This window comes from Pleurodeles waltl, chromosome 6 (genome assembly GCF_031143425.1).
Source record: "Pleurodeles waltl isolate 20211129_DDA chromosome 6, aPleWal1.hap1.20221129, whole genome shotgun sequence".
Lineage (NCBI taxonomy): Eukaryota > Metazoa > Chordata > Amphibia > Caudata > Salamandridae > Pleurodeles > Pleurodeles waltl.
In genome coordinates, this window is record NC_090445.1 from 1,714,779,946 (window position 1) to 1,715,068,303 (window position 288,358).

Here is a 288,358-nt window from a genome sequence, read left to right on the forward strand (position 1 = left end):
TTGTATCGCTTCATCCTGCTGGCTTTCTCGTCTCTTTCCTGGTGGTGCATGCTCTGGGGGTAGCCTGCCTCCTTCTTGCACCAGGAACTCTGAAGAAATCTCCTGTGGGGCGACGGAATCCTCCCCCTGCAACCGCAGGCAACAAAAGACTGCATCACCGGTCCTCTGGGTCCCCTCTCAGCACGACGAGCGTGGTCTCTGAAACTCAGCAACTCTGTCCAAGTGACTCCCACTGTCCAGTGACTCTTCAGTCCAAGTTTGGTGGAGGTAAGTCCTTGCCTCCCCACGCTAGACTGCATTGCTGGGTACCGCGTGATTTGCAGCTGCTCCGGCTCCTGTGCACCCTTCCAGGATTTCCTTTGTGCACAGCCAAGCCTGGGTCCCGACACTCTAACCTGCAGTGCACAACCTCCTGAGTTGTCCTCCGGCGTCGTGGGACTCCCTTTTGTGTCTTTGGGTGAGCTCTGGTTCACTCCTCTTCGTAGTGCCTGTTCCAGCACTTCTGCGGGTGCTGCCTGCTTCTGTGAGGGCTCCTCCTGGGCCACAGCAGCATCCAAAAACCCTAACCGGGACCCTTGCCGTGGGACATCCATCCTCCAAAGGGGAAGTTCCTTGTCCTCTTCGTTCTTGCAGAACCCACAGCTTCTGCCATCCGGTGGCAGCTTCTTTGCACCCTCAGCTGGCATTTCCTGGGTATCTGCCCAATCTCGACTTTGTCGCGACTCTTGGACTTGGTCCCCTTGTTCCATAGGTACTCTCGTCTGGAAATCCACTTTGGTTGCATTGCTGGTGTTGGTCTTCCTTGCAGAATTCCCCTATCACGACTTCTGTGCTCTCTGGGGAATATAGGTGCACTTTACACCTACTTTTCAGGGTCTTGGGGTGGGCTATTTTTCTAACCCTCACTGTTTTCTTACAGCCCCAGCGACCCTCTGCAAGCTCACATAGGTTTGGGGTCCATTCGTGGTTCGCATTCCACTTTTGGAGTATATGGTTTGTGTTGCCCCTATACTTATGTGCTCCACTTGCAATCAACTGTAATTCTACATTGCTTGCATTACTTCCTTTTGCTATTACTGCATATTTTTGGTATTTTGTACATATATCTTGTGGATATTTGGCATCCTCATACTGAGGGTACTCACTGAGATACTTTTGGCATATTGTCATAAAAATAAAGTACCTTTATTTTTAGTATATCTGTGTATCGTGTTCTCTTATGATATTGTGCATATGACACCAGTGGTATAGTAGGAGCTTTGCATGTCTCCTAGTTCAGCCTAAGCTGCTCAACTATAGCTACCTTCTATCAGCCTAAGCTGCTAGAAACACCTCTTCTACACTAATAAGGGATAACTGGACCTGGCACAGAGTGTAAGTACCCCTTGGTACCCACTACAAGCCAGGCCAGCCTCCTACAGGCCCTGCCTGGCAGAGTCCCAGTGACAAAAGGACTAAAACAACATACATACAGTGAAATATAGGGGTAACATGCCAGGCAAGATGGTACTTTCCTACAGTAGGAGCTTTGCATGTCTCCTAGTTCAGCCTAAGCTTTGCCATAGCTACCTTCTATCAGCCTAAGCTGCTAGAAACACCTCTATTCTACTAATAAGGGATAACTGGACCTGGCACAGGGTGTAAGTACCACAAGGTACCCACTATAAGCCAGGCCAGCCTCCTACATGTGGTGACTGGAAAAGTTATGACCCTCTGTGCGCCTGGCCTGACGATCCAAGGAAGTTAAAAACCTTGGAATCACCATGGACTCCAAGTTTACAATGAATGCCCAAGTGGACAAATTAGCACGAACAAGCTTCATCACCTTGAAGACTCTACGACGCATCTTCCCCCACCTCGGATTTCCACACAAGGTGCAGGCTACTATCTCGCTTGCACTATCCAAACTGGATTATGCCAATGGCTTCTACCATGGATCATCTCTATCTATTATGAAAAAAACTACAACGTATTCAGAACTCTGCTGCCAGGCTACTATTACATGTAAAGCCACAAGCCCACATCTCCCCTGCCTTGAGAGCACTACACTGGTTACTTGTTGCCAGAAGATCCACCTATAAGGTGCTTTGTATCACCCACAAAGCTATACACGGACCAGGACCACTTTTTAATCAGAAACAAAATAACCAAATACATCCAACAAAGAAGCCTCTGCTCAGGATTGGCACCCCGCCTTAGAACACCACCAGGCAAGAAAAATACTATAGGTGGTACATCCTTCTCCGTTCAAGCAGCCAAACTATGGAATTTATTACCCCCAACTATAAGAGCCACAGATGTTATGTTATGTTATAATTGCTTATATAGCGCCTAAACTGCCCAAAGGCCTCGTAGCGCTTATACTGCAATAGCGGGATTGTACTGTTTATATTCGTGCAGGAATTTAAGTTTTAAATAACCAAGGCCCTCATTCCGACCGCCAGGGCCGCAGGCAACGGAAGCACCGCCAACAGGCTGGCGGTGCTTCAGTGCCCATTCCGACAGCCGCGGTCGGAAAACCGGGTCCGGCGGTTTCCCGCCAGATTAGCCCCGGCTGGGAGAATCCTCCATGGCGGCGCTATGGGGATTCCGACCCCCTTCCCGCCAGCCTGTTTCTGGTGGTTTTTACCGCCAGGAACAGGATGGCGGGAACGGGTGTCGTGGGGCCCATGGGGGCCCCTGAACTGCCCATGCCACTGGCATGGGCAGTGCAAGGGCCCCCTAACAGGGCCCCAGCATGATTTTCACTGTCTGCATAGCAGACAGTGAAAATCGCGACGGGTGCAACTGCACCTGTCACACCCCTGCAACACCGCCGGCTCCATTCGGAGCCGGCTTCTGTGTTGCAGGGCCTTTCCCGCTGGGCCGGCGGGCGCTCCCTTGGCGGGCGCCCGCCGGCCCAGCGGGAAAGTCTGAATGGCCTCCGCGGTCTTTTGACCGCGGAGCGGGCAATTGGCGGTTACCGTTTGGCGGGCGGCATTTGCCGCCCGCCAAACATCAGAATGACCCCCCAAGTCTTCAAATCCTTCCTAAAAGAAATCTCTTGTGAATGTGATCTGATATTAAGAGGAAGGTTATTCCAAAGCAAAGCACCTTGATATGCCAACGATCTTCCTCCCCATCTTGCTTTCTTCACAGTTGGCACTATGACCAGCTTAGCTGAGGAGGATCTGAGTGGCCTGGCTGGAATGTAGACAGATGACAACGTTTTGAGCATTTCAGGACCATGATCGAATATGGCTCTATGAATGTGGCATAGGGCCTTGAACTGAATCCTTTTATCCACTGGGAGCCAATGTAGGGACGCGATTCTGGCCCGTATAGAGTGTTGCTTAGGAGTATTTAAGAGAAGACGTGCAGCTGCGTTTTGTACCCTTTGTAATCTTTCTATCACATATCTTGGTGATCCTACAAACAGGGCATTGCCATAATCAATCCGAGAACCTATCAGTGCCTGGATAACCAGTCTTCTGGCAAGAAATGGTAGTATAGTTAAAACCTTCCTCAGAGTCCTAAGCAGAGCGAATGAGGTTCCTGCTATTCTATTGGCGTGTTGGGACATTGAGAGTTGGTGGTCCAGCCATACACCAAGGCTTTTAATAAGACATTTAGGGGGTGGGAGGGTGGGCACTCCTCTTAATAAGCTAGAATTGACTAAGGACATTTTTTTGCCCAAAGAACATAACCTCAGTTTTTTCATCATTGAGCTTCAGTTTACTTCCCGACATCCAAGTAGCAACTGCTTTCAGACAGGGACCTAGTGCCGTACCCATATCTGGGTGAGTATTGGAAAGGGAGACGATCAGTTGAGTATTGTCTGCATAGGACACCAGGTTCAGTCCAAATGGCTCAATGATCTCTGCTAATGGCCGCATGTAGATGTTAAAGAGTAGCGGACTCAGAGCAGACCCCTGAGGGACACCACAACTACTGAAGGTGCGCCTGGAGGTATACGATCTATCCAGTACCTGAAAGGACCTACCATAACTATCTTGTCTTCAGAAGACTACTCAAGAGTTGTCTCTTTCCTTCATAACCACCTTTCAAACAGCAATAGACTGCATATGCCTGTGTTGATAAATATTTTTAATCTGATTATGTGTATATTCTATATATGTATAGTTCTTTAGGAAATATGTATTGCTACTATGTCATAACAATGAATTACACACAGAGGGGGTCATTACAACCCTGGCGGACGGTGGTAAGACCGCAAACAGGCCAGCGGAAAAAAAGGGAATTATGACCGTGGCGGAAACCGCCAACATACACAGCCGCTTTAACACTCCGACCGCCACGGCAGACAAGCAGCGCGGCGGGCACTGCCAACAGACAGGCGGAAGACAAAGTACCGCCCACAGTATTACAACAGGCCAATCCGCCACCTTTTCCGGGGCAGATTTACCGCAGATAAAAACACGGCGGAAACAGCCATTTCAATGGGAAAACGCTCACCTGAACAAACCCCACGAGGAAGGAGGGCACCATGGAGCCGGAATTACAAACCCTCCCTGCCCTTGTCTTCCTGCTCCTCTATGAAGACCAGCGCCTGCGGCGGCGAAGACAACGGTGAGTACTGCACCTACGACATAGAGGAGGGGGGAGGCAAAAGTCAGGGACACACACACGCAACACCCCCACCTCCACCCCGACCCTCGCACACTACGACACACACACCAATGCATTTCCAAACAGCACAGTAACAACCCCCAACCCCCCCCCGGAAGAATGCAAACACAAAAGAAAATGAGTGCAACCAATGTAATGTATCAAAATACAGTAAGCCAATATATACAGAAATATATACACAGTCCAAAAATATACATCATGATCAGTAGTGCAGGTAATGCACCATTCAATGTCCGTGGACCACTGGGTCCAAAATGCATGGGCGAGGCCCACACAAGATACCTGTCCACAAACGGAGAGAACACTGCAGGGGCATCAGAGAGAAATACAACAGGCACCTCAGGGGGGATTGAAGGGGGGGGCACCTGAGCCGGATGACAGCACCACGCCAGATCCACGGCGGTGACGTCTGCGGCGGTGCGTATCATCACCGCCGGCGCACTGCGTCATTGGCTCCTGGGACCCATAGGGTCCAATGTTAACCAATGCAGCATTGCGCCGCGGTCTACGACCGCCTACCGCGACGGTGTACAACGCCAGCGCAGTTACTTCACATCCCATTGTCCCACTTTAGAGGTCAGGCAGCCGCCATTTCAGGGGCCCACATGGCTTCATTTTCAACTGTGTCACTCATACCTAGGCCTGGACTCAACACACATACAGACAACTTTTTGGAGTTTGTTTCGTGTTCTGTGTAGATGTGGGTACATACCTCTGAATTGCTTGACTCTGTGGTCGCTGTTGTCCTTCCTAGGCACCGTCAGCTGGGACATGTGAGGAGATGGCGGCATCCTCTGGTGTACCAACCGCTGGTGGACCTGTTGACAATGGAGGAGCGACATTTAATCATCACCTACAGGTTTGACCGTGCCACAATCCAGGAACTGTGTGCCCAGTTGGAGGCAGACCTGATGTCAGCAATCCGCCATCCCACAGGAATCCCCCTCAAGTGCAGGTGCTATCAGTACTCCATTTACTAGCAAGTGGGTCATTTCAAACAACAGTGGCCATGGCATCAGGGATGTCCCAGCCCATGTTTTCCAACATGTTGTCCAGAGTGTTGTCTGCCCTGCTGAAACACATGCGGAGCTACATAGTTTTCCCTCAGGTGGAGGATTTGGCTACAGTTAAAGGTGACTTCTATGCCCTGGGACATATCCCTAACATCATAGGTGCCATTGATGGGACCCATGTAGCTCTGGTCCCCCCCCACAGGAGTGAACAGGTGTACAGGAACTGGAAGAGTTATCATTCCATGAATGTACAGATGGTATGTTTGGCAGACCAGTACATCTCGCAGGTAAATGCTATGTTCCCTGGCTCATTGCATGACGCCTACATCCTGCGGAATAGCAGCATCCCTTATGTGATGGGTCAACTCCAGAGGCATCGGGTGTGGCTCTTAGGGGACTCTGGTTACCCCAACCTGTCATGGTTATTGACCCAGTGAGGAATCCCAGGACCAGGGCAGAGGAACGCTACAATGAGGCCCATGGGCGGACTAGGAGGGTGATCGAACGCACCTTCGGCCTCCTGAAGGCCAGGTTCAGGTGCCTCCATATGACAGGTGGTTCCTTATTCTACTCACCAAGGAAGGTGTGCCAGATCATCATCGCCTGCTCTAAGCTTCACAATCTTGCTTTGCGACGCCAGATGCCTTTTCTGCAGGAGGATGGTCCAGATGATGGTGTTGTGGCAGCTGTGGAGCCTGTGGACAGTGATGAAGAGGAAGCAGAGGAAGAAGACATTGACCACAGGGACTCAGTCATACAGCAATATTTCCAGTGACACACAGGTGAGAACACTTTCTTTACTAATACACTTACTTTCACAGTTTTACCTCTATCCTGTCTGTCTATTGCAAGCAGTATTTGGTAATTGAGTTGTACATTTCTATTACAGTTTCACAGGTGTGGTTACCAACGTGTGTCATCTGCTTGCATCCTTCATGGACTTGTGATGTGTGACATAGGTATGTTGACATTACAATTGAGAAAAGATTTTGTCATTGTCATAGCTAATACACTTTTTCAAAATCACAGACTGACTCCAGATTGTTTTGTGCTTCAAGGGTGTTTATTGAAGTGCTAATTATTGGAGGGGGTGGTAAAATGGTGATGGGTGATGGTGGAGGAATGTCCATGGCAGAGTCCAGTCTATTAGTCTCACAGGTGTACTGCCCATATGGGCATTTGAAGTGGAGCTGGGGCAGTTCCAATATGGACGGGGTTACAAAGTGGGACAGTGGGATGACAATCAGGGTGGTCTCATTTCTTGGCGGGGGTCTTGGCATCATGCTCTGTCCTGTTCCTGGATCTCAGGGACCGCTTGCGGGGTGGTTCTCCTTCTGCAGGGGGTGGGGTGCTGGTGTGGGGGTCCTGTGGCGGGGCGTCCTGTCCACTAGCGCCGGCGGAGGTGGTGGGCAGTTCATCATCCATGTTAGTGTCAGGGGCCCCTTGTAGTGCCAAGGTGTCCCTCATGGTGTTCTGTATGTCCTTCAGCACCCCTACTATGGTGCCCAGGGCGGAGCTGATGGTTCTGAGTTTCTCCCTGAACCCCAAATACTGTTCCCCTGCATGTGCTGGGTCTCCTGAAACTTGGCCAGGACCGTAGCCATCGTCTCCTGGAAGTGGTGGTATGCTCCCATGATGGAGGAGAGGGCCTTGTGGAGAGTGGGTTCCCTTGGCCTGTCCGCCCCCTGTCGCACGGCAGCCATCCCAGTTCCCCTGTGTTCCTGTGCCTCCGTCCCCTGGACCGTGTGCCCACTGCCACTGCCCCCAGGTCCCTGTTGTTTTTGGGGTGGTGGGTTATCCTGGGTTCCCTGTAGAGGTGGACACACAGCTGATTGACATGTCCTGGGGACGGAGGTATGGGCCCGCTGGGTGGGTGCTGTACTGGTGTTTCCAGAGGGTGGAAGGTCAGTGTTGGCCTGTGCCTGTGCGAGGGGAACCGACTGTCCCGAGGCCCACGATGGTCCGGGCTGGTCATCTGGATCCAGTTGGCCAGAGCTGCTGTCATCACTGTGGACCTCTTCTGTGGGTGGGGTAGAGATGTTTGGACCCTCCTGTCTGGTGACGTTAGGTAGTGGTCCTGCAGGGGTATAAAAGCATGATTATTGCATGTGTGTGTGTCATGGTGTGCAATGGGCGGGTGAGCGTGTACCCCTGTGCTAGCATTCCTGTGTGGGGGCTTGTGTGATGATGGTTAGGGGTTGTTATGGGTATGTGCAGTGGTCATGCTTTAGTGATGGGTGTCCATGCTTTGTTGTGTCATGCAGGGCTTGGTGTTGGGATGTGTGGTTTGTGTTATTAGTACATTAGTGAGGAGTTGGAGTGATAGGGGAGGGGAGGGGGTGGGGGTGGGGGTATGTGATGGCATGCAGGTAGGGTGGGGGTTGTAATAGTTAAGATGTGACTTACCAGAGTCCATTCCTCCACCGACTCCTCCGAGGCCCTCAGGATGCATAATGGTCAAGACCTGCTCCTCCCATGTTGTTAGTTGTGGGGTAGGAGGTGGGGGTCCACCGCCAGTCCTCTGAACCGCCAGGTGGTGTCTTGAGACCACGGAACGCACCTTCCCCCATAGGTCGTTCCACCTCTTCCTGATGTCGTCCCTATTTCTTGGATGCTGTCCCACTGCGTTGACCCTGTCGACTATTCTTCGCCATAGCTCCATCTTCCTAGCTATAGAGGTGTACTGCACCTGTGATCCAAATAGCTACGGCTCTACCCGTATGATTTCCTCCACCATGACCCTGAGCTCCTCTTCCGAAAACCTGGGGTGTCTTTGGCGTGCCATTGGTTGGTGTAGGTAATGTGTGGGGTGGTGTATGTGGTGATGAGTGTGGTGATGTGTAGTGGTGTGGGGTGTTTTGTGCGTGGATGTTGTGTGGGTGATGGTGTTGTGTGCCTGTGGATGCTAGTATTGTTGATGGTGGCGTCTCTCTCTGGCCTTCTCTCAGTAATCGTGGTCGTAGGGGTTTGTGGGTGATGTGGGTGTGTGTTTTATATTGTGTTGGGTGTGTGGGAGTGGTGTTTGTATGTGTATCAGGTGTGTGTATTTCGATTTGTCCAACGTGGCGGTGTTTTGGAGATGTGTGTGTATTTTGAGCGCGGCTGTGTGTCCGGCCAATGTAATACCGCGGTTGAAAGACCGCCGCGTGGATTCGTGGGTCGTAATAGCATGGGCGTGTTTCTGTTGGCGTGACGGTGGAGGATTTGTTATCGCCAGTTTATCACTGACCTTTGGTGTGGCGGACTTGTGTGGGTGTCTCAATTTCGGCGGTTTCCGTGATGTGTGTCATAATAGCTGTGGCGGAATTCCGCTGCCGCAGCGGTGTATCGGTGGTCTTCTGCACGGCTGTAAGCGGGATTTACCGGCAGGGATGTAATGACCCCCATACTCTTTAAACCTGTTGAACAAATGTATATACTCACGGTTAAATATAAATGTGTGTATATGTGTGTGTATGCATGTGTGTATGTATATATGTGTGTGTATATACATATATATGTGTATGCTATTCTATCCTTAACATGTTTATAGGTCATTGCATAGCTCCTAGATAAGTTGTTCTATTACATACTTGAATTCCTGCTTTCGGTTTTAAATAACACTTATCAAATGTTTCATTATCATAAGCATTTAGCTATTCAAAATTGAGGAAAGATAAATAAATGTTAGAAAAGTACACTTATTAATTAACTTCACATATTACAAATTTTGAAAGTCTGTGTTTATACAATACTACTTTTCTTCTCATATTATTATACCCATTAGTATATTCCTTGAACATATATTCCCTTACTATATATTTACATATCTATTTATTTATTACTCTAATACTACTGTTAAATAAAAATAAATAAAATAAAATCTATAAATAACATTCAAATTATAAATAAGTTAATTAAAGTAAAAAATTATAATAATTAATAAATAAATTAAATAGAAAAAAAAATAAAAATAAAAATAATGATTATTTTTTTTATATATATGTACATATATATATAATAATAATACATAAATAAAAATAATATACATTTACACTCTTGTAAGCTTTACTCTGTCTCCCCATCACCCTATGTCTCTATCAATCTATCCTGCATCCCCACTTTGACTCATACCAAATCCATTCTACTACTTTCATCTCCAAAATAACCCTGCCTAAGCTCTTCCCTCCTCTTCCACATCTAGTTCACCCCAATCCTGTTTACCACCATGATCTTCTAAAGAACCCTACTAAATTCTCTCTCATTTATCTCACCCTTAACTCATCCAAAACCCCTCCTGTTACTATAATCTCCCTAACCCTTTCCACAGACTATTCCCTCCTCCCTCCCCCCTTTACTCACCCCAAGCCTCATCCTATTACTATAAACTCCCAATTAACACTTCTGGATTCTTCCCTCCTCTACCCCACCATTACTCCAGTCAATCCAACTAACAAACTCACATATCGCGGCTCAAATTAACTCAAACAAATACTGTACTTATATTTCCCTAAAATCCACCACTAATTCCTCTTGGGTTCTGGAGTAGCATGCTACTCACCGAAAAGCGCTTTGACGCCTGGTCAGGGGTAGTAAACACTATATAAATACTATTACAATTACACCACAATCATCTGCATTTACAAAGCCAAACACTGAAGCCAGAGCGAATTCTTCATCTTACATCACAGATAATTGGCACCACTTTTTCTCACCATCTCTTTTCACACCCAGCACACACGTTTGTCCAGTCACACCCTTTTGCACTGCCCCCCTGTAGTAAGTCACTGTCACCCATATTTTTTTCAACCATTGTACATATTAAAAACCCCTGTTTCACTGATGAAGAGTTAAGAATCATGATGGATGAAATCATGAGAGTAGAGCCACAATTGTTCAGAGTTCAAGTCCAGCACACTCCTCTCAGTAGGAAAATGGAAACGTGGGGCAGGATCGTCGACAGAGTGAATGCTGTAGGAACCACCCTGCGCACAAGTGAGGGCATTAGAAAGAGGTGGAACGACCTCAGGGGCGAGGTCCGTTCCCTGGTCTCTAGGCACTAGCTCCAGAAGACTGATGGTGGCCCTCCCAGTGCCCCTTAACAACTCAGTCCCTGGAGGAGAAGGTCTTGGCCATCCTGCATCCTGAGGGCTTGACAGGAACACCTCGGGGAGTGGAGTCTGTTAAGTCACAACAATAAAAAGTCACCAAAATGCCATGTCATGCATGCTCGGTGCTCACCCTTTTGCAACCTTCACTGTCACTTCACTCACCAGCCCAGCATCCACCTGTCCGAGACCCCTGTCAGGCATTTCACAATTGGAGTAGACTTACCTGGGGGAACAATATCTGTATATAGTGTGAGTAGTACAGGGACTGACATGACTACAAGTCCCAGCAGGCACTGCTCCACAACCAGTCTTTCCTTCTCCAAATACCCTTCCATGTTAACTGCCAACTACGGTGCACTCACCTAGGAGGATAACATTTGTCAAGTATGCGTAGTACAGGGATTGACATGACTGCTAAGGCCAGGAAACACTGTTACTGTTACTCCACTCAGCCAGCCCACTGTCCTCTTCTTAAAAGGCCCTTGTTTGTGATCTGCCACTGAAAGTGTGCCCACCTGAGAGGAAAAATCAAATCAAATAAACTTTATTCAACAGAAGTTGTCATAAAAGCGTACCTACATAAAACAAAAGAAATACATTAACCACAAACCAAACACTTAAGAAAAAGAAGCATTTAGACTCAGGTAAAATACATGGTGTTAGTACCAAATAAAACTGAGATACAGATACAGATAAAAGCTATTCTAAAAATATTAAAAAGAAAGATATATTCTGTTCAGTCTAAAATCATAAAAACATAAAAGTAAAACAGTAATAAAAAGAAGAGCACCCAACAGATCGCATACGGCTACGGATATAGAATTTATTTCTTAGACCCTAGTAAAATGTATTAATTTCCTGTGTCTAAGAGTATACGGTTCGCGAAGACTGTAAAAACACACAAGCGGGTCAACATTGTATCAAGTCCATCGATCTCAATAATGGCAGCAGAAATATCTTTCTTGGCGAATTATACAATGAACAAAATAGAATCGTGTGTAAGGTACTTTGCTCGGTAGCCATGCCACACAGGCATTTGCCCATAGGCCTCGACCAGTCATTTATGGTTGGGAAACTCACCAAGTGATGAAAAAGATCTAGCCTAAACCTGGTTAAAACAAATCTGTGCTGTTCGCTGCTCACCTCCTTTAGGTACAGTTTCATGCCAGGGGAGGTTAAGATCATCTGATTTTTAACACTTGGCTTAAGCAGTTCAACAGACAGGCTTAGTTCTTCTAAATGTGTCAAGCAGTCTTTTTTCAAGTTTCTTCTTGTGACAGCTCGTACTGTTTCTGGTTTATAATAGTAATCTGGGTGTCCTAGACCACTCCAAAAAATATTTATGTATCCCAACCATTGAACTCTTCCTACGTGAGGGGACCTAAGACAATCCCCTATAATCTCTTCGTTCAGCTTGGTGTGCTCAGAAGTCCATATCTTGCGCCATAGCAAACTCGGTTGAGTCTTAACTAGGTATGTAATGAGCAGGACCCCTAATTCCGAGTGACATACGTGTGATGGACTACTCCGTGCGAGAGAAAGAAGGTACTTCAGGAAGGCATTCTCTATCAGCTGCAGGGAGTCATGGTTTACAAGGCACCGTCTACTGTCAGCCTTGACCTGTAGGTAGGATTCGAATAAATGGTGGAAAAGTGAGTAATCCAGTCTCCCTCACTAATAGCCATTTCGAGGCGTGGTCCACTGTCAGGCTGGAGATAGGGCAAATTACTTACCCGCCAAAAAGCTGCAGGATTCTTACTAGTACTTGCTTCATGCAATTTGTCCCATAGTTCTTTTTTTAATACTGCTTTCCTCTGCTTTAAAACGTACGTATAGTTTTTCCTAGCAGCCCTGACTTCATTTACGCAGCGTGGTCGTTTCTGCAGGACTACTTTCAGCATGGGTCTTGGTGCAAGGTTCATCAAACCACCCCCTCATCCTGTTGTTGCTACTGTCCTTGCGTGTAATCACTAGTCCCTCCTTAATGTCTCCAGCGGTCTTTTGAAAACTCTCAATGATATCCTTGGGGTCAGAACCCAGGTCTAGGCAACTTTCAATCTTTGACCAGCGCAGGGTGTACCCGTTCAGCCTGTTAATGTCCATGGTGCCAACCGTGCAGTAGGTGGGGAGTGGCGCTTGGGCTAAAAGACCCCTTAATGCCATATTCATGTCTATGCTCGGGGGTAGTGGTCGATGCATGCAATTGTGTGGGTAATAACATTTCCAGCCCTTGCGGCGTGTCGGTTTGTGACAGATATGTAATCTATCACTTTGGCCCTGGGGTCGGCGGGAGCACCGCCGACAGGCCGGCGGTGCCCCGCAGGGCATTCTGACCGCGGCGCTTTGGCCGCGGTCAGAAATGGTAAACCGGCGGTCTCCCGCCGGTTTACCGCTGCCCTTAGAATCCCCCATGGCGGCGCAGCTTGCTGCGCCGCCATGGGGGATTCTGACACCCCCTACCGCCATCCTGTTCCTGGCGGTTCGCCCGCCAGGAACAGGATGGCGGTAGGGGGTGCCGCGGGGCCCCTGGGGGCCTCTGCTGTGCCCATGCCAATGGCATGGGCAAGGCAGGGGCCCCCGTAAGAGGGCCCCGCAAAGTATTTCAGTGTCTGCCCTGCAGACACTGAAATACGCGACGGGTGCCACTGCACCCGTCGCACCTTCCCACTCCGCCGGCTCGATTACGAGCCGGCATCCTCGTGGGAAGGGAGTTTTTCCCTGGGCTGGCGGGCGGTCTTTTGGAGACCGCCCGCCAGCCCAGGGAAAAACTCATAATACCCTCCGCGGTCTTCTGACCGCGGAGCGGTATAATGGGGGCGGAATTCTGGCGGGCGGCCTCCGCCGCCCGCCAGAATCAGAATGACCCCCTTTGTTTTTTCCTTGGCCATTGAATGTAGTTGCAAATGGGATTGGAGGGCAACAAATCCTGTTACAGAATGCAAGGTCAGTGCTAAATATGAGATCACTCAGTTGTTCCCCACAGATGGAGTGTGTAAAATGTGAGTGCCCAGCATTCCCCCTTTCACTTAATCTGCAGATCTTTTTTGAAGCCCCAGTGCTAACTTCAGTATTGAAATCTCCCCCCCCCATAGAAATACAAAATCGTGGAATTTTCTATTCCTGAGAGATTCAATATCCCTTTTTAGTAGTCAGGGCAGATTTTATCTCAGCTTTCGGGATGTTGTTATAGAAGTTGATTAATGCCAGCACCCATGTAGCTGATGTTTCAACAACAACGATCTGATAGTAGGGTTGCGGAGCCAGCATAGCTATACTAGCTGCCGTCAGGGTGTTTGAAACGTAGGTACAGATCCCCCCCTTTGCTCTCCCCGAGTTAAATTGTTCCGCCAGGGTATGATAGGTTCTAAAACCACTTAGGTGGATTGCGTGTACTGCCCGTGTTTCTTGTACACAGACTACAGTAAAGCTATCAACAAAATCACACCAGTCTGCTATTCCCACCTTACACAGTAAACCTGCCACATTCCAGAATGATATCCTTGTCTTCCCCTAAGGAACGGTATTTTCACAATTGACCAAGTGGTCCTGAGTTGGTAGATGGGATCTGTCCAGAATGGGGGGGGGGATGTTTTTAAAATCAGCAGTAGGAGAAGCATTCAAACCAGAGGTAGTTATGTCGCTTGGAAGGGATGGTAAGTCAGCAGTGATATCAGGTGCTACACCGAGTCAGTCATTCTCATCTAGAGTAGGAGAAATACCTGCTGAATGGTTGGTGAACCTGGCCCTGTCACGCGGGGGAGCCTCGGATAGTTAAACTGAATGAATGAGTACCCTGGTGCGCTTGTCCTTGCATCTAAGGTCACCAGCTAATCAACCAAGCTCCTATCCCTAAGTGTCATCTCAATTGTGTCAAGGCAGGTGTCCGGATCTGGCCTTCTAACTGCATTGATCATGTCCTTGCGTTTTATAGAGTAACAGCCCTTCACGTGATGGATCCAGTGGATCGCCTTGTTTCTAACAGACTATCCCCCTTCCCCATGGGCTGGTAGGTGTAATTTGGGGACGTTAACCACTAGGACAGTGTTGTTAGAATTAGACCAGTTAGCAACGGGCTCCCCAACATGATTTGGAACATTCGCTTTCCTTGGTCTAGGCATTTGATCGTGAAGTCTTGGTTTATCACTCATATTTAGATTATTGTATGTGGGAGCCTGGCAAGAGTTCCCGATCCCACTGCCTGCTATAGGATGACCAGCACGGGGTACCAGACTGGCAGCAGTGGGGGGAGGGGCGCAATTGCAGACCTTGCTACCGATGTTCAAGGGCAGTTTGGTCGAAGATGTTGAGAGACCTGGGGGATTAAGCGTGGAGCTACCGTTGTGAGCCCTGATGGGCGTCATATCTACAGGTGTTAACTGTTTGATCATTGTAATTAAAGAACTAACCATGGATTTAAGCTCGGATACCTCGTCCTTTAGATCTTTTATGCATGAGATATACTGAGCATTAGGCAGGTCTGGGCTTATGTCTGTTGCTGCTGTATGTGCTATCCCACCCATCAATATACTTAGGTCAGGATCGTCATGTGATGCATCATTTAGCAGAATGAAGCGATTGGTGCAATGCTCTCTTCCAGTAGGTGGAAGCACGTTCGCTGGTGGGGATGGCGTATGAATATTAGCATTTCTCACTTTGCCCTGCCCTTTAGGAGCTAAAGCTTGTGACCCACATCTTTTTTAACATCTCTGGGATTTTCTTGTGGCCCTCCCTTGACCTTGCTGGGGGACACTCACTCTGAAAACATTAGAGGCTCTATCCGGAGAGGAAGTCAAAATATCCTCACAATCAACCAGAAGATCATCTATCCTATCCATTACGCAGTTACTTGCTGCATGCTTCTGCCGCTTGTGTTTTTTCCTGTGTGCCACCCCAGCCCCGCCCTCAATCGCTTTCCTTTTACCCATCACAATTGCTTTCAGCAGAGGGGGAACTCTTAGGGTTAAGTAAGACAATATGTTCGTCCCCAGAGGTTATAACAATACAGAAACTCTTACAAAGCCTACTTAATAGTAGATGTTAAGTGCCCCCACACGCTTTATGCCGCTCGCTGGTCTGATCGAGTGGGATCAGGTGCTGGTAAAAACGCCACCTCCTGGGGCCACAGAGCAGTCTGGGATATAGAGTCCCTCTGAAAATTGCTAACACCTCCCCCTGGGAGGACAACATTTGTACAGTGTGTGGAGTACGGGCACTGGCATGACTACAACTCCAAGCAGGCACTGTTACTGTTACTCAAACCACCAGCACAGTGTTTCCTTCTCCAAATACCTTTGTTTGGGAACTCCCAGTTGAAGTGCACTCACCTGGGAGGATAACACTGGTATAGTGTGTGTACTAAAGAGAGTGACATGACTGCAACTCACAGCAGGCCCCATATCTGTAACTCCAAACACCAGCACAGTGTTCTCTTCGCCAAAGACCACTGTATGTCAATTCCCAAATGACGTTTACTCACCTGGGTGTATAACATTTGTCAAGTATTAGGGAGTAGTGTGAGTGAGAGGGCTGCAAATCCAGCAGGGTTTCTCAAACTCCAAACACAGGACCAGTGTTCTCACCTCAAAAGACCCCTCTGTCTTAACTCTCTATTGAAGTGTACTCACCTGGGAGGAAATCATTTGTATAGTGTGTGTAGTATAGGGAGTTACATGACTGCAGTGTTGAGGAGGCTCTCTTACTGTCACTCCAACCACCAGTCCAATGTCCTCTTCTCCAAAGATTCATCTTTGGAAATTACACATGAAGTGTACTCACCTGGGGAGAAGACATTTATCAAGTGTATGAAGTAGAGGGAGTGACATGACTGCTAAAGCCAGAGGGATCTGTCTCTCCAACTCCAAACACAAGCCCAGTGTTCACTTACCAAATACCCTTGTTCGCTAACTCGCAATGAAGTGTACTCACCTGGGAGGATAACTTTTGTACTCTGTGTGTAGTACAGGGAGCATCATGACTGCAACTCGCAGGAGGGCCTGTCCCAGTAACTACAACCACCAGCCCAGTGTCCACTTGCCCCAATGCATCTGTTAGTGAACTCTCGAATTAAGTTTACTCACCTGGGAGGATAACATTTGTCTAGTGTGAGGAAGTAGAGGGAGTGACCTGACTGCAAAGCCCAATGGGCCCTGTTTTGCCAACTCCAATCACCAGCCCAGTGCCCACATGCCCTAATGCATCTGTTAGTGAACTCTCAAATTAAAGTTACTGACCTGAGAAGATAACATTTGACAAGTGTTGGGAACTAGAAGGAGTGTCCTGAATGCAATTCCCAGGAGGCACTGTTCAAGTGACTCCAAACAGCAGAACAGTGGTAACTTGTCCAAAGCCCCTTGCCTGCTCACTCTCAAATGATGCTTACTTACCTGGGATGGACCAGGATACAGATCATGCTCAACTCAGAGATGTGGTGCGCTGTTAGAAATGGGGTCTCTAGTGGCGGTCAGTTTACACCCTGTCCAAGTAGGGACCCTAGCTCTAGTTAGGGTTGGGGAGATACACAGCTCAGATAACCCCTTTCCACCCCTTGGTAGCTTGGCACATGCAGTCAGGCTTATCTCAGAGGCTATGTGTAAAATATTTGTACCACCACACACACTAACACAGTGAAACCACCACAAGAGGACTCTACACCTGTTTAGAAAAATAGCCAATATTCATCTAACTCAAACAAAACCAAAACAACAAAAATCCAACATACACAAGCAAGGATATGAATTTTTAAAGTAAAAAGAGTCTTAATCCATAGAAATCAATGGGTGCATTGCTTTAGCACAAAGTACCTGGTATGTGCCAAAAATAAAGCCGCACTGGTGAGCGTGCATCGGAAAAGCAAGCAATGCAGTGATTCCTTACTCGCAAGTTAGGCCGTGCGTCGATTCTTTCTCTGCCAGACAAGTGATGCGTCGATTCTTTCCTGGCAGGGTAGGGATGTGTCGATTTCCGGACAAGCAGCCTCACGTCCGTGCATTGATGTTGAAGATTTTGACTCCCAGGGTCGATGCGTAGAAAACACCGACGCGCTGCGTGAAGGGTCTACATTGAGAACAGGCACTGCGTCGATTCTCCAACCACGAGGCAGGTGCTGCGTCCAATGTTCAGCTGCTGGACAGGCTCTACCTTGATTTTTCTGATGCACACACAGTGGTGCATCGATTTTCTCCCACAGGTTACCAGATTTACTTTGTAAGGGCCCAGGGACTGGATTTGGCACCACTTAGCAAGTCAGGACTCTCAGTAGAAGAACCCAGACACTGGCAGATGAAGTCTTTGATATCCCTGAGACTTCAGAACAGAGGGCAAACTCAGTCCAAGCCCTTGGAGAAACTTCACAAGCAGGATTTCAGAAAGCAAAGTCCAGTTCTTTCGCTCTTAAGGCAGAAGTAGCAGCAGCAGGCCAACACAGCAAAGCAATAGGCATAGTGGCAGGTCCTCCTCAAGCATCAAACTCTTCTCCTTGGCAGAGGTTACTCTTGATGGAGAAGTAATCTAAAAATCTGGGGTTTTGGGTCCACTACTTATACTCATTTCTGCCTTTGAAGTTGGTAAACTTCAAAGGAATGTTTTTGTAGTGCTCAAGACCCTGCCTCTTCCTTGCCCTGCCCCAGACACGCACCATGGGGTTGGAGACAGTATTGTGAGAGGACAGGCACAGCCATTTCAAGTGCAGGTAACAGCTCCTCCTTCCCACTGTAGCTCAGGAAGACTCATCAGGATATGCATGACACTTCTCAGCTCCCTTTGTGTCACTGTCTAGAGGGAATTCACAAACAGCCCAACTGTCAGTCTGACCCAGACGTGGATTCCGCAGGCAGGGCACAGAATGGTTAAGTAAGAAAATGCCCACTTTCTACAAGTTGCATTTTCAAACTGACAATCTAAAAAACAACTCTACCAAAAGATGTGTTTTTAAATTGTGAGTTCAGAGACCCCAAACTCCACATCCCTATCTACTCCCAATGGGAAACTGCACTTTAAAAATATTTAAAGGCAGTCCCAATGTTAACCTATGGGAGGGATAGGCCTTGCAATTGTGAAAAAAACTAATCTGGCAGTACTTCACTATCAGGACATGTTAAACACACCAGTACATGTCCTACCTTTTAAATACACTCCACTCTGCTCATGGAGCTACCTAGAGCCTATCTTGGGGTGACTTCCATGTAGTAAAAGGGAAGGTTTGGGCCTGGCAGGTGGGTACACTTGCCAGGTTGAATTGGCAGTGCAAGACTGCACACACAGACACTGCAGTGGAAGGTGTGAGACATGTTTTCTACTCATGTGGGTAGCACAATGAGTGCTGCAGGACAACTAGTAGAAGTTGTTTTACCGGCCCTGGGCACCTCTAGTGCACTTTGCTACTTTGCTAAGGACTTCTAGTAAATAAAATATGCCAATCGGGGATCACCAATCACAAATACAATTTAGAGAACAAATGCACTTTAGCACTGGTTAACAGTGCCCAGAGTCCTAAAGCCAACAAAACTGGTCAGACAAAATAGGAGGAAGAAAGTAAAAAGTTTGGGGATGACCCTGCAAAAAGGGCCAGGTCCAACAGTGACCACCTAACTCCATCTAGAACTGCTGGTCGAAGATGAAACTATTAAGGACAAGAAGGACAGCTCACCCAGTGTGCAACTAAAATGATCACCAAGGCCTCAGGATGCATCACCAGAATGGTATTGGCAGCACACACACTGACCACATGATGACTCTAATCACATACACAACAAACTCCTGGGTCTGCCTGCATGACAATCAACTAGGCCTCAAAATGGGGAAAGCCACATCCTGCCCAGCCACTGCTTTGTCTGCACTGGTAGCAAGATGTCATTGTCAGGCCATCCTCCTCCCAAGTGCCAATTACCTGCCGAAATCAGCAACTGCTTGACTTTAACTGAATCGACATGCTTCACAAATGTCAGGTCAATACAATCAATGTCATGGGTACCTGTCACAATAAGATAACCTGCAGATCAACTATGTACAGGGGCTTTGCAAAATGCCATTGTAACCTTTTGGAGGTGTATGTCACAATACAACCAGTAGCATTGTATCTTTCACATCCTCTGAAGGTACAGTCCATGGGAGGGATCTTGTGGGTAAGGGGGGTGAGGCCACTGGGGATGCTCCTGTCAGGACATCATCAGCCACATCTTGGGGATCTATCTAGAGTGCCAAGGCGTGAAGGGCCTGGTACTTTACGAACTCCGGGAGATCAAGCAGCTGCCGAGGGACATCCACAGGGATATACTTCCACAGTGGGAGGCCCCAATACCAACCTGACCTCCCTAAGAGGGGTGTTGAGGGTCAATAACAGTACCCTGATCAGGGATCATCAGCAAAAATCTACCCCTAACTTAGGCACAGCAACAGCAGGCCTTTTTTCAGTACCAGCCACTGGAAGGAAGGGCCTGTCAGGGGAACAACTTGCCACACACACTCTGTAGCAGGAGACCCCCCTTCCTTCCCCCCCCCCCACGCAATCGGGGATGTCCAGCAAAGAATCCAGGAGGTGCAGATGGAAAAACACCCACCACTGCCAGTAAGTGACCTCTTCCTAAAGGACCTCCTTTGGGTGCCACATATTCACTCTGTTGAATGTTCTTCAACCACCATCCATTTCCAATGGGAGGAGTACACTGGAATTTGGACTGACAATTGTGTGGCATCCACTCCAATGATTTCATCTACCATGCACCAAATTACCTTTATAGCACAATTTTACAAGTGTGCACCTATCACAAAGTCATTGTCTGCTTGCTTTTGTTCAACATTTTGCTGTGTAGAGATGTAAGACCATGTGAAGCAAATGAGGAAGACACAAGATACTAATGCAAGGAGGGATATGTTACAGGTACAGTGTCCTGCTAAGGATCACTACCAACACAGACAAACACATTGCTACAAGTGCCTGGTCACACCAAACATTTTATTCCAGTGTACAGCACATAGGCTGTCCATATGTCTGGACTCGTCATAGCCAAGAATGCCTGACTCATTATGTCACGGTACACATACCAAGGTACAGCCCCACAGACCATCGGAGGTAGGGCCTTGTCAGACATTGTCCTGTTGAAGAGGCAAACAGAAAAGTGAATGGTGTCACCAGCTTGAGCCTTATATCACATACCACACCAAAGTTATCCAACATCACATAATCCAAGATACAGACAGAGGACCGTACAACAGTCCCTGATCACAGGAACATCATAATCCAATGCCCATGCATCTAGTGGTATGACACAAACATATGTCAGTGTTGTGGCACAGGCACCGTGGCCTGCAATGATGAAACACATCTACAGATACATACAGGTTATACAAGAGGAGTGTTTAGCCTATGCAAAGGGTGAATGCTAGGCTTGCACTTGATGACAACATATTTTATGCCCACATGATCACACACATCATGCAATCGGCCCAACACAGCACAAAAAACAAGTATAATGGGCATTTCTGACCCTCCACTCAAACACTGTTCAAGCTGCCTTGGCACAGGTCTCATATACCCCAAATCTGTGACCTACATTACCTGGTAGATACCTGCCAATGTCAAAGCTCTGAAATGCCCACATGAGGATGTCATGGTGAAGGTACCAGTACAAGGACAAAACAAGGGGTATAGGCTTCAAAACATACCTATGAGACAAATCACACAGCAAGGATCTGGGAAGGAAATTACATTGCAATGAGACTGACACAAACACAGCAGCTACATCAAGGTGGGGATATGCCAAAGACTAACTCTTCAATCACCCTTTGCTGAATACTGCAGAGCACCAGCCCCCCAGTGTTTTGCCAAAACACTCCACTCTAAACATTTTAACAACTACAGTTCTTCATATAGTCACAGTCATGACATCACATGACATACTTACACTCATAAAAAGTAGCTATTGATGAGATCTTCCCGCATGTCAACTCCTTCCTCTTCACCACTGTCATCCTCACTTGGCATTTCAGGAGGCTCACCCGGTGGCACTGCAGGCTACCCCTCCTCTGGGATGTATGGGATATTCCTCCGCAGGGCAATGTTGTGGAGCATGCAGCAGGCCACAGTGATCGGACACACTTTTCCAGGTGAGTAGAGGAAGGCTCCTCCAGTCCGGTCCAGACACCTAAATCTGTCCTTCAGGAGCCCAAAAGCCGGCACCACTACCCGCCTTGTTCTTCCATGAGCCTCATTGAAGCAGACTTTCCCTGGTGTAGTTGGATTCCTTATTGGCATCAACAACCAAGGGCGGTTTGGGTATGCAGAGTCTCTTGTTAAGGAATGGGACATATGAGCAGCAATTAGTCCCTCTTATCAGAATCGTGGCACCAGACATTGCACACACACAAACAGGGCAGATGTGACTTACCAAGCAACAAGGCCCTCTCTGGGTCCAGTCATGACATCAGCGAGGGGATAGCGCTGTTCTGCATAATGAATGAATCATGGACTGATCCCTGCTAACAGGCACAGACCTGTGGTTTGTATAGGTGTGCCAAACATACAACTTGGACATTGATAGAATGGAAGTTCTTTCTGTTCCAGTAGTTGTTCATTGGCATGCCGTTGGACAAAGCCAACATGTGTGCTATCAATAGCTCCACACGTGGGATGCGTGAAAAAACAGAAAAGTCAGCCTTCACATTGGCTAAATCCTCACGTTGGGAAAAACTGGATATAGCTGTCAATGTGTTTTAACTTTGCTGAGAGAACATCCTTCAACACCAGTTTGAACATAGGTTGGGACATACCAGCAGATAGGGCGACTGCATGTTGGAAGCGCCCTGAGGTTAGGAAGTGCAAGACTGACATGACTTGTACAGTGGATGGTGTGTTGGTTGGATAGCTAATAGCCGCATCAGATCTGGCTCCAACTGGTGACATAAACCCACTATTGTTTGCCGTTCCAGATGGTAAAGGAGGGTTATGTGGCATTCTTCCATGGTCTGTAGGTCTGGCAGTGGACGGTAGACAGGTGGTTGTCGCATCCTCCCTCTCCCTGGGTACCTGTCCATGACAAGAAATGAGTTCTGACATTAGTCATTGTGTCCCCAGCTACATGCATGATGCATGTCAATGATAACATGTGACAAGACAATTTATAAGGTATGGACATGGCAAACAGTACACATCACAGCTGCTAATAACATAAGAGTCACATGTGACCCCCCCTGGTTTGCCACACGTGTACACATCATGTATCTGGACCTAAATCAAAATGTGCACCATAGACCTAAATCAAAAATGTGCAGCACAAATGCCCCTCGGAATGTGGCTGGATGTCCTGACTGCAAAAATTATCTTTGAGGGGGTACACTGCCTCACTGTAAATTGCCATAAGTGCCCTGCAACATACTACAATGGTGTTTGAGTAGTTGGACCTACATAAGAAGACAGGACACGCATGTTTCTCTGCTGTAAACAACATTTTCTGAGGTGTGATGCAGTTTTTGAAGCCCAGTACTGTATTTCAGGGGTCTAAAATGGCGGCTGCCTGGCCTGCTCCACTGGACATTAGGAACCCCCGTGACCGCTGGCGGAAATCACTATGGAGGTAGGCGGTTGCAACTGCGGCAGACACAGCCATAGGATAATGTTGTTGCCTGTGGCGGTCTCAGACCAATGGCTTTATCCGCCGGCAGTGACAACCACATATGGCGGACGTGACCAGCATATTCTGCAGATTCCCTCACTTGACTCCTTACTGCTGCCAGCAACACCTCCACCACCGAGCTGCTGTGTGCCGCCTCTGAGAGCAATCATGCCACATCCAGCAGATGATAGGGTCCCAGCCTGCTCCCCAGAGGAACTGGAGTGGCTAGTTAACAAGGTCCTACCCCTGTATGAACAGCACTATGGTGCACCAGAGGAGCAGGTAAGTGCCTCATGCTCACAGTTTTCTATGTACTTCACCATCCTTTCCCTCCTCACAGGCTAGATTGTGCCCATGTGTGCCAGATTGAATACTCATGTGCCTGTAGGTGTGGTCTGTGTGGCATCAATGGGAGGGTCAATGTGCAGGTATTGGTGGCCATAGCCATATGTTGAGTTAATTCACATTGTGGTGTGTGTTTTTTGTGTTCCTAGATCTACCTTGTGTTACAAGCACATAATTAGGTGAGGTGACATTCCAGCCACCCACTGACATCTCTTTTGTCATAATTGTTGTATATGTGAGACAACATGTATGTGCACACCAGCATGAGCTGAGTATGCATCTTGTATGTGTCAGTTGTGAGTAATGTGAGCTATATGTATGTTGCCACAGAGATTTCTTCACACATCTGCCCTTGCTAGACTGTTGTTTGTGAAGCATGTCATCACTTCAGGTTGCCACACACACCACATGCCAATTTGTTGTTGGCTTCATGACGTACTGTAATGCATGCAAGTGATGGGAATGTAGAGTCATGTAGGTTCTGTCTGCTCAGCCTGCAGAGACCAGGGCCTGACACATGTATCTCCCAGTCAGGGTCCTAGTCTAGGCTAGGGTGGAGTCACTGTGGCAATGCAACTGTGGCACTGTGCCCACTGCCTGTACCCCAGCAGATCCTGTCATGTGGCCAATATGAAGCTCTGGTGGAATATGTTGACTGGAGTCCCTCATTCCTTTGATCAGATTAGAAATGGGTACAGGGGTGAGTTACTGAACTATGACAGATGTGCAATTAGCATAATTGTCAATGTGTGTCTCTGACTCATGACAGGTCCCTTACTCCCACATCCCTGTTGTCACCTTGATGACATATTTGTCCTGTGCAGGCTTATTGCACAACTGGCATTTCCACTGTGCAGACAGTGTGTTGATTCCTGGGAGACCACAATTATGTGACTCAGTAGCTTGGACAAACTTCAGAAACTGGACAATGCATGCCTTTGTTTATTCGATGCTATCTCTGTAGGATGGACACGTATGTCCAAAAGTGTGTTCTGTGGTACAGATACATAACACAGAACCCCACACCCTGAAGTGGCATGAGTCTGCATTAGTTATTGCAAATGTCCACACATGGACAGGCTAGACACTTTCTGTACCCATCATGCCAGTCCCTTCACTGTTACCCATGTGTGATGTTTGAGTTTGTACTCTGTAGCATGTAGGGACTGTGTGAAGAAAGTAATTCTCACAGAGTGTAAATGTGTTGGCCCATCCATGTCTAAGGAGTTTATCTTTCAGAAGCCACAGATTCTGGTGGTGGCCTATCATGAGCTTGATGGGCATTTGAGCGCAGAACATCAGCCACAAGGGGGTGAGTACATGGCATATTCCTGCCTGTCCCACTGCCACGTGATTGAGTGAGATTCTGCCAACTCCCCCTGATACCTAGGGATGAGCCATGTGTCACACAGTAGATAAGAGATTGTTTGTGTTGAAATGTCTTGTGTTTTTGATACTGATGTGCCTTGCCTATTGGACCAGGGACCTAGGAAAATACTGGATGGAATCCTCAAACCACCTGATCTGCAGGGACTACATATGGTTGTGTACAGTGATCAATCGTACCTTTTGTTGTAGTGTGTGTAATTGTTATGCAACTAACCACTACTCTTAAATCTTTCAGGCCAAAGGTAAGTAGGTGATGATCACTTTCCTCTGCCCTGTGTCTGTGTAAATGTGTATGTTGGTATCTGCCACCCAGAAGATAGTTTTCTACATTGTATGATGGGTGCTGGTGCCTCACTGCAGTCTGTAATGTGAGGCAACATACATGTGACAGTCCTTACATTGCTCTTTGGGTGCAGCTATAGATCACTACTTTCCCTTGGTAAGTGGGGACTGTCCATTGACATGATTTATGTGACATCACTGTTGTCAACATTCCTTGGAGGTTCCCATCATAGTAGGGGAGTCTTTTTTCCTGGAGGCCAAGGTAGAGTCCTCACAAGACTGGATAGACTTTGTTGACTGTTCAGTGAAGGCCTTGGAGGGGTGGTTACATGGCAGTAAAGTTTCTAACTATGAAAGCCTGTATAATCTTATTCTGAGAGAGCATATTCAGAATAACTGTGTGTCTGACTTGTTACACCAGTATCTAGTAGACTCAGATCTGACCTCTCCCCAAGAATTGGGAAAGAAGGCAGACAAATGGGTCAGAACAAGAGTGAACAGAAAAGTTCATACAGGGGGTGACAAGGATGGCAAGAAGAAGGATGGTAAGTCTTCTGACAAGGGTGGGGACAAAAGTAAAACCGAGTCTTCATCAGGCCCACAAAAATCCTTTGGTGGGGGTGGTGGGTCCAAATCCTCTTCCAATAATCAACTTAAAAAGCCTTGGTGTTATTTGTGTAAAGTCAAAGGCCATTGGACAACTGATGCCAGTTGTCCAAAGAAAAACACCAAACTTCCCACTACCACAACCCCTACTGCAAACTCTAGTGCCCCTAGTAATAGCAGTGGTGGTGGGAGCAAACCTACTAATAGCCAATCCAAGGGAGTAGCTGGGCTCACTTTTGGTAATTTAGTTGGGGTTGGTCTTGTTAGGGAGACCACAGAGGCTGTGTTAGTCTCTAAAGGTGCCATTGATTTGGCCACCTTGGTTGCTTGTCCCCTTAATATGGATAAGCACAAGTAACTTCCCCTAATAAATGGTGTTGAGGTTCAGGCCTACAGGGACACAGGTGCCAATGTTACCATGGTGATAGAGAAACTGGTACACCCTGAACAACACCTATTTGGTCAGCAGTACCAAGTGACAGGCGCTCATAACAACACTCTTAGCCACCCCATGGCTGTTGTGAATCTCAACTGGGGGGGGGGGGGGGGGGTTACTGGTCCAAAGAAAGTTGTGGTTGCCTGATTTACCTGTAGACTGTCTACTAGGGAACGATTTAGAGACATCAGCTTGGGCAGAAGTGGAGTTGGAGGCCCATGCAGCAATGTGGGCATTCCTGGCCTGGACATATTTTTGCTTTGACAAGGGCTCAGGCCAAAAAGCAAAAAGGACAGGGTAACGTGGATCCTAGAACAATGGACCAAGTGCTCCCTAAAGCTAGGGGTAGCAAGGGTAAATCCCTACCCACTATCCCTCCCTCTACAGATGATTCTCCTTCTGAGGAAGAAGAATTTCCTCCCTGTGCAGAACCTTCACCAGATGAGCTGGCAGCAGACACTGCTGAGCTTTTGGGTGTAGTGGGCCTGCCAGGGAAGAGCTGAGTGTGGCACAGCAATCCTGTCCCACATTAGAGGGTCTCAGACAGCAAGCTGTCAAGCAGCAAAATGGGGATGTCAGTGACTCACATAGAGTTTACTGGGAGGACAACCTCTTGTACACAGAGGCAAGGGACCCAAAACCTGGAGCAGCCAGGAGATTGGTCATTCCCCTGCAGTACAGAGAGTTCCTCCTAACTCTGGCACATGACATTCCTTTGGCTGGGCATTTGGGCCAAATCAAAACATGGGAAAGGCTTGTCCCCCTGTTTCACTGGCCTAGGATGTCAGAGGACACTAAAGATTTTTGCAAGTCTTGTGTGACCTGCCAAGCCAGTGGCAAGACTGGTGGCACACCAAAGGCTCCCCTTATTCCACTACCTGTGGTTGGGGTTCCCTTTAAAAGGGTAGGGGTTGACATAGTTAGCCCCCTTGACCGTCCTACTGCTTCAGGCAATAGGTTTATCTTGGTGGTTGTAGACCATGCCACAAGATATCCTGAAGCAATCCCTCTAAGGACCACTACAGCTCCTGCAGTGGCAAAAGCCCTCCTGGGAATCTTTTCCAGGGTGCGTTTCCCAAAAGAGGTTGTATCAGACAGGGGTAGCAACTTTATGTCTGCATACTTGAAGGCTATGTGGAAGGAATTTGGTGTAACCTACGAATTCACCACTCCTTATCCTCCACAAACTAATGGACTGGTAGAGAGGTTTAATAAAACTCTCAAAGGTATGATAATGGGACTCCCTGAAAAACTCAGGAGGAGATGGAATCTCCTGTTACCTTGCCTCTTTTTTGCTTACAGGGAGGTACCCCAGAAAGGAGTGGGCTTCACCCCCTTTGAACTCCTCTTTGGACACTGTAGGAGGCTGGCCTGGCTTGTAGTGGGTACCAAGGGGTACTTACACCTTGCACCAGGTCTAGGTATCCCTTATTAGTGTAGAGGGGTGTCTAGCAGCTTAGGCTGATAGAAAAGGTAGCTTAGCAGAGCAGCTTAGGCTGAACTAGGAGATGAGTGAAGCTCCTACAGTACCACTAGTGTCATATGCACAATATCATAAGAAAACACAATACACAGATATACTAAAAATAAAGGTACTTTATTTTTATGACAATATGCCAAAGTATCTCAGTGAGTACCCTCAGTATGAGGATAGCAAATATACACAAGATATATGTACACAATACCAAAATATGCAGTAATAGCAATAGAAAACAATGCAAACAATGTATAGTCACAATAGAATGCAATGGGGGCACATAGGGATAGGGGCAACACAAACCATATACTCTAGAAGTGGAATGCGAACCACGAATGGACCCCAAACCTATGTGAGCTTGTAGAGGGTCGCTGGGACTGTAAGGAAACAGTGAGGGTTAGAAAAATAGCCCACCCCAAGACCCTGAGAAGTGGGTGCAAAGTGCTCCTAAGTTCCCCAAAGAGCACAGAAGTCGTGATAGGGGAATTCTGCAAGGAAGACCAACACCAGCAATGCGACAATGATGGATTTCCTGACGAGAGTACCTGTGGAACAAGGGGACCAAGTCCAAGAGTCACGATCAAGTCGGGAGTGGGCAGATGCCCAGGAAATGCCAGCTGTGGGTGCAAAGAAGCTGCCACCGGATGGTAGAAGCTGTGGATTCTACAAGAATGACAAGGGCTAGAAACTTCCCCTTTGGAGGATGGATGTCCCACTTTGTAAAGAGTCGTGCAGAGGTGTTTCTGTGCAGAAAGACCGCAAACAAACCTTGCTAGCTGCAAAGGTCGCGGTTAGGGTTTTTGGATGCTGCTGTGGCCCAGGAGGGACCAGGATGTCGCCAATTGCGTGAGGAGACAGAGAGGGCGTCCAGCAAGACAAAGAGCCCACTCAGAAGCAAGCAGCACCCGCAGAAGTGCCGGAACAGGCACTACGAAGTGGAGTGAACCGGAGCTCACACGAAGTCACAAAGGAGGGTCCCACGACGCTGGAGGACAACTCAGGAGGTCGTGCACTGCAGGTTAGAGTGCCGGGGACCCAGGCTTGGCTGTGCACGAAGGAAATCCTGGAAGAGTGCACAGGAGCCGGAGTAGCTGCAAAACACGCAGTTCCCAACAATGCAATCTAGCGTGGGGAGGCAAGGACTTACCTCCACCAAACTTGTACTGAAGAGTCACTGGACTGTGGGAGTCACTTGGACAGAGTTGCTGAGTTCAAGGGACCTCGCTCGTCGTGCTGAGAGGAGACCCATAAGACCGGTGATGCAGTTCTTTGGTGCCTGCGGTTGCAGGGGGAAGATTCCGTCGACCCACGGGAGATTTCTTCGGAGCGTCTAGTGCAGAGAGGAGGTAGACTACCCCCACAGCATGCACTACCAGGAAAATAGTCGAGAAGGCAGCAGGATCAGCGTTACAAGGTCGCAGTAGTCGTCTTTGCTACTTTGTTGCAGTTTTGCAGGCTTCCAGTGTGGTCAGCAGTCGATTCCTCTGCAGAAGGTGAAGAGAGAGATGCAGAGGAACTCTGATGAGCTCTTGAATTTATTATCTAAAGAATTCCCCAAAGCAGAGACCCTAAATAGCCAGAAAAGGAGGTTTGGCTACTTAGGAGAGAGGATAGGCTAGCAACACCTGGAGGAGCCTATCAGAAGGAGTCTCTGACGTCACCTGCTGGCACTGGCCACTCAGAGCAGTCCAGTGTGCCAGCAGCACCTCTGTTTCCAAGATGGCAGAGGTCTGGAGCACACTGGAGGAGCTCTGGGCACCTCCCAGGGGAGGTGCAGGTCAGGGGAGTGGTCACTCCCCTTTCCTTTGTCCAGTTTCGCGCCAGAGCAGGGCTGGGGGATCCCTGAACTGGTGTAGACTGGCTTATGCAGAGATGGGCACCATCTGTGCCCATCAAAGCATTTCCAAAGGCTGGGGGAGGCTACTCCTCCCCAGCCCTGACACCTTTTTCCAAAGGGAGAGGGTATAACACCCTCTCTCTGAGGAAGTCCTTTGTTCTGCCTTCCTGGGCCAAGCCTGGCTGGACCCCAGGAGGGCAGAAACCTGTCTAAGGGGTTGGCAGCAGCAGCAGCTGCAGTGAAACCCCGGGAAAGGTAGTTTGGCAGTACCCGGATCTGAGCTAGAGACTCAGGGGATCATGGAATTGTCTACCCAATGCCAGAATGGCATTGGGGTGACAATTCCATGATCTTAGACATGTTACATGGCCATGTTCAGAGTTACCATTGTGACGCTATACATATGTCGTGACATATGCATAGTGCACGCGTGTAATGGTGTCCCCGCACTCACAAAGTCCGGGGAATTTGCCCTGAACAATGTGGGGGCACCTTGGCTAGTGCCAGGGTGCCCACACACTAAGGTGGTCATTCCGACCGCCAGGGCCGGGGACCACGGAAGCACCGCCAACAGGCTGGCGGTGCTTCCAGGGCCATTCTGACCGCGGCGGTAAAGCCGCGGTCAGAAAAGGTTAACCGGCGGTTTCCGGCCGGTTTTCCCCTGGCCCAGGGAATCCTCCATCCCGCCAGCCTGTTTTGGCAGTTTTCACCGCCAGAAACAGGATGGCGGGAACGGGTGTCGTGGGGCCCCCTAACAGGGCCCCATTTAGATTTTACCTGTCTGAAAGCAGACAGTGAAAATCGCGACGGGTGCTATTGCACCCATCGCACCCCAGCTACTCCGCCGGCTCCATTCGGAGCCGGCTTCATTGTAGCTGGGCCTTTCCCGCTGGAGCGCCCGCCGGCCCAGCGGGAAAGCCAGAATGGCCGCCGCGGTCATTTGGCGGCCAGATTTTGGCGGGCGGCAACCGCCGCTCGCCAAAGTCGGAATGAGGCCCTAAGTGACTTAGCACCCAACCTTTACCAGGTAAAGGTTAGACATATAGGTGACTTATAAGTTACTGATGTGCAGTGGTAAATGGCTGTGAAATAACGTGGACATTATTTCACTCAAGCTGCAATGGCAGGCCTGTGTAAGAATTGTCCGAGCTCCCTATTGGTGGCAAAAGAAATGCTGCAGCCCATAGGGATCTCCTGGAACCCCAATACCCTGGGTACCTCAGTACCGTATACTAGGGAATTATAAGGGTGTTCCAGTATGCCAATGTAAATTGGTGAAATTGGTCACTAGCCTGTTAGTGACAATTTGGAAAGAAATGAGAAAGCATAACCACTGGGGTTCTGGATAGCAGAGCCTCAGTGAGACAGTTAGTCATAACACAGGTAACACATACAGGGCACACGTATGAGCACTGGGGCCCTGGCTGGCAGGGTCCCAGTGACACATACAACTAAAACAACATATATACAGTGAAATATGGGGGTAACATGCCAGGCAAGATGGTACTTTCCTACAGACACCCTGTAAGAGGTCCACTAACACCTGTGAAGGAGGGTTGGGAACAACCTTTAAAAGCTCCCAAACAAGACCTAGTGGACTATGTACTTGGCCTAAGATCCAGAATGGCCGAGTACATGAAAAAGGCCAGTAAAAACCTTCAGGCCAGCCAAGAACTCCAGAAGCAATGGCATGACCAGAAGGCTGTTCTGATCCAGTACCAACCAGGACAGACGGTGTGGTTATTGGAGCCTGTGGCCCCAAGAGCACTCCAGGACAAATGGAGTGGACCCCATCTAATTGTTGAGAAAAAGGGTGAGGTTACTATCTGGTAGACCTGGGCACTGCCAGGAGTCCCCTTAGGGTGATTCATGTCAACCGCCTAAAACCCTACTATGACAGGGCTGATCTCACCCTGCTCATGGCAACAGATGAGGGACAGGAAGAAGAGAGTGACCCTCTACCTGATCTCTTCTCCTCCACTGAAGAAGATGCTTTAGTGGAAGGAGTAGTTTTAGTAGACTGTCTGACTGCAGAACAGAAAGACAACTGCATAAACCTCCTTGGACAATTTTATGAACTCTTTTCAACTGTGCCAGGCACCACATCTTGGTGTGAACACACAATTGATACTGGAGACAGCTTGCCTGTCAAAAGTAAAATCTATGGGCACCCTGACCATGTCAGGGACTGCATAAAACAAGAGGTTCAGAAAATGCTTGATCTAGGAATGGTTGAACCTTCTGAAAGCCCATGGGCGAGTCCTGTGGTGCTTGTACCGAAGCCTCACTCAAAAGATGGAAAAAGGGAGATGAGGTTTTGTGTAGACTACAGAGGTCTCAATCAGGTAACCAAAAAACTGATGCTCACCCTATACCCAGGGCAAATGAGCTCATAGATACACTGGCATCTGCCAAGTATCTAAGCACTTTTGATTTGACTGCAGGGTATTGGCAGATTGTAGGAAAGTACAATCTTGCCTGGCATGTTACCCCCATATTTCACTGTATATATGTTGTTTTAGTCTATGTGTCACTGGGACCCTGCCAGACAGGGCCCCAGTGCTCATAAGTATGTGCCCTATATGTGCTCCCTGTGTGATGCCTAACTGTCTCACTGAGGCTCTGCTAACCAGAACCTCAGTGGTTATGCTCTCTCTGCTTTCCAAATTTGTCACTAACAGGCTAGTGACAAAATGTACAAATTCACATTGGCATACTGGTACTCCCATATAATTCCCTAGTATATGGTACTGAGGTACCCAGGGTATTGGGGTTCCAGGAGATCCCTATGGGCTGCAGCATTTCTTTTGCCACCCATAGGGAGCTCTGACAATTCTTACACAGGCCTGCCAGTGCAGCCTGAGTGAAATAATGTCCACGTTATTTCACAGCCATTTACCACTGCACTTAAGTAACTTATAAGTCACCTATATGTCTGTAGTGCTTTCCTCTTATTTAGTTTCTAAGCACTAACATAACACAACAGAAATGCACTTCTGAGGTCAAAGAAGACTTTTATTGTTGTTATATGAATGACGAATTAGTAGCTTTCAAGTCCGCGTTAATCAAACAAAATATATCAGTTTGCAATATACACAGCAGGTTATATTTATAAGATATTGAATGCAAAGCAAAACAAATACTTCACCGTGTGGGAACTATTCACAGCTTCATCTTTCTAAGGTCTGCAAGCTGAGGACCCCTGTCAGCCGCGAGAAAGAGAGATTCATCTACCCACACGGGATTGCTGGCAGCCTGCGCCAAGCTCCAGCACGAGGTCCGGCAGATTCGAATCTGACTCTCTGCAGCCTGTTACATTCGTTACAAAGGTGTGCCCCCTCCTCTCAGACCTGGGAAACTGAGCAAGCCTTTTGGAGACTGGCCAGGTCTCCAAGACTACTCCTGTTCCCAAGCTCAAGGGAAGAGAAACGACGCCCATGTACTCTCTCTTATCAGGTCTAGTCTACTGTGAGAGCAAAACATCTTGGTTCTCTGGTGCAAAAACACAGCTTGGAAAAATACAGCTTGGATTCTCAACTGCAATGTCTAACTCCACGTTAAAGGCAATGGGCAGCTAACCTAAATATCAAATGCAATGTCATGTTAAAGGCAATAGGCAGCTAACCTAAATATCAAATGCAATGTATAATATCATGTCAAAGCCAATAGGCATCTAAGCTGAATACAAAATGCAATGTCTTATATCATGTCAAAGCCCATAGGCAGCTGAGCTGAATACAAAATGCAATGTATAATATCATGTCAAAGCCAATAGGCAGCAGAGCTGAATACAAAATGTAATATATGATATCATGTCAAAGCCAATAGGCAGCGGAGCTGAATACAAAATGCAATGTATAATATCATGTCAAAGCCAATAGGCAGCTGAGCTGAATATAAAATGCAATATATAATATCATGTCAAAGCCAATAGGCAGAATATCTAATAGCATGTCAAAGTCAATAGGCAGCTAAACTGAATACATCATGTCAAAGCCAATAGGAATGCAATGTCAAAGCCAATAGGCGGCTAGACTGGATACAGCATGTCAAAGCCAATAGGCAGAATACAGAATGTAATGGCTAATGCAATGTCAAAGCCCATAGGCGGCTCAACTGAATACAGAAAGTAATGGCTAATGCCATGTCAAAGCCAATAGGCAGAATACAGAATGTAATGACTAATGCAATGTCAAAGCCCATAGGCGGCTCAAGTGAATACAGAAAGTAATGGCTAATGCCATGTCAAAGCCAATAGGCAGAATACAGACTAATGCAATGTCAAAGCCCATAGGCGGCTAAACTGAACAAAACATACCATGTGCTACTGGTGAACATTGAGCAACTAATATGCGCAGTGGTGAAACACAAAGTCATTGGTCAAAACAAAACTTATCAAATGGCAGGACAATGTCTAACCTTCACCTGGTGAAGGTTGGGTGCAAAGTTACTTAGTGTGTGGGCACCCTGGCACTAGCCAAGGTGCCCCCACATCGTTCAGGGCAAATTCCCTTGACTTTGTGAGTGCGGGGACACCATTACACACGTGCACTCTACATAGGTCACTACCTATGTATAACGTCACAATGGTAACTCCGAAAATGGCCATGTAACATGTCTAAGATCATGGAATTGTCTCCCCAATGCCATTCTGGCATTGTGGGGACAATTCCATGATCCCCCGGGTCTCTAGCACAGAACCCGGGTACTGCCAAACTGCCTTTCCGGGGTCTCCACTGCAGCTGCTGCTGCTGCCAACCCCTCAGACAGGTTTCTGCCCTCCTGGGGTCCAGGCACCCCTGGCCCAGGAAGGCAGAACAAAGGATTTCCTTTGAGAGAGTGTGTAACACCCTCTCCCTTTGCAAATATGTGTTAAGGCTGAGGAGGAGTAGCCTCCCCAGCCTCTGGAAATGCTTTGATGGACACAGATGGTGCCCATCTCTGCATAAGCCAGTGCACACCGGTTTAGGGATCCCCCAGCCCTGCTCTGGCGCGAAACTGGACAAAGGAAAGGGGAGTGACCACTCCCCAGACCTGCACCTCCGAGGGGAGGTGCCCAGAGCTCCTCCAGTGTGTCCCAGACCTCTGCCATCTTGGAAACAGAGGTGTCTGTGGCACACTGGACTGCTCTGAGTGGCCAGTGCCAGCAGGTGACGTCAGAGACTCCTTCTGATAGGCTCTTACCTCTCTTGGTAGCCAATCCTCCTTCCTAGGTAGCCAAACCTCCTTTTCTGGCTATTTAGGGTCTCTGCTTTGGGGAATTCTTCAGATAACGAATGCAAGAGCTCACCAGAGTTCCTTTGCATCTCCCTCTTCACCTTCTGGCAAAGGATCAACCGCTGACTGCTCAGGACACCTGCAAAACCGCAACAAAGTAGCAAGACGACTACTAGGAACCTTGTATCGCTTCATCCTGCCGGCTTTCTCGACTGTTTCCAGGTGGTGCATGCTCTGGGGGTAGCCTACCTGCTTTTTGCACCAGGAGCTCTGAAGAAATCTCCTGTGGGTCGACAGAATCTTCCCCCTGCAACCGCAGGCAACAAAAGACTGCATCACCGGTCCTCTGGGTCCCCTCTCAGTACGACGAGCGTGGTCCCTGGAACTCAGCAACTCTGTCCAAGTGACTCCCACAGTCCAGTGACTCTTCAGTCCAAGTTTGGTGGAGGTAAGTCCTTGCCTCCCCACGCTAGACTGCATTGCTGGGTACCGTGTGATTTGCAGCTGCTCCGGCTCCTGTGCACTCTTTCAGGTTTTCGTTTGTGCACAGCCAAGCCTGGGTCCCCGACACTCTAACCTGCAGTGCACAACCTCCTGAGTTGTCCTCCGGCGTCGTGGGACTCCCTTTTTTTACTTTAGGTGGACTCCGGTTCACTCTTCTTCCAAGTGCCTGTTCAGGTACTTCTACGGGTGCTGCCTGCTTCTGTGAGGGATCCCTGACTTGCTGGGCGCCCCCTCTGTCTCCTCATCCAGGTTTCAACATTCTGGTCCCTCCTGGGCCACAGCAGCATCCAAAAACCCTAACTGTGACCCTTGCAGCTAGCAAGGTTTGTTTGCGGTCTTTCTGCGTGGGAACACTTCTGTAAGCTTCTTCACGACATGGGACATCCATCCTCCAAAAGGGAAGTTCCTACTCCTCTTCGTTCTTGCAGAGCAACAAGCTTCTTCCACCCGGTGGCAGCTTCCTTGCACCCTCAGCTGGCATTTCCTGGGATCCTGCCCACTCTCGACACTGTTGCGACTCTTGGACTTGGTCCCCTTGTCTTACAGGTACTCAGGTCCATAAATCCACTGTTGTTGCATTGCTGGTGTTTGTTCTACTTGCAGAATCCCCCATCACTACTTCTGTACTCTCTGGGGGTAGTAGGTGCACTTTACACCTACCTTTCAGGGTCTTGGGGTGGGCTATTTTTCTAACCCTCACTGTTTTCTTACAGTCCCAGCGACCCTCTACAAGCTCACATAGGTTTGGGGTCCATTCGTGGTTCGCATTCCACTTTTGGAGTATATAGTTTGTGTTGCCCCTATACCTATGTGCTCCTATTGCAATCTACTGTAACTTTACACTGCTTGCATTACTTTTCTTGCTATAACCTGCATAATTTTGGTTTGTGTACATATATCTTGTGTATATAACTTATCCTCATACTGAGGGTACTCACTGAGATACTTTTGGCATATTGTCAGATAAATAAAGTACCTTTATTTTTGGTATATCTGTGTATTGTGTTTTCTTATGATATTGTGCATATGACACCAGTGGTATAGTGGGAGCTTTGCATGTCTCCTAGTTCAGCCTAAACTGCTCTGCTAAGCTACCATTATCTATCAGCCTAAGCTGCTAGACACCCTATACACTAATAAGGGATACCTGGGCCTGGTGCAAGGTGTAAGTACCCCTTGGTACTCACTACAAACCAGGACAGCCTCCTACAGAGGGTTCTCTCTGCCCTCCTCCCCCGACTCTTTTTCCCTTTCCCTTTTCCTGCCCCTTTCTCTCTCAGTCTCTCCTGCCCTCTCCGTCTCTTCTGCCCCCCCCCTCTCTCTAGTGTCCGATCCCCGGACTCCCCCTGGCTCCGGTCCCAGCACTGACTGGAAAACGAAACTGAAAGAGGAGAAGCGTCTCTCCTGCCCTCCCTCCTCTCCTCCCTCCCCGGCTGTGCCCTCCTCTCCTCTGTCCCCGGCTCTGCCCTCCCTGCCTCTTCTGCCTCTCTCTTCCTGCCCTACCCTAGCCTCCTGTGCCCTGTCCCGTCCTCTCTGTGCCCTGCCCTCCAACCCTCCTCTGTCACTGTCCTACCCTCCTCTGCCATGTCCCTTCCTGTGTCCTACCCTTCTCTATCACTGTCCTACCCTCCTGTGTCACTGCCCTCCCCCCCCCCCAGTGTCTCCTCCTCCCCCCCCCCTAGTGTCTCCTCCCCTCCCTAGTGTCTCCACCCCCCCCCCCCACTAGTGTCTCCTCCCCGGAATCCCCCTGGCTCCGGTCCCAGCTCTGAGCGGAAAACGAAACTGAAAGTGCACAAGCGCCTCTCCTCCTCCCCCCAGGCTCTGCCCTCCTCTCTTCCCTCCCCGGCCCTCCCCATCTCTCCTCCCTCCCCGGCTCTGCCCTCTCTGCCCCTCTCCTAGCCCCCATGCTCTGTTCCTCCCTCTCTGTCACAGACCCTGTCCCTCCCTCCTCTCATATCTTCTGTCCTCCCCCTCTCTAGTGTCTCCTCCCCGGACTCCCCCGGACTCTGGTCCCAGCTCTGAGCGGAAAATGAAACTAAAAGCGCACAAGCGTCTCTCCTCCCTCCCTGCTCTGCCCTCCTCTCCTCCCTCCCGGCCCTGCCCTCCCTGGGTTTCCCCTTCAGTCATCAGACGCTTCGAAGCCCCGCGGAGGCAGGACCCGCTAAGCAGCGAGGAAGCAGTAGATACCCCAGGGCAGCACTGAGGGTAAGTACTGGCACAGCTCTGCCCCGTGCGCTGCCCCCCTTCACCCAGCTTCCATCCGATCCGCCACTAATATTTGCCCCTGCCCTCTTCCCCGTGGTCACTTCTGCCCACGTGCGCTCTCTGCTCTTATTTGTGCCCCCCCCCCCCCCGTGGTCACTTCTGCCCACGTGCGCTCTCTGCTCTTATTTGTGCCCCACACCCCCTCCCCCCCGTGGTCACTTCTGCCCACGCGTCCTCTCTGCATCTTTTTCCGCCCCTGTCCTCTCCACCCGCGTTCATTCTGCTCCACGCGTCTCTGTACTTCCTCTGCCCCCATCCTTCCTACCCCCGGGTCCTGTGTGCACTGCCCCTTCATGTGCTCTCTGCCTCCTGCCGACCCTCACTAGGGCACAGTGGCACTTAATTTAGGGCCCCGGCACACATCCGTTTACAAATTAAGCACTGTTTCGGCACCACCAGGTGCTAGACCTAGTGCTGGTCCCCGTGGTCTCTCCCTCTCCCTCTCTCTCTCCTCCCCAGGACTGCTGGTCCCCGTGCTCTGCTCTCTGTGCTCCCCAGGACTGCTGGTCCCCGTGCTCTGCTGTCTGTGCTCCCCAGGACTGCTGGTCCCCGTGCTCTGTTCTCTGTGCTCCCCAGATCTGTTGGTCCCTGTGCTCTGTTCTCTGTGCTTCCCAGATCTGTTGGTCCCTGTGCTCTGTTCTCTGTGCTCCCCAGATATGTTGGTCCCTGTGCTCTCTGTGCTCCCAAGATCTGTTGGTCCCTGTGCTCTGCTCTCTGTGCTCCCCAGATCTGCTGGTCCCCGTGCTCTGCTCTCTGTGGTCCCCAGGACTGCTGGTTCCTGTGCTCTGCTCTCTGTGCTCCCCAGGACTGCTGGTCCCCGTGCTCTGCTCTCTGTGCTCCCCAGGACTGCTGGTCCCCGTGCTCTGCTCTCTGTGCTTGCAGGACTGCTAGTCCCCGTGCTCTGCTCTCTGTGCTCCCCAGGACTGCTGGTCCCCGTGCTCTGCTCTCTGTGCTCTGCAGGAATGCTGGTCCCCGTGCTCTGCTTCTTCTCTTGCTTCCCAGGATTGCTGGTCCCCGTGCTCTGCTCTCTGTGCTTGCAGGACTGCTGGTCCCCATGCTCTGCTTCTTCTCTTGCTTCCCAGGATTGCTGGTCCCCGTGCTCTGCTCTCTGTGCTCCCAGGACTTCTGGTCCCTATGCTCTGCTTGCTCTCTGTGCTCCCCAGGACTGCTGGGCCCCGTGCTCTGCTCTCTGTGCTCTGCAGGACTGCTGGTCCCCGTGCTCTGCTCTCTGTGCTCCCAGAACTTCTGGTCCCTATGCTCTGCTTGCTCTCTGTGCTCCCCAGGACTGCTGGTCCCCGTGCTCTGCTCTCTGTGCTCCCCAGGACTGCTGGTCCCCGTGCTCTGCTGTCTGTGCTCCCCAGGCCTGCTGGGCCCCGTGCTCTGCAGGACTGCTGGTCCCCGTGCTCTGCTCTCTGTGCTCCCCAGGACTGCTGGTCCCCGTGCTCTGTTCTCTGTGCTCCCCAGATCTGTTGGTCCATGTGCTCTGTTCTCTGTGCTCCCCAGATATGTTGGTCCCTGTGCTCTCTGTGCTCCCAAGATCTGTTGGTCCCTGTGCTCTGCTCTCTGTGCTCCCCAGATCTGCTGGTCCCAATGCTGTGCTCTCTGTGCTCCCCAGGACTGCTGGTCCCCATGCTCTGCTCTCTGTGGTCCCCAGGACTGCTGGTTCCTGTGCTCTGCTCTCTGTGCTCCCCAGGACTGCTGGTCCCCGTGCTCTGCTCTCTGTGCTCCCCAGGACTGCTGGTCCCCGTGCTCTGCTCTCTGTGCTTGCAGGACTGCTAGTCCCCGTGCTCTGCTCTCTGTGCTCCCCAGGACTGCTGGTCCCCGTGCTCTGCTCTCTGTGCTCTGCAGGACTGCTGGTCCCTGTGCTCTGCTTCTTCTCTTGCTTCCCAGGATTGCTGGTCCCCGTGCTCTGCTCTCTGTGCTTGCAGGACTGCTGGTCCCCATGCTCTGCTTCTTCTCTTGCTTCCCAGGATTGCTGGTCCCCGTGCTCTGCTCTCTGTGCTCCCAGGACTTCTGGTCCCTATGCTCTGCTTGCTCTCTGTGCTCCCCAGGACTGCTGGGCCCCGTGCTCTGCTCTCTGTAGGACTGCTGGTCCCCGTGCTCTGCAGGACTGCTGGTCCCCGTGCTCTGCTCTCTGTGCTCCCAGGACTTCTGGTCCCTATGCTCTGCTTGCTCTCTGTGCTCCCCAGGACTGCTGGTCTCCGTACTCTGCTCTCTGTGCTCCCCAGGACTGCTGGTCTCCGTACTCTGCTCTCTGTGCTCCCCAGGACTGCTGGGCCCCGTGCTCTGCTCTCTGTGCTCCCCAGGACTACTGGGCCCCGTGCTCTGCTCTCTGTGCTTTGCAGGACTGCTGGTCCCCGTGCTCTGCTCTCTCTGTGCTGCTGAGGACTGCTGGTCCCCCTGCTCTGCTCTCTGTGGTCCCCAGGACTGCTGGTCCCCGTGCTCTGCTCTCTGTGCTCCCCAGGAAATGGACCCCATGCTCTGCTCTCTGTGTGCTCCCCAGGACTGCTGGGCCCCGTGCTCTGCTCTCTCTGTGCTCCCCAGGACTGCTGGGCCCCATGCTCTGCTCTCTCTGTGCTCCCCAGGACTGCTGGGCCCGTGCACTGCTCTCTGTGCTCCCCAGGACTGCTGGGCCCCCTGCTCTCTCTGTGCTCCCAGGACTGCTGGGCCCCGTGCTCTGTTCTCTGTGCTCCAGAGGACTGATGGGCCCCGTGCTCTGCTCTCTGTGCTCCCCAGGACTGCTGGGCCCGTGCTCTGCTCTCTGTGCTCCCCAGAACTGCTGGGCCCCGTGCTCTGCTCTCTCTGTGCTCCCTAGAACTACTGGTCCCCCTGCTCTGCTCTCTCTGTGCTCCCCAGGACTGCTGGTCCCCGTGCTCTGGTGTGCTCCCCAGGACTGCTGGTCCTCCTCTTCTGCTCTCTATGTTCCCCAGGACTGCTGGGCCTCGTGCTCTGCTCACTGTGCGCCCTAAAACTGCTGGTCCCCATGATTTGCTTTCTCTCTTTCTGTGATCCCCAATACTGCTGGTCCCCATGCTCTGCTTCTTCTCTTGCTTCCCAGGGCTGCTGGTCCCCATGCTCTGCTCTCTGTGCTCCCAGGACTACTGGTCCCCGTGCTCTGCTCTCTGTGCTCCCTAGAACTGCTGGTCCCTGTGCTCTGTGCTTCCCACATCTGCTGGTCCAGGTGCTCTGCTCTCTGTGCTCCCCAGGACTAATGGTCCCCTTGACCTGCTCTCTGTGCTCCCCAGGACTGCTGGTTCCCGTGCTCTGCTCTCTGTGCTCCCCAGGATTTCTGGTCCCCGTGCTTTGCTCTCTGTGCTCCCAGATCTGTTGGTCCCTGTGCTCTGTTCTTCCCAGATCTGTTGGTCCCTGTGCTCTGTTCTCTGTGCTCCCCAGATCTGTTGGTCCCTGTGCTCTCTTTGCTCTCCAGATCTGTTGGTCCCTGTGCTCTGTTCTCTGTGCTCCCCAGATCTGCTGGTCCCAATGCTGTGCTCTCTGTGCTCCCCAGGACTGCTGGTCCCCATGCTCTGCTCTCTGTGCTCCCCAGGACTGCTGGTCCCCATGCTCTGCTCTCTGTGGTCCCCAGGACTGCTGGTTCCTGTGCTCTGCTCTCTGTGCTCCCCAGATCTGCTGGTCCCCGTGCTCTGCTCTCTGTGCTCCCCAGATCTGCTGGTCCCCGTGCTCTGCTCTCTGTGCTCCCCAGATCTGCTGGTTCCTGTCTCTGCTCTCTGTGCTCCCTAGAAATGCTGGTCCCCATGATCTGCCTTTTCTCTCTCTGTGATCCCCAATACTGCTGGTCCCCATGCTCTGCTCTCTCTGCTCCCCAGGACTGCTGGGCCACGTGCTCTGCTCTCTGTGCTCCCAGGGCTGTTGGTCCCCGTGCTCTGCTCTCTGTGCTCCCCAGGGCTGTTGGTCCCCGTGCTCTGCTCTCTGTGCTCCCCAGGACTGCTGGTCCCCGTGCTCTGCTCTCTGGGCTCCTCAGGACTGCTGGTCCCCGTGCTCTGCTCTCTGCTCTCTCTGTGTTCCCCAGGACTGCTGGTCCCCGTGCTCTGCTCTCTATGTTCCCCAGGACTGCTGGTCCCCGTGCTCTGCTCTCTGTGCTCTCTGTGCTCCCCAGGACTGCTGGTCCCCGTGCTCTGCTCTCTGTGCTCCCCAGGACTGCTGGTCCCCGTGCTCTGCTCTCTGTGCTCCCCAGGACTGCTGGTCCCCGTGCTCTGCTCTCTGTGCTCCCCGGATCTGCTGGTCTCCACGCTTCGCTTCCTCTCTAAAGACCCCAGGCCTGCAGATCCCCATGCTTTGCTGTCTGTGCCCCACAAGCCACTTTCTTTACTTTCACTTTCTTTGGTAAGGAGAGCTGGCACCGGCCATCTTTGTTTACTTGTCCTTGAGGGTGTTGGTGTCCAGGGTGAATCCAAGTGAAGGTTGGGGTTTGAAGCCCGCATGGTTCACACCATTGATCCAGGTTTGCACTGTTTCTTGCTTGTTACTCTTGGTGAACAGCAGCAGGTGTCATGGGTGGAGTTGAGCCTCAGGGAGGCGCTGGACATCAGGTCTGGAGGAGGGAGGCAGAGAGGGAGGCGTTGGATGTCTGCAGCGGAGGAGACTTTCAAGTAGAGTTGTGTATCGTGGTGAATCTTCACAATGCAATCAAAGAGCCAGTGGTGCAACGATAGCCCTAGCACCCCCCAAGCTCCAGGGGTCCCCCTCCGGCACTGTGCACAGGCTGCAGGCCCCTAGCCTGAGAGCTCCTGACGGGGTCCGGAACGTGGGGGGCCTCTTCCATGTATTTTGCAGGGGGTCCCTACAAGTTTCATTCCGCCCTGCAAGAAGCAGAGTCTCAACCGACTCCACAAAGAGGTTGAAGATGATGGGAGTCAAAACTGAGATCCCGGGGACTCCGCGGGTGATGGGGAGCTCTTGTGACCTGGAAGTGGCCATGTAAACGAACTAGGATCGCTTGGATCGACAGGAGCAAACCAGGAGCGGGCCTTCCCCGTAAATCACGTGCGCTGCCCGCCTGCTGTCTGCTTCCTGTTTCCTTCTACATATACTCTCTACACCAGTGCTTGGTGTTTCGGGCCTTTTCCCTGTGCCGGTGGTTCACAACCTTTTGACTCCTGAGGACTCTCACTGAATCACTACTGGAGGCCGGGGACCCACAACCAACTTGTACCATTTAAATTTCAAACATTAGAACAGTAATTCACAAAAATACACAAACAAGTACACACCAAACAAATACTCGAATTACTAACGATTTTATTATTTTTTTAAAATGTAAACATTTCAATGGGAAGGTTGATGCTCACCTCAGTGATTAACTTTTCAATATTTGGTTTTATTTTGGAAAGCTTTCACACCTAAATATGTGGGAGGGAAAGGAAGTAAAACCATAAGGGCCTCTCATCTAACCATAGCCTCTGTCACATGTAATTCATTTGTTTTATAGCACCTCTCATGGCAGGGTAGGGTGTCAGAGCACTTAGCATCACACACAAAAAGAGACAATTATTCATACGTGTGTAAGTCAGAGTATAGAAAATGTTACGTAAGGCGAAGGGGCCTACAAGGTGTAGGATTCACAAGTCATTCACTCATTTTCAAGAGAGCGAGGCCTGGAGAAGCACAAACTCAGGACTCAGAACATAACACAGTGGATAGCATTGACTTCAATAATAAGAATTTATTTCCACAAGCAAACCTTTTTTAGCAGCATCAGGATAATGAAAGTCTGGGAAAAAACACAACTTTCTATTTTGTTCCATGCAGTTAGCATGCAGCTCTCCGATGGCAGATCGTCGATCACTGTGCCAGATTATGAATATTACTTTTGAACTGCACAGTAACAAAAGAATCTCTGTAACAAAAGCACTACCTCAGTCCGCTATGCACGTAAAAAACTGGGGCATATTTACAAGAAAGTGGTGCATCGGTCCTGATGCGCCACTTTTCGTGCGTCGCACCTGCCCCACCCAACGACACCACGGTTGCATCGTATTTACAATACAACTCACCATGGCAGTCGTTAGGATAATAGCGTCAACATTTTTGAAGTATTGTGGCGCTCTGCTGCACTAGCGTAAAACATTTTGACACTAGTGCAGCAAAGCGCAGGGAGACACGCAGAGCAAAATGGGTGCGTCATTTTAAAGCCTGCTCTGAGCAGGAGTTAAAAATAATGGAAAAAAAGGTGCAGTGAAATGTCAATTTCACTGCGCCATTTTTTCGGGCCTCCCTGCATCAGAACACCCCCCCTTCCACACATTATGCCTGGCGCAGGCATATTGTGGCGCAAGGGTTTACAAAGTGGCACAGCGCAAGCATTGCGCCACTTTGTAAATATGGCACGGGAGAAAGGCGTCCTTAACGTTGCCTTAGCGTAAAAAACAATTACGCTAGGTTGGTGCAAAGTGGCGCTAGGGGCTTGTAAATTTGCCCCACTGTTCTTTGATATGCATCATACACTTCTTTGCAGCAGGCATAATAACCCTTTGCGCTACCTTAGTTGAGTAAAAACCACCACTAGACCAAACCCCGACCCTCTCCAGCAGGTCATTAATCAGCAGAATTATCTTGACATTTTTATTTTTGCTGCAAAACTGCTGGATATACAAGGAACCATGCAGTGCTTTTAAAACTGCTGCACAAATGAAGTAACAAATATAAAAACGTGTTGTGTTTCTGTCGAGAGGCCTGAGCCGGAGAAGTGCCTTCCTGCGGCCGAGGCCTGAGATGCCTACGGACTCCCTGGGAATGTGTCACAGCCCGAGGGGGATCCACGGACCACGGGCTAGGAACCGCTGCCCTACACTGGTGCCTGATGTTTCTGGCCTTTCATCTGTTCTCTCTGCACCAGGTGCTTGCACACATCTGTCCTTCATATGCTCACCGCCTCGTGCACTATTGCTTACATATTCTGCACTTCCTGTCAGTTTTCTGCTTCCTTTTTTGTGTGCTCCCTGCACCAGTGCTCTCTCGCCTTTCTGCCCTCTCTGTTGCGCTTTCTGCACCATGCACTTTCCTCCATGCTGTTCTGCCCCACCTGTTTGTCTCTCGAGGCTGCACCAGTTTCCACGGTTGTCTCTCCTCAAACCTCCATCCCAGTGCTCCTGGGATCTACTACCACCCCTGTCCTGCTCTCTAGGATCCCCAAGATCGGTTTGCTCTTTGTGCTCTCTAGGCCTAATGGTCCCCGGGAACGCTCGTCTCTCTCTCTCTCTCTCTGCCCTTGCCGTGTTCTCTGTGCCCCCCCAGGACTGCTGGGCCCCGTGCTCTGCTCTCTGTGCTCCCAGGACTGCTGGGCCCCGTGCTCTGCTCTCTGTGCTCTCAGGACTGCTGGTCCCCCTGCTCTGCTCTCTGTGCTCCCCAGGACTGCTGGTCCCCGTGCTCTGCTCTCTGTGCTCCCCAGGACTGCTGGTCCCTGTGCTCTGCTCTCTCTGTGCTCCCCAGGACTGCTGGTCCCTGTGCTCTGCTCTCTCTGTGCTCCCAGGACTGTTGGTCCCCGTGCTCTGCTCTCTCTCTGCACCCAAGGACTGCTGGTCCCTGTGCTCTGCTCTCTCTGTGCTCCCCAGGACTGCTGGACCCTGTGCTCTGCTCTCTCTGTGCTCCCCAGGACTGCTGGGCCCCGTGCTCTGCTCTCTCTCTGCTCCCCAGGACTGCTGGTCCCCGTGATCTGCTCTCTCTGTGCTCCCCAGGACTGCTGGACCCCGTGCTCTGCTCTCTCTGTGCTCCCCAGGACTGCTGGACCCCGTGCTCTGCTCTCTCTGTGCTCCCCAGGACTGCTGGACCCCGTGCTCTGCTCTCTCTGTGCTCCCAGGACTGCTGGTCTCCATGCTCTGCTCTCTCTGTGCTCCCAGGACTGCTGGTCCCCGTGCTCTGCTCTCTGTGCTCCCCAGGACTGCTGGTCTCCATGCTCTGCTCTCTCTGTGCTCCCAGGACAGCTGGTCCCTGTGCTCTGCTCTCTCTGTGTCCCTCAGCACTGCCGGTCCCTGTGCTCTGCTCTCCGTGCTCCCTAGGCCTGCTGGTCCCCGTGCTCTGCTCTCCGTGCTCCCTAGGACTGCTGGTCCCCGTGCTCTGCTCTCTCTGCTCCCCAGGACTGCTGGTCTCCATGCTCTGCTCTCTCTGTGCTCCAGGACTGCTGGTCCCCGTGCTCTGCTCTCTGTGCTCTCCAGGACTGCTGGTCCCCGTGCTCTGCTCTCTGTGCTCCCCAGGACTGCTGGTCCCCGTGCTCTGCTCTCTCTGCTCCCAGGACTGCTGGTCTCCATGCTCTGCTCTCTCTGTGCTCCCAGGACTGCTGGTCCCTGTGCTCTGCTCTCTCTGTGTCCCTCAGCACTGCCGGTCCCTGTGCTCTGCTCTGCGTGCTCCCTAGGACTGCTGGTCCCCGTGCTCTGCTCTCCGTGCTCCCTAGGACTGCTGGTCTCCGTACTCTGCTCTCTGTGCTCCCCAGGACTGCTGGGCCCCGTGCTCTGCTCTCTCTGTGCTCCAGGACTGCTGGTCCCCGTGCTCTGCTCTCTGTGCTCTCCAGGACTGCTGATCCACGTACTCTGCTCTCTGAGCTCCTTAGGACTGCTGGTCCCCGTGCTCTGCTCTCTGTGCTCCCTCGGACTGCTGGCCCCCGTGCTCTGCTCTCTGTGCTCCCCCGGACTGCTGGCCCCCGTGCTCTGCTCTCTGTGCTCCCCGGACTGCTGGTCCCCGTGCTCTCCTCTCCGTGCTCCCTAGGACTGCTGGTCTCCGTACTCTGCTCTCTGTGCTCCCCAGGACTGCTGGGCCCCGTGCTCTGCTCTCTCTGTGCTCCAGGACTGCTGGTCCCCGTGCTCTGCCCTCTGTGCTCTCCAGGACTGCTGGTCCACGTACTCTGCTCTCTGAGCTCCTTAGGACTGCTGGTCCCCGTGCTCTGCTCTCTGTGCTCCCTAGGACTGCTGGTCCCCGTGCTCTGCTCTCTCTGTGCTCCCAGGACTGCTGGGCCTTGTGCTCTACTCTCTGTGCTCCCTCGGACTGCTGGCCCCCGTGCTCTGCTCTCTGTGCTCCCCAGGACTGCTGGACCCCGTGCTCTGCTCTCTCTGTGCTCCCCAGGACTGCTGGACCCCGTGCTCTGCTCTCTCTGTGCTCCCAGGACTGCTGGTCTGCATGCTCTGCTCTCTCTGTGCTCCCAGGACTGCTGGTCCCCGTGCTCTGCTCTCTGTGCTCCCAGGACTGCTGGTCTCCATGCTCTGCTCTCTCTGTGCTCCCAGGACTGCTGGTCCCTGTGCTCTGCTCTCTGTGCTCCCAGGACTGCTGGTCTCCATGTTCTGCTCTCTCTGTGCTCCCAGGACTGCTGGTCCCTGTGCTCTGCTCTCTCTGTGTCCCTCAGCACTGCCGGTCCCTGTGCTCTGCTCTCCGTGCTCCCTAGGCCTGCTGGTCCCCGTGCTCTGCTCTCCGTGCTCCCTAGGACTGCTGGTCCCCATGCTCTGCTCTCTCTGCTCCCCAGGACTGCTGGTCTCCATGCTCTGCTCTCTCTGTGCTCCAGGACTGCTGGTCCCCGTGCTCTGCTCTCTGTGCTCTCCAGGACTGCTGGTCCCCGTGCTCTGCTCTCTGTGCTCCCCAGGACTGCTGGTCCCCGTGCTCTGCTCTCTGTGCTCCCCAGGACTGCTGGTCCCCGTGCTCTGCTCTCTCTGCTCCCAGGACTGCTGGTCTCCATGCTCTGCTCTCTCTGTGCTCCCAGGACTGCTGGTCCCTGTGCTCTGCTCTCTCTGTGTCCCTCAGCACTGCCGGTCCCTGTGCTCTGCTCTCCGTGCTTCCTAGGACTGCTGGTCCCCGTGCTCTGCTCTCCGTGCTCCCTAGGACTGCTGGTCTCCGTACTCTGCTCTCTGTGCTCCCCAGGACTGCTGGTCCCCGTGCTCTGCTCTCTCTGTGCTCCAGGACTGCTGGTCCCCGTGCTCTGCTCTCTGTGCTCTCCAGGACTGCTGGTCCACGTACTCTGCTCTCTGAGCTCCTTAGGACTGCTGGTCCCCGTGCTCTGCTCTCTGTGCTCCCTAGGACTGCTGGTCCCCGTGCTCTGCTCTCTCTGTGCTCCCAGGACTGCTGGGCCTTGTGCTCTACTCTCTGTGCTCCCTCGGACTGCTGGCCCCCGTGCTCTGCTCTCTGTGCTCCCCCGGACTGCTGGCCCCCGTGCTCTGCTCTCTGTGCTCCCCGGACTGCTGGCCCGCGTGCTCTGCTCTCTGTGCTCCCCCGGACTGCTGGTCTTTGTGCTCTGCTCTCTCTGTGCTCCCCAAGACTGCTGGCCCCCGTGCTCTACTTTCTGTGCTCCCCCAGACTGCTGGGCCCCGTGCTCTGCTCTCTGTGCTCCCCTGGACTGCTGGTCTTTGTGCTTTGCTCTCTGTGCTCCCCAGGACTGCTGGGCCTCGTGCTCTGCTCTCTCTGTGCTCCCCAGGACTGCTGGGCCTCGTGCTCTGCTCTCTCTGTGCTCCCCAGGACTGCTGGTCCCCGTGCTCTCTCTGTGCTCTCTCTGCTCCCAGGACTGCTGGGCCCCGTGCTCTGCTCTCTCTGTGCTCCCCAGGACTGCTGGTCCTCGTGCTCTGCTCTCTGTGCTCCCCAGGACTGCTGGTCCCCGTGCTCTCTCTGTGCTCTCTGTGCTCCCAGGACTGCTGGGCCCCGTGCTCTGCTCTCTCTGTGCTCTCCAGGACTGCTGGTCCTCGTGCTCTGCTCTCCGTGCTCCCCAGGACTGCTGGTCCCCGTGCTCTCTCTGTGCTCTCTGTGCTCCCAGGACTGCTGGGCCCCGTGCTCTGCTCTCTCTGTGCTCCCCAGGACTGCTGGTCCTCGTGCTCTGCTCTCTGAGCTCCCCAGGACTGCTGGGCCTCGTGCTCTGCTCTCTCTGTGCTCCCCAGGACTGCTGGTCCCCGTGCTTTCTCTGTGCTCTCTGTGCTCCCCAGGACTGCTGGTACCCATGCTCTGCTCTCTCCGTGCTCCCCAGGGCTGTTGGTCCCCGTGCTCTGCACTCTGTGCTCCCCAGGATTGCTGGTCCCTGTGCTCTGCTCTCTATGCTCCCCAGATCTGCTAGTTCCCTGTGCTCTGCTCTCTCTGTGCTCCCCAGGACTGCTGGTTCCCGTGCTCTGCTCTCTCTAAGCTCCCCTAGACTTCTGGTCCTCGTGCTCTGCTCTTCAGGACTGCTGGTCCCCATGCCCTGCTCTGTTCTCCCCAGGACTGCTGGTCCCCATGCTCCTTTCTCTCTGTGCTGCCCATGACTGCTGGTCCCCGTGCTCTGCTCTCTCCGTGCTCCCCAGGGCTGTTGGTCCCCGTGCTCTGCTCTCTCTGTGCTCCCCAGGACTGCTGGTTCCCGTGCTCTGCTCTCTCTAAGCTCCCCTAGACTGCTGGTCCTCGTGCTCTGCTCTCCAGGACTGCTGGTCCCCATGCCCTGCTCTGTGCTCCCCAGGACTGCTGGTCCCCATGCTCCTTTCTCTCTGTGCTCCCAGGACTGCTGGTCCCCGTGCTCTGCTCTCTCCGTGCTCCCCAGGGCTGTTGGTCCCCGTGCTCTGCTCTCTGTGCTCCTCAGGATTGCTGGTCCCCGTGCTCTGCTCTCTGTGCTCCCCAGGACTGCTGGTCCCTGTGCTCTGCTCTCTATGCTCCCCAGATCTGCTGGTCCCTGTGCTCTGCTCTCTGTGCTCCTCAGGATTGCTGGTCCCCGTGCTCTGCTCTCTGTGCTCCCCAGGGTTGCTGGTCCCTGTGCTCTGCTCTCTATGCTCCCCAGATCTGCTGGTCCCCGTGCTCTGCTCTCTCTGAGCTCCCCAGGACTGCTGGTCCCCGTGCTCTGCTCTCCGTGCTCTGCTCTCTGGGCCCCGTGCTCTGCTCTCTGTGCTCCCCAGATCTGCTGGTCCCCGTGCTCTGCTCTCTCTGAGCTCCCCAGGACTGCTGGTCCTCGTGCTCTGCTCTCTGCTCTCCAGGACTGCTGGGCCTTGTGCTCTGCTCTCTGCTCTCCAGGACTGCTGGGCCTCGTGCTCTGCTCTCTGGGTTCCTCTTGCCCTCTGGTCGGTCCTGCCTAGGTGGCTTGCTCTCATTCTCTGTCTTTGCTCCTTGGCCATCAGGTCTCAATGCTGTGTTTTCTGTGCTCCCTGGGCCTGTTGGTGTTTTCGGTATTCCAAAGGCACTTTTTCCCCAAGCTTTGTTGTCTGTGCTCCCTAGGCCTGCTGGACACAGTTCTCCCTGTGCCCCCTAGGTCCACAAGTCTCCATGATCGTTAAAGAAATGATATAGCAAGCTACTCAGATGCCGTACACCAGGCCTGTGGTACTCGGCAGCACCACCATTAACTAAACACCCATATGCGCATTCACAGGGCAAGCCAAAGCAGGGATATGTATGTGGAAAGCAGCCAGAGCTCAGCATCTAGAATGCATGGATTTATGTAAGTGCCTGGTATTTCTGTAGCACAATCCCGGCCAAAAGGCATCAGAGCGCTGTACATGGTCTAAGCCAAGCTTAAAGTCAATGATTCATAGGAGAGGAAGCTGAGATTTGGATGGTTAGGGCACTGTGATGTAGTGTTCTTTAAATACTTTCCTATACTGGAGCACCTCTGGGGCAGTCCTTGTGGATACAGGGGTGTTGTTCCTGATTCTGTGGGGTGTCCCGGCTGCTGTTGTGCCGGGATGCACCAGAGATAGTGAGCTTGTCTGCAAGATAAACGAGGTGCTGATTGTGATGGGTTTGTAAATGATGCGGCTGGTTATGAAGTTGGTGTGGGTCGGCAAAAGGAGCCAGTGGAGTTCCATCAGAATGGGATGATATGATCATTCTTCGGGCCATGGAAGAGATGAGCTGTGACATGTAGGATGCCCTTAAAGGGTGCCAGCGTGGAGTCTAGGAGGCCATGGAATAGCCATGATGCAAGGGTACAAGGACATGAACATCAGTTCTGAAATTGCTTTCTGGAAGAAACAGTTTGAATTTACTATTAAAGAGAGCTAATACTGAAGCAGAAAAGACTTTCAAGTAGAGTTGTGTAGCTATTTGAAAAGGTTGAAGATGACAGGGGACTGTGTGGAACCCTGGGGGACACCACAGGTGATGGGGATCTTTTGTGACATGAAGGTGTCCATGTGAACAAAATGGTGTTGGTTGGAAAGTTAGACGAATCAATGGACGTACGGTGAAACCATTCGGTACTCAAAGGTACGTTTGAGGGTGGGGTGGTGCATTATGTTGAAGTCAGTTGGGAGGTTCAGCAATATCAGGTGAAAGTGGACATCTTCATCTGTGGTCAAGAGGGCATCATCTAGGATGTGAAAGGTGGTGGTCTCTGTGCTGCAGCGTGAACTGAAGCCAGAGCGGCAGTCGTGCAGGAGATGGTTTGCATTGATGTGATGTTACTGCTGAACATCAACTGCTTTTTCAGCGCTTGCCGATGAACGGTAGGTCAGTGATGGTTTACTAGTAGGAGAGGTCATCAGGGTCTAGTGTTCAGTTCTTAAGGAGTTGGAGGATCTGGCCAGTCTTGAGAGCTTCTGGGAAGATTACTTCAGTGAGGGAGGCATTGACAACGGTAGCAAGAGTCAGAGAGCAGCCTCAGTGAGAGCTTTGAGGAAGGGGGATGGTAAAACATCATCTTCATAAGTGGCTTTGAGGGATTAGAGTTTGTCAGCAGGATCTTTAGGAGGTAGGGTTGGAAGGCTGGCCATGGCAGGATTCTACAGGAAGGGGTGGGTGTGAGAGCTGAAGAAGGCTTGATATTGTTAATGTGCTGTTGGATCGTCTGTATTTTGTTTATGGAGAGGAGGTTGGTGGCATTGCCCTTTTCTGTGGAGCAGGTGGGTCTGGCAGTGGGTTGATGCAGTGCTTGGTTGTTTTGAAGACTGTTCTGCTTCTGTTGGTGTCTTCACTGATGCTGGTGGTTCAGTACATTCCTTTGCCTGGTGTGATGAGCTGTCTGTGTGTTGCGCAGAGGGATTTCAGTATCAAGTGGTCCTTTGAAGTTCCTTTTCTTCCATTTTCTTTGCTGTCTGTGGATCAATCGTTTTTTGTCATCAAGGTCCTTAGATTAGCAGGGTGGTGAAGGGTTTGGCTTGCATGTGCGTGTTCTAATTAAGGTGTAACCATTCACGTAACTTTCCAAAACATTGTTGAAGTTGTTTGGAAGAGTGTTGGTGTGGGACGTGGGGTTGCTACAGTGCAGCTTTAGTGAGACAGTGAGGATCCGTCCATGTAACACTGGGGTATGGATCTGGAGTCTCGGAGACACTTGTAGTCGGCCTAAAGGACTGCTGGTCTCTCCAGCAGCGCTAATGCACCAGTAATCTGTGAGCTCTGGAAGTCAGTCTTGCATAGGTTCAACCATCACGGGACCAGGTTCAACCATCACAGGACCCGGTCCAACCATCCTGTCTGTCATCATCATCAAAATAAGTTTATTTCGGGGTCAAGACCCTTGAAAACTTCATAAAAATCAATTCTTCCTACACACTTTACGACAAAATTTATTCACAGAACCAACAGGGATCCAGAACTTTATAAAAACAAAGGCAAGTTCAGTCCTTGAGTAAAAACATTTAGAATAAACCCATAAAATGCATGCACTGCTCGCCAACTATACGTGATTGGTTTATAATGTGGGAGCCGGTTAATTCGGAGCCACAATGATAAACCTAGTAGGTTCAGTTGTGACCAAACGCTATAAATAACGACAGCGCACAAACCATAGGCGGTCTAGTGTCATGGCATCTGTGTAGTGCCCCACACCCAAGTTTATTCAGAGCGGCCTAAACCAGACCCTCCTGTCTATGTTGTCCCCCTCATATCCCTGCTCGGACTTGTCCTGTTATGCCAGTTTCTAGTTTGCTCTAAAATACTCCCAAAACCAACTCACACCTACTGAAGTACTCCTGTTGTGTGCCAGGTATTACCAATATTCAGGCATGTCTTAGCATGAAAAGTGCTGCTATCATATGCCCAGATAAGCCGTCCTTATAAACATCAGTCAGTTCAAGTCCTCCCATGCCAGCTATTACTATCATATGCCAAGGTAGGCATGCCTACCAAATGCCAGGCAGGACCACCACATGGCCAGAGCCACACATATCAGTCATGTGCCAACTTAGGTACTGAGGTAGGTACTCTGATCATATGCCAGGTGTGGCAACCACATGCCCACGACCTTCTCCAGTAGGTACTGCTATGATAGGCCAAGATGGGCACTTGTGCCAAATACAAGCATCTACACCATAGATAAGCAGTTACTCCCATGATATTCCCTCTTATGTATCTTAAGGCAGCCATTGTGTTGCATGCCAGATATTGCCATCTTATTTTGTAGATCCCATTCCATGTGCCAGGATGGCCAGGTGAAGCCCAAGGATGATAAGTTGGGGGACTGGAGTAGACGAAGGACAATTTGATTTCAGTGAATGCAAACAGAAGTTGTAGGTGGGTGCAGTCACCTTCTGAGGCAACACGCAGGTCTGAAAAATGAGTGTCAGCAGCCTTGAATGTTGGAAGGTGTAGGGACATCTAACACTGATAAAATGCACGCTCACTTGACTGCATCCCCCTTTGTAGCCATACGCAAGACTCGATGGCCATTCACTTTGGAGATGTTTAGGAACAAGGTACAAATCCTTCTCTGATTTCTCTTCTCTCGTACAGGTTCCCTGGACCCCTTCCTGCAAGTGCTTTGAAGACACTGACTGCTCCTCACCATGGATGGGCTCCTCTTCCTCCTGGCCTTCATCCCCTGTGAAGTCCTCTTCAGCGCCTCAGTCGCTCGCCTCCTCCTGCCCGTTTACCCCTTTGAGCTGCTCAGCTACATCTGGCTCTTGGCCTTTCTCAAGCTCCTGCTGCTCCTCGGTGTAGCTGGGGGACTCCGTGGGAAGTGGCAGCGCTCCGGTGGTGGCTTCAGCACCAGGACCCTCACACTGTGGCCGGTGGTGGTCTCCCTCGCACCCCCAGTCTATGAAACCGCCAAGCTCCTGGCCTTCCGGGTGCCGGTGGAGATGCACTCCGGGGTGCACCTATCACTGCTGATGGTGGTCGCCTCAGGGGTGGCCGGCTGGTTCTGGGGGCTCCTGTGGCCTTGTGGGTCTCACCAGGGGTCCATCAAGGATGGTGGAGGAGACCCTCCTGAGGAGAAGGGGAGAGCAAAGGCCTGGGCGGCCTTCAGCAAGCTCTGGCACTACTCCAAGGAGGACAAGGCCTACCTGTCTGGAGCCTTCCTCTTTCTGATGCTTGCTGTAGTTGGTAAGGACGTGTCTATGTATGTTTAGTGTATGTGAGCGTTTGTGCGTGTGTGTGCAAGCACGTGTGTTGTGCATGTGTATGCAAGTGCACGTGTGTGCCTTACTGAGTATGTGCAAATGTGTGCGCCATTTGTGTCCTGAGTGCCTTTGTGTGAATGCATGTATGATTCTGTGCATGTGATTGCATGTTTGTGTGGAACATGTTTATAGTAGGTTCTGTAATACAGTCCCTCTCATCAGAGCCATCAGTAAGGCCAGGGCACCAAATTAAAAGTGGCCCCCATTAGTGAATCAGATAGCTAAAAACGTGGCCAAGCTTGAGCTGAAATCTGATTTCTGTACACCTGCTTACTAGGTCCAAGCTGCCCACCGAGCTGTCCCCTTGCTCTGGGTATTTCCAAAATACCTTTTTATGAGGTTCACGATCTGAAAGTAGGAGAAGGTGTCATCTCCCCATGCACCCCCAGGAGCCAGGGTAACGGTGAATACTGCGGTTTACGGGTACCCGTAGTATAACACGGAGGAACATAAGGTGTGTGTAGAGAAGCATATGGTGAAATTAACATGTCTGCAGCAGCCCCTAACCCCACCCTTCCTTGTTCCCAAAGCAGTCAATATTCCTCTTATTCTGAGAAGTATCAGTGAGGCAGTACACCTCCCTTTGCATTGATACGTCTCAGAAGGACAGTGAGAGTGTGTTTTTAACATGATCAGACCCGGCTACTGCTTCATGTGTGTGGCGTGACACGCCCAGGTGGGAAGCATGTGGAATAAACAGGTTGTGCTTGCGTGCATCGTGTATCCTCCAGGGACTCTATGGACTCTGTGCTTTGCTGCACAGTGACGGTAAACATCTGCTTCTGACTCGCGTGTGAGAATTACTGATAGGAAATAAATAACGCAAGGCTGATCCTCCACTGCGTTGTTTTTATGAATATTTTCCAGCTTGGAAAGCTTCTCGTTCTTGGGCACAACATTACCAATACGAGCAAAGAACCCGAGGGCTTGAAAGTCATATTTTGGATTGGTTCAAATCCTATCCAGCCAACCAATCGTAAGTGACTGAAGCTGGCACTGCCCTCTCCAACCCGCTGCCTGTTTCTCGGGGCAGTCAACATGGCGCCCCTCTCGTTAATCTCTAGCTAGGATGTTTGAGTGACATTATAATGAACACAAGCATATTGTACTTTGTTGAAGGCACCCAGGTACATTTGATGACTTCTCCTTATTCTGGGCAAAATTCAGACTTGGAAGACCCACAGCCACCTCAAATTTCAAACAAACAAGACTGAATTTCTACTTGCTTCTTGACACAAGTCCTCCACTCAGTGCTGCAATGGCTGGACTCCACCAGTATCACTGACCCTTCACCGACTATCGCTGATAGTGCCGGATCTCTGGGTCTCCTCCTCGATAACCAACGCACTGTCCACCACGACACCAGCACCGCGGCTAGAAAGGTGAACCATCCGCTCAGACTCTCCAAACGGATTAAAGTGTCCTTCCCAGAACAATACTAGAGGAAGTAAATTAGGTTTTCATTCTGTGCGGTTTAGATTGTGAGTACACCTACTATTCCTAGTATCCACTTAGCATGACCTAAAGTCTCTGTTCATTCTGCATCCCTCTTCTCTGTGATTGGTTGTTACAATCACATCACCCCAATCCTTCACTCGGTGATTTGACTCACTATTGAAAGATCCACCTACAAAATTGCATTCATAGGTCACGCCTTCATTCACTTTGACCACTTGTCTAACTTGACCAAGAAACTGAAGATCTCAGGTGGCCCTTGTCCCTTCCACAGTTCAGACTCTATCACTAGAAACACCGGTGTTCACCAGAGCACAGCTCTACACAGCATGTCTCTGCGCGCAGCCCCTAAGTCTGTGACTCACTTTCCCCTGACAATGTCACCACCCTCCGACTGCAGATCTTCAAAAAAGATCTACAACTTCTTCTACTCAACCTCTAGTTCCTTCCTTCCACACTCGTGTGACTTCATTATTCTCGTGTCATGTGAACTGTCTAGTGAGCATCTTTTATTTTCAGTGGCCCTATATGTGTGGTGTGCACTATATTCTCTAGATACCCGGAAGGTCTGTACCACTGTCCCTCATGTGTTTAGGATCTGGTCACCACACGACCTTTGGGGTGTCCACTGCTGTGCATCTCATTCCTCTTTATTCTGACCTGAGGATAGGTCTCCCCAGTTATTCATTTGTAATCTTTGTCTCTCTGATTCCACATTTTGACTGTCTGTGGCCCGTACGTAGGCAGAACATCAGGGACTGATTTTGCTTCTTTTTTTAGCTTTGGTTCTCTTGTCTGACTCTTTTTCTCACCTGCATGTCATAGGTAAGGTGCTCTGATGGTCGTGAGCCTTCTAGGTGCTCTATACAAGTTCCAAATAAATAAATAAACACCAGCACTTTGACATCAGTGAAAGATGGGGCTTGATGGATGAGCAATGATGGTTGAGGAATGACGGATAAAGAATGATAGGTGAGAGATAAGGAATGACGAATGGAGAATGACCCACAAGGGATGAGGAATGAGGAATGGTCTATGAGCGGTGATGGATGAAGAGTGATAGATGATCAATGTAGAACAGTGCATGAGGAGTGATGGATGAGGAATGATAGTTGAGAAATGATGGCTAAGGAATGATAGGGGAGAGATAAGGAATGACGAATGGAGAATGACCCACAAGAGATGAGGAATGATGCATGAGCGATGATGGAAGATGGATGAAGTGTGATAGATGATGGATAAAGAGTGGTAGATGGTCAATGTGGAATGGTGCATGAGGAATGATGGATAAAGAATGATAGGAGAGAGATAAGAAATGATGGACAAGGAGTGAATGACGAGGGATGATGGATGAGAGATGATAATGGATGACGAATCATGAATGAAGGATTCGAAAAGATGAACGATGATAGATGAGGGATAAAGAGCTTTAGATCATGGACATGGAATGACGCATGGGGAGTGATAGATGAGGATGATGGTTGAGGAATGATGGCTGAGGGATGATGGATTAGGAATGATAAATGAAAGATGAGCGATGATAGATGAGGAATAAAGAGCTTTAGATCATGGACGTGGAATGACACATGGGAAGTGATGGATGAGGGCGGTGGTTGAGGAATGATGGATGAGGAATGAAAAATGAAAGATGAGCGATGATAGATGAGGGATAAAGAGCTTTAGATCATGAACATGGAATGACGCATGGGGAGTGATGGATGAGGGTGATGGTTGAGGAATGGAGAATGAAGGGTGAGAGGTAATAGATGAGAAACAATGGATGCAGAATAATGAACGAGGGATGAGTAATGATAGATGAAGGATGAGGAGTGATGGATGAGACATGATACGTGATAGACAAGGAATGATGGATGGGCAATGATGAAGGAGGGATGAGCGATGATAGACGACGGATGGAGAGTTTTAGATCATGGACCTGGTGCATGTGGAGTGATGTTTGAGGAATGGAGAATGATAGGTGAGGGATGATGGATGATAAACAATGGACACGGAATGATGGGTGGGACATGAAGAAAGAAGAAAGGCGGGTGAAGAAGGATGGATAAGAGATCACAGATGATGGCTGAGGAATGATGGATGACCGATGAGGGATGGCGACGTCATAAAATGGAAGCTTATTTGTCTGACTGGCTGCAGGTATACATCGTGTGAGATGTGGCCCCTCACTCTCCATCTGCCTGTGGGAACAAACCCCATACTAAGGTTTTACAGTATGGTAGATACCAATTTTCACCCCTCAAGCTTGCCACTGTGAATAACCTGTGGCATGCAGCTCACAGGGTGTGAGACGTGGCTCCTCACCCCTCCAGCAAGCCCCAGTTATGATGTTCCCCTAAGACCTCCAATGCAACACTTCTAAAAATAAGATTTCCTAATGATTAGTTCTGAAAGTAAATACTTTGAAAAACTGAACACTTTCTAAAGTGTTTGTTTCCAAAATATATTGAAATAAGAACAGTGTGCAAATGAATAAGGATGTACAGTACAGGGTTTCAGGATTTGGGATTAAAGGTTAGGAGTATAGAGTCAGGCATTCAAGAGATAAGGTAAGGGGTTAATATATAGGGTTTAGGGGATATGCCTATAGGAGTTAGGGTATAGGGGTATGGGATGAGACCTTAATGGTATTGGGTTAAAGATCTAGGGTTACGCGTCTGTGGTGTAGTGTTAAGCAGTCGCGGCTCACAGGGATTCCTGGGGGCAGGGTTGGGATGCGTGCAGGGGGTGGGGGAAATTAATAAAAAATTTAAAAACACACCTCCTCCGCTTTGCACCGCTCCTCTCTCCCGCGTCCTTGCTGCATGCAGGCACCCAGCCTAGCCTGCGGCCAATCCTGACGCTGCTCAGAGCAGCATCAGGATTGGCTGGGAGCGTTCAGCCAGGGCGCTCCCAGGCAGACTGGGAGCCTGTGCAGGCTCTCTCCAGCCCAGCAACCCCAGGCGGCCGGCCAAACATACATGCACAGCGAGTGGGAGTGCTGTGCACTCCCCCTCAGTGCACGTCACCCCATTGGCCCCGCCCCTTTCAAAGAAAAGGATAATAAACATAGTTTATTATCCTTTTCTTTTAAAGGTTTTGCAGCTGCTGCTGCTGGCGGAGGGGAGATGCCCCTCCACCCTTATGGAGGAGCCGCCCCTGGTGTTGAGTTTGGCTGATGGAATAACGGTTAACAATCTGGTGTATAAGACTAGGGTTTAGATTATAATGCTAAAGTTTAAGACCTTGCCGTATACTGGTTATGGGGCTAGGTTTTGGGGTTAAGGGAATACGGTTTTGGGTATAGGGCTAGAGGTTTATGCTATCAGGGTAATGGTATAGGGTTAATGGAATAGGGTTATTAGTGAACAATAGATATATCCTAAAGAGTTAAGAGTTTGAGCTGTGAGGTTAAGGATTTGGGCTATAGGATTAAATGATCACATATTAGATGTATAGGGGTGAGGAGTGGGGATTCAGTGGATTAAGGGACAGGAGTTAAGGATAAAAATAGTTTGGGTTACATGTACAGGACAAAGTGGTTCACCTAATGGGTTAGAGGTTAAGTGTATAATACATGGAGTGAAGGGGTAAGGATTTTGGGTAGAGGGTCAATGTTTTAGGGTATAGGGTCAAGGAGATGTAGTACAGTGTTAGGGGCTGAGTATAGGGATATGGGGTAGAGGTTATAGGTTAAGCACTATTACTACATTTGCTTAGTGTCATAGTTGTAAATGTGTTTAAGGTGTTTTGATGATTGTTACAGTTTTTAGGCTTATATCAATGATGATAAAAATTAACTGTTGCTTTTCATGGTAACACGGGATGTAAGTTGGATGGCAGATGCTTCACTTTCAAAGTGATTGTAGGAAGTTGGCTCTGTATGTGCTATTTCAAAGTAAGGAATAGCATGCACAGAGTCCAAGGGTTCCCCTTAGAGGTAAAATAGTGGTAAAAATAGATAATACTAATGCTCTATTTTGTGGTAGTGTGGTCGAGCAGTAGGCTTATCCAAGGAGTAGTGTTAAGCATTTGTTGTACATACACATAGACAATAAATGAGGTACACACACTCAGAGACAAATCCAGCCAATAGGTTTTTGTATAGAAAAATATCTTTTCTTAGTTTATTTTAAGAACCACAGGTTCAAATTCCACATGTAATATCTCATTCGAAAGGTATTGCAGGTAAGTACTTTAGGAACTTCAAATCATCAAAATTGCATGTATACTTTTCAAGTTATTCACAAATAGCTGTTTTAAAAGTGGACACTTAGTGCAATTTTCACAGTTCCTAGGGGAGGTAAGTATTTGTTAGTTTTACCAGGTAAGTAAGACACTTACAGGGTTCAGTTCTTGGTCCAAGGTAGCCCACCGTTGGGGGTTCAGAGCAACCCCAAAGTCACCACACCAGCAGCTCAGGGCCGGTCAGGTGCAGAGTTCAAAGTGGTGCCCAAAACACATAGGCTAGAATGGAGAGAAGGGGGTGCCCCGGTTCCGGTCTGCTTGCAGGTAAGTACCCGCGTCTTCGGAGGGCAGACCAGAGGGGTTTTGTAGGGCACCGGGGGGGACACAAGTCCACACAGAAATTTCACCCTCAGCGGCGCGGGGGCGGCCGGGTGCAGTGTAGAAACAAGCGTCGGGTTCACAATGTTAGTCTATGAGAGATCTCGGGATCTCTTCAGCGCTGCAGGCAGGCAAGGGGGGGGTTCCTCGGGGAAACCTCCACTTGGGCAAGGGAGAGGGACTCCTGGGGGTCACTTCTCCAGTGAAAGTCCGGTCCTTCAGGTCCTGGGGGCTGCGGGTGCAGGGTCTCTCCCAGGCGTCGGGACTTTAGGTTCAAAGAGTCGCGGTCAGGGGAAGCCTCGGGATTCCCTCTGCAGGCGGCGCTGTGGGGGCTCAGGGGGGACAGGTTTTGGTACTCACAGTATCAGAGTAGTCCTGGGGTCCCTCCTGAGGTGTCGGGTCTCCACCAGCCGAGTCGGGGTCGCCGGGTGCAGTGTTGCAAGTCTCACGCTTCTTGCGGGGAGCTTGCAGGGTTCTTTAAAGCTGCTGGAAACAAAGTTGCAGCTTTTCTTGGAGCAGGTCCGCTGTCCTCGGGAGTTTCTTGTCTTTTCGAAGCAGGGGCAGTCCTCAGAGGATGTCGAGGTCGCTGGTCCCTTCGGAAGGCGTCGCTGGAGCAGGATCTTTGGAAGGCAGGAGACAGGCCGGTGAGTTTCTGGAGCCAAGGCAGTTGTCGTCTTCTGGTCTTCCGCTGCAGGGGTTTTCAGCTGGGCAGTCCTTCTTCTTGTTGCAGGAATCTAATTTTCTAGGGTTCAGGGTAGCCCTTAAATACTAAATTTAAGGGCGTGTTTAGGTCTGGGGGGTTAGTAGCCAATGGCTACTAGCCCTGAGGGTGGGTACACCCTCTTTGTGCCTCCTCCCAAGGGGAGGGGGTCACAATCCTAACCCTATTGGGGGAATCCTCCATCTGCAAGATGGAGGATTTCTAAAAGTTAGAGTCACCTCAGCTCAGGACACCTTAGGGGCTGTCCTGACTGGCCAGTGACTCCTCCTTGTTATTCTCATTATTTTCTCCGGCCTCGCCGCCAAAAGTGGGGCCTGGCCGGAGGGGGCGGGCAACTCCACTAGCTGGAGTGTCCTGCTGGGTTGGCACAAAGGAGGTGAGCCTTTGAGGCTCACCGCCAGGTGTGACAATTCCTGCCTGGGAGAGGTGTTAGCATCTCCACCCAGTGCAGGCTTTGTTACTGGCCTCAGAGTGACAAAGGCACTCTCCCCATGGGGCCAGCAACATGTCTCGGTTTGTGGCAGGCTGCTAAAACTAGTCAGCCTACACAGATAGTCGGTTAAGTTTCAGGGGGCACCTCTAAGGTGCCCTCTGTGGTGTATTTTACAATAAAATGTACACTGGCATCAGTGTGCATTTATTGTGCTGAGAAGTTTGATACCAAACTTCCCAATTTTCAGTGTAGCCATTATGGTGCTGTGGAGTTCGTGTTTGACAGACTCCCAGACCATATACTCTTATGGCTACCCTGCACTTACAATGTCTAAGGTTTTATTTAGACACTGTAGGGGTACCATGCTCATGCACTGGTACCCTCACCTATGGTATAGTGCACCCTGCCTTAGGGCTGTAAGGCCTGCTAGAGGGGTGTCTTACCTATACTGCATAGGCAGTGAGAGGCTGGCATGGCACCCTGAGGGGAGTGCCATGTCGACTTACTCATTTTGTTCTCACTAGCACACACAGGCTTGTAAGCAGTGTGTCTGTGCTGAGTGAGGGGTCTCTAGGGTGGCATAAGACATGCTGCAGCCCTTAGAGACCTTTCTTGGCATCAGGGCCCTTGGTACTAGAAGTACCAGTTACAAGGGACTTATCTGAATGCCAGGGTGTGCCAATTGTGGATACAATGGTACATTTTAGGTGAAGGAACACTGGTGCTGGGGCCTGGTTAGCAGGGTCCCAGCACACTTCTCAGTCAAGTCAGCATCAGTATCAGGCAAAAAGTGGGGGGTAACTGCAACAGGGAGCCATTTCTTTACACAAGCCCCCCCCAGCCCACAGGCCAGGAGACTCAGCCCAAGCTGGGAGAGTCTTCCTAGTCTGTCAGGCGAGGAAGAGTAGGAGAAATAGGCTGGTTAGTTGCAGGGCCTACTCTGCCTTACATCCTTCTGTTCAGGTCATTCCCTTTGGGGAACTGACCTACTTCCACAGTGATAGGACCTAGTCTGAATTGCCTCTTGTCTGCCTCTTCAATGTCTCCACCCATTCTTTCTATTTTGGTCTTAGAGGTATCCACCTCTGCTAACCTTATCTTGGCCAGGGTTACCCCTAGCTTACCCAGAGAGGTTACCCAGAGCTGGAGTAACCCCACCATGACCAATAGGGTCAGGGGGCCTAACTTGCTATTTGGCATGGGGTCAGACCACCATGCTAAGGATAGTGCAGCCATAAAGGCTAACACCCAGCAGAGGCCACTGACAGCTGTCAGTGCCCAGAACCACACCTTTAGCTCTTCACCTAAAAGGGAAGGGGCTAAGTTACAGGCCTCTTTGGGTTCAGGTTGCCTGTCTGCTGTATTAGAGTGGGGGGTTACCACATCTTGTAGTAAACACCCTTCTTCCACTCTTTCTTCTGTTAGCTGAGGAGCCACCCACTCAGGTTTAACAGTTGCCTGACTAGCCAGGACTTCTTGTGGGTCAGGTTGGACTTTATCAGGGCCATTTTTGGAGTTCTCCCCTACTGGAGCAGAATCTCCTTGGCTTGCTGTAACCTTGGCTAAAGGTTGTCCACCCTTCCTACTCTGTTTTCTTTTCTTCTTCTTCTGGGGCCTGCTTGCATTTACTGCAGAGGCAGGACTTCCAGAATCCTTGGGAGAGGACTGGCACTGGACCAGTTCCTCTCTTGGGCTCTGACTAACCTCTGGGTAGTCATTTCCAAGGAGACAATCAAGGGGGAGGTCTGTACTGACTATTACCCTTCTCCAGCTAAGAGTGCCACCCACTTCTATGGGTACTAAAGCCACAGGCCTCTTAGTGACCCTGTCTAGGCTAACTCTTACCCTGGCAGTCTCACCTGGGATGTACTGGTTTGAGAGCACCAGCCTGTCATGCACAATAGTGTGACTGGCACAAGTGTCTCTCAGGGCAGTGGTTGGGATTCCATTCACCAGTAGGTGGTGGAAGTGTCTACTTCCCTCTGGAATCTCCAACTCACCTGTTGGGCCCTGTTTCCAGTTGAAGGCTATGAAGACCTCCTCATCTGAGGAGTCATCTCCCATGGCTACACTGGTTACCCCTGGAATTTTGTTCTGGGGTTTGTTTTTGGGACAAGAAGTGTCCTTGGTGTGGTGCCCAGACTGTTTACAGTTGTGGCACCATGCCTTAGTGGCATCCCAGTTCTTACCCTGGTACCCACCTTTGTTTTGGGTTGTGTCTTGGGGCCCACCCACCTGTTCTGGTTTTTGGGGGCCTACAGAGGACTCTTTTTCTTTGTTTCTAGTGTCACCCACTTTCTCCTGGGGAGTTTTTGTAACCCCTTTCTTTTGGTCACCCCCAGTGGAAGTTTTGGTTACCCTAGTCTTGACCCAGTGGTCTGCCTTCTTTCCCAATTCTTGGGGAGAAATTGGACCTAGGTCTACCAGATACTGATGCAACTTTTCATTGAAGCAGTTACTTAAAATGTGTTCTTTCATAAACAAATTATAAAGCCCAACATAGTCACACACTTCATTTCCAGTTAACCAACCATCTAGTGTTTTTACTGAGTAGTCTACAAAATCAACCCAGGTCTGGCTCGAGGATTTTTGAGCCCCCCTGAACCTAATTCTATACTCCTCAGTGGAGAATCCAAAGCCCTCAATCAGGGTACCCTTCATGAGGTCATAAGATTCTGCATCTTTTCCAGAGAGTGTGAGGAGTCTATCCCTACACTTTCCAGTGAACATTTCCCAAAGGAGAGCACCCCAGTGAGATCTGTTCACTTTTCTGGTTACACAAGCCCTCTCAAAAGCTGTGAACCATTTGGTGATGTCATCACCATCTTCATATTTTGTTACAATCCCTTTGGGGATTTTTAGGATGTCAGGAGAATCTCTGACCCTATTTAAGTTGCTGCCACCATTGATGGGACCTAGGCCCATCTCTTTTCTTTCCCTTTCTATGGCTAGGAGCTGCTTTTCCAAAGCCAATCTTTTGGCCATCCTGGCTAACTGGATGTCCTCTTCACTGGAGTTATCCTCAGTGATTTCAGAGTTGTTGGTCCCTCCTGTGAGGGAACCAGCATCTCTGACTATTATTTGTGGAGTCAGGGCTTGAGAAGCCCTGCTCTCCCTAAGTAGGACTGGAGGGGGGGAATTTCCCTCCAAGTCACTATCTTCATCCTCTGAGTTGCCATCCTCAGAGGGGTTGGCCTTTTCAAACTCTGCCAAAAGCTCCTGGAGCTGTACTTTGGTAGGTTTGGGGCCCATTGCTATTTTCTTTAGTTTACAGAGTGACCTTAGCTCTCTCATCTGTAGATGGAGGTAAGGTGTGGTGTCGAGTTCCACCACATTCACATCTGTGCTAGACATTTTGCTTCTAAAAGTTGGAATACTTTTTAAGAATCTACAACTGGTTCTAGAATCTAATTCAAACTTTTACAAACTTTTAAACTCTAAAAGAAATGCTAAACAGGATCTAACACAAGGCCCTAGCAGGTCTTTTAAGAATTTAGAAAACTTTTCAAATTGCAAAAATCAATTTCTAATGACAATTTTGGAATTTGTCGTGTGATCAGGTATTGGCTGAGTAGTCCAGCAAATGCAAAGTCTTGTACCCCACCGCTGATCCACCAATGTAGGAAGTTGGCTCTGTATGTGCTATTTCAAAGTAAGGAATAGCATGCACAGAGTCCAAGGGTTCCCCTTAGAGGTAAAATAGTGGTAAAAATAGATAATACTAATGCTCTATTTTGTGGTAGTGTGGTCGAGCAGTAGGCTTATCCAAGGAGTAGTGTTAAGCATTTGTTGTACATACACATAGACAATAAATGAGGTACACACACTCAGAGACAAATCCAGCCAATAGGTTTTTGTATAGAAAAATATCTTTTCTTAGTTTATTTTAAGAACCACAGGTTCAAATTCCACATGTAATATCTCATTCGAAAGGTATTGCAGGTAAGTACTTTAGGAACTTCAAATCATCAAAATTGCATGTATACTTTTCAAGTTATTCACAAATAGCTGTTTTAAAAGTGGACACTTAGTGCAATTTTCACAGTTCCTAGGGGAGGTAAGTATTTGTTAGTTTTACCAGGTAAGTAAGACACTTACAGGGTTCAGTTCTTGGTCCAAGGTAGCCCACCGTTGGGGGTTCAGAGCAACCCCAAAGTCACCACACCAGCAGCTCAGGGCCGGTCAGGTGCAGAGTTCAAAGTGGTGCCCAAAACACATAGGCTAGAATGGAGAGAAGGGGGTGCCCCGGTTCCGGTCTGCTTGCAGGTAAGTACCCGCGTCTTCGGAGGGCAGACCAGAGGGGTTTTGTAGGGCACCGGGGGGGACACAAGTCCACACAGAAATTTCACCCTCAGCGGCGCGGGGGCGGCCGGGTGCAGTGTAGAAACAAGCGTCGGGTTCGCAATGTTAGTCTATGAGAGATCTCGGGATCTCTTCAGCGCTGCAGGCAGGCAAGGGGGGGGTTCCTCGGGGAAACCTCCACTTGGGCAAGGGAGAGGGACTCCTGGGGGTCACTTCTCCAGTGAAAGTCCGGTCCTTCAGGTCCTGGGGGCTGCGGGTGCAGGGTCTCTCCCAGGCGTCGGGACTTTAGGTTCAAAGAGTCGCGGTCAGGGGAAGCCTCGGGATTCCCTCTGCAGGCGGCGCTGTGGGGGCTCAGGGGGGACAGGTTTTGGTACTCACAGTATCAGAGTAGTCCTGGGGTCCCTCCTGAGGTGTCGGGTCTCCACCAGCCGAGTCGGGGTCGCCGGGTGCAGTGTTGCAAGTCTCACGCTTCTTGCGGGGAGCTTGCAGGGTTCTTTAAAGCTGCTGGAAACAAAGTTGCAGCTTTTCTTGGAGCAGGTCCGCTGTCCTCGGGAGTTTCTTGTCTTTTCGAAGCAGGGGCAGTCCTCAGAGGATGTCGAGGTCGCTGGTCCCTTCGGAAGGCGTCGCTGGAGCAGGATCTTTGGAAGGCAGGAGACAGGCCGGTGAGTTTCTGGAGCCAAGGCAGTTGTCGTCTTCTGGTCTTCCGCTGCAGGGGTTTTCAGCTGGGCAGTCCTTCTTCTTGTTGCAGGAATCTAATTTTCTAGGGTTCAGGGTAGCCCTTAAATACTAAATTTAAGGGCGTGTTTAGGTCTGGGGGGTTAGTAGCCAATGGCTACTAGCCCTGAGGGTGGGTACACCCTCTTTGTGCCTCCTCCCAAGGGGAGGGGGTCACAATCCTAACCCTATTGGGGGAATCCTCCATCTGCAAGATGGAGGATTTCTAAAAGTTAGAGTCACCTCAGCTCAGGACACCTTAGGGGCTGTCCTGACTGGCCAGTGACTCCTCCTTGTTATTCTCATTATTTTCTCCGGCCTCGCCGCCAAAAGTGGGGCCTGGCCGGAGGGGGCGGGCAACTCCACTAGCTGGAGTGTCCTGCTGGGTTGGCACAAAGGAGGTGAGCCTTTGAGGCTCACCGCCAGGTGTGACAATTCCTGCCTGGGAGAGGTGTTAGCATCTCCACCCAGTGCAGGCTTTGTTACTGGCCTCAGAGTGACAAAGGCACTCTCCCCATGGGGCCAGCAACATGTCTCGGTTTGTGGCAGGCTGCTAAAACTAGTCAGCCTACACAGATAGTCGGTTAAGTTTCAGGGGGCACCTCTAAGGTGCCCTCTGTGGTGTATTTTACAATAAAATGTACACTGGCATCAGTGTGCATTTATTGTGCTGAGAAGTTTGATACCAAACTTCCCAGTTTTCAGTGTAGCCATTATGGTGCTGTGGAGTTCGTGTTTGACAGACTCCCAGACCATATACTCTTATGGCTACCCTGCACTTACAATGTCTAAGGTTTTATTTAGACACTGTAGGGGTACCATGCTCATGCACTGGTACCCTCACCTATGGTATAGTGCACCCTGCCTTAGGGCTGTAAGGCCTGCTAGAGGGGTGTCTTACCTATACTGCATAGGCAGTGAGAGGCTGGCATGGCACCCTGAGGGGAGTGCCATGTCGACTTACTCATTTTGTTCTCACTAGCACACACAGGCTTGTAAGCAGTGTGTCTGTGCTGAGTGAGGGGTCTCTAGGGTGGCATAAGACATGCTGCAGCCCTTAGAGACCTTTCTTGGCATCAGGGCCCTTGGTACTAGAAGTACCAGTTACAAGGGACTTATCTGAATGCCAGGGTGTGCCAATTGTGGATACAATGGTACATTTTAGGTGAAGGAACACTGGTGCTGGGGCCTGGTTAGCAGGGTCCCAGCACACTTCTCAGTCAAGTCAGCATCAGTATCAGGCAAAAAGTGGGGGGTAACTGCAACAGGGAGCCATTTCTTTACAGTGATGCAATTAGAAGTTTTAAAAACTGGTGCTATTTCTTGGTAAAAAAAAAAGAAGTAAAAAAGTACAAAGTCATGAAAAACAGTGCCAAGGCGCTGACAGTGTGAGACCGGGCCCTCACATGCCCCCAGCTGACGAGCATTCTCACCTGTGCCAAGTAGCTCACAGTGTGTAAGACCCGGCGCCATCAGTGGTCCAGGCGGGCGCAGGTCTCACCAGTGCCAGGGAGCTGACAGTGTGAGACGGGGCCCACACGTGCCCCCAGCTGACCTGTGCCAAGTAGCTCACAGTGTGTAAGACCCGGCGCCATCACTGGTCCAGGCGGGCGCAGAACTCACCAGTGCCAGGGAGCTCACAGTGTGAAAGACCCGGCGCCATCACTGGTCCAGGCGGGCGCAGGTGTAACCTGTGTGAGATGCATCTCCTCACCCCTCCACTAACCACACTTCTAACGTGTGTGAGAGCTCCCAAGGTGTGAGAATCGTCTCTTCACCCCTCCAGCTGGCCGCAGGTCTCACCAGTGCCAGGGAGCCCTCGTGGTCTGAGACAGTCCCCCTGCCGAGGGATCACTGTCAGAATATCGGAAACAAAAATATCATGTGGACAGAATATCGGAAACAAAAATATCAAGGACCAAAATATTGAGAAGGTATGTGCAAATAGTTAAATATAGATTCACTGTTATTAACTCCATAGGTACATACCATGAAGATATATATTGCCAAGGTACATATATGTGGAGTTATGTATAGTAAAACTATGCTTACCTATAGAAACTTTCCAATATTTTTGCCCTGGATATTCTTCACACAATATTCTGTCCCACAATATTCTGTCTTAATACCCTGCCCAGCTTGCTGAACTCACATAGTGTGAGACATAGCACCCCGCTACTCCAGATGCCGACAGGTATATGGCTCATGATCCTTACAGAGTGTGAGTCATGACCCGTTTACCGATCCATCTGACTATAGATAAACCCTGCCCCAAGTGGCTCCTGGGATGGGAGCCACACGTTCACCTATCTTGATAAGTCGGAAGGCGTGAGTAGGTTGAGTGCTGTTTGCATCTTGCAGAGTGAAGTTTAGTGTCCGGAGCAGAGTTTCCACAGTCTGTGTCACTTTCTCTCTCTCTCTTTCTTGTTCAGGTGAGATGTTCATCCCATACTACACCGGCAGAGTCATCGACATTCTGGGCTCCAAGTACAAAGAGGCCGACTTCTTCGCCGCCATCTTCTTCATGTCTATATTCTCCATGGCCAGGTCAGTAGAGGGGTCTTTAACTGCAGCCGCCAGTGGTCTCCCCCAGAGGCCATCAGGTACATATCTGACTATCACTTCCGTAGGATCATAGGACAGTGAGTGGTTACTGGGCAGTATTCTGGTGTCCCCTACAGGCCATCAGGCAAATATCAGTGAGTCCTTTCCGTAGGATCCTAGGACAGTGAGAGGTTACTGGGCAGTATTCTGGTGTCCCCTACAGGCCATCAGGCAAATATCAGTGAGTCCTTCCCTTAGGAACCTAGAACAGTCCGAGGTTACTGGGCAGTATCCTGGCGTTCCCCATAGGCTTTCTGGTAAACATTAGTCAGTCCATTCAAATATCAGTGAGTCCTTCCCTTAGGATCCTAGGACAGGGAGAGGTTACTGGGCAGTATTCTGGTGTTCCTCACAGGCCATCAGGCAAATATCAGTGAGTCCTTCCCTTAGGAACCTAGAACAGTCCGAGGTTACTGGGCAGTATCCTGGTGTTCCCCATAGGCTGTCAGGTAAACATTAGTCAGTCCTTTCAAATATTAGTGAGTCCTTCCCTTAGGATCCTAGGACAGGGAGAGGTTACTGGACAGTATCCTGGTGTCCCTCAGAGGTCTTCAGGTGCATATCTGACTATCCTTTCCGTAGGTCTTCCTTGGTGAGAGCAGGGTCGAGCCTCCATTGGCTTGCACCCTCTGGACCTTGGGAACAGAGCACGACGAGATGCTCCGCTCCTCACGAGCGCCTAGAAGTGCATTCTACACAAACCAGAGCAGTATGTGCACAGACTAGTGAAAGGAAGACGGTAGCAAAGGGTGTAAACTGCAGTGTGGATCGTGTGAGGCTGAACCGGGCCCGTGGAGGAAGGAATCTTCTTTGAAGCCTCGTTTGGAGTTTCCAGATATGAAAAGTACAGTCTCCACAAACTCGGTGCAGCCAATGGTACCGACGAAGAAAGGAGACCTGGTAGAAGGCGGGCACACCGTGGAAAGCCTGGTGTGAGGGTATGTATGGAGTCTCCTCGCCACAGTAGTGCAGGGACGAGACATCAGCTCACTGAAGAGCGAGGCCAGTGAAAGGTCCACAATCTACTTAGAGAGCCAGGCCCTCAAAATGACATGAAGTCCCCTGGGGTTTGCACCAGCCCCACCTGAATGATAAACTGTGTGCGTCTTTCACACGGAGATCTCGGCTACAAGAAGAGGGTGGGCACCTCTGTGGACCCCGGTGGGCTACCTGCAAGAAGAGAGTGGGCACCTCTGTGGTCCCTTGCCGGATACCTGCAAGAAGAGAGGTAGCCACCTCTCTGGACCCTGGTGGGCTACCTGCAAGAAGAGGGTGGGCACCTCTTTGGAGCCTGGTGGGCTAATTGCAAGAAGAGGAGCGGGCACCTCTGTAGAGCCTGGTGGGCTACCAGCGAGAAGAGGGTGGGTACCTCTGTGGAGCCTAGTGGGTACCTGCAAGAAGAGGGGCGGGCACCTCTGTGGACCCTGATGGGCTACCTGAAAGAAGAGGGGAGGGCACCTCTGTGGACCCTGATGGGCTTCCTGCAAGAGGGGCGGGCACCTCTGTGGAACCTCGTAAGCTACCTGCAAGAAGAGGGGCGGGCACTTCTGTGGACCCTGGTGGGCTGCCTACAAGAAGAGAGTGGGCACCTTTGTGGACCCTGGTGGGCTACCTGCAAGAAGAGGGGTAGCCACCTCTCTGGACCCTGGTGGGCTACCTGCAAGAAGAGGGTGGGCACCTCTCTGGACCCTGGTGGGCTACCAGCAAGAAGAGGGTGAGCACCTCTGTGGAGCCTGGTGGGCTACCTGCAAGAAGAGAGTGGGCACCTCTGTGGACCCTGGTGGGCTACCAGCAAGAGGAGCGTGAGCCCCTCAGTGGACCCTGGTGGGCTACCTGCAAGAAGAGGGGTTGGGCACCTCTCTGGACCCTGGTGGGCTACCTGCAAGAAGAGGAAGGGTAACTCGGTGGAGCCTGGTGGGCTACCTGCAAGAAGACGGGTGGGCACAGTTCTGGCAAACACTGTACATTCAACAACAGTGTAAACCATGAACTGTGTCCAAACACTCCTTTCTTCCTGCAAGATGAGGAAAAAGCATTTGAAGCAAGCAAATCTGCAACAGCTTTGTAGGGTAACACAGCACCACACATGTATGAGTCCTTCTAAGGAGTCACTACTACCTTAGGGTCAGGACCTCTTAGTGTGCAGTCGGAGGTTTGTGCAGGTGGGCCTCTGTGTAGATACAGCTTTTTACTTACGGGGCTCTGTGTAGATAGGGCTTTGTACGGACGGAGCTATGTGTAGATAGGGCTTTGTACGGACGGAGCTATGTGTAGATAGGGCTTTGTACGGACGGAGCTCTGTGTAGATAGGGCTTTGTACGGACGGAGCTATGTGTAGATAGGGCTTTGTACGGACGGAGCTATGTGTAGATAGGGCTTTGTACGGACGGAGCTATGTGTAGATAGGGCTTTGTACGGACGGAGCTATGTGTAGATAGGGCTTTGTACGGACGGAGCTATGTGTAGATAGGGCTTTGTACGGACGGAGCTATGTGTAGATAGCGATTTGTACGGACAGAGCTCTGTGTAGATAGGGGTTTGTACGGACGGAGCTATGTGTAGATAGGGTTCGGTGCAGACGGAGCTATGTGTAGATAGGGCTTTGTACGGACAGAGCCCTGTGTAGATAGGGTTCGGTGCAGACGGAGCTATGTGTAGATAGGGCTTTGTACGGACAGAGCCCTGTGTAGATAGGGTTCGGTGCAGACGGAGCTATGTGTAGATAGGGCTTTGTACGGACAGAGTTCTGTGTAGATAGGGCTTTGTACGGACGGAGCTCTGTGTAGATAGGGCTTTGTACGGACGGAGCTCTGTGTAGATAGGGCTTTGTACGGACGGAGCTATGTGTAGATAGCGATTTGTACGGACAGAGCTCTGTGTAGATAGTGATTTGTACCAACGAAACTCTGTAGATAGGGCTTTGTACGGACGGAGCTCTGTGTAGATACAGCTTTGTACGGACGGACCTCTGTGTAGATAGCGATTTGTACGGACGAAGCTCTGTAGATAGGGGTTTGTACAAACGGAGCTCTGTGTAGATAGGGTTCGGTGCAGACGGAGCTCTGTGTAGATAGGGCTTTGTACGGACAGAGCCCTGTGTAGATAGGGTTCTGTGCAGACGGAGCTCTGCGTAGATAGTGTCCTGTGCAGATGGAGCTCTCTGCAGGTGGGAGTGTGTGTGAGTACGGCTCGGAACTCACGGAGCTCCTTGTAGGAGGGACTCCAAGCAGACAGAGCTCTGTTCAGGTGGAGCTCTGTGTAGATAGGGTTCTGTGCAGGATGGAGCTCTGTGTAGATGGGGTTCTGTGCAGGATGGAGCTTTCTTTAGATAGGGATATGTACAGATGGAACTCTGTGTAGATAGTGTTCTGTGCAGACAGAGCTCTCTGCAGGTGGAACTGTGTGTGAGTATGGCTTTGTACGGACAGACCTCTGTGTAGATAGGGTTTGTGCTGGGTTTGTGCAGGACAGAGCTCTGTGTAGATAGGGTTCTGTGCAGACGGAGCTCTGTGTAGATAGGGCTTTGTACGGATAGAGCTCTATGTAGATAGGGTTCTGTGCAGACAGAGCTCTGTGTAGATAGGGTTCTGGGCATACAGAGCTCTGTGTAGATAGTGTCCTGTGCAGACAGAGCTCTCTGCAGGTGGGAGTGTTTGTGAATACGGCTCTGAACATACGGAGCTCCTTGTAGGAGGGACTCCATGCAGACAGAGCTCTGTGCAGGTGGAGCTCTGTAGATGCTGCTTTGTACTTATGGAGCTCTGTATAGATAGGGTTCTGTGCAGGATGGAGCTCTGTGTAGATGGGGTTCCGTGCAGGACGGAGCTCTCTTTAGATAGGGATTTGTACGGATGGAGCTCTGTGTAGATAGTGTTCTGTGCAGACGGAGCTCTCTGCAGGTGGAACTGTGTGTGAGTACTGCTTTGTACGGACAGAGCTCTGTGTAGATAGGGTTCTGTGCAGGACAGAGCTCTGTGTTGATAGGGTTCTGTGCAGACGGAGCTCTGTGTAGATAGGGTTCTGTACAGTCAGAACTCTGTGTAGATAGGGTTTTGTGCAGGTAGGAGCTCTGTCTAGATAGTGTTCTGTGCAGACGGAGCTCTGTGTAGATGGGGTTCTGTGCAGACGGAGCTCTGTGTAGATGGGGTTCTGTACGGATGGAGCTCTGTGTAGATAGGGCTTGTACGGACAGAGCTCTGTGTAAATAGGGCTTTGTATGGGCATAGCTCTGTGTAGATAGGGCTTTGTACAGACGGAGCTCTGTGCAGATAGGGTTCTGTGCACAACAGAGCTCAGTGTAGCTAGGGTTCTGTGCAGGACAGAGCTCTGTGTAGATAGGGTTCTATGCAGGACGGAGCTCTCTGTAGATAGGGCTTTGTACAGATGGAGCTCTGTGTAGATACGGCTTTGTACTTACGGAGCTCTGTGTAGATAGGGCTTTGTATGGACAGAGCTCTGTGTAAATAGGGGTTTGTATGGACAGAGCTCTGTGTAGATAGGGTTTTGTACAGACAGAGCTCTGTGCACAACGGAGCTCTGTGTAGATAGGGTTCTGCGCAGGACAGAGTTCTGTGTAGATAGGGTTCTATGCAGGACGGAGCTCTGTGTAGATAGGGCTTTGTACAGACGGAGCTCTGTGTAGATAGGGCTTTGTACGGACAGAGCTCTGTGTAGATAGGGCTTTGTATGGACGGAGCTCTGTGTAGATACAGCTTTGTACTTACAGAGCTCTGTGTAGACAGGGTTCTGTGCAGACAGCTCTGTGTAAGCTCTGTGTAGATGGGGTTCTGTGCAGACGGAGCTCTTTGTAGATACGGCTTTGTACAGACGGAGCTCTGTGTAGATAGGGGTTTGTACGGACGGAGCTCTGTGTGGATACAGCTTTGTATTTACGCAGCTCTGTGTAGATAGGGTTCTGTGCAGACAGCGCTGTGTAAGCTCTGTGTAGATGGGTTTCTGTGCAGACAGAGCTCTGTGTAGATAGGGCTTTGTACGGATGGAGCTCTGTGTAGATAGGGGTTTTTACGGACGGAGCTCTGTGTAGATAAGGGTTTGTACTTACGGAGCTCTGTGTAGATAGGGTTCTGTGCAGACAGAGCTCTGTGTAGATAGGGTTCTGTGCAGATGGAGCTCGGTGTAGATGGGGTTCTGTGCAGACAGAGCTCTGTGTAAATAGGGTTCTGTGCAGATGGAGCTCTCTGCAGGTGGGACTGTGTATGAGTACGGCTCTGTACGGATGGAGCTCCTTGTAGGAGGAACTCCATGCAGACAGAGCTCTGTGCAGGTGGAGCTCTGTGCAATGGTTGGGGTTCTGTTCAGCAGAGATTCCATGCAATGGGACCTTGTTGAGTTGTGTTTTTTTTTTCCTGCTCTAAAGTATTTCTGTACTGTTTGGTCATATTCCAGGTGTGTAAACCCATTGACCAACACGTGTCCTCTCTGGTCAAACTGTATAATCTGTCAGAAGCTAGATTTTGACATTTTGTTAGCTGGATGCTGCTCCCTCACTTAAAGGGGTGGAGGTTTAACAATGCTCAGCCGAAGCTGCTCTGTTCATTTTTTTATCATCTGATGCTTGATAGTCGACGGCTCTGTGTCTGAACGCTGCTTCGTGTCTCCGACTAGTGCTCGAGGACGTTCTGTTCCTTACCAAAGTCCCAGTGTTAGATCTCCGGCTCTGCGCACACCTGCTGTGCAGGGGCGGCTCCTCTGCTAGGGCGGAGCACCCCGCCAGCAGCAGGAGCTGCAAAACTTTTATAGAAACAACATTATAAACTTTGTTTATTGTGTTGTTTCTATAAAAGTAGGTGAGACCACGGGCATGACGTGGACGGAGGGGGAGTGCTCAGCACTCCCCCTCACTGCGCAAGTATGTTTGGCCGGCTGTCTGAAGTCCGGGTTAACCCCCATACTCAGTGTGCTCTTTCCAGCGCAGTAGCAACAGTGGCCAGGCTGGTGAGAGCCCGCACAGGCGCCCTGGCTCGGCACTCCCAGCCATTCCTGACGCTGCTCTGAGCAGCATCAGCATTGGCCGCAGGGCAGGCTGGGAGCCTCTGCCTGAGGAGACGGAGCAGAGCGGATGGAGCAGGGCGGGAATACCCACCACAACGCCGAGGCAACTCATCCTTGACGCAGAGTAAGGTAACGCAGCGTCTTGCGCTGATTTGTCTTATGCCGTATATGTGAGGCCATGGAAAGTCACGCAGGGTGGCTGTGCGTCGCGTCATAGGTATGATTGACAGGCTTGTGCGGCCGGAGTGTCAAAAAGTGATGCTTTGGTGATGCAAGTCTCTCATAAAGAAGCCCCAAAATATTCTGTAAGTTTTTTTTAGGTCGTATAGCGTCTGGCAGCTACACATAAAATAAGAGCAGCTCAAATGAAAAATAAATAAAAGAAAGATGTTACTCCGGGTGAGATGCACTGTAGTACATTGTGAAACCTCTTAGTGAATGCACTGCAGAGGTCTGTGTGTAACCGGAGAACCACAGAATTAAATCTTGTTTGGTGCCGTGGAGAATAGTGACGTGTGTATCTGTAGTGCCACGAGGTCACCGCTTGTGACAGAAAACACTGTGAAACTGTAAGTCATTATTTTATACTTTTATTACACACAGCGTAAGGCCACTCCAAAAAAAGGTTTCGTATAAAACGGTGCTTCCAAAATGTAGATTTAAGTAATGGCAGAGCACCTGAAATACAATTTTTGGGCCGAGCACAGCAGCTGCTGTGATGTATTTGTGGGGTTCTGCCACGCCCACCTCCCGCCCATCAGCTTCATTGGTTCTTGGGCTTGCCCTGCAGAAACCCCTTGATGTGATTGGTAGATGCTTTCCTTTTGATACACCTTGCAGACTGGCCCTGTCACATGGATTAGTGCACCGTTGCCATGTGCTTTAGTGCGGGCACTACTTTTCTTTCTCTCTCCCCGTCGCGCTCCGTGGCGCTATACAATTGCATGCAGCGCCTACTCGATGGGGGGGACGGGCGGATCTAGATTTCCTTCCCACAGTGAAACACAGACCGCAGCCTGCGTCTGTTGTTGGAATGAAAGTGTTGTCAGCATTAGCAGAGCAGGCGGTGTCATCTCAAAGATGTGCTTGAAAGGCGCCCACACCTTTGTGTAACTCAGATGAAGGACAATCCTATGTTCACGTTTTAATTAGATTTTTCACACAATGCAGTTGTGATACACAGTACTGTGTCCGCGTAATTCACCGATTTGAAGGAAAGCGCTTGGGTCATAGATGGAAACTGCTCGCATATAAGCGCTATATTATGATGAAACGTCAAAGCGCCATGAAGGAAACACCGGTAGTGCCTTTGAATAGTAGCGCCACCCTCAGCGTAGCCGCTGCTAATGGCGTAAGTAGCGATCAGATGCGGTTTTTAAAACTCACTTTCAGATGAAGGTTTGAGTGCTGGAAAGACTGGACAGTCGCCTCTGCACCCAGATCACGGCGCAGTGTTACTGAAAATAAAGGCTCAATACTAGGCGCTTTTAGAAGGGATTAGCAGACAGCTGTGCGGTGACTGAGGTCTCATGGGGAGCATCAGCGCGCGCGGGAGGGTGAAAGCCCCCTCACTTCCCCCCCTGCAGATCCTGCGGGATTCTTACCCCTGAGAAAGAGGGAAACCCCCCCCAGATGCAGGACGCAGGAGGTTGTTATATACTTAAAAGCAGCCGAGCAGCGAATAAACTATGAATGAACCCCGGGTGCTGCGAAGACAAGTGTCTCAGTGTTGCAGGAAACGTGGCACTTTTGTGGCTCTATAATTAACATTCTCCAGTGCCTGGAAAGCCAAGGAATCAACACTTCCAGTGAATTCTACGAGACCCCATGACTGTATTACACTTCTTTTTCACAACTAAGTATCTGTGAAACACCAGGATTCACTTTGAATCCTGATGAAGTGACGTGTACAATCCCGCCCAAGGTGTGCTCCAGGCACCATCAGCAGGGCCTTTACCTGCTGCTGCACTGAGAACCCAGGCTGAGTTCAGAAAAACGCGAGTATGAAAGAGTGGCGAAAGTGGGTTCTACTGGGATTAGCAGGGCGGATTTAAATCAGGATGCTAAAGGGCAACATTTTCATTTTATGCTGCAGAGAGAGGAAGAAGGTAAATGGAAGTGCTTTAGTTAAATGCTGGGCCAGTGGAATTATGTGGCAGGAAAAAACCAAATTATGAGGCAGAGCTGACCAATTTATGTGGCAAGAAAAGTCCAATTATGCATTTACAACGCCAATACCTCTAACTCTTGCAAATGTGAGATCTATTGCATTGCAAGTGCTTGTTTTTAATAGCTGTCCCTTCCACAGCACCAGGTTAAGTAAGCGCTATGTAATTACAATTACAAGTAAAAGCGCACACTTCATAGCACAGTTGTTCACTCTTTCCATTACCACTCAAAACTAATATATGTTTATCATCACAAAGCTTTTGAGTAGGTCAATTAAAGCCAGCACCGGCTCCAAAGCATCCTTTACAAGTGCAGAATGACTCGTAGCACATTTCATTCAGAAAGCAGGCGGCCTGGCACGAAGGTGTCTTTAGCTGTCTGTGCAGTCTCGTTTCACAGCTCAGGAGACTCACTGAATCAAAGTTCAGCTGAAGTATTTTAAAGATGGGACAAAGTGAGGGTGGGGGAATGCTCGCCCCCCTGCCCAGGGCTACAAACCCCCCCCCCCCGGGGTTCGCACTCCACAGATTGAAGATCTCTGCTCTAGACCGTATTTCGCTGCTTACCAGGCCAGGGGTTGGTCCTCCGTTAGGGCAGAGAAGCCTCACCCTCCCCACCAGCAGCAAAAGCTGCAAAACCTTTAACCCCTTCGCTGCCAGGCCTTTTTTTGGGCTATTTGGGGAAGTTCGCGTTTAGGCCCTCATAACTTTTTCTCAACATAAGCTACATAAGCTAGCCAAGCCAAATTTGCCCCCTTTTTTCCAACATCCTAGGGATTCTAGAGGTACCCAGACTTTGTGGGTTCCCCTGAAGGAGGCCAAGAAATTAGCCAAAACACAGTGAAAATTTCGTTTTTATAAAAAAAATGGCAAAAAGGGACTGCAGAAGAAGGCTTGTGTTTTTTTCCCTGAAAATGGCATCAACAAAGGGTTTGCGGTGCTAAAATCACCAGCTTCCCAGCTTCCAGGAACAGGCAGACTTGAATCAGAAAACCCAATTTTTCAACACAAATTTGGCATTTTACTGGGACATACTCCATTGTGAAGCTTTTTTATGTGCTTTCAGCCTCCTTCCAGTCATTGACAGAAATGGGCATGAAACCAATGCTGGATCCCAGAAACCTAAACATTTCTGAAAAGTAGACAAAATTCTGAATTCAGCAAGGGGTAATTTGTGTAGATCCTACAAGGGTTTCCTACGGAAAATAACAACTAAAAATAAAATATTGAAATTGAGGTGAAAAAAACTGAAGTTGTTCTCTATGTTTCACTCAGTAACTTTTTCCTGCAATGTCAGATTTTTGAAAGCAATATACTGTTACGTCTGCTGGACTCTTTTGGTTGCGGGATATATAGGGCTTGTAGGTTCATCAAGAACTCTAGGTACCCAGAGCCAATAAATGAGCTGCACCCTGCAGTGGGTTTTCATTCTATACCGGGTATACAGCAATTCATTTGCTGAAATATAAAGAGTGAAAAATAGCTATCAAGATAACCTTTGTATTTCCAAAATGGGCACAAGATAAGGTGTTGAGGAGCAGTGGTTATTTGCACATCTCTGAGTTCCTGGGTGCCCATACTAGCATGTGAATTACAGGGCATTTCTCAAATAGACTTCTTTCTTACACACTCTCTTATATTTGGAAGGAAACAATGTAGAGAAAGACAAGGGGCAATAACACTTGTTTTGCTATTCTATGTTCCCCCAAGTCTCCCGATAAAAATGATACCTCACTTGTGTGGGTAGGCCTAGCGCCCGCAACAGGAAATGCCCCAAAACACAACGTGGACACATCACATTTTTTGACAGAAAACTAGAGACCTAGGGGAATCCAAGATGGGGTGACTTGTGGGGCTCTGACCAGGTTCTGTTACCCAGAATCCTTTGCAAACCTCAACATTTGGCTAAAAAAATAAGTTTTCCTCACATTTCGGTGACAGAAAGTTCTGGAATCGGAGAGGAGCTACAAATTTCCTTCCACCCAGCGTTCCCCCAAGTCTCCCGATAAAATTGATACCTCACTTGTGTGGGTAGGCCTAGCGCCCGCGACAGGAAATGCCCCAAAACACAACGTGGACACATCCCATTTTTTGACAGAAAACAGAGGTGTTTTTTGCAAAGTGCCTACCTGTAGATTTTGGACTCTAGCTCAGCCGGCACCTAGGGAAACCTACCAAAACCTGTGCATTTTTTTAAACTAGAGACCTAGAGGAATCCATGCATGCATCTGTGGCGCTAAAATGACACATTGCTGGACTAGCGTAAAAAATGATGCTACTCCAGCAGTGCCAGGAGGCCCCCATTCAAAAAAGCCCAGCGTCAGTTTACGCCTGCTCCGAGCAGGCGTTAACAAAGTGACACAGTTAAGGCGCAGAACGACGCAGTGAAATCTTGTAGATTTCACTGCACCAGATCTGCATGGCTTCTAATGGGGAATGCCTACCTTGTATACATTATACTTGGCGCAGATAAAATGTGGTGCAAGGCTTTACAAACTGGCGCAATGGACCCATTGTGCCAGTTTGTAAATGTGGCAACCTGTAGGTCAGGTCCTTCCACATTCGCGTTCTCTGTAAAGGACACTTAACTGGAGGGTATCTCAAAGCTCGTGATTGAGTATTTCCCACTTCAGTGCCTTCGTGGCCAGTCTGCAGACTTTGAATTCTCACTTTGCACTCCTGATAATATCTTCAAGTTCCATGCCTGTTCACTGTGGCTGCCTGGATGGCTGACAGTTGTCTAAAGCTCAGTTCAGATGAACATAGATCCTTCTCCTATGTGGGCCTCCCACCCCCTTGTCCGACACTTGGTGGCTGTGAGGAAAGTGGTGTCTTATATGGCGTGGTTGTGTGCCCTCACAGTGGAATACACTCACTATTCCATCTTGGAGCCGGTCAGCCTCATTTGTAAAACCTTAGCTTAACCCTGGTGGCTTTGAGCAGTCTGGCTTCGACAAAGAAAGAAATGCTTAGAAGAAACAAAACAATGAAATAAGAAAGTCACACAACATGAAACAAATCCAACACCAATTTATACACATAAATCTTATTTTTATGAATGTGTTGACACCAAAATGAACAAAATCAGCCTGAGTGCTTGAAGATATAGAGTTTTAATTAAAAGGTAAATCCCAGGAGAAATCCAACAAACATTGGTAACAGCAAAGTTTGGAACCTTTGTCCAACTTTTGTAAAGTTGTGTTTGACTATTCCAGCTCAATTTGGGCGACCAACTCCAGCAGGGAGGAGATTAAGAGGGTCAGTGAGGAAATGTAGGACAGTTACCTTGTTGCCAAAGTAGTCTCCGGTCCAGTACCAAGCTCCATGGGTGAACCGCCTTAGGCATAAATGGAGTGGCCCTGATGCAAGGGATACATGATGCTAAACTTGCTCTAGGATGTTGAGGATGCTGTGCGGTCGACAGGTGACTTCCTGGAACTACTTTTCTGTCCATGGTCCAGGTGGGCCGACTTTGGCCTCAGGAGTTGATGTCCCTCAAAGTACTTTTTTGTCCAGCAAAAGTGTAGTTGCCATTGGACTACTGGTCTCTGATCATAGCAAAAACCAGTGGTTCCCTTTGGCTAGCTAGTGTCTGTCTTGGGCAACCAAACTGCTCTCTGACGACTTTCGCAGGTCCTGCACACTCGGGTGCAACTTTTGTACATCGGGGCTTGGTCTCCCAGGCTGCACGTTGCCGGTCAGTCAATCGATTGGGCCGACTGACTAGCCAAGGTGGGCTTCTTTAGCTTTTCTAGCACTGCTGCTGTAACAGAAAGTCAGCAAACTGACACCACAGTTACAATCCCTGCCTTGTTAGCCCAAAGATCAGTAGGTGCCATTCAGAGGTTGGTGCAGCCTCTCTTGCCAGGCCTAGGAAACACAACGGCAGTCCTTCTTCCGTCCAGACATCATCTGTGGTCTGGGTGCCAGGGTTGTCATATTAATGCCCAAAAGTGCCCTCCGGGGATGAACCGCTTACTAGCCAATATGCTACGAGATACCTTCCTGCCGGATGATGAGTTCCTGCAGTGCGTGGCATCTAGCTATCCCAGAGTGCACTATTCTGCCCACTCCGAGGATGGATGAACCCTTCTGTCGATGTGTGGAGCTTGGCAGACCGTCCTAGAGGTGCGACTGCCTGACTGCTACATGCCCTGGGAAAGAAAGGTTTGGCAACTGTTCTCCCCTCTCTCTCAACGCCAACCGGTCTACCAGAACAAACGAGCAACCTCTCTCTAGGGTGTCCACTATTATCTTTCCAAAGGTAGCTTCCCCTTTGAAGTGCGACTTTTGGGCTCACCCTCTGTGGCTTCCTGCCAGGAAGAGGTAAGACCGGCAGGCCTTGAGTGTTCCTGCTCCTGGAAGTCATTCACACTTTTCCTATGAGAGCAGACATCTGTCTTCTGGCCAGCATCTGTGAAAGGCCACCAGAAAACTTGGGCAACAGAGTGGCAACTTTCCAAACGTTGCTTATACTCAAAAGTTACATCAAATTTGACATGGGCATCAAGTCAGATTTAATGCAACAATTAAGTGGATACCTTGAGATATCAAAATCAACTGTACAATTCAGACGTTAGCACAGCTAAGTTGGCCGACTGGCACCCTCTGCTCACCAATGGGGCTATTTTCCAAAGTGAAACAGGTTTTTATTGTTAGTACATCTAAAGTTTTATGTTCTACTTACTAATTGTCAGAAATTGGGTTGTTTGATGAGAGGGGTGTGAGCCCAGGTCAAGCAACAGCCACAGTGCCTTAGAAGATGGACCACAAAAAGTCACTAAATTAACCTGTGCTTAACCCTGGGTCGCTTGGCACAAAAAACAGACAGACTAAACTTAAAGGCAACGTGTAAAGAATTTATGCAGTACACAAGCAGTAATAAAGTGAAATACCAACACAATAAAAATCCCAAACCAATTAAAAAAAATAGAGTACATTTCAATAAAAGATTTTACACAAAAATTCAGTAAGTAGAACCAGATTTATGAAGTTTCAAAATTTAAGGATCAAAAGAGCACCTAAAACATAAAAGCACCAACCTCGGACATCTGGTTGCGGGAGCCTGAGGCAAAGTCAAAAGTTAAGACTGACTGCAATGGAGCGCATTTCACGCACATGAAGTGGACTTGGCCTGGTCAGCGCTTCCCTTCAGATTTAGAAAAATGTAAAAGAATGAGAATGTTATGTTAATCAGTGTTTGATATGTTGGTAGTGACTCGCCCTTGAAAGGGCATCTCGGCGCTATAGCAGAAGTAAAGTGGGAATGCAACAAATCAGAATAACCAAGTTTTGGGATTGTTTTTAAAACCTGTGAAATCAGTGCGTGAACAGATGTACAGGTGCAGCCTATTCCAATGGTGAGGGGCAAGATGAGAAAAGGCCGACCACCGAATTTTGATGTACAGATATGGCGTGGACATAATAAAAGGTTATTTTTGATCTTCAGTTTCTATCTGGACAATAAAAAGTGAGTTTCGCCTGTAAGTATCTAGGGCCTTTGCTGATCAGGGATTTGTGAGTCAAACAGAGCAGCTTAAACAGCGCTCTGTCCTGACGGGAAGCCAGTGAAGAGCTCTAAGCGAAGGGCGCGACGGTGAACCTGGTGCCAGTTTGTTAACCAGGAGGGCTGCGGGGTTCTGGTCTACCTGCAGTTTGGAGAGAAGTGATTCATTAGATGCAACTATTAGAGCAGTTCCATAGTCAATGCGTCTGATTATTAATGCTTGAGCGGGAGGCTTCCTTGAACTCAATGGAGGCCACTGAAAAATCTCCTAAGGAGGAGCATAGGGCCAGATGTACGACCATTTCATTTTGCAAGTCTCTAATTACAATTCATTGTGAATTGCAATTAGACACTTGCGAAATTAAATGTACAAATGTGTGTCAGACACATTTAGTGATTTCCAATGGGGTGGCAAATGACCTAATTTATTAATATTCATGAGGTAGTTTATAATTTGCGACCCCATTTGGAATGGCTACACTCACAGGGATGGTGGCCTTCTGGGGCCAGCAGACCACCATGCCTGTGACTGCTTTTTAAATAAAGTAGTTTTTTAAAGAACCCAGCCCGTTTTCCTTAAGGGACAGTGGGATGCATTTAAAAGAAAAAAATGACAAGTTTTCTTTTCATTTTTTCAGAGTAGGCAGCGGTCCGTGGGACCACTAGTTGCTCTGAAAACATGCTTTCTCTTCTATTCACAAAGGGGAAGAGGTTACCACCAACTTCAAGTTGGTGGTAACCGCAATTGTTTTGCGACTGCATTCACAAAACAATCTTACATACCACTGCGACTCGCTATTTGGCACCCCCTTCCAAATAGCGACTCGCAAACCTATTTTGTGGTTCGATCAATAGAATACTGAATCACAAAATAGCATTGGTACATACCAAAATGTTAATTTCTGGTCACAAATGGTGTAACTCTGTGAATTAGGCCGTTTGCAAACAGAAAATAGCTACATACATCTGGCCCATAGTTCTGAAACAGGTACCACACTTCATCCAAAAGTACACTGTTAGAAATGGGGTCTCTAGTTGGCAGTCGGTTTGCACCCTGTCCAAGGAGGGACCCTCACTCTAGTCAGGATAAGGGAGATACCCGCTCAGATAACCCCTGCTCACCCCCTTGATAGCTTGGCACGAACAGTCAGGCTTATCTCAGAAGCAACGTGTAAAGCATTTGCACATAACACACAGTAACACAGTGAAAACACTACTAAAGGACACCACACCAGTTTTAGAAAAATAGCCAATATTTATCTATATAAAACAAGACCAAAACGATAAAAATCTAACATACAGTGCTAAAGATATGAATTTTGTAAGATTTATCTTAAAAATACAGTTCCTTGAAGTCTATAGCTCCACCTGGGGCTATCACGGCGTCGTGATCAACAAAACCAATATTTCAGGCCGGCCACGGCGACGCAGGCCAGCTACAGTGTCTGGAAGACCCACAAACAGTACCTTGGATTTGCAGGGCGTCATGATCCTCGTAGTGAGCTCCGGAGAGCGGTATCGCTGGCGTCGCAGTGTCGGCTCTGGAGTCAGTGGGGAGTCGTCGGACCCTTGAGATCACACACTCTGTGGATCAAACTCCGGGCTGGTGAAGTCAGGAGCACTGGCGTGGATGGCATCAGGGCTGTGGTGTGAAGCTTGACAATGCGACGTTGTAGGAAAGTACCATCTTGCCTGGCATGTTACCCCCATATTTCACTGTATATATGTTGTTTTAGTTGTATGTGTCACTGGGACCCTGCCAGCCAGGACCCCAGTGCTCATAAGTATGTGCCTTGTATGTGTTCCCTGTGTGATGACTAACTGTCTCACTGAGGCTCTGCTAACCAGAACCTCAGTGGTTATGCTCTCTCATTTCTTTCCAAATTGTCACTAACAGGGTAGTGACCAATTTCGCAAATTCACATTGGCATACTGTAACACCCTTATAATTCCCTAGTATATGGTACTGAGGTACCCAGGGTATTGGGGTTCCAGGAGATCCCTATGGGCTGCAGCATTTCTTGTGCCACCCATAGGGAGCTCTGACAATTCTTACACAGGCCTGCCAGTGCAGCCTGAGTGAAATAACATCCAAGTTATTTCACAGCCATTTACCACTGCACTTAAGTAACTTATAAGTCACCTATATGTCTAACCTTTACCTGGTAAAGGTTGGGTGCTAAGTTACTTAGTGTGTGGGCACCCTGGCACTAGCCAAGGTACCCCCACATTGTTCAGGGCAAATTCCCCGGACTTTGTGAGTGCGGGGACACCATTACACGCGTGCACTATACATATGTCACTACATATGTATAGCGTTACAATGGTAACTCCGAACATGGCCATGTAACATGTCTAAGATCATGGAATTGTCTGGGAAGACAATTCCATGATCCCCCGAGTCTCTAGCACTGACCCGAGTACTGCCAAAATGCCTTTCCCGGGGTTTCACTGCAGCTGCTGCTGCTGCCAACCCCTCAGACAGGTTTCTGCCCTCATGGGGTCCAGCCAGGCTTGGCCCAGGAAGGCAGAACAAAGGACTTCCTCAGAGAGAGGGTGTTACACCCTCTCCCTTTGGAAAAAGGTGTCAGGGCTGGGAGGAGTAGCCTCCCCCAGCCTCTGGAAATGCTTTGATGGGCACAGATGGTGCCCATCTCTGCATAAGCCAGTCTACACCGGTTCAGGGATCCCCCAGCCCTGCTCTGGCGCGAAACTGGACAAAGGAAAGGGGAGTGACCACTCCCCTGACCTGCACCTCCAGTGGGAGGTGCCCAGAGCTCCTCCAGTGTGCTCCAGACCTCTGCCATCTTGGAAACAGAGGTGCTGCTGGCACACTGGACTGCTCTGAGTGGCCAGTGCCAGCAGGTGACGTAAGAGACTCCTTCTGATAGCCTCTTACCTGTGTTGCTAGCCTATCCTCCTTCCTAAGTAGCCAAACCTACTTTTCTGGCTATTTAGGGTCTCTGCTTTGGGGAATTCTTTAGATAACGAATGCAAGAGCTCATGAGAGTTCCTCTGCATCTCTCTCTTCACCTTCTGCCAAGGAATCGACCGCTGAGTGCTCCGGAAGCCTGCAAAACTGCAACAAAGTAGCAAAGACGACTACTGCGACCTTCTAACGATGATCCAGCCGCCTTCTCGACTGTTTTCCTGGTGGTGCATGCTGTGGGGGTAGTCTGCCTCCTCTCTGCACTAGAAGCTCTGAAGAAATCTCCTGTGGGTCGACGGAATCTTCCCCCTGCAACCGCAGGCACCAAAAGCCTGCATCACCGGTCCTCTGGGTCTCCTCTCAGCATGACGAGCGAGGTCCCTGGAACTCAGCAACTCTGTCCAAGTGACTCCCACAGTCCAGTGACTCTTCAGTCCAAGTTTGGTGGAGGTAAGTCCTTGCCTCCCCACGCTAGACTGCATTGCTGGGTACTGCGTGATTTGCAGCTGCTCCGGCTCCTGTGCACTCTTCCAGGATTTCCTTTGTACACAGCCAAGCCTGGGTCCCCGACACTCTAACCTGCAGTGCACGACCTCCCGAGTTGTCCCCCGGCGTCGTGGGACCTTTCTTTGTGACTTCGGGTGAGCTCCGGTTCACTCTTCTTTGTAGTGCCTGTTCCGGCACTTCTGCGGGTGCTGCTTGCTTCTGAGTGGGCTCCTTGTCTTGCTGGGTGCCCCCTCTGTCTCCTCACGCAATTGGCGACATCCTGGTCCCTCGTGGGCCACAGCAGCATCCAAAAAACCTAACCGCGACCCTTGCAGCTAGCAAGGCTTATTTGCGGTCTTTCTGCATGGAAACACCTCTGCAAGCTTCTTCACGACGTGGGACATCCATCCTCCAAAGGGTAAGTTCCTGGTCCTCTTCGTTCTTGCAGAATCCACAGCTTCTACCATCCGGTGGCAGCTTCTTTGCACCCACAGCTCGCATTTCCTGGGCATCTGCCCACTCCCGACTTGATCGTGACTTTTGGACTTGGTCCCCTTGTTCCACAGGTACTCTCGTCCGGAAATCCATCGTTGTTGCATTGCTGGTGTTGGTCTTCCTTGCAGAATTCCCCTATCACTACTTCTGTGTTCTTTGGGGAACTTAGGTGCACTTTGCACCCACTTTTCAGGGTCTTGGGGTGGGCTAGTTTTCTAACCCTCACTGTTTTCTTACAGTCCCAGCGACCCTCTACAAGCTCACATAGGTTTGGGGTCCATTCGTGGTTCGCATTCCACTTCTAGAGTATATGGCTTGTGTTGCCCCTATACCTATGTGCTCTCATTGCAATCTATTGTGACTGTACATTGCTTGCATTGCTATTTATTGCTATTACTGCATAATTTTGGTATTGTGTACATATATCTTGTGTATATTTGCTATCCTCATACTGAGGGTACTCACTGAGATACTTTTGGCATATTGTCATAAAAATAAAGTACCTTTATTTTTAGTATATCTGTGTATTGTGTTTTCTTATGATATTGTGCATATGACACCAGTGGTATGGTAGGAGCTTTACATGTCTCCTAGTTCAGCCTAAGCTGCTCTGCTATAGCTCCCTTCTATCAGCCTAAGCTGCTAGACACCTCTTCTACACTAATAAGGGATACCTGGACCTGGTGCAGAGTGTAAGTACCCCTTGGTACTCACTACAAACCAGGGACGTGGGGTGCCCACAGGTCACGGTGTAGGCAGCGGCTCTGTGACGGCAACCAACGGCGTCGGTGAGACCAGGGCTGTGGTGTGAAGCTGGGCGGTGCGACGTACAGTGTCCACAGGTCACGGTGCAGGCAGCATTGTCGTAGTTGCTGAAGCGCTGTCATTGGTAGGCCCAAGCCAGCACTGCGGGATGGGACAGTGCTTTGTGACCATCACAAACGGTGTCCACAGGCCACGATGCCGGAGTGCGGGGCCCACAGGTAGCGGTGCGAGCAGCGGCTCGGTGAAGTTGTCAGATGACGTGTCGGTGAGACCAGGGTCGCAGTGCGAAGCGGGGCAGTGCGGCTCTGTGCGGCATCAGCGTGTCACGGTGCAGGCCAGTGGCTTCGTTGATGGCGTCACAGTGGTTTCTTCTCTTGAACAGCGCATAACACACAGTTCCCAGTGCTGCAGGTCGAGGAAACTGAAGCCTTTGGTGTTCCTGAGACTTCCAACAGGAGGCAAGCTCTACTCCTAGCCCTTGGAGAACCTTCTCAAGCAGGTCACACAGCAAAGTTCACCCTTTGCACTCTTTTCAGGCAGAGGTAGCAACTGCAGGCCAGTCTAGGAAAGCAACACAGCAAAGGGACAGTACTCCTCCTCCAGCTCCTCAGCTCTTCACCTGGGCAGAGGTTCCTTGATTCCAGAAAGATTATAACAGTCTGGGGTTTTGGGTCTTCTTTTTATACCCTCTTCTGCCTTTGAAGTTGGCAAACTTCAAAGCAAAGTCCCAAGTGTTTGCAATATCCTTCCTTGTCCAGGCCAGGCCCCAGACGCACACCAGGGGGTTGGAGACTGCATTGTGTGAGGGCAGGCACAGTCCTTTCAGGTGTGAATGACAACTCCTCCCTCCCCTCTGGCTCAGATGGGTCATCAAGATATGCCTCCCTTTGTGTCACTGTCTAGAGGAGAGGTGTGAACAGGTCAACTGTCAGACTGACCCAGACGGGGAATCCACAAACAGGCAGGGTCACAGAATGGTTTAAGCAATAAAATGCCTACTTTCTAAAAATGACATTTTCAAACACAATCCAGAAACCAACTTCAATAAAAGATGTATTTTTAAATTGTGAGTTCAGAGACACTAAACTCCAAATTTCTATCTGCCCTCAAAGGAAATCTGTGCTTTAAAGTTATTTAAAGGCATCCCCCATGTCAACCTATGAGAGAGATAGGCCTTGCACAGTAAAAAACGAATTTGGCAGTATTTCACTGTTAGGACATATAAAACACTAGTATATGTCCTACCTTAAACATTGACTGCACCCTGTCCATGGGGCTACCTAGGACCTACCTTAGTGGTGCCTTACATCTAGTAAAAGGGAAGGTTTTTGCCTGGCAGGAGGGGACACTTGGCAAGTCGAATTGGCAGTTTACAACTTGAAACACAGACTCTGCAGTGGCAGGTCTGAGCCATGTTTACAGGGCTACCAATGTGGGTGGCACAACCAGTGCTGCAGGCCCACTAGTAGCATTTGATGTACAGGCCCTGGGCACCTCTAGCGCACTTTACTAGGGCCTTACTAGTAAATCAAATATGCCAATTATGGATAAACCAATCAACAGTACAATTTACACAGAGAACACGTGCACTTTAGCACTGATTAGCAGCAGTAAAGTGTGCAGAGACAATAAACCGGCAAAACCAGACCTTAAAAAAGTTTGGGGATAACCCTGCAAAAAGGGCCATTTCCAGCATACACCAAGGGGCATTTTTAAGAGCCCCTAGCGCCTCCTTGCGCCACATTAACGTGATTGTTTTTACGCTAATGTGGCCCAACAAGACCAAAATCCCTGCGCATATTTACAAAGTGGCGCAATGCATGAATGCTTGAATTATTCTCAGCCACTAATAATCACTCTGGGCTCTATCATAATTTTGCCCACCCTGCTACCTCTGACAGGAACCAACCATATGCAATCCGCCTTGGTCCTGCCGCAGAAGGAACAGTCCAGCGCCAGCCTCCCAGGCCAGGTCCTTCTAAACCCAAACACAAGCACCCCAGGACGGGTTAGGCCCTATTCGGGGCATATCAGTGGGCCGCAGCGTCCAGAGGCACACTGAGCACAGACCCCGCGCCTGCACATACCTGTCGCACTGAGCGCACCTCACCGAAGAATACAAACAAGTGATGGATGGGACCCTTAAATTAATCTCATCCACTGAGAATGCATCAAGTGCATTCAAGTCCATCGTCCAAGTTTGCCTTTCGATCAGGGCAGCATCATCTCAGTGGAAAGGTAAATGCAAAGAAAGAAAACAAGTTCAAAAACCCTCAAACTGAAGGAATGCAAGGTGCAGGTGAGAAAGAATACAGCTTCACAGGGCAGGAAGGCAAGAAGCGAACTTCTCGGGGTCCGCAGCTGTTTTACATAATTAAATAATGGTAAAATTAATTAATTAAAATTAACAAACTGTATACAAATAAAAAAAGAAACATTGAAAATGTAAAAACTTAGTTTATACTTGATTGTGAAATAAACATAATATTTCAATATTGAAGCATTTGTTTGTTGTTGACTTGTTTTTGTATTTTGTGTGTTGTTTTGAGGATCATTTCATAGAAATTGCTTGGACTTGGGGTCCCTGGCTTTCAATAATGACCTAGTGGGGTTCACTAGATTCCAATAATGATTCAGTGGGGTTCTCTAGACTCCAGTAATGATTCAGTGGGGTTCTCTAGACTCCAGTAATGATTCAGTGGGGTTCTCTAGATTCCAGTAATGACTCAGTGGGGTTTTCTGGATTCCAGTAATGATTCACTGGGGTTCTCTAGACTCCAGTAATGATTCAGTGGGGCTCTCTAGACTCCAGTAATGATTCAGTGGGGTCCCTCAATTCCAGTAATGATTCAGTGGGGTCCCTCAATTCCAGTAATGATTCAGGCGGGCTCACTGTACTCCAGTAATGATTCAGTGGGGCTCACTAGATTCCAGTAATGATTCAGTGGGGTTCTCTAGACTCCAGGAATGATTCAGGGGGGGTTCACTAGACTCCAGTAATGACTCAGTGGGGTTCTCTAGACTCCAGTAATGATTCAGTGGGGCTCACTGCACTCAAGTAATGATTCAGCGGGGTTCTCTAGATTCCAGTAATGATTCAGTGGGGTTCTCTGGATTCTAGTAATGATTCAGTGGGGTTCTCTAGATTCCAGTAATGATTCAGTGGGGGGTCCACAGAAGTCATAAAGTTAAGAACTGCTGGCATGGGGTATTCTCATGTTTTATTCTTCTCTTACAAGCGTTGTGTTTGTGTTCACCACACCCACAGGTGACTACCTCTGAGTTTGTTCTATTCAAGCCTCCATCTCTTCTTCCCCACAGCTCGCTGTCCGCCGGGTGCAGAGGAGGACTCTTCATGTTCACCATGGCCAGCCTCACCCGCCGCCTCCGTGTCCTGCTCTTCCAGGCTCTTGTGCGGCAGGAAATTGGTTTCTTTGAGTCCACCAAAACAGGTAACACTTTAAGTAGCTTTTTAAATACACTCATTCCCAATAACTCTGTCCCCACTCTGCCGCTTGTTGAGGTCCCTAGGTCTGGGTTACCCCAGATGCCCCTATTTTATCTGGTCATTGAATCCTGCACAGTATTCATTATCTGCTCATCCAGAGCAGGAAGGCTTTTCTGCTCCCCCTTGAAGGTTCCATATGCAGATGTCGTTCTGATTGAGGGGGTATGGAGTTCCAGATCTTTAGTACATTCATGACTTTTCTCGTCATTAAGGCTAGAGTTAAAGCAGGAGTGTAGCCGAGCTCCTCACAGGTGTTTGTCTGTCTGGGACCTTTACTATTGGGCAGGTATTTAGGGCTCTTCCTATGGATGGCTTTGTATGAGATGCAGGTTAGTTTGAACTGATTCCTGGATTCTTTTGGTAAACAGTTACGTGAGATCAGCATTGGGACTTTGTGGTCAAATCTTCTCTTGCTTTAAGATGTGCTAAGTGGATCTTGGGAATAGCACAGAGTAGTGAGTTGTCGTAGTACAGTCTTGACAGAATTAGAGCTTGCATGACTTGTTTGATACCTTCCTGTGGCATGAAGGGTTTAGTATTCTTAGAGGGTCTTCGACGTTTCAGCTGATATTACCCTGATTTTGCTACAGCATTTATGTGAACTTCAAGGCTAGAACAAAGCCACAGGATAGGATCGCCACTTGCGCTCTTGAATGGTCATATTGTTTTGCCATGGTTGTACTTGATGGTGAAATTTGGGGGCAAAATCAGTAGAAATTCAGTTTTGAGAGGGTCAAGTTTAAGGTGGTGGTGTTAGTGTATAAGTTACATATTAGATGTCACTTGTTGAGGTGACCTTCTTGTAGAGCTGGGTATCATCTGATTTGAGGGGGTAGAAGATGTTTCTGTTGTACAGCAGCGTGGCCAATGGTTTGTGTACAGGTTGAAGTATTTTCTCTTTGGTTTAACAATAATGTGTTTGACAGGGAGTTGGTTATTTTTATTTTCTGCCCTCAGTTTTTCAGATGTGACCTGACACCACAACGAGAAAGATCCACAGGAGAGTTCTGGAGATATAGATTTTTGCAAGTTACAGAAAAGTTACAGTAAATGAGAGCATCTCACTCAACCTCAAACAAGCATTGGCAAATTCAACAAATGTGACATGATACCTTTTTCACCAAAAAGTTGGGCAAGTTGTGATGCAGTCAGCTAGAATTACTTTTGGTGACCAACTCTGTCAGAAAGCCAGTGACGGGAACCAGCAAAAGTCTCAGAAACAGTTGCCTCCACAGAAGAAGCAGTCTCCGGAGTTCAGGCTCTTTATCCTTTGTCCAAATAATTCCTATGAAAGTGGACCTGATGCTGAAGCTACAGGACGCTTAAGTTGTTCAAGGATGCTGCGGATGAAAGTCGGTTGATGGGGGTCTTCTTACAGTTACTCCTTGGTCCACTGGTTTGGTGAGGTGATCCTGGCCACAGGGGTGAGATCTCACAAGGTCCTTTTCAGGCTGGCAGAAGTCCATTTGCCACTGGGGTACCAGTCGTTCGGCCTCAGCCAAATCTTTCTCCTGGCTGTAGCTTGCCTTCTGGGCAGTCAAGCTGCACTGCAATGACTCTCCCGTGTGAAGCAGATTGTTGCTTTAGGGGGGGGGCAGCACTTCTGTTTGTAGGTGACTCAGTCACTCCTACAAGTCACAACTGTGGACTCAACCCTACTGGCTCACAAGCAGCACCTCACCAAACCTAGACAGTAAAGGTGATTTCTGGCAGCCTTACACCTGGGCTCTAGATGAGGCCTCTCAGGGAAGTCGTGGTGGAACGGAAGTTACCCTTTTATCTCGTTAGCAATACGTCTCATAAACACATAAGCAATGAAGGAGATGCAGAAGCGTTTTCAATATATTTATTGAAAAGACTGCAATCTACGATAAATGGATGTGCTGCAATGATTAGTATAATGAACAGTAATAAAAGCAGAATTGTGAAGATGAGATTTGTGAATATAAAACCCCCCACCATCGTGCAATAAACATGAGATATAAAATTCATAACCAAGAACACCTAGGGGGTCATTACAACCTCAGCGGTCTTTTTACAAGACCGCAGAGGGACCGCCGTGCTGAAGACCGCCAGTGGTGGCGGTTTTCCGCTCTGCATATTATGACTGTTGGCAGCTCCATGTTGTTTTTCCGATGGAGAGCCACCAACAGGCATAGTGATGGGCGGCGGGGAAGTGGAGGTTGCTCCACCTCCACCGCCACGCCAACAGAACACCGCCCAGCGAATCACGTCCTGTGATTCTGTGCAGTGGTGTTCTGTTGGCGGTGTGGTGTCGGCGGAGCTGCCCCCATGGCTCCGGTCCCCACCCGGAGGATCGACGGAACAGGTAAGTCGATCGTCCGTTAGGAGAGGGGGGGTGTTGTGTGTTGTGTGCGTGCATGGGGGTGTACGTGGGTGTATGTAGAGGGGGTGTGTGAGTGCGTGTATGCTTGCGGGGTGTTGCGTGTTTTGGGAATGAGTGCATGTATGTCTGTAGGTATGTCTGTATGGATGTGTGCGTGTATGTTTGAATGTGGGTGTGCGTGTCTGACTGTGTGCCTGGATGTTGGCATGTGTGTCGGTGTGTGTACGTGTATGTGTGTTGGTGGTGCCTGCGTGCGTGTCGGGTGTGTATGTGTAAGGTAATGTCGGGGGTCGGGGTGGGGAGGAGGGTCCTACCACCCTTGGGGGGTGGCAGGGGTGGTGGGGGGTGTAGGAGAGGGAGTCGGGGTGGGGGGTGGGGAGACCCCTATCCGTGCCAGGGAAGGAATTCCCTGGCACTGATAGTGCTTACCACCATGGATTTCATGGCGGTTCCTACTGCTGGATATCCACGGCAGTAAGCCGGGTCACAATACCGGCGGCGGTATTGTCACGGCCGCCGGGCTGGAGACCCAGGTCTCCAGCCCAGCGGTCGTCTCCGCCCTGGCGGGCCGAACGGAGAAGCGGTGGATGAACATGGCGGTAACCGCCATGGTCATAATTCCCAAAAAAAGACCGCCAGCCTGTTGGCGGTCTTACTGCCGCTTTAACACCGTCCGCCAGGGTTGTAATGACCCCCCCTAATCTCTACCTAATGAGAGCTAGGTTTGATAAACCTAATCTACCGATGCCATGTCCATGAGAAGCACCCCCCCCTCCCACCCTCGTTACCTTGGAATGAGGTCTCTAGGTCAGACTCCGTGGAGACGTTTGTAGCGAGGCGACATGCAGTGTAGATGGCATCTGGAAGGAACCCCTCCAATGACCTTCTCCGTGTGAGGTGCTTTTCTACAGATAATGTAGGACCCCTGACGCAGGTATGTTCCTAAACAACGTATAAGGAGACAGACGTGTCTGCAATTGCATAAACAATCCCTATCAAGTGCACATGATGTTCCTGTCACACGTAAGAGAGAAAGGGACATGATGCCAATACCTGCGTGTATCACTAATAGTGACGCCGATAATGATGCCTTCTCAGGATGGCAGTGATAATAAAAAATAAAACATTTCTTATAAAATGTAAGTAATGGCAGCCAGCTAAAAGAAATAATAAAATAAATAGAATAAAACAGAGCATGCTAAGTGGGTAAAAGGTCACTAGGTGACGGGGACAACAGGCCTGCAAGCCGAAAGCTAAGCTAACTCCTGTGCCCAATGGGAAACTAAAATGGATTGACCACATTCTGAGCATCAGATCCTGGTTTCTGATGCTGCACGATAATGAGGAGCGGCAATCCAGAAACCTGGGATACCACTCGAACTTAGCAGGCTTCTTCAGCTGTTATGGACCCATGCTGGGAACCAGAGGCTAGCCAGGTGGCTCTTGCTGTCTCTTGCCTCGGTTGGGCTTGGCAAATTACTTCTTCATGACCAGGACACAGCAGGCACAGACCCTTCTGCTTTGCTAGCCACCAGATGCAGAAAGTTCTTTGCTAGCCACTAGATGCAGTGCAGTCCACATTGGTGCAGCCTCTCTTCAGTGCGAACTTGGTGCAGCATGGCAGTCCTTCTTTGGTTCTTCTTTCAGTCCAGTCGAGATCTGAGTTCGTGGTGCTACGGGTGCCCTACATATGCCTAGAAAATTCTCTTAGGGCTAGACACTATTGGTAGCCAATGAACTACCAGGTTCCCTCCCACCTGACGATCACCTCCTGCAAAGTGTGGCATCGTGCTATTCCAGGATGCACCATTCTGCCCACTTCCAACAGGATGGGATCCCTCTCTTGGTGTCCGGAGCTCCCTAGCCCAACTCAGAGGTGTGGCTACTATGGGGGCTACATACCCTTGGAAAACCGGCTTGGTGCCAGCCTGTCTACCTAGATAATAGAGTAGCACCTCTCCCAAGTGTCTCCCATTTGCCCTTCTAAGGTGGCTTTTCCTATGAAGCTCACCCTTTGGGCCAACACCTCTGTGGCTTCCTGCAGGAGGGAAGAAACACCTCCTTCTAATGCAGGCTCCCTATTGTATCACTTCAGGGACTTCCATCTATTGGATACAGATCCCTTGATAGGATTCGGATTGCCCCAAGCGTTCTCTGACATGTCAGGTCTCTAGCATGTCCAGCAAGGAAATCCAACAGTGGAGACCACTGAGTGCTAAATTCTTTCTCTCTACCAGGCATACCATGCACTGTCTTTTCCATACCTAGCCTTGACCATAATCAGTGATCAATTAATCAATCAATCAGGATTTATAAAGCATGGCTAATCGCCCGATACGGTATCCAGACTCTTACACACAAGTGTAACTCTCCTGCCTCAGGACAGTCTTTTTGCCTTTGAGAAGTAACAAGCGTAAAAGCTTTTTGATGACCTTCTTGGTCCTCCACTTAATGTCGGGCAGCCACCCGAGTACTATGATCCCGGTGATATCCTATATGTCTTGCGGTACCCTTCCACAATATTCTTTGAGCTTTGGGCAGTTCCATAAAGTATGGGGGAGGGTACCCTTTTCACCACATTCACTCCAGCACTTCTCCGATTTATGCTAAATATGGAGTACGCTGTCATCTGCAAAGTATTTTAGGGTTTACCTCTTCCCGGTAGGACGCTGAGCTCAGGCCACTGTTTATAAATGAATGTGACGCCCAGCGGTTTCTCCCAGGCTTCTGGAAACCACAGTTGTGTTGTGGTTCTGCTGCGCGGAGTATTGTGAGTACATATTATGTGCTTATCGAAGGTGTCGCTGTGCAGGTTTTTCGAAAGGTGTTAGGCAACTGGAAGTACCTTTCCCTACAGTTGTGTATGTTGCCCAGAGATATATTATGTGTGAACCTGAACCTCTCTCATTCACTGAGGCCAATATCGTGTTTAATTTGCTCAGATGTCATGATGCTGGCCTCACTAAACAGAACCCCTAATTTTCTACATCTGTTTTCTTTCCAAGAAAGACTTCTTCTACCAAACGTGGCTAAAGTCTGTGTTCCCAGATAGAGGGGTGGATGGGGAAGGATAAGACTTTAAATGTTATATATAACATGTCCAGTGCTGCCTTTTTGATACCATTGGTCCCATGCACTGGTTATCCTATCGGCTGCATACAGGTGGGCTCAGTATGCTTTCGGACTCATTAGCTTTGCTTCACCGCTTACAACGGACAATGTCAGACCAGGGGTATGGAAGTCTTGCTATGACACACCCTACCCTCTGAGAGGAACAACATTGTGGTTACCACTCACTGGACAGATCTCCATCCAACCCTTAGAGAATTTTGGGACCTGCATCTGAAACGGGGAGTCACGGTCAAAATATTCCAGTGACCGGGTGCCCACTGGGCCACGCAACTTCACCACTTCCAACTGGGAACTACGTTTTGGAGTAAGGGACCAACTGTGACTCTCTGAAAAAGTATGAGCTAAAAATGGTTCAAACTGTTTCAGAATCAGGATCCCCATGTTCAGTCAGAACAATGAGTGTCAAGTTCCAAGACCTCCAAGTCTATCTTGAACTGAGGTTGCGCAGATGTAAGTGCACTATGGACATAGGGTGGCAGCAGTTCAGGCTCACCAGTGTTTGTCAATAAAACATCTGTGAAGCATCATGCCCATGCGATCCTTGTCTGTGGTCTTTGTATTGCTTCTTGGCCTGTGTTGTAGGGGTCTTGCTGGTCCTCGATGGCCAATGTCCCTTTAATCCTCAGGTCTTCAGTCAGGACAGTTATGTGTGGCTCTCAGTGGTCAGGGCTGATACTCTCCGTGCGAGACAGCCCTGCTCCTCGCCTCCAACAGGTCACAGCAGTAGCAAGGGTCCCCAGGACCCCAACTTGTGTCCAGTCTGAAGAAGAACACTGGCCAACATAGTTTTTGCTCCAAGATGTACAGAGTCTGTGTCCAGATGATAGATGAATTGTTGGGTAAGAGGACTAGTGTCTATAGCACTTTCATGGAAAGCCAGGGTCAACAAAAGTACTGCCCCTTTCGGTTCTTCTTTCAGTCAGGAAGTGCTTTTTTTCTTCTTATTCTGTTGTTTTCACAGGAGGAAGGAGTCAAATTTCAGCCACTTAGAACTGGTCAGGTTGACACTGTGTGGGCATATGTTCACAGTTCTGCATTCCAGTTTCTGAACTCTGCATTCTGTATTGTGCCCGCCTTTATCTTTCTGTGCTAGAGAAGGGTTGTTGTTTGCAGATATGATGGTACATGGTGATTCTGGGGAAGTTGCTTATGTCTGGCTGAATCCCATTCCTGGACATCACACCCTCCCCTCCATGAGGTATCACACGTCCATCCACTGGACATCTCTGCCTCCCCTCCATGAGGTATGACGCGCCCATACACTGGACATCTCCCCCTCCTCGCCACTGAATACCACACACCTTCTTAAACTGGACATTACTCATGTACCTCCTTGTGACGTCGCACCTCTTCCTCACTGGACATCACACCTTCCCCTACACTGGACATCACACCTTCCCCTACACTGGACATCACACCCTCCCCTCCATGAGGTATCAAACGCCCATCCACTGGACATCTCCCCCTCCATGCCACTGAACATCACACACCTTCTTACACTGGACATTGCTCATGTCCCTCCGTGGGACATTGCACCTTCCGCTACACCGGACATCACACCTTCCCCTACACTGGACATCACAATTCCCCTTCCCCTAGAGATCGCACTGTTCTCTGTATGGGACGTCACACCTCCCTTCCACGAGACACTACATCTCCCCTGCAGTGGTGATAATACCTCTCTTCCAGTGGAAACTGCACCCTCCCCTCCAAAGGACACCGCAGCCTCCCCTTCATCAGACACAACATCATTCCCTCAATGATACATATGGGCCTCACTGTTCTCTCAGCATTTAAGCTACTTATTGTTCGAAAATATTAATCCCTAGCTATGTTCTGATCCTTCTTTCATGCCTTTTGTGGCAATGTCCTTATCATAATTCTTGGAGACCTCAACCAGTGCATGAAGTTTCCCCTAAAGACGACCTTTCCCGCCCAATTACTCTCCAGTCTTTCTTTCTGTCCAGTATCCACTGAACCTCCCAGCCTCATGGTGAGCTCTTAGCCTTGGCCTCTCCACTCTGTCCAGTTTCTGCTGCGAAGCCCATCCATCCTCAGTGTCATGCCAAGCACATTACCTCTGCTGCATTTTATTTACGAGATTTAAAGACCAACCTTCCCCTAGAAGACCCTACACTACCTTATGCTTATCTCCTCCGGGAACAAATAACCTGCTTTCCAGCATCCTCCACACCAACCACGGTGCAAACGGGGGATCAAGTTCCTACACAACTGGTATCAGGAGTGGACTTTGCGAGGTGTGGGGGGGAAGTTGAGTGCAGAGAGGTCTGTTAAAAGATTAATATCAGACAGCATAGACATAGAAGAAAGTTCGTAGAAGGAGTGATGTCCCAGTGCTAAGCTGCTCTTTTCTTTCTCTGTGCTGTGCAGGAGAGATCACCTCACGCCTCTCTGCCGACACAGCCCGCATGAGCCGCTCCATTGCTGCCAACGTCAACATCTTCCTGCGAAGCCTGGTGAAGGTGGTTGCCACATACGCCTTCATGCTCAACATCTCCTTGCAGCTGACTCTTCTTACATCCCTCGACACACTGATAACAGCGGGACTGCAGACCGTCTACAACCGCTACTATGAGGTACGCTTGGGCTCCTGGGAGCTCCAATGCAAACTGTCATCTCCACCATGTTTCCGTGAGTCCTGTGCAGAATGATATCTTCTTCTATTTATGAATGCGTTGCTGTGCGGTGCGGAGTTGCTCTCCATGTTTCGGTAAGTCCTGTGCAGAATGATATCTTCCTCTATTTATGAATGAGTTGCTGTGCGGTCTGGAATTGCTCTCCATGTTTCCGTGAGTCCTGTGCACAATGATATCTTCTTCTATTTATCAATGAGTTGCTGTGCGGTGCGGAGTTGCTCTCCATGTTTCCGTGAGTCCTGTGCAGAATGATATCTTCTTCTATTTATGAATGAGTTGCTGTGCGGTCTGGAGTTGCTCTCCATGTTTTCGTGAGTCCTGTGCAGAATGATTTCTTCTTCTATTTATGAATGAGTTGCTGTGCGGTGTGAAGTTGCTCTCCATGTTTCAGTGAGTCCTCTGTCGAATGACATCTTCTTCTACAGTATTTATGAATGAGTTGCTGTGCGGTGCGGAGTTGCTCTCCATGTTTCAGTTAGTCCTGTGCAGAATGATATCTTCTTCTATTTATGAATGAGTTGCTGTGCGGTCTGGAGTTGCTCTCCATGTTCCATTGAGTCCTGTGCAGAATGATATCTTCTTCTATTTATGAATGAGCTGCTGTGCGGTCTGGAGTTGCTCTCCATGTTTGCGTGAGTACCGTGCAGAATGATATCTTCTTCTATTTATGAATGGGTTGCTGTGCGGTATGGAGTTGCTCTCCATGTTTCCGTGAGTCCTGTGCACAATGATATCTTCTTCTATTTATGAATGAGTTGCTGTCCGGTGCGGAGTTGCTCTCCATGTTTCCGCGAGTCCTGTGCACAACGATATCTTCTTCTATTTATGAATGAGTTGCTGTGCGGTTCGGAGTTGCTGTCCATGTTTACTTGAGTCCTGTGCAGAATGATATCTTCTTCTATTTATGAATGAGTTGCTGAGCGGTGTGGAGTTGTTCTCCATGTTTCCGTGAGTCCTGTGCAGAATGATATCTTCTATTTATGAATGAGTTGCTGTGCGGTGCAGAGTTGCTCTCCATGTTTCCGTGAGTCCTGTGCAGAATGATATCTTCTTCTATTTTTGAATGAGTTGCTGTGCGGTGTGGAGTTCCTCTCCATGTTTTCGTGAGTCCTGTGCACAATGATATCTTCTTCTATTTATGAATGAGTTGCTGGGCGGTGCGGAGTTGCTCTCCATGTTTCCGTGAGTCCTGTGCAGAATGATATCTTCTTCTATTTATGAATGAGTTTCTGTGCGGTGTGGAGTTGCTCTCAATGTTTCAGTGAGTCCTGTGCAGAATGACATCTAGGTATATTTTTGAATGAGTTGCTGTGCGGTCTGGAGTTGCTCTCCATGTTTCAGTGAGTCCTGTGCAGAATGATATCTTCTTCTATTTATGAATGAGTTCCTGTGCGGTGGGGAGTTGCTCTCCATGTTTCAATGAGTCCTCTGCAGAATGATATCTTCTTCTATTTATGAATGAGTTGCTGTGCGGTGCGGAATTGCTCTCCATGTTTCCGTAAGTCCTGTGCAGAATGACATCTTCTTCTATTTATGAATGAGTTGCTGTGCGGTCTGGAGTTGCTCTCCATGTTTCCGTGAGTCCTGTGCAGAATGATATCTTCTTCTATTTATGAATGAGTTGCTGTGCGGTGCGGAGTTGCTCTCCATGTTTCTATGAGTCCTGTGCAGAATGATATCTTCTTCTATTTATGAATGAGTTGCTGTGCGGTTCAGAGTTGCTCTCCCATGTTTCCGTGAGTCCTGTGCAGAATGATATCTTCTATTTACGAATGAGTTGCTGTGCGGTGTGGAGTTGCTCTCCATGTTTCCGCGAGTCCTGTGCAGAATGATATCTTCTTCTATTTATGAATGAGTTGCTGTGCGGTGCGGAGTTGCTCTCTATGTTTCTATGAGTCCTGTGCAGAATGATATCTTCTATTTATCAATGAGTTGCTGTGCGGTGCGGAGTTGCTCTCCATGTTTCAGTGAGTCCTGTGCAGAATGATATCTTCTATTTATGAATGAGTTGCTGTGCAGTGCGGAGTTGCTCTCCATGTTTCCGTGCGTCCTGTGCAGAATGATATCTTCTTCTACTTATGAATGAGTTGCTGTGCGGTGCGGAGTTGCTCTTCATGTTTCCGTGAGTACCGTGCAGAATGCTATCTTCTTCTATTTATGAATGAGTTGCTGTGCGGTGCGGATTTGCTCTCCATGTTTCAGTGAGTCCTGTGCAGAATGATATCTTCTTCTATTTTTGAATGAGTTGCTGTGCGATGCGGAGTTGCTCTCCATGTTTCTGTGAGTCCTGTGCAGAATGATATCTTCTATTTATGAATGAGTTGCTGTGCGGTGTGGAGTTGCTCTCCATGTTTCAGTGAGTCCTGTGCAGAATGATATCTTCTTCTATCTATGAATGAGTTGCTGTGCGGTTCAGAGTTGCTCTCCATGTTTCAGTGAGTCCTGTGCAGAATGATATCTTCTATTTATGAATGAGTTGCTGTTTGGTGTGGAGTTGCTCTCCATGTTTCAGTGAGTCCTGTGCAGAATGATATCTTCTTCTATCTATGAATGAGTTGCTGTGCGGTTCAGAGTTGCTCTCCATGTTTCAGTGAGTCCTGTGCAGAATGATATCTTCTATTTATGAATGAGCTGCTGTGCGGTGCGGAGTTGCTCTCCATGTTTTCGTGAGTCCTGTGCAGAATGATATCTTCTTCTATTTTTGAATGAGTTGCTGTGCGGTGTGGAGTTGCTCTCCATGTTTTAGTGAGTCCTGTGCAGAATGATATCTTCTTCTATTTATGAATGAGTTGCTGTGCGGAGTTGCTCTCCATGTTTCTATGAGTCCTGTGCAGAATGATATCTTCTTCTATTTATGAATGAGTTGCTGTGCGGTTCAGAGTTGCTCTCCCATGTTTCCGTGAGTCCTGTGCAGAATGATATCTTCTATTTACGAATGAGTTGCTGTGCGGTGTGGAGTTGCTCTCCATGTTTCCGCGAGTCCTGTGCAGAATGATATGTTCTTCTATTTATGAATGAGTTGCTGTGCGGTGCGGAGTTGCTCTCCATGTTTCTATGAGTCCTGTGCAGAATGATATCTTCTATTTATCAATGAGTTGCTGTGCGGTGCGGAGTTGCTCTCCATGTTTCAGTGAGTCCTGTGCAGAATGATATCTTCTTCTATTTATGAATGAGTTGCTGTGCAGTGCGGAGTTGCTCTCCATGTTTCCGTGCGTCCTGTGCAGAATGATATCTTCTTCTACTTATGAATGAGTTGCTGTGCGGTGCGGAGTTGCTCTTCATATTTCCGTGAGTACCGTGCAGAATGCTATCTTCTTCTATTTATGAATGAGTTGCTGTGCGGTGCGGATTTGCTCTCCATGTTTCAGTGAGTCCTGTGCAGAATGATATCTTCTTCTATTTTTGAATGAGTTGCTGTGCGATGCGGAGTTGCTCTCCATGTTTCTGTGAGTCCTGTGCAGAATGATATCTTCTATTTATGAATGAGTTGCTGTGCGGTGTGGAGTTGCTCTCCATGTTTCAGTGAGTCCTGTGCAGAATGATATCTTCTTCTATCTATGAATGAGTTGCTGTGCGGTTCAGAGTTGCTCTCCATGTTTCAGTGAGTCCTGTGCAGAATGATATCTTCTATTTATGAATGAGCTGCTGTGCGGTGCGGAGTTGCTCTCCATGTTTTCGTGAGTCCTGTGCAGAATGATATCTTCTTCTATTTTTGAATGAGTTGCTGTGCGGTGTGGAGTTGCTCTCCATGTTTTAGTGAGTCCTGTGCAGAATGATATCTTCTTCTATTTATGAATGAGTTGCTGTTCGGTGCGGAGTTGCTCTCCATGTTTCAGTGAGTCCTGTGCAGAATGATATCTTCTTCTATCTATGAATGAGTTGCTGTGCGGTTCGGAGTAGCTCTCCATGTTTCCGTGAGTCCTGTGCAGAATGATATCTTCTTCTATTTATGAATGAGTTGCTGTGCGGTGCGGAGTTGCTATCCATGTTTCCGTGAGTTCTGTGCAGAATGATATCTTCTTCTATTTATGAATGAGTTGCTGTGCGGTGTGCAGTTGCTCTCCATGTTTCCGTGAGTCCTGTGCAGAATGATATCTTCTTCTATTTAGGAGTGAGTTGCTGTGCGGTGCGGAGTTGCTCTCCATGTTTCCGTGAGTCCTGTGCAGAATGATATCTTCTTCTATTTATGAATGAGTCGCTGTGCGGTCTGGAGTTGCTCTCCATGTTTCTATGATTCCTGTGCAGAATGATATCTTCTTCTATTTTTGAATGAGTTGCTGTGCGGTGTGGAGTTGCTTTCCATGTTTCCGTGAGTCCTGTGCAGAATGATATCTTCTATTTATGAATGAGTTGCTGTGCGGTGCGGAGTTGCTCTCCATGTTTCTGTGAGTCCTGTGCAGAATGATATCTTCTTCTATTTTTGAATGAGTTGCTGTGCGGTGTGGAGTTGCTCTCCATGTTTCAGTGAGTCCTGTGCAGAATTAAATCTTCTTCTATTTATGAATGAGTTGCTGTGCGGTGTAGAGTTGCTTTCCATGTTTCCGTGAGTCCTGTGCAGAATGATATCTTCTATTTATGAATGAGTTGCTGTGCGGTGCGGAGTTGCTCCCCATGTTTCCGTGAGTCCTGTGCAGAATGATATCTTCTATTTATGTATGAGCTGCTGTGCGGTGCGGAGTTGCTCTCCATGTTTTCGTGAGTCCTGTGCAGAATGATATCTTCTTCTGTTTTTGAATGAGTTGCTGTGCGGTGTGGAGTTGCTCTCTATGTTTCCCTGAGTCCTGTGCAGAATTATATCTTCTTCTATTTATGAATGAGTTGCTGTGCGGTGTGGAGTTGCTTTCCATGTTTCCGTGAGTCCTGTGCAGAATGATATCTTCTATTTATGAATGAGTTGCTGTGCGGTGCAGAGTTGCTCTCCATTTTTCCGTGAGTCCTGTGCAGAATGATATCTTCTATTTATGAATGAGCTGCTGTGCGGTGCGGAGTTGCTCTCCATGTTTTCGTGAGTCCTGTGCAAAATGATATCTTCTTCTATTTTTGAATGAGTTGCTGTGCGGTGTGGAGTTGCTCTCCATGTTTTAGTGAGTCCTGTGCAGAATTATATCTTCTTCTATCTATGAATGAGTTGCTGTGCGGTTCGGAGTTGCTCTCCATGATTCCGTGAGTCCTGTGCAGAATGATATCTTCTTCTATTTATGAATGAGTTGCTGTGCGGTTCGGAGTCGCTCTCCATGTTTCCGGGAGTCCTGTGCAGAATTATATCTTCTTCTATTTATGAATGAGTTGCTGTGCGGTGTGGAGTTGCTCTCCATGTTTCAGTGAGTCCTGTGGAGAATGATATCTTCTTCTATTTATGAATGAGTTGCTGTGCGGTTCGGAGTCGCTCTCCATGTTTCCGGGAGTCCTGTGCAGAATTATATCTTCTTCTATTTATGAATGAGTTGCTGTGCGGTGTGGAGTTGCTCTCCATGTTTCAGTGAGTCCTGTGGAGAATGATATCTTCTTCTATTTATGAATGAGTTGCTGTGCGGTGTGGAGTTGCTCTCCATGTTTCAGTGAGTCCTGTGCAGAATGATATCTTCTTCTATTTATGAATGAGTTGCTGTGCGGTTCGGAGTTGCTCTCTATGTTTCCGTGAGTCCTGTGCAGAATTATATCTTCTTCTATATATGAATGAGTTGCTGTGCGGTGTGGAGTTGCTTTCCATGTTTCCGTGAGTCCTGTGCAGAATGATATCTTCTATTTATGAATGAGTTGCTGTGCGGTGCGGAGTTGCTCTCCATGTTTCTGTGAGTCCTGTGCAGAATGATATCTTCTTCTATTTTTGAATGAGTTGCTGTGCGGTGTGGAGTTGCTCTCCATGTTTCAGTGAGTCCTGTGCAGAATTAAATCTTCTTCTATTTATGAATGAGTTGCTGTGCGGTGTAGAGTTGCTTTCCATGTTTCCGTGAGTCTTGTGCAGAATGATATCTTCTATTTATGAATGAGTTGCTGTGCGGTGCGGAGTTGCTCCCCATGTTTCCGTGAGTCCTGTGCAGAATGATATCTTCTATTTATCTATGAGCTGCTGTGCGGTGCGGAGTTGCTCTCCATGTTTTCGTGAGTCCTGTGCAGAATGATATCTTCTTCTATTTTTGAATGAGTTGCTGTGCGGTGTGGAGTTGCTCTCTATGTTTCCCTGAGTCCTGTGCAGAATTATATCTTTTTCTATTTATGAATGAGTTGCTGTGCGGTGTGGAGTTGCTTTCCATGTTTCCGTGAGTCCTGTGCAGAATGATATCTTCTATTTATGAATGAGTTGCTGTGCGGTGCAGAGTTGCTCTCCATTTTTCCGTGAGTCCTGTGCAGAATGATATCTTCTATTTATGAATGAGCTGCTGTGCGGTGCGGAGTTGCTCTCCATGTTTTCGTGAGTCCTGTGCAAAATGATATCTTCTTCTATTTTTGAATGAGTTGCTGTGCGGTGTGGAGTTGCTCTCCATGTTTTAGTGAGTCCTGTGCAGAATTATATCTTCTTCTATCTATGAATGAGTTGCTGTGCGGTTCGGAGTTGCTCTCCATGATTCCGTGAGTCCTGTGCAGAATGATATCTTCTTCTATTTATGAATGAGTTGCTGTGCGGTTCGGAGTCGCTCTCCATGTTTCCGGGAGTCCTGTGCAGAATTATATCTTCTTCTATTTATGAATGAGTTGCTGTGCGGTGTGGAGTTGCTCTCCATGTTTCAGTGAGTCCTGTGGAGAATGATATCTTCTTCTATTTATGAATGAGTTGCTGTGCGGTTCGGAGTCGCTCTCCATGTTTCCGGGAGTCCTGTGCAGAATTATATCTTCTTCTATTTATGAATGAGTTGCTGTGCGGTGTGGAGTTGCTCTCCATGTTTCAGTGAGTCCTGTGGAGAATGATATCTTCTTCTATTTATGAATGAGTTGCTGTGCGGTGTGGAGTTGCTCTCCATGTTTCAGTGAGTCCTGTGCAGAATGATATCTTCTTCTATTTATGAATGAGTTGCTGTGCGGTTCGGAGTTGCTCTCTATGTTTCCGTGAGTCCTGTGCAGAATTATATCTTCTTCTATATATGAATGAGTTGCTGTGCGGTGTGGAGTTGCTTTCCATGTTTCCGTGAGTCCTGTGCAGAATGATATCTTCTATTTATGAATGAGTTGCTGTGCGGTGCGGAGTTGCTCTCCATGTTTCTGTGAGTCCTGTGCAGAATGATATCTTCTTCTATTTTTGAATGAGTTGCTGTGCGGTGTGGAGTTGCTCTCCATGTTTCAGTGAGTCCTGTGCAGAATTAAATCTTCTTCTATTTATGAATGAGTTGCTGTGCGGTGTAGAGTTGCTTTCCATGTTTCCGTGAGTCTTGTGCAGAATGATATCTTCTATTTATGAATGAGTTGCTGTGCGGTGCGGAGTTGCTCCCCATGTTTCCGTGAGTCCTGTGCAGAATGATATCTTCTATTTATCTATGAGCTGCTGTGCGGTGCGGAGTTGCTCTCCATGTTTTCGTGAGTCCTGTGCAGAATGATATCTTCTTCTATTTTTGAATGAGTTGCTGTGCGGTGTGGAGTTGCTCTCTATGTTTCCCTGAGTCCTGTGCAGAATTATATCTTTTTCTATTTATGAATGAGTTGCTGTGCGGTGTGGAGTTGCTTTCCATGTTTCCGTGAGTCCTGTGCAGAATGATATCTTCTATTTATGAATGAGCTGCTGTGCGGTGCGGAGTTGCTCTCCATGTTTTCGTGAGTCCTGTGCAGAATGATATCTTCTTCTATTTTTGAATGAGTTGCTGTGCGGTGTGGAGTTGCTCTCCATGTTTTAGTGAGTCCTGTGCAGAATTATATCTTCTTCTATCTATGAATGAGTTGCTGTGCGGTTCGGAGTTGCTCTCCATGATTCCGTGAGTCCTGTGCAGAATGATATCTTCTTCTATTTATGAATGAGTTGCTGTGCGGTTCGGAGTCGCTCTCCATGTTTCCGGGAGTCCTGTGCAGAATTATATCTTCTTCTATTTATGAATGAGTTGCTGTGCGGTGTGGAGTCGCTCTCCATGTTTCAGTGAGTTCTGTGGAGAATGATATCTTCTTCTATTTATGAATGAGTTGCTGTGCGGTGTGGAGTTGCTCTCCATGTTTCAGTGAGTCCTGTGCAGAATGATATCTTCTTCTATTTATGAATGAGTTGCTGTGCGGTGTGGAGTTGCTCTCCATGTTTCCGTGAGTCCTGTGCAGAATGATATCTTCTTCTATTTATGAATGAGTTGCTGTGCGGTGTAGAGTTGCTCTCCATGATCCAATGAGTCCTGTGCAGAATGACATCTTCTTCTATTTATGAATGAGTTGATGTGCGGTCTGGAGTTGCTCTCCATGTTTCTGTGAGTCCTGTGCAGAATGATATCTTATTCTAGTTATGAATGAGTTGCTGTGTGGTGTGGAGTTGCTCTCCATGTTTCCCTGAGTCCTGTGCAGAATGATATCTTCCTCTATTTATGAATGAGTTGCTGTGCGGTGCGGAGTTGCTCTCCATGCTTCTGTGAGTCCTGTGCATAATGATATCTTCTTCTATTTATGAATGAGTTGCTGTGCGGTGTGGAGTTGCTCTCCATGTTTCTGTGAGTCCTGTGCAGAATGATATCTTCTTCTATTTATGAATGAGTTGCTGTGCGGTACGGAGTTGCTCTCCATGTTTCTGTGAGTTCTGTGCAGAATGATATCTTCTTCTATTTATGAATGAGTTGCTGTGCGGTGCGGAGTTGCTCTCCATGTTCCAGTGAGTCCTGTGCAGAATGATATCTTCTTCTATTTATGAATGAGTTGCTGTGCGGTGTGGAGTTGCTCTCCATGTTTCAGTGAGCCCTGTGCAGAATGATATCCTCTATTTATGAATGAGTTGCTGTGCGGTTCGGAGTTGCTCTCCATGTTTTCGTGAGTCCTGTACAGAATGATATCTTCTTCAATTTATGAATGAGTTGCTGTGCGGTGTAGAGTTGCTCTCCATGTTTCAGTGAGTCCTGTGCAAAATGACATCTTCTTCTATTTATGAATGAGTTGCTGTGTGGTGTGGAGTTGCTCTCCATGTTTCCGTGAGTCCTGTGCAGAATGATATCTTCTTCAATTTATTTGTGAGTTCCTGTGCGGTGTGGAGTTGCTCTCAATGTTTCAGTGAGTCCTGTGCAGAATGATTTCTTCTTCTATTTATGAATGAGTTGCTGTGCGGTGCGGAGTTGCCCTCCATGTTTTCGTGAGTCCTGTGCAGAATGATATCTTCTTCTATTTATGAATGAGTTGCTGTGCAGTGTGGAGTTGCTCTCCATGTTTCCATGAGTCATGTGCAGAATGATATCTTCTTCTATTTATGAATGAGTTGCTGTGCAGTGTGGAGTTGCTCTCCATTTTTCTGTGAGTCCTGTGCAGAATGATATCTTCTGTTTATGAATGAGTTGCTGTGCAGTGTGGAGTTGCTCTCCATGTTTCAGTGAGTCCCGTGGAGAATTATATCTTCTTCTATTTATGAGTGAGTTGCTGTGCGGTGTGGAGTTGCTCTCCACGTTTCAGTGAGTCCTGTGCAGAATGATATCTTCCTCTATTTATGAATGAGTTGCTGTGCGGTGTGGAGTTGCTCTCCATGTTTCTATGGGTCCTGTGCAGAATGACATCTTCTTCTATTTATGAATGAGTTGCTGTGCGGTGCGGAGTTGATATCCATGTTTCCGTGAGTTCTGTGCAGAATGATATCTGCTTCTATTTATGAGTGAGTTCCTGTGCGGTGAAGCCTTTCTCCATGTTTGAATGACTGTTCGGCTGATACAGAAGGTGTGGGATTATGGTTGGGTCTCTGAGGCGCATTGATCTCTGCATCGACTCCTGGTCACCCTGGCCTGCTCTTCAAAGTTGTATGTCTCTGCCACAGAGCATTCTCTTTCACACCGCCTTAGGTCCAGGTCTCCCTTCTTTTAGTCTAAATATGCTTTAGTGAAGAGAGAAGAACACAATGATACAGGAGATGAACATAATTATAAGAATGTAATATAAGTATTGGAAAATACTCATTAGATATGTTATCCAATAAAGCGTGAACACGGTAAATATGAGTGGAAGCAGAAAAGAGAAACAGAGAGAGAAAAGAAGAAAATTTGCCTGTATTGAACTAGGAAATCAAGGAGTATTAGATAAATATGATATAATTCATATCAACATGAGTATCAATAAGAAAATTGCTGAAACAGTAAGTATTAAACATCATTGGTATGAGTTATACCATAAGTAAAGAATTCAAAAGTCCATATTCAAGGAGGTTTAGAAACTTCTTTAGCAATAATGTCAGCTGAAGCATTCTCAAATTGTTATTAAAGAATGTTCTTGCAGGTGACTATGAGTGTTCTCTGTTAAATGCTAGTGAAAGTGGATTAGCAAGCTATGATGCAAGCATACAGCGTACCACCATGTTGTACCTGACATTCGAGGTATTCTTACATTGCGTAGTAATTTGATGCAATGCTACAACAACCAAGAGCTCTAGTAACTTGGGCTTCTAGGACAGACCCCCAACCACAAAAGGAGCAGAGCAGCTGGGATGTGATCTTCTACAAATGATACATCCAATTCTTCATGAAGAAAAAATTGTGAGCTACTTGGGCTAAGATCCAATAATGTTTTACAGAAACAGTTCTCCTCCTGTCACATTAGAAATAGCAGTACATTTGTTTCCAGGCTTTAAACTAAAAAGTACAGATGTGCAGACAATGGAATAACATCTTCATCAAATTGCAGTGTGGTGCCTGGCATGACCAACAATTATCCCGTGCCATTACTTTCCATTTCATTGGAGCACCTTCCTTATTTATTTAAAGTTTGTGGCATCCATCTTAAAATGTGTTTGTGCATTTAGGATAGTCATCTGCAAGTGTGCATAAGCAAGCAAGTCTTTTACAAAATAATAGGTTTGTATTATTTTAACAATCCTTCTGTAGGGTCGCTGCTGAAGATGGAAGTGCATCCACGGCGGACATCTTTGAATGGGTTTGCAATAATGAGACAAACACATACAAAAATGGGCACTATGGGTGCACATCCATGGCAGCCATTATAGAATACATTTGTAATATTTTATAACCAGTTCTCACATGACTGATGCAGATGTCTTCACAACTGTGGTGGCTGTAACAGGTATTTGTTCTCTTTTTTGTAGACATATTGTCATCATTATATGAAATTCAGTATTAAGTAACAAAATTTTATTTCCAAATGTTTAATAAAGCAACAGGTAGCGGAAAATGCGAACAGATTCAGTCAGTCAATCACAAAGCTGTAGTGGCGTTTATGCACTAGATATTCCCGCAACACGGAAGCACTCGTTAATCATGGACATGTGATGCAAAATTGGGGCCTCCTTGAAATATATATGTAGGCTTCCATTCTGGCACTGATACTGAATTCACAAATATGGAACCTCAATGGGAATCACTTACAAACATGAACATAACAGGTGGCCCGGTTGAGGCTGCACGTCTCCACATTTCCTAATGATCTGAAAACATGGATTACAGTAAAGATACTGTGTTGACTTAAGGGACGTCACTCACTTCTGTTCTGCTATCAGTGCAAAGGTAGGTGTGCCGTCTCTACCCCTGTGCTGTTCTGAGTAGAGAGCTGATGGTTCAAGCTGTTAATCACATCTGAATATTCAGTCATGCCAAATGACCTTCCAGGGAACAGTCAGTATGGGCAAAGCCTCACTTGTCCCAGGAGAAACCCCTTAAATGCGGGGTACCCCAGGGCTCGGCAATGAGTCCTACACCGTTCAATATCTATATGTGTCTGCTTGTGGCACTTGAGGAATCATGTGTCATTAACATTACCTCTTATGCTGATGATAAGCAGTTCATGTTCTCCTCTAAGGAAGCCTTCTCAGACGCTATGAGAGCGGTCCTTTGTTGGCTCAGGGACAGTCCCCCGCAGTGCAACCTGGACAAGAACGAAGTTCCTTTCTTGGGCCCAAGCCTGGCATGGTCTGGCTGGGATCCTGGCCTTCTTACGATCCAACTCCCCTCCGCCCACACAAGCGGCCAGAAACTGGAGAGTCATGTTTGATAACGAACTGTCCTTCAATGCCCAGATTTTCTCAGTAGCCAAAAGCTGCTTTTGAATTTGAAGAGCTCTTCCTAAATTCCTACTCCTTCTTCCATGGGAGGCTCAGAAACTGTGCTCAGAGCTGTGATTCTATCTAGACTAGACTACGCAAATGTCTTGTATCTGGGTTTACCCTTCTACCTGATTCGACAATTACAGGTAGTTCAGATTACAGCAGATGCTCTGCTTTTCAACCTTCAGACGAGTACTCCTTCCTTCGTTCATCTTAATAAACTGCATTGGCTACTAGTTAATAAGGGGATTATGTTCAAAGCATTAATGCTGGCCCATCCGGCATTCCATAATTCTGACCCCCACTTTTTGAGTAAAAGAATTCATAAATACCAGCCAAACAGAAGCTCGCAATCTAGTAGAGCTCACTTGATAAGGGCTCCCGATGTCAAAAAACCTAGACGAGGTGGTATGTCTTTTTGGTCTGCACGGACAAAAAATGGAATCTCCTTCCTATGCAACTAAGGAGCTTAGAAAACTAATTTGCCTTTCCCAAAGCCCTGAAGAAGCCTCTTTTCAGTCAGTAACTCCTCTAGTTTCCTTTCAGACTCAGTCTCATGTTGCAGCTCCAGAACACTGAGTAGCTGTGCACTCTACAAGTTACGTCATTCATGCATTCATTCATGTCCTACATGCTCCAAACTCTTTTTCCTGTAATTTCGCAAGATCAGTTCCATGGCTGCCACAGACATATGGGCTGTTCTTGGAGAAATATTTACAATTCTATCCAACACAGATGCAACTTTCCCAGACATCAGCCCTCAATGGGGAGCATTTACAATATGAACATAGCAGGTGCCCAGTTAAATCTAGAATTTCCAAACAATATGAGATCCTTGATTGTAGTAAAGACATTGGGCAGCAACCTCCCTACCGATGCTGTTATGCACTTCCCACTAGGTCGGTGGGCGGACACCCCAGTTTCCGCCGACTGTCCGAGCGGGAAGCTGCCTACAGCATTATCTCCGGTTCGTAATCGTACCAGCAGAAATGCTGGAGGTGGCCGGGTGCACCAGCATGCTCACAAACATTGCGATGTGCTGGCCAGGGAGGCCCTGGCAGTGCAGGGGTCCACCTGGGGCCCCCTGCATCCGTTCTCTGCCAGCAGTTTCATGTCGGTGTTACTGCCATGAAACCGCTGGCGGAGAACGTGATCGTAATCCCAAGGGCAGCGCTGCCCTGGAGGATTAGGATCGGTGCTACTGCCAGACCCTGGCGGATCTGGCGGTCACCTCGTGGCACCGACCACCATGTTTGTAATATGGCGGTCGGGCCGTCGCATTGGCAACGGTCTGACTGCCATCCATGGACCTGGCTTTGAGACCGGCAGGTTCAGAATGACCCCCATTGTGTTGATTTAAGAGATCTCACTCACTTCTGTTGTGGCTCTGAGGGCAAAGGCGAGCCTGTATCCTCAACTTCGAGCGCAGAGCAGACATTTCAACTTTTATTCACTTCAGAATATTGAAGGGGCAAATCAGGCTGCAAGCTGCTCCCTCTTTTGCTGTTGATATTGTGGTTTAACTGAAGTATTAGAAATGTATTGTCTGTGCCAGGAGGTTACAGGGCCGAGGCCTCTCAAAGGTGCACCTGAGATATAATCTGTCTTTGTAAAATGGAGGTAGGTGAACAGAAGAGGGTGTGAGTTCTGCAGCGTTTGTCACTGCAACTGGAGAGCAAAGGTGATGGCGAAAAGATGGTCCTGGTCAGGGAGGCCCACAGATCAGTCACACGTCACAGCATCACTCGTACATGACCCTCTCACCAGCCCTGAGGCCCTCACAGCAGTCATATCACACGGGTCCACTTCCCTTCCGACCTTATCCACAATGACCCTCCTCACCAGCCTCGGACCCCACCAGTGTCGCACCCACAGATCCACCACACCAACCTTGTGACCGGTGCAGAATACCGTGCTGCTCACCGGCCTCAGGACCCTATTAGTGCCACATAGATACAGTGCTTCTCACGAGTATCAGGGCCCGCTAGGGTTGTACACAGTAAATCTCCTCACCCGCCCCAGGACTTTATCGGTGTTGCACACAAACTAACCCAGCCTAAGCTTTGGGGCCTCTGAGCACACAGTCACTCCTTACTCATCTCCTGGTCCCACTGATCTTGCACACAGAGATCTTCCTCGCCAGCCTTAGGCCTGCGCCCCCTTCTCTGTCGCACTCAGTGACCCTTGTCGCCAGCCGCAAGGTCCCATCTAAGGTATACACAGTGACCCTGCTCAACCTCAGGCTTTTCGTCCCACTGGTCAGGGACCCCCCACACCTCCCTCCCAAAGCTTGGGGCTCTCAGAGCAGTGACATGCTCGAAGCAGTGAGACTGTTTGATAAGATAAAGTCTGCACTCATGGGCCTTTCTGTTGGTAAGTAAGCAAGCACCCGCGCAAAACATTAGCAAGCTGCCGCCTAGATCTCAGTTTCTTCAGCACGCTTGTAGGACATGATGGGCGCCAGCATTTGATTACGCTTGTTCTCTTTCTCACCACAGGACCTGGTGAAGAAGGTTCAGGACTCCATTGCTCGATCCAATGACCTGGCGGGTGAAGTAGTGTCTTCCATCAGGACCGTGCGCAGTTTCACCGCAGAGCGAGAGGAGGTCGATAGGTACCGCGCAGCCCTGCTGGAGACTCATCGCCTGAAGACCAAGCAGGAAATGGTGCAAACTCTGTATCTTCTGGCAAGAAGGGTAAGTTTTGCACCCGTCCCCCTCCCCATGAAGGACATCTGGGAATTGTTGAAGTTCTCCACATCAGAAGGTGGGTGGGTTTCCGGGGAGTGGGACCCAAAGAATGGGTGTTCCTCTGCCTGCGTGCATGTGGTGGGGATCATGTGCAGTCACATGAAGAAAGGGGTCTATGTTTTTCTTTAGAAGGGGCAGTGGCGGCCCCTCCTTTAGGGCGGAGGGGCCACGCCCCCCCACCTTTTGACCCTCATGGAGAGTACCAGTCAGGCTGAGCAAAGGTCACCCTGACAGACACTCTTCATGTTCAGGTCAGGCAGCCAGGCGCAGACATGCGCGATTTGCGCAGAGTCCTGGCTGCATGAGCTGAACTTTGCTGGGCTGAAGAGGTCACAGCTCCTATGGGCGTGACCTCCTCAGCTCAGCAAAGGTGCCTCAAGGCCCTCCCCCTCAGTGATGAGGGGAAGCGTCACCCATTGACTCCGACCTGGGCGCTTTAAGCCCTGAAGCATCCAGGGCGAGTGTCAATCAGTGACACCTCGTCACAGAGTGTGGGTGGGGTCAGCAGTCTCACTGACCCCATCTCACTCTGTGACGAGGCTGGGACTGCTGCCTTCCCTCACTGGCTGACCGAGGCTGAAGGGAAGTGTGTGTAAGTGTGTGTGTGTGTTTGTGTGTGTGTGTTGTTTTTAATTGTGCATGTTTGAGTGTTATGAGTGTTGTTAATGGATGTGCGTGCATGTGTGAAAGAATGAGTGTGTGCGATCTTTTAAAATGAATGTTTGGTGCGCGTGTGCATGTTTGAATGGTATGAGTGTTGTTAATGGATGTGCGTGCGTGTCTGTGTGTGAAAGAATGAGTGTGTGTGTGTGTATCCCACCCGCCCCCTCCCTCCTAAAGCTGCCGGCCGCCACTGAGGAGGGGGGCACCATTCTTATGAATGTTTACCTTTGTTTCTGTATAAGTGAATGTTAGTCCCCAAACAGTGTAGGGGCAGGCATTTGTTGGGGCTGAGTTCTTAGCAGAAGTGTCTGTATGATTTGCGTGGCTGATTCTCTGATCCTTTTGTGGTCAGATTGTTTCTGTTTGTGGACTCCAGAATACATAAAGAGTACCAAAGAGTTTCAAAGTGAGGAAAAGCTAAAAAAAAAAAAAGAATAATGAAGAAATGTTACTTCCTACTAACACTGGCGAAGCAGTTTGATATCTGTTACATTTTAACCTACTTTGCAAACGGGTGGCTCCATTAGGGACGGATTTAAAAATCTATAAAAATACATTCAGTGGTGTGGAATTTTATAAAAATATCCTTTTCCATGAGATGGGATGTTTCGTAAATCTGCTTGTTCTGTAAAAAATATTCATGTGTCCTTCTGGTGGTATCTACCAAAGTGAGAAATGATGACATCCTCATTGAATCAGAGCTTTGGAAATAGCCTCTGTGATTATGCCATTACTGATATCATAGCAGGGTTTGTATTCGAGCAGGTCCACCTTTCCGCAGATCTACTTACTGGAGCTCGAAGTAGTGAGAAGTGGTAGTTCTAGGGATGCAATATCCTTTTGAGTCTGTTCACACCTTCACATTTTCATGTTTAAGGGTTTTTACTAACTTTTTCCAGTCTCTTCCAACACTTCCTACACTGGGACAAGTTGAAAAGGTTACTCCTGACAAGGGCAGAAGTAGAACTTTTACTAGGCTGGGGGAAAAAGGGGCTGTAGGGAAAGTGAACTTGCAAAGGCTCAGCACATTCTCGAATGCGCAATCAAGAAACTGCATATTTGCTTTTGAAAAAATGCAGTTCACGAGCAAGTACAGTTTCCAGGCCAACTTCTTTAAATTCTTGTGAATTCAAGAAAGCTGTAAATCTGCACTGATACCATGAGAGCACTTTTTTTTACTTTCTTTAGTACCTAGCCCCTAATTACATCTGACATTAGTCAAAGCCTTTATTGCCCTTTTCTTCTAGATGCTATTTCTGCGAACATTGTATTTAGGAAGCAAAGAATCTTCAATTTTGCTTTCAGGTTTTCGAGACGATTTGCATTTAATCAGAGAGCATTCTGGGAACATTATACATAGCTTCAAATTGTTAAACTTTGCAAAAGTGTGTACAGATTTTAGACTGGCACCAGAGTTAGTAGTGCAAGCTTAGCTCACACCTTTCCCTACAGCGCTCGCCCTAGTAGTAAAGACTGACATAAATACAAACTCTAACAGCACAAGCTTCTGGATGCAAACGGTCCCTACTCTGCAGACCGTGCACTTTCACGGAGTCTAATGTGGTGCTATGGACTGCTGGGTAAAGGACAATACAAACATAGTAAGTGTGATGTCCTTGACTCCAAACAATATTTTCTAGCTGTGGGGGCATGAGGAATCCCCCACCTCTGATGTCCTTAGGTGTTTAATGGAGGAGTTTTGATAAGGACTTGTCTTTGGTCAATCAACCCAATCATCTTCATTTTTCTGGTCTCCCTTTCATACAAACTAAGCTACTTTCTTCAAAGAGGCTGAGAACCGTTGATCACATTACCCTGATACTGCTGACATTGCCCTGGTGGCCCTGGTACTTTAGGAATAGAGTTCAAACTATGGTGCACAGCCTTCAAAACCTTAGTATATCTAGATCGGCCTAGTAACTTTGTTAACAAGTTAAAATTCCAAAACTTGTCTAGCCATTGCTAAGGTTCTATGTGCTACTTTCTTCAAACTCTCTTAAGTGGCTCCTCAGGGTCCCCCACCCAGTGGTGGTTGGTGGCAAATTACATTGTAGTGGTGCAAAACATAAACACAAAAAACTACACATAACATACACAGTAACATGCGCACTAATATAAAACAAATATAACTTGCCCACAGCCAACTTCCTCATCCAATCAAGATGCTGTTTTCATGCTATTAAGCAGCATGAGTAAAAAGTCTTCATTGGTTAGTGCAGGCCAGCTCTATGCTCCAAAAAGCACTGTAGGCCTGCTCTCCAACCCAACTGTCCAAGACATAGCAAGGTAGCCGGCCAAACCAACATGTGCACTTCAAACTGAAGTGGCCACTCCTCACTGTTGCCAATCAATGGCAGCAGTGACGCTCTGGCCCCACCCTGCCCTCACACTCCATTGCTGGCAGAAAGCGTAAAAAATAAAATAGTAATAAAATCATTTTATTGCCATTTTATTTTTGATGCTTTTAGCACAGCAGTGTGTGTGTGGGGGGGGGGGGTGATGTTCCTCCACTCCCATGGCGGAACCACCTGTGTATTTCTCTTCCGCAACTTCAGCACTGAAGTCCCACCTGTGTTGTACAGTGACTCTCCTCAACACTCTCCGTGACTTGAGAGTAGTCCAACACTCTCGGCAATGAGTCTGCCTTTATCCCTCAGGGTAGTCACACACTGCCAGGACCAGCCTTGACCCCCTCAGAGTATTTACACTCACCCAGGACCAGCTTTGAGTTTCTCAGGACAGTCACACACACACGCAGGACCAGCCTTGATTTTCGCAGGGTATTCACACATTCCTCGGACAAGCCTTGAGTCCTTCAAGGTAGTCGCACACTCCCACGAGAAGCGTTGAGGCCTTCAGGATAGTCACACACTGCCAGGACCAACTTTGAGCCCTTCAGGGCAGTCACACACTCCCAGACCAGCTTTGAATCTTTCAGGGTAGTCACACACTCGTAGACCAGCCTTGAGTCTTTCAGGGTAGTCACACACTGCCAGGACCAGCCCTGAGTCCTTTAGAGTATTCACACACTCCCAGGAGCAGTCTTGAATCCTGAGGACAGTCAAACACTCCAAGGAGTAGCCTTGAGTCCTTGCTGACAGTCACACACTCCCAGGAGCAGCCTTAAGACCCTCAGGGAAGTCACACACTCCCAGGAGTAGCCTTGAGTCCTTCAAGGCAGTCATACACTCCCAGGACCAGCCTAGACACCCTCAGGGTAGTCACAGTCTCAGGAGCAGCCTTGAGTCCCTCAGGGTAGTCACACATTCCCAGGAGCAGCCTTGAGTCCTTGCTGACATCCACACACTCCCAGGAGCAGCCTTGAGTCCCTCAGGGTAGTCACACTCCCAGGACCAGCCTTGTGTCCTTCAGGGCAGTCAAACACTTGCAGGCCCAGGCTTGAGACCCTCAGGGTAGTCACACACTCCCAGGAGCAGCCTTGTGTCTTTCAGGACAGTCCAACACTCCCAGAACCAGCCTTGAGACCCTCAGGGTAGTCACACACTCCCAGGAGCAGCCTTGAGTCCTTCAGGGCAGTCATACACTCCCAGGACCAGCTTTGAGTCCCTCAGGGTAGTCACACACTCCCAGAAGCAGCCTTGAGTCCCTCAGGATAGTCACACATTCCCAGGAGCAGCCTTGTGTCCTTCAAGGCAGTCACATACTCCCAGGACCAGCTGTGAGTCCCTCAGGGTAGTCACACTCCCAGGAGTAGCATTGAGTCCTTGCTGACAGTCACACACTCCCAGGAGCAGCCGTCAGTCCTTCAGGATAGTCACACACTCCCAGGAGCAGCCTTGTGTCCTTCAAGGCAGTCACACACTCCCAGGACCAGCTGTGAGTCCCTCAGGGTAGTCACACTCCCAGGAGTAGCATTGAGTCCTTGCTGACAGTCACACACTCCCAGGAGCAGCCTTGAGTCCTTCAGGATAGTCACACACTCCCAGGAGCTGCCTTGAGTCTTTCAAGGTAGTCATACACTCCCAACACCAGCCGTGAGTCCTTTAGGGTAGTCATACACTCCCAGGAGTAGCATTGAGTCCTTGCTGACAGTCACACACTCCCAGGAGCAGCCTTGAGTCCTTCAGGATAGTCACGCACTCCCAGGAGCTGCCTTGAGTCTTTCAAGGTAGTCATACACTCCCAAGACCAGCCGTGAGTCCTTTAGGGTAGTCATACACTCCCAGGATCAGCCATGAGCCCTTTAGGGTAGTCATATACTCCAAGGACCAGCCGTGAGTACTTTAGGGTAGTCATACACTCCCAGGACCAGCCGTGAGTCCCTCAGGGTAGTCACACACCCCCAGGAGCAGCCTTGAGACCTTCAGGGCAGTCATACACTCCCAGGAGCAGCCTTGAGTCCCTCAGGGCAGTCATACACTCCCAGAAGCAGCATGAGTCCTTCAGGGCAGTCATACACTCCCAGGACCAGCCTTGAGCCGCTCAACGTAGTCACACACTCCCAGGAGCAGCCTTGAGTCCCTCAGGGTAGTCACACACTCCCAGGGGCAGCCTTGAGTCCCTCAGGGTAGTCATACACTCCCAGGAGCAGCCGTGAGCCGCTCAGGGTAGTCACACGCTTTTATTTGGTTATTAGAAAAAATCTATATCTCTATTGTTTTCATATTCGCCATCTAAAAACTGGTTTGTGGTTTTATACAATATGCCAATCAATTTGGACTATGCCAACACATTTGTCATGACATTTAAATAATATGTCGCTTAAGTCAGGGCTTCAGCTTTCAGATACACCGCCCACATGAAAATAACAGTTTTAGAAACATTTCAAGGCGATGGTGATAAAGGTAGAAAAAAGGAAAAGTTGCAATGGAAAGAAAAAGGAGTGAAGGAAAACATCAATAAAAATTATATAATTTTTATTCAGCTCATGACCAATATAGACTTATACATTTTTCAAATAACCTAATAAAGGAACAATTGTTAAAAGTGAACATTTATCTCATGCTCCAAAACTCTTGAGAACCCACAAGCCTCCGACAGAATATGGAGACGAGAATAGGTGAGGTTAGTGTGGACGTGTCTCTACTGAGACAGAATCTACGATAGCAGTTGAGAGAATCACAACAGCAGAATCCAGAATCACAAGGCCTCACAAGGAATACGCTCAACGTGGTTGACTTACTTCTGGAGATAACATGATGTCTGGGGATGTGAGTGGATGATGGTGAGGCCTGTTCACGTCGCAATAACCTCAGTCTTATTGGATTCCCTGAAAGCTTGGAGGTTGGTGCCTTCCCTAGAATCCTACAAAGATGGTTGGCACCGTTGGTGCTATTCTTCAGCAGATGCTTCACATGAGGGAAGTGTGGAAAGTGACATGGTTTCATAAGTGACATGCCTCAGGCATCGGATTTCCAACACATTCATAATTCCACATATAGACTGTATTACGTCCTATGATGGCAGGCACTCCACCACACAACCCCTCATTAGGGGTACCTCCTGGGATGTGAATGTCCTACTGAGCGAAGTCAAGTGCGGGGCGGTACATAAGGTGAGTAAGGACTAGGGGGCTGACATTTTAATGCTGCAAGAAACATACCTGAACAGTGACTTTTGTTGGTGCTTTAAGAGATATAGCTTTTCTACCTTTTCATATGCGGGGTTTGATCAGGGATCTGGGAAGGGCACTGTCATGGTTCATAAATTACTCCCAATAACTGGAACTCACACACAGAAGGACAGGTATGGACAAATATCTCGGTGTCTGGCTGCAGGATCTCCTGCCTTATCGTTTGCATCTAAATTCCTTAAAGCCAAAGGCCACCTCCTTCAATGCAGCTTTTCAGTCCTTACACTGCAAATTACAAAGCCCAACTCTGGCATCTCTTCTTGAAGTGATAAAACCAAAATTATTCCAACAATTAGCTTTTCAGGGCAAGTTTGGATCCTTTCTCAGTTCTGCACAGAGTAAGGCATGTCACATTCTTTTTCGACTACCGCAAAATGCATCTCCGGCCTATTTGCGGCTGCAAGATCATCTGCTTAACCTACTTTGAGTTCAACACGGGACCTTACTTAAGTACGTCACTATTAAGCCTGTCCGATCAGGCGACATTGCATTTCCAGATATGGAAAGAAATTCAAACCACCATTCCAAAAAAAAAACAAGTAGCTGGACGCTGGCTATTGATCTGGCCTTGAACCACCTAGGGGCAAATGAAGTATGGGAATCAACACTGCCACATGATCTTTTTAAAACATCTCTAAACAAACAAATAAAGAAGATCTCATGGAATGGGGATAAGAGAGATGTTGGCAAACGAAGCAATGTGTTGGTGGTCATTAACTCCTATAAACACCCCCGCCCGCAGTCGTACTTCACTGTTTCACTGAGATTATTTTTTAAATCGAGTTGCTCCACCTGTGCTTTGGCCTGTGTCAAACTCCTGATTGTCTCCTAAAAGAGTGACTGAAAGCTCTTTGTTCTAAGTGCAGACTCTGTCATCAATACACAGAAAGTCTGACTCATATTGTGTCAGACTGGCCCAAGCTTTTGACTGAATGTAAGATTTTGCTGCACAACTATTTTAATCAGAACAGCATCAGAACATGCCACCAGGCACTGCACTTTTGTCGAAAGGGTGAAAGCGCGTAAGTTAAGCGCCAGGCATAATGTATGCAAAGGGGGTATTCCCCTGTTAGGGGGGCCCATAAAATGGCGCAAAGAAATGTAAGAGATTTCCTTGCGCCATTTTCTTCGGCACTTTTAACGCCTACTCAGAGCAGATATTACAAGGGGGCTTCCATTGGTTTCAATGGGCCTCTGGGAGCTTTGCAGGATTAGCGTAAGACTTTTTGATGCTAATCCTGCAAAACGCTAGACTGGTGTCAAAAAATCTGACGCCAGTACCCCTGACTACCGCCATGATGTGCCGTATATTAAATACGGCGCACACATGGTGGTTTCAGGGAGGTACTAGGGGGGCTTTTTTCTTAAATATGCCTGAGGTATTATGGAAGTGGCAATATAGGACACGATGAGCAACAACGCAGAAACAAGGGAGTTTGAGGAGATAGGATGAGCGGAAGTTGCAGCCAGAGACTGTTGAATATCATCTTTGCATTTTGTAGCACATTTTGCACAAATTAGGAAAGTGGACGGGTTACTGTCAGACAGAAATCCGACAGCAGCTGCAGCCATATGAGGAGTGACTTTGAGTTTCCCATATATGAGTTGAGGGGTGTTCCAATAAACATGGAATGATATGGGGGGACAGGGGTGTCAGGAAAGAGGCCCCTGAGGTCACCTCCTGCGCAGCGCCGAATAGAGCTGTGTCCAGACCGTGGTCTCTGATGCTATACTCTAACAGTATATCGGTTTATTTTGTTTTTTGGTAATGATATCTCTACAACGGAAACCCTAGTAAAGAAATGGGTTTTTAAAAAAGCTGAAAATTTAGGTTGAGAAACTACCCAGAACTCATCTGGCCTTTCCAATGAGAGAAGCTGAGCATTGTTAAAGGAAGGGTCAGAACCTTGAGGTATTTATTTGCCTCACAACCAATGCAGCAATCCTCCACTTTCTTTTGATGTTTCTCACTTTGTGTTTGTATGCCTCAGTACCTCTTTCAGCCTATGAATCCCTTAATCAGTGCCTGGATAATAAAACTTACATGAACCAAACTGCAAAACCATGGGGCATATTTATACTCTGTTTGCGCCGAATGTGCGTCAAAATTTTTTACACACAATCGGCGCAAACCCTGCCCCATATTTATACTTTGACGTCCGACCCCGCGGGCGTCAAAATTCCACCATGTGCGTCATTTTTGGGAAGGGGGAACCAGCCTTGCGTTAATTATATGCAAGGTAGGCGTTCCCTTCCAAAAAATGACTTGAAGGCCTGTGCCCCATATATATACTCTGACGTCATTTTGACGCACAGGAGGGGGTGGGCCTTAAAAAACGACGCACAGCCTGATGGGCGCCGTTTTTTAACGCCTGGGTCAGGGCAGGCGTTAAGGGACCTGTAGGCTCGGAAGGAGCCCAGAGGTGCCCTCCCCTGCCCCCAGGGACACCCCCTGCCACCCTTGCCCACCCCAGGAGGACAACCAAGGATGGAGGGACCCATCCCAGGGAAGTAAAGGTAAGTTCGGGTAAGTATTTTTTTCACATTTGTTTTGTGGCATAGGGGGGCCTGATTTGGGCCCCCCTACATGCCACTATGCCCAATGAACATGCCCAGGGGACTTAAGTCCCCTGGGCATGGCCATTGGGCAAGGGGGCATGACTCCTGTCTTTGCTAAGACAGCAGTCATGTCAATGGAGGTTGGGCGTTGAATTTTGCCTCAGACCTGACTTGCCCCATTTTTTGACGCACAACCCCCATTTTCCCATACGCCGGCGCTGCCTGGTGTGAGTAATTGTTTTTGACGTACACCAGTCCGCAGCGCCGGCTAACGTCATTCCATAAATAAGGCGCCCGCATGACGCGTTGGAATGGCATTAGCCGGCGGTAAAATTTTTTGACGCACAACTGCGTTGGCGCAGTTGTGCGGCAAAAAGTATAAATATGGGCCCATGTGTTACGGGTAAGTAACTAATGTGTCCTCTGTATGCTTGCGTTCTCTGATCTGGTGGGTGTTTCATGATGTCTGTAGTGGGTGCATTGACGCAAGATGAGCGCACTTGTCACTGTTTTGTCTCCTTGCAGCTGACCGTGCTCGCAGTGCATGTGGCGATGCTGTACCTTGGGCAGCACCAGGTCCAGAACGGAAGAATAAGCAGTGGCCGTCTTGTCTCATTCATACTATACCAGATGGAGGCCGGAGACCACATAAGGGTAAGTGCCCTGGCACCCTCGCTGACCATCTCTACTAAATGTAGGTATTTCTGCTTCAGATGGTGATGTATTCTACTGAAATACTGTCCCCGTACTTCTCATCGAGACCCAGCTGAGCTACATACCGTAGTATACAAAAGAATCCTTGAATTAATCTCAGAGACTAGTAATTACTCAGGCTGTATTCCAACATTATTTTGCACACCATGGTCCCTCAGTTTGGACCCAGCCATGTGTAAATCAGCCTTGACCCAATTGGAACAGCCCAGCCAAAACTGCCAGGTCTTCCCTGAACTGGAACGCAAGCAACCCAAGACCTGTTTGATCCTTGCTGTGGGCACATCGGGCATAGCTCGGCTCCAGTGACAGTGTGCGCAGAGCCCTCAGCTGGGCATACCCATCACACTTAGGGCAACACTCTAAAGTACACAAAAACATGATGGATGGAATGCTTGAATGAACCTCAGGCACTGGTAGTTATTCCACGGCTACCACCCAGTCCATTGTTATTTTGCTCACCATCCCACTTTAGTTTAGACCCAGCCATATGCAAATTAGCCTTGACTGAATAGGAATAGTCCAGCCTGAACTGCCAGGCCAGATCCTCCCTAAACTGGAACACAAACAACCCAGGACAGTTTTCACTATAATTAGGGGTCATCAGTTGGGTACAATTTGGTCCTAGTGTCACAGAGTGCACAGGACTCTTGTCTGGGCAAACCTATCCCATTAACACAGACCAATTTCACCCTTGTTATGGGCTCATCAGCTGGGTATTGCTTGGCTCGATTGACACACTGTGCACAGGACCCACACCTGGGCACACCCATCTAACCTAGGGCGTCACACTGGAATATTAAAAGTGATGGATGGAATGCTTGAAATAATCTGAGCCACTGGTAATTCCTCAGGGCCCCATCCCAGTCCACCATTATTTTGCACATTGTGCCACCTCAGTTTGGACCCAGCTATATGCAAATCAGTCTTGACCCTGCTCCAATAGGAACAGTCATGTCTGAACCAACCTGCAGATTGTCACAACCTGTCACAACCTGCCAACAGATGATCTGATCCCGTGAAGGCCCAGAATCTACTTAAGAAAGACACTAGTGCAGCCTGAAACCCCAGAAACGGAACTCAATTAGCTGCTAAACCCACCATGTAATTCATATGTTTACCCCCAAATATCCTGAAAGTAGTGCATTCTGTGATGTACACATTATCTACCATAGGTCCCATATTAATGATTCCACTAAATCAGTCTCTGGCATCAGCCTTGACCAGAGAGACAAAAGGTGATTCCTGCCTCTAGGAGAAGCTTAGGTACAAAGATCTGGTTACCTTGTGCCTGGATCCATGGGGCAGGTGGTGTTTCATATTTCAACAAGAACAGGGAGCGGAGGGGTCTGTGTGCACTCAGTGCATAGGACTGAGACACAGACAGTGCAGTGGCTTAAGTTTGTGTAATACATGGGCTTCATAACAGATAGTCCAGGGGTCTGTGGGAGCATCAAAGCTTGGTCCATGTGGTAGACGGTCAGAGTCTGGGTACACAGTGCTTGGAAGCCATGTGTAAACAGCTCAGACCTCCATGGGTGCACAATCCATGGGATCTATGACAGATACTCCAGGGGTCTGTGGGTGCATATCATTTTGGTGCATGTGGTATACAGTCAGAGTCTGGGTACACAGTGCTTGGAAGCCATGTGTGAACCTCCATGGGTGCACAATACATGGGCTTCATGACAGATAGTCCAGGGGTCTGTGGGAGCATAAAAGCTTGGTGCATGTGGTAGACGGTCAGAGTCTGGGTACACAGTGCTTGGAAGCCATGTGTAAACCTCCAGGGGTGCACAATACATGGGCTCCATGACAGATACTCCAGGGGTCTGAGATGGGTATATTTTGGTGCATGTGGTATACAGTCAGAGTCTGGGTACACAGTGCTTGGAAGCCATGTGTAAACCTCCATGGGTGCACAATACATGGGCTCCATGACAGACAGTCCAGGGGTCTGAGATGGGTATAATGTTGGTGTAACTGGTAGACAGTCAGGGTCTGCTGTGTAAAGGGCGCAGACCTCCATGGGTGCACAATCCATGGGATCTGTGCAGTGGCTTATGTGTGCACAGTACCTGGACCCCGTGTGCACACAGTGCAGGGTTCTGTGGGGGCGCAGTGTGTATGTATCTGGTATTTATATGGTGTGAACCTACCCGAAGGACAGCAGAGCTCTGTACGTTGTCAAAGGCAAACACACAGTCAATGTGTGATAGGAGAGGCAGCTGGGATCTGAACTCCTAATGCAAACAAGTGTTTCTATACAGGGGGCTGAAGCAGGGGTCGCAGGCTAAAACTGAAAGAAAAGAGCCTCCAAAGGCACAGAGGAACGAAAAGTACAAAAATGTAAACTTTCAGAGCCGAGCAAGCTGCCTGAGAATGTCTCGCCCATGGTGTCAGACATGAGAGCGAGGCTGTGACACTAGAGCTGGGACATCCTTCTATCATCATTAGTGACGATTAGCAAGAAAGGGGCAGCGCCTACCACAGCGACCTTAAGGGAAATCATTGAAAGATTCCAGGGTGAATTCACCTCCATCCGGAAAAGCAATAACATTATTCTCCCCTTCCCCTCCCTGCAGACCATGGTGCACATGTACGGGCAGATGATTCTGTCGGTAGGAGCAGCTGAGAAGGTATTCCAGTACATGGACCGCACTCCTGGGGTGTCCATAGAGGGTCCCCTGAAGCCCGACACCCTCCAGGGCCACATCCAGTTCAAGAACGTGATGTTTTCCTACCCCTCTCGGAAGGACGTACTCAAGGTGAGTGAAAGTGGTAGGAACATGTCTGTCCCTTTCAAAGTGTTCCAGGTAGGAGGGCCAAGCGCTGCTACAGCCATCCCACAGAGGACGAGTTCAGGAAACTCTGGTTCAGAGGGTTACATGTTATGTTATGTTATGTTATGTTATGTTATGTTACGGTATGTTATGTTATGTTATGTTACGGTATGTTATGTTATCTTATGTTACGGTATGTTATGTTATGTTATGTTATGTTATGTTATGTTATGTTATGTTATGTTATGTTATGTTACGGTATGTTAATTCAATGTATAGAGCGCATGGCTCTCCCAGCAACGGGGCTTCCCAGCGCTAACCACCGGACTAGAGTACCACACCAAGCCAGCAGCAAAAGGGAATAGAACCTCCTAGCAGATGAAAAGCCAGGTTTTGAGCATTTTCCTGAAATCAAAATGATTCTGGATGTTTCTTAGCTCAGGAGGCAAACTGTTCCAGAGGGCTGTATCCAAAACTCGGACGGGCGGCCGCTGACACGTTTTTGTGGAACCGGGGAGTAACTGCCAGGTTTAGCTCGGCCGAGTGTAGTGCCCTGGTTGGGAGATAAGGTCGCATAAGATCAGACATGATGGGAGCATCTTGAGCATTCATGATCCCAAGAGCCGCGCTAAAAGCTTTGAAATGAATTCGCCTCTCCAACAGTCGCCAATGGAGCTTGCGAAGAAGCCTCGAGGCGGTGTAAACTTCAGGGAGGCATAACAAGAATCCGGCTGCCCTGTTCTGGACCAACTGCAGCCTCTTTAGGACAGATTTCTTGCAGCCTAGACAGAGGATGTTACCATAATCTGAAAGGGGCCTTTACCTTCCTCTCCGGCCCATTCATCCCTTTGCCCTCAGCCCACTGTGTCGGGGACCTGACCGCATCACTTGCATTACCTCCAGCAGCTGTAAGACCGCCTACCACCCCCTGTGCTCCAGACTGTAGCACCTGGTGGCTCAACCTCCAAAAACTAGTTTGATAATCACAGACCAATCTAACCTGCCTCAGAAATCCAGAAACTAGGCTCACACAGCCCTCCGTGTACCCCATTGCTCCAGTGTCCCCGCCTCTAAACTCACGCATTGAGACTACGCTACAGCAATGAGAGCAGCCAGAATATCCTTTCATCTGGAAAAAATATATAAACACTTGAAGCTTTCATAAAGAGCTAGTCTAGAGGAACTGAGAGAATTAAAGTCTTATTCTTTTTTTAAAAGATATCAATGCCCGGATGAATTAATGAGATATTAGGCCTCAGTAGAAGTGCCATAGTAACCCTGCCAGGGCAATAATGGCAGTTATTGCCTGATCGGGCTTACACAGGTCCAGTATTATTTCCCCCAGACACTTCATCTACTTAAGGCTTGTGAAATGTCTCACTCTGGGAAATATGAGGCATTAGAGCAGAAATCAAGGCTGCTATTCCAGAGTCCCCTAGTTATTGTCTTCGGTTCTAACTTTGCGTCTAACATTTCGGATGGGTCTGGTTACTCGCCTGGTGGTGGCTGCTTGACAGACTACAGACCTTTTGGTCTCTGTCTTTTGGCTACCAGCACCCTTGAGAACTGGAGCAGGGCCCATTCCTTTTTGGATTTACTGAATCTTGCAGGACTTTTCACTGGAATTATAGCAACAGCTGAGTTTCAAACCTACCTAGTTGTTTGATCTTGGATCTGCCATTGAGACATATGGAAAGGCCTGGTTGGAAGTAGGGTGCAGGGTAACCCTTGTCTGGCACCCCTGTGTCACTGACTGATCCTGGAGTGAGCCCCACAATACTTCTGACAACTTCTAAACCTGCTGGGACCCCCCAAACACTGATCCATTGGATAACAGCTGCTGCTGGGATGAATGTTACTTTAAGACTAGCACCTGGTGTGTTAACACCATAAATATTGTTCGGATCACATCTCGCTTCCAGAAGACACTTCTTTACGGAATCACAGTTGTAACTAATCATGTAATTTACACATTTACCACCTGCCTATAATCATGTGAAGATACAGCTCTGGATGAACGGTCAGACTGAGTTTAAGTGTCTAACACCCCTTGATAGGGTGAGCTCTGGTGTTTCTGCTTCATCGCTAGCGTGTGTGAAGAGCTGGATTACTCATTGAATCAGAGGATGGTTAAGTCTTGTAGGTAGCACTGGCCAGAAGTTTTAGCTTCAGAGTTTGTCACCTTTTTCGTTATCATATTCTTCCAGCGGGAATACCCCGAATGTTAATGGCAGCCAGGGTCTCTCAAAGTCTTATACCCATGTCTCTGGACACCCCTCTGAGGCCGTCAATGGTTCTCAAGATCCTCAAGATCCTCCACGACGGCACCATGAAAGCTGTAGCCGAGCAGCTGTGGCCTTCTTTGCAAGCTCTTTTTAAAGTTGTTTTAAGCTAAAAGCTGCTAAACCTCAGTGTCTTGCTCATTGACGTAACACCCTTTCCAGAGTATCCGTGGTACCTTGTCCTGGTGCTCTAGAGGTCAACAATATGACTAATGGCCTAATTTATATTTCCGCAGATGGGATAATCTGTTCCAAACATGACGGATATCCTGCCGCCCTATTACAAGTGCCACAGATTATAATGCACTTGTAATACAGCGGACAAGATATCCATCACGTTTGTATTGGAGTATCCCATCCGCGAAGTATAAATCAGGCCCTAAGTCATAGCGTTTGACGTTGCTGGAAAGTTGGTGCTGGTCTCAGAGCTCATAAGGTCACATAGAAGCGTTTTATTGTTCAGGATTATTTCAATCCAAGAAGCCCACATAGGTCAGTCCACGGCCAGCTGCACAGCTAGGCCTCTCACACCGGCTGGAGATCTCCAAAGCCTAGCGTGTCCGTGAGGCAGTACAGCGGCCCTGACAGCTGACACATGGACACCACCTCCTGTCCCTGTGATCACCTGCAGAGCAGGAGACCTGATTCACACAAAAAAGCCACTGAGTGATTTTATACCAATTTTTAATTTACCTCATTTTGTTAATTACTTTTCAACCTACTCCTAGACACACACAAGTTTGACGGGATGCCCTCACGCACAATCCGGTTTGATGGAGCTCGGTGAAATGCATGAGGTCAAGGTTGCACTTACTGCTAGCTCCTACCTGTAATCAACAGACTAAACTCCAATGTGTTAACCCAGTCTGGGTATTTAGTATGTAAGGTACCACTTGCTACTATAAATTAGGTGTGGAGACGAGGGGATTTTTTCCCAGGCTCCAGTAAACCATCAACATGTTTCTGCCTGATGGCTCAACGAGTCCATGCCATTCATCAGCACGGACATCGGATCCCCTGAGAGCATATACCCAGAGTACATGCTAAATACTGAGGGTCTAACACTTGTCATCACTCAGTGCTCCTCGGTCCCTTACGTTCCTGAAAAACATTAATGACGTGTTTCCAAAAGGTAAATTTGGCTGATAATTCTGGACCTGGGGTCCTTCAATCGCATTTGCATGCGGCGTAAGTGTGACACAGCAGTTGTGTATCACACATATAATAAATGTCCTGTTGTGAGAATCAGCTCACCCGCTTACCATCATTAGGGGTCATTTGGGCCCCATGGAAGAAGGGCTGAGGAACCCCTGAACTCCCACTCTACAAGGAAGAGAAGAGGATTGTCAGCCCTGCTAGTTTGAAGTCTAAGAGGCAGAACTACAAGTCACTAGTGCCACCTTGCACCACATAGCGTGGTGTTTTTTACGCTAAGGTGGTGCAAGAAGGCAATTTTTGCAACGCCATATTTACAAATGTACATATTTTATTGCCTGTGCCAGGCATAATGTATGCAGAGGGGGGGGGGGTGTTCTGGCGTTAGGGGGGCTCACAAAAATGGCGCAGTGAAATCTACAAGATTTCACTGCGTCACTTTTTCGCATCATTTTTAATGGCTGCTCAGAGCGTTAAAATGACGCACCCATAGAAAATGATGGGCTTCCTGTGCTTTGCTGCATTGGTGTCAAAAATTTTTACGCTAGTGTAACGAAACGCCACAATAACGTAAAAAATGTTGATGCTCTTGTCCTAACATCCGCCATAGTGCATCAGATTGTAAATACAGCACAACCGTGGTGTCGTTAGGTGGGTGGGGGGTCGCTAGATGAGTGGCTCATCAGGACTGATGTACCTCTTTCTTGTGAATATGTCCCAAAGAATACACTGCACAAAGTACCGCTGCCCACACCAGGGAACCTTCCACCTACCTGTGCTGGCTCCTCCCGATGACTGTGGGAGTCAGTGTTACTCTCCAATACTCTGAAGGTCCCACACCTGCCAGCAGGGAGAGCTGGAGACTCCACCCTCTTCACACAGGTCAGGAGGGCTGCTCTCCCTGAAGTTTACTTTGCATTATTCTCATCTGTATCCTCAGCTCTAGTTTATAACAACTACGTGAGATCACCATCATATAACTGCTAAAAAAGGCAATTACAGTACCAGGGGAATTAAGTATTTGTTATGTATTAAAACCCTTCTTGACATGTGTGATACAATCTGTTTGATTACCTGCTGTTGTCATGGAAAGCACTGAATCCTAGTTGTGATAAGGTTGAGTAGTGAAGCCGCAGACGTTCTTCTGTCTCCGACCTGCAAGGATGCAGTTTCACTTGTGCATAACAGCCTGGACCACCTCCTGCTGTCTCGAAGAAAGGGTAAATGGGTACACCTGACATTCACAAGTTTCTAATTCTTTACTGCGTATTTCGGAAATGTTTATAGTTTTATCGTGTAATTGCCCAGTTAACAGGTAGAATGGTGCTTTTATGCTAATTTAAAGTCTGACTGTTCAATAGCAGCCTTGATTGTTGAACTTCTCATTAACAGAGTTAATATCATTCTGAAATTTAAAAGTTCAACCAAGTCCTAAAAGGACAACAGAATCATAGGAGGGAACAGCTCTTACTGTGAAACTGTTCCATACGGTAAACAGCTCTCGTGCGAATCACAAGCAGAGCCGAATGGTTCAATCAAATACTGAATCCAAACCGTCCAATCTCAAGGGGGCGAGTTACCCTGGTGGGTATTCAGTGGACCCCTTCTAACTGATCAACAGCTCGCATTACTAAGGGAAATCACGTAACACCACAGGTCAGCAAAGGCGTTATTTCGGCATTACACACATGGGTTAGTTGTTATCCTTTGTGTGTAACACAGTTTTATTAGTACAACTGTGTGTCTGTGCCAGTGTAGACGTCATTTCAGTAACACGTGTCGTCCGTAAATCACAGCGGGCTACCACGCGATGCTTCAGTTACATTAAAATCGCCTGCCTCATGTCCATTAAAGCGACTGGATCACAAAGGTTTGCTGCTCTACACATTGGGCTGTGGTTGTAAAAGGTTTGGGAAGCACTGAAATAGATGACTCATTGTTGAACGAAGCCACAAAACTAAGTACAAAACATTAATTTCCTACTTAACATATGGTCGAGAGGAACCAACCCCTCCCAAAGTTGTGTCAGATCAATAGATTCTGACTTTTATTTTTAATATTTTTAAGACAATTAATTGTTCAGCGTTGGAAAACTGCGTAATAAATACGTGTTACCCTGTTGCAATGTGAACCACCAGCAGCGCATCACCACGTATCTATGATCTATTGAAGAGGTCTTCAACCTGGGGGGTGGACCCCCCCCTAGTGTGGGCACAAGTGATACTGGGGGGGGGGCGCCAGACTCTGGGCATAAGAAGCATTATACAGATAACAGGCCTTTGTTTTAAGCAGAAGCATGTTATTGCACTTTAAAAAAAGGTAACAGCACTTAACTGCAATGTTTAAATAAGTCTAGACGTATTTAATTATTTGCAGCTTTATAAAATAATTTTGAAAATATCTGAGGGGGGACCCAATGATTTTTATTTTTCCATTGGGGTTAAAAAGTTTGGAGACCACTGATCCATTGGAACATAAAGGAAAATCATCTTTAACAACTTGTCAGACCAGGCCATGGCCACTTTCTCATTTCTGTGTTCAGGTAAGAGATACGAATGAAGAATTAAACATGTTTTGTTACTGTATTTTCTGGATCTGGACCCAAACTCAAGCGTCAACAATTTGGCGCCCACCGATCAATCAGACTTCTAGTTACAATCATTCAGTCTTAGCCGTGTTTAATTTTTGGTTTCTTTTTACCATCTAGAAGCAAATAAAAGTTAAGATTGCATTCCTATTGGAACTTGGAGTTCGATGGCATATGTTGCTGCAGATACACATGTTGAGCACAGTCCGCTGCCTGGTGTTGGGCTCGGAGTATTACAAGTTGTTTTTCTTCGAAGAAGTCTTTTTTTGGTCACGGGACCGAAGGACTCCTCCCTCTTCGGCTCCATTGCGCATGGGCGTCGACTCCATCTTAGATTGTTTTTTTCCGCTGTCGGGTTCGGACGTGTTCCTTTTCGCTCCGTGTTTCGGTTCGGAAAGTTAGTCAGAATCTCGGAAGAAAGCGTCGGTATTGTTCCGTTCGGTATCGGGATAGTTAGGTACATCGACACCGATCATCGGAAGACTTTGGGGTAGCTTCGATCCCCCATCGGGGCCTGGTCGGCCCGACCGCGTGTGACGCCGAAGCCGATGGAACGGACCCCGTTCCGTTTCTGCCCAAAATGTCACAGTAAGTATCCTTATACAGATCAGCACTTGGTCTGTAACTTGTGCTTGTCCCCCGAGCACAAGGAGGATACCTGTGAGGCCTGTTTAGCCTTCCGGTCCAGAAAAACACTCCGGGACCGAAGAGCCAGGCGTCTACAAATGGCGTCCACGCCGACAAAACAACGTTTCGACGACGAAGAGGAAACATTCTCGGTTCCGGACTCAGAATCCGGAGACTCCGACGTCGAACAACAACAAAAAACAGTGAGTAAGACGTCGAAAATAAAGACCATCGAAAAAACAAAAGCCCAGGGGACGCCACTGCCAACAGGCCATGGCTCGACCCATAAAACCGGTGACCCGTCGAAGGCGCCGAAAAAGGGCACGCCCATAGCGAAGACACCCGACTCCGGTCGAGGGACCGCCATGGAGCAACCTCGGAGCCGAGATAGCGGCTCCGAGAAGCAAAAACAAGATGCCGGCACCGAAAAACATCGGCACCGAGACACACTGCCGAAAGCCACAAAAATTCAGTCGGTACCGAAGCCGAAAAAAGATTCTCTCTCGGCGCCGAAAAGTTCCACACCTCCTTCCTACACAGAGGAACAAGGAATAAGTGGCCAGATGCACAGATTTGGACAAGAGCTCCAAAGTGTAGAATCAGACTACACACAAAAGAGACTGTACATCCAACAAGACACAGGGAAGATATCAACCCTTCCCCCAATAATGAGAAAAAGAAGGATCGGATTTCTCAAGGATGACGCACAACCACAAGCCAAAGTGGTTAAAAAAGTCACGCCTCCGCCCTCTCCACCACAACAGGCATCGCCGGCACAAACTCCGCCACAAATGCACTCACCAGCGCAAACTACTATAAGTCAAGATAATCAGGATCAAGACGCTTGGGACTTATACGAGACCCCAGTGCCGGACAATGATCCCGATTCATACCCCACAAAGCCGTCACCGCCAGAGGACAGTACCTCATACTCGCAACTGGTGGCTAGGGCAGCAGAATTCCACAATGTCCAACTGCATTCCGATCCTATAGAGGATGATTTTTTATTTAACACCCTCTCGGCTACACATAGCCAATATCAATGTCTCCCAATGCTACCAGGGATGTTACGGCACGCAAAACAAATTTTTGAAGAGCCCGTAAAATCAAGAGCCATCACCCCAAGGGTGGATAAGAAATATAAACCACCACCCACAGACCCAGTGTTTATTACTTCACAGTTACCACCTGACTCCGTAGTAGTAGGGGCAGCTCGCAAAAGAGCAAATTCCCATACATCTGGCGACGCCCCACCTCCGGACAAAGAAAGCCGAAAATTTGATGCGGCAGGAAAAAGAGTCGCATCACAGGCAGCCAACCAATGGCGCATCGCAAATTCTCAAGCGCTGCTAGCCCGATATGACCGCGCACACTGGGATGAGATGCAACTTCTCATAGACCATCTTCCCCAGGAATACCAAAAAAGGGCGCAGCAAATAGTTGAAGAGGGACAAACGATCTCGAACAATCAAATCCGCTCTTCAATGGACGCAGCCGATACTGCAGCAAGAACAGTCAACACTGCTGTCACCATAAGGAGACACGCATGGCTCCGCACTTCAGGGTTCAAACCTGAAATCCAGCAGGCTGTCCTTAATATGCCCTTCAACGAAAAACAACTTTTTGGCCCTGAAGCGGACACAGCCATTGAAAAACTTAAAAAGGACACAGACACGGCCAAAGCCATGGGCGCACTCTACTCCCCGCAGAGCAGAGGCTCTTTTAGAAAAACTCCATTTAGAGGGGGGTTTCGTGGCCAACCCACAGACACCACCAGCCAACAAACAAGAACCACACCCTATCAGGGTTCATTCCAAAGGGGAGGTTTCAGGGGATATAGAGGGGGTCAATTCCCAAGGAGTAGGGGAAAATTCCAAACTCCAAAAACACCTCCACTTAAACAGTGACTTTCAAGTCACACAACCCCTTCACTCAACACCCGTGGGGGGAAGACTAAGCCAATTCTACCAATCTTGGCAGCAGATTACAACAGACAATTGGGTATTAGCAATAATCCAACATGGCTATTGCATAGAATTCCACAAATTCCCACCAAACATCCCTCCAAAAACACGCAAAATGTCACTACAACATTTAGAACTTTTAGGACTAGAAGTTCAAGCACTACTGCAAAAGGATGCAATAGAATTAGTACCAGTACAACAAAAAAACACAGGAGTTTACTCCCTGTACTTTCTAATTCCAAAAAAAGACAAAACATCAAGACCAATATTAGATCTCAGGACACTAAATACCTACATCATATCGGACCACTTTCACATGGTCACACTACAAGACATCATTCCACTGCTCAAACAGCCAGATTACATGACCACATTAGACCTAAAAGATGCGTACTTTCATATACCGATACATCCTTCTCACAGAAAGTACCTAAGGTTCGTATTCAAAGGAATACATTACCAATTCAAGGTGTTGCCATTCGGAATAACAACTGCACCAAGAGTATTCACAAAATGTCTAGCAGTAGTAGCAGCACATATCAGGAGACAACAAATACATGTGTTTCCTTACCTAGACAATTGGCTAATCAAGACCAACACAGTAAGAAAGTGCACAAACAACACCACATATGTCACACAAACCCTTCACAAACTGGGTTTCTCCATCAACTATACAAAGTCACACCTCGAACCGTGTCAGACACAACAATATCTAGGGGCAACCATCAACACATCAAAAGGAATTGCCACTCCAAGTCCACAAAGAGTTCAAGCATTCCACAAGGTAATAAGTGCTATGTTTCAAAACCAAAAGATACAAGCAAAATTTGTGCTAAAACTTCTAGGCATGATGTCATCATGCATAGCCATTGTCCCAAACGCAAGACTACACATGCGACCCTTACAACAGTGCCTAGCATCACAATGGTCACAAGCACAGGGTCAACTTCTAGATCTGGTGTTGGTAGACCGCCAAACATACCTCTCGCTTCTATGGTGGAACAGCAACAATTTAAACAAAGGGCGGACATTTCAGGACCCAGTGCCTCAATACGTTATAACAACAGATGCTTCCATGACAGGGTGGGGAGCACACCTCAATCACCACAGCATTCAAGGACAATGGGACGTACACCAAACAAAATTTCATATAAATTACCTAGAACTGTTAGCAGTATTTCTAGCGTTAAAAGCCTTTCAACCCATAATAACACACAAATACATTCTTGTCAAAACAGACAACATGACAACAATGTATTATTTAAACAAACAAGGAGGAACACACTCAACACAATTGTGTCTCCTAACACAAAAAATATGGCAGTGGGCGATTCACAACCACATTCGCCTAATAGCACAATTTATTCCAGGGATCCAAAACCAACTAGCAGACAACCTTTCGCGAGATCACCACCAAGTCCACGAATGGGAAATTCACCCCCAAGTTCTGAACAATTACTTTCAAATTTGGGGAACACCCCAGATAGATTTGTTCGCAACAAAAGAAAACGCAAAATGCCAAAACTTCGCATCCAGGTACCCACACCGCGAATCACAAGGCAATGCTCTATGGATGAGTTGGTCAGGGATATTTGCATACGCTTTTCCCCCTCTCCCTCTCCTTCCATATCTAGTAAACAAATTGAGTCAAAACCAACTCAAACTCATACTGATAGCACCCACATGGGCAAGACAACCTTGGTATACAACTCTACTAGACCTTTCACTAGTACCGCATGTCAAACTACCCAACAGACCAGATCTGTTAACACAACACAAACAACAGATCAGGCATCCAAACCCAGCATCATTGAATCTAGCAATTTGGCTCCTGAAATCCTAGAATTCGGACACTTAGACCTCACACAAGAATGTATGGAGGTCATAAAACAAGCTAGAAAAGCTTCCACTAGACACTGCTATGCATCTAAGTGGAAAAGATTTGTTTGCTACTGCCATACCAATCAAATCCAACCATTGCATGCCTCTACAAAGGACATAGTGGGATGCTTACTACATTTGCAAAAAGCAAACCTCGCTTTTTCATCTATAAAAATACACCTCGCAGCAATATCTGCTTACCTACAAACTACTCATTCATCGTCTCTATTTAGAATACCAGTTATTAAAGCATTCATGGAAGGGCTAAAAAGAATTATACCACCAAGAACACCACCAGTTCCTTCATGGAACCTTAACATCGTCTTAACAAGACTCATGGGTCCACCTTTTGAACCCATGCATTCCTGTGAAATGCAATATTTAACGTGGAAAGTCGCATTTCTCATTGCAATCACATCCCTCAGAAGAGTAAGTGAAATACAGGCATTTACCATACAAGAACCATTTATTCAAATACACAAAAATAAAATAGTTCTAAGAACAAATCCAAAATTTCTACCAAAAGTAATCTCACCATTCCATTTAAATCAAACAGTAGAATTACCAGTGTTCTTCCCACAGCCAGATTCCGTGGCTGAAAGGGCACTGCATACATTAGACATCAAAAGAGCACTAATGTACTACATTGACAGAACAAAGTTAATCAGGAAAACAAAACAACTGTTCATAGCTTTTCAAAAACCACACATAGGAAATCCAATCTCTAAACAAGGCATTGCTAGATGGATAGTCAGATGTATTCAAACATGCTATCTTAAAGCCAAAAGAGAATTGCCTATTACACCAAAGGCACACTCAACCAGAAAGAAAGGTGCTACAATGGCCTTTCTAGGAAACATTTCTATGAGCGAAATATGTAAGGCTGCAACCTGGTCTACACCTCATACATTTACTAAACACTACTGTGTAGATGTACTAAATGCACAACAAGCTACAGTGGGCCAAGCTGTACTAAGAACATTATTCCAAACTACTTCAACTCCTACAGGCTAAACCACCGCTTTTAGGGGAGGTAACTGCTTTATAGTCTATGCAAAACATGTGTATCTGCAGCAACATATGCCATCGAACTGAAAATGTCACTTACCCAGTGTACATCTGTTCGTGGCATGAGTCGCTGCAGATTCACATGTGCCCTCCCGCCTCCCCGGGAAGCCTGTAGCCGTTTAGAAGTAAATCTTAAATCTTAAACATTTGTACATTTGTAAATAATTATTATAAACTTTTTATGTACATACGTATTCACTCCATTGCATGGGCACTATTTATAGCAAACAACTCCAGCCTCACCCTCTGCGGGGAAAACAATCTAAGATGGAGTCGACGCCCATGCGCAATGGAGCCGAAGAGGGAGGAGTCCTTTGGTCCCGTGACCAAAAAAAGACTTCTTCGAAGAAAAACAACTTGTAATACTCCGAGCCCAACACCAGGCTGCGGACTGTGCTCAACATGTGAATCTGCAGCGACTAATGCCACGAACAGATGTACACTGGGTAAGTGACATTTTCATTATCACATTGGAACCCTGGGACACCAGTGGTAAGCGAGAGCACCCATACATGGTTTTGCTACGTCACTGATTGTCCTGGAACTTTAAATAAAGACCTCAACACTTGGTTCCACACAGGGACTTTCAGGATTGTTTGATTTTGTGGCACAAGGCCTGACGGAATTACCTGCTCAACTGCATGGGTTTTTGGTAGTGCACTATGGGAATGTTGATGGATGTCTTGTTACTCTCATGTTACTTTTAAGACTAAAGTGGTCTTTGCCAACAATGCCATTAAATATGAGTATTTTGTCAGGTGTTGAAGAATACATGAAAACCACCAACAGTCCATGAAATGTCATCTCTGCAGAGCTAAGTTTAGAGGTTGCTGCTGTCTTTCATCAGAGCTGACTTCTGCTAAGTGTTGGTTGAATGCCCTCTGCATATGAGCAAACAGGAAGTTGTACTGTTTACTGACAGAGGATGTTAGAGCTGTGCTCTGGTGCTGGACGTACACAATGTTCACACGTCTTCCAGTGAGGGACTGTGGTCCTCTCTTGAAAGGCTGTAAGAGAATAATAGTGGCAGCATTAACTGCAGTCAGTAGGGTAAGGCTGTGTGTGTGTGTGTGTGTGTGTGTGTGTGTCCGCATCTGTGTGAAGAGGTACCCCTTTGGAGCAATGGCCTATCAGCCCCCTTTGTCTAAAATCTGTGGTCTCCTAAAACTAGACTTCCTTACTTTCCTGATGTCTGGATCCTACACAAAGGTTGACTGCACGCATCATTGGGCGTGTACCTGTGCGTGTTTGGGTGGGTGGGTGTGCCTGTGTGTATGTATAACTGCATCTGTCTATATGTGGATTGTGTACGTGTGTGTGTGTGAGCGCGCGTACACGTGCATGCAGGGATGGGTGACTGCAGTTTATTGGACTCCACATGCCTTTATCTCACAAGATGGTGGTCTGTACTGGGCTGACAAGCCGGTGCATCGCAATCAGTGGAACCTGCACGTACACAACTTCTGCCCCGCTCCCTGTACCAGGTAACTCTGAAGGGTTGAGAAATGTAGCCGACCAGATGCCTTTGTGCGTAGCTGAAGCTCACGTGCTAGAATAAACTTCACACTTTGTCTTTTCATATCCATGGTCGCCTTGTGAAGTGGCCTCCCGTCTGGAGTCATTCCACCACCTCCTGGGCGACCAGAAGATCGCAACAGGTCTCCCCATCAGAGGACAATAAGTCTGAGTCCCTTCAGCCAGCATTTTGTTGTAGATGGGCCCTTGGTCCAGGAAGACAGAGAGGCGCCTTTCTGGCAGCTGTGGAAAGAGGGCCTCAAACAGAGCTGGAGGGCCCTTGCCAGGGAGAAGTCTCCTACTCCATGATGACCGCTAAAGTCCACATTCTGTGAAGGATCTGTGTAGGACAGCTTTGCAGGACACAGGCTCCTCCAGAGCCACAGGGTCGCATGAGCCAGTTGTCCAAGAGACCGATACTCTGGTCCATTTCCTCAGAGAAGGGCCAGCTGGCGGAATCCCTTTCCCACTGGGTACGCATGGGTTGCCACTAAGGAACCACCCACTTCTGGTTTCGGTGTTTACCTGTTTTTAAAGTGTCGAATATTCTTATTGGAAATAGGAACAGCCTGGACACTCAAAGTTTTATTTTAAAGGAGTCAACCGCAAACATTGAGTATTTGGTGTGGCAAGACTGTGGGCCCCAGGACTGTCTACAAACCTCTGACTACCTGTAGCTCCAAAAAGGCGTCACATTATGACTTTAGAATGACTTAGAAAGTGTGTGTGGGGGGGGGGAGGGTGGAATATTGGATAGGTAAAACTTCTAAGTACTTCTGGAAGTGCCCATTTCTGTAAATGTGTGACACTCTGGTAAACGCAAGCCCAACCCGCAGCTCTGTTAAAGCACTGAAACTACTCATATGTAGAACTCACGTTTTTAGCGTAGGAGGGATCCAGTTCTGTCCTTATTGCTATTGACTGATTCTGTCATCTCTCCTTGTCAGGATGTCTCTTTTGAGCTGAAGCCTGGTAAAATCACAGCCCTGGTGGGACCTTCGGGTGGAGGAAAGACCACATGCGTGTCTCTACTGCAGCGATTCTACGAACCACAGGCGGGGGAGATCCTGCTGGACGGACGACCGATTGATCAGTACGACCACAAGTACCTCCATTCAAAGGTAACACGTTGGATGTATCTTGTGTAGGAAGACATTGTCTTAGGTGGCTTACTGTCTTAAAGAGGGAGAAACCTCAACTGAACCATCCCAGCCTGTGCCTGTAAAGGAACCAGAAATGGGCCGGCCAGGATATGTCTTTCTAGGAATCAAGGACCAGATTTATGAGTTTTTGGCACAAGGCAGCAAGTCACCCTTGTGCACTGCCCTGCTTCAGAGGGAAAGAGCAGGGATGTGCCATATCTATGACATGTGGTGCATTACTGTGCTGCCCCCTGCACTGGTGCCGTTTCAGCAGCTTAGCGCCAACACAAGCCCCTTTGCACCATGGTTCGAGGGTGTCAGCATTGCGTGCAGGATTGTTCTGTGCAGGAAGGAACACCTCCCTGCACAAACATCCCCTAAGGCATTTTCTTCTTTCTATGTGTGCTGCAGAATGAAGCACACATAGAAAGAGGAAAAAACGTGGAGAAATAAGGATATTTATCCTTGTTGCGCCTCCTCTGGTGAGGTGTAAGGTTTGGCGCATCTTCAGGTATACAAGGTCTTGTAAATCTGGGGACGCATCAAAATCCAAGGGAGTTGGATGGGAACACCATGCAGCGCCCTCGTAACTCCTACTCAGGGCAGAGTAGCGCAACACAGCGACTTATGCTGCATCTGAGCGCCTTGCACCTTGCGTGGCACTAACGTGACACTAGGGTGTCTTAAATATGGGCCCAAGTCTTTATGGGGTCAGTCTGTGCTTGTAGGGAACCTGACCTGGACTGGTAAAGCCTTACTACTGCATGACGACCACACATAGGGCCAGATGTAGCAAGCCGTTTGCATGTCGCAAACTGCAAAAATCGCAGTTTGCGTCATGCAAACGGCCTCACGCGATGCACATTCACAAATTGCGAGTCGGTACCGACTCGCAATTTGTGAATGCGACTCGCAAATAGGAAGGGGTGTTCCCTTCCTATTTGCGACTCGCTTTGCAATTGATAATTGCTTTGTGACCGCGAATGCGGTCGCAAAGCAACTCGTAGTTACCACCAGTGTCACACTAGTGGTAACTCATTCGCAAAAGGGAAGGGGTCCCCATGGGACCCCTTCCCCTTTGTGAATGTCGACAGTAATATTTTTTCAGAGCAGACAGTGGTCCTATGGACCACTGCCTGCTCTGAAAAAAACGAAACCAAACGGTTTCGGTATTTTTTTCATTTTGCAACTCGTTTTCCTTTAAGGAAAACGGGCTGCAAAATGAAAAACCAAAAAAACTGCTTTATTTCCAAAGCAGTCACAGACATGGAGGTCTCCTGACTACAGCAGGCCACCATTCCTGTGAGTGCAGGGACTCGCTGTGGGGTCGCAAAATGCGACCCACCTCATGAATATTGATGAGGTGGGTCTTTGCGACCCCATAGTGAGTCGCAGACGGTGTCTGAGACACCGTTCTGCATCCGAGATTGCGACTCGGAAATTGCGAGTCACAATCTCGGATTTTCCTACATGTGGCCCATAGAGCTAATATGCCACGGTTACCATTAGAACCACCTTCTCTCTAACTACTGGGAACATTAAAACCGCCCAGACGGCTAGAAATTTGGTGACCACCCTCTATCACTACTACAGACTGAGGCCCCCATAACAGTCATGAACTCTACGGTGAAGTGGACAGCGCTCTGTACACACATTTAAAGGACAAGGAATGGGATTTCTGCTGATGCAAACAGCTCGCCGAACATCTAGAAGTAAACTCTGCAAAATCCATTTAAAATATATGCACATGCTATATTACATGCTGTGAGTCTACGGAAAATGGGTTTACAAAGACTCTACATGCTTGCGATGCGGGGACCTAGACTTCCTACACTGCCCCTCCTAGTTCAGTACTGAAGGGAGGTGTGGGACATGCGATCTACTATAGTGAGTGAAGAACTGCCATTGGACCCCAATATTGCACTTCTGGGGTGGGTGGCACCTATTGCAGAGGAGACCAGTAAAGTGGCAGCCCTGGCGCTACATATAGCTAAACCCCAGGGGCGTATTACGAATGCGGTGCATCTTTCCTTGTTTGCGCCAGGCGCTCGGCGCAAACCAGGTGTGTGCGCACATTAGAACGGATGCACTGCCCCCAGGGCAGTGCATTCAAGTGAAATACAGAGCGGCTGTTTAATAGCTACTCCATGTTTTACAATGGAGGTGGCAACGTGTCTGCACTTTTAAGGGGGATTAGAGAACCCCTTGGAGGCGGGTGCAGTGAGTTACTGTACCCGTCTGCAAGGAAATGTCTCGGCGGGTCCATGGTACCCCCATCCCCCTTAGAGAGGGCTGCATCACCTGCGCCCTGGCAGTGCACCACCTTTTAGGTCCCCTCATGACAGCTTCCTTGCCTCTGCGCCCGCATCTGTAATATGGCACGAGTGCAGAGGCAAAGAGATTCCCTCATTTGCAAGGGGCCACACCCCCATTCAAATGGGGGGACACCCTCTGGTGATAGCGCTGGTGCTGTGTGTGCGCCAGGGCTACCAGTATTACAGAAGGGGCCCCACAAACACCTACGGCCCCTTCTGTAGTACTAAAGTGCCCTGGAGGTGCTCAAAGCGGACATAAACGCCCATTGCACCCCCAGGGGCACATTGTGTAATATGGCCCCAGGTCTTCAAGTGCCGGGAGGGAGGCAGAGCCCCCACTATATGGAGCTGGAAATCGGACCTGCCCTATTATAACACACAGTAGTATGCTGAGCGAGAGCCCCCCGCACCGCCAGACCGAGACATATGGGGCTCTCTCCGGCATTACCTTTTAGAAACACCCACCATCCCCCGGGGAGCTCTTGGGAAGCTGCTTCACCTGTATCCCATAAGGCCTCCACTGATGGAACCCACCTGGACTGTGCCATAGTGACTAGAATCAGAGTACCAACAGGTAACTGCAGCCCAATGTAGCCGTGAGCTGCTCAGTATCTATGTGTTATGTCACATGTCCTCTAATACCCTGTTCTGTATCACTTTAAGTTGTGATAGTGACCGCATCATACTGCTATTTACTGGACGCTCTCACCCGCTGGTACTCTTTGAATACTCTCAATAAAACACCATGTAAAAAAGACAAAAAGAAACAGGCCAAGGATTCGCCCTATAAGAGAACAGGACTTACCCAACCTTTGCTTTTCAAAGGAACCTCATATAGTTTAGGTCAGCCTGTTCCTGCAAAGGAACCTGAAATAACCTGTCCCAGAATATGTGAATCTGTGCCTGGTCAATTAACCTGTCCCAGAATATGTGAATCTGTGCCTGGTGAAATAACCTGGCCCAGAATGTGTGAATCTGTGCCCGGTGAAATAACCTGGCCCAGAATATGTGAATCTGTGCCCGGTAAAATAACCTCGCCCAGAATATGTGAATCTGTGCCCGGTGAAATAACCTGACCCAGAATGTGTGAATCTGTGCCTGGTGAAATAACCTGACCCAGAATGTGTGAATCTATGCCCGGTAAAATAACCTCGCCCAGAATATGTGAATCTGTGCCCGGTGAAATAACCTGACCCAGAATGTGTGAATCTGTGCCCGGTGAAATAACCTGACCCAGAATGTGTGAATCTATGCCCGGTAAAATAACCTCGCCCAGAATATGTGAATCTGTGCCCGGTGAAATAACCTGACCCAGAATGTGTGAATCTGTGCCCGGTGAAATAACCTGACCCAGAATGTGTGAATCTGTGCCCGGTGAAATAACCTAACCCAGAATGTGTGAATCTATGCCCGGTGAAAAAACCAGAGCCAGAATGTGTGAATCTGTGCCCAGTGAAATAACCTAACCCAGAATGTGTGAATCTGTGCCTGGTGAAATAACCTCAGCCAGAATATGTGATTCTGTGCCAGGTAAAATAACCTGAGCCAGGTTATGTGAATCTGTGCCTGGTGAAATAACCTGGCCCAGAATATGTGAATCTGTGCCCGGCGAAATAACCTGGCCCAGAATATGTGAATCTGGGCCTGGTAAAATAACCTGGCCCAGAATATGTGAATCTGTGCCTGGTAAAATAACCTTAGCCAGACATGGTCCATTCTGTGGCCTGCAGATGAATTTTAATTTAGATCTGGGCTAATCGCTGTCCTGTAACTCGGACAAAGCCAGAGTGTGTTGTGACAGGGAAGCGTATAGACCAGTCTGTGTACAGCCTTTGTCTGGGTAGAGCTTGTCCTCTGCAAGGACTCCTGACCTGGACTGCACACCCAGTGTATTGTATTGTATTGTAATCGTATTTATATAGCGCTTACTACCCCTGACGAGGCGTCGAAGCGCTTTTCGATGAGTAGCACGCTACTCCGGAACCCAACAAGAATTAGTGATGGATTAGTATTGTTTAATAATGAGTACAGTTTTAGTATTATTATGAGTTAATTTGAGCCGCGGATATGAGAGTTTGTTAGTTAGATTGACTGGAGTAATGGAGGGGTGGAGGAGGAAAGAAATCCAGAAGTGTTAATTGGGAGTATATCCTTTATTTATTATGCTGATGTTGCACAGAAAATTAGATGTTCAACACTGAAGAGCCAGAGACGGACTACACATTTCCTTCAGTAAACCTATCCTAATGCCCAATCTCATAAGACTAAAACTAACTTGTGAAAATTCAACAAGCCAAATACTGCCAAGAACAGGTACCAGGGGATATCTATAGGAGGGTAAAAGCTCCTGCCAGCCTAGATCCAGCAACGCACTGCACTCCCTGGGGCTCCCAGTGTATGTACCTGATCCTGGCCTGCACGGGCCAGTCTTTGCCATATAAAGGAACAGAACTTAAGTCAGACGGTGCCCTGTAAAAGAAGAGCACCAGAGCCTTGCCATCCTGTGCCACAGTCTCAGTGGGCTGGTTTATAAAGATTCATTCCACTGCTTTGTTCTACCAGACAGTAGCAGGCTGCTCATGTTTACGCCCTTGGTTCTCAGAGGTGGCACCCGAACAGATCAGTCTATGTGGCATTCTTCCTGCACCTATCCTTTTGGATCTCAACGTTGCACCCATCAGTATCCATGGTGTTACTCAGGGATGCCACATGGAATCCTGCAGCCCACACTTTGATTGCTGCAGTCCCTAGTGTGGATGGATCTGGGTGTTTGAGACTTGGACATGTGGCATACGTGTAAACCGGAATGCTGAGACACACCAGGAACGTGTATCTCGACAACCTTCGCTGTACAGCCTCCCTGAGCCCTCAGCAGTTTAGCCACCAGGTTCCATCAATAAACACTTTTGGCCCAAATAAAGAGCATGATCAATCGCTTCATGATTTCATTGCACAAAATAAATTCTTGGACCTTATGTTGTGAATATGAAGCCGCACTGAGGACCTCTTTGTCCTGATGGAGTTCCCTAGGCAAGAGTTAATTTGCACATAAACATAAGATAATGCCCATGGTTTGTATTCTGCCTTGAGTTCTACAAGTGTCCAACTTTGACATCTTGCCATAAAGGTACCATCACATACATATGCTTCTCTGTATTGTCTTCCCAGATCTCGCTGGTGGGGCAGGAGCCCGTCCTCTTCACTGGGTCAATCAAACAGAACATCACTTATGGCCTTCAGGATGCCTCGATGTCGAAGGTCAAGGAAGCTGCAGAGATGGCCAACGCCACCCAGTTCATCCAGAAGATGGAGAAGGCATATGAGATGGGTGAGGCATGAGGGTCTGAAGGCAAGAGGCGTGAGAATGGGCAAAGAAAAGACTGGGTGTTGGATGGAATGGAGTGGTACTGGTGGGAAATGGGTGGGAGGCAGCCTACAGCTAAAGCAAATGGGACGCAAAGACTGGGTTTTGGATGGAATAGAGTGGTATTGATGGAAATAGCTGGGAGACTGCCTACAGCTAAAGCGAATGTGGAGGAGTGGGTCAAGCAAAGATTGGGGAAAGGAGGGAACACGAGGATGGCACTGAAGGGAATAGGTGAGAAAATGGGTACAAAAGAATCAGGGTGAGAAGTAGCTTGAAGGGCACTAAAGAGAGCAGGTGAAATATTGCTGACAACCAAGGTACAGCATGAGATGAGTGGAGGTGGGATGAGTGGGCACTTAGGGCAACATGTGGTACGAAGCTTACAGCTAAGGCGCAGCATGAGATGAGTGGAGGTGGGATGAGTGGGCACTTAGGGCAACATGTGGTACGAAGCTTACAGCTAAGGCACAGCATGAGATGAGTGGAGGTGGGATGAGTGGGCAATCAGGGGAATATGTGGTACGAAGCTTACAGCTAAGGCGCAGCATGAGATGAGTGGAGGTGGGATGAGTGGGCACTTAGGGGAACATGTGGTACGAAGCTTACAGCTAAGGCGCAGCATGGGATGAGTGGAGGTGAGATGAGTGGGCACTTAGGGGAACATGTGGTACGAAGCTTACAGCTAAGGCGCAGCATGGGATGAGTGGAGGTGAGATGAGTGGGCACTTAGGGGAACATGTGGTACGAAGCTTACAGCTAAGGCGCAGCATGGGATGAGTGGAGGTGGGATGAGTGGGCACTTAGGGGAACATGTGGTACGAAGCTTACAGCTAAGGCGCAGCATGGGATGAGTGGAGGTGGGATGAGTGGGCACTCAGGGGAACATGTGGTACGAAGCTTACAGCTAAGGCGCAGCATGGGATGAGTGGAGGTGGGATGAGTGGGCACTCAGGGGAACATGTGGTACGAAGCTTACAGCTAAGGAGCAGCATGAGATGAGTGGAGGTGGGATGAGTGGGCACTCAGGGGAACATGTGGTACGAAGCTTACAGCTAAGGAGCAGCATGAGATGAGTAGAGGTGGGATGAGTGGGCACTCAGGGGAACATGTGGTACGAAGCTTACAGCTAAGGAGCAGCATGAGATGAGTGGAGGTGGGATGAGTGGGCACTCAGGGGAACATGTGGTACGAAGCTTACAGCTAAGGCGCAGCATGAGATGAGTGGAGGTGGGATGAGTGGGCACTCACGGGAACATGTGGTACGAAGCTTACAGCTAAGGCGCAGCATGAGATGAGTGGAGGTGGGATGAGTGGGCACTTAGGGGAACGTGTGTAGGAGGCTGGACTGGCTTGTAGTGAGTACCAAGGGGTACTTTCACCTTGCACCAGGCCCAGGTATCCCTTATTAGTGTATAGGGTGTCTAGCAGCTTAGGCTGATAGATAATGGTAGCTTAGCAGAGCAGCTTAGGCTGAACTAGGAGAAGAGTGAAGCTCCTACAGTACCACTAGTGTCACTTGCACAATATCATAAGAAAACACAATACACAGATATACTAAAAATAAAGGTACTTTATTTTTATGACAATATGCCAAAGTATCTCAGAGTGTACCCTCAGTATGAGGATAGCAAATATACACAAGATATATGTACACAATACCAAAAATATGCAGTATAGTCTTAGAAAACAGTGCAAACAATATATAGTTACAATAGAATGCAATGGGGACACATAGGGATAGGGGCAACACAAACCATATACTCCAAAAGTGGAATGCGAACCACAAATGGACCCCAAACCTATGTGACCTTGTAGAGGGTCGCTGGGACTATTAGAAAATAGTAAGGGTTAGAAAAATAGCCCACCCCAAGACCCTGAAAAGTGAGTGCAAAGTGCACTAAAGTTCCCCAAAGGACATAGAAGTCGTGATAGGGGAATTCTGCAGGAAAGACAAAAACCAGCAATGCAACAACGATGGATTTCCAGTCGAGGGTACCTGTGGAACAAGGGGACCAAGTCCAAAAGTCACAAGCAAGTCGGAGATGGGCAGATGGCCAGGAAATGCCAGCTGTGGGTGCAAAGAAGCTGCTACTGGACAGTAGAAGGTGAGGATTCTGCAGGAACGACAAGGGCTAGAGACTTCCCCTTTGGAGGATGGATCCCCCACGCCGTGGAGAGTCGTGCAGAAGTGTTTTCCCGCCGAAATACCGCCAACAAACCTTGCTAGCTGCAAATCGTGCGGTTAGGGTTTTTGGATGCTGCTGTGGCCCAGGAGGGACCAGGATGTCGCCAATTGCGTCAGGGGACAGGGGACAGAGGGGGCGTCGAGCAAGACAAGGAGCCCTCTCAGAAGCCGGCAGCACCCGCAGAAGTGCCGGAACAGGCACTACGAAGAAGAGTGAAACGGTGCTCACCCGAAGTTGCACAAAGGAGTCCCACGTCGCCAGAGGGACACTGTGGGAGTCACTTGGACAGAGTTGCTGGATTCAAGGGACCTCGCTCGTCGTGCTGAGAGGAGACCCAAGGGACCGGTGATGCAGTTCTTTGGTACCTGCGATTGCAGGGGGACCCACGGGAGATTTCTTCGGAGCTTCTAGTGCAGAGAGGAGGCAGACTACCCCCACAGCATGCACCACCAGGAAAACAGTCGAGAAGGCGGCAGGATCAGCGTTACAGAGTTGCAGTAGTCGTCTTTGCTACTTTGTTGCAGTTTTGCAGGCTTCCAGCGCGGTCAGCAGTCGATTCCTTGGCAGAAGGTGAAGAAAGAGATGCAGAGGAACTCTGATGAGCTCTTGCATTCGTTATCTAAGGAATTCCCCAAAGCAGGGACCCTAAATAGCCAGAAAAGAGGGTTTGGCTACTTAGGAGAGAGGATAGGCTAGCAACACCTGGAGGAGCCTATCAGAAGGAGTCTCTGACGTCACCTGCTGGCCCTGGCCACTCAGAGCAGTCCAGTGTGCCAGCAGCACCTCTGTTTCCAAGATGGCAGAGGTCTGGAGCACACTGGAGGAGCTCTGGACACCTCCCAGGGGAGGTGCAGGTCAGGGGAGTGGTCACTCCCCTTTCCTTTGTCCAGTTTCGTGCCAGAGCAGGGCTGAGGGGTCCCTAAACCGGTGTAGACTGGCTTATGCAGAAATGGGCACCATCTGTGCCCATGAAAGCAGTTCCAGAGGCTGGGGGAGGCTACTCCTCCCCTGCCTTCACACCATTTTCCAAAGGGAGAGGGTGTAACACCCTCTCTCTGAGGAAGTCCTTTGTTCTGCCTTCCTGTGCCAAGCCTGGCTGGACCCCAGGAGGGCAGAAACCTGTCTGAGGGGTTGGCAGCAGCAGCAGCTGCAGTGAAACCCCTGAAAAGGCAGTTTGGCAGTACCAGGGTCTGTGCTACAGACCAGTGGGATCATGGGATTGTGCCAACTATGCTAGGATGGCATAGAGGGGGCAATTCCACGATCATAGACATGTTACATGGCCATATTCGGAGTTACCATTGTGAAGCTACACATAGGTAGTGACCTATGTGTAGTGCACACGTGTAATGGTGTCCCTGCACTCACAAAGTCCGGGGAATTTGCCCCGAACCATGTGGGGGCACCTTGGCTAGTGCCAGGGTGCCCACACACTAAGTAACTTTGCACCTAACTTTTACCAGGTAAAGGATAGACATATAGGTGACTTATAAGTTACTTAAGTGCAGTGGTAAATGGCTGTGAAATAACGTGGACGTTATTTCACTCAGGCTGCAGTGGCAGGCCTGTGTAAGAATTGTCAGAGCTCCCTATGGGTGGCAAAAGAAATGCTGCAGCCCATAGGGATCTCCTGGAACCTCAATACCCTGGGTACCTCAGTACCATATACTAGGGAATTATAAGGGTGTTCCAGTATGCCAATGTGAATTGGTGAAATTGGTCACTAGCCTGTTAGTGACAATTTGAAAGTAATGAGAGAGCATAACCACTGAGGTTCTGGATAGCAGAGCCTCAGTGAGACAGTTAGTCATAACACAGGTAACACATTCAGGCACACTTATGAGCACTGGGGCCCTGGCTTGCAGGATCCCAGTGACACATACAACTAAACAACATATATACAGTGAAAAAATGGGGGTAACATGCCAGGCAAGATGGTACTTTCCTACACAGTGGTACAAAGCTTACAGCTAAGGCGCAGCATGAGATGAGTGGAGGTGGGATAAGTGGGTGTAGGAGGCTGGCCTGGCTTGTAGTGGGTACCAGAGGACCTTACACCTTGTGCCAGGTCCAGTTATCCCTTATTAGTGTAGAAGAGGTGTTTCTAGCAGCTTAGGCTGATAGAAGGTAGCTATGGCAAAGCAGCTTAGGCTGAACTAGGAGACATGTAAAGCTCCTACTATACCACTGGTGTCATATGCACAATATCATAAGAAAACACAATACACAGAAGTACTAAAAATAAAGGTAGTTTATTTTTATGACAATATGCCAAAAGTATCTCAGTGAGTACCCTCAGTATGAGGATAAGATATATACACAAGATATATGTACACAAACCAAAATGATGCAGGTAATAGCATGAAAAGTAATGCAAGCAGTGTAAAATTACAGTAGATTGCAATAGGAACACATAGGTATAGGGGCAACACAAACCATATACTCCAAAAGTGGAATGCGAACCACGAATGGACCCCAAACTTATATGAGCTTGTAGAGGGTCACTGGGACTGTAAGGAAAAAGTGAGGGTTAGAAAAATAGCCCACCCCAAGACCCTGAAAGGTAGGTGTAAAGTGCACCGGTCACCCAGAGAGCACAGAAGTCGTGATAGGGGGCTTCTGCAGGAGGAACAAACACCAGCAATGCAACAACAGTGGATTTCCGGACCTGAGTATCTGTAAGACAAGGGGACCAAGTCCAATAGTCGCAACAGTGTCGAGAGTGGGCAGGAGCCCAGGAAATGCCAGCTGAGGGTGCAAGGAAGCTGCCACCGGATGGAAGAAGCTTGGAGTTCTGCAAGAAAGAAGAGAGCTAGGGACTTCTCCTTTGGAAGACGGATGTCCTACGTCGCGATGAAGCTTGCAGAGGTGCAGATCCCATGCAGAAAGATTGCAAACAAGCCTTGCTAGCTGCAAGGGTCGCAGTAGAGGTTTTTGGGTGCTGCTGTGGCCCAGGAGGGACCAGGATGTCACCACTCGGAGGAGGAGACAGAGGGGGGGGGCCAGCAAGTCAGGGAGTCCTCACAGAAGCAGGCAGCACCCGCAGAAGTACCTGAACAGGCACTTGGAAGAAGAGTGAACTGGAGTCCACGCGAAGTCACAAAAGGAAATCCCACGAGGCCGGGGGACAACTCAGAAGGTTCTGCACTGCAGGTTAGAGTGTCGGGGACCCAGCCTTGGCTGTGCACGAAGGAAATCCTGGAAGAGTGCACAGGAGCCGGAGCAGCTGCAAATCACGTGGTACCCAGCAATGCAGTCTAGCGTGGGGAGGCAAGGACTTACCTCCACCAAACTTGGACTGAAGAGTCACTGGACTGTGGGAGTCACTTGGACAGAGTTGCTGAGTTCCAGGGACCACGCTCGTCAGGATGAGAGGGGACCCAGAGGACCAGTGTTGCAGTCGTTTGGTGCCTGCGTTAGCAGGGGGAAGATTCTGTCGACCCACAGGAGATTTCTTCAGAGCTCCTGGTGCAGAGAGGAGGCAGGCTACCCCCAGAGCATGCACCACCTGGAAACATTCAAGAAAGCCGGCAGGATGAAGCAATACAAGGTTGCTAGTAGTCGTCTTGCTACTTTGTTGCGTGTTTGCAGGCGTCCTGAGCAGTCAGCGGTTGATCCTTTGGCAGAAGGTGAAGAGGGAGATGCAGAGGAACTCTGGTGAGCTCTTGCATTCGTTATCTGAAGAATTCCCCAAAGCAGAGACCCTAAATAGCCAGAAAAGGAGGTTTGGCTACCAAAGAAGGAGGATTGGCTGCCAAGAGAGGTAAGAGCCTATCAGAAGGAGCCTCTGACGTCACCTGCTGGCACTGGCCACTCAGAGCAGTCCAGTGTGCCACAAACACCTCTGTTTCCAAGATGGCAGAGGTCTGAGACACACTGGAGGAGCTCTGGGCACCTCCCCTGGGAGGTGCAGGTCAGGGTAGTGGTCACTCCCCTTTCCTTTGTCCAGTTTCGTACCAGAGCAGGGCTGGGGGATCCCGAAGCCGGTGTAGACTGGCTTATGCAGAGATGGGCACCATCTGTGCCCATCAAAGCATTTCCAGATGCTGGGGGAGGCTACTCCTCCCCAGCCCTGACACCTATTTCCAAAGAGAGAGGGAGTAACACCCTGTCTCAGAGGAAATCCTTTGTTCTGCCTTCCTGGGCCAGGGCTGCCTGGACCCCAGGAGGGCAGAAACCTATCTGAGGGGTTGGCAGCAGCTGCAGTGGAGACCCCGGAAAGGCAGTTTGGCAGTACCCGGGTACTATGCTAGAGACCCGGGGGATCATGGAATTGTCCCCCCTATGCCAGAATGGCATTGGGGTGACAATTCCATGATCTTAGACATGTTACATGGCCATGTTCGGAGTTACCATTGTGACGCGGTACATAGGTAGTGACCTATGTACAGTGCACGCGTGTAATGGTGTCCCCGCACTCACAAAGTCTGGGGAATTTGCCCTGAACGATGTGGGGGCTCCTTGGCTAGTGCCAGGGTGCCCAAACAGTAAGTAACATTGCACCCAACCTTCACCAGGTTACGGTTAGACATATGGGTGACTTCTAAGTTACTTAAGTGCAGTGGTAAATGGCTGTGAAATAACGTGGACGTTATTTCACGCAGGCTGCAGTGGCAGGCCTGTGTAAGAATTGTCAGAGCTCCCTATGGGTGGCAAAAGAAATGCTGCAGCCCATAGGGATCTCCTGGAACCCCAATACCCTGGCTACCTCAGTACCATATACTAGGGAATTATATGGGTGTACCAGTATGCCAATGTGAATTGGTAAATTTAGTCACTAGCCTGTTAGTGACAAATTTGGAAAGCAGAGAGAGCATAACCACTGAGGTTCTGGTTAGCAGAGCCTCAGTGAGACAGTTAGGCATCACACAGGGAACACATACAGGGCACACACTTGTGAGCACCGGGACCCTGCCTGGCAGGGTCCCAGTGACACATAGACTAAAACAACATATATACAGTGAAATATGGGGGTAACATGCCAGGCAAGATGGTACTTTCCTACACAACTCCCCCCCCCCAACGAAGGACAATAAGACTAACCATGACCTGATGAGTCTTCATTGTCTAAGTGGAAATATCTGGAGAGTCCATCTGCATTGGAGTGGGTACTCCCAGGTCTATGTTCCACTGTATAGTCCATTCCATGTAGGGATATGGACCACCTCAACAATTTAGGGTTTTCACCTTTCATTTGTTTTAGCCAAAGTAGAGGTTTGTGGTCTATCTGAACAATGAAGTGAGTGCCAAACAGGTATGGCCTCAACTTCTTCAGTGCCCAGACCACAGCAAAGGCCTCCCTCTCTATGGCAGACCAACGCTTTTCTCTAGGGATCAACCTCCTGCTGATAAAAGCAACAGGTTGATCCTGGCCCTCAGCTAAGCACAGCATGAGATGAGTGGAGGTGGGATGAGGTGGCACTTAGAGGAACATACGGTCTGAAGGTTACAGCTAAAGCGCAGCATGAGATGAGTGGAGGTGGGATGAGTGGACACTCAGGGGAACATGTGGTACGAAGCTTACAGCTAAGGTGCAGCATGAGATGAGTGGAGGTGGGATGAGTGGGCACTCAGGGGAACATACGGTACGAAGCTTACAGCTAAGGCGCAGCATGAGATGAGTGGAGGTGGGATTAGTGGGCACTTAGGGGAACATATTGAATGAAGCTTACAGCTAAGGCGCAGCATGAGAGGAGTGGAGGTGGGATGGTTTCTCACCTTCTTATTGTTACCCCTAATGCGCAGATGTTGGGGAGCAGGGAGGTCTCCTGGCCCGGGGACAGAAGCAGCGCATCGCAGTCGCCCGGGCTCTGGTCCGGGACCCACAGGTGCTGATCCTGGATGAAGCCTCCAGCTGCCTGGATGTGGACACTGAGCACAAGGTAAACCCCTCAGATCTCTCTCTACCTCCGTGGATTGGTTCATGTAGCCCTTTAACACAGTTTAATCAACCATACACAGTCATCCTTGCCTAGACTTAATGCCCTGTCACCTCTTCTGTGTCCGAGTTAACAACTCCACAACTTATTGGCGGTACCACCTAGGATTTTAAGTTTGCTGACTTGACAACCTCTCAACGTGAACAATCTGCTGCTGAATGTGGGGCATTGTGTGGATGCACTTAAGTGCTGCGCCACCACTCACCATGAAGGTGTTACCTGCCAGTATTCTGCAAACATCCTCTAGGCTCATCATTAACCCCTGACTCTGAGGATGGTGCAAATAACATCACAATGCCAACGAGTTACACAATTATAGAATGTGCACCTGCAAAATGGCAAATCACAATCTGCAACGTATGAGTCTTGGTGGATTACAAAGATAAAGTGGGTGTGAGACAGGCATCCTCTCTCCTATGTGACCCTAACTGAATGCATGAATCAATCAGTTTTTGTAAAGCGTGGCTACTCACCCGTGAGGGTCTCAAGGCGCTGCAGATGTAGAAAGACTTTGTGCCCCACTACAAGCGACCGAACAGTTGAGGCAGGTGGTGCTGATTTGCAGACTTGAAGCTGTCTGTGATGGAGAGCTCCAGCTCTGCAAATGACCGCTGTGGGCATTCTGAGAAGAAGGCAGGGGCCCAGGCGACCACTGCATGCTACCACAGATGCCTTTTGTAGGGCATCCGTACTGGGATGGAGGTCCATGGTCTCATGCAGGACTCTTGCCGCACTCAGGTTGCAAGGAGTCGCAATCGTATTCCCACCCAGTTTTATTGGGGTGAGAAGTCTGTACATTTAAGCGACCTGAAGCGAGCTCTTTGCACATCCCTGGGGCCACAGATAGAAGCATGTTGCAGACACTCCGACCTCCCTCTGTCCGGGCACAGAAGCATGGAGTACTCACAAACATAAAACTATAGTAGATTCCAAACTTAAGATGGCCCTAGGATGTTTACGGCTGCCCCTTGGCTTTGGTAGCAGGGGGCTTCCCTGTCTGCACAGATGCTTACCAACACTTTTGATCTTTGGCCTCTGACGTACACACTCCAAAACTGTCAAGCTTCATCTAAAACTCCCTGCCCATACCTGGCCTCCTAACTGTTTCTCTAAGTGACGTCATGTTCAGGGCCATATCCTAAATGGCTCATGTACACCGAATCACCCAGCCATAGTTGCTCTCCTCTAAGTAAATCACTATCTTTAAATGACCTCTCTGCTGCCACTTTTGCAAGAGACTTATTTACAAGCCCCTTGGCGCCATAGTGTCACTTCTTTTTTATACTATGGTGGCATAAGCAGTCCCCTACACCTGTTACATTTAGAAACTGGCACAGTGGGACCAATGCGCCTGTGTGTAGAGCCCTGCGCCACATTATACCTGCGCCAGGTATGCAGGGTGGGCATTTCAACATTAAAAGCCACGCAGAACTGACGCAGTGAAATTTATTGCATCCCACTGCGCCATTCTCCACCTTCACAGCATCAGAGCAGGCCTTAAAGTGGCGCTGGACTTCGTAATATGGGACCCTCCTCGCATTGCTGGAGTAGCGTCAGATTACTGACGCTATTCCAGCAATGCACCACTTTTGCACCAACAGATGCGCCAACATTTCTAACGCATCTGTAAAATCATGCGTCGTGGAGCACTGTATCATAAATACACCGCTAGCATGGGATCGTTAAGGAGTCTGGGGCTGGTGTTAGAAGACAGGCACATCGATGTCAAGGCACCCGTTTCTACTAAATGAAGCCCTTAGGTCCATACAAGACATCTCGCCACAGGTCACGTCTTTCTCATAAAATTAGCCTGTCTCGTGGTATCCTCTTGCAAAGCTTTCATCCATTCCTGTTCCATCACAGATTCACTCTGTTCAAAATTCACCTGGTCCACCAACCATTCTAAATCCTCATCTCTGTCAAACATTTCTATCTACAAACTTCCATCTTCCAAGGTTAACCAGGATATGCAATCAGATTTCTTGTGTCGTGAACTGGCAGTACTCCCATAGTATTGTGCCAAAGATTGCAGTGGATTTGCTTGTATGCACATGTATTCCATACAAAAATGTATATGGACGGTTTGCAATGTAATCTTTGTTTCTACACATATGGCTTACATATTACCACAGTCCACATGCAAGTTCCCATCTTGTACTACTAAAGTTTGATCCTTCCTGGTGCCTTAAAGCATGAGAACCCAAGTTGACAACAGCTTCTTATGGGCTCCTTTTTCTGCGATAAAAAGTGATACCTGTATGCACAAACCAACTTAACTAGCATTCACAGTTAGTTAAGGAGAATTTCCTTGCACAAAGGCGTGTAAAATGGGAACCAGCACTAAGGTCTGTATCATTTAGTAAAAATGAGAGAGCATGAGTTTTCCCTTAGCCAAATCCCTCCCCTTCCACATTCATTTTTTCAAGCCTTCATTTGGGAAGAGAATTGCTCCCTCTCTTTTGGAGCTGGTGAAACATCAGTTGCCTTTAGCAAACCAGCTCTGGGTCCTTCTGCAGCGATGACGAGCCGCCTACTCTATTTCCTCGTTTCTAAAAGCAGATATGTGTTTTAGTCACTTCAGCCCATTAGACACTTCACCCTTATATTTAGTTTGGTCTATAACTGGGTTCTTTTTCATTTTGTTGAACACCAGGATACCGTCCTGAAAGGCTAGAAATACATATATTCCCTTAAACAGTTGCACATAATTACCTGAAAGGCTCCCATCATGAACGCAACATGTATTCTTCTAAATTGACACATGCCATCACGTGTGAATAAAGCATTCAAATGACACATCTCCACCAACACCACAAGATAATGCACTCATTAGATACAGCTTTGCACTGAGTCATAATAGTCTCATCCATCTTTAGAAGAGGAGGTACATCTATGAAGACCGCCTGGTTGTGATTGCACAGGTTAGTGCACATACAGAGTTCACTGTAAGTTTTGCAGTCAACCACAAATGGCGAAATCCATACCGATGACTCAATAAATTAAATATGTCTGCATAATTATGGCCCATCACTGTAGATAGGTTCTTCTTCACATTTAAGGGGATAAATCCCATCATGTGCTCAAGAGGGTGAACATCAATAGACATAATTAAAATCGTTGAGTTCCCCGTCATGTCTTGAAATGATCCAGCTTCACCTGTCCCTTACGCAACTTCTAATGCCACTTCCTGAATGATTGAGTTCCCCCATCATGGCTTGATATGTGCAAGCCGCACCTGCCCCCACACATCTTCTAATGCCACTTCCCGAATGTTACAAATGTGCTAAAGACTTTCATAACACCCTGTCTCATAACTTGCAGTCATCATTTGCACCTTTGTTTCTAGTGTTAGTATCACATGTTTACAACCATTCTTGATAAATATCAAACCCTTTGCATGCTAAATGCAATGTCCAAAAATTACACTTGAACTCAGTGTACACATCAATGTAGACTGCAGGATCAATTTTACTGCCACAATGCAAGCATGAGCTCTTCAACAGGTACCTGCATGAAACATTTATTGCTGGCATATGGTTGCCACATAGCTATTATTTAATCAGCACGGGCTAGTAGGACTAGTAAGAAAATGACAAAATAATGGAAACAGCTTATATTTTCCCCTCTGAAAAGAAAACTTAACACAACCAACATGTGAGGCAACTCTTTCTAAGAGCCCCTTAGTTTTGGCTCTAAGTCACTAATCCATCACGTGGTGAAGACGAGAGTACTATGGTTATTCTTATCAATAAACCTATATGTACTGTAACTGCGGTATCTGCCTGGATTGGCAACCACTGAAAATGGGGGCAAAGGAGCCACTTCAGAATGATGCTAGGATTACGGTTATGCACTACTAGATGCAAGAAATTGGCAGCCTATTGTTTGGTGTGCTCCACAAAAGTATCTAGGAGGAATGTTTCACAAGAATATTGTTACTACTTCCAAGCATCCCCCAGTTTGTGATAGTAAAGTGGAGATTGTGGCTACCAGTTATGAATCATTATGCCATCAAGAAATATTACATACATACTGCAGAGCCCATCAACATGGTTTATAACTCACTTAGCAAACACAATGCAGCAGATGTTGTCTCTAACAACCCCTCTGTAGTCGGGTTGATGCCACTTTATAAGAGAAGGAATTATTTGTCAAAGAAATGGGCATGAATTTTTAGTTTAAAAAAAGCCAAAATAAAGGGAAGGGCAAGACATGTAGCTTGCCAAAGGTAATACATACATCATTCAGCTAGAGATAGAAAAAGATCAAAGTTTCCCATGTTTAAAAACATGTATATTTTTACTTTTGCTGATTCAGATGTCGTCAGACTGACACTATCGAAAAACAATAATTCATGTGATATGCACATAAAGTCTAATGTCAAATATGCAGCACCCATGTCAATTCACAAATTTATGAAAATATCAGGATTGGTTTTCGTATTGCTGATAATACACAGTCAATGAAATCCGATCGGTCTACTTATTTTCCTTATACTTCTTTCTATTCATGGGTTTATCCAGAGTTTGCTGTTCAAGGATTTCACATTAAAATGAGGTTATCCTATGTGACCATAGTGAGGATATCAAAGTAGGAGAGGCTAGCCACAGGGCCTTCTCTAGGAGGGATTCCAGGACAGGCTAAAATGAGGCATTCGAGCGACCATGTGGGTCTCAAATTCAGAAACCGATTTAGAGATTATTGTGACCATAAGGACAGAAACAAGGAAGAAGCAGGACTAAACAGCATAGGGAGATGGGTAACCAGGAGATCTGATAGAGAAGTCATATGCATGATGAGCGTAGGATTTGTTTCCGACATTTGTTTGTGACTATAGGATCTCATCGGCAGTGCTCAGCATAAGATTCCTAAAGCACGAAAAGATGGCTGTCTCAACCATTAATGACATAACTGAACAAAAGCAGCTGAACAAAATATTTTGAAACTAATATCTTGGAGCAGAGCTGGGACCAAACCTCAGATAATTTTGAAGTATCATTTTTTTTATTCAATGCAGATGGCATACGAATGCAAGAACCCTGGCATTTGTTATATGTGTAGGTAACTGGCTATAAAGTAGGTAATATTAAGGAAATTTGATCTAATCATTTTGTCAACAAATTTAAAGTAAATGTACCCTGAACCAAGATAATTACTTTTGGTAGGGGCAGCAGTAACTTTTCTTTTTTTGGAAATAAAACCAAGTTAGAAATATTTAAACATGAAAAGTATTGAGGCATTTTGCTAACACCCACTCTGAATTGGTTTGAACATTTGAATGATCTGACTTCAAGAGTCATGAGAACTTCGGTGTGTTTAAAAACCTCTTATTACATATTGGGTTGGTTAAGTGTTGTTGAAGGTCTGTTCCAGGAAAGCTGTGCTTTTGATAGAAGATACAAAGAAGCAAACAGCGTAAAATGTAAACATATAACAAAACTCTTACAGTAACAACAAATCAGGCATACCTGTTGTATCAAAATATGTCAACTGAATTATATTATTTAAATTATATCTGATGATCTGAAAACAATTGGCTACTACCACGGATATGAGCAGGATTGGTTGGTAATTCTTATATTTTTCAACAAAGAACTGCTCCTTTGTTGAAGCAGATAAATCTTAAGCACAGTCTGAAATGATCCATCTTGCTCTGTATCGTGCTTCAAAGTAAGTACTTGCAAAACAATTAATGAAAAGAGCCATCAGGATGATGTACCTGCACTTTATATGTTACAAATAGGTTTATGTTTGAATACCCACGTTGCTTGTCCCACAGATATCTAGCTGACAGATGCAGCTCCAAATCAGAGGGGATGTTATGAGATTTAGACAGGACACATGTCAATACATTGGAGGCCACATGTCAATGGCAATCAGGAGCTGATGCCAAGCACCCATGGAGAGAACACCACCTCGTCTGTAATCTCTGTCTGTTGCATGAACACAATGAGTGTCCGAGAAGACACTTGGGTACACTGTGATCAATACCTCGCTCGACGTGAGATGGTGCTGAGACAAGACAACACTCCCAACATCTTCTGCAAGAATGTTAGAGGGGAGGTCGGCACCTTCACGGCCGCCAAACAGCCAGTGGACTTCAGTCTGGGGAAGAGTTGTTCATCTGGCTCTGAAGCTGAAGATCTGTTTCACCCCCAGATCAGCGTCTGAAGATGACCACGAGTACTGTCATACCAGCAGAAGCAACTGGTCAACCACCATCCCTCATGCGGTTAGGTGTTGAGCCCTCCAACAGCCTTCCAGGCCACCACTGCTTTCCAGCTATGGTCAGCACCAGCATGAGCCCTTGAAGTCAACTCCGATCCCGGTGCCAAAACAGACATCTAAGACCCAGACTTCCTGGTGGACCCTCGCTCATACACTTAGCGTTACACACAGTTTTCACCCATTCTTAAGGGTGTGCTTAAGACCATACATTATGTCTTTATAGATCTAGTCAAAGTTAGGGTAAACAGCAGAGAGTTAACAAAACATACAGTCCCGCCCCCTAAAGCCCAATTTACATTGAGGGGAAGCTCCCACGAGACCCCTCAGTAATGCATACTGCCCGTAAACAGGCAAGCGCTCAGGTTATGGGAGAAGCCCCGCTGCTAAGCAAGGGAATTTAAAAGGTTGATGCCGCAGGGAAATGGGTTGTCAACCAATCTGTCACCCTTTGGAATATTGGCAACTCAATGGGTCTGTTATCCAGGTACGACCGAGCTCAGGGAGATGAGATGGGGTAGCTTATACAGCACCTCCCAGATCAGTACAGGCAAAAGGCAAAAGGCACAGCTGCTTGCAGCTTATGTGCAAACAATCTACGATACTACCATTAGATGCTCGTGACGCTGCCGCCAAGGGCACAAACTCAAGCATACTCATCCACAAACATGCTCGGCTACATGTCTCTGGCTTCAACCCAGAAGTCCAACAACATGTAATCAACATGCTCTTGACGGGGGAACACCTTTTTGGGCCTTAAGTTGATCAGAAGCTCGAAAATTTAAAAAAAACTGACACAGGCAAGGAAATTGGGTCCCTTCAGTCTCTATCACCCTGTGAATCCTTTTGTCGCTCACGTGGTGGTCCCATAACTACCCTTCCAGAGGCTTCCACCTCCTATCAGAGACAACAGCAGCAAGCCTCCAGGGGTTATTCCAGGGGTGCTTCTGGGTTGACAATGGCAAGGGAAGGGCAGAGGTGGTGTGGCTAAGGGAGCCGTCCCCACCAAGCAGTGGCTCCCTCACCCCAGATCACACATCTGTCAGGAAATGCCTGCAGGGGTTCCTTGCACAATGGCAAAACCACCTCAAACCAATGGGTTCTCTCCATTGTAGAACAAGGTTACTGCCTGGAACTTACTGCCCAACCATCAAACACCCTCTCAATAGACCACTTGCGCCTCCTCCAGGATGAAGTGGACACGCCGTTACTCAAGGGAGCCATAGAGCCTGTGCCGTCATAACAACACAGCAAAGGGTTGTACCCCCTTTACTTTCTAATCCCCAAGAAAGACGGCTCACACAGACCCATACTAGACTTCAGGCCCAGCAACAAGTACATCTTGTCTAAGCATTTCCTCATGGTCATGTTTCAGGATGTCATTTCACTGTTGGAACAAGATGACTTCAAGACTGCCCTCGACCTGAAGGACTCCTATTTGCATATCCCGATCCAACCTCACATCACTGCTACCTCAGGTTTGTGATGAGTGGACAACACTTTCAATTGAAATTTCTTCTCTTTGGGTAACCACAACTCTCAGAGTCTTTACCAAACGTGGTGCAGTGGAAGCCGCTCATCTACAGAGGTCTTTCCGTACCTCAACGACCGGCTGACAAAGAGTGCTCGCAGACAGCAGCGTTTAACCCACACTCAGACCACCTTAGATCTCCTCCAAGATGTAGGTTTCACCATCAACATGGGCAAGTCCCACCTCCAATCCCTCGAGATACAGCCCTTGCAAGGGAGAGTTCTAAACTCAATAATTGCCAAAGCTTACACACTAGTTCAAGCCTTCTGGCTCCTGCTACCTCTTTCTCAGCCAAATCGCCAGCCAACAGTGAGAACAGTGACGTCTCTCCCTGGCTTGATGGCCTCTTGCATTGCCAAAGCTCCCCAAGCTCAGTTATGCGTGTCCACTCCAAGCATGCCTGGTGGCACAATGGTTACAAGTGGGAGGATCGAGTGTTGATTTGGGCCAACGCTGTCTGCAGGGGTGGAACAGCAACAATCTGTTGCAGGACAGGCCCTTTCTAGACCTAGACTCCTAGGTGTCCATCACCACAGATGCCTCCCACACGCTGGGGGGCGCATCTGCAGGACATCACTGTTCAGGGCCTGTGGACTCCCCTTCAACAATCTGTCCACACTAACTGTCTGGGCTTACAGGCAGTCCAAATGGCTCTGGAGGCTTTCTTCTGCCCTGTACATCACAAAACAGACATTATTGCTATGTAGTACCTTCAGAACTTCCTATTGGAACCTCAATGTAGTCCTCACTGGGCTCATGGGACTGCCTTCTGAGTCCCTTCACACCTGCCCTCTCCAATTTCTATTTTGAAATGTGGCATTTCTACTCGCTGTTACTTCCCTCAGGTGGATCAGTGAGATTTGGAAGAGCTTTTTTTCAAGTTTCACACTGACAGGGTAGTTCTCAGGACTAACCCTAAGATTTTACCTAAGGTAGGTAGTCTCTCCTTTCCACCTCAACCAAACCATTGCACTCCTGGTGTTCTTTCCACACCCAGAATCAGTAGCCATGTGAGCTCTCTACACCCTAGGTGTAAATATGGCCTTCATGTACTACACTGATAGGATCAAACCCTTTTGCAAGACTCAACAGTTGTTTGTTGCCTACACTAAGTTATACAAGGTTAGTGCTATATACACAGCAGGGGTAGCTTGCTGGCTAATCAAGTGCATTAAACCTCTACACCAAGGCCAAAAGAGAGCTCCCTGCTCCCCTAAGGCCGTATTCCACATGCACGAAGGTATGCTCCATATCCCAATAGCTAACATCTGTAAGGCACCTGCCTGGTCCACTTCACACATGTTCAATAAACACTGCTGTGTGGATGTCTTCCCATGTCCACAAACTCAAGCAGCACAGGCTGCACTTTTTCAATTTCCTACAACATCTTCTTGCTAACTACTGCTTAGGGGAGAACTCCTTTACAGTCTGTGCAGAGCATGTGTGTCTACAGCCACACGTGCTGCGAATGGAAAATGTTACCTACCCTGTAAGCATCTGTTTGTGGCATGTAGTGCTGTAGATGCACATTGCCCCTTCCCAGAAGCCTTCAGTTGTTGCATTTGCTTCATTTTTGCCTTTTCCTACTTTACTGTGCAAGGTCATCTTTTATCACTTTCTGTTCCATCTCCATCCTCCCCCGAGAAGTTGGAAAACAATCGAACAATGAAGCCGATAATCTTGCATTTTATCAGCCTTAGGAGGAGCCACGATACCTCATCACTTGAAACACTAATTTGAAGAAAAAACAGTTGTATGCATTCAAGCCCAAAACTAGATAGTAGGGGTATGTCGAGCATGTGCACTGGGTCAGTAACATTTTGTAAAGAGGTTACAAAAAAATTAGCAACTGCAGTAAAAATGTAAGCTTGTTGATATTAATATAATCAGAGTGTGCTGTAATTAACACATTATATATCCAGTGATGGAAGGACCACATGATCATGATAACAAATATATTGAAATGGTTTGTTTTAATACAATAATTTTTTAATAGTTTTCATAGCTATGTGTTATATAATTTTGTACCTTAAATAGCTTTGTGTGTTTTAGGCACGAATGGAAAAATGTGCAATAAAGATTAATATTGTTGGTTAAAAAATTTAAAAAACCTATGTCCCCTCGTGCTGGAATATGCACCTAAGTCAGGTGCAAGCATAACCTGCTCACACTATTATCTATCCAGCGATAAGCTTCTCATTCTCTTCCAGATACAGCTGTAAGCCTCTCACACTCTCCTCCAGCGATAAGCTTCTCATTCTCTTCCAGGTGCAGTTGTAAACCTCTCACTCTCTTCCAGATGTAGGTGTAAGCTCTAAGCCTCTCGCTGTCTTCCAGATGTAGGTGTAAACCTCTCACTCTCTTCCAGATGCAGGTGTAAGCTCTAAGCCTCTCACTCTCTTCCAGATGCAGGTGTAAGCTCTAAGCCTCTCACTCTCTTCCAGATGCAGGCATAAACCTCTCACTCTCTTCCAGATGCAGGTGTAAGCTCTAAGCCTCTCACTCTCTTCCAGATGTAGGTGTAAGCTTTAAGCCTCTCACTCTCTTCCAGGTGCAGATGTAAGCCTCTCACTCTATTCCAGGTGCAGGTGTAAGCTCTAAGCCTCTCACTCTCTTCCAGGTGCAGATGTAAGCCTCTCACTCTCTTCCAGGTGCAGATGTAAGCTCTAAGCCTCTCACTCTCTTCCAGATGCAGGCGTAAGCCTCTCACTCTCTTCCAAATGCAGGTATAAGCCTCTCACTCTCTTCCAGATGCAGGCGTAAGCCTCTCACTCTCTTCCAGATGCAGGCGTAAGCCTCTCACTCTCTTCTCGATACAGATGTAACCCTCTCACTCTCTTCCAGATGCAGGTGTAAGCCTCTTACTCTCTTCCAGATGCAGGCGTAAGCCTCTCACTCTCTTCCAGATGCAGGTGTAAGCCTCTCACTCTCTTCCAGATGCAGCCGTAAGCCTCTCACTCTCTTCCAGATGTAAGCCTCTCACTCTCTTCCAGATGCAGGGGTAAGCCTCTCACTCTCTTCTCGATACAGATGTAACCCCCTCACTCTCTTCCAGATGCAGGTGTAAGCCTCTCACTCTCTTCCAGATGCAGGCGTAAGCCTCTCACTCTCTTCCAGGTGCAGATGTAAGCTCTAAGCCTCTCACTTTCTTCCAGGTGCAGTTGTAAGCTCTAAGCCTCTCGCTCTCTTCCAGGTGCAGGTGTAAGCCTCTCACTCTCTTCCAGGTGCAGGTGTAAGCTCTAAGCCTCTCACTCTCTTCCAGGTGCAGATGTAAGCCTCTCACTCTCTTCCAGGTGCAGATGTAAGCTCTAAGCCTCTCACTCTCTTCCAGATGCAGGCGTAAGCCTCTCACTCTCTTCCAAATGCAGGTATAAGCCTCTCACTCTCTTCCAGATGCAGGCGTAAGCCTCTCACTCTCTTCCAGATGCAGGCGTAAGCCTCTCACTCTCTTCTCGATACAGATGTAACCCTCTCACTCTCTTCCAGATGCAGGTGTAAGCCTCTTACTCTCTTCCAGATGCAGGCGTAAGCCTCTCACTCTCTTCCAGATGCAGGTGTAAGCCTCTCACTCTCTTCCAGATGCAGCCGTAAGCCTCTCACTCTCTTCCAGATGTAAGCCTCTCACTCTCTTCCAGATGCAGGGGTAAGCCTCTCACTCTCTTCTCGATACAGATGTAACTCCCTCACTCTCTTCCAGATGCAGGTGTAAGCCTCTCACTCTCTTCCAGATGCAGGCGTAAGCCTCTCACTCTCTTCCAGGTGCAGATGTAAGCTCTAAGCCTCTCACTTTCTTCCAGGTGCAGTTGTAAGCTCTAAGCCTCTCGCTCTCTTCCAGGTGCAGGTGTAAGCCTCTCACTCTCTTCCAGATGCAGGCGTAAGCTCTAAGCCTCTCGCTCTCTTCCAGGTGCAGGCGTAAGCTCTAAGCCTCTCACTCTCTTCCAGGTGCAGGCGTAAGCCTCTCGCTCTCTTCCAGGTGCAGGTGTAAGCTCTAAGCCTCTCGCTCTCTTCCAGGTGCAGGTGTAAACTCTAAGCCTCTCACTCTCTTCCAGGTGCAGATGTAAGCTCTAAGTCTCTCGCTCTCTTCCAGGTGCAGGTGTAAGCTCTAAGCCTCTCTCTTCCAGGTGCAGGTGTAAGCTCTAAGCCTCTCGCTCTCTTCCAGGTGCAGGGTGCTTTGTCCAGGATCCCAGGTCTGACCATGCTGGTCATCGCTCACCGGCTCAAGACAGTGGAGAAGGCGGATCACATCATCGTGATGGAGGAGGGTCGGGTAGTGCAAGAAGGAGATCACCAGCAGCTGATGGAGAAGGACGGACTCTACCAGCGACTGGTCCAGCGACGCTTCCTGGAAAACGGGACCGGCCACCGAGCAAAGGAAGACTCAGCTGAGATTGAGTAATGGGGTACCCAGGGACTCAACGAGAGTGGAGCCTGGTAACACCGGGGAGTGAACAATTGGGAAGGAGGCTTAAGGTATCAAGGGTGAGCCCAGACCATGGACCCAACAGAAGATGGAGTGACGAAGCTGAGCATCTCCGAACAGGAGTCTATAGTAAGAAATTACCCAATGATGAGTGAAGCCAACCTTGATTATTAGTTATGACTCCAGGATGATCGCTGTGCTGCATTAAGCACGGATTGGTGAGTCACTAATAAAGTATGGCAAAAACCATTCAAAGATGGACACCCAAGTTGCCTTGCGGCCATCTTTCCATAGTTGTGGCATACTTTATCATTGGTTCGTTGTTCCAAAGTGGCAGACACAAGCTACATGTCAGCCATCCTGGAATGGCAAACTAAGATCAAAGTATGGGGAAAAACATTCTTAGACAGCCGCCATGCTTGAGGAACCACTGGCAAAGCCAATACCTTGGCCATGTGTTTCCACTTTAAAGGCCAGGCACGTTGGCTTTGCCGATGCCTCTGTGCTTCAAGGAAACGCACATGAAATTCAGGATTCGCTTAATCATTTCTGTAAATGCAATTCTATTGAAGACTAAAATAGGACACACGACCACAAAGAAAATTTGCATCTATTTAGTCACATTATGTTATCTTGTAATATCCTAAGTGGCTGATTACCGTAAACAACGCAGTGCTCTGTGCAAACTTGTATCTGACTGGAATAAAAAGTTCACTTAAAGAAAAATTATCCCCTAATTGGACTACAAGTGGCGCAAATGTTTGGAAGGGGCCAGAGCCCAAACATAAGTCTCATGGGATGATGAGATCTCACGTATGACCCAAAGTTCTCATTCAAGTACTTGTGTTACATCGTGGGGGTTTCGCCTGGTCTATTACTCCTGGGGTCTTCTTCAGGCCTTGGGGGGACATTAAACACTATCAAGTGCAGTCCGTGCAGATGAGTGGTCAGCTCCTCCCCTCCCCTCAACTAACGCCCATGTGTCAAGGCTTTAAAAGGCACCTGGGCCCATGGTGGTGACATAAGACTGGCGCTTTACTGATGACATCACAGTCTGCTCCTAGGCTTCGATGCTGGCCTCGTCGAGGGGGTGTTTCACCTCTTCCTGGGACGAGTAAATACTGACAATATTTAATTTATCATACATGATGATATAACCGTTTCCGGGTTGAGTAAAAGGCTCCCTTATTAAAATAAGAGTGGCAATAGTGTTTTATTTCCTCAGCATCGTGGGCCACATTCCGAGTCACTCCAGAGTCCTGAGGCCTCTACGGTGAATCTTGTCTTTTTCTCTCTGAAGATTTGTAATGCTGAAATAATTTGATATTTTTCCTGTGTGCAATGGAGGACTGCGAACCGCAGGGTTAAAGGATGTGTTGTTTTTTCTTTTTAGTGAAGACTTTTTGTTTTTTGACCTGAAACCACAAGTCTCCTTTTTGTGAAATAGGCTTTATTTTTAATGTTACATAAATGTAGGTGTAAGGTCGGATGTTACCGTCTCCTGTAATGCTCCCTCTGTGTACTGCTGTAATAAGCCAGCGCTTTCCGTCAGCGAACCCTTGTTTATTTCTTAAATTCAGAAATTCCTGCGGGCTGTTTCTTGCCTGTGCTACCTTAGAAGTTAATTCCAGTTCCCACCCCTCCTGCGGGCTCTCGTCCCTCCTGTAATGGCCTTTCCCCCTCGCTGTGTCCAACTCTCCGTTCCTGCAGTTCATTCTTCCGCCTGTCCCTGCTCTCCCTGCACATTCCCTGCTTCCTGTAGGCTGTCACTTCAGGTAACACCACCAGTTTAAAACTAAAACAGAAACTTTAATGTCTGTGAATATTTCATCAACAGTAATAAAGTGTTTTTTCTTTCTCAGAGAATTTGCCTTTAAATGACAGGGGTTTGCATGTCTCTTGCTGTCTCAGTGGATGTGCCTTTAAATGACAGGGGTTCGCGTGTGTCTTCCTGTCTCAGTGGATGTGCCTTTAAATGACAGGGGTTCGCGTGTGTCTTCCTGTCTCAGTGGATGTGCCTTTAAATGACAGGGGTTTGCATGTGTCTTCCTGTCTCAGTGGATGTGCCTTTAAATGACAGGGGGTTGCGTGTGTCTTGCTGTCTCAGTGGATGTGCCTCTAAATGACAGGTGTTTGCGTGTGTCTTGCTGTCTCGGTGGATGTGCCTTTAAATGACAGTTGTTTGCCTGTGTCTTCCTGTCTCAGTGGATGTGCCTTTAAATGACAGGGGTTTGCGTGTGTCTTCCTGTCTCAGTGGATGTGCCTTTAAATGACGGGTGTTTGCATGTGTCTTCCTGTCTCTGTGGATGTGCCTTTAAATGACAGGTGTTTGCATGTGTCTTGCTGTCTCTGTGGATGTGCCTTTAAATGACAGGTGTTTGCGTGTGTCTTCCTGTCTCTGTGGATGTGCCTTTAAATGACAGGGGTTTGCGTGTGTCTTCCTGTCTCAGTGGATGTGCCTTTAAATGACAGGTGTTTGCATGTGTCTTGCTGTCTCAGTGGATGTGCCTTTAAATGACAGGTGTTTGCATGTGTCTTGCTGTCTCAGTGGATGTGCCTTTAAATGACAGGGGGTTGCATGTGTCTGCATGTCTCAGTGGATGTGCCTTTAATGTGGAGAAGTGTGGCTCAATGGTTAGAGCAGCAGACCCTGAAGCAGAGATCTGGCTCAAGACCAGGGTTCAAGTCCTGCTTCGGCAGGTCTTGGGCTCAATTCCACTTGACCAGATAATTCTCGCCTCGGTGCCTAATCTAATTCATGGGTCCCACTCTGCAACTCTGGGCAATAGCTTGCTTAATCTCCACAACGGCCCCAACAGCGCTTGGATGCCTGGCTTCACCCTGGGGGTGCTCAGGAGTGGGCGCCTCACAGGGAAAAGCCAGGAGGGGTTCCATAGCGGTATCAGTACAGCGCCTTGAGACCCTAACGGGTGAGTAGTGCGCTATACAAGTGCTAATTTACATTTTTTAAATGACAGGGGTTTGCGTGTGTCTTGCTGTCTCAGTGGATGTGCCTCTAAATGACAGGTGTTTGCGTGTGTCTTGCTGTCTCGGTGGATGTGCCTTTAAATGACAGTTGTTTGCCTGTGTCTTCCTGTCTCAGTGGATGTGCCTTTAAATGACAGTTGTTTGCCTGTGTCTTCCTGTCTCAGTGGATGTGCCTTTAAATGACTGGGGTTTGCGTGTGTCTTCCTGTCTCAGTGTATGTGCCTCTAAATGTTAGGTGTTTGCATGTGTCTTGCTGTCTCAGTGGATGTGCCTTTAAGTGACTGTTGTTTGCATGTGTCTTCCTCTCTCAGTGGATGTGCCTTTAAATGACAGGGGGTTGCATGTGTCTTGCTGTCTCAGTGGATGTGCCTTTAAATGACAGGTGTTTGCATGTGTCTTCCTGCCTCTGTGGATGTGCCTTTAAATGACAGGGGTTTGCATGTGTCTTCCTGTCTCAGTGGATGTGCCTTTAAATGATGGGTGTTTGCATGTCTCTTGCTGTCTCAGTGGATGTGCCTTTAAATGACAGTTGCTTGCATGTGTCTTCCTGTCTCAGTGGATGTGCCTTTAAATGACAGGGGGTTGCGTGTGTCTTGCTGTCTCGGTGGATGTGCCTTTAAATAACGGGTGTTTGCATGTGTCTTCCTGTCTCGGTGGATGTGCCTTTAAATGACAGGTGCTTGCGTGTGTCTTCCTGTCTCGGTGGATGTGCCTTTAAATGACAGGTGTTTGCGTGTGTCTTCCTGTCTCGGTGGATGTGCCTTTAAATGACAGGGGTTTGCATGTGTCTTCCTGTCTCAGTGGATGTGCCTTTAAATGATGGGTGTTTGCATGTCTCTTGCTGTCTCAGTGGATGTGCCTTTAAATGACAGTTGCTTGCATGTGTCTTCCTGTCTCAGTGGATGTGCCTTTAAATGACAGGGGGTTGCTTGTGTCTTGCTATCTCAGTGGATGTGCCTTTAAATGACAGGTGTTTGCATGTGTCTTCCTGTTTCAGTGGATGTGCCTTTAAATGACAGGGGTTTGCATGTTTCTTACTGTCTCAGCGGATGTGCCTTTAAATGACAGTTGTTTGCATGTGTCTTGCTGTCTCAGTGGATGTGCCTTTAAATGACAGGTGTTTGCGTATGTCTTGCTGTCTCGGTGGATGTGCCTTTAAATCACAGGTGTATGCGTGTCTCTTGCTGTCTCGGTGGATGTGCCTTTAAATGACAGGTGCTTGCGTGTGTCTTGCTGTCTCGGTGGATGTGTCTTTAAATGACAGGGGTTTGCATGTGTCTTTCTTTCTCAGAGAATTTGCCTTTAAATGACAGTTGTTTGCATGTGTCTTCCTGACTCAGTGGATGTGCCTTTAAATGACCTGTGTTTGCATGTGTCTTCCTGTCAAAGTGGCTGTGCCTTTAAATGACAGTTGTTTGCATGTGTCTTCCTGTCTCAGTGGATGTGCCTTTAAATGACAGGGGTCTGCATGTGTCTTGCTGTCTCAGTGGATGTGCCTTTAAATGACAGAGGTTTGCATGTGTTCCTGTCTCAGTGGATGTGCCTTTAAATGACAGGGGTTTGCATGTGTTCCTGTCTCAGTGGATGTGCCTTTAAATGACAGGTGTTTGCATGTCTCTTGCTGTCTCAGTGGATGCGCCTTTAAATGACAGGTGTTTGCGTGTGTCTTGCTGTCTCAGTGGATGTGCCTTTAAATGACAGGGGGTTGCATGTGTCTTGCTGTCTCAGTGGATGTGCCTTTAAATGACAGTTGTTTCCATGTGTCTTCCTGACTTAGTGGATGTGCCTTTAAATGACCTTTGTTTGCATGTGTCTTCCTGTCTCAGTGGATGTGCCTTTAAATGACAGGGGGTTGCATGTGTCTTCCTGTCTCAGTGGATGTTCTTTTAAATGACAGGTGTTTGCGTGTGTCTTCCTGTCTCAGTGGATGTGCCTTTAAATGACAGGGGGGTTGCATGTGTCTTGCTGTCTCAGTGGATGTGCCTCTAAATGACAGGGGGTTGCATGTGTCTTGCTGTCTCAGTGGATGTGTCTTTAAATGACAGTTGTTTGCATGTGTCTTGCTGTCTCAGTGGATGTGCCTTTAAATGACAGGGGTTTGCATGTGTCTTCCTGTCTCAGTGGATGTGCCTTTAAATGAAAGGGGTTTGCATGTGTCTTTCTGGCTCGAAGAATGTGCCTTTAAATGACAGGTGTTTCCATGTGTCTTGCTGTCTCAGTGGATGTGCCTTTAAATGACCTGTGTTTGCATGTGTCTTCCTGTCTCAGTGGATGTGCCTTTAAATGACAGGTGTTTGCATGTGTCTTCCTGTCTCAGTGGATGTGCCTTTAAATGACAGGGGTTTGCATGTGTTCCTGTCTCAGTGGATGTGCCTTTAAATGACAGGTGTTTGCGTGTGTCTTGCTGTCTCAGTGGATGTGCCTTTAAATGACAGGTGTTTGCGTGTGTCTTGCTGTCTCGGTGGATGTGCCTTTAAATGACAGGGGTTCGCGTGTGTCTTGCTGTCTCAGTGGATATGCCTTTAAATGACAGGTGTTTTCGTGTGTCTTGCTGTCTCGGTGGATGTGCCTTTAAATGACATGGGTTTGGTGTGTCTTGCTGTCTCGGTGGATGTGCCTTTAAATGACAGGTGTTTGCATGTGTCTTGCTGTCTCTGTGGATATGCCTTTAAATGACAGGGGTTTGCGTGTGTCTTGCTGTCTCGGTGGATGTGCCTTTAAATGACGGGTGTTTGCATGTGTCTTTCTGTCTCAGTGGATGTGCCTTTAAATGACAGGGGTTTGTGGGTGTCTTCCTGTCTCAGTGGATGTGCCTTTAAATGACAAGGGGTTGCATGTATCTTGCTGTCTCAGTGGATGTGCCTGTAAATGACAGGGGTTTGCATGTGTCTTCCTGTCTCAGTGGATGTGCCTTTAAATGACAGGGGTTTGCGTGTGTCTTGCTGTCTCAGTGGATGTGCCTTTAAATGACAGGGGTTTGCAAGTGTTCCTGTCTCAGTGGATGTGCCTTTAAATGACAGGTGCTTGCGTGTGTCTTGCTGTCTCAGCGGATGTGCCTTTAAATGACAGATGTTTGCGTGTGTCATGCTGTCTCAGTGGATGTGCCTTTAAATGACAGGGGGTTGCATGTGTCTTGCTGTCTCGGTGGATGTGCCTTTAAATGACGGGTGTTTGCATGTGTCTTGCTGTCTCAGTGGATGTGCCTTTAAATGACAGGGGTTTGCATGTGTCTGGCTGTCTCAGTGGATGTGCCTGTAAATGACAGTTGTTTCCATGTGTCTTCCTGACTCAGTGGATGTGCCTTTAAATGACAGGGGGTTGCATGTGTCTCGCTGTCTCAGTGGATGTGCCTTTAAATGACAGTTGTTTCCATGTGTCTTCCTGACTCAGTGGATGTGCTTTTAAATGACAGGGGGTTGCATGTGTCTTGCTGTCTCGGTGGATGTGCCTTTAAATGACGGGTGTTTGCATGTGTCTTGCTGTCTCAGTGGATGTGCCTTTAAATGACAGTTGTTTCCATGTGTCTTCCTGACTCAGTGGATGTGCCATTAAATGACAGGGGGTTGCATGTGTCTCGCTGTCTCAGTGGATGTGCCTTTAAATGACAGGTGTTTGCATGTGTCTTCCTGTCTCTGTGGATGTGCCTTTAAATGACAGGTGTTTGCATGTGTCTTCCTGTCTCAGTGGATGTGCCTTTAAATGACAGGGGTTTACATGTGTCTTCCTGTCTCAGTGGATGTGCCTCTAAATGACAGGGGTTTGCATGAGTCTGCCTGTCTCAGTGCATGTGCCTCTAAATGACAGGTGTTTGTGTGTGTCTTGCTGTCTCGGTGGATGTGTCTTTAAATGACAGGGGTTTGCATGTGTCTTTCTTTCTCAGAGAATTTGCCTTTAAATGACAGTTGTTTGCATGTGTCTTCCTGACTCAGTGGATGTGCCTTTAAATGACCTGTGTTTGCATGTGTCTTCCTGACAAAGTGGCTGTGCCTTTAAATGACAGTTGTTTGCATGTGTCTTCCTGTCTCAGTGGATGTGCCTTTAAATGACAGGGGTTTGCATGTGTCTTGCTGTCTCAGTGGATGTGCCTTTAAATGACAGAGGTTTGCATGTGTTCCTGTCTCAGTGGATGTACCTTTAAATGACAGGGGTTTGCATGTGTTCCTGTCTCAGTGGATGTGCCTTTAAATGACAGGTGTTTGCATGTCTCTTGCTGTCTCAGTGGATGCGCCTTTAAATGACAGGTGTTTGCGTGTGTCTTGCTGTCTCAGTGGATGTGCCTTTAAATGACAGGGTGTTGCATGTGTCTTGCTGTCTCGGTGGATGTGCCTTTAAATGACAGTTGTTTCCATGTGTCTTCCTGACTTAGTGGATGTGCCTTTAAATGACCTTTGTTTGCATGTGTCTTCCTGTCTCAGTGGATGTGCCTTTAAATGACAGGGGGTTGCATGTGTCTTCCTGTCTCAGTGGATGTTCTTTTAAATGACAGGTGTTTGCGTGTGTCTTCCTGTCTCAGTGGATGTGCCTTTAAATGACAGGGGGTTGCATGTGTCTTGCTGTCTCAGTGGATGTGCCTCTAAATGACAGGGGGTTGCATGTGTCTTGCTGTCTCAGTGGATGTGTCTTTAAATGACAGTTGTTTGCATGTGTCTTGCTGTCTCGGTGGATGTGCCTTTAAATGACAGGGGTTTGCATGTGTCTTCCTGTCTCAGTGGATGTGCCTTTAAATGAAAGGGGTTTGCATGTGTCTTTCTGGCTCAAAGAATGTGCCTTTAAATGACAGGTGTTTCCATGTGTCTTGCTGTCTCAGTGGATGTGCCTTTAAATGACCTGTGTTTGCATGTGTCTTCCTGTCTCAGTGGATGTGCCTTTAAATGGCAGGTGTTTGCATGTGTCTTCCTGTCTCAGTGGATGTGCCTTTAAATGACAGGGGTATGCATGTGTTCCTGTCTCAGTGGATGTGCCTTTAAATGACAGGTGTTTGCGTGTGTCTTGCTGTCTCAGTGGATGTGCCTTTAAATGACAGGTGTTTGCGTGTGTCTTGCTGTCTCGGTGGATGTGCCTTTAAATGACAGGGGTTTGCGTGTGTCTTGCTGTCTCAGTGGATATGCCTTTAAATGACAGGTGTTTTCGTGTGTCTTGCTGTCTCGGTGGATGTGCCTTTAAATGACATGGGTTTGCGTGTGTCTTGCTGTCTCGGTGGATGTGCCTTTAAATGACAGGTGTTTGCATGTGTCTTGCTGTCTCTGTGGATGTGCCTTTAAATGACAGGGGTTTGCGTGTGTCTTGCTGTCTCGGTGGATGTGCCTTTAAATGACGGGTGTTTGCATGTGTCTTTCTGTCTCAGTGGATGTGCCTTTAAATGACAGGGGTTTGTGGGTGTCTCCCTGTCTCAGTGGATGTGCCTTTAAATGACAAGGGGTTGCATGTGTCTTGCTGTCTCAGTGGATGTGCCTGTAAATGACAGGGGTTTGCATGTGTCTTCCTGTCTCAGTGGATGTGCCTTTAAATGACAGGGGTTTGCGTGTGTCTTGCTGTCTCAGTGGATGTGCCTTTAAATCACAGGGGTTTGCATGTGTTCCTGTCTCAGTGGATGTGCCTTTAAATGACAGGTGCTTGCGTGTGTCTTGCTGTCTCAGCGGATGTGCCTTTAAATGACAGATGTTTGCGTGTGTCTTGCTGTCTCAGTGGATGTGCCTTTAAATGACAGGGGGTTGCATGTGTCTTGCTGTCTCGGTGGATGTGCCTTTAAATGACGGGTGTTTGCATGTGTCTTGCTGTCTCAGTGGATGTGCCTTTAAATGACAGGGGTTTGCATGTGTCTTGCTGTCTCAGTGGATGTGCCCTTAAATGACAGTTGTTTCCATGTGTCTTCCTGACTCAGTGGATGTGCCTTTAAATGACAGGGGGTTGCATGTGTCTCGCTGTCTCAGTGGATGTGCCTTTAAATGACAGTTGTTTCCATGTGTCTTCCTGACTCAGTGGATGTGCTTTTAAATGACAGGGGGTTGCATGTGTCTTGCTGTCTCGGTGGATGTGCCTTTAAATGACGGGTGTTTACATGTGTCTTGCTGTCTCAGTGGATGTGCCTTTAAATGACAGTTGTTTCCATGTGTCTTCCTGACTCAGTGGATGTGCCATTAAATGACAGGGGGTTGCATGTGTCTCGCTGTCTCAGTGGATGTGCCTTTAAATGACAGGTGTTTGCATGTGTCTTCCTGTCTCTGTGGATGTGCCTTTAAATGACAGGTGTTTGCATGTGTCTTCCTGTCTCAGTGGATGTGCCTTTAAATGACAGGGGTTTACATGTGTCTTCCTGTCTCAGTGGATGTGCCTCTAAATGACAGGGGTTTGCATGAGTCTGCCTGTCTCAGTGCATGTGCCTCTAAATGACAGGTGTTTGTGTGTGTCTTGCTGTCTCGGTGGATGTGCCTTTAAATGACAGTTGTTTGCGTGTGTCTTGCTGTCTCGGTGGATGTGCCTTTAAATGACAGGGGTTTGCGTGAGTCTTCCTGTCTCAGTGGATTTGCCTTTAAATGACAGGGGTTTGCATGTGTCTTCCTGTCTCAGTGGATGTGCCTTTAAATGACAGGGGTTTGCGTGTGTCTTGCTGTCTCAGTGGATGTGCCTTTAAATGACAGGTGTTTGCGTGTGTCTTGCTGTCTCAGCGGATGTGCCTTTAAATGACAGGGGTTTGCGTCAGTCTTCCTGTCTCAGTGGATGTGCCTTTAAATGACAGGTGTTTGCATGTGTCTTCCTGTCTCAGTGGATGTGCCTTTAAATGACAGGGGTTTACATGTGTCTTCCTGTCTCAGTGGATGTGCCTCTAAATGACAGGGGTTTGCATGAGTCTGCCTGTCTCAGTGCATGTGCCTCTAAATGACAGGTGTTTGTGTGTGTGTTGCTGTCTCGGTGGATGTGTCTTTAAATGACAGGGGTTTGCATGTGTCTTTCTTTCTCAGAGAATTTGCCTTTAAATGACAGTTGTTTGCATGTGTCTTCCTGACTCAGTGGATGTGCCTTTAAATGACCTGTGTTTGCATGTGTCTTCCTGACAAAGTGGCTGTGCCTTTAAATGACAGTTGTTTGCATGTGTCTTCCTGTCTCAGTGGATGTGCCTTTAAATGACAGGGGTTTGCATGTGTCTTGCTGTCTCAGTGGATGTGCCGTTAAATGACAGAGGTTTGCATGTGTTCCTGTCTCAGTGGATGTACCTTTAAATGACAGGAGTTTGCATGTGTTCCTCTCTCAGTGGATGTGCCTTTAAATGACAGGTGTTTGCATGTCTCTTGCTGTCTCAGTAGATGCGCCTTTAAATGACAGGTGTTTGCGTGTGTCTTGCTGTCTCAGTGGATGTGCCTTTAAATGACAGGGGGTTGCATGTGTCTTGCTGTCTCGTGGATGTGCCTTTAAATGACAGTTGTTTCCATGTGTCTTCCTGACTTAGTGGATGTGCCTTTAAATGACCTTTGTTTGCATGTGTCTTCCTGTCTCAGTGGATGTGCCTTTAAATGACAGGGGGTTGCATGTGTCTTCCTGTCTCAGTGGATGTTCTTTTAAATGACAGGTGTTTGCATGTGTCTTCCTGTCTCAGTGGATGTGCCTTTAAATGACAGGGGGTTGCATGTGTCTTGCTGTCTCAGTGGATGTGCCTCTAAATGACAGGGGGTTGCATGTGTCTTGCTGTCTCAGTGGATGTGTCTTTAAATGACAGTTGTTTGCATGTGTCTTGCTGTCTCGGTGGATGTGCCTTTAAATGACAGGGGTTTGCATGTGTCTTCCTGTCTCAGTGGATGTGCCTTTAAATGAAAGGGGTTTGCATGTGTCTTTCTGGCTCGAAGAATGTGCCTTTAAATGACAGGTGTTTCCATGTGTCTTGCTGTCTCAGTGGATGTGCCTTTAAATGACCTGTGTTTGCATGTGTCTTCCTGTCTCAGTGGATGTGCCTTTAAATGACAGGGGTATGCATGTGTTCCTGTCTCAGTGGATGTGCCTTTAAATGACAGGTGTTTGCGTGTGTCTTGCTGTCTCAGTGGATGTGCCTTTAAATGACAGGTGTTTGCGTGTGTCTTGCTGTCTCGGTGGATGTGCCTTTAAATGACAGGGGTTCGCGTGTGTCTTGCTGTCTCAGTGGATATGCCTTTAAATGACAGGTGTTTTCGTGTGTCTTGCTGTCTCGGTGGATGTGCCTTTAAATGACATGGGTTTGCGTGTGTCTTGCTGTCTCGGTGGATGTGCCTTTAAATGACAGGTGTTTGCATGTGTCTTGCTGTCTCTGTGGATGTGCCTTTAAATGACAGGGGTTTGCGTGTGTCTTGCTGTCTCGGTGGATGTGCCTTTAAATGACGGGTGTTTGCATGTGTCTTTCTGTCTCAGTGGATGTGCCTTTAAATGACAGGGGTTTGTGGGTGCATCCCTGTCTCAGTGGATGTGCCTTTAAATGACAAGGGGTTGCATGTGTCTTGCTGTCTCAGTGGATGTGCCTGTAAATGACAGGGGTTTGCATGTGTCTTCCTGTCTCAGTGGATGTGCCTTTAAATGACAGGGGTTTGCGTGTGTCTTGCTGTCTCAGTGGATGTGCCTTTAAATGACAGGGGTTTGCATGTGTTCCTGTCTCAGTGGATGTGCCTTTAAATGACAGGTGCTTGCGTGTGTCTTGCTGTCTCAGCGGATGTGCCTTTAAATGACAGATGTTTGCGTGTGTCTTGCTGTCTCAGTGGATGTGCCTTTAAATGACAGGGGGTTGCATGTGTCTTGCTGTCTCGGTGGATGTACCTTTAAATGACGGGTGTTTGCATGTGTCTTGCTGTCTCAGTGGATGTGCCTTTAAATGACAGGGGTTTGCATGTGTCTTGCTGTCTCAGTGGATGTGCCCTAAAATGACAGTTGTTTCCATGTGTCTTCCTGACTCAGTGGATGTGCCTTTAAATGACAGGGGGTTGCATGTGTCTCGCTGTCTCAGTGGATGTGCCTTTAAATGACAGTTGTTTCCATGTGTCGTCCTGACTCAGTGGATGTGCTTTTAAATGACAGGGGGTTGCATGTGTCTTGCTGTCTCGGTGGATGTGCCTTTAAATGACGGGTGTTTGCATGTGTCTTGCTGTCTCAGTGGATGTGCCTTTAAATGACAGTTGTTTCCGTGTGTCTTCCTGACTCAGTGGATGTGCCATTAAATGACAGGGGGTTGCATGTGTCTCGCTGTCTCAGTGGATGTGCCTTTAAATGACAGGTGTTTGCATGTGTCTTCCTGTCTCTGTGGATGTGCCTTTAAATGACAGGTGTTTGCATGTGTCTTCCTGTCTCAGTGGATGTGCCTTTAAATGACAGGGGTTTACATGTGTCTTCCTGTCTCAGTGGATGTGCCTCTAAATTACAGGGGTTTGCATGAGTCTGCCTGTCTCAGTGCATGTGCCTCTAAATGACAGGTGTTTGTGTGTGTCTTGCTGTCTCGGTGGATGTGCCTTTAAATGACAGTTGTTTGCGTGTGTCTTGCTGTCTCGGTGGATGTGCCTTTAAATGACAGGGGTTTGCGTGAGTCTTCCTGTCTCAGTGGATTTGCCTTTAAATGACAGGTGTTTGCGTGTGTCTTGCTGTCTCAGCGGATGTGCCTTTAAATGACAGGGGTTTGCGTCAGTATTCCTGTCTCAGTGGATGTGCCTTTAAATGACAGGTGTTTGCATGTGTCTTGCTGTCTCAGTGGATGTGCCTTTAAATGACGGGTGTTTGCGTGTGTCTTACTGTCTCAGTGGATGTGCCTTTAAATGACAGGTGTTTGCATGTGTCTTGCTGTCTCAGTGGATGTGCCTTTAAATGACAGTTGTTTCCATGTGTCTTCCTGACTCAGTGGATATGCCTTTAAATGACAGGGGGTTGCATGTGTCTCACTGTCTCAGGGGATGTGCCTTTAAATGACAGTTGTTTCCATGTGTCTTCCTGACTCAGTGGATGTGCCTTTAAATGACAGGGGGTTGCATGTGTCTTGCTGTCTCGGTGGATGTGCCTTTAAATGACGGGTGTTTGCATGTGTCTTGCTGTCTCAGTGGATGTGCCTTTAAATGACAGTTGTTTCCATGTGTCTTCCTGACTCAGTGGATGTGCCATTAAATGACAGGGGGTTGCATGTGTCTCGCTGTCTCAGTGGATGTGCCTTTAAATGACAGGTGTTTGCATGTGTCTTCCTGTCTCTGTGGATGTGCCTTTAAATGACAGGTGTTTGCATGTGTCTTCCTGTCTCAGTGGATGTGCCTCTAAATGACAGGGGTTTGCATGAGTCTGCCTGTCTCAGTGCATGTGCCTCTAAATGACAGGTGTTTGTGTGTGTCTTGCTGTCTCGGTGGATGTGCCTTTAAATGACAGGTGTTTGCGTGTGTCTTGCTGTCTCGGTGGATGTGCCTTTAAATGACAGGGGTTTGCGTGAGTCTTCCTGTCTCAGTGGATGTGCCTTTAAATGACAGGGGTTTGCATGTGTCTTCCTGTCTCAGTGGATTTGCCTTTAAATGACGGGTTTGCGTGAGTCTTCCTGTCTCAGTGGACGTGCCTCTAAATGACAGGTGTTTGCATGTGTCTTGCTGTTTCAGTGGACGTGCCTTTAAATGACAGGTGTTTGCATGTGTCTTGCTGTCTCAGTGGATGTGCCTTTAAATGACAGGTGTTTGCGTGTGTCTTCCTGTCTCTGTGGATGTGCCTTTAAATGACAGGTGTTTGCATGTGTCTTGCTGTCTCGGTGGATGTGCCTTTAAATGACAGGGGTTTGCATGTGTCTTGCTGTCTTGGGGGATGTGCCTTTTAATGACAGTTGTTTGCATGTGTCTTGCTGTCTCAGTGGATGTGTCTTTAAATGACAGGGGTTGCAAGTGTCTTGCTGTCTCTGTGGATGTGCCTTTAAATGACAGGTGTTTGCATGTGTCTTCCTGTCTCAGTGGATGTGCCTTTAAAAGACAGGTGTTTGCGTGTGTCTTGCTGTCTCAGTGGATGTGCCTTTAAAAGACAGGTGTTTGCGTGTGTCTTGCTGTGTCAGTGGATGTGCCTTTAAATGACAGGGGTTTGCGTGTGTCTTCCTGTCTCAGTGGATGTGCCTTTAAATGACAGGGGGTTGCATGTGTCTTGCTGTCTCAGTGGATGTGCCTCTAAATGACAGGGGGTTGCATGTGTCTTGCTGTCTCAGTGGATGTGTCTTTAAATGACAGTTGTTTGCATGTGTCTTGCTGTCTCGGTGGATGTGCCTTTAAATGACAGGGGTTTGCATGTGTCTTCCTGTCTCAGTGGATGTGCCTTTAAATGAAAGGGGTTTGCATGTGTCTTTCTGGCTCGAAGAATGTGCCTTTAAATGACAGGTGTTTCCATGTGTCTTGCTGTCTCAGTGGATGTGCCTTTAAATGACAGAGGTTTGCATGTGTTCCTGTCTCAGTGGATGTACCTTTAAATGACAGGGGTTTGCATGTGTTCCTGTCTCAGTGGATGTGCCTTTAAATGACAGGTGTTTGCATGTCTCTTGCTGTCTCAGTGGATGCGCCTTTAAATGACAGGTGTTTGCGTGTGTCTTGCTGTCTCAGTGGATGTGCCTTTAAATGACAGGGGGTTGCATGTGTCTTGCTGTCTCGGTGGATGTGCCTTTAAATGACAGTTGTTTCCATGTGTCTTCCTGACTTAGTGGATGTGCCTTTAAATGACCTTTGTTTGCATGTGTCTTCCTGTCTCAGTGGATGTGCCTTTAAATGACAGGGGGTTGCATGTGTCTTCCTGTCTCAGTGGATGTTCTTTTAAATGACAGGTGTTTGCGTGTGTCTTCCTGTCTCAGTGGATGTGCCTTTAAATGACAGGGGGTTGCATGTGTCTTGCTGTCTCAGTGGATGTGCCTCTAAATGACAGGGGGTTGCATGTGTCTTGCTGTCTCAGTGGATGTGTCTTTAAATGACAGTTGTTTGCATGTGTCTTGCTGTCTCGGTGGATGTGCCTTTAAATGACAGGGGTTTGCATGTGTCTTCCTGTCTCAGTGGATGTGCCTTTAAATGAAAGGGGTTTGCATGTGTCTTTCTGGCTCAAAGAATGTGCCTTTAAATGACAGGTGTTTCCATGTGTCTTGCTGTCTCAGTGGATGTGCCTTTAAATGACCTGTGTTTGCATGTGTCTTCCTGTCTCAGTGGATGTGCCTTTAAATGGCAGGTGTTTGCATGTGTCTTCCTGTCTCAGTGGATGTGCCTTTAAATGACAGGGGTATGCATGTGTTCCTGTCTCAGTGGATGTGCCTTTAAATGACAGGTGTTTGCGTGTGTCTTGCTGTCTCAGTGGATGTGCCTTTAAATGACAGGTGTTTGCGTGTGTCTTGCTGTCTCGGTGGATGTGCCTTTAAATGACAGGGGTTTGCGTGTGTCTTGCTGTCTCAGTGGATATGCCTTTAAATGACAGGTGTTTTCGTGTGTCTTGCTGTCTCGGTGGATGTGCCTTTAAATGACATGGGTTTGCGTGTGTCTTGCTGTCTCGGTGGATGTGCCTTTAAATGACAGGTGTTTGCATGTGTCTTGCTGTCTCTGTGGATGTGCCTTTAAATGACAGGGGTTTGCGTGTGTCTTGCTGTCTCGGTGGATGTGCCTTTAAATGACGGGTGTTTGCATGTGTCTTTCTGTCTCAGTGGATGTGCCTTTAAATGACAGGGGTTTGTGGGTGTCTCCCTGTCTCAGTGGATGTGCCTTTAAATGACAAGGGGTTGCATGTGTCTTGCTGTCTCAGTGGATGTGCCTGTAAATGACAGGGGTTTGCATGTGTCTTCCTGTCTCAGTGGATGTGCCTTTAAATGACAGGGGTTTGCGTGTGTCTTGCTGTCTCAGTGGATGTGCCTTTAAATCACAGGGGTTTGCATGTGTTCCTGTCTCAGTGGATGTGCCTTTAAATGACAGGTGCTTGCGTGTGTCTTGCTGTCTCAGCGGATGTGCCTTTAAATGACAGATGTTTGCGTGTGTCTTGCTGTCTCAGTGGATGTGCCTTTAAATGACAGGGGGTTGCATGTGTCTTGCTGTCTCGGTGGATGTGCCTTTAAATGACGGGTGTTTGCATGTGTCTTGCTGTCTCAGTGGATGTGCCTTTAAATGACAGGGGTTTGCATGTGTCTTGCTGTCTCAGTGGATGTGCCCTTAAATGACAGTTGTTTCCATGTGTCTTCCTGACTCAGTGGATGTGCCTTTAAATGACAGGGGGTTGCATGTGTCTTGCTGTCTCGGTGGATGTGCCTTTAAATGACAGGGGTTTACATGTGTCTTCCTGTCTCAGTGGATGTGCCTCTAAATGACAGGGGTTTGCATGAGTCTGCCTGTCTCAGTGCATGTGCCTCTAAATGACAGGTGTTTGTGTGTGTCTTGCTGTCTCGGTGGATGTGCCTTTAAATGACAGGGGGTTGCATGTGTCTTGCTGTCTCGGTGGATGTGCCTTTAAATGACGGGTGTTTGCATGTGTCTTGCTGTCTCAGTGGATGTGCCTTTAAATGACAGGGGGTTGCATGTGTCTCGCTGTCTCAGTGGATGTGCCTTTAAATGACAGTTGTTTCCATGTGTCTTCCTGACTCAGTGGATGTGCTTTTAAATGACAGGGGGTTGCATGTGTCTTGCTGTCTCGGTGGATGTGCCTTTAAATGACGGGTGTTTACATGTGTCTTGCTGTCTCAGTGGATGTGCCTTTAAATGACAGTTGTTTCCATGTGTCTTCCTGACTCAGTGGATGTGCCATTAAATGACAGGGGGTTGCATGTGTCTCGCTGTCTCAGTGGATGTGCCTTTAAATGACAGGTGTTTGCATGTGTCTTCCTGTCTCTGTGGATGTGCCTTTAAATGACAGGTGTTTGCATGTGTCTTCCTGTCTCAGTGGATGTGCCTTTAAATGACAGGGGTTTACATGTGTCTTCCTGTCTCAGTGGATGTGCCTCTAAATGACAGGGGTTTGCATGAGTCTGCCTGTCTCAGTGCATGTGCCTCTAAATGACAGGTGTTTGTGTGTGTCTTGCTGTCTCGGTGGATGTGCCTTTAAATGACAGTTGTTTGCGTGTGTCTTGCTGTCTCGGTGGATGTGCCTTTAAATGACAGGGGTTTGCGTGAGTCTTCCTGTCTCAGTGGATTTGCCTTTAAATGACAGGGGTTTGCATGTGTCTTCCTGTCTCAGTGGATGTGCCTTTAAATGACAGGGGTTTGCGTGTGTCTTGCTGTCTCAGTGGATGTGCCTTTAAATGACAGGTGTTTGCGTGTGTCTTGCTGTCTCAGCGGATGTGCCTTTAAATGACAGGGGTTTGCGTCAGTCTATCTGTCTCAGTGGATGTGCCTTTAAATGACAGGTGTTTGCATGTGTCTTCCTGTCTCAGTGGATGTGCCTTTAAATGAAAGGGGTTTACATGTGTCTTCCTGTCTCAGTGGATGTGCCTCTAAATGACAGGGGTTTGCATGAGTCTGCCTGTCTCAGTGCATGTGCCTCTAAATGACAGGTGTTTGTGTGTGTGTTGCTGTCTCGGTGGATGTGTCTTTAAATGACAGGGGTTTGCATGTGTCTTTCTTTCTCAGAGAATTTGCCTTTAAATGACAGTTGTTTGCATGTGTCTTCCTGACTCAGTGGATGTGCCTTTAAATGACCTGTGTTTGCATGTGTCTTCCTGACAAAGTGGCTGTGCCTTTAAATGACAGTTGTTTGCATGTGTCTTCCTGTCTCAGTGGATGTGCCTTTAAATGACAGGGGTTTGCATGTGTCTTGCTGTCTCAGTGGATGTGCCGTTAAATGACAGAGGTTTGCATGTGTTCCTGTCTCAGTGGATGTACCTTTAAATGACAGGAGTTTGCATGTGTTCCTCTCTCAGTGGATGTGCCTTTAAATGACAGGTGTTTGCATGTCTCTTGCTGTCTCAGTGGATGCGCCTTTAAATGACAGGTGTTTGCGTGTGTCTTGCTGTCTCAGTGGATGTGCCTTTAAATGACAGGGGGTTGCATGTGTCTTGCTGTCTCGTGGATGTGCCTTTAAATGACAGTTGTTTCCATGTGTCTTCCTGACTTAGTGGATGTGCCTTTAAATGACCTTTGTTTGCATGTGTCTTCCTGTCTCAGTGGATGTGCCTTTAAATGACAGGGGGTTGCATGTGTCTTCCTGTCTCAGTGGATGTTCTTTTAAATGACAGGTGTTTGCATGTGTCTTCCTGTCTCAGTGGATGTGCCTTTAAATGACAGGGGGTTGCATGTGTCTTGCTGTCTCAGTGGATGTGCCTCTAAATGACAGGGGGTTGCATGTGTCTTGCTGTCTCAGTGGATGTGTCTTTAAATGACAGTTGTTTGCATGTGTCTTGCTGTCTCGGTGGATGTGCCTTTAAATGACAGGGGTTTGCATGTGTCTTCCTGTCTCAGTGGATGTGCCTTTAAATGAAAGGGGTTTGCATGTGTCTTTCTGGCTCGAAGAATGTGCCTTTAAATGACAGGTGTTTCCATGTGTCTTGCTGTCTCAGTGGATGTGCCTTTAAATGACCTGTGTTTGCATGTGTCTTCCTGTCTCAGTGGATGTGCCTTTAAATGACAGGGGTATGCATGTGTTCCTGTCTCAGTGGATGTGCCTTTAAATGACAGGTGTTTGCGTGTGTCTTGCTGTCTCAGTGGATGTGCCTTTAAATGACAGGTGTTTGCGTGTGTCTTGCTGTCTCGGTGGATGTGCCTTTAAATGACAGGGGTTCGCGTGTGTCTTGCTGTCTCAGTGGATATGCCTTTAAATGACAGGTGTTTTCGTGTGTCTTGCTGTCTCGGTGGATGTGCCTTTAAATGACATGGGTTTGCGTGTGTCTTGCTGTCTCGGTGGATGTGCCTTTAAATGACAGGTGTTTGCATGTGTCTTGCTGTCTCTGTGGATGTGCCTTTAAATGACAGGGGTTTGCGTGTGTCTTGCTGTCTCGGTGGATGTGCCTTTAAATGACGGGTGTTTGCATGTGTCTTTCTGTCTCAGTGGATGTGCCTTTAAATGACAGGGGTTTGTGGGTGCATCCCTGTCTCAGTGGATGTGCCTTTAAATGACAAGGGGTTGCATGTGTCTTGCTGTCTCAGTGGATGTGCCTGTAAATGACAGGGGTTTGCATGTGTCTTCCTGTCTCAGTGGATGTGCCTTTAAATGACAGGGGTTTGCGTGTGTCTTGCTGTCTCAGTGGATGTGCCTTTAAATGACAGGGGTTTGCATGTGTTCCTGTCTCAGTGGATGTGCCTTTAAATGACAGGTGCTTGCGTGTGTCTTGCTGTCTCAGCGGATGTGCCTTTAAATGACAGATGTTTGCGTGTGTCTTGCTGTCTCAGTGGATGTGCCTTTAAATGACAGGGGGTTGCATGTGTCTTGCTGTCTCGGTGGATGTGCCTTTAAATGACGGGTGTTTGCATGTGTCTTGCTGTCTCAGTGGATGTGCCTTTAAATGACAGGGGTTTGCATGTGTCTTGCTGTCTCAGTGGATGTGCCCTAAAATGACAGTTGTTTCCATGTGTCTTCCTGACTCAGTGGATGTGCCTTTAAATGACAGGGGGTTGCATGTGTCTCGCTGTCTCAGTGGATGTGCCTTTAAATGACAGTTGTTTCCATGTGTCGTCCTGACTCAGTGGATGTGCTTTTAAATGACAGGGGGTTGCATGTGTCTTGCTGTCTCGGTGGATGTGCCTTTAAATGACGGGTGTTTGCATGTGTCTTGCTGTCTCAGTGGATGTGCCTTTAAATGACAGTTGTTTCTGTGTGTCTTCCTGACTCAGTGGATGTGCCATTAAATGACAGGGGGTTGCATGTGTCTCGCTGTCTCAGTGGATGTGCCTTTAAATGACAGGTGTTTGCATGTGTCTTCCTGTCTCTGTGGATGTGCCTTTAAATGACAGGTGTTTGCATGTGTCTTCCTGTCTCAGTGGATGTGCCTTTAAATGACAGGGGTTTACATGTGTCTTCCTGTCTCAGTGGATGTGCCTCTAAATTACAGGGGTTTGCATGAGTCTGCCTGTCTCAGTGCATGTGCCTCTAAATGACAGGTGTTTGTGTGTGTCTTGCTGTCTCGGTGGATGTGCCTTTAAATGACAGTTGTTTGCGTGTGTCTTGCTGTCTCGGTGGATGTGCCTTTAAATGACAGGGGTTTGCGTGAGTCTTCCTGTCTCAGTGGATTTGCCTTTAAATGACAGGTGTTTGCGTGTGTCTTGCTGTCTCAGCAGATGTGCCTTTAAATGACAGGGGTTTGCGTCAGTCTTCCTGTCTCAGTGGATGTGCCTTTAAATGACAGGTGTTTGCATGTGTCTTGCTGTCTCAGTGGATGTGCCTTTAAATGACGGGTGTTTGCGTGTGTCTTACTGTCTCAGTGGATGTGCCTTTAAATGACAGGTGTTTGCATGTGTCTTGCTGTCTCAGTGGATGTGCCTTTAAATGACAGTTGTTTCCATGTGTCTTCCTGACTCAGTGGATATGCCTTTAAATGACAGGGGGTTGCATGTGTCTCACTGTCTCAGGGGATGTGCCTTTAAATGACAGTTGTTTCCATGTGTCTTCCTGACTCAGTGGATGTGCCTTTAAATGACAGGGGGTTGCATGTGTCTTGCTGTCTCGGTGGATGTGCCTTTAAATGACGGGTGTTTGCATGTGTCTTGCTGTCTCAGTGGATGTGCCTTTAAATGACAGTTGTTTCCATGTGTCTTCCTGACTCAGTGGATGTGCCTTTAAATGACAGGTGTTTGCATGTGTCTTCCTGTCTCAGTGGATGTGCCTCTAAATGACAGGGGTTTGCATGAGTCTGCCTGTCTCAGTGCATGTGCCTCTAAATGACAGGTGTTTGTGTGTGTCTTGCTGTCTCGGTGGATGTGCCTTTAAATGACAGGTGTTTGCGTGTGTCTTGCTGTCTCGGTGGATGTGCCTTTAAATGACAGGGGTTTGCGTGAGTCTTCCTGTCTCAGTGGATGTGCCTTTAAATGACAGGGGTTTGCATGTGTCTTCCTGTCTCAGTGGATTTGCCTTTAAATGACGGGTTTGCGTGAGTCTTCCTGTCTCAGTGGACGTGCCTCTAAATGACAGGTGTTTGCATGTGTCTTGCTGTTTCAGTGGACGTGCCTTTAAATGACAGGTGTTTGCATGTGTCTTGCTGTCTCAGTGGATGTGCCTTTAAATGACAGGTGTTTGCGTGTGTCTTCCTGTCTCGGTGGATGTGCCTTTAAATGACAGGTGTTTGCATGTGTCTTGCTGTCTCGGTGGATGTGCCTTTAAATGACAGGGGTTTGCATGTGTCTTGCTGTCTTGGGGGATGTGCCTTTTAATGACAGTTGTTTGCATGTGTCTTGCTGTCTCAGTGGATGTGTCTTTAAATGACAGGGGTTGCAAGTGTCTTGCTGTCTCTGTGGATGTGCCTTTAAATGACAGGTGTTTGCATGTGTCTTCCTGTCTCAGTGGATGTGCCTTTAAAAGACAGGTGTTTGCGTGTGTCTTGCTGTCTCAGTGGATGTGCCTTTAAAAGACAGGTGTTTGCGTGTGTCTTGCTGTGTCAGTGGATGTGCCTTTAAATGACAGGGGTTTGCGTGTGTCTTCCTGTCTCAGTGGATGTGCCTTTAAATGACAGGGGGTTGCATGTGTCTTGCTGTCTCAGTGGATGTGCCTCTAAATGACAGGGGGTTGCATGTGTCTTGCTGTCTCAGTGGATGTGTCTTTAAATGACAGTTGTTTGCATGTGTCTTGCTGTCTCAGTGGATGTGCCTTTAAATGACAGGGGTTTGCATGTGTCTTCCTGTCTCAGTGGATGTGCCTTTAAATGAAAGGGGTTTGCATGTGTCTTTCTGGCTCGAAGAATGTGCCTTTAAATGACAGGTGTTTCCATGTGTCTTGCTGTCTCAGTGGATGTGCCTTTAAATGACAGGTGTTTGCGTGTGTCTTGCTGTCTCAGTGGATGTGCCTTTAAATGACAGGTGTTTGCGTGTGTCTTGCTGTCTCGGTGGATGTGCCTTTAAATGACAGGGGTTCGCGTGTGTCTTGCTGTCTCAGTGGATATGCCTTTAAATGACAGGTGTTTTCGTGTGTCTTGCTGTCTCGGTGGATGTGCCTTTAAATGACATGGGTTCGCGTGTGTCTTGCTGTCTCGGTGGATGTGCCTTTAAATGACAGGTGTTTGCATGTGTCTTGCTGTCTCTGTGGATGTGCCTTTAAATGACAGGGGTTTGCGTGTGTCTTGCTGTCTCGGTGGATGTGCCTTTAAATGACGGGTGTTTGCATGTGTCTTTCTGTCTCAGTGGATGTGCCTTTAAATGACAGGGGTTTGTGGGTGCATCCCTGTCTCAGTGGATGTGCCTTTAAATGACAAGGGGTTGCATGTGTCTTGCTGTCTCAGTGGATGTGCCTGTAAATGACAGGGGTTTGCATGTGTCTTCCTGTCTCAGTGGATGTGCCTTTAAATGACAGGGGTTTGCGTGTGTCTTGCTGTCTCAGTGGATGTGCCTTTAAATGACAGGGGTTTGCATGTGTTCCTGTCTCAGTGGATGTGCCTTTAAATGACAGGTGCTTGCGTGTGTCTTGCTGTCTCAGCGGATGTGCCTTTAAATGACAGATGTTTGCGTGTGTCTTGCTGTCTCAGTGGATGTGCCTTTAAATGACAGGGGGTTGCATGTGTCTTGCTGTCTCGGTGGATGTGCCTTTAAATGACGGGTGTTTGCATGTGTCTTGCTGTCTCAGTGGATGTGCCTTTAAATGACAGGGGTTTGCATGTGTCTTGCTGTCTCAGTGGATGTGCCCTAAAATGACAGTTGTTTCCATGTGTCGTCCTGACTCAGTGGATGTGCTTTTAAATGACAGGGGGTTGCATGTGTCTTGCTGTCTCGGTGGATGTGCCTTTAAATGACGGGTGTTTGCATGTGTCTTGCTGTCTCAGTGGATGTGCCTTTAAATGACAGTTGTTTCCGTGTGTCTTCCTGACTCAGTGGATGTGCCATTAAATGACAGGGGGTTGCATGTGTCTCGCTGTCTCAGTGGATGTGCCTTTAAATGACAGGTGTTTGCATGTGTCTTCCTGTCTCTGTGGATGTGCCTTTAAATGACAGGTGTTTGCATGTGTCTTCCTGTCTCAGTGGATGTGCCTTTAAATGACAGGGGTTTACATGTGTCTTCCTGTCTCAGTGGATGTGCCTCTAAATGACAGGGGTTTGCATGAGTCTGCCTGTCTCAGTGCATGTGCCTCTAAATGACAGGTGTTTGTGTGTGTCTTGCTGTCTCGGTGGATGTGCCTTTAAATGACAGTTGTTTGCGTGTGTCTTGCTGTCTCGGTGGATGTGCCTTTAAATGACAGGGGTTTGCGTGAGTCTTCCTGTCTCAGTGGATTTGCCTTTAAATGACAGGTGTTTGCGTGTGTCTTGCTGTCTCAGCGGATGTGCCTTTAAATGACAGGGGTTTGCGTCAGTCTTCCTGTCTCAGTGGATGTGCCTTTAAATGACAGGTGTTTGCATGTGTCTTGCTGTCTCAGTGGATGTGCCTTTAAATGACGGGTGTTTGCGTGTGTCTTACTGTCTCAGTGGATGTGCCTTTAAATGACAGGTGTTTGCATGTGTCTTGCTGTCTCAGTGGATGTGCCTTTAAATGACAGTTGTTTCCATGTGTCTTCCTGACTCAGTGGATATGCCTTTAAATGACAGGGGGTTGCATGTGTCTCACTGTCTCAGGGGATGTGCCTTTAAATGACAGTTGTTTCCATGTGTCTTCCTGACTCAGTGGATGTGCCTTTAAATGACAGGGGGTTGCATGTGTCTTGCTGTCTCGGTGGATGTGCCTTTAAATGACGGGTGTTTGCATGTGTCTTGCTGTCTCAGTGGATGTGCCTTTAAATGACAGTTGTTTCCATGTGTCTTCCTGACTCAGTGGATGTGCCATTAAATGACAGGGGGTTGCATGTGTCTCGCTGTCTCAGTGGATGTGCCTTTAAATGACAGGTGTTTGCATGTGTCTTCCTGTCTCTGTGGATGTGCCTTTAAATGACAGGTGTTTGCATGTGTCTTCCTGTCTCAGTGGATGTGCCTCTAAATGACAGGGGTTTGCATGAGTCTGCCTGTCTCAGTGCATGTGCCTCTAAATGACAGGTGTTTGTGTGTGTCTTGCTGTCTCGGTGGATGTGCCTTTAAATGACAGGTGTTTGCGTGTGTCTTGCTGTCTCGGTGGATGTGCCTTTAAATGACAGGGGTTTGCGTGAGTCTTCCTGTCTCAGTGGATGTGCCTTTAAATGACAGGGGTTTGCATGTGTCTTCCTGTCTCAGTGGATTTGCCTTTAAATGACGGGTTTGCGTGAGTCTTCCTGTCTCAGTGGACGTGCCTCTAAATGACAGGTGTTTGCATGTGTCTTGCTGTTTCAGTGGACGTGCCTTTAAATGACAGGTGTTTGCATGTGTCTTGCTGTCTCAGTGGATGTGCCTTTAAATGACAGGTGTTTGCGTGTGTCTTCCTGTCTCGGTGGATGTGCCTTTAAATGACAGGTGTTTGCATGTGTCTTGCTGTCTCGGTGGATGTGCCTTTAAATGACAGGGGTTTGCATGTGTCTTGCTGTCTTGGGGGATGTGCCTTTTAATGACAGTTGTTTGCATGTGTCTTGCTGTCTCAGTGGATGTGTCTTTAAATGACAGGGGTTGCAAGTGTCTTGCTGTCTCTGTGGATGTGCCTTTAAATGACAGGTGTTTGCATGTGTCTTCCTGTCTCAGTGGATGTGCCTTTAAAAGACAGGTGTTTGCGTGTGTCTTGCTGTCTCAGTGGATGTGCCTTTAAAAGACAGGTGTTTGCGTGTGTCTTGCTGTGTCAGTGGATGTGCCTTTAAATGACAGGGGTTTGCGTGTGTCTTCCTGTCTCAGTGGATGTGCCTTTAAATGACAGGGGGTTGCATGTGTCTTGCTGTCTCAGTGGATGTGCCTCTAAATGACAGGGGGTTGCATGTGTCTTGCTGTCTCAGTGGATGTGTCTTTAAATGACAGTTGTTTGCATGTGTCTTGCTGTCTCGGTGGATGTGCCTTTAAATGACAGGGGTTTGCATGTGTCTTCCTGTCTCAGTGGATGTGCCTTTAAATGAAAGGGGTTTGCATGTGTCTTTCTGGCTCGAAGAATGTGCCTTTAAATGACAGGTGTTTCCATGTGTCTTGCTGTCTCAGTGGATGTGCCTTTAAATGACAGGTGTTTGCGTGTGTCTTGCTGTCTCAGTGGATGTGCCTTTAAATGACAGGTGTTTGCGTGTGTCTTGCTGTCTCGGTGGATGTGCCTTTAAATGACAGGGGTTCGCGTGTGTCTTGCTGTCTCAGTGGATATGCCTTTAAATGACAGGTGTTTTCGTGTGTCTTGCTGTCTCGGTGGATGTGCCTTTAAATGACATGGGTTTGCGTGTGTCTTGCTGTCTCGGTGGATGTGCCTTTAAATGACAGGTGTTTGCATGTGTCTTGCTGTCTCTGTGGATGTGCCTTTAAATGACAGGGGTTTGCGTGTGTCTTGCTGTCTCGGTGGATGTGCCTTTAAATGACGGGTGTTTGCATGTGTCTTTCTGTCTCAGTGGATGTGCCTTTAAATGACAGGGGTTTGTGGGTGTCTTCCTGTCTCAGTGGATGTGCCTTTAAATGACAAGGGGTTGCATGTATCTTGCTGTCTCAGTGGATGTGCCTGTAAATGACAGGGGTTTGCATGTGTCTTCCTGTCTCAGTGGATGTGCCTTTAAATGACAGGGGTTTGCGTGTGTCTTGCTGTCTCAGTGGATGTGCCTTTAAATGACAGGGGTTTGCATGTGTTCCTGTCTCAGTGGATGTGCCTTTAAATGACAGGTGCTTGCGTGTGTCTTGCTGTCTCAGCGGATGTTCCTTTAAATGACAGATGTTTGCGTGTGTTATGCTGTCTCAGTGGATGTGCCTTTAAATGACAGGGGGTTGCATGTGTCTTGCTGTCTCGGTGGATGTGCCTTTAAATGACGTGTGTTTGCATGTGTCTTGTTGTCTCAGTGGATGTGCCTTTAAATGACAGGGGTTTGCATGTGTCTTGCTGTCTCAGTGGATGTGCCTTTAAATGACAGTTGTTTCCATGTGTCTTCCTGACTCAGTGGATGTGCCTTTAAATGACAGGGGGTTGCATGTGTCTCGCTGTCTCAGTGGATGTGCCTTTAAATGACAGTTGTTTCCATGTGTCTTCCTGACTCAGTGGATGTGCTTTTAAATGACAGGGGGTTGCATGTGTCTTGCTGTCTCGGTGGATGTGCCTTTAAATGACGGGTGTTTGCATGTGTCTTGCTGTCTCAGTGGATGTGCCTTTAAATGACAGTTGTTTCCATGTGTCTTCCTGACTCAGTGAATGTGCCATTAAATGACAGGGGGTTGCATGTGTCTCGCTGTCTCAGTGGATGTGCCTTTAAATGACAGGTGTTTGCATGTGTCTTCCTGTCTCTGTGGATGTGCCTTTAAATGACAGGTGTTTGCATGTGTCTTCCTGTCTCAGTGGATGTGCCTTTAAATGACAGGGGTTTACATGTGTCTTCCTGTCTCAGTGGATGTGCCTCTAAATGACAGAGGTTTGCATGAGTCTGCCTGTCTCAGTGCATGTGCCTCTAAATGACAGGTGTTTGTGTGTGTCTTGCTGTCTCGGTGGATGTGTCTTTAAATGACAGGGGTTTTCGTGTGTCTTTCTTTCTCAGAGAATTTGCCTTTAAATGACAGTTGTTTGCATGTGTCTTCCTGACTCAGTGGATGTGCCTTTAAATGACCTGTGTTTGCATGTGTCTTCCTGTCAAAGTGGCTGTGCCTTTAAATGACAGTTGTTTGCATGTGTCTTCCTGTCTCAGTGGATGTGCCTTTAAATGACAGGGGTTTGCATGTGTCTTGCTGTCTCAGTGGATGTGCCTTTAAATGACAGACGTTTGCATGTGTTCCTGTCTCAGTGGATGTACCTTTAAATGACAGGGGTTTGCATGTGTTCCTGTCTCAGTGGATGTGCCTTTAAATGACAGGTGTTTGCATGTCTCTTGCTGTCTCAGTGGATGCGCCTTTAAATGACAGGTGTTTGCGTGTGTCTTGCTGTCTCAGTGGATGTGCCTTTAAATGACAGGGGGTTGCATGTGTCTTGCTGTCTCGGTGGATGTGCCTTTAAATGACAGTTGTTTCCATGTGTCTTCCTGACTTAGTGGATGTGCCTTTAAATGACCTTTGTTTGCATGTGTCTTCCTGTCTCAGTGGATGTGCCTTTAAATGACAGGGGGTTGCATGTGTCTTCCTGTCTCAGTGGATGTTCTTTTAAATGACAGGTGTTTGCGTGTGTCTTCCTGTCTCAGTGGATGTGCCTTTAAATGACAGGGGGTTGCATGTGTCTTGCTGTCTCAGTGGATGTGCCTCTAAATGACAGGGGGTTGCATGTGTCTTGCTGTCTCAGTGGATGTGTCTTTAAATGACAGTTGTTTGCATGTGTCTTGCTGTCTCGGTGGATGTGCCTTTAAATGACAGGGGTTTGCATGTGTCTTCCTGTCTCAGTGGATGTGCCTTTAAATGAAAGGGGTTTGCATGTGTCTTTCTGGCTCGAAGAATGTGCCTTTAAATGACAGGTGTTTCCATGTGTCTTGCTGTCTCAGTGGATGTGCCTTTAAATGACCTGTGTTTGCATGTGTCTTCCTGTCTCAGTGGATGTGCCTTTAAATGACAGGTGTTTGCATGTGTCTTCCTGTCTCAGTGGATGTGCCTTTAAATGACAGGGGTATGCATGTGTTCCTGTCTCAGTGGATGTGCCTTTAAATGACAGGTGTTGGCGTGTGTCTTGCTGTCTCAGTGGATGTGCCTTTAAATGACAGGTGTTTGCGTGTGTCTTGCTGTCTCTGTGGATGTGCCTTTAAATGACAGGGGTTCGCGTGTGTCTTGCTGTCTCAGTGGATATGCCTTTAAATGACAGGTGTTTTCGTGTGTCTTGCTGTCTCGGTGGATGTGCCTTTAAATGACATGGGTTTGCGTGTGTCTTGCTGTCTCGGTGGATGTGCCTTTAAATGACAGGTGTTTGCATGTGTCTTGCTGTTTCTGTGGATGTGCCTTTAAATGACAGGGGTTTGCGTGTGTCTTGCTGTCTCGGTGGATGTGCCTTTAAATGACGGGTGTTTGCATGTGTCTTTCTGTCTCAGTGGATGTGCCTTTAAATGACAGGGGTTTGTGGGTGTCTCCCTGTCTCAGTGGATGTGCCTTTAAATGACAAGGGGTTGCATGTGTCTTGCTGTCTCAGTGGATGTGCCTGTAAATGACAGGGGTTTGCATGTGTCTTCCTGTCTCAGTGGATGTGCCTTTAAATGACAGGGGTTTGCGTGTGTCTTGCTGTCTCAGTGGATGTGCCTTTAAATGACAGGGGTTTGCATGTGTTCCTGTCTCAGTGGATGTGCCTTTAAATGACAGGTGCTTGCGTGTGTCTTGCTGTCTCAGCGGATGTGCCTTTAAATGACAGATGTTTGCGTGTGTCTTGCTGTCTCAGTGGATGTGCCTTTAAATGACAGGGGGTTGCATGTGTCTTGCTGTCTCGGTGGATGTGCCTTTAAATGACGGGTGTTTGCATGTGTCTTGCTGTCTCAGTGGATGTGCCTTTAAATGACAGGGGTTTGCATGTGTCTTGCTGTCTCAGTGGATGTGCCTTTAAATGACAGTTGTTTCCATGTGTCTTCCTGACTCAGTGGATGTGCCTTTAAATGACAGGGGGTTGCATGTGTCTCGCTGTCTCAGTGGATGTGCCTTTAAATGACAGTTGTTTCCATGTGTCTTCCTGACTCAGTGGATGTGCTTTTAAATGACAGGGGGTTGCATGTGTCTTGCTGTCTCGGTGGATGTGCCTTTAAATGACGGGTGTTTGCATGTGTCTTGCTGTCTCAGTGGATGTGCCTTTAAATGACAGTTGTTTCCATGTGTCTTCCTGACTCAGTGGATATGCCTTTAAATGACAGGGGGTTGCATGTGTCTCACTGTCTCAGGGGATGTGCCTTTAAATGACAGTTGTTTCCATGTGTCTTCCTGACTCAGTGGATGTGCCTTTAAATGACAGGGGGTTGCATGTGTCTTGCTGTCTCGTGGATGTGCCTTTAAATGACGGGTGTTTGCATGTGTCTTGCTGTCTCAGTGGATGTGCCTTTAAATGACAGTTGTTTCCATGTGTCTTCCTGACTCAGTGGATGTGCCATTAAATGACAGGGGGTTGCATGTGTCTCGCTGTCTCAGTGGATGTGCCTTTAAATGACAGGTGTTTGCATGTGTCTTCCTGTCTCTGTGGATGTGCCTTTAAATGACAGGTGTTTGCATGTGTCTTCCTGTCTCAGTGGATGTGCCTCTAAATGACAGGGGTTTGCATGAGTCTGCCTGTCTCAGTGCATGTGCCTCTAAATGACAGGTGTTTGTGTGTGTCTTGCTGTCTCGGTGGATGTGCCTTTAAATGACAGGTGTTTGCGTGTGTCTTGCTGTCTCGGTGGATGTGCCTTTAAATGACAGGGGTTTGCGTGAGTCTTCCTGTCTCAGTGGATGTGCCTTTAAATGACAGGGGTTTGCATGTGTCTTCCTGTCTCAGTGGATTTGCCTTTAAATGACGGGTTTGCGTGAGTCTTCCTGTCTCAGTGGACGTGCCTCTAAATGACAGGTGTTTGCATGTGTCTTGCTGTTTCAGTGGACGTGCCTTTAAATGACAGGTGTTTGCATGTGTCTTGCTGTCTCAGTGGATGTGCCTTTAAATGACAGGTGTTTGCGTGTGTCTTCCTGTCTCGGTGGATGTGCCTTTAAATGACAGGTGTTTGCATGTGTCTTGCTGTCTCGGTGGATGTGCCTTTAAATGACAGGGGTTTGCATGTGTCTTGCTGTCTTGGGGGATGTGCCTTTTAATGACAGTTGTTTGCATGTGTCTTGCTGTCTCAGTGGATGTGTCTTTAAATGACAGGGGTTGCAAGTGTCTTGCTGTCTCTGTGGATGTGCCTTTAAATGACAGGTGTTTGCATGTGTCTTGCTGTTTCAGTGGACGTGCCTTTAAATGACAGGTGTTTGCATGTGTCTTCCTGTCTCAGTGGATGTGCCTTTAAAAGACAGGTGTTTGCGTGTGTCTTGCTGTCTCAGTGGATGTGCCTTTAAAAGACAGGTGTTTGCGTGTGTCTTGCTGTGTCAGTGGATGTGCCTTTAAATGACAGGGGTTTGCGTGTGTCTTCCTGTCTCAGTGGATGTGCCTTTAAATGACAGGGGGTTGCATGTGTCTTGCTGTCTCAGTGGATGTGCCTCTAAATGACAGGGGGTTGCATGTGTCTTGCTGTCTCAGTGGATGTGTCTTTAAATGACAGTTGTTTGCATGTGTCTTGCTGTCTCGGTGGATGTGCCTTTAAATGACAGGGGTTTGCATGTGTCTTCCTGTCTCAGTGGATGTGCCTTTAAATGAAAGGGGTTTGCATGTGTCTTTCTGGCTCGAAGAATGTGCCTTTAAATGACAGGTGTTTCCATGTGTCTTGCTGTCTCAGTGGATGTGCCTTTAAATGACAGGTGTTTGCGTGTGTCTTGCTGTCTCAGTGGATGTGCCTTTAAATGACAGGTGTTTGCGTGTGTCTTGCTGTCTCGGTGGATGTGCCTTTAAATGACAGGGGTTCGCGTGTGTCTTGCTGTCTCAGTGGATATGCCTTTAAATGACAGGTGTTTTCGTGTGTCTTGCTGTCTCGGTGGATGTGCCTTTAAATGACATGGGTTTGCGTGTGTCTTGCTGTCTCGGTGGATGTGCCTTTAAATGACAGGTGTTTGCATGTGTCTTGCTGTCTCTGTGGATGTGCCTTTAAATGACAGGGGTTTGCGTGTGTCTTGCTGTCTCGGTGGATGTGCCTTTAAATGACGGGTGTTTGCATGTGTCTTTCTGTCTCAGTGGATGTGCCTTTAAATGACAGGGGTTTGTGGGTGCATCCCTGTCTCAGTGGATGTGCCTTTAAATGACAAGGGGTTGCATGTGTCTTGCTGTCTCAGTGGATGTGCCTGTAAATGACAGGGGTTTGCATGTGTCTTCCTGTCTCAGTGGATGTGCCTTTAAATGACAGGGGTTTGCGTGTGTCTTGCTGTCTCAGTGGATGTGCCTTTAAATGACAGGGGTTTGCATGTGTTCCTGTCTCAGTGGATGTGCCTTTAAATGACAGGTGCTTGCGTGTGTCTTGCTGTCTCAGCGGATGTGCCTTTAAATGACAGATGTTTGCGTGTGTCTTGCTGTCTCAGTGGATGTGCCTTTAAATGACAGGGGGTTGCATGTGTCTTGCTGTCTCGGTGGATGTGCCTTTAAATGACGGGTGTTTGCATGTGTCTTGCTGTCTCAGTGGATGTGCCTTTAAATGACAGGGGTTTGCATGTGTCTTGCTGTCTCAGTGGATGTGCCCTAAAATGACAGTTGTTTCCATGTGTCTTCCTGACTCAGTGGATGTGCCTTTAAATGACAGGGGGTTGCATGTGTCTCGCTGTCTCAGTGGATGTGCCTTTAAATGACAGTTGTTTCCATGTGTCGTCCTGACTCAGTGGATGTGCTTTTAAATGACAGGGGGTTGCATGTGTCTTGCTGTCTCGGTGGATGTGCCTTTAAATGACGGGTGTTTGCATGTGTCTTGCTGTCTCAGTGGATGTGCCTTTAAATGACAGTTGTTTCCGTGTGTCTTCCTGACTCAGTGGATGTGCCATTAAATGACAGGGGGTTGCATGTGTCTCGCTGTCTCAGTGGATGTGCCTTTAAATGACAGGTGTTTGCATGTGTCTTCCTGTCTCTGTGGATGTGCCTTTAAATGACAGGTGTTTGCATGTGTCTTCCTGTCTCAGTGGATGTGCCTTTAAATGACAGGGGTTTACATGTGTCTTCCTGTCTCAGTGGATGTGCCTCTAAATGACAGGGGTTTGCATGAGTCTGCCTGTCTCAGTGCATGTGCCTCTAAATGACAGGTGTTTGTGTGTGTCTTGCTGTCTCGGTGGATGTGCCTTTAAATGACAGTTGTTTGCGTGTGTCTTGCTGTCTCGGTGGATGTGCCTTTAAATGACAGGGGTTTGCGTGAGTCTTCCTGTCTCAGTGGATTTGCCTTTAAATGACAGGTGTTTGCGTGTGTCTTGCTGTCTCAGCGGATGTGCCTTTAAATGACAGGGGTTTGCGTCAGTCTTCCTGTCTCAGTGGATGTGCCTTTAAATGACAGGTGTTTGCATGTGTCTTGCTGTCTCAGTGGATGTGCCTTTAAATGACGGGTGTTTGCGTGTGTCTTACTGTCTCAGTGGATGTGCCTTTAAATGACAGGTGTTTGCATGTGTCTTGCTGTCTCAGTGGATGTGCCTTTAAATGACAGTTGTTTCCATGTGTCTTCCTGACTCAGTGGATATGCCTTTAAATGACAGGGGGTTGCATGTGTCTCACTGTCTCAGGGGATGTGCCTTTAAATGACAGTTGTTTCCATGTGTCTTCCTGACTCAGTGGATGTGCCTTTAAATGACAGGGGGTTGCATGTGTCTTGCTGTCTCGGTGGATGTGCCTTTAAATGACGGGTGTTTGCATGTGTCTTGCTGTCTCAGTGGATGTGCCTTTAAATGACAGTTGTTTCCATGTGTCTTCCTGTCTCTGTGGATGTGCCTTCAAATGACAGGTGTTTGCATGTGTCTTCCTGTCTCAGTGGATGTGCCTCTAAATGACAGGGGTTTGCATGAGTCTGCCTGTCTCAGTGCATGTGCCTCTAAATGACAGGTGTTTGTGTGTGTCTTGCTGTCTCGGTGGATGTGCCTTTAAATGACAGGTGTTTGCGTGTGTCTTGCTGTCTCGGTGGATGTGCCTTTAAATGACAGGGGTTTGCGTGAGTCTTCCTGTCTCAGTGGATGTGCCTTTAAATGACAGGGGTTTGCATGTGTCTTCCTGTCTCAGTGGATTTGCCTTTAAATGACGGGTTTGCGTGAGTCTTCCTGTCTCAGTGGACGTGCCTCTAAATGACAGGTGTTTGCATGTGTCTTGCTGTTTCAGTGGACGTGCCTTTAAATGACAGGTGTTTGCATGTGTCTTGCTGTCTCAGTGGATGTGCCTTTAAATGACAGGTGTTTGCGTGTGTCTTCCTGTCTCGGTGGATGTGCCTTTAAATGACAGGTGTTTGCATGTGTCTTGCTGTCTCGGTGGATGTGCCTTTAAATGACAGGGGTTTGCATGTGTCTTGCTGTCTTGGGGGATGTGCCTTTTAATGACAGTTGTTTGCATGTGTCTTGCTGTCTCAGTGGATGTGTCTTTAAATGACAAGGGTTGCAAGTGTCTTGCTGTCTCTGTGGATGTGCCTTTAAATGACAGGTGTTTGCATGTGTCTTCCTGTCTCAGTGGATGTGCCTTTAAAAGACAGGTGTTTGCGTGTGTCTTGCTGTCTCAGTGGATGTGCCTTTAAAAGACAGGTGTTTGCGTGTGTCTTGCTGTGTCAGTGGATGTGCCTTTAAATGACAGGGGTTTGCGTGTGTCTTCCTGTCTCAGTGGATGTGCCTTTAAATGACAGGGGGTTGCATGTGTCTTGCTGTCTCAGTGGATGTGCCTCTAAATGACAGGGGGTTGCATGTGTCTTGCTGTCTCAGTGGATGTGTCTTTAAATGACAGTTGTTTGCATGTGTCTTGCTGTCTCGGTGGATGTGCCTTTAAATGACAGGGGTTTGCATGTGTCTTCCTGTCTCAGTGGATGTGCCTTTAAATGAAAGGGGTTTGCATGTGTCTTTCTGGCTCGAAGAATGTGCCTTTAAATGACAGGTGTTTCCATGTGTCTTGCTGTCTCAGTGGATGTGCCTTTAAATGACCTGTGTTTGCATGTGTCTTCCTGTCTCAGTGGATGTGCCTTTAAATGACAGGTGTTTGCGTGTGTCTTGCTGTCTCAGTGGATGTGCCTTTAAATGACAGGTGCTTGCATGTGTCTTGCTGTCTCGGTGGATGTGCCTTTAAATGACAGGGGTTCGCGTGTGTCTTGCTGTCTCAGTGGATATGCCTTTAAATGACAGGTGTTTTCGTGTGTCTTGCTGTCTCGGTGGATGTGCCTTTAAATGACATGGGTTTGCGTGTGTCTTGCTGTCTCGGTGGATGTGCCTTTAAATGACAGGTGTTTGCATGTGTCTTGCTGTCTCTGTGGATGTGCCTTTAAATGACAGGGGTTTGCGTGTGTCTTGCTGTCTCGGTGGATGTGCCTTTAAATGACGGGTGTTTGCATGTGTCTTTCTGTCTCAGTGGATGTGCCTTTAAATGACAGGGGTTTGTGGGTGTCTTCCTGTCTCAGTGGATGTGCCTTTAAATGACAAGGGGTTGCATGTATCTTGCTGTCTCAGTGGATGTGCCTGTAAATGACAGGGGTTTGCATGTGTCTTCCTGTCTCAGTGGATGTGCCTTTAAATGACAGGGGTTTGCGTGTGTCTTGCTGTCTCAGTGGATGTGCCTTTAAATGACAGGGGTTTGCATGTGTTCCTGTCTCAGTGGATGTGCCTTTAAATGACAGGTGCTTGCGTGTGTCTTGCTGTCTCAGCGGATGTGCCTTTAAATGACAGATGTTTGCGTGTGTCATGCTGTCTCAGTGGATGTGCCTTTAAATGACAGGGGGTTGCATGTGTCTTGCTGTCTCGGTGGATGTGCCTTTAAATGACGGGTGTTTGCATGTGTCTTGCTGTCTCAGTGGATGTGCCTTTAAATGACAGGGGTTTGCATGTGTCTTGCTGTCTCAGTGGATGTGCCTTTAAATGACAGTTGTTTCCATGTGTCTTCCTGACTCAGTGGATGTGCCTTTAAATGACAGGGGGTTGCATGTGTCTCGCTGTCTCAGTGGATGTGCCTTTAAATGACAGTTGTTTCCATGTGTCTTCCTGACTCAGTGGATGTGCTTTTAAATGACAGGGGGTTGCATGTGTCTTGCTGTCTCGGTGGATGTGCCTTTAAATGACGGGTGTTTGCATGTGTCTTGCTGTCTCAGTGGATGTGCCTTTAAATGACAGTTGTTTCCATGTGTCTTCCTGACTCAGTGGATGTGCCATTAAATGACAGGGGGTTGCATGTGTCTCGCTGTCTCAGTGGATGTGCCTTTAAATGACAGGTGTTTGCATGTGTCTTCCTGTCTCTGTGGATGTGCCTTTAAATGACAGGTGTTTGCATGTGTCTTCCTGTCTCAGTGGATGTGCCTTTAAATGACAGGGGTTTACATGTGTCTTCCTGTCTCAGTGGATGTGCCTCTAAATGACAGGGGTTTGCATGAGTCTGCCTGTCTCAGTGCATGTGCCTCTAAATGACAGGTGTTTGTGTGTGTCTTGCTGTCTCGGTGGATGTGTCTTTAAATGACAGGGGTTTGCATGTGTCTTTCTTTCTCAGAGAACTTGCCTTTAAATGACAGTTGTTTGCATGTGTCTTCCTGACTCAGTGGATGTGCCTTTAAATGACCTGTGTTTGCATGTGTCTTCCTGTCAAAGTGGCTGTGCCTTTAAATGACAGTTGTTTGCATCTGTCTTCCTGTCTCAGTGGATGTGCCTTTAAATGACAGGGGTTTGCATGTGTCTTGCTGTCTCAGTGGATGTGCCTTTAAATGACAGACGTTTGCATGTGTTCCTGTCTCAGTGGATGTACCTTTAAATGACAGGGGTTTGCATGTGTTCCTGTCTCAGTGGATGTGCCTTTAAATGACAGGTGTTTGCATGTCTCTTGCTGTCTCAGTGGATGCGCCTTTAAATGACAGGTGTTTGCGTGTGTCTTGCTGTCTCAGTGGATGTGCCTTTAAATGACAGGGGGTTGCATGTGTCTTGCTGTCTCGGTGGATGTGCCTTTAAATGACAGTTGTTTCCATGGGTCTTCCTGACTTAGTGGATGTGCCTTTAAATGACCTTTGTTTGCATGTGTCTTCCTGTCTCAGTGGATGTGCCTTTAAATGACAGGGGGTTGCATGTGTCTTCCTGTCTCAGTGGATGTTCTTTTAAATGACAGGTGTTTGCGTGTGTCTTCCTGTCTCAGTGGATGTGCCTTTAAATGACAGGGGGTTGCATGTGTCTTGCTGTCTCAGTGGATGTGCCTCTAAATGACAGGGGGTTGCATGTGTCTTGCTGTCTCAGTGGATGTGTCTTTAAATGACAGTTGTTTGCATGTGTCTTGCTGTCTCGGTGGATGTGCCTTTAAATGACAGGGGTTTGCATGTGTCTTCCTGTCTCAGTGGATGTGCCTTTAAATGAAAGGGGTTTGCATGTGTCTTTCTGGCTCGAAGAATGTGCCTTTAAATGACAGGTGTTTCCATGTGTCTTGCTGTCTCAGTGGATGTGCCTTTAAATGACCTGTGTTTGCATGTGTCTTCCTGTCTCAGTGGATGTGCCTTTAAATGACAGGTGTTTGCATGTGTCTTCCTGTCTCAGTGGATGTGCCTTTAAATGACAGGGGTATGCATGTGTTCCTGTCTCAGTGGATGTGCCTTTAAATGACAGGTGTTGGCGTGTGTCTTGCTGTCTCAGTGGATGTGCCTTTAAATGACAGGTGTTTGCGTGTGTCTTGCTGTCTCGGTGGATGTGCCTTTAAATGACAGGGGTTCGCGTGTGTCTTGCTGTCTCAGTGGATATGCCTTTAAATGACAGGTGTTTTCGTGTGTCTTGCTGTCTCGGTGGATGTGCCTTTAAATGACATGGGTTTGCGTGTGTCTTGCTGTCTCGGTGGATGTGCCTTTAAATGACAGGTGTTTGCATGTGTCTTGCTGTTTCTGTGGATGTGCCTTTAAATGACAGGGGTTTGCGTGTGTCTTGCTGTCTCGGTGGATGTGCCTTTAAATGACGGGTGTTTGCATGTGTCTTTCTGTCTCAGTGGATGTGCCTTTAAATGACAGGGGTTTGTGGGTGTCTCCCTGTCTCAGTGGATGTGCCTTTAAATGACAAGGGGTTGCATGTGTCTTGCTGTCTCAGTGGATGTGCCTGTAAATGACAGGGGTTTGCATGTGTCTTCCTGTCTCAGTGGATGTGCCTTTAAATGACAGGGGTTTGCGTGTGTCTTGCTGTCTCAGTGGATGTGCCTTTAAATGACAGGGGTTTGCATGTGTTCCTGTCTCAGTGGATGTGCCTTTAAATGACAGGTGCTTGCGTGTGTCTTGCTGTCTCAGCGGATGTGCCTTTAAATGACAGATGTTTGCGTGTGTCTTGCTGTCTCAGTGGATGTGCCTTTAAATGACAGGGGGTTGCATGTGTCTTGCTGTCTCGGTGGATGTGCCTTTAAATGACGGGTGTTTGCATGTGTCTTGCTGTCTCAGTGGATGTGCCTTTAAATGACAGGGGTTTGCATGTGTCTTGCTGTCTCAGTGGATGTGCCTTTAAATGACAGTTGTTTCCATGTGTCTTCCTGACTCAGTGGATGTGCCTTTAAATGACAGGGGGTTGCATGTGTCTCGCTGTCTCAGTGGATGTGCCTTTAAATGACAGTTGTTTCCATGTGTCTTCCTGACTCAGTGGATGTGCTTTTAAATGACAGGGGGTTGCATGTGTCTTGCTGTCTCGGTGGATGTGCCTTTAAATGACGGGTGTTTGCATGTGTCTTGCTGTCTCAGTGGATGTGCCTTTAAATGACAGTTGTTTCCATGTGTCTTCCTGACTCAGTGGATATGCCTTTAAATGACAGGGGGTTGCATGTGTCTCACTGTCTCAGGGGATGTGCCTTTAAATGACAGTTGTTTCCATGTGTCTTCCTGACTCAGTGGATGTGCCTTTAAATGACAGGGGGTTGCATGTGTCTTGCTGTCTCGTGGATGTGCCTTTAAATGACGGGTGTTTGCATGTGTCTTGCTGTCTCAGTGGATGTGCCTTTAAATGACAGTTGTTTCCATGTGTCTTCCTGACTCAGTGGATGTGCCATTAAATGACAGGGGGTTGCATGTGTCTCGCTGTCTCAGTGGATGTGCCTTTAAATGACAGGTGTTTGCATGTGTCTTCCTGTCTCTGTGGATGTGCCTTTAAATGACAGGTGTTTGCATGTGTCTTCCTGTCTCAGTGGATGTGCCTCTAAATGACAGGGGTTTGCATGAGTCTGCCTGTCTCAGTGCATGTGCCTCTAAATGACAGGTGTTTGTGTGTGTCTTGCTGTCTCGGTGGATGTGCCTTTAAATGACAGGTGTTTGCGTGTGTCTTGCTGTCTCGGTGGATGTGCCTTTAAATGACAGGGGTTTGCGTGAGTCTTCCTGTCTCAGTGGATGTGCCTTTAAATGACAGGGGTTTGCATGTGTCTTCCTGTCTCAGTGGATTTGCCTTTAAATGACGGGTTTGCGTGAGTCTTCCTGTCTCAGTGGACGTGCCTCTAAATGACAGGTGTTTGCATGTGTCTTGCTGTTTCAGTGGACGTGCCTTTAAATGACAGGTGTTTGCATGTGTCTTGCTGTCTCAGTGGATGTGCCTTTAAATGACAGGTGTTTGCGTGTGTCTTCCTGTCTCGGTGGATGTGCCTTTAAATGACAGGTGTTTGCATGTGTCTTGCTGTCTCGGTGGATGTGCCTTTAAATGACAGGGGTTTGCATGTGTCTTGCTGTCTTGGGGGATGTGCCTTTTAATGACAGTTGTTTGCATGTGTCTTGCTGTCTCAGTGGATGTGTCTTTAAATGACAGGGGTTGCAAGTGTCTTGCTGTCTCTGTGGATGTGCCTTTAAATGACAGGTGTTTGCATGTGTCTTGCTGTTTCAGTGGACGTGCCTTTAAATGACAGGTGTTTGCATGTGTCTTCCTGTCTCAGTGGATGTGCCTTTAAAAGACAGGTGTTTGCGTGTGTCTTGCTGTCTCAGTGGATGTGCCTTTAAAAGACAGGTGTTTGCGTGTGTCTTGCTGTGTCAGTGGATGTGCCTTTAAATGACAGGGGTTTGCGTGTGTCTTCCTGTCTCAGTGGATGTGCCTTTAAATGACAGGGGGTTGCATGTGTCTTGCTGTCTCAGTGGATGTGCCTCTAAATGACAGGGGGTTGCATGTGTCTTGCTGTCTCAGTGGATGTGTCTTTAAATGACAGTTGTTTGCATGTGTCTTGCTGTCTCGGTGGATGTGCCTTTAAATGACAGGGGTTTGCATGTGTCTTCCTGTCTCAGTGGATGTGCCTTTAAATGAAAGGGGTTTGCATGTGTCTTTCTGGCTCGAAGAATGTGCCTTTAAATGACAGGTGTTTCCATGTGTCTTGCTGTCTCAGTGGATGTGCCTTTAAATGACAGGTGTTTGCGTGTGTCTTGCTGTCTCAGTGGATGTGCCTTTAAATGACAGGTGTTTGCGTGTGTCTTGCTGTCTCGGTGGATGTGCCTTTAAATGACAGGGGTTCGCGTGTGTCTTGCTGTCTCAGTGGATATGCCTTTAAATGACAGGTGTTTTCGTGTGTCTTGCTGTCTCGGTGGATGTGCCTTTAAATGACATGGGTTTGCGTGTGTCTTGCTGTCTCGGTGGATGTGCCTTTAAATGACAGGTGTTTGCATGTGTCTTGCTGTCTCTGTGGATGTGCCTTTAAATGACAGGGGTTTGCGTGTGTCTTGCTGTCTCGGTGGATGTGCCTTTAAATGACGGGTGTTTGCATGTGTCTTTCTGTCTCAGTGGATGTGCCTTTAAATGACAGGGGTTTGTGGGTGCATCCCTGTCTCAGTGGATGTGCCTTTAAATGACAAGGGGTTGCATGTGTCTTGCTGTCTCAGTGGATGTGCCTGTAAATGACAGGGGTTTGCATGTGTCTTCCTGTCTCAGTGGATGTGCCTTTAAATGACAGGGGTTTGCGTGTGTCTTGCTGTCTCAGTGGATGTGCCTTTAAATGACAGGGGTTTGCATGTGTTCCTGTCTCAGTGGATGTGCCTTTAAATGACAGGTGCTTGCGTGTGTCTTGCTGTCTCAGCGGATGTGCCTTTAAATGACAGATGTTTGCGTGTGTCTTGCTGTCTCAGTGGATGTGCCTTTAAATCACAGGGGGTTGCATGTGTCTTGCTGTCTCGGTGGATGTGCCTTTAAATGACGGGTGTTTGCATGTGTCTTGCTGTCTCAGTGGATGTGCCTTTAAATGACAGGGGTTTGCATGTGTCTTGCTGTCTCAGTGGATGTGCCCTAAAATGACAGTTGTTTCCATGTGTCTTCCTGACTCAGTGGATGTGCCTTTAAATGACAGGGGGTTGCATGTGTCTCGCTGTCTCAGTGGATGTGCCTTTAAATGACAGTTGTTTCCATGTGTCGTCCTGACTCAGTGGATGTGCTTTTAAATGACAGGGGGTTGCATGTGTCTTGCTGTCTCGGTGGATGTGCCTTTAAATGACGGGTGTTTGCATGTGTCTTGCTGTCTCAGTGGATGTGCCTTTAAATGACAGTTGTTTCCGTGTGTCTTCCTGACTCAGTGGATGTGCCATTAAATGACAGGGGGTTGCATGTGTCTCGCTGTCTCAGTGGATGTGCCTTTAAATGACAGGTGTTTGCATGTGTCTTCCTGTCTCTGTGGATGTGCCTTTAAATGACAGGTGTTTGCATGTGTCTTCCTGTCTCAGTGGATGTGCCTTTAAATGACAGGGGTTTACATGTGTCTTCCTGTCTCAGTGGATGTGCCTCTAAATGACAGGGGTTTGCATGAGTCTGCCTGTCTCAGTGCATGTGCCTCTAAATGACAGGTGTTTGTGTGTGTCTTGCTGTCTCGGTGGATGTGCCTTTAAATGACAGTTGTTTGCGTGTGTCTTGCTGTCTCGGTGGATGTGCCTTTAAATGACAGGGGTTTGCGTGAGTCTTCCTGTCTCAGTGGATTTGCCTTTAAATGACAGGTGTTTGCGTGTGTCTTGCTGTCTCAGCGGATGTGCCTTTAAATGACAGGGGTTTGCGTCAGTCTTCCTGTCTCAGTGGATGTGCCTTTAAATGACAGGTGTTTGCATGTGTCTTGCTGTCTCAGTGGATGTGCCTTTAAATGACGGGTGTTTGCGTGTGTCTTACTGTCTCAGTGGATGTGCCTTTAAATGACAGGTGTTTGCATGTGTCTTGCTGTCTCAGTGGATGTGCCTTTAAATGACAGTTGTTTCCATGTGTCTTCCTGACTCAGTGGATATGCCTTTAAATGACAGGGGGTTGCATGTGTCTCACTGTCTCAGGGGATGTGCCTTTAAATGACAGTTGTTTCCATGTGTCTTCCTGACTCAGTGGATGTGCCTTTAAATGACAGGGGGTTGCATGTGTCTTGCTGTCTCGGTGGATGTGCCTTTAAATGACGGGTGTTTGCATGTGTCTTGCTGTCTCAGTGGATGTGCCTTTAAATGACAGTTGTTTCCATGTGTCTTCCTGTCTCTGTGGATGTGCCTTCAAATGACAGGTGTTTGCATGTGTCTTCCTGTCTCAGTGGATGTGCCTCTAAATGACAGGGGTTTGCATGAGTCTGCCTGTCTCAGTGCATGTGCCTCTAAATGACAGGTGTTTGTGTGTGTCTTGCTGTCTCGGTGGATGTGCCTTTAAATGACAGGTGTTTGCGTGTGTCTTGCTGTCTCGGTGGATGTGCCTTTAAATGACAGGGGTTTGCGTGAGTCTTCCTGTCTCAGTGGATGTGCCTTTAAATGACAGGGGTTTGCATGTGTCTTCCTGTCTCAGTGGATTTGCCTTTAAATGACGGGTTTGCGTGAGTCTTCCTGTCTCAGTGGACGTGCCTCTAAATGACAGGTGTTTGCATGTGTCTTGCTGTTTCAGTGGACGTGCCTTTAAATGACAGGTGTTTGCATGTGTCTTGCTGTCTCAGTGGATGTGCCTTTAAATGACAGGTGTTTGCGTGTGTCTTCCTGTCTCGGTGGATGTGCCTTTAAATGACAGGTGTTTGCATGTGTCTTGCTGTCTCGGTGGATGTGCCTTTAAATGACAGGGGTTTGCATGTGTCTTGCTGTCTTGGGGGATGTGCCTTTTAATGACAGTTGTTTGCATGTGTCTTGCTGTCTCAGTGGATGTGTCTTTAAATGACAAGGGTTGCAAGTGTCTTGCTGTCTCTGTGGATGTGCCTTTAAATGACAGGTGTTTGCATGTGTCTTCCTGTCTCAGTGGATGTGCCTTTAAAAGACAGGTGTTTGCGTGTGTCTTGCTGTCTCAGTGGATGTGCCTTTAAAAGACAGGTGTTTGCGTGTGTCTTGCTGTGTCAGTGGATGTGCCTTTAAATGACAGGGGTTTGCGTGTGTCTTCCTGTCTCAGTGGATGTGCCTTTAAATGACAGGGGGTTGCATGTGTCTTGCTGTCTCAGTGGATGTGCCTCTAAATGACAGGGGGTTGCATGTGTCTTGCTGTCTCAGTGGATGTGTCTTTAAATGACAGTTGTTTGCATGTGTCTTGCTGTCTCGGTGGATGTGCCTTTAAATGACAGGGGTTTGCATGTGTCTTCCTGTCTCAGTGGATGTGCCTTTAAATGAAAGGGGTTTGCATGTGTCTTTCTGGCTCGAAGAATGTGCCTTTAAATGACAGGTGTTTCCATGTGTCTTGCTGTCTCAGTGGATGTGCCTTTAAATGACCTGTGTTTGCATGTGTCTTCCTGTCTCAGTGGATGTGCCTTTAAATGACAGGTGTTTGCGTGTGTCTTGCTGTCTCAGTGGATGTGCCTTTAAATGACAGGTGCTTGCATGTGTCTTGCTGTCTCGGTGGATGTGCCTTTAAATGACAGGGGTTCGCGTGTGTCTTGCTGTCTCAGTGGATATGCCTTTAAATGACAGGTGTTTTCGTGTGTCTTGCTGTCTCGGTGGATGTGCCTTTAAATGACATGGGTTTGCGTGTGTCTTGCTGTCTCGGTGGATGTGCCTTTAAATGACAGGTGTTTGCATGTGTCTTGCTGTCTCTGTGGATGTGCCTTTAAATGACAGGGGTTTGCGTGTGTCTTGCTGTCTCGGTGGATGTGCCTTTAAATGACGGGTGTTTGCATGTGTCTTTCTGTCTCAGTGGATGTGCCTTTAAATGACAGGGGTTTGTGGGTGTCTTCCTGTCTCAGTGGATGTGCCTTTAAATGACAAGGGGTTGCATGTATCTTGCTGTCTCAGTGGATGTGCCTGTAAATGACAGGGGTTTGCATGTGTCTTCCTGTCTCAGTGGATGTGCCTTTAAATGACAGGGGTTTGCGTGTGTCTTGCTGTCTCAGTGGATGTGCCTTTAAATGACAGGGGTTTGCATGTGTTCCTGTCTCAGTGGATGTGCCTTTAAATGACAGGTGCTTGCGTGTGTCTTGCTGTCTCAGCGGATGTGCCTTTAAATGACAGATGTTTGCGTGTGTCATGCTGTCTCAGTGGATGTGCCTTTAAATGACAGGGGGTTGCATGTGTCTTGCTGTCTCGGTGGATGTGCCTTTAAATGACGGGTGTTTGCATGTGTCTTGCTGTCTCAGTGGATGTGCCTTTAAATGACAGGGGTTTGCATGTGTCTTGCTGTCTCAGTGGATGTGCCTTTAAATGACAGTTGTTTCCATGTGTCTTCCTGACTCAGTGGATGTGCCTTTAAATGACAGGGGGTTGCATGTGTCTCGCTGTCTCAGTGGATGTGCCTTTAAATGACAGTTGTTTCCATGTGTCTTCCTGACTCAGTGGATGTGCTTTTAAATGACAGGGGGTTGCATGTGTCTTGCTGTCTCGGTGGATGTGCCTTTAAATGACGGGTGTTTGCATGTGTCTTGCTGTCTCAGTGGATGTGCCTTTAAATGACAGTTGTTTCCATGTGTCTTCCTGACTCAGTGGATGTGCCATTAAATGACAGGGGGTTGCATGTGTCTCGCTGTCTCAGTGGATGTGCCTTTAAATGACAGGTGTTTGCATGTGTCTTCCTGTCTCTGTGGATGTGCCTTTAAATGACAGGTGTTTGCATGTGTCTTCCTGTCTCAGTGGATGTGCCTTTAAATGACAGGGGTTTACATGTGTCTTCCTGTCTCAGTGGATGTGCCTCTAAATGACAGGGGTTTGCATGAGTCTGCCTGTCTCAGTGCATGTGCCTCTAAATGACAGGTGTTTGTGTGTGTCTTGCTGTCTCGGTGGATGTGTCTTTAAATGACAGGGGTTTGCATGTGTCTTTCTTTCTCAGAGAACTTGCCTTTAAATGACAGTTGTTTGCATGTGTCTTCCTGACTCAGTGGATGTGCCTTTAAATGACCTGTGTTTGCATGTGTCTTCCTGTCAAAGTGGCTGTGCCTTTAAATGACAGTTGTTTGCATGTGTCTTCCTGTCTCAGTGGATGTGCCTTTAAATGACAGGGGTTTGCATGTGTCTTGCTGTCTCAGTGGATGTGCCTTTAAATGACAGACGTTTGCATGTGTTCCTGTCTCAGTGGATGTACCTTTAAATGACAGGGGTTTGCATGTGTTCCTGTCTCAGTGGATGTGCCTTTAAATGACAGGTGTTTGCATGTCTCTTGCTGTCTCAGTGGATGCGCCTTTAAATGACAGGTGTTTGCGTGTGTCTTGCTGTCTCAGTGAATGTGCCTTTAAATGACAGGGGGTTGCATGTGTCTTGCTGTCTCGGTGGATGTGCCTTTAAATGACAGTTGTTTCCATGTGTCTTCCTGACTTAGTGGATGTGCCTTTAAATGACCTTTGTTTGCATGTGTCTTCCTGTCTCAGTGGATGTGCCTTTAAATGACAGGGGGTTGCATGTGTCTTCCTGTCTCAGTGGATGTTCTTTTAAATGACAGGTGTTTGCGTGTGTCTTCCTGTCTCAGTGGATGTGCCTTTAAATGACAGGGGGTTGCATGTGTCTTGCTGTCTCAGTGGATGTGCCTCTAAATGACAGGGGGTTGCATGTGTCTTGCTGTCTCAGTGGATGTGTCTTTAAATGACAGTTGTTTGCATGTGTCTTGCTGTCTCGGTGGATGTGCCTTTAAATGACAGGGGTTTGCATGTGTCTTCCTGTCTCAGTGGATGTGCCTTTAAATGAAAGGGGTTTGCATGTGTCTTTCTGGCTCGAAGAATGTGCCTTTAAATGACAGGTGTTTCCATGTGTCTTGCTGTCTCAGTGGATGTGCCTTTAAATGACCTGTGTTTGCATGTGTCTTCCTGTCTCAGTGGATGTGCCTTTAAATGACAGGTGTTTGCATGTGTCTTCCTGTCTCAGTGGATGTGCCTTTAAATGACAGGGGTATGCATGTGTTCCTGTCTCAGTGGATGTGCCTTTAAATGACAGGTGTTTGCGTGTGTCTTGCTGTCTCAGTGGATGTGCCTTTAAATGACAGGTGTTTGCGTGTGTCTTGCTGTCTCGGTGGATGTGCCTTTAAATGACAGGGGTTCGCGTGTGTCTTGCTGTCTCAGTGGATATGCCTTTAAATGACAGGTGTTTTCGTGTGTCTTGCTGTCTCGGTGGATGTGCCTTTAAATGACATGGGTTTGCGTGTGTCTTGCTGTCTCGGTGGATGTGCCTTTAAATGACAGGTGTTTGCATGTGTCTTGCTGTCTCTGTGGATGTGCCTTTAAATGACAGGGGTTTGCGTGTGTCTTGCTGTCTCGGTGGATGTGCCTTTAAATGACGGGTGTTTGCATGTGTCTTTCTGTCTCAGTGGATGTGCCTTTAAATGACAGGGGTTTGTGGGTGTCTCCCTGTCTCAGTGGATGTGCCTTTAAATGACAAGGGGTTGCATGTGTCTTGCTGTCTCAGTGGATGTGCCTGTAAATGACAGGGGTTTGCATGTGTCTTCCTGTCTCAGTGGATGTGCCTTTAAATGACAGGGGTTTGCGTGTGTCTTGCTGTCTCAGTGGATGTGCCTTTAAATGACAGGGGTTTGCATGTGTTCCTGTCTCAGTGGATGTGCCTTTAAATGACAGGTGCTTGCGTGTGTCTTGCTGTCTCAGCGGATGTGCCTTTAAATGACAGATGTTTGCGTGTGTCTTGCTGTCTCAGTGGATGTGCCTTTAAATGACAGGGGGTTGCATGTGTCTTGCTGTCTCGGTGGATGTGCCTTTAAATGACGGGTGTTTGCATGTGTCTTGCTGTCTCAGTGGATGTGCCTTTAAATGACAGGGGTTTGCATGTGTCTTGCTGTCTCAGTGGATGTGCCTTTAAATGACTGTTGTTTCCATGTGTCTTCCTGACTCAGTGGATGTGCCTTTAAATGACAGGGGGTTGCATGTGTCTCGCTGTCTCAGTGGATGTGCCTTTAAATGACAGTTGTTTCCATGTGTCTTCCTGACTCAGTGGATGTGCTTTTAAATGACAGGGGGTTGCATGTGTCTTGCTGTCTCGGTGGATGTGCCTTTAAATGACGGGTGTTTGCATGTGTCTTGCTGTCTCAGTGGATGTGCCTTTAAATGACAGTTGTTTCCATGTGTCTTCCTGACTCAGTGGATGTGCCATTAAATGACAGGGGGTTGCATGTGTCTCGCTGTCTCAGTGGATGTGCCTTTAAATGACAGGTGTTTGCATGTGTCTTCCTGTCTCTGTGGATGTGCCTTTAAATGACAGGTGTTTGCATGTGTCTTCCTGTCTCAGTGGATGTGCCTTTAAATGACAGGGGTTTACATGTGTCTCGCTGTCTCAGTGGATGTGCCTTTAAATGACAGTTGTTTCCATGTGTCTTCCTGACTCAGTGGATGTGCTTTTAAATGACAGGGGGTTGCATGTGTCTTGCTGTCTCGGTGGATGTGCCTTTAAATGACGGGTGTTTGCATGTGTCTTGCTGTCTCAGTGGATGTGCCTTTAAATGACAGTTGTTTCCATGTGTCTTCCTGACTCAGTGGATGTGCCATTAAATGACAGGGGGTTGCATGTGTCTCGCTGTCTCAGTGGATGTGCCTTTAAATGACAGGTGTTTGCATGTGTCTTTCTGTCTCTGTGGATGTGCCTTTAAATGACAGGTGTTTGCATGTGTCTTCCTGTCTCAGTGGATGTGCCTTTAAATGACAGGGGTTTACATGTGTCTTCCTGTCTCAGTGGATGTGCCTCTAAATGACAGGGGTTTGCATGAGTCTGCCTGTCTCAGTGCATGTGCCTCTAAATGACAGGTGTTTGTGTGTGTCTTGCTGTCTCGGTGGATGTGCCTTTAAATGACAGTTGTTTGCGTGTGTCTTGCTGTCTCGGTGGATGTGCATTTAAATGACAGGGGTTTGCGTGAGTCTTCCTGTCTCAGTGGATTTGCCTTTAAATGACAGGGGTTTGCATGTGTCTTCCTGTCTCAGTGGATGTGCCTTTAAATGACAGGGGTTTGCGTGTGTCTTGCTGTCTCAGTGGATGTGCCTTTAAATGACAGATGTTTGCGTGTGTCTTGCTGTCTCAGCAGATGTGCCTTTAAATGACAGGGGTTTGCGTCAGTCTTCCTGTCTCAGTGGATGTGCCTTTAAATGACAGGTGTTTGCATGTGTCTTGCTGTCTCAGTGGATGTGCCTTTAAATGACGGGTGTTTGCGTGTGTCTTACTGTCTCAGTGGATGTGCCTTTAAATGACAGGTGTTTGCATGTGTCTTGCTGTCTCAGTGGATGTGCCTTTAAATGACAGTTGTTTCCATGTGTCTTCCTGACTCAGTGGATTTGCCTTTAAATGACAGGGGGTTGCATGTGTCTCACTGTCTCAGGGGATGTGCCTTTAAATGACAGTTGTTTCCATGTGTCTTCCTGACTCAGTGGATGTGCCTTTAAATGACAGGGGGTTGCATGTGTCTTGCTGTCACGGTGGATGTGCCTTTAAATGACAGGTGTTTGCATGTGTCTTGCTGTCTCAGTGGATGTGCCTTTAAATGACAGTTGTTTCCATGTGTCTTCCTGACTCAGTGGATGTGCCATTAAATGACAGGGGGTTGCATGTGTCTCGCTGTCTCAGTGGATGTGCCTTTAAATGACAGGTGTTTGCATGTGTCTTCCTGTCTCTGTGGATGTGCCTTTAAATGACAGGTGTTTGCATGTGTCTTCCTGTCTCAGTGGATGTGCCTCTAAATGACAGGGGTTTGCATGAGTCTGCCTGTCTCAGTGCATGTGCCTCTAAATGACAGGTGTTTGTGTGTGTCTTGCTGTCTCGGTGGATGTGCCTTTAAATGACTTGTGTTTGCGTGTGTCTTGCTGTCTCGGTGGATGTGCCTTTAAATGACAGGGGTTTGCGTGAGTCTTCCTGTCTCAGTGGATGTGCCTTTAAATGACAGGGGTTTGCATGTGTCTTCCTGTCTCAGTGGATTTGCCTTTAAATGACGGGTTTGCGTGAGTCTTCCTGTCTCAGTGGACGTGCCTCTAAATGACAGGTGTTTGCATGTGTCTTGCTGTTTCAGTGGACGTGCCTTTAAATGACAGGTGTTTGCATGTGTCTTGCTGTCTCAGTGGATGTGCCTTTAAATGACAGGTGTTTGCGTGTGTCTTCCTGTCTCGGTGGATGTGCCTTTAAATGACAGGTGTTTGCATGTGTCTTGCTGTCTCGGTGGATGTGCCTTTAAATGACAGGGGTTTGCATGTGTCTTGCTGTCTCGGTGGATGTGCCTTTTAATGACAGTTGTTTGCATGTGTCTTGCTGTCTCAGTGGATGTGTCTTTAAATGACAGGGGTTGCAAGTGTCTTGCTGTCTCTGTGGATGTGCCTTTAAATGACAGGTGTTTGCATGTGTCTTCCTGTCTCAGTGGATGTGCCTTTAAAAGACAGGTGTTTGCGTGTGTCTTGCTGTCTCAGTGGATGTGCCTTTAAAAGACAGGTGTTTGCGTGTGTCTTGCTGTGTCAGTGGATGTGCCTTTAAATGACAGGGGTTTGCGTGTGTCTTTCTGTCTCGGTGGATGTGCCTTTAAATGACAGGGGTTTGCATATGTCTTCCTGTCTCAGTGGATGTGCCTTTAAATGACAGGTGTTTGCGTGTGTCTTGCTGTCTTAGTGGATGTCCCTTTAAATGACAGGGGTTTCCGTGTGTCTTCCTGTCTCAGTGGATGTGCCTTTAAATGACAGGGGGGTTGCATGTGTCTTGCTGTCTCAGTGGATGTGCCTTTAAATGACAGTTGTTTGCATGTGTCTTGCTGTCTCAGTGGATGTGCCTTTAAATGACAGGGGTTTGCATGTCTCTTGCTGTCTCAGTGGATGTACCTTTAAATGACAGGGGGTTGCATGTGTCTTGCTGTCTCAGTGGATGTGCCTTTAAATGACAGGTGTTTGCATGTGTATTGCTGTCTCGTGGATGTGCCTTTAAATGACAGGGGTTTGCATGTGTCTTGCTGTCTCAGTGGATGTGCCTTTAAATGACAGGGGTTTGCATATCTCTTGCTGTCTCAGTGGATGTGCCTTTAAATGACAGGGGTTTGCATGTGTCTTGCTGTCTCAGTGGATGTGCCTTTAAATGACAGGGGTTTGCATGGGGTGAGGTATTATATTGGTAAAAAGCTTTGGTGCCCTACAGTGTTTTGACAGTGAGCAAAAAAAGTGTGTTAGTGAAAGGTGGACCAGCTGTTTGATGCCCTCCCTTCACCCAGGAAGCAATGTATGGTGAGGGAATTAATCTACAAGGGTAGCTGGGGGCCCAGTGGCCCCCACACACTCTGTGCACCTCCTCTCGTCTCGCACCCCATGTCTTTGAAGGGAAAGTGTTTCCTCGTTTGTTTAGGGTTGAGCCCCATTCAAAGGATGAATTGCCCTCGTGATCCTGCCGATGGAATCCATATCACAGCACCGACCGTGGAAGCATCTGCAGCACCTTCTGTAATATCAAAGTGACCAGGAGTGCAAGAGGCAGGCACACACGTCAATAGCACCCAGGGCAATTGAGTAACGCAGCCCCTGGTAGTCTCACTGCTGAGCAAAACGCTGTTGTGTTAAACTTATGTCGAATCTGTGGTACACAGAGGGGGTGCGGGCGCAAGAATACCGCCATTGCTGGCGGTATGGCTGGCTCCCTATTTTGACTTTTCTGCTGGGCCAGCGGACGGTAACAGAGTTACTGTCCGCTGGCCCAGCGGAAAAGTCACATCAACATTGCCGCCGGCTCGTAATTGAGCCGGCGGCAATGGTGATGTGCAGCGGGTGCAGTAGCACCCGTCGCGCATTTCACTGCCCGAAATTTGTGCCAAGTGCATGGGCAGTGCAGGGGCCCCCTGAGTCCCCTTAACGCCAGCCTCTTCCTGGCGGTGCAAACCGCCAGAAACAGGCTGGCGGTAGGGGAGTCATAATCCCCAGGGCAGTGTTGCAAGCAGATTATCACCGCCGGCCCCGGCGGTGCGACCGCGGCACTACCGCCGCGGTCAAAATACGCCAGGAGGCACCGCCAGCCTGTTGGTGGTGCTCCCGTCGTTTTGGCCCTGGCGTCAAAATACCGCCAGGGTCATAATGACCCCCAGAGTCTGGGGCCCAGATTTATGCCCTGGTTTAGACCTTGGCGGATGGGTTACTCTGTCAGAAACATGACAGAATATCCTGTCCGCCATATTGCAATCTCCATAGGATATAATGGAATCATAATATGACGGACAGGATATCTTCCACGTTTGTTACGGAGTAACTCGTCTACCAAACTCTAAATCAGGCCCTTATTGTCCGTGTTTAAAAACCTGCTGTGCTGTAAGAAGGACAGACACTAAGGGCCTGATTACAACTTTGGAGGAGGTGTTAATCCGTCCCAAAAGTGATGGTAAAGTGACGGATATACCACCAGCCGTATTACGAGTCCATTATATCCTATGGAACTCGTAATACGGCTGGTGGTATATCCGTCACATTTGGGACGGATTAACACCTCCTCCAAAGTTGTAATCAGGCCCTAAGTGGGGCACCAGATTTAGAAAGAATCCCCTCGCTGATGATGTCTTCAGCTGCGTTCACTCCAAACCTTTGTGTTCTACATCACATAGAGCCTTGCTCTTTAGCGCAAAGGAGACACTGTCTAGCCTAGGATTTGTAATGGAGGTACAACTTCTATCACCAGTTCTTGCGTGTAGACATCAGCATAGGGGTCGCACTTGTAAGATGGGTAGTTTAAGGTAGAAGCACACAGTAGGGGTCGGACTGGTAAGATGTGTAGTTTAGGGTAGAAGCACACAATAGGGGTCAGATTCTAAGATGTGTCGTTTAGGGTAGAAGCACACAATAGGAGTCGGACTTGTAAGATGTGTTGTTTAGCGTAGAGGCACACAATAGGGGTTGGATTGTAAGATGTGTTGTTTAGGGTAGAAGCACACAATAGGGGTCGGATTGTAAGATGTGTTGTTTAGGGTAGAAGCACACAATAGGGGTCGGACTTGTAAGATGTGTTGTTTAGGGTAGAAGCACACAATAGGGGTCGGACTTGTAAGATGTGTCGTTTAGGGTAGAAGCACACAATAGGGGTCGGACTAGAAGCACACAATAGGGGTTGGACTTGTAAAATGTGTTGTTTAGGGTAGAAGCACACAATAGGGGTTGGACTTGTAAGATGTGTCATTTAGGGTAGAAGCACACAATAGGGGTCGGACTTGCAAGATGAGTCGTTTAGGGTAGAAGCACACAGTAGGGGTTGGACTTGTAAGATGTGTCGTTTAGGGTAGAAGCACACAATAGCGGTCGGACTTGTAAGATGTGTTGTTTAGGGTAGAAGCACACAATAGCGGTTGGACTTGTAAGATGTTTTTTTTATGGTAGAAGCACACAATTGGGGTTGGACTTGTAAGATGTGTCCTTTAGGGTAGAAGCACACAATAGGGGTTGGACTTGTAAGATGTGTTGTTTAGGGTAGAAGCACACAATAGGGGTAGGACTTGTAAGATGTGTTGTTTAGGGTAGAAGCACACAATAGGGGTTGGACTTGCAAGATGTGTTGTTTAAGGTAGAAGCACACAATAGCGGTCAGACTTGAAAGATGCATCGTTTATGGTAGAAGCACACAATAGGGGTCGGACTAGAAGCACACAATATGGGTTGGACTTGTAAAATGAGTCGTTTAGGGTAGAAGCACACAGTAGGGGTTGGATTGTAGGATGAGTCGCTTATGGTAGAAGCACACAATAGCGGTCAGACTTGTAAGATGTGTCGTTTAGGGTAGAAGCATACAATAGCAGTCAGACTTGTAAGATGTGTTGTTTATGGTAGAAGCACACAATAGCGGTCAGACTTGTAAGATGTGTTGTTTAGGTTAGAAGCACACAATAAGGGTCGGACTAGAAGCACACAAGAGGGGTTGGACTTGTAAGATGAGTCGTTTAGGGTAGAAGCACACAATAGCGGTCGGACTTGTAAGATGTGTCGTTTATGGTAGAAGCACACAATAGGTGTCAGACTTGTAAGATGTGTCCTTTAGGGTAGAAGCACACAGGCTACATGTAGATAAATCACAAGATACACCACTTAACCCATTGCTTGCACATACTTTTGTTTGGCAATAAGATTTGGATCGAAGCTAGATCTGGCTATTCAGCTTAAAATACCTGAAGTTTCGGAGCTGACCTGACCTGACCTAGACATATCCCCGTGAATAGATTAGCAGAGGATGGCCGAAACAGCCAAAGCAGCTTTTGCGTGAGAAAGCTGATCCTGTTGCTGCTGTTTGCGGCACTTTGCCATTAAGTTGTTCAGCGTCACACGTTTTACCAGTATTTGGCCCTGGGAGCACTTCTCATCAATGCACATTTTTCTAGCAAGGATAATGGGAGTTTCAGCCAGAACTTTACAATGATGATTTATCATGAGCGTAACAGCTAAAAATTGGTCCATAGTGGGAATGGATCACACAGCTTAAGCGATAGATCAGTGTTCATACATGTAAGGTCCATCAGCCAGGATGCTGCATTGTGGCCCTTAATTCTGTCCCTAAATCGAAAGTCTAGTAAACGCCCCTTTATGGACAAACCCCAAACCTCTCCGGATGTTTTGATGGAATTTAGGAGCTTGGAACTTTTTGGTAGGTATTTTAACTACATAATGTGATCCACAGTTGATTTTACGTCTCCTTGTTTTTGCAGATATGTACGTAATGTTCTGGTTGAAGAATGTTATGCAGGTAGTTATGGTTCACTGCTGGTGGTAAGGGCAGGGTAATAAATGAAGCCTTATGTTATTTACCCCCACACTCCCAATAGTGATGTCTATTTAATGAGTTTTGGTTCCACATCACTCTCCCCAGCCGCCTCCAGTATTCTGTCTTCTGCTCCTGCATCTAATCATCTGCACCTTGTCCAGGGACTGTCAGATACCGGTAGAGAAAAGCCCTCACCAGCTGGACATTTCAGAGACCCATCTCTACTTCATGACCATAAATATACTCTAGGTTTGAAGAAAGTGGTTCCGAAGTCAAGCTAGGCTAGTAACCGTGTGCCCACGCTAATCACCTGGGATACTCCAAAGGCTATTGTACGAGGGTCTACAACACACATTCATCTAAGATAATGAAACCCACCATGACCAGGGAGTCCAGGATTTATGACTCATGACATGCACACATGCAGGGGGTGTAGACATCCCTTACATGTTCAGCATCCTCCACCCTGCACAACGGTAACAACTATAGGAACAGTCTTGTAGGTGAGTGTAAAGAAATTCCTCCTTGGCATGGTTACCCCCTACCTTTTTGCCTTTGCTGATGCTAAGTTATGATTTGAAAGTGTGCTGGGACCCTGCTAACCAGGCCCCAGCACCACTGTTCTTTCCCTAAACTGTACCTTTGTCTCCACAATTGGCACGACCCTGGCACTCAGGTAAGTCCCTAGTAACTGGTACCCCTGGTACCAAGGGCCCTGGTGCCAGGGAAGGTCTCTAAGGGCTACAGCATCTTATGCCACCCTAGGGACCCCACTCTCAGCACATGCACACTACCTCACAGCTTGTGTGTGCTGGTGGGGAGAAAATGACTAAGTTGACATGGCACTCCCCTCAGAGTGCCATGCCAACCTCACACTGCCTGTGGCATAGGTAAGTCACCCCTCTAGCAGGTCTTACAGCCCTAAGGACCGGTGCACTATAACACAGGTGAGGGCATCTGTGCATGAGCACTATGCCCCTACAGTGTCTAAGCAAAACCTTAGACATTGTAAGTGCAGGGTAGCCATAAGAGTATGTGGTCTGGGAGTTTGTCAAACACGAACTCCACAGTTCCATAATGGCTACACTGAAAACTGGGAAGTTTGGTATCAAACGTCTCAGCACAATAAATGCACACTGATGCCAGTGTGCAATTTATTGTAAAATACACACAGAGGGCATCTTAGAGATGCCCCCTAAAAACATACCCAACTTCTGGTGTAGGCTGACCAGTTCCTGCCAGCCTGCCACACACCAGACATGTTGCTGGCCACATGGGGAGAGTGTCTTTGTCACTCTGTGGCCAGGAACAAAGCCTGTACTGGGTGGAGGTGCTTCTCACCTCCCCCTGCAGGAACTGTCACACCTGGGGGTGAGCCTCAAAGGCTTACCCTTTTTGTTACAGCACCCCAGGGCATCCCAGCTAGTGGAGATGCCCGCCCCTCCGGCCACTGCCCCCACTTTTGGCGGCAAGGCTGGAGGAGATAATGAGAAAAACAAGGAGTCACCCATCAGTCAGGACAGCCCCTAAGCTGTCCTGAGTTGAGGTGACCCTGCCTTGAGAAATCCTCCATCTTGAGTTTGGAGGATTCCCCCAATAGGATTAGGGTTGTGCCCCCCTCCCCACTGGGAGGAGGCACAAGGAGGGTGTAGCCACCCTCAAGGACAGTAGCCATTGGCTACTGCCCTCCCAGACCTAAACACACCCCTAAATTCAGTATTTAGGGGCTCTCCAGATCCCAGGAAATCAGATTCTGCAACCTGAAGAAAGAAGAAGGACTGCTGACCTACAAGCCTGCAGAGAAGGAGGAAGACGACAACTGATTTGGCCCCAGCCCTACCGGCCTGTTTCCAACTTCGAAAACCTGCTCCAGCGACGCATCGAACAGGGACCAGCGACCTCTGAAGCCTCAGAGGACTGCCCTGGACTACAGGACCAAGAAACACCAGTGAACAGCGGCCCTGTTCAAAACCTGCAACTTCTTTTGCAACAAAGAAGCAACTTCCAAAGACTTCACGTTTTCCGCCGGAAGCGTGAGACTTCACACTCTGCACCCGACGCCCCCGGCTCAACCTGCAGAAAACCAACACCTCAGGGAGGACTCCCCGGCGACTGCGAGCCCGTGAGTAACCAGAGACGACCCCCCTGAGCCCCCACAGCAACGCCTGCAGAGAGAATCCAGAGGCTCCCCCTGACTGCGACTGCCTGTAACAAGGGACCCGACACCTGGAACCAACACTGCACCCGCAGCCCCCAGGACCTGAAGGAACAGAACCTCAGTGCAAGAGCGACTCCCAGGCGACCCTCTGCCTAGCCCAGCTGGTGGCTGTCCCGAAAATCCCCCCCTGTGCCTGCCTGCAACGCTAGAGTGACCCCCGGATCCCTCCATTGTTTTCAATCTAAAACCCGACGCCTGCTTTGCTCACTGTACCCGGCCACCCCTGTGCCGCTGATGGTGTACTTTGTGTGCCTTCTTGTGTCCCCCACCAGTGCTCTACAAAACCCCCCTGGTCTGCCCACCGAGGACGCAAGTACTTACCTGCTTGCTGGCAGACTGGAACCGGAGCACCCCTGTTCCCCATAGGCGCCTATGTGTTTTGGGCACCTCTTTGACCTCTGCACCTGATCAGCCCTGAGCTGCTGGTGTGGTAACTTTGGGGTTGCCTTGAACCCCCAACAGTGGGCTGCCTATGCCCCAAACTTGAGACTTGTAAGTGTTTTACTTACCTTCAAAACTAACCTTCACTTACCTTCCCCAGGAACTGTTGATTTTTGCAGTGTCCACTTTGAAAATAGCTTATTGCCATTTTTACAAAGACTGTACATGATATTGTTTTCATTCAAAGTTCCTAAAGTATCTAAGTGAAGTACCTTACATTTAAAGTATTAATTGTAAATCTTGAACCTGTGGTTCTTAAAATAAACTAAGAAAATATATTTTTCAATATAAAAACCTATTGGCCTGGAGTAAGTTTTTGAGTGTGTGTTCCTCATTTATTGCCTGTGTATGTACAACAAATGCTTAACACTACCCTCTGATAAGCCTACTGCTCGACCACACTGCCACAAAATAGAGCATTAGAATTATCTACTTTTGCCACTATCTTACCTCTAAGGGGAACACTTGGACTCTGTGCACACTATTTCTTACTTTGAAATAGCACATACAGAGCCAACTTCCTACATTGGTGGATCAGCGGTGGGGTACAAGACTTTGCATTTGCTGGACTACTCAGCCAATACCTGATCACACGACTAAATTCCAAAAATTGTCATTAGAAATTGATTTTTTAAATTTGAGCTATTTTTCTAAATTTTTAAAAGTCCTGCTAGGGCCTTGTGTAAGTCCCTGTTAGCATTTCTTTTAGAGTTTAAAAGTTTGTAAAAGTTTGGATTAAGTTCTAGAGATAGTTTTAGATTCTTAAAAAGTATCCCAACTTTTAGAGAAATAATGTCTAGCACAGAAGAGATGGTGGTGGAGCTCAACCTCACCCCTTACCTGCATCTAAGGATGTCAGAGTTAAGGACTCTCTGTAAAATAAAAAATATAAAAACTGGATCAAACCCTACCAAAGTACAGCTCCAGGAGCTTTTGGCAGAGTTTGCTAGAGACCACTCCTCTGAAGACAACCTTACAGAGGGGGAAACTAGTGACCTGGAGGATAACTCCCTCCCTCCTGTCCTAGTTAGGGAGACCAGGGTCCCTCAAACCCTGATTTCACAAGTGATAGCCAGAGATGCTGCTTCTCCCACAGGGGAGTCCAGCAACTCTGGAAGCATTGAGGGCAGCCTCAATGAAGATGACCTTCTGTTAGCCAGGATGGCCAAAAGATTGGCTTTGGAGAGACAGCTCCTAGCCATAGAGCGGGAAAGACAAGAGATGGGTTTAGCTCCCATCAATGGTGGCAGCAACTTAAATAGGGTCAGAGAGAATACTGACATGCTAAAAATCCCCAAAGGGATTGTAACAAAATATGAAGATGGTGATGACATCACCAAATGGTTCACAGCTTTTGAGAGGGCTTGTGCAACCACAAAAGTAAACAAATCTCACTGGGGTGCTCTCCTTTGGGAAATGTTCACTGGAAAGTGTAGGGATAGACTCCTCACACTCTCTGGAAAAATGCAGAATCCTATGTCCTCATGAAGGCTACTCTGATTGAGGGCTTTGGATTCTCCACTGAGGAGTACAGGATTAAGTTCAGGGGGGCACAAAAATCCTCGAGCCAGACCTGGGTTGATTTTGTTGACTTCTCAGTCAAAACACTGGATGATTGGATTCAAGGCAGTGGTGTAAATGATTATGATGGGCTGTACAATCTGTTTATGAAAGAACACCTTTTAATTGTTTCTATGATAAACTGCATCAGCATCTGGTAGACCTAGGTCCACTTTCTCCCCAAGAATTGAGAAAGAAGGCAGACCACTGGGTCAAGACTAGGGTGACCAAGACTTCCACAGGGGGTGACCAAAACAAAGGGGTCACAAAGACTCCCCAGGGGAAGAGTGTTGAGACATCCAAGGGTAAAAGTAAAGAGTCTTCAACAGGGCCCCAAAAACCTGCTCAGGAGGGTGGGTCCAAAGCCTCTTCACAATCCTCATTTGGGTACAAGGGTAAGAACTTTGATCCCAAAAATGCCTGGTGTCGCAACTGTAGTCAGCGTGGACATCAAACTGGAGACAAGGCCTGTCCCAAGAAAGGTTCCACTTCAACTACTACTCCAGTTAGCACTGGAATAGCCAGTCTCTAGGTGAGATCAACAGTGTGCCCAGAGCAAATCAGGGTTCACACTGAAGCTACATTAGTCTCTGAGGGTGGGGTGGACTTAGCCACACTAGCTGCCTGGCCGCCTAACATGCAAAAATACAGGCAGCAGCTCTTTATTAATGGGACTAGAGTAGAGACCCTGAGGGATAGTGGTGCCAGTGTCACTATGGTGACAGACAAACTGGTTTCCCCAGGACAATACCAGACTGGACAAACTTATCCAGTCACCAATGCTGACAATCAGACTAAAGTACATCCCATGGCCATGGGCACTTTAGAATGGGGAGGGGTCACTGGCATGAAACAGGTGGTAGTATCTTCTGCTATACCAGTTGAATGTCTGCTTGGAAATGATCTGGAGTCCTCAGCATGGGCTGAGGTAGAACTCAAAACCCATGCATCCATGCTGGGTATCCCTGAATTGGTGTGTGTCAAGACTAGGGCACAGTGCACAGCTCAGGGTGAAAAAGAGGTATTGGAGTCTGGAATAATGGCCCAACCCTCCAAGAGAAAAGAAAAGAAGACTGGGGAACCAGCTTCAGCACAGAAAAAGAAACAGAACCTCTCTTCTCAGGAAGATGTTCTATACCCTGAGGGGTTGAGCTCCTGGGCCCAGGGGGACACTCAAGGGAACAGCTGTGCAAGGGGCAATAAACTTGTCCCTCTCTTGAAGGCCTAAGGCAGCAAGCTGCTGACCAAGAAAAAGGAAATGTCAGTGGAACACACAGGGCCTATTGGGAAGATGGACTCCTTTACACTGAGGCAAGCGATCCTGAGCCTGGTGCCACTAGGAGAGTGGTAGTGCCTCAGGAGTTTAGGGAGTTCCTTCTGACCTTAGCCCATGACATTCCCCTTGCTGAGCATTTGGGACAAACCAAGACATGGGAGAGGTTAGTCAACCATTTCTATTGGCCCAATATGTCCCAGAAAGTGAAGGAGTTTTGTGCCTCCTGTGCCACCTGTCAAGCCAATGGTAAGACAGGTGGCCACCCAAAGGCTCCCCTCATTCTACTTCCAGTGGTGGGGGGTCCCCTTTGAAAGAACGGGAGTGGCCATAGTGGGTCCTCTTGAACCTCCCACAGCATCAGGGAATCGGTATATCCCAGTAGTAGTGGATCATGCTACTAGGTACCCTGAAGCAATTCCCCTTAGGTTCACTACTGCCCCTGCAGTAGCCAAAGCACTCATTGGTATTTTTACCAGAGTGGGATTTCCTAAGGAGGTGGTTTCTGACAGAGGTACCAACTTCATGTCAGCTTACCTGAAACATATGTGGAATGAGTGTGGGGTGACTTACAAATTCACCACACCATACCATCCACAAACCAATGGTCTTGTTGAGAGATTTAACAAGACATTGAAGGGCATGATCATGGGGCTCCCTGAAAAACTCAAAAGGAGATGGGATGTCCTCTTGCCATGCCTGCTTTTTGCCTACAGAGAGGTGCCTCAGAAGGGAGTAGGATTTTCCCCCTTTGAACTTCTGTTTGGCCATTCTGTTAGGGGACCAATAGCTCTTGTGAAAGAAGGCTGGGAGAGACCTCTCCATGAGCCTAAACAAGGTATAGTGGACTATGTACTAGGCCTACGTTCCAGGATGGCAGAGTACATGGAAAAGGCAAGTAAAAACCTTGAGGCCAGCCAACAACTCCAGAAGATGTGGTATGACCAAAAGGCTGCTATGGTTGAGTTTCAGCCAGGGCAGAAAGTCTGGGTTCTGGAGCCTGTGGCTCCCAGGGCACTCCAGGGCAAATGGAGTGGCCCTTACCCAGTAGATGGAGTGATCTACTCAGACACCCTCTCTGACCAACAGCAAGCTGACTGCAGGCAAGTCCTCCAGCAGTTTGCTGAGCTCTTGTCCCTAACCCCTGGTCAGACACACCTGTGTATCCATGATGTGGACACAGGAGACAGCATGCATGTCAAAACAAAATATTCAGACAGTCTGACCAAGTTAAGGAAAGCATCAAAGTAGAAGTCCACAAGATGCTGGAGATGGGAGTGATTGAGCATAGTGACAGTCCCTGGGTTAGCCCTGTGGTCTTGGTCCCCAAACCTCACACAAAAGATAGCAAGAGAGAGATGAGGTTCTGTTTGGACTACAGAGGGCTTAATTCTGTCACCAAGTCAGATGCTCACCCCATTCCAAGGGCAGATGAGCTGATTGATAAATTCCGTTCTGCCAAATACCTGAGTACCTATGACTTGACAGCAGGGTACTGGCAAATAAGAATGGAACCAGGAGCAAAATAGAAAACAGCATTCTCTATACCTGATGGGCACTACCAGTTTACTGTGATGCCCTTTGGCTTAAAGAATGCCCCTGCACCTTCCAAAGGTTAACAATAGAAAGGTAGTACGGGTGAGAGCAGCCGCACTTCCGTGGAGTAACAACAAAAAGTAATAGAAAGAGTCAGTGAAAATGAAACATTGGTGCTCGATGGGTCGGGTGCCTATCTACCCTAATAGGCACAAATATGCATAACAGGTACACAATAGTAATAACAACAGAATGACCACGGCACACAGGATGGTAAAATCACAGTTCGTATTAAGGACAAGTGTCCCTGGTGTTCAGGATCCGGACGTGGATAACAAATCTGAAGAGTCCTCAGTTGATGATGCAAGTGTCTTTATTTGCAGGCCCAATTTGCCACAGATTTACGTTGTCTTCCAAGAACAGCCAACACGTGTTTCGTCACACAAGTGACTTTATCAAGGCTGTAAAACAGTAAATGTTGTACAAGGTATGTGGGAGTAATCATGGGTGAGTAGGCTTAGTCTAAGTCCAAAAGGGACAGGTGCCCGTGTTGTGCTAAACCCAAGTGATTGTGTGAACACATCCATGTCCGTGAAGTAAAAACGAGCAGGCATGGCAAACCGTAGCGAAAATTGTGAACAGTAGTCCATTATGTAAAGGAAAGGACAGGTAACCTTCCAAAGGTTGGTGAATCAAGTCCTTGCTGGCTTGTAGTCCTTTAGTGCAGCTTATCTTGTTGATATTGCTGTCTTTAGCTCCACCTGGCAGGATCACGTGGTCCACCTGAAGAAGGTTTTGCAGGCCCTGCAAGCAGCAGGCCTCTCTATCAAGGCATCTAAATGTCAGATAGGGCAGGGTAGTGTGGTTTACCTGGGGCACCTTGTAGGTAGAGGCCAAGTGTAGCCACTCCAACCCAAGATCCAGACTATTCTGGACTGGGCAGCTCCAAAAACCCAGACTCAAGTCAGGGCATTCCTTGGCTTGACTGGTTACTATAGGAGGTTTGTGAAGGGATATGGATCAATAGTGACCCCCCTCACAGAACTTACCTCCAAGAAAATGCCCAAGAAAGTTAACTGGATCTTGGACTGTCAAAAGGCCTTTGACACCCTGAAGCAAGCAATGTGCACAGCACCAGTTTTGAAAGCTCCAGATTACTCTAAGCAGTTCATAGTGCATACAGATGCCTTTGAACATGGGATAGGAGCAGTCCTGTCCCAAACAAAGTATGATGGCCTTGACCAGCCTGTTGCTTTTATTAGCAGGAGGTTACTCCCCAGGGAGCAGCTTTGGAGTGCCATTGAGAGGGAGGCCTTTGCTGTGGTCTGGTCCCTGAAGAAGTTGAGACCATACCTCTTTGGTACTCACCTTGTAGTTCAGAATGACCACAGACCTCTCAGATGGCTCATGCAAATGAAAGGAGAAAACCCTAAACTGTTGAGGTGATCCATATCCCTACAGGGAATGGACTTTATAGTGGAACACAGACCTGGGACTGCCCATGCCAATACAGATGGCCTTTTCAGGTTCTTCCACTTAGAAAATGAAGTCTCTCTTGGGAAAGGTTAGTCTCATCCTCTTTCATTTGGGGGGGGGTTGTGAAAGGAAATGCCTCCTTGGCATGGTTACCCCCTGACTTTTTGCCTTTGCTGATGCTAAGTTATGATTTGAAAGTGTGCTGGGACCCTGGTAACCAGGCCCCAGCACCAGTGTTGTTTCCCTAAACTGTACCTTTGTCTCCACAATTGGCACAACCCTGGCACTCAGGTAAGTCCCTTGTAACTGGTACACCTCGTACCAAGGGCCCTGATGCCAGGGAAGATCTCTAGGGGCTGCAGCCTGTCTTATGCCACCCTAGGGACCCCTCACTCAGCACAGGCACACTGCCTCACAGCTTGTGTGTGCTGGTGGGGAGAAAATGACTACGTCGACATGGCACTCCCCTCAGAGTGCCATGCCAACCTTACACTGCCTGTGGCATAGGTAAGTCACCCCTATAGCAGGCCTTTCAGCCCTAAGGCAGGGTGCACTATACCACAGATGAGGGCATCTGTGCATGAGCACTATACCCCTACAGTGTCTAAGCAAAACCTTAGACAATGTAAGTGCAGGGTAGCCATAAGAGTATGTGGTCTGGGAGTTTGTCAAACACGAACTCCACAGTTTCATAATGGCTACACTGAAAACTGGGAAGTTTGGTATCAAACGTCTCAGCCAGTGGCGGTTTCTGTATATGGGCATCGGGGCTCCGCCCCCTTTAAAAACACAGCATAAATTTTTTTTTTTTAATGAAAAAAGAATACCCTCTTGTAACTTTATAAAACTTTATAAAACAGGGGCCACTATCTCCCCCACTCACCAACACCAGTCCAGCATTATTGTGCTCGACAAGTGAAGTGACGTGACTGACGTCACGTGCTCACTTCAACTGCTCCCTTGTAGGCAGGCCCAAAGTGAGTCTATTTGCTGGGCTGATAAGCCCTGAGGTCTGTGAGGTCATGAGCTCAGCAAAGACCCAGCATCTAGGCCCAGTCGCCACCCCCTGATGACGGAGAGGCCAAGTTAGCCCTGAGCGTTTTGATTCAAGCCCTGCAGCGCTTAGCCTCCACGTCAGTCAGGGAGTGGAGAGCATTGTCACCCCACCCTTTCCCAACTTGCCAGAGGTGTGGGTGGGACCTCTCCCCCTGTGAGGAGCTGGGAAAGGGTGTGGCAGGCGGGAAGACTTGCATCAATTTTTGAGGAGAAAAACAGTGCTTCGAACGTTTGATGGATTGACTTATTTGACTGAATCACCGAATGGAGGTATGTGAATTAGGGAATATCAAATAATATAGCCATAAATGTCTAAATCAAGTGCTGATTGGTTCCCGTTTGGTCTAGACACCACTTAACATTCACAAAACAATATAAAGTGCAATGTGCTTTGCGAGGACTGCGGGCTGGGAAGGCATGGGGTGGAGCCTCTGCGGGCTGGGAAGGCATGAGGTGGAGCCTCTGCGGGCTGGGGAAGCATGAGGTGGAGCCTCTGCGGGCTGGGAAGGCATGGGGTGGAGCCTCTGCGGGCTGGGAAGGCATGAGGTGGAGCCTCTGCGGGCTGGGGAAGGCATGAGGTGGAGCCTCTGCGGGCTGGGGAAGGCATGAGGTGGAGCCTCTGCGGGCTGGGAAGGCATGGGGTGGAGCCTCTGCGGGCTGGGAAGGCATGAGGTGGAGCCTCTGCGGGCTGGGAAGGCATGGGGTGGAGCCTCTGCGGGCTGGGAAGGCATGAGGTGGAGCCTCTGCGGGCTGGGGAAGGCATGGGGTGGAGCCTCTGCGGGCTGGGGAAGGCATGAGGTGGAGCCTCTGCGGGCTGGGAAGGCATGGGGTGGAGCCTCTGCGGGCTGGGGAAGGCATGAGGTGGAGCCTCTGCGGGCTGGGGAAGGCATGGGGTGGAGCCTCTGCGGGCTGGGGAAGGCATGAGGTGGAGCCTCTGCGGGCTGGGAAGGCATGGGGTGGAGCCTCTGCGGGCTGGGGAAGGCATGAGGTGGAGCCTCTGCGGGCTGGGGAAGGCATGAGGTGGAGCCACTGTGGGCTGGGGAAGGCATGGGGTGGAGCCTCTGTGGGCTGGGGAAGGCATGGGGTGGAGCCTCTGCGGGCTGGGCACGGGTGCTGGAATCCTCCCATTGTTATGATGTTATTACTGGTTGGATTTGCAAGCGCCTTGAGCGGAGTTACTGTGCATGGAGTCTTGGGAATTCCGTGGTGCACGTGTGGCGCCTTGTGGTTCTTTCAGTGGTAGTAGAAATTCGCGGTGCATGAATGTTTGAGTACTCTTGATAGGCCGGCTTGTTTATCCGTGGCATGGGGTTCTCACAGAACGTTTACCGCAGGTGCATCATACCTGCTGTGTATGAACATCACAGCCATTCATCCTTCCACACCGCAGGTTCCTTCACTGCCTACAACATGGAGCACGACACCAGCTCAGACTGCTTTGTGACTGGCAGTGGTTGAAAGTAGGGGTGGGAGGTGACCTCTGCTCCGCCGGCAGAGTTCACGGAGTTTTGCCTCTCCACCTCGGTTAGGAGCTCGTAGTTCACAAAAAAACTCTGCGGCGGTGCTCACCCCGAGTTAATTACATTTTCAAGCAGCGGGTTCTATTTAGGCTGCTAAACAAATGCATGTCTGCATTTTCCAACCTTATTGTCCCTGTCACATTTTGAAATAGCCACTTTGAAAATAAGACGTACAGGACTGATCAGTAGGTCCCAAAAGTAAGCCCGCAAAGGTGTGGATTTAACGACTCGAAAGTTTCTTGTCTGGCTTGAAGTTCTGTACTTCATTATTCCCACCCAAAAAACAAAAGAGTCATCAGCTTCAGTAAACATGCACGAGGAAGAGCGACCTTGCTTTCTTTCCGCTATGACCTAATATCTAGCGCCGAGAAAGGGGTCTGGCTGTGAGGAGCTCCTCTCCGCACAGCCCGCAGCAGAATCCAGCAGCGTGAGCTCGACAGCATGCCAGGACAGTGCATGAGAGCCATCTTTTGTCTGGAAAATGCAATATTGTCTGTATGTGGGAGACATCAAGTAATGACTGTCTCGCGCTCCTTTGTGTCTGAGCTCAGTAACAGCACCGATCTCACAGGTGCAATCTTTACATGCATAACATAGCCACTAATAGCCACCCAGACATCTCGACTCGTTAATGAGTAAATGTTTTTTCAAAGAAATCCTGAGATGCTGCGACCTGACCTTCATGCCCGGCTGAGCGAACTACAGGGCAAGCCTTCCATCGGGGACACGAGTTACTTTCTACAAGTATGTAATCTACAACTTCTAACCTGATGCGACAAATGGCACGAGAGCCACGCGGCCTGTACTTGCATCAAGTATGTGTCTTCAGCTAACTCCCTCCTGCAAACCTCACAACCCTCCTGATCCATAGATCTTTCTTTTCCACACCCTTTCCCACCTGTCTCTGCTGTGGGCTTCTCTGTGTTGCACAGTTACGCACTGACTATCTGACTTCGCTCTTTATTCCCTGTCTCTCTGGTGCCTCTACGAATGCGGTGAGTGTTGTATCTGCCCCGCAGGGCCCACCCACCTCAGGGGTAGATTTAACTGTTTGGAAATTATAGTTCGCACAGTGTCAACCTGGGTGCTCAAGTGTTACCCTTTTATGGTATTGTAACATCCCACTGAAATGTAGTGGACATGAATCCATGTGCGCAGCCCTACTTGGGGAGCATTATGGGTAGGTGGAACTCTGCTGAATCTTGCAGAGTTTTTATGTAACTCCATGGAATTCCCTGGAGTAAAATTCCACAAGCTCCGCCCACCCCTAATTAAGAGTTCATTGCCGTGTCTAGTTTCGTGCTCTGTGTTGCAGTCTTTTCAGAGAGAAGTGAGCCTGCCATACAGTAGACTAAATGAGTGCTGGCTTCCAACTGGCGTTGATGTTTATAACAGTGACTGTGTGTGTGTGTGTGGGGGGGGGGGGGGTGAAGCATCATTCAATACATTTGAATATTACAAGTGAGAAAGTACATTCCTCCTACTTCATAGTAGGTCATGTAACTGGTGCACTGCTCATGTAAAGTGCTCCTATAACTTCGGGTTGAGCTTGCACTATATAAAACTCCCAAAACAAAAAACAAGGAGTAGTTTATCTTACCTTTTGTAACTAAATTACACAGCAAGAGTTAATCAATGACGTGCTGTCAAGTAGGGGCAATAAGTTAAAGACAACCTTATACTGTATATCTTTATTGCTGGTAAATCAAGTGTAGCACCACCAAGCGCCATATGGGACCTCCCCAGAGCCTGCATTAAAAGGCGGGCATGTCTAGACCGCGCCAGACAGCAGTCTCATGCTCCAGGTCAGTACAACATGCCAGAACCGGCCAGTATTGACTCGAAGTCATGAACACCAAAGGCACAAGAGACCCGTGTTTTATTCCTACCAGTGAATACCCAAACCACCAAAACATAAGTGACATCAAATCAACTAGAGGCCAGCAGGACATGAAAAACACACGAGGAATTCTTTTTGGTTGAGGTTAGCATGAGTGGGTTTAAAGTGCACTGAGAATGGAAAGAACTGCTCTAGGAGGCCTTGGCCCCATTTCTTCATAGCAGGGTACTTTTAATTCCACAGTGGGGAGCACTAGCTGCTACCACTTGGATATAAAACAAAGGCTTTCAGCAACACGTGGAATAAAATGTAGCGTTTCATAATCATGAACAAGCAGAAGGCAATCCAAAGAATTTCAAATAATACAGGCAAGTAAAGTGTAAAATGAAACGTAAATCACGCATCACTGGTATGGGGAAGACCAACCTTTACTCTTCGTTGCCTAGTGACTGCACAGACAATACCCTTTGTGTGTTTGTGTCACTAACTGAAGCATTTGCATTGCCCTGTGCAGAGGGTGTAAGCTAGCATTCTCTTGATAATAAAATGCCTTTTTCCACAAAGCCCTATTACTCACCCACACACTTTTGTAATGTACACGTGGGTCCCTTTGGTAATACCTATTAACTAGTCCAATCACTTATTTTATTGTGTTTAATAGAGTGCTGATAATCTGCCTTTCCGCATCGCAAACTATTCGCTAACATTTACACTCATGTAGTCACGCATAAAGCTATTCTATCTAGGGGGAAGCGCGTTTCTGGAGGCGGAGGCGGTCCACAGGGCAGGAGCCCTTTAAATCTGATACTGCAGCCTGAGTGAAATGACGTCCATGTTATTTCACAGCCATTTACCACTGCACTTAAGAAACTTATAAGTCACCTATATGTCTAACCTTCACCTAGTGAAGGTTGGGTGCAAAGTTACTTAGTGTGAGGGCACCCTGGCACTAGCCAAGGTACCCCCATATCGTTCACGGCCAATTCCCCGGACTTTGTGAGTGCGGGGACACCATTACACGTGTGCACTACACATAGGTCACTACCTATGTACAGCGTCACAATGGTAACTCCGAACATGGCCATGTAACATGTCTAAGATCATGGAATTGACAATTCCATGATCCCCCAGGTCTCTAGCACAGTACCCGGGTACTGCCAAACTGCCTTTCCGGGGTCTCCAATGCAGCTGCTGCCAACCCCTCAGACAAGTTTCTGCCCTCCTGGGGTCCAGGCAGCCCTGGCCCAGGAACGCAGAACAAAGGATTTCCTCTGAGAAAGGGTGTTACACCCTCTCCCTTTGGAAATAGGTGTGAAGGCTGGGGAGGAGTAGCCTCCCCCAGCCTCTGGAAATGCTTTGATGGTCACAGATGGTGCCCATCTCTGCATAAGCCAGTCTACACCGGTTCAGGGATCCCCCAGCCCTGCTCTGGTGCAAAACTGTACAAAGGAAAGGGGAGTGACCACTCCCCTGACATGCACCTCCCAGGGAAGGTGCCCAGAGCTCCTCCAGTGTGTCCCAGACCTCTGCCATCTTGGAAACAGCAGTGTTGGGGGCATACTGGACTGCTTGAGTGGCCAGTGCCAGCAGGTGACGTCAGAGGATCCTTCTGATAGGCTCTTACCTCCCTTGGTAGCCAATCCTCCTTCCTTGGTAGCCAAACCTCCTTTTCTGGCTATTTAGGTTCTCTGCTTTGGGGATCTCACCAGATAACGAATGCAAGAGCTCACCAGAGTTCCTCTGCATCTCCCTCTTCACCTTCTACCAAAGGATTGACCGCTGACTGGTCAGGACGCCTGCAAAACCGCAACAAAGTAGCAAGATGACTACTAGCAACCTTGTATCGCTTCATCCTGTCGGCTTTCTCGACTGTTTCCAGGTGGTGCATGCTCTGGGGGTAGCCTGCCTCCTCTCTGCACCAGGAGCTCTGAAGAAATCTCCTGTGGGTCGACGGAATCTTCCCCCTGCAACCACAGGCACCAAAAGACTGCATCACTGGTCCTCTGGGTCCCCTCTCAGCACGACAATCGTGGTCCCTGGAACTCAGCAACTCTGTCCAAGTGACTCCCACAGTCAAGTGACTCTTCAGTCCAAGTTTGGTGGAGGTAAGTCCTTGCCTCCCCACGCTAGACTCATTGCTGGGTACCGCGTGATTTGCAGATGCTCTGGCTCCTGTGCACCCTTCCAGGATTTCCTTTGTGCACAGCCAATCCTGGGTCCCCGACACTCCTTCCTGCAGTGCACAACCTTCTGAGTTGTCCTCGGCGTCGTGGGACTCCCTTTTGTGACTTCAGGTGGACTCCGGTTCACTTTTCTTCTAAGTGCCTGTTCAGGTACTTCTGCGGGTGCTGCCTGCTTCTGTGAGGGCTCCCTGAGTTGCTGGGCGCTCCCTCTATCTCCTCCTCCAAGTGGCGACATCCTGGTCCCTCCTGGGCCACAGCAGCACCCAAAAACCACTACCGCAACCCTTGCAGCTAGCAAGGCTTGTTTGCGGTCTTTCTGCGTGGGAACACCTCTGCAGGCTTCATCGCGACGTGGGACATCCATCTTCCAAAGGAGAAGTCCCTAGCTCTCTTTTTTCTTGCAGAACACCAAGCTTCTTCCAACAGGTGGCAGCTTCCTTGGACCCTCAGCTGGCATTTCCTGGGCTCCTGCCCACTCTCGACACTGTCGGGACTATTGGACTTGGTCCCCTTGTCTTACAGGTACTCAGGTCCAGAAATCCACTGTTGTTGCATTGCTGGTGTTTGTTCTTCCTGCAGAATCCCCCATCACGACTTCTGTGCTCTCTGGGGGTAGTACGTGCACTTTACACTTACTTTTCAGGGTCTTGGGGTGGGCTATTTTTCTAACCCTCACTGTTTTCTTACAGTCCCAGTGACCCTCTACAAGCTCACATAGGTCTGGGGTCCATTCGTGGTTCGCATTCCACTTTTGGAGTATATGGTTTGTGTTGCCCCTATACCTATGTGCTCCTATTGCAAACTATTGTAATTCTACACTGTTTGCATTACTTTTCTTGCTATTACTTACCTAATTTTGGTTTGTGTACATATATCTTGTGTATATAACTTATCCTCATACTGAGGGTACCCACTGAGATACTTTTGGCATATTGTCATAAAAATAAAGTACCTTTATTTTTAGTACTTCTGTGTTTTCTTATGATATTGTGCATATGACACCAGTGGTATAGTAGGAGCTTCACATGTCTCCTAGTTCAGCCTAAGCTGCTTTGCCATAGCTACCTTCTATTAGCCTAAGCTGCTAGAAACACCTCTTCTACACTAATAAGGGATAACTGGACCTGGCACAGAGTGTAAGTACCCTTGGTACCCACTATAAGCCAGGCCAGCCTCCTACAGTGATGAATGGTGTGTGCGTGCATGGGCGGGGGCATTTGTGTGATTGGAGGGGGGGGTGTTTGTGTGCATGTATGTATGTGATTGTGAGTGTCTGTGAATGCGTGAATGGATGCGGGGAGGCGTGTGTGTGTGCAAGTGTATGTGTGTCTGTATGAGTGTGTGAATGCGTGATTGCATGTGTGTGTGGTGCATGCATGCTTGGATGGCGTGGGGGTGGAGGGGTCTCTACGGGGGTTGGTGGGTCCCTACGGGCTTGGGGGGGGACCGTGGCTGTTGTGGGGTTGGATTTGCATACTGGTGACAGGAATGTAAATTCTTGTCGCCAGTATCCTTTCCGCCAGACATTTTCTGGCGGGGTTGCCGCCAGAAAATGTCTGGCGGAAAGGAGACTCCAAATACCGTTGCATGTCTATGGTGGACCACTGGGGAGAAGGTGGTCCACCTTCACCCCGGTGGTCTGACCGCCCTGGCGGTACAGGCGTGAATTGGCTGCTTTGTAGTCTGATCACCCCTGTGGTCATAATCTGGCAGGCCAGCTTCGCAATGCCATCTGTGGTGTTACTGCCACCGCAGGTGTGGCGGAGCTGGACCGCCAGATTCATAATGTTGTGTCACATCTAAGCAGATCTTTACTTGAGTGGGGCTGGTAGGCACCAAACTCCTCCTGAACCAGAAAACAATATTAATGCACAAAAATTGGTATTCTGCCCCCACCTCTTCATGTCAACAACAAAGGAGATGGGTGTCACCCCTCCAGGTCTCATAACATGTTCTGGGACATGGAATAACCATGGACAGGCCTAGGTCTTTAAAAATACAGTAGGTTAGCATGTCGTCTGGGCAAGAAAAAGTCACGATACCAGTTTCACATGCAGTCGGGACTTTCGGAGCTCCCTTTCAACACTCTCTCCTCACACCTTTCAGTTGCATAATGCTTCATGAACTGGAATAAAATGTGATTATTTAAGCACACAAGAAGGTGACCACTGCAAACATTAGAATGGATGCGCTTGTCAGTATTAAATGCAACAACATTTTTCACAGCTGTCAATAATGAAAACCATTCTCCGTTATCCTCAATCAATTATTTATTTGTATGATTAATAAAAAAACATTACAAAATTCTCTAGTTCCGTATACTAAAAACATTCAAAAGTAACAGCGTTGTTTTCAAAAATGCTTCTCAAAGGAAAAACAGAAAAGCAAGAAAACTAGTTACATGTCCCCTAAGGACTGCCTGGGACCGTGAGAGACAAAGAAAACATTCTAACGCTACCTCGGAATTCTCCGTATACGTATTGTACAGATGTCTAGGAATAATAACTAATCACAATCCGATAAAAAAATACATGTTAAAACATACGCACTAAAACATGGGTATCAAAGCATATGTATACATGCCCTGTAAAACAGTAGGTGACCCTCAAAGTGCCTAAAGTGATTAAAGTGCCATCGATGTTGCTACGACTTGGGTCAGAACCGCACTTCAAATTACTGTATTTTCCTGCCACTCTTACTTTTAAGTATAAATCAAATCTTAATTCATTTAAAAAGGGGTGTTAGTGATGCGGCGGGGCCCAGGCCAACTGAAACTTGCATATCCGGACCCGGGCCTCGCTGGAGGGATATAGAATCCCCCAAAAGTGCATAGAGAGTGTAAAGTGGTGTCTGGGCTGATGCCTTGCGGATCACAGGCACGTTTCACAAGCCTCACTAATAAGATGTTAAACTTCCCAATGTGCCAACAATTGGATAAAGTGGTGTCTGGGCTGCGGCGTTGCAGGTCACAGACACAAACCTCACTGAAAGGAAGTTAACCCCCCCCCCCCCCCCCCAATGTGCATGCAGAGAATTAAATCATGGCCTACGCTGCTGTATTGCGGGTCACAGGTGCGTTTCAGAACATTCTTTTAGCGCCCCCAACAGGGCATGAGGTAAATGCAGTGCTGTCTAGGAGGCTATATTGCAATTCTCAGGCACATTTCACAAGCCTCACTACAGAGATCTTCAGACCCCCAGGGTGTGCGCAGTGAATAGATCCGTATCTAGACTGCTGCATTACAGATCACAAACATGATCCCCACTAAGGAAGGGTTGAACCCCCCGGTATGCACGCAGAAAATAAGGTGTCTTCTAGAATACTGCACTGCGGGTCAGAGGCACATTTCATGATGCATTCAATTACCGTAACAATGACTACTGCAGTATATAATTCTCAGTCATCAATACATTGTTTAAATCTCATATTGCTTTTGTATATTTGTTTTTAAAATATTTGAATTCTTCAAAGTACACCATGAATGAATAACATACATGAAGAATGTACACAGTTCACAATGTACAAAGAAATAAATGGCAAACAAATTGAAATGAGTAATTGCCAGCCTTCCTAGGGTGAAGATGAGAAGACAAGGGTGCGATAAGGCGGACCTTCTTAGACTCATGCTGTTCTCATCAACAATCCGCTTGCCATCTCGGTGCTTGTGGTGAAGCGTGCCGTGCCAGAAATGATCAAGGTTGAAGCTAACAAGGACAGACCTCTGACAGGTCTGACTATTAAATAACTCTCAACATGCTCTGTACACAACCACCATCTGGCATTTGTTTCATGGTTCCTCCTTCAAAGCTTACTGGGTCTATATCCAGGGTTTGCAGGATTTCCACAGTATTCATGAAAACTGGAAACACATTAAACCCAAATACACCCATGGTCCAGCCACATATAAAAATTCCTGCAGCCAAGCCTCATGTGCAAGTGTCAGTGTTACGTGGGAGAAAGCGTGCATAGGAGGCAGAGTCAACAACCGAGAGCAGAGTGTGTGTAGTAAGATCAGTGTAAGGCACAAGGAGAGTGGAATGTGGGGGGAGGAATGAGTGGTACACAAAGACGCAATGGTGTGCAGCACACAGGGAGAGGCGACTGGTTGGTGATCAGTCTAATATACACGTAGGTGTTATAGCACACGTGTGCGGCTTGGTTACTTTCTCCCTTGGGTCAGTACTCGAGGTCTAGATTTGTGAATGATGTGTGGTGCGGGGTGCAGAGGGAAGTAATTACCTGTGGGGTTTTCTCTGATCCTCTGTCCCTCTGTTCCCCCCAGGCTCACTCTCCTTCCAGTACTTCTGCTTCTCCCCAGGGTGCCCCAGTTCTCTACTATTGGGTACGTGGACGATGACCCCCATCTCCTGATACACCCGCAAGAGCCGCAGGCTGGTGCCCCGGATCTCCCTTTTTGAGAAGCTCACCACTGAAGAAACCTCAGAACTGAGAGAGGAATGCAGAAAAGAACCGAGGAGCACAGCTGGTGTCCACGGCAGGTGTGAGGATCTAATGGACCGAGTCAACCAGATCAGGTGTGATGGGCACCTGCAGGGGAAGAGGGAGTTGCTGAAAGCAGCACCTTTGAGTTCGGTAATGGCACCTGGTATTTATAATACAGTGAAGTGGGAAGACGCTCTTGATTGGGCTATATGAAAACATGTTTTCGTTTATGTGAGCGCTCTTACAAGAATAGTAACTGAAAGGGCCGTGCAATGTGTGATCTTGTACAGAGATAAGTCAGAGTTGCTTCTCTCTGCAGAGATCCATGCCAAGCTGGTTGGGCACTTATAAAAAAAGATGAAAAGGGATATCTGTTGACATCAAATGTGTATTTTTGGTATAATAATAGATTTTCCGTAAGACAGAGCAGTTTGTGTAGAGCACCAGTCATATGGAGAGAGAGAGTGCAGGGATTCATTAATGCAGGTGAGGGAGGTGTGCGTGATGGACAGTGTCATAAGAGGCGAGCTGTGCGGGGTTTGCTGCCCATGTATGAGACCCCCGCTCACTCTCCCTCCAGGATTCCTACTGCTCCTTCTCAGGCCCTTTCTCCGTGGGCCCCCACTTCTATGAGTTTAGGTAGCTGGATGATGTCTCCATCACCTTTGATGCCACTGAGAGCCGCTGGCTGGAGCCCCCTGGATGGAGCAGATCCTTACCAAGGACCTTCAATAGTGGGACCGATTCACGGAGGTGAAATGAGGAACATATCTGATGTCCAAGGCAGATGAGAGGATCATGATGGACAGAGTCAGCCAGGTCGGGGAGTGTGACCGTGGGAAGGAGGAAGGGCGGCTGAGGGGATGATGCATTCCATCCTGTGGCGGTGGATGCCACCAGTACCACATGCACATATAATACCGTGAAACAGCAAGACTATCCTCGAAAGCGCTATATGACAACACAATATTGTTGTCTCCTACAAGGTTAATGAATGAAAGGTCCTTACAAGGTATAATCTTGTGCACAGAGCAGTAAAGTGTACTTCTGTGTACATCTCTCTCCAGCGATAACCCTGCCACATAGGGTGGGGACATATGTACAATGATGTGGTGGGAATCAGTTGAATTAAAATATGTACTTCTTGAACCTGAATAGATTTACTATAAGACAAAGCGATTTCTGACTATTATTATATGAAGTAGACTGGGAACACAGTTCGGACTATTATAATAGTAAGCAGAGGGAGTACACAGTTATTTAGAAGATGCTCGTCATTGCATTTGGGAAATCCCATGTATGCTCAAGGGGCACAGACAGCGTTAGTGCAAGAGATCGGTACTGGATATGGTTGTGTACAAGGAAGATGTACTAGCACACACGCAGAGGGCTGTGCAGAGAATCAGCGGGGAGAGAAGTGTGTGAGGTCGGTTCAGTGTAACACACGGGGACGGGTGTGTGAGGAGGAGCATCTATACCACCAGGAGAGTGATATCTGTAGTGTCAACAACTGAAGGGTATGGAAGGGGTGTCAGTGTTAGATCTGGGAGAAGGGCACGTGCACAGGCTCAGTAACACGTGGGAAGCGGCTATATCTACACATGGAGGTTCAATGATACACACTGAAGTCAGTGTGTGCTGAACATCTGTCACACTGAGGGTGTGTGCAGACAGTTGTTAACACAGGGGAGTGATATCTGTGCGGCAGTCAGGTATTAAGAAGTGTGTAGTGTGGGGTTTTATGTGCCCATATATCTGATGCCCTTGTAGGAGGTCGGTCTCTAAACCTCTGTACATCTCTCCTCCCTCCTGTAGCCCTCCCAGGCCCCCCCAGTACTCCAAGGTCAGGCACGTGGATGAAATCCCCATCTCTGTTTATGCCAGTGAGAGTCGCCTCGGGTCACCCAGATGGAGAAGACCCCCACTGAGGAATCCTTAGTACTGGGACAGGGAGATGAACCGAGGAGTGGAGCTGGTGTCCAAGGCAGATGTGCGGATCGCGATGGACAGAGTCAACCAGATCAGGCGTGAGTGACCATAGAGGGTATTGGGGGTGGAAGAGTGGGTATGCGTGATGGTTGCCTTTAATCACGTGGAGGTTGATGCAACCACCATAGCTAAGCTGAGTAATGAAATTACACTTGGTATTTACAAAACCATAAAATGGAAAGACAATTCTTAAAAACAGCATATGAACATGTTATAGTTTGCACAAATGCTCTTACAAAGATAGTGAGTGAAAGGATTTTATAAGCTGTGCGCTTGTGCACAGAGCGGGAGGGTGTGCTTCCCTTGGCAGAGACATCCTTTACAAGTACGCTAGGCACTTATAGAAGGGGTCTGTTGAATTTAAGTGTGTATCTGAGACATGTATCGACTTTATATAAGACTAACTGATTAGTTTTATAACAAATAGACTGAGAACTCAATTATTAGGCAAATGCCGGTCACTGCATGCAGAAAACCTCATATGTGCTTAAAGCGCAAAGGAAGCATCAGTGTAACTGACAGGTAGGTGATTTAGGCGTATGCAAGGCGGACAAAGTAACGCACAGGCAGAGGGATGTGTACACGAGAACCATTGTAACCCACGGGGACAGGGTGTATGAGGTGGGTTCAGTGTAATACGTGGGAGATGGGGTGTGTAGGAGGATCAGTAACATAACGATGCCAGCAGGAGGATCAGTGCAAATCCCTGATGCTTGTATGAGGTGAGATCAGTGTAAGTGCCGGAAAAAAGGAGTGAGCAGAAGGTCAGTAAAAACCGAGGAGGGGCTCAGTGTCCACGGGTGAGGAGTTCAGTTACACAATGGATAAAAGTGTTTGTAGATGATACGTCAGACGGTGTGTGAGATGGTCAGTTTAACAAGAGTGGTGGTGCAGAGCTTGCGTCATCCATAGTTTTAATAACTCTTTTTATTGCTTCTACGCCGAATCAACATAGTTAACGCAATACAAGCATCGAGGTCAAACAGTGAAGCCGCAACGGAAACATCAAGCAGTTCAGGTTTTCTGCAAAGGGACATACAAAACAGCGGTTGAAGGCAGCTATCACTGCCACAAACACTCAAATAGTCATAAGCACTACATTTGGGCACAGTCATTAGAAGTCAGACTTCTCCACCCACACTCCCCAGATTCGGTGAAACTTCTGTGGGATGCCCCTCGTGCTGCACCTATTTTTTATAGTATTTTGTATTTCCTACTTTTGTTTTATTTGTGTCATCAGAGCCTTTCTAGACTTACATTGTGAAGATGCAAAAATTAAAAAACTGGATAGCAAAAACTGAACAATGTATGGGTATGAGGCCAGCAGGAGGCCCGCCTTGGTACTTCTAGTGACATATCTTCTACAATGTCTTGCTAAAGTAGGTAAGTCACACAAATTCTGAATAAATAGAAACACAATGAAAAACACCAAGAGAAGCATATCGAGGGGACATTTTGGCAATGCTCTGCTGGTGAGAACACTAGAAGGCATTCAGGAGGGTAAGCAATGAAAGCAGTCATTAGGGGCAAGAACCAGGCACAGACAGGGTGAAGCCTCAGGTAAAGGAGGGATCCAGTTTGGTGCAAATCACGTTATGAAATAGGAAAAGCAACAGCAAGAGGCCTTGGTAAAGAAGTAGAACAGATCGTGGTTAACCAGTCGCACTAAGTATGGAATTTCATGGGAAAAAAGCATTGCATTGTCAGCTGAAAATAAAGGAACAAGTTGCATTTCATTGAATCGGAGTTCATGTTAGGGCACATCTTGCATTAGATCTTTTAAGTTCATTGGTTCCCCTCACCAGTTCTCAAACATCCGCCACCTGGGGAGGTCTTAAAAACAACTTGAGACCATATTACTAAAACTACTGTCCCAGGAAGTGATCCAAATCACTGCTGGAGTCTTTTCTGAGCTCTGCAGTGGTGTGGCTTTGTAACACTCAGCTCCAGCCTCCCCTAGCCTGTGAAATAGAAGGATGCAATCGAGGGCGATGGTTGGGCATTAAGGCCATGACGCAAAAGCCCGGTGCTTGGGATGAAGAGAAAAGAAAGAACTTTCGAGACTGAGGTACTGTCTCCCCCTCAACCATGATAAATACAGACTGGTAACTAGGCTTGGGATGGAGGGGACCCAGAGAAGAAATCACTATTAAAGCCTACCTTAAGCATCCAAAAAGAATTGGAGTAGACACCTCACCCACTATTAGTGGCATGCTTCATCCTTTGTGCCCCTCCATACCCTGGTAGAATAACACCACCAGGATGGACTCAACCATAATTGGAGTTTTTGAATAAAGTATCTTACTGGATAACAGCAAGGATCCAGAAAAGGAGAAAAAGGAGCTCATATGCCCAAGGGAATAGCGTCTTTATTTAGGGTATGAAGGGTATGGATAAAATTGAAAGTCTATTTTTTTCAGGGAATTAGTGTACCTGTGCCAACATGTTTCGGTCCTCACATAGAACCCACCTGGGTCTGGGGCCTTCCTCAGGGGTGTCAAACTGTCCCATCATATCTAAGCATGTACTCCATGCATGTTCTTAAGGCCTTTTGCTCTAATCTGAGTTAGATGCACCTTTAAGTTCAGAAGTACCCTATTGTTTTGTGGTTTGGGAGCCATGCGGGTCTGGTGGAGGGTAGCATTCTGTGGTCAAACATTCGTCAAGGTACGGTCACCGCTTTCGAACCTAGAGAGAACCTGCTGGAGACCCCTCAACCATCCCTTCCCTTTTTCATGCCTAGCCCTCATGGAATGGGCACTAAGCCACCACGTCCTCAGTAACGTGACCTGCCTCCCAAGGTGCAAGTCGTAGACAAAAGGTGGAATATTGGAACAACAATGACTTCATGTGCGCATGTCTAGATTTCCTATAGAAAGGACTTAAAATGGAACGACGTTTAAGAAGGGTTTCATTATTGGGCCTCAGGTGAGCTATGGGGCACCAGGAGTATGGTAGGGGTGGACGAAAACTGAAAGTTCCTTATGGTTCACTGTACCTGTCCCCATCAAAACTATTACTCTGCTGTGGGTTTTATGTGAAAATCTGTCCTCTGTCATGGTCCTAAGCGTCGGGATCGCAGGCGACTGGTTTGGAATCTCGGAGTGATGTGGAGCTTCAGCAGCACAACTTTTCAACCACAAGCCAGACGTCTGCAAGCCACACCACTCGGAGCCACTGCCAGGCCACTTGGCACACTCGGGGCATATGCAACTGAGCCCAGCTGCAGGGATGGAGGAGATGCGTGGCAGCCTCAGACACGAGAGGTATGGGAGGTCAGATTATTGGGCCCGGATTTAAGAAAAGTTAGCGCCGCCTTTATGCCATTTTGTGACAAAAACGCGGCGCAAACTTACAAAATATGATTATATTTTGTATGTTTGGGCTGCTTTCGCGGTGCTAACTTTTTATAAATCAGGCCCTTGGTGTGCTGTTAAAGACATAACAGGGGGCAAGCAATGGGGTCAGTGAGTGACAACAGAACAGAGTGAGTGACAGGAGGATGGGTGATTGGAGAGTGATGAATATGCACAGATGTTCCTCTTACTTTTCTCTGCTTAGTCCTCAGGTCTGAACGTTCCCCAAGAAGACCCTTGCATATTGGGGATTGTTCTGTATGCTGTGGACAGAAAGCATTCATCAAAGGCACAGGCCCAGCCAGAATCAGTCAGAACAGGTGAAACTCTGAGAAGACTGAAGTCCAGCGATGGAAGGCCTACCTGGAGGAGACGTGCATCGAGTATCCACAGAAATACTTTAACTATGGGAAGGAGAATCCGGAAAGAAGAGGTGAGAGGTGTGGAAGGTCGGGACACTAGAGGTGAGAGGTGTAAAACTACAAGGCAAGAGAGTTGTGTATGGCTTTGTGTAATATATTGCTCTTACGTCTTTCCTATGGTCTTATCTGTAGTATGTCACAGATATATGGAGCATGGTGGCAAATACTTCTTGAACATTTTACTGGAGCTAAAAAGAGGGGAGAAAAATTAGAACATCAATACAGATTTAGATGAAGACTGTTAGATCTTATGAAAGATCGTTTAGAAGAGCAATGGCAGCTTTTGAGGAGATGTACAGTGCACCGTATCACCATTTCAGAAATGGAAAATATATTTTCTAGAGGAAAAACGTCAGAACAAGTATAAAACATTAAATGGTGGAAATACATACACTTGCTGCCACGAGTAAATGTAAATAATTAAGGACCAGTTAGTTAATTGCATCAACACATGACAAATTCAGAAGAAATTGCAGTGTTCTGCTGTAGCCCATAAGACTGGACAATGAACCTGCTCTGTAATATAAAGTAATTATGCTTTGGCAATGGTAGACTATGATTCTGAGCGGCAGGCGGTCAAGTTGTGAAAGTTGTGAGAATCCGTGATGTGTCTGAATTCTCAGGTGAAGTGTGATGAGATCCTTGTACAAGATCTTAAGCTTAGCAGAGGCTGAAGATGCCTCCAGGAAACCTACAGAGATGAATTCCAGGGAGGATGGGGGCAGCTCAGAGGTAGGAAAGCACAGGAAACGCTCAGCACTGAATCTGAGGGGAAGTAAGAAGCTGGGTGCTGCAGAAGTTAAAGGTAAACCAAGGGACAAGGAGAGGACAATTGAATTGTTACCAGTTCAGTAGTTTGAAATGTGTGGTTGTGTCTTCCAGTTGTTCTGTTATGAAAGTAAAATGTTATACATGTAATATGGTGCGACATTTTACACACGTGCAAACATTAAGTGGGAGGTGCAAGGAAGCGCCTGAATACTGTATAAGGTCATGAGTTGAGCAGTGATGACGAATGGGAGGGTGAGGTGTTGGTGGTCCATGAATGCATGGACACTAGTAAAACTGTTCCTAGTGCGGGTGAATCCTATGGTCCACCGAGGTGCGTTGTAGAGGTGCTGGGCAAGTCGATGTATATGTGGATGCATTCATCTTCATCCTATACACTCACTGATGTTCACTCACTGAAGAAGTATGAAGGAATTTTTTTTAAAAGAGCCATAGCGATATTGTGGCGTGCTAATACGTGTGGTAGTGTAACTTGATGCTAGAGTCTTTTCAAGGGAAGGGAGGCATTAGGAAAAGTGTGTGTGAAGAAGAAAGATGAGGTCTTGTTTTCGTGGAAAGAGCAAAGGAGTTTGGGAACGGTATTAAATCCAAATCATGCAGAACAGGTGTTGGTAACTAGTGAAAGTAGCAAGGAAAAGTAGTGTCATCAGTTTCCTAAGCTGTGCAACGAGGACCACACAAGCCAGTCACTAAGGTTAGAGACGCTGTACGGACATTAGATAGAACAGATTGAGGCTGCTGACTGGTTGAGTCCCAGAGCTTTGGTGCACAAGTCGAATGGTAAAGTCAGCATGTGCTTGAACGACCTGAACTAGTGGATATGGCTAGATCCTCATCCTCCAGCTAACATCACTGAGATGCTAGTGACCCTGAAAAGAGTGAGATTATTTTGCACAACTGAGTTGTTGAATGGGTACAGCTGAGAACACTACATCCGTAGTCCACACATTTTATATCATTTGTGACACCAGAATGTGTCCTATAGCTCAAAGGAATGCCATTTGGCTTGCCTTCAGGCTCTGCCGTTTTCCATTCAGAGGATGCAGGAGGGAATAACTAATGGTCCATATTTCCAGGATAACATTATGTGGACATTTTAGGGAGTATGGAAGTGCGCCCACCTGCAGGTTTGGATTTGATGTGTGAGAGCTTCAGATATGAGAGTTATGAGATTTTAGATTCTTGGGGTTCTGGTCAGGACATAGCGGGACAAGTGATGGGGCAGTGAGTATCAACAGAAGAGGGTGAGTACTGGAGGTTGGGTGATTGGGAGTGAGGAATAAGCACAAATGTCCCTCTTACTCTTCTCTGCTCACTCCTCAGGTCTGAGTGTTCCCCAAGAAGACACCTGCATACCAGGGATTTTTCAGTATGTTTGGAATTGAAAGCACTTCTTCACCTTCACTAAAGACCGACTGATATTCATCAAAGGCATGGACCCAGCCAGAATCAGTCAGAACTAGTGAAATGCTGAGAAGATTGAAGTCCAGTGAGTGAAGGCCTTCCTGGAGGAGACATGCATCGAGTATCCAAAGAAATACTTTAAGTATGGGAAACAGAATCTGGAGAGAAGCGGTGAGAGTTGTGGGAGGATAGGACACAAGAGGTGAAAGGTGTACAACTACCAGGCAGCAGTGGTGTGTAATACCTTGGTAATAACTTGCCCACATTAATTTCCTACGCTTATGTGTGTAGTATGTTACAGATACACAGTGCATGGTGGAGCAGCAAATAACGGTGTTGGAGCTGCAGCAAATACTCACCTCAGGCACCGCTTTGTGAGTGTGACCGGTACAGTGTAATCTCATGCCAACTCTGCTTCCTGTATGTGACCCACAAAGACCAGTGGAATGGCATGCATTAAGTTTGATATCCGCATTTAGAAATCAGTGCCTTTTGTCATGAGGAGACGCTGAGCGGTTCACCATACATGTGCAATGGAGTCCTTGAGGCTTTACACATACTGCTGCGTGTGGTACTAATTTTCAGTATTCCACAATAAACAAGAACTCAGCCTCACGAGGGTGGACTTCTGTACGACTGACAGTGTACTTGCGCATATCCAGGTCTGGTATCGCTTATTTAAATAAAAGCATAAAATTAAAGCAGTGATACCGTAGTGCGCTGGTCGGTGCTTCTTGTTAGTATTAGGGAGCCTGCTGTACCTCCCTAACTGTCCTGCAGTGTCCAGATGAATCAGCAATGCAACTGGAGTGCTGGAGCCAGGTTTGTGAGAAGTATGAGGAGGCTGTGGTGAGAGGAGTATATGTGTCCGAACATAAGGGGGCCATGTTCAAACGTAACTTAGGTGTCAAGAGGAGAAGAATTTGTGAACACTCTACTGGCGCCTGGAAGAGAAGCCAGAAATAAGACCAATGATCTGGGTTCAGATGAAGGCCGTTAAGGCCCATATTTATACTTTTTGACGCTAAACTGCGCTAACGCAGTTTAGCGTCAAAAAGTTTTGCGCCGGCTAACGCCATTCTGAAGCGCCATGCGGGCGCCGTATTTATTGAATGGCGTTAGCCGGCGCAAGCAGACCGGCGCTGCCTGGTGTGCGCGAGAAAAACCACGTACACCAGGCAGCGCCGGCGTAGGGGGAAAATGGCGCATGGGCGTCTTAAAATGGGGCAAGTCAGGTTACGTCGAAAAAATCGTCGTAACCCGACTTGCGCCATTTATTTTCGACGCCCATCCCCCATCAACATGACTCCTATCATTGTAAAGATAGGAGTCATGCCCCCTTGCCCAATGGCCATGCCCAGGGGACTTCTGTCCCCTGGGCATGGTCATTGGGCATAGTGGCATGTAGGGGGGCACAAATCAGGCCCCCCTATGCCAAAAAAAATTATTAAAAAAAAAAAAAAAAATACTTACCTGAATGTCCCTGGGGTGGGTCCCTCCAGCCTTGGGTGTCCTCCTGGGGTGGGCAAGGGTGGCAGGGGGGGTCCCTGGGGGCAGGGGAGGGCACTCTGGGCTCATTTTGAGCCCACTTGTCCCTTAACGCCATGCCTGACCCAGGCGTTAAAAAGCGGCGCAAATGCGCCGTTTTTAGCCACGCCCACTCCCGGGCGTCTCTTTTGCCCGGGAGTATAAATACCACGTAAAGGCCTGGGAGTCATTTTTTAGACGGGAACGCCTCCCTTGCATATCATTAACGCAAGGAAGGGGTTCACGCTAAAAAATGACGCACATTCCGGGAACGTCGGCGCTATTCGCCTCTAACGCCATAGTATAAATATGGCGTTAGTTGGCGTTAGTTTAGCGTCGAATTTGCGTCGAAAAAAACGACGCAAATTCGGCGCAAATGGAGTATAAATACGGCCCTAAATCTTATGAAAGAGCAATGAGAGCGCTTGAGGAGAGGTATAGTACACATTTCGTCACTAATGTAGAAAGAAAAAAGTTACTTTCTAGAGGAAAAAAAGTGGAAGAAAGTCTGAAACATTACAAGGTGATAATACATATGCTTGCTGCCACATGTAAACTTAAAAATCTGTACGAGGAAATCAATAGCCACCTGTTAATTAATGGCACCAACACAGTCAAAATTCAAAGTAAAAGACATTACTGAGTGTGAAGGAACCTTCCTTCGAGACAACCCTAAGCACAGCAACGAAGCTGAAGATGCATCCAGGAAACTAAAAGAGCTGACTTCCAGAGAGGAGGGTGGCAGCTCAATGGTAACAAATGCTGCATCGAAGAAGCTGAGGGACGGTAAAAATCTGGGTGCTGCAGAAGCCAAAGGTAAAGTAAAGGAAAAACGCATTGTTGCCACTTCAGTAGCATGAAGTGTGTGTCTTCCAAATGCTCTGGTATAAAAGTAAACTGCTCTAAATGTAATAAGATGCAACATTTTACACGTGTGCAAACATGAAGTGGGAGGTGCAAAGAAGAGGGTGAATAGTGTACGAGGTCATGATTTGAGCTGTGATGACGAAGGGGAGGGTGAGGTGTTGGTGTACACGAACGCATGGAAACAGGTAAAACTGTTTCTCGTGTGGATCAATCCTACGCTCCACGGGGGTGCGTTGTAGAGGTGCTGGGCAAGTCGATGTATGCGTGGATGCATTCATGTTTATCCTATATACTCATTGATGCAGACTCATTTAAGAATTATCAAAGATATGTTCTGGAAAAAAACCCAGGGATTGTAGCGCTATAACACCTGTGGCACATAATCTGATACCAGACTCTTTTCAAGGGAAAGGAAACATTCGGAGCAAAGTGTGTGTAAAAGAAAGGTGAGGTCTTGTTGTGGTGAAAAGAAAGGAGTTTGGGAACCATATTCAATCCAAATCACACAGAACAGGTGTTGGTTACTAATGAAAGTAGTGAGGAAAAGTAGTGTAGTAGATTTCCTAAGGTGTATAATGAGGAGTGCACAAGGGAGTCATTAAGGTTGGAATAGATACGCTGTATTACAGTTAGATAATAAAACAGGTTTAGGCTTCTACCTGATTATTTATTACTGGTAACTCCCATAGTTTTGGTACATAAGTCGAATGGTAAAGTCAGCATGTGTCTGAAGGGCTTCAACAAGTGCATATGGGTAGATTCTCATCCTCAAGCTAACATCAGAGAGACGCTGGCGACCCTGGAAAGAGTGAAATTATTTGCACAATGGATGCTGAATGGGTCCACCTGATAACACTACATCTGAAGTCCAGATATTTTACATCATTTGTAAAACCAGATTACATTTTAGTGAGTGGAGTGTATATTGTAGAACAGAACAAATGTTAGCAATAGTTTTTGGCAAACTGAAGGATGGTTGATTGACGTCTGAAGTAGATAAATGAAAATTTGCTGTGAAACTTATAGAATATCTGGAACATTTAATTTGCAAGGAGGAAAATCATGCTAAAGATCAGTGGCCTGAATTAGAACTTGGCAGACGGATTACTCTGTCACAACTGTGATGGTTATCCCATCCGCCAAAATATACATCCCATTATATCCTATGGGAATTATATTTTGGCGGACAGGAAATCCAAGTTCTAAATCAGCTCCTAGATTACTTCAAGTGATAGTGAAGGCTCAAAGTTTAGAAGAAATGTAAAACTGAAGCTTTCCTTAGACTGGATAAAAATGATTCTAAATGTGTAGATCACTGTGTGGAAAGAACACAAGCAATGAGAGCTTTACGTAAGAAAGAGGTGTCTATCATGTGGACAGAGGAGTATGAGGTAGCTTTTCAGGACATAAGATCATGTATCCTGATTAGGATGGAGGTTGGATCATTTGATCCAGGTGATAGTACCAGAGTTGTGACAGGTGCTGGTGCTCACAGCTTCCGAGGAGTCTTAATGCCAAAGTAGGTTGGGTGAAGGGAAGAATATCACTGTTGCATCTGGACCTTCAAGGGAGCTGAGGCTAGTGTTTTGGTTATAGAGAATGATGCCCTTGCATGCTGGTGACATGTACAACATGTCCACACATAATTGTGGGGCACACATTTTGAGATACAAACTGATCGTACACCATTAGTGGACACATTTACCATTAGTACAACGAGTAGGGCAACACCACAGACCACAGAACACCCTGGCTGATTGGTTGTGTCAGCTGCCTATGCATGCGGTGGAAGTATAAGAGGGGGTAGATTCCGAGGCTCAGAAGGGTCAGAGGGTGAAGAATTAGTACAAGTCCAGTAATACATTTTGGAGTGGTGGACTGAGTCAGTAGATATTGTTGGTGTGATGAGTAATTAACTAGGTACTTAATGAAAGCGTACTATTGAGAATTTACAGTGGGTTCAATTGGAGGAAATAGGTGAAGAAAATGTTAGGGGGGGACGTTTACAGAATTACATGACACTCCTTTACTGCGGACACAATGTTTTCCTATTCAGAGAGGGAATTCCAAGCACAGAATTTGTGCTACTTGGATAGGGAAGGTGCGTGGGTACGGCGTCTAACTGGAAGAGAATTCATACGTCATGCGGATGGGTCAAGAGAATTATAAGTAAAGACCTAGAGTGAAGTATGCCGGAAAAACCAGAGTGCTTACGGTGTATGGGGTCAAAACAGGGGAGAAGAAACTGACAAGTGACTGAAATTTCTTCTCCAATAAAGGTAACTAAGGATTATAGTAGCATATGGGTGATGGAGGAGGGAGAGCTGTGGGACATACCGAGGGTCACAAAATGTAATGCGCTGAAGAAGATGGGGAAGACAGGTCTTCATATGAAGCCAAAGATCCCACAGAAATGTGACTTTTATATGCACAAGACAATGACAGATAAATAATGATATCCCTTCTAACGAACGTTGCTCCAGATGAACCAATGCTTACCTTACAGGAAGGAATGCTTTGCACAACCAATATTTAATGCTTGCCTTAAAAGTCATATGTAAATGTATGTTTGCTGTTTGTAAATATAATTCCTTCCTGAAGAAGATCTGTTTTGTACTGTATAAACCTGCTGTGCAGTCTACGTTCTTTTCATTTGCTTTGATCTGTGGTAAATCATAGATTCTGGAACCAGAGTGCGAACACATTGTGCAGTGTGATGAGATTGTCAGTTGCTGTGCTGTGTTCCCGCGATATACACTGCTGCACTTAATCTTAAAGAACTTTTTGTGAATCTGTGCTTCCTTGATCTATTAGGGTTGGAGCCGCGCATGAACAAGGCTGAAGACGTTAGATCTGTCCATGGACAGGACCGCAGAAGATAGCCCTGAATCAATAGGGCACTCAAGGTGACAACTGTACAGGCACAAGTCAGAGGCGAGGGCTGTACGTGGACCTGGAAGTAGAAGGGCTGGAGTAGGCCCAATGGAATTACGCAACAGTGAAGGACCAAAATATGTGGCAGGTTGTCTACGTTTGGCAGCAGGAAAAGGCAAATTATGTGGCATATTCTACTATATAGTATCACCTCATCATTTTGTATTTGGGTGTCAAACCACGACTGATGAGGTGAAACATTCATTTTAGAACATAGACCAAGCAGGTTCCTGATGCAGCTACAGTAATGAGAAATAGTAGAAGAGAGAGTTGGCAAAAGACGCAAGGAGGCTAGAAACCTCTTCAACAACATCTGATGCGCCACCATTATGGCAAGCTTCTTGTAGAGGACAAAGGCTGGTGCCTTCTTTTCAGGAGGGCGGGCCTCAGTAACGTGATTTTAGAAGGGGTGGAGCATAAGAGGACCAACCATCAGTCAAATTAATAGAAAACACTCCCATCACACTCAGAGCTTAAAGACGCAGTGCCCAGGCAACAGGTACATAGAGATACTGATAAAACAGTAACGGTACCTGGAATTATCCAGAGAGAAGGGGGAAGAAGACCCCAAATCTTTATCCCCTTTTCTCACAAGGTCAGTCACACATCCGACTCAAACTCGGATTACCAAAGGAGACTCTAGCTTAAAGCAAAGGCCGTCATACATCAAACTTGGACTGCTGAGGTGACACAATGTATGGTATGAGACGTAAGTGACTGTAACAACTGTCTGGCAATTCGCTATAGAGCTGAAAACCCTCCATGTCAGAGCACATTGTGTTATGTTTAAAGGCAACATTACTACAGGACCTGTTGGGCCAGGACAACTGTGGAAGTTCAGGAAGGAGACAATGAAAAGATTTACAAATATCAGCCTGGGGGAGATTATGATGGGTGTGTACAATATCTGTACTTTAGCTGCAGGAAATGGTGGGTAGTGGTTTTGTATGGGGGCAGCAGTCACAGCAAGCTGCCAGAGGATGTATGTGGTGTGTGGTAAGTACACCTCACACCTGGGGAGGTGGGCTGCAATTAAACGTGGGGAGGAGAGGCTGGTTGGTGTAACCTTCAATTGTTTGCTTTGCCCTCTTCCTGGAACCTGCTCTAGATTGTGAATAAATGCTTGACAAGTACACACCACTTTTGCATCACAAAATACACCTGCCTTTGGTATAATCTTTTCTTTCCAAACTTCTCTTGTGAGGTGTTTGCTCCTCAGTGGGCAAACTCGGCTCTGAAGCGGGAGGGACAACTTTTTGACGGTAAAACACTGGTATCTTTTTGATAAACTTGTTGTGACGTACAGTATCACCGGTGGCTTTTCAACGTTTACAAATCTCAGAATTTTTAAAAACGTAACAGCTAATTATTTTAGCTTAATCTCTAGTCATCTGATCTTCTTGCGACCTCTTCTCATATAGATAGGGTTGCTTGTGTATAATATGCTAACAGCACCTGGCAGAAAGATGGACTGACAAACTGTATGAACTAGTGACTTAGATGAGGTATGCAATAGTATGGTCCCTGCTCATTAGATTCATAATATTTATAAACTTAAGACTCACTGGTATAAGATTGTCCAGTACTTATATTTTACCTTCAAAAGGTTATGTGATTGTAGCAATTGGGCAAATCCTTATTGGTTGTGATGCAGACACACGGAGGCTGATAGAGTCAATCTACTTCTCATCTCTGAAAATATCTGGGAATACTCATGACAAGTACTTGGAGAAAAGAACATACTGCTGGTACCACGTTGCTTCTGTCACCCAAACATATTACTTTTGGTTTCCTACCAGATATTACCAGCATGTACACAGCAGAGGTGTGTATTGTGATTGTCAAAGATAGACTTTGATTTGCAATGGATTGGTTCTAAACTGATGCTCCTAATGTTCGGTTTTGTTATGGTCTCAGTTCATTGCTACTCATGGAATTTTGCAGAACTATTATGGCGTCTCCAAATGCTACAGATGAACTTTTTCTATGACTGGGATTTTTAAAGATGTGTTTGTAGCTTTGTCATGGTAAGGTTCGATCTTTGGTCCCACTTCCAATCCCTTCCATCAGTACTGTTTTAGTTTTTCCATCTGTGCTTCGATGAACAACCATGCTGGTTCCACTTTGTTCGACTAAAGCCCCTTCAGGCCACTGACCTTTGGGGCCCACCTTCGAACTCCATCCAAGTTTTACAACAAAGCTCAACTGGTAATGGAACGCACGCCTTTTCGGTTCTGCCTACATTGCCATGCGATATACCCTAACACAGACTAACAGTCGGTTTGCAACTTGTGGTTGTTCCCACAACAAAAGGAATCCGTCTGGGGAGTGAGCAAATCCTTCCACTGCAAAAAGACATTTTGGGATCATAGAGCTCGTCGCTTCGAGATGTCTTACAGAGCCACCAACTACACTCTCAACATTTTTGGTGAGAACGCCCAGGAACAGCCATCCGTCAAGGAAGAGGAAGCCTTTTCTGTCAACAGAACTCCGGCTCTGAGCTCGAGGTTGATCTTGAAATGGAGGACATTACACCAGCTCAACCTATGAATACGGCACCCCCTGTCCCTGCCCTCCAACCCAAGCCGACCAAAACACCTTCTGCACTTCTGGTTGCAGAATCAGAGGTCCTCAGTCCGCCACTACAGTCCAGATATGGTCGGCATGGGAAAACCGCTACGGATGCCCCACCTTGGGCCCGGTGCCAAAAGCACCTTTGAAGCCGAATCCTTCGGCATCGACCTCCTTGGACCGAGACCAGTAATGGACACTGTCTCAACTTTTGGTGCCAATTCGGCAGTCGACTTCAACCACCTAGATGCTGATGCCACCTGCCATCTCCAAGCTGGTATCCGTGGAGCCGAAGACTTTGTGGCCGAAACTGTCAAAATGGAGCTCCAAGCCTGCTCCACCCGTGGAGCCTATTCTCCACAAGCTGCAGGAAAAATTAGACACTCAGCAGATAAAGATCCACATCCAAATCAGGACTGGATGAATCCTTGCTAACGATTGCTCTCCTTCACCACCGAAGAGGAAGCTTGCCGTTGAAGATGCAATGGACATGCCAGTCCCTCCTAAAAGGAAGGCTATGGACCAGGCTACCAGCCTCTGCCTCCCTTCCATGTCCCTCATCATCGCCATCTCCATCATCTCCACCTCCACCGCTGCCATTATTAGACTCTCCTTCACCATCACCTCCTATCCAGACCCGCTAGTTATTCACCCCAGGGGTCACCACACTCAGATACTGGTAGGTATGGGGGGCCAGATGGAGATGATCCCTGGGACACTTACGACACGGATCCTGGCCTTTTTCCTGCACGCACTTCTCCTGAAGGTGCTACCTCTTATCAAGAGGTTATCGCTAGGGCTGCACATTTTCACAATGTAGCGATACATAAAGAGCCGCTAGAGGATGTCTGACTTCGATACGCTGTCCACATCACATAGGGGTACCCAGTATCTAGCTATGGTAAGAGGTATGCTTCCGCACACCAATGACACTAATAAGCCAGGGTTGTGACACCTAGGGCAGATAAGAAACATAAACCCGTGCCATCTGACCCTATTTTCATTAAAGGACGGCTGCCCCCAGACTCATTAGTTGCCACCACAGCGTGCAAGAGAGCCAGCTCCCGAGCTCCTGGAGACACCGCGCTCCAGACACGAAGAGAAGAACAGACACCGCGGGATAAAGAGGGGCAGCACTGGCGTATGGGCGATTCCCTGGTTCTCCTAGCACGCCCACTGAGTCGAAATGGAAGAACTACTCCAGTATCTCCCAGAGGAAAATAAAAAACATGGCCCCACATGTACAAAGCCATATTGCATTACTTCGAGGTCTGAATTGCTATTTCGTGCAGTTAAAAAATGCAAAATGGACTTTTCAGATGTACAAAGCCCTTTAGGGGATGGCAAATCGCAATCCCTACCCAGCAGAAATCACAATTTGCAATCCTCTGAATACCAATACACCGTCATGGAAAGGATGGGGTAAGGGAGACTCTGGGGGCCCCTGCAGTGCCCATGCACTTAGCATGCGCACTGCAGGAGCCCCCATGCACAGCTCCATCGCGCATTCCACTGCCCGAATTATGGGCAGTGGAATGCGCGACGGGTGCTGCTGCACCCGACGCACCTCAACATTGACGCTGGCTCGATTACGAGCCGGCTTCAATGTTGTGGTGACTCTTCCACTTGGCCAGTGGGCAGAAACGCTATTTCCGTCCGCTGGCCCAGCGGAAATGTCATAATAGGGCGCCAAACATACCGCCAGCACTGGCGGTATGTTGGTGCCCGCTGCTTCGGCGGTCTTTTAACAAGACCACCGAAGTCATAATGAGGGCCTCTATGTTTAAACTAGAACATGGGACCCTAACCTAAGCGTCTCCCTATATGCCCTGAAGAAAGCAAGGCTGGAATTCATGTAAAATCCGAAAAAGTGTTGGTAACTGCACTTATGTGCATCTGGAAAATGTATCCCCGTAAAGTACTGTTTTCACAAGTAGTGAAGCAGGGATAGGACTGGATGCACCATCTTCATCCCATTCAGGTTTGGGATTGTGATGTGATCTTCTAATATGAAGCGGGTGAGAAAGTAGAACATTCTGCATCTCCTTCGAATATTGCTAAACAATATTTTAAGTTATTTATAGCTAAATGTTCCTTCAATATTTTCACATGGGGGATGTAGTGGAGGTGTCAGTGCATTAAATGGACGAGTAACTGTTCACTTTTATGTATTTCTAGAAACGATGGGCTTTTTAAGCTCAGGACCTGGGCATATATTGCAGTTCAGTCTCAGATTCAGATCAGCACTGTTAATAACACAGTTCCATTACCTTGAGCCCAGATCACACACTTGCCACCTTTCGAGAACAGCCTGGTGCTGGTCGCTGGATACCTTCTCCTCTCTGTGTGGGGTGGGGGACATCACATGCCTATGGAGTCTGCTTGTTTTTCAAAAGCTAAAAAAATTGCCCCTGATTCTTAGTCCCGGATGAGAACCAGGTGACCCTATTACCCTAGACTTAAGGGTATTCTTATCAATGGTCCCCTCACAAAGCTAAGGGTGCCCTCTGAGTTAGAAGAGGCAGAACGGCCGGGCACAGCTCCTGGTCCTAGATCAGTGTCTGGCACATCGTTGGGTAGCTCTTTGAAGTTCCTTGTTGAGTTTCCCGCACACAAGCTTTCAACAGAGGAGTGTTGTTTACTCCTCTATTTAATGATTTTGCTGCCCCTTTGTCTTCTCGGGCTCTTTAAGAATGCAGCTATCAGGGGATGAAATTCTCAAACTCGAATGAAATGTCTCTTAGGTTCCCGGTTTCTGGCCTCTTCAGATTGCAGATCAAGAACTGCCAAGCATCACATGAAGACAGATGGACTGTTTGGAGAGCAGGCCAAGAAATGGTGTGGATCACATAAGACTAAAGTTTTCTGACAATATGCAGCTGAAAACTACAAGTCACTGGACCCTTCGGATTGCACCTGAAGATATGTGGTCTCTCGGATCTTTAGAGTGCACCAGGGGAGGTTGTATTGATCTCATTAAGGTGCACAGTCTCTGGAGTGCGGATGGGAGCCATGATGGGTAGCTTATGGATAGAGACTTTAAGCTCACATCTCTTTAGGCTGGAATAAGAGCTGTAATTGGTCATTATTGGATGCACAGCCACCACTGGCCATCTGAATACACACTGGGGCCGATTCACAAAGGTAAACTTAGACGTTTTGGTCTAAGCTTAGACCAAACGTCTAAGTTTGGGACTTTGGGAATTCACAAAGAGCATCTACGAGTAGTCTCTTTAGGTCCGCACTCGGGGTGGAGTGGAGATCAGCTGGAGGCTGCCATGAGCCTCATTACTCTACTACTCGTAAATGCCCTTTGTGAATTCCCAAAGTCAGAAACCTGGACGTTTGGTCTAGGTTTAGACCAAACGTCTAAGTTTACCATTGTGAATCGGTCCAGTGTGTATTTAGATGGCCAGTGGTGGCTGTGCATCTAGCCACGACACACTGTATCTGGTCTCTTCAAAGTGCAGCTGAGAGCTGTGATGGGTAATTTCAGCACATGTGGTCGCTAGCCTCATCAGAGCTTTTGACGATAAATGGTTTCTGCCCTTTTCAGGCAGAAGCAGGGATACTGCGATGACTCACTTGAAGATACAGTACCTTTGGTGTCTTTCAAGTTAGGCTAGTAGCCACCGCTGGACACCTGAAGGAGCACATTCAATGTCCTCTTTGGCGTGCATCTTGGATCTGCCTTGGAAAACTTCAAGGTGCAAAGTCGCTCTTTCTTTAAACTCCAGATGGGAGCTGGCAAGGGGGGATATAAAGTCTCTGGACTCTCATGAAATAGTAGCTAGAAGGCACACTGTTTTTGAGCTCTGTAGTGTGCAGCTAGCGAGCTGTAGTTGATCACTTGTAGCTATGCTGTCTCCGGCTGCTTTGGAGTGTAGTTCCAGCTGCAGGGGTTCATTTGAAGATACAGAGTCTCTTTCATGTACCTCAGAGCTACCAATTACCGCTTGAGAATGTGATGTCTTTGGCTGCCTGAGACTACAGCAGGGACATTCAGTGGTACAGTGGTAAGATGGTGATCTCTCGCTTCTTCTGAGGAGCTTCAAACAATCATTATAAGATGGAGATCTCTGGCCTCTGGCCTCTTCGGAGCGCAGCTCAGAAGAAGTCATGGGCCCACTGAAGGTGTGCTCTTTCTTGTCGGATCAGAGTGCAACTGAAGGGGGTCCATTGGTCACTTGAATGACAGACTCTGGCCCCTTGGGACTGCAGGTGGGAGCCCCCATGAATGCCTTGAAGATGAGCCGCCTGTGAAGTGCAGTAGGATAGAGCCCGGGTTCACTGGAAGGTACACGGTCTCTGGGTCTTGTGCCTGCAGGTGGGAGCTCCCATGAATGATGTGAAGATGCACCACCTGTGAAGTGCAGTAGGATAGAGCCCAGGTTCACTGGAAGGTACACGGTCTCTGGCTCTTGTGCCTGCAGGTGGGAGCTCCCATGAATGATGTGAAGATGCACCACCTGTGAAGTGCAGTAGGAGAGAGCCAAGGTTCACTGGAAGGTACACGGTCTCTGGCTCTTGTGCCTGCAGGTGGGAGCTCCCATGAATGCCTTGAAGATGAGCCGCCTGTGAAGTGCAGTAGGGTAGAGCCCGGGTTCACTGGAAGGTACACGGTCTCTGGCTCTTGTGCCTGCAGGTGGGAGCTCCCATGAATGATGTGAAGATGCACCACCTGTGAAGTGAAGTAGGATAGAGCCCAGGTTCACTGGAAGGTACACAGTCTCTGGCTCTTGTGCCTGCAGGTGGGAGCTCCCATGAATGCCTTGAAGATGCACCGTCTGTGAAGTGCAGTAGGATAGAGCCAGGGTTCACTGGAAGGTACACGGTCTCTGGCTCTTGGGCCTGCAGGTGGGAGCTCCCATGAATGACGTGAAGATGCGCCGCCTGTGAAGTGCAGTAGGATAGAGCCGGGGTTCACTGGAAGGTACACGGTCTCTGGCTCTTGTACCTGCAGGTGGGAGCTCCCATGAATGATGTGAAGATGCACCATCTGTGAAGTGCAGTAGGATAGAGCCAGGGTTCACTGGAAGGTACACGGTCTCTGGCTCTTGTGCCTGCAGGTGGGAGCTCCCATGAATGATGTGAAGATGCACCACCTGTGAAGTGCAGTAGGATAGAGCCAGGGTTCACTGGAAGGTACACAGTCTCTGGCTCTTGTGCCTGCAGGTGGGAGCTCCCATGAATGATGTGAAGATGCACCACCTGTGAAGTGCAGTAGGATAGAGCCAGGGTTCACTGGAAGGTACACGGTCTGCAGCCCCTGCGGCCTGCAGGTGGGAGCTCCCATGAATGCCTTGAAGATGAGCCGCCTGTGAAGTGCAGTAGGATAGAGCCAGGGTTCACTGGAAGGTACACGGTCTCTGGCTCATGCGCCTGCAGGTGGGAGCTCCCATGAATGCCTTGAAGATGAGCTGCATGTGAAGTGCAGTAGGATAGAGCCAGGGTTCACTGGAAGGTACACAGTCTCTGGCTTATGCGCCTGCAGGTAGGAGCTCCCATGAATGATGTGAAGATGCACCACCTGTGAAGTGCAGTAGGATAGAGCCAGGGTTCACTGGAAGATACACGGTCTCTGGCTCTTGTGCCTGAAGGTGGCAGCTCCCATGAATGATGTGAAGATGCAGCATCTGTGAAGTGCAGTAGGATAGAGCCAGGGTTCACTGGAAAGTACATGGTCTCTGGCTGATGTGCCTGCAGGGGGAGCTCCCATGAATGCCTTGAAGATGAGCCGCCTGTGAAGTGCAGTAGGATAGAGCCAGGGTTCACTGGAAGGTACACGGTCTGTGGCTCTTGGACCTGCAGGTGGGAGCCCCCATGAATGACGTGAAGATGAGCCGTCTGTGAAGTGCAGTAGGATACAGCCAGGGTTCACTGGAAGGTACATGGTCTCTGGCTCATGTGCCTGCAGGGGGAGCTCCCATGAATGCCTTGAAGATGAGCCGCCTGTGAAGTGCAGTAGGATAGAGGCAGGGTTCACTGGAAGGTACACTGTCTCTGGCTCATGTGCCTGCAGGTGGGAGCTCCCATGAATGCCTTGAAGATGCAGCATCTGTGAAGTGCAGTAGGCTAGAGCCAGGGTTCAGTGGAAGGTACACGGTCTCTGGCTCTTGGGCCTGCAGGTGGGAGCCCCCATGAATGACGTGAAAATGCACCATCTGTGAAGTGCAGTAGGATAAAGCCCGGGTTCACTGGAAGGTACACGGTCTCTGGCTCTTGGGCCTGCAGGTGGGACCCCCCATGAATGTCTTGAAGATGAGCTGCCTGTGAAGTGCAGTAGGATAGAGCCCGGGTTCACTGGAAGGTACACAGTCTGTGGCTCTTGGACCTGCAGGTGGGAGCCCCCATGAATGATGTGAAGATGAGCCGCCTGTGAAGTGCAGTAGGATAGAGCCAGGGTTCACTGGAAGGTGCACGGTCTCTGGCTCTTGGACCTGCAGGTGGGAGCCCCCATGAATGACGTAAAGATGAGCCGTCTGTGAAGTGCAGTAGGATAGAGCCCGGGTTCACTGGAAGGTACACGGTCTCTGGCTCTTGGGCCTGCAGGTGGGAGCTCCCAGGAATGATGTGAAGATGAGCCTCCTGTGAAGTGCAGTAGGATAGAGCCAGGGTTCACTGGAAGGTACACGGTCTCTGGCTCTTGTGCCTGCAGGTGGGAGCCCCCATGAATGATGTGAAGATGCACCACCTGTGAAGTGCAGTAGGAGAGAGCCAGGGTTCACTGGAAGGTACACGGCCTCTGGCTCTTGGGCCTGCAGGTGGGAGCCCCCATGAATGATGTGAAGATGCACCGTCTGTGAAGTGCAGTAGGATAGAGCCAGGGTTCACTGGAAGGTACACGGCCTCTGGCTCTTGGGCCTGCAGGTGGGAGCCCCCATGAATGATGTGAAGATGAGCCGCCCGTGAAGTGCAGTAGGATGGAGCCAGGGTTCACTGGAAGGTACACGGTCTCTGGCTCATGTGCCTGCAGGTGGGAGCTCCCATGAATGATGTGAAGATGCACCACCTGTGAAGTGCAGTAGGAGAGAGCCAGGGTTCACTAGAAGGTACACGATCTCTGGCTCTTGTGCCTGCAGGTGGGAGGCCCCATGAATGCCTTGAAGATGAGCCTCCTGTGAAGTGCAGTAGGGTAGAGCCCGGGTTCACTGGAAGGTACACGGTCTCTGGCTCTTGTGCCTGCAGGTTGGAGCTCCCATGTATGATGTGAAGATGCACCATCTGTGAAGTGCAGTAGGATAGAGCCAGGGTTCACTGGAAGGTACACGGTCTCTGGCTCATGCGCCTGCAGGTGGGAGCTCCCATGAATGACGTGAAGATGCACCATCTGTGAAGTGCAGTAGGATAGAGGCAGGGTTCACTGGAAGGTACACGGTCTCTGGCTCATGCGCCTGCAGGTGGGAGCCCCCATGTATGCCTTGAAGATGAGCCGCCTGTGAAGTGCAGTAGGAGAGAGCCAGGGTTCACTGGAAGGTACACGGTCTCTGGCTCTTGGGCCTGCAGGTGGGAGCCCCCATGAATGACGTGAAGATGCATAGTCTGTGAAGTGCAGTAGGATAGAGCCAAGGTTCACTGGAAGGTTCACGGTCTCTGGCTCTTGGACCTGCAGGTGGGAGCTCCCATGAATGACGTGAAGATGAGCCGCCTGTGAAGTGCAGTAGGATAGAGCCGGGGTTCACTGGAAGGTACACAGTCTCTGGCTTATGCGCCTGCAGGTAGGAGCTCCCATGAATGATGTGAAGATGCAGCATCTGTGAAGTGCAGTAGGATAGAGCCAGGGTTCACTGGAAGGTACACGGTCTGTGGCCCCTGCGGCCTGCAGGTGGGAGCCCCCATGAATGCCTTGAAGATGAGCCTCCTGTGAAGTGCAGTAGGAGAGAGCCAGGGTTCACTGGAAGGTACACGGTCTCTGGCTCTTGTGCCTGCAGGTGGGAGCCCCCATGAATGACGTGAAGATGCAGCATCTGTGAAGTGCAGTAGGATAGAGCCAGGGTTCACTGGAAGGTACACGGTCTGTGGCCCCTGCGGCCTGCAGGTGGGAGCCCCCATGAATGCCTTGAAGATGAGCCGCCTGTGAAGTACAGCAGGATTACGCCGGTGTCCACTTGCAGGCACAGGGTCTCAGGAAGCTGCCATGAATGACGTAAAGATGCACCACCTGTGGGATAGGGAAATGATAGCATTATGGACCAATATGTGCTTTTTTGATTTAACAGTAGCCGTGCACGCTTTCTACTTTGTATTAAAAATGCTTGGGAGGGAAACAAGAACAATTAGTTGCATTTTTAATTAGGTGTTGGTCTATTCTATGGGATTGTGGTTTCTGAGATTTACTGTGTTGTACTTGTTTGATTATGTTTTATAGACATCTGTGTCAAAAACGTATTTATTTACTATTAGCATAAATCTCAAGGAGGGAAACCTAGCAATATGTTTCTCACATGACACATGTATGTTCTATCACAGGCAGGACACACGTCAATATCAATGTTCGCGCCCTTCTGTACATAACACACTGTAGGCTTATGACACATTAAGGGCCTGATTCAGATTTTCATGAAGGAGTTCATCCGTCACAAACTGATGGATATCCCGTCCGCTGTATTACAATTTCCATAGGATATAAGGGATAGTAATACGGCAAATGTTGTAAGGAAATGCCTCCTTGGCATGGTTACCCCCTGACTTCTTGCCTTTGCTCATGCCAGTTATGATTGAAAGTGTGCTGGGACCTGCTAACTAGGCCACAGCGCCAGTGTTCTTTCCCTGAACTGTACCTTTGCTTCCACAATTGGCACAACCTGGCACTCAGATACGTCTCTTGTAACTGGTACCCCTGGTACCAAGGGCCCTGATGCCAGGGAAGGCCTCTAAGGGCTGCAGCATATCTTATGCCACCCTGGGGACCCCACACTCAGCACATACACACTGCTTGCCAGCTTGTGTGTGCTGGTGGGGAGAAAGAGACTAAGTCGACATAGCACTCCCCTCAGGGTGCCATGCCAACCCCACACTGCCTGTGGCATAGGTACGTCACCCCTCTTCAGGCCTCACAGCACTAAGGCAGGGTGCACTATACCACAGGTGAGGGCATATGTGCATGAGCACTATGCCCCTACAGTGTCTAAGCAAAACATTAGACATTGTAAGTGCAGGGTAGCCATAAAGAGTATATGGTCTGGGAGTTTGTCAAACACGAACTCCACAGTTCCATAGTGGCTACACTGAAATCTGGGAAGTTTGGTATCAAACTTCTCAGCACAATAAATGCACACTGATGTCAGTGTGGAATGTATTGTGAGATGCACCCAGAGGGCATCTTAGAGATGCCCCCTGAATACCAATCCGACTTCTAGTGTGGGGCTGACCAGTTTCTGCCAGCCTGCTACAACCAGATGAGTTGCTGGCCACATGGGAAGAGTGCCTTTGTCACTCTGTTGCCATGAACAAAGCCTGTACTGGGTGGAGGTGCTTCTCACCTCCCCCTGCAGGAACTGTAACACCTGGTGGTGAGCCTCAAAGGCTCACCCCCTTTGTTACAGTGCCACAGGACATCCCAGCTAGTGGAGATGCCCGCCCCTCTAGCCACTGCCCCCCCTTTTGGCGGCAAGGCTGGAGGAGATGATGAGGAAAACAAGGCGGAGTCACCTACCAGTCAGGACAGCCCCTAAGGTGCCCTGAGCTGAGGTGACACCTGCCTTTAGAAATCCTCCACCTTAGTTTTGGAGGATTTCCCCAATAGGATTACTGTTGGGCCCCCTTCCCCTCAGGGAGGAGGCACAAAGAGGGTGTAGCCACCCTCCAAGACAGTAGCCATTGGCTACTGACCCCCACACCTAAACACACCCCTAAATTTAGTATTTGGGGCACCCAGGTAGTCAGATTCCTGCAACCTGAAACGAGAAGAAGAACTTCTGACCTGAAAGCCCTGCATGGACGATGGAGACAATTCCTTTCCCCCAGCCCTACCGGCCTGTGTCCTAACTCGAAAACCTGCAACAGCAACGCATCCGACAGGGACCAGCAACCTCTGAAGCCTCAGAGGACTGCCCTGACTCCCAGGACCAAGAAACTACCGTGAGCAGTGGATCTGCTCAACAACAGCAACAACTTTGCAACTTTCTCGCAACTTTTAAAGGACTTCACTCTTCCCGCCGGAAGCGTGAGACTTCACCCTCTGCACCCGATGCCCCTGGCTCGAGCTCCAGAGTACCAACACCACAGGGAGGAATCCCAGGCGACTGTGATCTCGTGAGTAGCCTGAGACGACCCCCATGGACTGCCACAGCGAAGCATGCAGATAGAATCCAGAGGCTCCCCCTGCCCGCGACTGCCTCTAACAAGGAACCTGACGCCTGGACCAAGCACTGCACCCGCAGCCCCCAGGACTAGAAGGAACCGAACCTCAGTGCAGGAGTGACCCCCAGGTGACCCTCTGCATAGCCCAGTCGGTGGCTGGCCTGAGAAGCCCCCCTGTGCCCTGCCTGCACCGATAGAGTGACCCCCGGGTCCCTCCATTGAATCCAAGACAAAACCCAACCCCTGCTTTGCACACTGCACCCGGCCGCCCCTGTGCCGCTGAGGGTGTGTTTTGTGTGCCTACTTGTGTCCCCCCCAGTGCTCTACAAAACCCCCGGGTCTGCCCACGAGGACGCGGGTACTTACCTGCTGGCAGACTGGAACAGGAGCACCACTGTTCTCCATAGGCACCTATGTGTTTTGGGCACCTCTTTGACCTCTGCACCTGACCGGCCCTGAGCTGCTGGTGTGGTAACTCTGGGGTTGCCTTGAACCCCCAACGGTGGGATGCCTATGCCCAGGAACTGAGACTTGTAAGTGCTTTACTTACCTGACAAACTAACCATTACTTACCTCCCCCAGGAATTGTTGATTTTTGCACAGTGTCCACTTTTAAAATAGATTATTGCCATTTTTACTAAAACTGTGTTTGCAATTGCTCTAATTCAAAGTTCCTAACTTACCTGTGTGGAGTACTTTGCATTTTATGTATTTACTTCTAATCTTGAACTTGTGGTTCTTAAAATAAACTAAGAAAAGATATTCTTCTATATAAAAACCTATTGGCCTGGAATTGTCTTTGAGTGTGTGTTCCTCATTTATTGTCTGTGTGTGTACAACAAGTGCTTAACACTACCCTCTGATTAGCCTACTGCTCGACCACACTACCACAAAATAGAGCATTAGAATTATCTCTTTTTGCCACTATCTTACCTCTAAGGGGAACCCTTGGACTCTGTGCACACTGTCTCTTACTTTGAGATATTATATACAGAGCCAACTTCCTACAAACATGATATCCGTCACATTTCTCACAGAGTAACCCCATCAGCCAAACTCTAAATCAGGCCCTAGGTTATGTATGTAAGAGGAACATTGTGGATGAGTGATATAATGGTAGCCCAATCAGTTATGACATACCATTCAATATATATATATATATATATATATATATATATATATATATATTGTATTCACTGAAAAAACAAAAGTTACAGGGACGTTATAGTTAGGTTCTGAATTTACTCATACAAAACTGTAGAAATTCAGCAACTGTATTGTTAGAGTTTTTTCAAGTAACAATAATTCGTGTCCCCACCACGCAGTTTTTTCTTCAATAATTTGGGGTACTTTGGTGTAATTAGCAGTGTATGGCGAGGGCGCGAGTTATAGTTACTTGAAAGAACTCTAACTGTGGAATTTCTGTGCTTTTGTACGAGTAAATTCAGAACCTAACTATAACATCCCGGTAATGCACACATTAATATTTGTGTAAGGTTGTGGCAAGCCAATCAGGGCCTTGCTTTTTCCAAGGATGAGAGGAGTATCCGTGAATCCATGGATCGGCTGGAAATTTAAAAAAAAAAAGGGCAATTTTAATTATTTTGCCCTTGAGTGGTCCCTAACTGACCCCTCCATGTGTCCTCTAGGGTCAGGATACCTGTATCTTGCCCCTTATATGTTTTTACACTGCTTCCCCCTCCCCCCCCCAAGCAATGTGGGAAACAAAATGGCTGCCACAACTTTTCTGTTAGGTGGCGGCCAGCCAATCAGGGCCTTGCTTTTCCTACGAATCGGCGGAGGATCTGAGGAGGATCCACGTCCCTATATATATAAATTTGTTTTCCAGGTAATTACAAGAAAACCACTGAACGGATTCACACCAAATCACAAAAAGGTGGCTTTCTGGACCAGGTCCTACCTTTCTGCCAAATGTGGTGTAATTCCGTCCAGTGGTTTCTGCACTATCACTGTTCAAAATCACTATGGAAAAAATGAATGGAGAAAAAGCATTTTGGGACCCCCCTTTTAATCGGCTCCCACTTGACAGATCACCTTGACACTTCACAGACATCAGCTGACATAGCTGGCAAAGCTTTTGGGAAAGTTTTGTGAATGTTCGTCAACTGATACCAAAGATATAGGCAAGTAAAAAAACACTTTTTCCATTGAAACTAGGTTCCAATTATAACTACCTAGTGGCGACCACCACTAGATAACGTACAGGAAATTAAAGATATCTCCATATTTTGTTTAAAAAAATATATACATATATATATATGGAAAATGTCACTTACCCAGTGTACATCTGTTCGTGGCATGAGACGCTGCAGATTCACATGCTGTGCATTATCCTGCCATCTAGTGTTGGGCCCGGAGTGTTACAAGTTGTTTTTCTTCGAAGAAGTCTTTTCGAGTCACAAGACCGAGGGACTCCTCCCATTCGGCCCCATTGCGCATGGGCGTCGACTCCATCTTAAATTGTTTTCCCCGCAGAGGGTGAGGTAGGAGTTGTGAATATGCTAAATGTGCCCATGCAATGGAGTAAGTATGTATGTACATAATGTGTATTAAAATAGTATTTATTTACAAATTTACAATTTTCATTCATCTTATCACGGCTACAGGCTCCCGGGGAGGTGGGAGGGCGCATGTGAATCTGCAGTGTCTCATGCCACAAACAGATGTACACTGGGTAAGTGACATTTTCTGTTCGAAGGCATGTGTAGCTGCAGATACACATGCTGTGCATAGACTAGTAAGCAGTAATCTCCCCAAAAGCGGTGGCTTAGCCTGTAGGAGTTGAAGTTGTTTGAAATAATGTTCGTAATACAGCCTGTCCTACTGTGGCTTGTTGTGTTGTTAACACATCTACACAGTAATGTTTTGTGAGTGTGTGAGGCGTAGACCATGTGGCTGCCTTACAAATTTCTGTCATAGGTATATTCCCTAGAAAAGCCATTGTGGCGCCTTTTTTCCTGGTGGAATGTGCACTTGGTGTAATAGGTAGATCTCTTTTTGCTTTAATATAGCAAGTTTGAATACATTTCACTATCCATCTGGCAATGCCTTGCTTGGATATAGGATTTCCTGCATGAGGTTTTTGGAAGGCTACAAACAATTGTTTTGTTTTGCGAAACTGTTTTGTTCTGTCAATGTAATACATTAGTGCTCTTTTTATGTCTAACGTATGTAAGGCTCTTTCGGCTACTGAGTCTGGTTGTGGAAAGAAGACTGGAAGTTTCACTGTTTGGTTTAGGTGGAATGGTGATATAACTTTTGGTAAGAATTTGGGATTTGTACGGAGAACCACTTTATGTATTTGTATAAACGGTTCTTGTATAGTAAATGCTTGTATTTCACTTACTCTTCTAAGTGATGTGATAGCTATTAGGAAGGCTACCTTCCAAGTTAAGTATTGCATTTCACAAGAGTGCATGGGTTCAAATGGTGGTCCCATGAGTCGTGTTAATACAATATTAAGGTTTCACAAAGGTACTGGTGGTGTTCTCCGGGGTATGATTCTCTTTAATCCCTCCATAAATGCTTTGATAACTGGGATTCTAAAAAGCGATGTTGAATGTCTAATCTGCAGATAGGCAGATATTGCTGTGTGATGTATTTTAATAGAAGAGAATGCTAGTTTAGACTTTTGTAAGTGTAATAAGTAACTTACAATGTCCTTTGCGGAAGCATGTAGTGGTTGAATTTGATTATTATGGCAGTAGTAAACAAATCTTTTCCATTTGTTTGCATAACAATGTCTTGTCGTAGGTTTTCTAGCTTGTTTAATGACCTCCATACATTCCTGTGTAAGGTTTAAATGTCCAAATTCTAAGACTTCAGGAGCCAGATTGCTAGATTGAGCGATGCTGGATTCGGGTGTCTGATCTGTTGTTTGTGTTGTGTTAACAGATCTGGTATGTTTGGTAATTTGATGTGGGGTAATACTGATAGATCCAGCAGTGTTGTGTATCACGGTTGGCGAGCCCAGGTTGGTGCTATGAGTATTAGTTTGAGTCTGTTTTGACTCAGTTTGTTTACCAGATAAGGAATGAGAGGGAGAGGGGGAAAAGCATAAGAAAATATCCCTGACCAACTCATCCATAACGCATTGCCCTTGGACAGAGGGTGTGGGTACCTGGATGCGAAGTTTTGGCATTTTGCGTTTTCTTTTGTTGCGAATAGGTCTATTTTTGGTGTTCCCCAGGGTAGAAAGTAGTCCTGTAGGATCTGGGGATGAATTTCCCATTCGTGTGTTTGTTGGTGATCTCGACTGAGATTGTCAGCTAACTGGTTTTGAATGCCTGGGATGTATCGTGCTATTAGGCGAATGTGATTGTGAATTGCCCAATGCCAAATTTTCTTTGCTAAGAGACACAGTTGTGACTCTCCTTGTTTGTTGAGGTAATACATTGTTGTCATATTGTCTGTTTTGACAAGAATGTGTTTGCGGGCTATCAGTGGTTGAAGTGCTTTCAATGCTAGAAACACTGCCAACAGTTCTAAATGATTTATGTGCAGTTGTTTTTGTTGATTGTTCCATTGTCCCTGTATACTGTGATGGTTGAGGTGTGCTCCCCACCCCATCATCGAAGCATCTGTTGTGATCACGTATTGAGGCACTAGGTCTTGGAATGGCCGCCCTTGGTTTAAATGTATAGGGTTCCACCATTGAAGCGAGAAGTGTGTCTGGCGGTCTACCAACACTAGATCTTGGAGTTGACCCTGTGCTTTGCTAGGCACTGTTGTAAGGGCCGCATGTGTAGTCTTGCGTTTGGGACAATGGCTATGCATGAAGACATCATGCCTAGAAGTTTCATTACAAACCTTACTTGGTAGTGTTGGTTTGGCTGCAGGTTTAATGCTATATTTTGGAACGCTAGTACCCTTTGTGGACTTGGAGTAGCAATCGCCTTTTGTGTGTTGAGTGTTGCTCCCAAGTATTGTTGTATGTAGGATGGTTGTAGATGTGACTTTTGGTAATTTATAAAAAACCCTAGTTTGTGTAGAGTTTCTATAACGTATTGTGTGTGTGAAGAAGACACTGTTGCGGAGTGCGGGTTTTTATTAACCAATCGTCTAAGTATGGGAATACGTGCATGTGCTGTCTCCTTATATGAGCGGCTACTACTGCAAGGCATTTTGTGAATACCCTTGGGGCTGTTGTTATCCCGAACTGTAACACCTTGAATTGATAATGCACGCCATGGATTACAAACCTTAAGTATTTCCTGTGCGAAGGATGTATGCATATGTGGAAATATGCATCCTTGAGATCTAACTTTGAAATGTAGTCCAGTTTTTTGAGCAAGGGAATCACGTCTTGAAGTGTTACCATGTGGGAGTGATCTGATTTGATGTAGAGATTCATGGTTCTGAGGTCTAATATGGGTCTCAACGTTTGTCTTTCTTTGGAATTAGAAAATATAGGGAGTAGACACCTGTTCCTTTTTGATGGTTGGGTACTAATTCTATTGCTTTTGTAACAATGCTTGGACTTCTAGTTGTAACAGGTCTAAGTGTTGTTTGGACATATTGGGGGTCATTCTAACCCTGGCGGTCGGTGATAAAGCGGCGGCCAATCCGCCAACAGGCCGGCGGTCAAAAAAATGCAATTCTGACCCTCGCGGGAACCGCCAACACAGGCCGCCGCTTTAACACTCCGACCGGCACGGCGGAACAAACAAACAGCGCGGCGGTCACCGCCAACAGCCAGGCGGCAGACAATGTACCGCCCACCCTATCACGACCCACCAATCCGCCACCTTTTCCGGGGCGGGAGCACCGCCGATAAAAACACGGCGGAAACAGACTACGAACGGGAAAACGCTCACCTCTACGCACTCCACGAGGAAGGAGGACAGCATGGAACCCGAATTGAACATCATACCTGCTCTCGTCTACCTGCTCATCTACCACGAGTACGAACTCCGGCGCAGACGTCAACGGTGAGTACTGCACCTACGACACACGGGAGGGGGGAGGACGAAAGGTTACGGGCACACACATATGCGACCCCCCCAATATGTACACACCAATGCAGAGCAACAAGTCACAGTGACACCACCCAAACACCCGTAAAAAATACAATGACATAACCAAAATTTGGAATAAATATTTATGTACAAAAAAAGCTACTGAAAATTATTGTCCAACCGTGAAAAATATTTACAATAAAAATAAATATATACACATCAGTGTATAACTGAAGTAACAAGTCCTGCACATCCTACGAATTTAACATGTCCGTGGGCCAAAGTTTTGCGAAACAAGGGCAAAGCCCACACAGGAGACCTGAGTCCTTTGGAGAGAACACTGCAGGGGCATCTGATGTAAAAACTACAGGCACCTCAGGGGGTAGGGAAGGGGGGAGCACCACAGCCACATGAGTCCACGACGCCAGATCCACGAGGAGCCACCATGCCCACTGCCATATCCTGGGGAGTGCAAAGCCACAGTCTCTCAAGTCTCACAAGTGGGTGGGCTGCCCACTGTACCATCCTGGGGAGTGCAAAGCCACAGTCTCTCAATGTCTCTACAGTGGGTGGGCTGCCCACTGGACCATCCTGGGGAGTGCAAAGCCACAGTCTCTCAATGTCTCTACAGTGGGTGGGCTGCCCACTGGACCATCCTGGGGAGTGCAAAGCCACAGTCTCTCAATGTCTCTACAGTGGGTGGGCTGCCCACTGTACCATCCTGGGGAGTGCAAAGCCACAGTCTCTCAATGTCTCTACAGTGGGTGGGCTGCCCACTGTACCATCCTGGGGAGTGCAAAGCCACAGTCTCTCAATGTCTATACAGTGGGTGGGCTGCCCACTGGACCATCCTGGGGAGTGCAAAGCCACAGTCCATCAGGTGGATGACAGTCTCCACTGGTCAAGGAGGAGGCATGGTGGGCACAGTGAACCATAAACAGTGCTAGAGATGAAGGGCCCAGCGGAGCGGTGTTGAGACGGCGGTGCCCAGCGGAGCGGTGCTTGACAGGAAGGGCCCAGCGGAGCGGTGCTAGAGATGAAGGGCCCAGCGGAGCGGTGCTTGACAGGAAGGGCCCAGTGGAGCGGTGCTAGAGATGAAGGGCCCAGCGGAGCGGTGCTTGACAGGAAGGGCCCAGCGGAGCGGTGCTAGAGATGAAGGGCCCAGCGGAGCGGTGCTTGACAGGAAGGGCCCAGTGGAGCGGTGCTTGAGATGAAGGGCCCAGCGGAGCGGTGCTTGAGATGGCGGTGCCCAGCGCAACGGTGCTTGACAGGAAGGGCCCAGCGGAGCGGTGCTTGAGATGAAGGGCCCAGCGGAGCGGTGCTTGAGATGGCGGTGCCCAGCGGAGCGGTGCTTGACAGGAAGGGCCCAGCGGAGCGGTGCTTGACAGGAAGGGCCCAGCGGAGCGGTGCTTGAGATGAAGGGCCCAGCGGAGCGGTGCTTGACAGGAAGGGCCCAGCGGAGCGGTGCTTGAGATGGCGGTGCCCAGCGGAGCGGTGCTTGACAGGAAGGGCCCAGCGGAGCGGTGCTTGAGATGAAGGGCCCAGCGCAGCGGTGCTTGAGACGGCGGTGCCAAGCGGAGCGGTGCTTGACAGGAAGGGCCCAGCGGAGCAGTGCTAGAGATGAAGGGCCCAGCGGAGCGGTGCTAGAGATGAAGGGCCCAGCGGAGCGGTGCTTGACAGGAAGGGCCCAGCGGAGCGGTGCTTGAGATGGCGGTGCCCAGCGGAGCGGTGCTTGACAGGAAGGGCCCAGCGGAGCGGTGCTTGACAGGAAGGGCCCAGCGGAGCGGTGCTTGAGATGGCGGTGCCCAGCGGAGCAGTGCTTGACAGGAAGGGCCCAGCGGAGCGGTGCTTGACAGGAAGGGCCCAGCGGAGCGGTGCTTGAGATGAAGGGCCCAGCGGAGCGGTGCTTAAGACGGAGGTGCCCAGCGGAGCGGTGCTTGACAGGAAGGGCCCAGCGGAGCGGTGCTAGAGATGAAGGGCCCAGCGGAGCGGTGCTTGACAGGAAGGGCCCAGCGGAGCGGTGCTAGAGATGAAGGGCCCAGCGGAGCGGTGCTTGACAGGAAGGGCCCAGCGGAGCGGTGCTTGAGATGGCGGTGCCCAGCGGAGCGGTGCTTGACAGGAAGGGCCCAGCGGAGCGGTGCTAGAGATGAAGGGCCCAGCGGAGCGGTGCTTGACAGGAAGGGCCCAGCGGAGCGGTACTTGAGATGGCGGTGCCCAGCGGAGCGGTGCTTGACAGGAAGGGCCCAGCGGAGCGGTGCTTGACAGGAAGGGCCCAGCGGAGCGGTGCTTGAGATGAAGGGCCCAGCGGAGCGGTGCTTGAGATGGCGGTGCCCAGCGGAGCGGAGCTTGACAGGAAGGGCCCAGCGGAGCGGTGCTTGAGATGGCGGTGCCCAGCGGAGCGGTGCTTGACAGGAAGGGCCCAGCGGAGCGGTGCTAGAGATGAAGGGCCCAGCGGAGCGGTGCTTGACAGGAAGGGCCCAGCGGAGCGGTGCTAGAGATGAAGGGCCCAGCGGAGCGGTGCTTGAGATGGCGGTGCCCAGCGGAGCGGTGCTTGACAGGAAGGGCCCAGCGGAGCGGTGCTAGAGATGAAGGGCCCAGCAGAGCGGTGCTTGACAGGAAGGGCCCAGCGGAGCGGTGCTTGAGATGGCGGTGCCCAGCGGAGCGGTGCTTGACAGGAAGGGCCCAGCGGAGCGGTGCTTGACAGGAAGGGCCCAGCGGAGCGGTGCTAGAGATGAAGGGCCCAGCGGAGCGGTGCTTGAGATGGCGGTGCCCAGCGGAGCGGTGCTTGACAGGAAGGGCCCAGCGGAGCGGTGCTTGAGATGGCGGTGCCCAGCGGAGCGGTGCTTGACAGGAAGGGCCCAGCGGAGCGGTGCTAGAGATGAAGGGCCCAGCGGAGCGGTGCTTGATAGGAAGGGCCCAGCAGAGCAGTGCTAGAGATGAAGGGCCCAGCGGAGCGGTGCTCTTCTGCACGGCGGGGCCCTGTTCAGCGGTACCTGTCTTCACGGTGGGCCCTGTTAAGCGGTACCTGTCTTCACGGCGGGGCTCTGTTCAGCGGTACCTGTCTTCACGGCGGGGCCCTGTTCAGCGGTGCTCTTCTGCACGGCGGGCCCTGTTCAGCGGTACCTGTCTTCACGGCGGGGCCCTGTTCAGCGGTGCTCTTCTGCACGGCGGGCCCTGTTCAGCGGTATCTGTCTTCACGGCGGGCCCTGTTCAGCGGTACCTGTCTTCACGGCGGGGCCCTGTTCAGCGGTGCTCTTCTGCACGGCGGGCCCTGTTCAGCGGTACCTGTCTTCACGGCGGACCCTGTTCAGCGGTACCTGTCTTCACGGCGGGGCCCTGTTCAGCGGTGCTCTTCTGCATGGCGGGCCCTGTTCAGCGGTACCTGTCATCACGGCGGGCCCTGTTCAGCGGTACCCATCCAGTAGGTCAAGGGAGCCAGACCTGCGCTGGACTCCCTGCTCAGTCGCCCTCGGACCGTGACGTTGCTGGACCCTTCGGGGACGGAGTCCTGGGCTCTTTAGTGTCCTCCTTCGCAGCTGGGATGTGACATGTGGGGCCCACCTGCTCCGCGCTCCTGCTGCCCTTCCGCTCCTTAGATGGGGCTCTCGGGCCCTTGCCTCCCCTAGATGTTGTGGCTGGTGAAGTGGGCGCACATTGCTCCTTGGGGGCAGCCGTGTCAGTCCTCGCACGGCGGCCCTTGTGTTTGCGGGTCCTCTTGCCGGGGGGGGGGCTGGATGTGTCCTTGCTGCTGATCGAAGTGTCACTGCTGGCAAAGGGTGGACTCCAGTACCCATGCACAACAGTGACACTCGAAGCTGGGCTGGTGGTGGCTGTGGTGCTCTTGGGACTCTTTGCAGATGGAAGGGGTAGGTCATCGGAGGGAAAGAGGTTAAGATTAGACAGGAAAAGATTTTTAGGTCCAAGGTAAAGGGTAGGAGAAGTGGTGATGGGAGTGGAGGAAGAGGATGTGGTTGTAGGAGAGTCAGGTGTGCTGTCATTGGGTGAAGGTGCTGGTGCTGTAGGCTGTCGTGAGGTGGATGGCTGTTGGGTGGGTGTCTGCCTGCGTTTGTGTGTCTTGGAAGAGGGGGTGACAGACACAGTAGGAGAGGACACAGGGGACGTGTAAATGCCAGTGGGGGTGGTGACTGCACGTGTGAGGACTGTAGTGGAGGGTGAGGTGGTGATGGAAGCACTGGCTGATGTTGGGGTGCATGCAGGTGTGAGTGTAGACGTCACAGGGAGGGAGGAGGAAGACGAGGAGGAGGGGGACACAGAGGTGGTAGTGACTGTTGGAGTGTCTGCATCTGTGTGTTGCTTGGGTGAGTGTTTGTGGGATCTGTGGTGCTTGTGTCTGGATGAGCTGCCCTTGGGTGTTGAGGTGTGTGCAGGCTGGTCTGATGGTGTGGATGGGATAGGCTGAGGAACAGGAGACAGAGACAGGCTGGAGACAGACAGAAGAGGGAGGCTGGAAACAGGGACAATGGCTGCCGTCAGTGCTGAGGCCAGAGCAGTGAACGCTCGTTGTTGGGCAGCCTGACCCGAATGAATGCCCTCCAGGTACGCATTGCTCTGTTGCACCTCCCTTTGCACACCCTGGATGGCATTAAAAAGGGTAGTCTGCCCAACAATGAGCGTCCTCACCAGGTGAATGAGCTCCGCACTGAGGGCAGCAGGGGTAACAGAGGCAGGGGCAGAGGTGCCTGGGGCGAAGGAGACGCGCGCCTTCCTGGCCGAACGGGCACGGAGCGAAGACTGAGGGGCTGCTGGGAGGGCGGTGCTGGTGCGCTGGGTGGCGGCTGTACCTGTAGAGGCGGGGGGCACGGATGTTGCCGCCACCGCTGGGGAGCACCCATCTGAGGACGTGTCTGTGTCGGTTGTCTCACCACCGGTCCCCGTTGTGGTGCTCCCCTCGCCCTCCGGATCACTGGTGCCCTCGGTGTCTGTTCCTGGGCCCACCGGGGCCTTGTGACCTGCAGCTCCCTCGTGCTCCGATGCCAGATCTCCTCCGCCTGATGATGCTAATGCACACATGCACAAGAAGATGAAGAAAAAGGGTGGGGGGAGAAAAAAGAAGACCAGGTTGAGTGCATGCAATGTCAACACCGTTGGCGGAGAGGACAGACACAGGAGCCTCATGCACTAAGCTGCGCATTCGGGGTACACTACTCAGTACTACTGACTAGGACAACAGGTCAAGAGACGTCAAACGCGCACATGGGTGATGCTGGACCATCAATGGCTGTACTTGTCACCCTACAGAGGTGGGGGCCGGGGGCACAGGGCCATGCCTAAGGGAGAGGACTACACTACAGAAAGCGCCCTGGCCTAATGTCACCCACAGCCCTCCTCCCCCACCCAGACGCCTCCACTGCGCATAAAGATAGGAGAATGTGCTGATACTCACCCCCTTGTGTCTGCTGTGATGTCTTCAAGAGCCCATCCAAATCAGGGTAGGCCACCGCCAGGATCCGGGACATCAGGGGGGTCATGGTGCGACTGGCACCCCTCCTAGGTTGGGAGGCCATCCCCAGCAGTGATTCTGCGGTCTTCCTTGTTCCGCGGCGGATGTCCTCCCACCTCTTGCAGCAGTGGGTGCCCCGTCTGTTGTGGACCCCCAAGTTCTGGACTTCCTTGGCGATGGCACGCCAAATATCGATTTTCTGATGGGCGCTCACCTGTTTGACATGTACAGGGTGGGAAAGAGAAAACGTCACATTTCTGCATGTTTGGAGTACATGGCCCCCCCTCCCCAACCTTGCCATGTGGCCCATTCTCTCATCTGTCGTGCGTTGCACTCCTCATTTCCACCCCACCCCACCAACTTACATCCCCCCCACTCCACACAGGCATAACCCATTCAATGTGCACTCAGTGTACTCACCTGTTGGTCTGGAGGACCGTAGAGTAGCGCATACTGGGGGAGGACCCCATCCACAAGTTTGTCCAACTCTTCAGACGTGAAGGCAGGGGCCCTTTCCCCAGTCGCAGCATCCATTGTCACTTCCAGACCGAGTTCACAGCAGCACTTGCAGTATAGGTCCTCTCCTGTGGATGATCAGGTCTCGAGTGATTAAGCAGATAGGAAATGGCGGTCAGGCCCGCGGCGGTGCGTACCGCGGCGGTGCGTACCGCGACCGCCGGCGCACATCGTCATTGGCTCTTGAATCCCATAGGCTTCAATGTTAACCAATGCGTCTTCGCACAGTGGTCTTCGACCGCCTACCGCCACGGTGTGCCCCGCCAGCGCAGTAACCTCACATCCCATTGTCCCACTTCACAGGTCAGGCAGCCGCCATTTCAAGGGCCCACATGGCTTAATTTCTAATGCGTCACACAGGGCTAGGCCTTGCTTTGGCACACATACAAACATAGCAACCCATACATTTACCTGTACTGTGCAAGCGGTGTTGTACGTACCTGTGAGTGGATTGACTCTGTACTCCATATTCTCCTTCCTAGGCACCGTCCGCTGGGACTTGCGATGAGAAGGAGGAATCCTCGCGTGTACCGGCCGCTGGTGGACCTGTCGACAATGGAAGAACGCAATATAATACTCCGATACCGACTTGACCGAGCCACCATCCATGAACTGTGTGCCCAGCTGGAGCCAGCCCTGATGTCCCCCATCCGCCAACAGGAATTCCCCCTCTAGTGCAGGTTCTGTCTGTCCTCCATTTTTTGGCAACTGGCTCATTCCAGACAACAGTGGCCATGTCATCTGGAATGTCTCAGCCTATGTTTTCCAAGATCTTGTCAAGAGTGTTGTCTGCCCTGATGAAACTCATGCGGAGCTACATCATTTTCCCAGAGGAGGGTGATTTGCCTACAGTGAAAGCTGATTTCTATGCCCTTGGACACATCCCCAACATCATTGGTGCAATTGATGGGACCCATGTGGCTTTAGTCCCCCCAAATGACGATGAACAGGTGTACAGGAACAGGAAGAATTATCATTCTATGAATGTGCAGGTGGTCTGTTTGGCTGACCAGTACATCTCCCATGTAAATGCCAAGGTCCCTGGGTCAGTGCATGACGCGTATGTTATGCGAAATAGCAGCATCCCTTATGTGATGGAACAGCTACAGAGACAACGTGTGTGGCTAATAGGTGACTCTGGTTACCCCAACCTGCCGTGGCTACTGACCCCAGTGAGGAATCCCAGGACCAGGGCAGAGGAACGGTACAATGAGGCCCATGGGCGTACTAGGAGGGTGATTGAGCGAACCTTTGGCCTCCTGAAGGCCAGATTTAGGTGCCTGCATATGACTGGTGGATCCCTAATGTACTCACCAAAGAAGGTGTGTCATATCATCGTGGCGTGCTGTATGCTTCACAACCTGGCTTTGCGACGCCAGGTGCCTTTCCTGCAGGAGGATGGTCCAGATGGTGGTGTTGTAGAAGCCGTGGAGCCTGTGGAGAGTGAAGAGGAGGAAGACGAAGAGGACGACACAGACAATAGGGACAGAGTGATACAACAGTATTTCCAGTAGCCCACAGGTAAGAATCACCCACGCCATTTCACAATTGCTTATAGCCTCCTGCATCTGTACTCTCTGTAGTTCCCCCCAGTTCTTTTTAACTAATTTTTGGTTTTCCCTTCCCTTCTCAGTGCTGTATGACTCAGTGCGTGACTTCTGCTTGGTTTGCCCATGAACTACATCGTATTGACATTGGTATGTTGTCATCACTAATTGACAGAACAGATATTGAACAGTATTGTGTAATACATTTGTTAATAATACAGCATGACTCCAAACTGATTTGTGTGCAAAATGTGATTTATTTACAGTGCTAGATATTGGTACATGTGATTATAAGGGTGATGGGTGGGGGTGGAGTAATGTCCATGGCAGAGTCCAGTTCTCAGTCTCACAGGTGCATTGTCCTTTTGCCTGTGGAAGGATGGAGCAGAGGCAGTTCATGGTTGGACAGGGTGGCAATTTGGGACAGTGGGAAGACTTCAGGGGGTATGTCCTGCTGGCGGGGGTCTTGACATCCTACTCTGTCGTTTTTTTGGATCTCAGGCTCCTCTTACGGGGTGGTTGTTCTTCAGCAGGAGGTGGGGTTCTGGTGGGCTGTTGTGGTGTTGGGGCCTCCTGTCCACTAGCGCCGGCGGAGGTGGTAGGCAGTTCCTGGTCCGGGCTAGTGACAGGGGCCCTGTGTGGTGCCACATGGTCCCGCAACGTGTCTTCGATCCTGTTGAGGGCCAGGACAATGGTCCCCAATGCGGTCCCGATGTTTCTCAGCTCGTCCCTGAACCCCATGTAGCGTTCCTCCTGCTGTGCCTGGATCTCAGTGAACCTGGCCAGTACCGTCGCCATTGTCTCTTGGGAGTGGTGGTAGGCCCCCATGATGGTGGTGAGGGCCTCTTGGAGAGTGGGTTCCCTGGGCCTCTCCTCCCCCCCCCTGTCGCACAGCAGCCCTCCGAGCTGCCCGGTTTCCCCCGGCCTCTGTCCCCTGGACGGTGTGCCCGCTACCACTGCCCCCAGGTCCCTGTTGTTGTTGGGGTGTTGGGTTAGCCTGGGTGCCCTGTAGTGGCAGACACACCGCTGATTGACGTGTCCTAGAGACAGAGGCATGGGCCCGCTGGGTGGGAGCTGTGCTGGTGTTGGCAGAGGGGGTCGGGTCTGGTGTGGCCTGTGGCTGCCTGAGGGAAACCGACTGCCCAGAGGTCCCCGATGGTCCGGGCTGGTCATCAGGTTCAGTGTCGACAGAGCTGCTGTCCTCACTGTGGGCCTGTTCCGGGGGTGGGATGGACATTTCTGGACCCTGCTGGCTGGTGTGTTGGCGTTCGGGTCCTGCATGGGGTAAGAGAGTTTGGTTATTGTTTCTGTGTGTGCAATAGCGTGCGTGTTATGGGTGCCCTTGTCCCCCAGTGCAGGCATTCCCTTGAGGGAGGTGTTGTGAGGGTAGTTAGTGGGGGGGGGCTGGGTAAGTGCAGTGGTCATGCTTAGGTGATGGGTGTCCATGGTTTGTGTTGGCATGCAGGGGTTGGTGTTGGGGTGGGTGGGTTGTGCTGGTGAGACATTCTCAGGGAGGATGTGTGCTGGGGGGATGGGAGTGAGGGTGGGGGTGTGGGTTGGCATGCTGGTGGGGTGGGGGGGATGAAGTAGTTGAGATTGGACTTACCAGAGTCCATTCCTCCGGCTACTCCAGCGAGGCCCTGAGGATGCAGGATGTTCAAGACCTGTTGCTCCCATGATGTAAATTCGGGAGGGGTGGGTGGGGGTCCGCCGCCAGTCTTCTGGACCGCGATGTTGTACCTGGAGACCATCGAGCGGACCTTCCCCCGTAGGTCGTTCCATCGTTTGCGGATGTCCTCCCTATTTCTGGGATGCTGTCCCACCGCGTTGACCCTGTCCACGATCCGCTGCCATAGCTCCGCCTTCCTGGCTATACTGGTGTGCTGCACCTGTGAGCCGAAGAGCTGGGGTTCCACTCTTAGGATTTCCTCCATCATGACCCGGAGTTCTTGGTCCGAAAACCGTGGGTGCCTTTGGGGTGCCATGGGGTGGTGTGGGTGAGGTGTGGGGTGGTGTATGTGATGATGAGTATGTTGGTGTGTGGTGCTTTGTGCTTCTATGTGGTGTGTGTGATGGTGTAGTGTGCCTCAGTGTGTATTGCTATAGATTGTTTGCTGTGTTTCTCTCTCCTTCGTCAAAATTTTGGTAGTAGGGGTTTGTGGGTGATGTGGGTGTGTGTTTTATATCGTATTGATTGTGTGGGAGTGGTGTGTGTATGTGTATCAGGTGTGTGTATTTCGAATTGTCCAATGTGGCTGTGTTTTGGTGCTGGGTGTGTATTTTGACCGCGGCGGTGTGTACTGCCAATGGAATACCGCGTTTGAAAGACCGCCGCGTGGATTCGTGGGTCGTAATGGCATGGGCGTATTTCTGTTGGCGTGACGGTGGAGGTTTGGTCATCTCCAGTTTATCGCTGCCCGCTGATGTGGCGGCCTGCAGTAGAGGTCGGATTTTTGGAGGTTTGGCCGTTGTGGGTCAGAATGACCGTGGCGGCTTACCGCGGCCGCGGCGGTGTTATGGCGGTCTTCTGACCGGCGGTAAGCGCCTTTTACCGCCGAGGTCAGAATGACCCCCATTGTGTGCTCTTGGGGGCACATCTGGTGGGAAATTTATGAATTCTATGCAGTAACCATGTTGGATAATGGCTAGGACCCATGCGTCCGTAGTAATGTTTGTCCAGTTTTTGTAGTATGCAGTAAGTCTCCCTCCCACTGGTATTAAGTGTTGGGGGTTTGTTACATTGAAGTCACTGTTTGGCTTGACCTGTTTTTGGGCTTTGGAATTTTCCCCTTGCTCTTGGGAATTGTCCACCCCTGTTTGAGCCTCGAAACCCTCCTCTCTGGTACTGCCCCTGATAGGTGGGCCTGGTTTGCGAGGTGGAAGGCTCTGGTGTTTGAGTACGAAACCCCCCTCTAAATTGTGGCTTTCTAAAAGTGCCTCTGCTTTGTGGGGAGTAGAGCGCCCCCATGGCTTTGGCCGTGTCTGTGTCCTTCTTTAGTTTTTCCGTGTCCACCTCCGGCCCAAACAATTGTTCCTGGTTAAAAGGCATATTTAACATAGCTTGCTGGATTTCCGGTTTAAAACCTGAGCTCCGTAACCATGCATGCCTGCGAATGGTTACCGCAGTGTTGACTGTCCCTGCTGCTGTGTCTGCCGAGTCCAATGCAGACCTTATATGGTTGTTGGAAATTGCTTGTCCTTCTTCAACAACCTGTTGGGCACGTTTCTGGTGTTCCTTGGGCAAGTGCTGTATAATGTGTTGCATCTCGTCCCAGTGTGCCCTGTAGCGAGCCAGTAGAGCTTGCGAGTTGGAAATCCGCCATTGATTGGCTGCCTGTGCTGCCACTCGTTTGCCCGCAGCATCGAACTTCCGATTCCCCTTGTCAGGCGGTGGTGCGTCTCCTGATGATTGGGAATTTGCCCTCTTTCTTGCTGCTCCCACGACCACCGAATCTGGTGTCAGTTGCTGTGTTATAAACACAGGGTCCGTTGGGGATGGTTTGTATTTTTTCTCCACCCTAGGCGTGATAGCTCTGCCTTTCACTGGGTCCTGGAAGACCTGCTTTGAGTGCCTGAGCATGCCTGGGAGCATTGGCAGACTTTGGTAGGAACTGTGGGTGGATGCCAAGGTGTTAAATAGGAAATCATCCTCTATTGGCGCCGCATGCATTGCTACATTGTGGAAAGTAGCTGCCCTTGATAGTACCTGCATATATGCAGTGCTGTCCTCTGGAGGTGACGGCCTTGTTGGGTAACAATGGGGACTGTTGTCGGAGACCGGTGCATCATATAAGTCCCATGCATCCGGGCCATCCCTGTGTGTGTCGGTGACTGCATTGGGGGTGTTGTTGCCGGGGACAGCTGTGGTGAATGTAGTAGAGAAGGCTGTGACGAAAACCTTGGGGGTGGTGTTACATCTCTTGCCACCTTTGCCTTTGGCTGCATTTCTGACTCCTGAAATGCCAGCTTTCTTTTGATTTTAATTGGAGGAAGAGTTTGTATTTTACCAGTCTCTTTCTGGATATGCAGCCTCCTTTGGGTATGGTCTGGTTCCCCCATACTTATTTTCTGCTCAAATCTATGTTCTTGCATTTGGCTGGAAAGTCCATGCTCTTCCGTGTAAGAGCCTAATTTAGGCTCCGATGCTGCTTTTTTCGGTTCCGAGGTAACTTTTTTCACCTTGGGTGTGTCGAACTCTCGGTGCCGAGATCGTTCAGAGCCGGAATCTCGACCGGAGTCGGATGTCTTCGGCATTGTGAGGCCTTTTTCGGTGCCAATGGTTGGTCACTGTGTTTTTGATGGGTTAAGCCATGGCCTGCTGGCATCCCCTTGGCCTTTATGATCTTGGAGTGAGTCTTGGACGGGGCAGTTTTACTCACAGTTTTCTGCGCTGTCGTCGGTAGCTCACTTTCGGAGTCGTCTGAGTCTGTTTCTTGTATGGAGATTCTTTCCTCCTCTTCGACGCCGATCTGTTCTCTCGGTGTCAACGCCATTTGAAGTCTTCTGGCTCTTCGATCGCGTAGGGTCTTTTTCTATCGAAATGCCCGACAGGCCTTGCAAGTATCCTCCCTGTGTTCCGGTGACAGACACAGATTACAGATCAAGTGCTGGTCTGTATAAGGATACTTCGCGTGGCACGTCGGACAGAAGCGGAAGGGGGTCCGGTCCATTAGTTTTGACGATGGAAGCGGTCAGGCCGACCAGGCCCCGCTAAAGAGTGGAAGCCCCGAAGGGCCGCCGGAGCGCTTCTTCTATGGGTGTCGATATAATAACACTAAACCCGTACCGAGCGCGAACAACACCGTTGAATTTTCGATAATTAGCTAACTTTCCCGATTCGAAATATGGACCGAAGAGGAACACGTCCGAACCCGATGGCGGAAAGAAAACAATCTAAGATGGAGTCGACGCCCATGCACAATGGAGCCGAAAGGGAGGAGTCCCACGGTCTCGTGACTTAGTATTTTTTTTTTGGTTTGGTCTGTCGCCTTGAGGTTGTGGGCGGAGTTTTCCTCTGTTAAGGAGTTTCACTTTCCTTATTTTTGTGCACTCATTTAGATATATATCCCTGCAAGGTGGCTGGTGATTGTCATATTTTCCACAGAGTTTAGGGCTTTCACTTTTGTCAAAGTCATAGATTTTGCCCATTTTCCCAGATCCCCCTTGTCATTTTGTCTATGCACTCAAACTGTGCCTTGCGCACAAGGAAGAACTTCTTGCCATCAGTATTCGTATAAGCTACATGATGCTGAGATGTACAGTAGTTATAAATGAACATATGTAAGTTAGGGAGTTTGTGACAACCTAGATATGTTTATAAATGATGATGTTAAATTTAGCCAGTAGGAAATAACAATTTCCAAAAATATATGAGTAGCACCACAATACAGCATAAGTAATTGTCATAAATACTGGTCATTGCACATTATGAGGCCAGGCATGAGAAAACAACACATGAGCTAGTGAGTAAATTTGAGTCAAATTATCACTGCAAGGAGCTCACAGCACGACAGATAAGTCACATATACTACAACGCACACATGTATTCCATAATGATTCCCTCCCAGAGCATTAAGGCCGAGTTTTGCTTCCATTCTGCAAGTCCTCACTCTCATGATGGATTTGCGATACTTCACTGAATTGCAAACACCAATTCTGTCTAGAAAATTGTGTTTTCCGCTTTTTCTCCTCAACCAATTGGCAGCAACGTCGCCACCTACAACTGCAGAGAGATTTAATTTGTCTGATCTAAAAATTGGGAAGACACTGATTCTTGTTGTTAGTTGTACCAAACCTCAATTGCCATCCTCGACAATTTTCCATATTTCAGGAACTGTAGTAGCTGTTATAGTTAATATGCTCACCTTTGTCAAAAGAAGGACATTTCCCATATACACACAGCTCACCCAGGGTACTGCAGTTCCCGTCACTCCCCATATACAGGGCATCATCTCTTGTAATTGTTGAAGGTGTCTAAGGCAACATATACTACAGAGTTCAACGCATGGTGTATGCTGCAAGACATGTCAGACTCTCCCTTCCCACTGCCCTGCAGCTAGTTGTGCTATGAAATGCAGGACCGCTGTTGTGCCTCAGGTGTCACTGAGAAGGTTCCTAAGAGGACCATCATGGATCCTTATACCCAGGTCATGACATCTGCACACCTCAACGAGAATACTGCAATAAGGTCGCTACGTAGGACAGCTGTAGATTATGTAGACCAAAGCCACCCCATTCTTTGCTATATTTCAAAATTTAGAGCCTAACCATACTCCTGCTACCTGCACAGATCAGGGAGGTGAAGACAGGTTTTAGACTCAGCAAAGATTGATTTCGGTATCAGGCACATTTACTTCAGAGCAGGTTTGTCCAACGAGTAGCTTGTGCGCTACTGTTAGCTCTCCAACTACAAGTAAGTAGCTCTCCTGTGTGCAGTCCAGCCTAATAAATGATATGTTTTTGGTTGGCTCAATTAATATATATACATACCAAAATTGAAAAGGGTGTATTTGAGATGAACCTGTGTGCATTTTCAGAACTCATTAGCTGATGTTTAGGGAAAAATATTTGTGTGATAAATCAAGTGGCATTGGGGAGACTTACTACTAAAATTATTACCTTGGTGGCAGGGAAGTGCTGCAATGGCTGTTAGGTACCACCCACATAAAGGTCTTCCAAACTGACAAAATCTTTTTAGAATCGAGCACACAAAGCGCTCTGTCCGTGGTGTAATCTCTCTGTGGGCTTTTATCCATGCCCATATTAGTCCCATCTCTTTCATTGGTTTGCGGGCTTGCCTTTTAAAATTAGCTTCATTTCATTTGTAAAAGGCATGCGCACGTCATGCCTTTTCCGGTGGTTAGGCTGCCTCGAGCACACCGGCCAACTACTGAAAACATACGAGGCTTGATGTTTTCCATATGGTTTCTGGACTACTTTTTCTCTTTATTTTGAAGGCAGCACGAGCTCGCTGGGCAGTAACCGAGCGCTTCATGTGACATCAACACTGTTACATGGATAATTGCACTTTTGCCGATACGTTTCAATGTGAGCGAACTTCTGTTTCCTTTTGTGTGTCTGCTTTACGCTCATGGTGGCCGTCGGTTCGCTTATGTGAAACAGTTTTACTTTTCAGTTTATATGGCAAGAAAAGTCCGGTTAGGAGTTTAAAACGATAATAGCTCTCGAGCAAACACGAAATCCATTGTATTGCCAATGCTTGTTCACTTTTTTGTTGCTTTTCTCTCCTTTACTCAGGATCGGTCTTATGAGGAAAAATAAGTATTGGTCCCCAAAAGGGAGTGCCGGTGGGCCCCACTCGCAACCACTGGCTCAAATTAAGCACTGGCGTGCAATGGATATAACCCTGCCCCGGGGACACTCCCAATCCAGACCTTTGCACCTTTTGCTGTTTATATATAATAAACGTTTTATACTCAAGTTATGGTTAAATTCATTTACATTTTCTCCCACCACTCCTACTCCGCATACCTGGCTTCATCATTAAGCATCTTAGGAGCCTCTTCCGCTGGACTTCATCCTATAAAAGTCACTTGTGCAGCGTTCGTGAAGGGCGCTCCGGCACTTAGGCAGGTGAACATAATGCTCTCAACAATGATCAAGAATCTGCCCTCCTGCTTCGTTACTTAATTTGTATGTATCTGATTTACCTGGAGCAGTTAAAAATGCAACCCTTTCCACCTAAGGGCGCATGGTTAATGTATTTATTCTCATACCTGCTCTTGGACAAACTACTTCCCCATGACTTTAATTTGCAGGTGACCGGCCTAAGCATTGATAAAAATACAAACTGGGTGGGAGGCAATCAGACTATGCAATGTCATTTCCCTCAAGGTGACACCCTCATTTTGGACTCTGACAGCAACTTCATGACCTGACTGCGTGGCAGAATCCATGCAAATAAACTGTAACTTCAGTGATAAACACTGGAACAGGGAAGTCACGTTTAGCTGGACTTTGCAGCACATACCAACATAATTGTTTATTTAAAGAATTAAAGCTTTGATCCCTAGATAAGGGCCCGGGGCCATTTAATCTGACTCCCTGCTGACCTACTGAATGACGCAGCTTCAAATAGGCTCGCTTATGTGAAACTGTTTCATTTTTCAGTTTATATGGCAAGAAGAACAAGTTACTTATCTTCGGTAACGAATTATCTGGTAGAGACTCTATCTAGCTGCAGATTCCTTACCTTAGAATTCCCTGGTGTCAGCTTCGAATCCAGAATTTTTCTGCTGAGCAGTACCCTGCGCACGGCGTCAGGCGGAGTCGTTTGGATCTGTGTGGCGTTGTCAGCGTCGTTGGAGCAGTCTGGGATGTCACGGTCTTCTATATAGGCACCACCCTGGCGCGCGTACGTCAGTTCTTTTCCACAAATTCCCACGCCAGAAGTGCAGAGTCATGGAAGAACCAACAAGCATCTCAGTTTTACACTTGATTGTTTGATGAAAAAAGACATGCTCTCAAGAAAGGCAAAAATGTGAAAACATGATGAATATATCCACGGAGCAGGGAGGCTTGGGTGGGTGTAAGGAATCTGCAGCTAGATAGAGTCTCTAACAGATACCTCGTTTCCAAAGGTAAGTAACTTGTTCATCTGATAGAGACTTCTAGCTGCAGCTTCCTTACCTTAGAATAGATACCCAAGCTATAACCCATGGCGGTGGGTCTGAAGGAAATTTTTATATCAAGAAGTCCTGCAAGACAGAACGGGTAAAATGCCCCTTTCTTCTCACCTGGCTATCCAGGCAGTAGTGTTTTGCAAACGTGTGAAAGGAAGCCCACGTTGCAGCCTGACAGATGTCCACCACAGGTACCCCACGTGCTAACGCAGTGGTAGCAGCTTTCCCCCTAGTAGAGTGAGCTCTCAAGCCCTCAGGAGGCTGCTTCTTTGCCAAAGCGTAGCAGATCTTTATACAGAGAACGACCCAGTGCGAAATGGACTGTTTCTTTACTGCCCGACCCCTCTTTGCACCAACGTACCCCACAAAGAGTTGGTCGTCCACCAGGAACTCCTTGGTGCGGTCAAGATAGAACGATAACCCTCTTTTTGGGTCCAGCCGATGGAGACGCTCCTCTTCTTTAGAGAGATGCGGCGGAGCAAGGAAGGTGGGCAGGATAATGTTCTGGCTCAGATGGAAAGAGGTCACCACCTTGGGGAGGAAAGAGGCACGAGTTCTTAACACTACCTTATCAGAACATATCGTGAGATACGGAGGTTTCGATGATAAAGCCTGCATCTCACTCACTCTCCTGGCAGATGTGATTGCCACCAAGAAGGCTGTTTTGATAGTGAGCAGCAGGAGAGGACAGTTATGTAAAGGCTCAAAGGGAGCACACATTAGAAAAGGAATTACTTGATTAAGGTACCACTGGTCCATAATAAAAGGCGTAGGAGGAAACATATGTACAAGCCCCTTTAAGAATCTCAGTACAATGGGAGACTTAAACAAAGATGGTTGATCGGGCAATAGAAGAAAAGCCGAAAAGGCAGAAAGATAGCCCTTAAGAGTCCCTAAGGGGGAACCCTGCTGGGCGAGTGATTGAAGGAACAAAAGGACATTAGATAGAGAAGAAGAAAGAGGATCAACAGACCTCTCTGTACAATATGAAACAAAACGTAGCCTAAGCTGCTAGAAACTCCTCTTCTACACTAATAAGGGATAACTGGACCTGGAACAAGGTGTAAGTACCTCTGGTACCCACTACAAGCCAGGCCAGCCTCCTACAGCCTCCTACTGCTGGAACGCCCTTCTTGCATACAGTATGCCTGGCGTAGACATAGGGGGTCATTCCAACCCTGGCGGTCGGTGTTAAAGCGGCGGCCAACCCGCCAACAGGCAGGCGGTAAAAAAAAATGGAATTCTGACCCTGGCGGGAACCGCCAACAGAGACTGCCACTTTAACACTCCGACCGCCACGGCGGGACAAACAAACAGCGCGGCGGTCACCGCCAACAGACAGGCGGGAGCCAATGTACCGCCCACCCTATCACAACCCACCAATCCGCCACCTTTTCCAGGGCGGTAGCTCCACCGATAAAAACACGGCGGAAACAGACATTACGAACGGAAAACGCTCACCTCTACACACTCCACGAGGAATCTGGACAGCATGGAACCCGAACTACACTTCCTACCAGCTATTGTCTTCCTGCTCCTCTACCAGGAGCACGAACGCCGGCGCAGAAGA

At 48.3% G+C, this 288,358-nt stretch overlaps 1 protein-coding gene across 1 annotated transcript; it reads left to right on the plus strand.

Annotated features, from left to right (window-relative positions):
• Positions 1–37,149: 37,149 nt before the first annotated feature.
• On the plus strand, positions 37,150–168,052 carry TAP2 (transporter 2, ATP binding cassette subfamily B member). The gene is made up of 12 exons (XM_069241929.1): positions 37,150–37,635; positions 53,302–53,892; positions 68,590–68,704; positions 90,444–90,574; positions 98,501–98,706; positions 113,407–113,604; positions 122,999–123,127; positions 125,770–125,952; positions 139,994–140,167; positions 145,672–145,831; positions 153,802–153,938; positions 165,911–168,052. Exons 2-12 carry the CDS (start codon positions 53,355–53,357, stop codon positions 166,145–166,147), a joined length of 2,208 nt encoding a protein of 735 aa, XP_069098030.1. The 5' UTR covers positions 37,150–37,635; positions 53,302–53,354; the 3' UTR covers positions 166,148–168,052.
• Positions 168,053–288,358: the final 120,306 nt, after the last annotated feature.

What these genes read in the sequence shown, in the direction of transcription:
- TAP2 (XM_069241929.1), top strand. Translation starts at nt 53,355, where the DNA reads ATGGATGGGCTCCTCTTCCTCCTGGCCTTCATCCCCTGTGAAGTCCTC. An exon ending in TCTATATTCTCCATGGCCAG is followed by an intron (nt 68,705 to 90,443) that starts GTCAGTAGAGGG and finishes TCTTCCCCACAG; the next exon opens with CTCGCTGTCCGCCGGGTGCA. An exon ending in AGGCCGGAGACCACATAAGG is followed by an intron (nt 123,128 to 125,769) that starts GTAAGTGCCCTG and finishes CCCTCCCTGCAG; the next exon opens with ACCATGGTGCACATGTACGG.